The following is a 284061-nucleotide window of genomic DNA, read 5'->3' on the forward strand; positions in this document are numbered from 1 at the left end:
ATACTCATCCAACCATGTCCATCGCAGCACCATTCACAATAGCCAGAAGGTAAAAACAGCCCTCGTGTCCATCCTCAGATGTATGTGGTCCATCCATACAATGGAATACTATTCAGCCTTAAAAAGGAAGGACATTCTGACACCTGCTACACCATGGATGAAACCTGAAGATATGCTGAGTGAAAGAAACTGGTCACAAAAGGAAAAATATGGTATGACTGCATTTATATGAGGTCCCTAGCGTAATCAGAGTCATAGAGACAGAAAGTAGATTAGAAGTTTCCAGGGGGTGGGGGAGGGGGATGAGGAGTTAGTGTTTAATGGGGACAGAGTTGCCATTTTGCAAGGTGAAAAGGGACCTGGGGATGAATGGTGGTGATGGTGGCACAGCAATGTGCATGTACTTAATGCCACTGAACTGGCAGCTTAAAAATGGTGAAGATGTTAAGTTTTATGTGTATTTTATCACACACACACAAGCTACTTAGAGGAAAAAAGAAAATCATACAGTTATTTGAGGAAACCATGGGATTATCCCTTTCTAAGCTTTTGTTAGGAAAAGCCTTCCTAAGTATGGCTCTAAAGCCAGAAGATGAAACTCTGATAAATCCGACTCCATAAAATAAACTTCTTTGTGGCCAAAGTCAAAAACTTAACTAGGAAAAAATATCCACATCCCAGATCCCACAGGTTCAGGGCTCAGTCCCACAAGGTTGTCCCCACTTCAGATGCCAACTGCAAGTCCCAGGCTGCCCCTGGTACTTCTCACTCAGTGGCTAAAGAAGGGGTTTCTACAACCTCTCCTCAGGTTTGATAATTTGCTAGAACAGTTCACAGAACTCAGGGAAACACTCATGCCTACGAGTCTATTATATAATAAAGGATACAGATGAACAGCCAGATGAAGACATACATAGGGTGAGGTCCGGAAGGGTCCAGAGCGCAGGAGCTTCTGTCCCCATGAAGTTGGGGTGCACCACTCTCCTGGCACATGGACGTGTTCACCAACCCAGAAGCTCCCTGAACTCCAAACCTTTGGGATTTTTATGGCGCTTCATCACGTAGGCAAGATGGATCATTAGCTCAATCTCCAGCCTCTCTCCCCTTCCCAGAGGATGGGGGTGGGACTGAAATTCCAAGCTTCTCACCACGGCTTGATCCTTCTGGCGCCCAGCCCCCATCCTGAAACTATACAGGGCCTCACCCAGAGTCGCCTCACTAGAACAAAAGGCACTCCTATCGCCCAGGAAATGACAACAGGTTCAGGAGCCGGAGCCAGGATCCAGAGGCAGAGACCAATATATTTTCTGTTATTTCACGTATGCCAACACCATTTATTGAACCCTCTGTCTTGTCTCCACAGTTTTGAGATGCTGTCTTTTTTATTTTTTGGCCGCACTGTGCGGCATGCTGGTTCCCCAAGCAGGGATCGAACCCACGCCCTCAGCAGTGAAAGTGCAGAGTCCTAACCACTGGACCGCTAGGGAATTCCTGATACCGTCTTTTTAAAAGAAAATTTATTTTATTGAAGTATAGTTGGTTTACAATTGAGATGCCGTCTTGATGATCTATTAAATACCTGTATTACAAAGTGAGTTTTACATTACAATTTATTTAATCTGTTATCGGCTAATTCTTTCTAGAGAAAGCTATAATGAATATTCTTGTACATATATCTTTGATTCCCGACCCCGTCCACCTAGAATTGCTAGTTTAAATGGGGTGACTTTGGAAATTGATTTAAACAAAAAAATCTAGCAGAGTCTTCAGTTCTGTTTGCTTTCAATTCCAAACGGGAAAAGGGAAACATCGAGAATCATCTTAAGGTTTAGCAAAGAAAACTCAAGTATTTAAACACTTCTGAAGCTACCCGATGGTTTTAATATGACCAGGACAACAACTTAAAAAGATAAATAGTCTGGGGCTTTCCTGGTGGCGCAGTGGTTGAGAGTCCGCCTGCCAATGCAGGGGGCACGGGTTTGTGCCCCGGTCCAGGAGGATCCCACATGCTGCGGAGAGGCTGGGCCTGTGAGCCATGGCCGCTGGGCCTGCGCGTCCGGAGCCTGTGCTCCACAACGGGAAAGGCCACAACAGTGAGAGGCCCGCGTACTGCAAAAAAAAAAAAAAAAAAAGAAAAAAAGAAAAAAGATAAATAGTCTGAATTAGATTTTTTTGTTAAGTGATTAAAGATACTTTCATGGGACATAGAAATAATCTTTGTGGCATGGGTGTCTTACAGGCCTCCCTTTGTAAGATACATTTGCAAATTGATATTTCTGATGCAGCCTGCTTTTCTACAGCTGTGAAAAAAAGGGATAGTGAGAGAGACAGTTGTCTTCTTATCTTGCTAGGAGTTCTGTTACTAGCAGTTTGGAGATGGTATTTTAAGGCCAAAACATGAAATTCCTTTATTTAGCATGAAGCCAGTAAAAGCGTGTAGGCTTAAGAAGCTCAGAAATTTAAAACAGGGAATTCCCTGGCGGCCCAGTGGTTTGGACTCCGTGCTTTCACTGCCAAGGGCCCGGGTTCTATCCCCGATTGAGGAACTAAGACTCCACAAGCTGAATGGCACAGCAAAACAAAACACCCATAATTAAACAGGGAAAAAAGATAGATGGGGTTGTAAATGACACATGACTTGAGGGATTTATGTCCCATGGCTCTGCATGCTTTTAAGACATTTGATGCATTATTGCCAAATCTCAAGGACTTCTTGTCTGAAGGCAAAGTGGTAACAGCCCTCTCCCCTCGGGAAGGCTTCACCTACAAGGTGTTTAAAACTCAGGAGGGGTGAGAGCGAAGATTCTGGCCAGAACTAGAGAGCCACAGGGATGGCAGGATGAGGGGCTTGGCACTAGAGTCAGCCTTGGGTATCCACGGGTTCCACATGCTGGGATCCAACTGATCCCGGGTGGCCTCAGCCTGCAGAGGCTTGAAGCAGGATTTCGGTTCCAGGCCAGAGATTGAAGTCAGGCCACAGCAGTGACAGCGCTGAATCCTAACCACTAGACCAGTGGCCGGTGGCAAGGCCCTGGCCCGTCAGCTGTGTAGAAACGAATTTCCACATAGAGACGGAAAGTAGTGAAGCAAGTAAAGTGTTTATTAGGAGGAAAAAGGGTATGTGTGGATAGACACATGGGCGGGCTCAGAGAAAGACTCGCGCCCTAGTGGTAGTTTGTATCACTCATATGGGGCATTTCTTCCGGGTCTCCTTTGGCCAGTCATCTTGCTTTGCCTGGTTCTGAGTCCAAATTTGGTTTATCTCAGGGTCCTCCCATGTGTGGGCGCACATCTCTTAGGCAAGATGGATTCTGGCTAAGTGGCCTGTGGGTAGGTTGACATCACCTACTGTATTGGTGGCACTCCCTCCCTTTTTGACCTTCAAGGAGCATTTCTGTGTGTGTGTAGTCAGGAAGGTATTCTTGACCTCGAGAATGAGAAATATGTGGTCTCTTATCTGGGCAGGGCTTAGCTTCTCCTCCCTCCTGCTATTTTGGAGTGTCTGTCCACAGGGGACAAACTCCAACTGCCCAGCCTGGGACCCATCTATCTCCTGCCTTGCAACCAACCGTGGATGGAAAATACTCAGGAGAAAAAAAATTCCAGAAAGTTCCAAAAAGCAAAACTTGAATTGTTTATTTACATATCATTTACATTGCATTTACAACTATTTACATAGCATTCCTACTGTATTAGCTGTTGTAAGTAATCTAGAGATGATTTAAAGTATATGGGAGGGGCTTCCCTGGTGGCGCAGTGGTTGAGAGTCCGCCTGCCGATGCAGGGGACACGGGTTCGTGCCCCGGTCCGGGGGGGATCCCGCATGCAGTGGAGCGGCTGGGCCCGCGAGCCGTGGCCGCTGAGTCTGCGCGTCCGGAGCCTGTGCTCCTCAACGGGAGAGGCCACAGCAGTGAGAGGCCCGCGTACCGCAAAAAAAATAAAATAAAATAAAGTATATGGGAGAGGGCTTCCCTGGTGGCGCAGTGGTTAAGAATCCGCCTGCCAATGCAGGGGACACAGGTTCAAGCCCTTGTCCTGGAAGATCCCACATGCCGCGGAGCACCTAAGCCCGTGCGCCACAACTACTCAGCCTGCACTCTAGAGCCCGTGAGCCACAGCTGCTGAAGGCTGCGCACCACAACTACTGAAGCCCGCACGCCTAGAGCCCGTGCTCCACAACAAGAGAAGCCACCACAATGAGAAGCCCACACACCGAAATAAAGAGTAGCCCCGGGCTTCCCTGGTGGCGCAGTGGTTGGGAATCTGCCTGCTAGTGCAGGGGACACGGGTTCGGGCCCTGGTCTGGGAAGATCCCACATGCCATGGAGCAACTGGGCCCGTGAGCCACAACTACTGAGCCTGCGTGTCTGGAGCCTGTGCTCCGCAACAAGAGAGGCCCCAATAGTGAGAGGCCTGCACACCGCAACGAAGAGTGGCCCCTGCTTGCCACAACTAGAGAAAGCCCTAGCACAGAAACGAAGACCCAACACAGCCCAAAATAAATAAATAAATAAATTAATTAATTAAAAAAAATAATAATAATAAAAAAAAAGAGTAGCCCCCACTCGCCGCAACTAGAGAAAGCCTGCACTCAGCAAAAAAGATCCAATGCAGCCAAAAATAAATAAAAATAAAAATAAATTTATAAAAATAAAAAAATAAAGTTTATGGCAGGATGTGTGTAGGTTATATGCAAACACTATGCCATTTTATATCAGGGTCCTGAGCATCTATGGATTCTGATATCCCCAGGTCGTGGGCAGGGGGGGTTGTCCTGGAACCCATCCCCCTGGATACCAAGCGGGAACTGTACTGGGTTTTTCTACCCCTCAGGTCCTGAAACATCATGCAGCAATTTAGGGAAATCTTTCCACACTGCGTTAAACACTGGTGTAATCTTTTTTTTTGAATTTTATTTTATTTATTTTTTTATACAGCAGGTTCTTACTAGTTATTCATTTTATACATATTAGTGTATACATGTCAATCCCAATCTCCCAATTCATCCCTCCCCGCCCCCCCCCCCGGCTTTCTCCCCCTGGTGTCCATACATTTGTTCTCTACATCTGTGTCTCTATTTCTGCCCTGCAAACCCGTTCATCTGTACCATTTTTCTAGGTTCCACTCATATGCGTTAGTGTACAATATTTGTTTTTCTCTTTCTGACTTACTTCACTCTGTATGACAGTCTCTAGATCTATCCACGTCTCCACAAATGACCCAATTGGTGTAATTTTTTTTTAATTTTTAATTTTTTTATTGAAATGTAGTTGATTTACAATGTTCTGTTAATTTATGCTGTACAGCAAAATGATTCAGTTTATATATATGTCCATTATGGTTTATCACAGGGTATTGAATATAGTTCCCCGTGCTATACAGTAGGACCTTGTTGTTTATCCATTCTATATATAATAGTTTGCATCTGCTAATCCCAAACTCCTAATCCATCCCTCCCCCATCCCCCTCCCCCTTGGCAACCACAAGTCTCTATGTCTGTGAGTCTGTTTCTGTTTTGTAGATAGGTTCATTTGTGTCATTTTAGATTCCACATATAAGTGATATCATATGATATTTGTCTTTCTCTTTCTGACTCACTTCACTTAGTATGATAATCTCTAGTTCCACCCATCTTGCTACAAACACTGGTGTAATTTAAACACATACTGACCTTTTAATCCCCCTGCCCTAAGACCCAGGCTCATCCTAACTGAAAAATGCAACACTCCTCTCTGCCGTTCAGCTAAGGATGCCTTGGGTTTCTCTCTTACTAAATTCTCCAAGATACTGTACTGATTGAATTCTACAAGTCACAGAAGGGAGGCAATGACATGATTCTCCCTTGCATGTATGTATGTATGTATTTTGGCCCCGTGCGGCTTATGCGATCTTAGTTCCCCGACCATGTATTGAACCTGCACTCCCTACAGTGGAAGCCCAGGGTCTTAACCACTGGACAGCCAGGTAAGTCCCTCTCCCTTGTATTTAAAGTGTGTGAGGGACTTCCCTGGTGGCGCAGTGGTTAAGAATCCACCTGCCGGGACTTCCCTGGCGGTCCAGTGGTTGAGACTCCACGCTTCCACTGCGGGGGGCACGGGTTTGATCCCTGGTCAGGGAGCTAAGATCCCCACGTGCCACGCAGCGGGGCCAAAAAAAAAAAAAAAGAATCCGCCTGCCAATGCAGGGGACACGGGGCCTGGTCTGGGAAGATCCCACATGCTTCGGAGCAGCTAAGCCCGTGCGTCACAACTACTGAGCCTATGCACCGCAACTACTGAAGCACACGTACCTAGAGCCCATACTCTGCAACAAGAGAAGCCACCGCAATGAGAAGCCCACACACCGCAACAAAGAGTAGCCCCCGCTCGCCACAACTAGAGAAAGCCCGCACATGGCAATGAAGACCCAACGCAGCCAAAAATAAATAAATAAATAAATTTATTTATTTATTTAAAAAACAAAGCCTGTGAAAAGAAGAGCAGGGGATTGAGTCAGTCACCATCCACCTGTGCCAGGTCAGGCCAGACTGTATCTTAGATCCTGGGGACACCAGGATGATCTAACACTTGCCCTGCAGAGTATCAGGGCAGTCAGACACCGTCACAGAAAGGACAGCACATCTGGGGGGATGGGAACCAAAATGTCAGCTAACAGCGGTCCTTTGCCTGTGGTGGGAGAATGAATTAGGATTTTTTTCCTTGTTGCTTACCAATATCTCCTAAGTGTTTTACATTAAATATGTAATTCTATAATTCAAGTTAAATAAATATTAAAGAGCTGGCAGTAGACTAGAGGATGCTTTGGTAACAAGGGACGGGGCTGAGGACACAGAGGTACAGTGGACAGGATGGAAGGTGGAAGGGGAGGAGAAGGGTCCAGAGCTGAGGGATGAAGCTTCTGCTCCAGCCAGGGGAGTGACAGGAACCAGATTTCCTTTCCCATCTGACACAACTCCCAAATTGGGCAAGATGTATGAAAGAAGGTTTTCAAGACACTGGATATGTCTTGGAGGGACAGTGGCTCCTGAGACCCACGTGACTGCACCAGTGTGCTGCTTGAGAGAGTTCCAGGCTGTGGTGCTGGGGACCACATGCTTCGGAGCAACTAAGCCCGTGCGTCACAGCTACTGAGCCTCTGCACCGCTCTCTCCCTGAGCGCCCAGGGAGCTGAGAGTCCAAGCAGACCAGGGCACGCAGACACCACCCGAATGCGCCTCGCAGGGAATGCGTGAACACGGGAGGATGTCCCCGCAGTGGCATACCGTGTGGCAGTGAAAAGAAACCAACTCCTGATCCAAGCTGCCACCTGTCTGAATAACATGGAGTGAAAGAAGCCAGAAGAAAATGGTACATAGTGGATGATTCCCAACTATTTAAAAGTCTAGAAAACGCAGCCGTCTTTAGTGACAGAAAGCACATCAGTGGTTGTCTGGAGGGAGAGTGGGGTGTGGTTCACAGATGCTTCATGGGTATATACACACGTCACAATGAATCAAATTGTGCACCTTAAGTATACAGAGTTTACTGTATGTCAACTATACCTCAATAAAGCTGTTTTAAATAAAATTAATAGGCTTCAGTTTTAGGTTTACAGAAAAACTAAGCATACAGTAATGAAAATCTCCATAGACTCCCCGCCAGCCCCCGTTCCCCCACCCAGTTGTTGCCCCTATTATTAACATTTTGCTTTAGTCAGGAACATTTGTTACAATTGATGAACCTACAAACAGATATATACATGTTTATTTATTTTTTGAAGTATAGTTGATGTACAATGTTGTGTTAGTTTCTGGTGTACAGCAAAGTGATTCAGTTACAAATATATATTCTAATACATTCTTTTTCATATTCTTTTTCATTATGGTTTATCACAGGATATTGAATATAATTCCCTGTGCTACACAGTAGGACCTTGTTGTTTATCCATTCTTTACATAATAGTTTGCATCTGCTTATCCCAAACTCCCAATCCATCCCTCCACCATGGCTCATTTATTTTTATCATTGAATATATGCCATTGTCTGGATGTACCATCGTGTGTGTATCCGGTCACCTATTGAAAGACATCCTCAGAGCCGACTGGGCGGGTTAGGGCAGACACCACGGAGCGGCACAGCAGGACGAGTTGTGGCGCGTGATGACCACCAGAGGGCGCCAGATTCTCCCTTCTGTCTCACCAGTTCGGCACCAGCCATTTCCCCCCTGTCCTAACCCCACTGTTCCCTGCGCTAGGGTTGATCGGGTCTTTGCCTTGAACTAGGGTTGATCTGGAAACCACTTGTGGGAAAAATTAAGTTGGACTTGTTTCCTTCGGATTAAAAACCAGGGTTTCATGACTAGATGCATGACGGGGTGCGGGGAAGGCGTGGTACTTTGTTGAGCGTTTATGGGGGCTTGTCCAGAATCTCTCCCCCAAAGAAGTTAACTGAAGAGTCAGCTGGATCTGCCATCTGTAGAGATGAACTTAGCTGTTGGGGGGCGGGGGAGGGGGGAGGAAAAGCAGCCCCGAGCCTGATTTCCCATGACTGCAGTGCCAGCGACCCCTTGCCCAAGGCTGCTTGCATCTGGTTGGATGAGAAATCAGGGGCCCAGCAGAAGGGGTGATGGCTTGGAATCTGGTCCGAGGGACAGCCCCCCTTCCTCTATCTATTGATTACGTTAAGCTGCTGTTGCTGGCTGCAGACAGAGTTGCCTTCCCGGGTGTGTGCAGGGCTCCCCGCGTGGATTCAGGGCAGGTGATGCGTGCCTTGTCTTCACCCTGTGTTCTCAGTTATGGCTCTTTAGGGAAAATAGTGCCTGTTCCAGAAATACTGATCGATTTTTTTCAGAATGTATTATTAAGGGCTCAGAATAAGGAATCTTATGCCTACAAATAGGTTTTTAATTATTGATTCATGATAACTTATTACACACTGAATCGTATTGAGGGACGATTATGCATTTAAAGCCATGTAAGTGTTCCCATGAAAACTTGAGTGAAGCTGGAACTTTTATTATTTATTTATTTATCGGTGTCTCGAGGCATGAGGGATCTTAGTTGCTCGACCAGGGATGGAAACTGTGCCCCCTGCAGTGGAAGCGGGGAGTCCTAACCACTGGACCACCAGGGAATTCCTGAAGCTGGAACTTTTAAACTCTTTTTTCATTCCTTATTTCCTAGTCTCTCGCCTTCATCCCTTTTTAAGGAAAATGATATCAGTTCATTCTGGTGAATCCGGAGCAACCTGAACAAAGATAAATTGACCCCAAAGAGGACTTAAACAAAGTCTAGTTCCTTTCTACTCCAGTGGTACCTGGGTTCCTCAGACCCTCATACAACATCTCACCTATAGCGAACAAACTGGTGGTTACCAGTGGGGAGAGGGAAGGGGGGAGGGGCAACAGGGGTAGGGGAGTAAGAGGTACAAACTATTGTGTATAAGCTACAAGGATATATTGTACAATATGGGGAATATAGCCAATATTTTATAATAACTATAAACGGAGTATAACCTTTAAAAATTGTGAATCACTATATAGTACAGCTGTAACTTACATTGTACATCAACTATACTTCAATAGGGCTTCCCTGGTGGTGCAATGGTTAAGAATCTGCCTGCCAGGGCTTCCCTGGTGGCGCAGTGGTTGAGAATCTGCCTGCCAATGCAGGGGACACGGGTTCGAGCCCTGGTCTGGGAAGATCCCACATGCTGCGGAGCAACTGGGCCCGTGAGCCACAACTACTGAGCCTGCGCGTCTGGAGCCCGTGCTCCGCAACAAGAGAGGCCGCGATAGTGAGAGGCCCGCGCATCGCGATGAAGAGTGGCCCCCACTTGCCACAACTAGAGAAAGCCCTCGCACAGAAACGAAGACCCAACACAGGATAAATAAATAAATAAATAAATAAAATTTAAAAAAAAAAAAAAAAAAAAAAAAAAAAAGAATCTGCCTGCCAGTGCAGGGGACATGGGTTCGAGCCCCGGTCCAGGAAGATCCCAGTGCTGCGGAGCAGCTAAGCCCATGCGCCACAACTACTAAGCCTGCGCTCTAGAGCCCACGTGCCACAACTACTGAAGCCTGCGTACCTAGAGCCTGTGCTCTGCAACAAGAGAAGCCACCACGAGAAGCCTGCGCACCGCAACGAAGAGTAGCCCCCGCTCGCCACAACTAGAGAAAGCCCGCGTGCAGCAACGAAGACCCAAAGCAGCCAAAAATTAATTAATTAATTAATTAATAAAAAAAAACCTATACCTCAAAAAAAAAAAAAGATCTTGGAATTCCCTGGTGATCCAGTGGTTAGAACTCCAGGCTTCCACTGACGGGAGCCTGGGTTCAATCCCTGGCCAGGAAACTAAGATCCTGCAAGGTGTGCAGTGCGGCCAATAAATAAATAAATAAATAAATAAAAACCAAGCAAACAAAAATCTCACCTAAATCCCTGCCTGCCTCCAGGAGCCAGAAGTCCTAAGTCATGAAGTAGGAGATTACTGGGGAGCCCAGCCTGGGATCGGGGAGACCTCAAGGGTAGGTAGGTGCGTCCTAGGCAGAGGACACAGTGTGGGTGGGCTAAGACCACCAGGTCACATGATCCTGGGCCCTGGTACAGAGCTGGACATGGTCCTTGGCAGCTGGGGTGGCACATGCACTTTGTAGAAACTAATAGCCTTTTGTTTTGTAGTTTTAGGTTTACAGAAATATTGAGAAATGAGTACAGAGAGTTTCCATATACCTGCCCACTTCTCCCTGCCCCCCCCAAGTTTCCCCAATTATTAACATCTTGCATGAGTGTGGTGCAACTGTGGTAAAGAAAGAAGTGAGGGCTTCCCTGGTGGCGCAGTGGTTGAGAGTCCGCCTGCCTTTGCAGGGGACATGGGTTCGTGTCCCGGTCCGGGAAGATCCCACATTCCGTGGAGCGGCTGGGCCCGTGAGCCATGGCTGCTGAGCCTGAGCGTCCAGAGCCTGTGCTCTGCAACGGGAGAGGCCACAACAGTGAGAGGCCCGCGTACCAAAAAAAAAAAAAAAAAAGAATGAAGTGAGATTGATGAGATTTAATTAGTTAAAGCCCATAATTTACAGCAGGGTTCATGCTTGGTATCATAGAGTCCTATGACTTTTGACAAATAATGACACGTATCCACCCAGTATCATACAGAAGAGTTTCACTGCCCTAAAAATCCCCTGGGCTCCACCTGTTCCTCCCTCTGCCCAACCTCCTGGCAACTACTGATCTTTTACTGTCTCTGTACTTCTGTCTTTTCCAGAATGTCATACGGTATATAGTGTTTTCCAACTGGCTTCTTTCACGAAGAATTTAAGGAACCTCCATGTCTTTTCATGGTTTGATAGCTCTTTTTTCTTCTTTTCCTTTCTCATATGCTCTTTATCCATTCCTCTGTTGATGGACATTTAGGTTGCTTCCATGTCTTGGCTAATGTGAATAGTGCTGCAGTGAACATTGGGGTGCATGTATCTTTTTGAATTATGGTTTTCTCTAGATATATGCCCAAAGTGGGATTGCAGGATCATACGGTAGGCTTATTTTTAGTTTTTTTAAGGCTCCTCCATACCACTCTCCATAGTGGCTGTACCAGTTTACATTCCCACCAACAGTGTAGGAGGGTTCCTTTTTCTCCACACCCTTTCCAGCATTTATTATCTGTAGACTTTTTGATGATGGCCATTCTGACCAGAGTGACGTGATACCTCTTTGTAGTTTTGATTTGCATTTCTCTGATAATTAGCGATGTTGAGTGCTTTTTCATGTGCCTGTTGGCCATCTGTATGTCTTTGCTGGAGAAATATCTATTTAGACCTTCTACCCATTTTTTGATTGGGTTTTTTGATTTTGAATTGTATGAGCTGTTTGTATATTTTGGAAATTAATCCCTTGCATTTGAAAATGCAAATATTTTCTCCCATTCTGTAGGCTTTTTGTTTTGTTTATGGTTTCCTTTGCTGTGCAGAAGCTTTTAAGTTTAATTAGGCCCCATTTATTATTTTTTTTTATTTCCATTACTCTAGGAGACAGATCCAAAAAGATCTTGCTGTGATTTATGTCAAAGAGTGTTCTGCCCATGTTTTCATCTAGGAGTTTTATAGTATCCAGTCTTACATTTAATTCTTTAATCCATTTTGAGTTTATTTTTATACAGTGGAATATTATTCGGCCTCAAAAAGGAAAGAAATTCACACACCTGCTACAACACGGATGAGCCTTGAAGACATCATGCTCAGTGAAATAAGCCAGATGCAAAAAGACAAATAGTGTATCATTCCACTTATATGAGGTCCCTAGAGGAGTCAGATCCACAGAGACAGAAAGTAGGAGAGTGGGTGCCAGGGGCTGGGGGAGGGGGATGGGGTGTGAGTGTTTAATGTGGAGAGAGTTACACTTTTGCAAAACAAAAGTGTTCTGGAGGTTGGTTGCACAACATTGTGAATATACTTAACCAGACTGAACTGTACACTTAAAAATAGTTAAGATGGTAAATTTTATATGTATTACAATTTTTTAAAAAAACAGGGATATGAAATTGTTGAAAACGGAGTGATCTCAGAGCTGCCCAAAAGGAGTACAGCCAAGGCTAAAGGTAAGGATGAGCTGCTGTATGGCCTGGAGCTGGCGATTCTGTGCGGGACCTGGCCTGGCAGCTCAAGCCGCAAGCAAGGACCCTCCAGAACCCAGCTCCCTGTTTGATGAAGGAAGGTTTAAGAGAACGGGCTCCTGCAGTGCAGATACTTGCTCTCAGCTCAAGGTCATTCCTGCTTGTCCTTTGATATTTGTGTCTGCAACCTCTGTTTGTTTGGCACCACTGAGTGGTATTCAGGATCTTAGTTCCCAGACCAGGGATCGAACCTGTGCCCCTGGCAGTGCAAGTGCTTCTTGACCACTGGACGGCCAGGGAAGTCCCTGGTGTGCAACCTCTGGGCAGAGAATTTTGCTTGAAAGGGACTTTGGAGATGACCTGGATGAAGCCCATTGTGCTATATATTTGCACGCCAGCTTTGCCTTCTTCAGATTTGCAGGCTTTTTAAAAAAAATTTTTATGGCTCACAAATTGTAGTTTATTGAATTTTTAGACACATATAGAATAATTAAGCATCGCAAATTTGTTTTAACATTTCTGTTGAAAAAACTTTAAAGTGTATTACATACATTCTTTAGTTTCATAACCACAATATACTCTATGATGTTTAATTTTTCATGGTAACAAAGGGCTTTGAAAATTAACCAGTATACTAAATATTAAACTATTATAATATGTACAAGAGATTTCCTAGTACAGTATTCGTATTTTAACCCAATAGCGCCCTACAGATGAGGAAGATAATGTATAGAGGTTATATGACTTGCCCAAGGTCCCATGGCTAGTAAACAGAGCCAAGTCTCCTGTGAAGTGCCTTTATCCGTTATACTATGACTTCTATGCATACAGAAGGAGTGAGATACAAGATCAGCTTCTAATCCTAGTAATGTTGCTAGACTAGCTGTTTTGAGTAGATTCCTGATAGGTCTCACTATCATAAAATCAGAATGAAGAAAGCACAAGTGTACAAACCATAGATTTTTTTTTTTTATTTAAATCATGGCGTAGGTAGATGGAGGCATGGGTCAGGGACTTAATTAAAGAAGAGTGAAGGCAGGGACAGAACATTCCAGACACACAGCCATGTCATTTCCGAAACAGGTTTACCTGCGGGGGTCTCCGAGCACAGCCGGAGGAAGGAGGTGTCTTTCGTTCACAGTGAAGATGGATTAAATACTTAACCTGGGGACTTCCCTGGTGGCACAGTGGATAAGACTCCATGCTTCCAATGCAGGGGACCCGGGTTCGGTCCCTGTTGGGGAACTAAGATCCCACATGCCATGTGGTGTTGCAAAAAAAAAAAAAAAAAGAAGAAAAAGAAAATATCTGACCAGTATCCTAGTCTGGAAATTGCTGTGAAACAAATGTTTTTTTAATTTTAAAAAATTTTTACTTTTTTTTTTAAAGAGCATATTTTTTAAAAGTTCATTTATTTTTGGCTATGTTGGGTCTTTGTTGCTGTGCACGGGCTTTCTCTAGTTGCGGTGAGAGGGAGCTACTCTTTGTTGTGGTGCACGGGCTTCTCATTGCAGTGGCTTCTCTTGTTGCGGAGCATGGGCTCTAGGTGCTCAGGGTTCAGTAGTTGTGGCTTGCGGGCTCTAGAGGGCAGGCTCAGTAGTTGTGGCGCATGGGCTTAGTTGCTCCACGGCATGTGGAATCTTCCCAGACCAGGGGTCGAACCCATGTCCCTGGCACTGGCAGGCGGATTCTTATCCACTGCGCCTCCACGGAAGCCCTCTCCACATCTTAATGCGTGTCAGGCAGTATCTCACTGTGGTTTAGATTTGCATTTCCCAAATGATTAGTGTTGTTGAGGAAATATTTTTTACATTGGAAATGATTTCAAGGTGACAGAAAAGTATCTAAGCTTATATAACCACCAGCCACTTGTTTTCAGAGATGACAGGGATGCTCAAGTTGGTTCTCATCCATCTTCTATGCTGTAGTGTGACTTCTTTCTTCTTCAAAAACTGAAAATACACACACCTGGGCTGGGCCCAGTGCACCTGGACACACAGGTTCAGCTGTTGGGGAGGGCAGATGGCAGCTGCAAAACCACTTCTGACACGTGATCCCCTGGAAGCTCAAACTCCTCATGTACACAGAAGACAGCTGTGCTGAGAGGCCGGCTTTCTCTCCCCAGGCCCCACTGGTCCCACCCTTTGCCTTAAGGCCAGCTCCTTCTTTGGGTGTCACCTGCAGCATCTTTCTAGCCAAGGACAGCTTTTCAGGCTCTGGCTTCTTGCTACACACTCTGCCTTCGGAGCACTTACCACAGGGAGATTGTAGAGGGATGTGTACATTCAGGTTTCTCATGTCACGTCCCCAGACCTGACACATAGACATCAGGGACCTGGTCTGTCTTCTATGCTGGAGAAATGTCTGCTCAACTCTGGCCACCATACTAATTAAAAACATAGCTCTAAACTGTTTATTATATTCAACTTCAAAAATACATTACATTATTACTAGTGTTACCAGTTCAACATGTGTTTAGATTTATCCACAGTTACTTTTTTTTTTGCTCAACATTCCTTCTTGGTTCTCAGTCGTTGCCTCTCAGAACTTTTTGTTCTGCTTGAAGAATGTCCTTTTTAAATTTCTTATAATATAATTTCTTATACCATTTTATTTTTTTAATTATTATTTTTTATTTATTTATTTTTGGCTGCACCCCGCAGCATGTGGGATCCTAGTTTCCCCGACCAGGGATCTACCCTGCACACCCTGCAGTGCAAGTGGGGAATCTAAACCACTGGACCGCCAGGGAAGTCCAGAACGTCCTGTATGGAGGTCTGCTAGTGGCAAACTCTCTCTTTTTATTTGAATGAAAATGTCTGCCTCTTACTATGTTCTTTTTTTTTTTTTAATATTTATTCAGGGCTCCCCTGGTGGCGCAGTGGTTGAGAGTCTGCCTGCCGATGCGGGGTTCGTGCCCCGGTCCGGGAAGATCCCACATGCCGCGGGGCAGCTGGGCCCGTGAGCTATGGCCACTGAGCCTGCGCGTCCAGAGCCTGTGCTCCGCAACGGGAGAGGCCACAACAGTGAGAGGCCCGCATACCACAAAAAAAAAAAAAATTTATTCATTTGGCTGCGTGGGCTCTTTAGTTGCAGCATGTGGGCTCTAGTTAACATGACTAGGGATTGAACCCGGGCCCCCTGCTTTGGCAGTGCGGAGACTTAACCACTCGACCACCAGGGAAGTCCCTTTTACTGTGTTCTTGAAAGTTGTTTTCAGTGCAAAGTTGACTTTGGTTTTTCAGAATCCAAAATTTGTTTACTTATTGAAGATATGATTCCTTGTCTTCTGGTTTCCAATGCTGCTTCTGCAATGTCAGCGCTCTGTATAATTGTTCTTATTCTGCCTGATCTGAAAGTCATCTCTTTGTTTTAGATATTCTACAGTTTTATTACAATTGGACTACATGTGGAGTTTGGGTTTTTTTGTTTGTTTGTTTGTTTTGGCCACGCCAGGCGGCATGAGGGATCTTCCCTGACCAGGGATCAAACCCATGCCCCCTGCAGTGGAAGGGCGAAGTCTTAACCACTGGACCACCAGAGAATTCCAGAGTTATTATTTTGATAAATTTTAAATTGAAGTGTAACACTGTATAGTGAAGAATTACCCAGAGAGAGGTCTGGCCTCTGTCCTAGCTCCTGGGAGGTAACCTCTAAACCCTTGGGATTCTCTAAGTGATAGGATGTATTGGCTATTCTTGGAGAGCCCCTCAGAACACACTTTTTTTGCTGTTAGTTTCAAGTGTACATCAAAGTGACTCAGTTATACATATATATAATCTCTTTCAGATTCTTTTCCATTATAAGTTATTACAAGATATTGAGTATAGTTCCCTGTGCTATACAGTAGGTCCTTGTTGTTTATCTATTTTATATATAGTAGTGTGTATATGTCAATCCCAAACTCCTAATTTATCTCCTCGCATCCTGGTATACCCTTTGGTAATCATGTTTGTTTTCCATATCTGTAAGTCTATTTCTGTTTTGTAAATAAGTTCTTTTGTATCATTTTTTAAGATTCCACATATAAGTGATATCATATGATATTTGTCTTACTCTGTCTTCACTTAATATAATATCTAGGTCCATCCATGTTGCTGCAAATGGCATTTCATTCTTCTTTATGGTTGAGTAATATTCCACTATATATATATACCACAGCTTTATTCATTCATCTGATGAACATTTAGGTTGCTTCCATGTCTTGGCTATCGTGAATAGTGCTGCCATGAACATTGGAGTGCATGTATCTTTTCGAATTAGAGTTTGCTCCAGGTATATGCCCAGGAGTGGGGTTGCAGGATCACAATGTAACTCTATTTTTAATTTTTTAAGGAACCTCCATACTGTTCTCTATAGTGGCTGCACCAATTTACATTCCCACAAACAGTGTAGGAGGGTTCCCTTTTCTCTACAGACTCTCCAGCATTTATCTTTTTGATGATGGCCATTCTAACTGGTGTGAAGTGATACCTCACTGTAGTTTTGATTTGCATTTCTCTAATAATTAGTGATATTGAGCACCTTTCCATGTGCCTGTTGGTCATCTATATGTCTTTTTTGGAGAAATGTCTATTTAGATCTTCTGCCCATTTTTTGATTGGATTGTTTGTTTTTTTGATATAGAGCTGCATGAGTTGTTTGTATATTTTGGAAATCCATCTCTTGTCAGTAGCATCATTTGCAAATATTCTCTCCCAGTCTGTAGGTTGTCTTTTCATTTTGTTTATGGACTCCTTTGCTGTGCTAAAGCTTTTTTAAAAAAATTTTTATTGGAGTATGGTTGCTTTACAATGTTGTGTTAGCCTCCACTGCACAACAAAAGGAATCAGCCATACACATACAGATATCCCCTCCCTTTTGAACTTCCCTCCCATTTAGGTTACCACAGTGCATTAGGTAGAGTTCCCTGTGCTATACAGTATGTTCCCATTAGCTGTCTATTTTATACATAGTATCAATAATGTATATGTGTCAATCCCAGTCTCCCAATTCCTTCCACCCCACCACTTTCCCCCTGGTATCCATACATTTGTTCTCTACATCTGTGTCTCTATTTCTGCTTTGCAAATAAGATCATCTATACCATTTTTCTAGATTCCACATATGTGCGTTACTATACGATATTTACTTTTCTCTTTCTGACTTACTTCACTCTGTATGACACTCTCTAGGTCCATCCACATCACTACAAATGACCTAATTTCATTCCTTTTTATGGCTAATATTCCATTGTATACATGTACTACATCTTCTTTATCCATTTCTCTGTTGATGGATATTTAGGTTGTTTCCATGTCCTGGCTGTTGTAAATAGTGCTGCTATGAACATTGGGGTGTGTGTGTTTTTTTTGAATTATGGTTTTCTCAGGGTATATGCCCAGTAGTGGGATTGTTGGGTCATATGGTAGTTCTATTTTTAGTTTTTTAAGGAACCTCCATACTGTTTTCCATAGTGGCTGTATCAATTTACATTCCCACAAACAGTGTATGAGGGTTCCCTTTCCTCCACACCCTCTCAGCATTTATTGTTTGTAGATTTTTTGATGATAGCCATTCTGACCAGTGTAAGGTGATACCTCATTGCAGTTTTGATTTGCATTTCTCTAATGATCAGTGATGTTGAGCATCTTTTCATGTGCCTCTTGGCCATCTGTATGTCTTCTTTGGAGAAATGTCTATTTAGGTCTTCTGCCCATTTTTTGACTGGGTTGTTTGCTTTTTGATATTGAGCTGTATGAGCTGTTTGTATATTTTGGAGATTAATCCCTCGTCAGTTGCTTCATTTGCAAATATTTTCTCCCATTCTGACGGTTGTCTTTTCATCTTGTTTATGGTTTCCTTTGCTGTGCAAAAGCTTTTAAGTTTAATTAGGTCCCATTTGTTCATTTTTGTTTTTATTTCCATTACTCTGGGAGATGGATCCAAAAAAAATATTGCTGTGATTTATGTCAGAGTGTTCTGCCCATGTTTTCCTCTAGGAGTTTCACAGTATCTGGTCTTACATTTAGGTTTTTAATCCATTTTGAGTTTATTTTTCTATATGGTGTTAGATGGAACACACTTGACAGTTTAAGCTAACTTGGTGACTCATGGTGGGCCCCTGGATCGTTTATGCTAACTCGATCACTCGTGGTGGGTCCATGCCAGAAACACCAACCATGTAATTAGATGGATAGGGTTGGAGTCACACAGTATCAGCCTGACCTCCAGTGAGGGGAGGTGGGGACGGGGGCTGGAGATTCGGCCATGTGGGCAATAATTTGATCATGTAAGTATTCAATCAATGATTCCTACCTAAGAAACCCCAGTAAAAGCTCTGAACACTGAGACTTGGGTATACTTTCCAGGTTGGCAATAATCTCTGTGTATTGTTGCAGATGTATGTGTCTAGAGGATAATGTATCCCTGAGAACAAGAGAAACTTCTCGATGTTAAATCTCCATTGTCAATGCCATGGTCAATGCTGGAGAAACATTTCCTGTGAGATGCATTGGGCTACTTTTTTCTGTAGGACCTATATGTTTTTTGTTCTTAATCCCTGGATTATGGTCTTCTTTGGTGTTTGATGGGTATTTTCCCTAGTGTGCCATTTTAATATTATTTTTTTTGGCCGCGCCATGCGGCACGCGGGATCTTAGTTCCCCAACCAGGGATCAAACCCACACCCCCTGCATTGGCAGTGTGGAGTCTTTTTTTAATATATATGTATATTTATTTATTTATTTGGCGGAGCCAGGTCTTAGTTGAGACACACAGGGTCTTCGTTGCTGCATGCAGGATATTTAGTTGCAGCATGTGGGACCTAGTTCCCTGACCAGGGATCGAACCCAGGCTCCCTGCATTGGGAGTGTGGAGTCTTAACCACTGGACCACCAGGGAAGTCCCATAACCACATTTTTTGAGAATAAGATCCATATTGCTCCCCACTCCCCACCTGGAGATAGCATCAGACCCACAGGTTAAGTAAGGGCTCTGTCCCACGAGACTGGCTCCCAGTCTCTTTGATGCCAATCTCAAGTTCAGGCTGTCACCTGTGCTTCTGACCAACTGGCTATAAACCAGAGGTTACCCACGACCCCTCCTTCGGTTCGACTAATTTGCTAGAGCAGCTCACAGAACTCAGAGAAACATTTTACTTACTATATTACCGGTTTCCTACAAAGGCTATGAAAGGACCCAACTTGACAGCCAGATGAAGAGATACACTGGTTGAGGTCCTGAACGCAGGAGCTTCTTTCCTCGTGGGGTTTGGGGCTCAGCACATGCATGCGTCTGGTTCACCAACTTGGAAGCTCTCTGGACCCCATCCTTTTGGCTTTTTATGGAGGCTTCATCACATAGGCATGATTGATGAAATCGTTGGTCAGTGGTGATTGATTCAACCTCCAGCCCCTCTCCCCTCCCTGGAGGCTGGGGTGGGGCTTTGGAACCGAATGTTCCAGACAGGGTTGGTTCTCCTGTCAACCAGCTCGCATCCTCAGGTGCTTTCCAACAGTCACCTCATTAACATAAACTCAGGTGTGTTGAAAAGCGCTTGTTAGGACTATCAAGACACCTTTATTGCTCTTATCACCTAGGAAATTCCAAGGGTTTTAGGAGCTCTGTGCCAGGAACGGGGATGAAAACCAAATATATAGTCTTTATTATAAATCACAATATCACGGGACACAATTTGAATGTAGAATCAATTACAAATACCAGATGAATTGGATGTGGGGGGGGCGGTGAGAGAAAGCGAGGCAGTGAGGCTGACTCTGAGAGTTTTGGCCTGAGCACCCGGAGGGATGGAGCTGCTTTGGATGGACAAACAAGGTTGTTATTACTGGTTTTTATTTTTAATTTAATTTAATTTTGCTTTTTTTGGGTCCCAGCATGCGGCTTGTGGGATCCTAGTTCCCTGACCAGGGATCAAACCTGGGCCCTCGGCAGTGAAAGCGCAGAGTCCTAACCACTGGACTGCCAGGGAATTCCCTATTAGTGGTTTTTTTGTTTGTTTTTTTTTTTGGTACGCGGGCCTCTCCCTGTTGTGGCCTCTCTCGTTGTGGAGCGCAGGCTCAGCGGCCATGGCTCACAGGCCCAGCCGCTCCACGGCATGTGGGATCTTTCCGGACTGGGGCACGAACCCGTATCCCCTGCATCAGCAGGCGGACTCTCAACCACTGTGCCACCAGGGAAGCCCCATATTAGTGTTTTTTAAATGTAAAGTATTAACTTAAAAATAATTAAAAATCATTCACATTTTGGTCATTCGTCTCACTCAGTGAACACGTTTCAAATTCTAAACCAAAGGATCCTATCGGTGGTTCAGGTGAATTCATTTAGTTGACTAGTGTTTGCTGAGCACCTATTACACACCAGGCACTATTACAGACACACGGGATACATTGGTGAACAACACAAAGACTCTGCTCGGCAGGGGGGCACGAAGGACAGAGGCTGTTGGCATAGTCAATACATGATTGACATAGTAAATAAGGAAATCAGAGAGTGTGTTAGAAAGTGGTAAGTGCTATGGAGAAGGGCGGCTGGGAGAGCTGAGTGCTCACGGAGGGGTTGCAATACTGAATAGGGTGATAGGAGTTGTTGAGACTGGAGCAAAGGTCTAAGGGAGCTGAGGGAGGGACTTCCCTGGCAGTCCAGTGGTTAAGACTCCACACTTCCACTGTAGGGGGCATGAGTTCGGTCCCTGGTCGGGGAACTAAGATCTCGCGTACCTTGCAGAGCGGCCAAAAATAAAAATTTTAAAAATAAAAATAAATAAAGGAGCTGAGGGAGGAGTGATGCAGATATCTGGGGAAAGAATGCTCCAGGCAGAAAGACTGCAGGTGCAAAGGCCCTGTGGCAGGACTGCGCCTGGCAGGCTGGAGGAGCAGTGAGGAGGTCGGTGTGGCTGGAGTGAGTGAGTGGTGGGGACTGGCGGAGGCGAGGGCAGCGGGCCTTGAGGGCCATGGTCGGGACTTCAGCTGAGGTCAGTGCAGCCACTGAGGCTAGTCCTTCTAGCCTAAGAAGATTCCAGAAGCTCTGATTGCAAGAAATGCTGTCTTTACCTTGCCCTAGAAATATAATCCATGGCTTCTTCCACTTTATTATTTGGGAACTTTTAAATATGGAGAAAAAAATCTAAGTCCAGGATGTAGGGGAGTCTGGTAGAGCACAGCAGGCCACTTCAAGATGTTTGATAACAGCACATCCAAGGGACCAGCAGATGACTGTTAAAAGGAAAACCAGCCTTGGAGCCACTGAAGGGGCAGCTTTCCTTCCCCTGGCTCTCACCAGCGAGGTCTCCCGGCAGTAATTACCACATGTGCACGCTGACTCAGGGCCCGGCTGGCACTTTTGTAATTCCATCCTGTCCTGTGAGCTTCAGCACTGATCTCAGAAGCGCAGACAATGAGCATCATGATGGAGGCCTCTAGTCCCCTCCATAAACACAGCGGTCATGATCTCCATCGGATGAAAACCATCTCCAGGGTTCCCCAGGGTGCCTGGATAAGCCAGCAGAATCAAGTCTTTATCCTGGGCTGAGGCTTCTCACACTGTCTCTCAGCCAGCACCTGAGGATCTGGGCTGTGCTCATCAGAGGTTAGCTGGATGGCTTGGATTTATTACGACTTATGAGGTTTTTAAAAAGTTGAGGTAAAGTATGCATAACAGAAAATTGACCATCTGAACCATTTTTCAGGGTACAGTCTGTGGCATTAAGCACATTCACATTGTTGTGCAGCCATCACCACCATCCATCTCCAGAACTCTCTTCCTCTTGCAAAACTGAAACTCTGTCCCCGTTAAACACTCACTCCCTACCCCTTCCCTCAACCCCTGACCCCCACCATTGTACTTCCTGACTCTCTGCATTTGACTATACTTTCGGGACCTCATATACCATGTGGAATCATATGGCATTTGTCCTTTTGCACTTATAATGTCATCCATGGTGTAGCAGGTGTCAGAATGTCCTTCCTTTTGAAGGCTGAATAATATTCCATTGTATGGATGGACCACGTACATCTGAGGATGGATGTTAGGGTTGCTTCCACCTCTTGGCTATTATGAATAATGCTGCTTTGACCATGGGTGTACAAATATGTTTGAGTTCCTGCTTTCAATTCTTTTGAATCTATACCTGGAAGTGGGATTGCTGGATCACATGGCAGTTCTATTTCTAATTTTTAAAGGGATCTCCATACTGTTTTCCACAGCATCTGCACCATTTTACATTCCCACCAAGAGTGCACAAGGGTTCCAGTTTCTCATCATCCTCTCCAACACTTGTTATTATTTTTTTGATAGTAGCCATCCCAATAATGCGAGCTGGTAGTTACTCCTGAGTTGTTTGTTTATTTTAACATCATTTATTTATTTGGCTGCGCTGGCTCTTAGTTGTGGCACACAGGATCTTTGTTGATGCATGTGGGCTCTTCATTGTGGGATGCGGAATCTTTGTTTTTTTTTTTAACATCTTTATTGGAGTATATCTGCTTTACAGTGTTGTGTTAGTTTCTGCTGTATAACAAAGTGAATCAGCTATACATATACATATATCCCCATATCCCCTCCCTCTTGGGCCTCCCTCCCACCCTCCCTATCCCACCCCTCTAGATGGTCCCAAAGCACCAACCTGATCTCCCTGTGCTATGCAGCTGCTTCCCACTAGCTATCTGTTTTACATTTGGTAGTGTACATATGTCAATGCTAATCTCCCATTTCGTCCCAGCTTACCCTCCCCAGGCCATGTCCTCAAGTCCGTTCTCTACATCTGCGTCTTTATTCCTGTCTTGCCCCTAGGTTCATCAGAACCATTTTTTTTTTTTTTTTAGTTGCGGCATGTGAACTCTTAGTTGTGGCATGTGGGATCTAGTTCCCAGACCAGGGATTGGACCCGGGCCGCCTGCATTGGGAGGGCAGAGTCTTAGCCATTGGACCACCAGGGAAGTCCCACTGCTGAGTTTTAAGAGGCTGCTTCTGCCTTCATGGAAGTGTGTCTCAGATTTATAAAATCATTAAAAGACCTGGTAAGCAGCCCCAGGGAGAAGTAAGAGCCAGATGAACCCAGGACAGTGAAACCCTTCTCTGGGAGAAGCAGTGCCACTGAGGCCCACCCCACCATGCCTTTCCCAGGGTCACCTGGTGACAAGAGCTCATGCGTGGGCCATGTTGGAGGAACACCAGCTTGGGCAGAGATGGGTTTCGTTTCTTCAGTTCACGGTTGGACAACCTGTTTTGCCACAGTCTCACGGATGCCACTCCCAGGCTTAATTTGCACTGCAGAATGAGGTCAGTGGAAGAAAGGGAGGAGACGACACACGAAAGGCAAAGAGGAGGTGGATGGAAGGGGGCCGGGCAGGACGGCCACCTGGTTTTGTCACATCCACACCCCGCTGCAGGCTCCCCTGGCCACGTGTGTGTGTCTACACAGACCCCAGGGCTGGGGGACGATCATTTCAGCCGTGGTCCTCTTATGAACAGGAGAAGGTAAAAGGATGCTTAGAAGCTACCCTAAATCAGGTCCCTAAATCAGTGCTTCTCCATGGGGGATGATTTTACTTCCAAGGGGCATCTGGTCATGTCTGGAGACATTTTTTGGTGGTCAGAACCCTGATGGGGGATTTTTTTAGTTAGGAAAATTTTTATTTCAAAAAGTATTGAGGGCATCCTAAAACCTTAAACAGGATTCTGGACACTGTAAACTTACAGAACAGACAAATATGCCAATCTGCCTCCTCTCTGGGGTTGGAACTGGATGTTGGACTGGAGGAAGGGTGTCCTTTATTACACAGCAGTCTCTGAAGTCATAAAAATAGAGAGTACTTTATAATAGTAGATCAGCATTAAATACTAGCCACTGAATTTTCATAACTGAATTTGTCTCATAGACTAAGTCTGCACATCCACCGTGTAGAGACAACCCCAACCCCCAGGTTGGCCCAGCCTCTGTCCCCAAATCAGTGTACAGACATCTGTCAGTGGTGGGGCTCCAAGCCTAGAACTCACGCCCACGGGAGGGGAGGGAAGGAGACAGATGTTTCTGAAGGATCCTCCGCGATCCTGGACCCCCTCCTGGAGGCTGGAGGGACCTGCCGGTGCTGAGGCTGCTGCCTCCCTTTCCTACCCTTGATGGGGTCCTGATGGTGGGGACCTGGGTGGTTCTAGAGAGTGGACATGGAGGAGAGTTGACCCACAGGAGAGGGATGCAAACCCCACCCCATCTCCCTTTCACTGGCCCACACAAAGCCAACCATCATTGGAGAGGCCGCCAGACGGCGGGATAGCCAGCTGCGTGGTGCTCGGTCACGGAGAAGTAGCAAAAAGAAGAGAAAGACCAGGAACCCAGGACACTGGGCCCCCTGCCATGAGGGAGCTTCTACAGGGAAGATCAGACAAAGGCCTGAGTCCCAAGGCGGCACCCGGGAGGGAGCCTGGGCTCTGGCCTTTGGTACTGACAGTGATGGATGGATGCCAGGGTCGCTGCTCAACGCCCTACAGTCCCTACAGTGCACAAGACAACCCACAGTGATGCTGAGGTGGAGAACCCCTGCCTGACGCCATCTTCTAACAGACCCTTGAGAAAAAGGCCCTGACACGGGCCAAACCCCAACACACACTGCCTGCTTATTTTCTTCCACAGAAGGGGGTGAAATGCTACATTGTAGATGTTTTCAGTTTACACTCCCTGTGGCCAGCTCCACCCTGGCAAAGTAGAGAAAACAGAGCTTCTCTGCCAGCTCTGAGGATGGTGACTGAATCTGTCTGTATGTCCACACCAAAGGTGTCCAGCAAACTATGTCCTGGTGCCCACGTGTTCCTAGTCTATTTTGGTGATGTGATGGTTGATTGTATGTGTCAACTCGGCAGGGCTGTGGTGCACAGACATTTGGTCAAACGCTATTCAGGATGTTCCTGTGAGGGTGTTTTTGGATGAGATTCACATTGAAATCAATAGACTTTGAGCAAAGCAGATTGCTCTTCACAACGCAGGTGGGCCTTTTCTAATCAGCTGAAGGCCTGAACAAAAGACTGACTCCCCCCATCCCCACCTCCAAACAAGAGGGAATTCTGCCAGCAGACAGCCTCCGGGCTGGAACTGCAGTATCAGCTCTTCCTGAGTCCCCAGCCTGCCGGCCCACCCTGCAGATTCTGAACTTTCCAGTCTTCTTAATCACCTGAGCCAGTTCCTTAAAATCAATCTTGAATGAGAGTCTGCTCATGCTGTATTACCAACTCACCATAAACTAGGTGACCTCAAAAACAGAATAAATTTTTTCTTTTTCTTTTTCTTTTTGGCTGTGCCACACAGCTCATGGGATTTTAGTTCCCTGACCAGGGATTGAACCTGGGCCCCCAGCAGTGAAAGTGCCACCAGAGAATTCCCAGAAAAAATTTTTTTTCACAGTTCTGGATGCTGGGAAGTCCCAAGATCGAGGTGCCAGACAACTGAGCTTCTAGTAAGTTCTCTCTTCCTGGCTTATAGACGGCCACCTTCTTGCTGTATGCTCACAAGACAGAGATAGAGATGTAAATGGAGACGCAGAGAGACAGATTAAGATTGTTCTCTGGTGTCTGTTCTTATAAGGACACTAATCCTATCATGTCAGAGCCCCACCCTTATGACTGCATTTAAACTTAATTACCTCCTTACAGGCTCATCTCCAAATACAGTCACATTAGGTGTAGGAGTTTCAACATGAATTTTGGGGAACACAATTCAGTCCACAGCAAATCTCTTTCTATCCATGTACACATCCTATTGGTTCTGTTTCTCCAGGGGAACCCTGACTACGGAGGTGAGATGAGATCTTCTAAATAAAGCAACCCAGGCACTGTTTGTCACAGACAACTGAGCACAGGTGACACTGGTCACCTAGGGTTCCCCTCCCCTCTATGGCTCTGTGTATAACCTGCAGGCAGCCAACTCTCACCCCTATCTCTAGCTCTGCATTTTCCTTTGCGCCCATCATTGGCAGCAGCGGTTAAGGGCACAACCACCAGAGTCCACCTGCCTGGCTGTGACTAGGCCAGCTCTGCCAGGACAGTGGTGACCTTGGGTAGACTATTAACCCTCTCTGTGCCTCAGTTCCAACTACAACGTGGGGGCAATGGTAGGAGATGCAGCAAAGGGTGTGAGCGTCATGTACATATATGGATACGGACATACAGTTTTTAAATGAACAGACTTTATTTTTTAGAGCAGTTTTAGGTTTACAAAAAATTGAGCAAATAGTAGGGAGTTCCCATGTATCTCCTCTCCCCACCAGCCTTCTGCCCCATAGTTTCCAGTTTCCCTAATTATTAACATCTTGCATTAATGTGAAACATTTGTTACAATTGAAATTGGTTTACAACTAAATCAATATGGATACATTACTATTACCTAAAGTTCATAGTTTACATTAGGGTTCACTCATGTTGTTGTATATTCTACTTTTTTAATAGGCTTTATTTTTTAGGGCAGTTTTAGGTTCACAGCAAAATTGAACAGAAAGTACAGAGATGTCCCCTATAGCCCTGGTCCTCCCCGCCACATGCATAGCCTCCCCCACTGTCGGCATCCCTCACCAGAGTGGTATATTTGTTGCAACTGCTGCACCTACACTGACACATCATCATCACCCGGAGTACACAGTTTACATTAGGGATCACCCTATGCTGCACAGTCTGTGGGTTTGGACAAATGTCTAATGACATGTATCCATCATTACTGCATCACACAGAATGGTTTCACTGCCCTAAAAGTCCTTTGTGTTCTCCCTCTTCCTCCCACCCTTTCCCCCAAACCCCAGGGAGGGGGAAGTCTCCTTTTACTGTCTCCGGTTTTGCCTTTTCCAGAATGTCATATAGTTAGAATCACACAGTATGTAGCCATTACAGATTGGCTTCTTTCACTCAGAAATACACACTTAAGTTTCCCCCATGACTTTTTGTGGCTTGATCTTATTTTTCTTTAGTGCTAATATTCCACTGTCTGGATTTACCACAGTTTGTTTATCCTTTCGTTTATCGAGGGACATCTTGGTTGCTTCCAAGTTTTGGCAATTACGAATAAAGCAGCTAGAAACATTCATGTGCAGATTTCTGCATGGACCTAAGTTCTTAATGCATTTGGGTAAATACCTAAGAGCACAATTGCTGGATGATAAGAGTATGGTTAGTTTTGTAAGAAACTGCCAAACGGTCTTCCAAACTGGTTGTTACCAGTTTGCACTTCTACTACATTTTAATTTACATATTCATGGTTTAGAATAGCAGCTGGCGCCCAGGAAGTGCTATGCAAGTGTTAGCTATTGTTGCTAACATTAATTTCTGGTCCTTTAACGGCGGCTACGTTTAGCACACACCATTTGGCTTGCTAAGCTCAACCTTTCAACACCTTTGAAAAAGGATTCCCTCCTAAGCGTCCCTATTCCTCCCAACAGAGGAAGCGTGTCTAACCAGTCTCAGGCAGGGACAGAAGTTAAATCTAAGCCAAGTCCTTGTGTAGGAAGCCAAGGAGAGAGGCAGAGAGAGAGCATTCAGGCTGAGGAATTCAGGGAGACTAGAAAAGGACAAAATGGGACCTGCGGTTGGATGTGTGCGGCTGCTGTTTCCAAGCAGGTAGAGGAAGATTTGCAGGGGGGAGCGGCAGGGGGATAGGCAGGGCCTTGTGGGCCACTTTACAAAGTAGGGCCTCGTTCTGAGCCACTCAAAGGTTTATTTAAAGTAAACACTTAATATTTATACATGCACTCAGCCCCAAAGGGTGTAAGTGTCTGCCTTCCTGGATCACAGCTCCTCCTAGGGACCAGCCCAGAGCTGTGCTTAAAGAGGGCCAGCCACCTCCCAGCCCCCAAACCCCCACCCCCTACCCAGATGTTTGACCCACAAAAAGCTTTTGTTTTTTTTCTGAATTTTTATTTTTTTATTGGAGTATAGTTGATTTACAATGTTGTGTTAGTTTCAGGTGTACAGCAAAGTGATTCCATTATACATATACGTAACATCTATTCTTTTTTCAGATTCTTTTCCCATATAGGTTATTACAGAGTATTGAGTAGAGTTCCCTGTGCTATACAATAGGCCTTTGTTGATTATCTATTTTATAGATAGTAGTGTATATGTCAATCCCAACCTCCTAATTTATCTCTTCCCCTCACCTTTCCCCTTTGGTAACCATAAGTTTGTTTTCTCTATCTGCGAGTCTGTTTTGCAAATAAGTTCACTTGTATCACTTTTTTAGATTCCACATGTAAGTGATATCACATGATAATTTGTCTTTCTCCGTATGACTTACTTCACTTAGTATAATAAGGTCCATCCAGATTGGTTCAAGATGGCGGAGTAGAAGGACGTGCTCTCACTCCCTCTTTCAAGAACACTGGAATCACAACTAACTGCTGAACAATCATCGACAGGAAGACGCTGGAACTCACCAAAAAAGATACCCCACATCCAAAGACAAAGGAGAAGCCACAATGAGACGGTAGGAGGGGCGTAATCACAATAAAATCAAATCTCATAACTGCTGGGTGGGTGACCCACAAACTGGAGAACACTTATACTACAGAAGTCCACCCACTGGAGTGAAGGTTCTGAGCCCCACGTCAGGCTTCCAAACCTGGGCGTCCATCAATGGGAGGAGGAATTCCTAGAGAATCAGACTTTGAAGGCTAGCGGAATTTGATTGCAGGACTTCTACAGGACTGGGGGAAACAGAGACTCCACTCTTGGAGGGCACATACAAAGTAGTGTGTGCATCGGGACCCAGGAGAAGGAGCAGTGACCCCATAGAGACAGAACCAGACCTACCTGCTAGTGTTGGAGGGTCTCCTGCAGAGGCAGGGGGTGGCTCTGTCTCACCGTGAGGACAAGGACACTGGCAGCAGAAGTTCTGGGAAGTACTCCTTGGTGTGAGCCCTCCCAGAGTCCGCTATTAGCCCCACCAAAGAGCCCGGGTAGGCTCCAGTGTTGGGTCGCCTCAGGCCAAACAACCAACAGGGAGGGAACCCAGCCCCACCCATCAGCAGACAAGCAGTTTAAAGTTTTACTGAGCTCTGCCCACCAGAGCAACAGCCAGCTCTACCCACCACCAGTTCCTCCCATCAGGAAGCTTCCACAAGCCTCTTAGATAGCCTCATCCACCAGGGGGCAGACAGCAGAAGCAAGAAGAACTACAATCCTGCAGCCTGTGGAACAAAAACCACATTCACAGAAAGATAGACAAGATGAAAAGGCAGAGGGCTATGTACCAGATGAAGGAACAAGATAAAACCCCAGATAAACAACGAAATTAAGTGGAGCTAGGCAACCTTCCAGAAAAAAATTCAGAATAATGATAGTGAAGATGATCCAGGACCTCAGAAGATGAATGGAGGCAAAGATCGAGAAGATGCAAGAAATGTTTAACAAAGACCTAGAAGAATTAAAGAAGAAACAAACAGATGAACAATACAATGATTGAAATGAAAAATACACTAGAAGGAATCAGTAGCAGAATAACTGAGGCAGAAGAACGGATAAGTGACCTGGAAGACAGAATGGTGGAATTCACTGCTGCAGAACAGAATAAAGAAAAATAAAAAATAAAAAGAAATGAAGACAGCCTAAGAGACCTCTGGGACGACATTAAACGCCACAAAATTCACATTATAGGGGTCCCAGAGGAGAAGACAGAGAGAAAGGACCCGAGAAAATATTTGAAGAGATTATACTCAAAAACTTCCCTAACATGGGAAAGGAAACAGCCACCCAAGTCCAGGAAGTGCAGAGAGTCCCATACAGGAGAAACCCAAGGAGAAACACACCGAGACACATAGTAATCAAATAGGCAAAAATTAAAGACAAAGAAAAATTATTGAAAGCAGCAAGGGAAAAACGACAAATAACATACAAGGGAACTCCCATAAGGTTAACAGCTGATTTCTCAGCAGAAACTCTACAAGCCAGAAGGGAGTGGCATGATATACTTAAGGTGATGAAAGGGAAAAACCAAGATTACTATATCCAGCAGGGATCTCATTCAGATTCGATGGAGAAATCAAAAGCTTTACAGGGCTTCCCTGGTGGCGCAGTGGTTGAGAGTCCGCCTGCCGATGCAGGGGACACGGGTTCGTGCTCCGGTCCGGGAAGATCCCACGTGCTGCGGAGCGGCTGGGCCCGTGAGCCATGGCCGCTGAGCCTGCGCGTCTGGAGGCTGTGCTCCGCAACGGGAGAGGCCACAACGGTGAGAGGCCCGCGTACCGCAAAAAAAAAAAAAAAAGCTTTACAGACAAGCAAAAGCTAAGAGAATTCAGCACCACCATACCAGCTCTACAACAAATGCTAAAGGAACTTCTCTAAGTGGGAAACACAAGAGAAGAAAAGGACCTACAAAAACAAACCCAAAACAATTTAGAAAATGGTAATAGGAATACACATATCGATAATTACCTTAACCGCGAAGGGATTAAATGCTCCAACCAAAAGACACAGGCTTGCAGAATGGATACAAAAACAAGACCCATATATATGCTGTCTACAAGAGACCCACTTCAGACCTAGGGACACATACAGACTGAAAGTGAGGGGATGGAAAAAGATATTCCATGCAAATGGAAAGCAAAAGAAAGCTGGAGTAGCAATACTCATATCAGGTAAAACAGACTTTAAAATAAAGACTATTACAAGAGACAAGGAAAGACACTACATAACGATCAGGGATCAATCCAAGAAGAAGATATAACAATTATATATGCACCCAACATAGGAGCACCTCAATACATAAGGCAACTGCTAACAGGAAGTCGACAGTGACACAATAATAGTGGGGGACTTTAAAACCTCACTTACACCAATGGACAGATCATCCAAACAGAAAATTAATAAGGAAACACAAGCTTTAAATGACACAATAGACCAGATAGATTTAATTGATATTTATAGGACATTTCATCCAAAAACAGCAGATTACACTTTGCAAGTGTGCACGGGACATTCTCCAGGATAGATTACATCTTCGGTCACAAATCAAGCCTCAGTAAATTTAAGAAAACTGAAATCATATCAAGTATCTTTTCTGACCACAACGTTATGAGATTAGAAATCAATTACAGGGGAAAAAAACGTAAAAAAACACAAACACATGGAGGCTAAACAATACGTTACTAAATAACCAAGTGATCACTGAAGAAATCAAAGAGGAAATCAAAAAAATACCTAGAGACAAATGATAATGAAAACACGATGATCCAAAACCTATGGGATCACAATCTGAATCTAATCGAGAGGAAACATCCAATGAAGTCAAAGTGAGGGACACATTACAAAGTAGCTGGTTTGTAATTTTCTAAAGTCTCAGGGTGGTCAGGGAAGACTGAGAATCTGTTCCAGACTGAAGGAGGCTGGGGACAGCACAACCAAACCTGTGATTCTGGACTGAATTTTTTTTTTATAAAGGATATTGTGGGGAAAATGTGTAAAATGTAAAAGGAGCCTGAGAATTAAAATGGTAGTATCACGGTTAAGTATCACCGTTAATTTCTTGATGTGATGGATGTATCATGGTCACACAGGAAAATGTTCTTGTTTGTAGGTAATACACAACAAAGAATCCATGGGTAATAGGGCATCTGTTCAGCAACTTACTCTCAAATGGGTAAGAAAAATAAAATGTTCTGTACTGAACATCCAAAAAAAACCACACACACACAAAACCTATGGGATGCGGCAAAAGCAGTTGTAAGAGGGAAGTTTATACCTATACAAGCCTACCTCAAGAAACAAGAAAAATCTCAAATAAACAATCTAACCTTACACCTAAAGGAACCAGAGAAAGAAGAACAAACAAAACCCAAAGTTAGCAGAAGGAAAGAAATCATAAAGATCAGAGCAGAAATAAATGAAATAGAAACAAAGAAAATAGCAAAGATCAATAAAACTAAAAGCTGGTTCTTTAAGAATATAAACAAAATTGATAAACTATTAGCCAGACTCATCAAGAAAAAGAGGGAGAGGACTCAAATCAATAAAATTAGAAATGAAAAAGGAGAAGTTACAACAGACACCGCAGAAATACAAAGCATCCTAAGAGACTACTACAAGCAATTCTGTGCCAATAAAATGGACAACCTGGAAGAAATGGACAAATTCTTAGAAACGTACAACCTTCCAAGACTGAACCAGGAAGAAATAGAAAATACGAACAGACCAATCACAAGTAATGATATTGAAACTGTCATTAAAAATCTTCCAACAAACAAAAGTCCGGACCAGATGGCTTCACAGGTGAATTCTATCAAACATTTAGAGAAGAGCTATAACATCCAGCCTTCTCAAACTCTTCCAAAAAATTGCAGAGGAAGGAACACTCCCAAACTCATTCTATGAGTTTGGTATCAAACTGATACTAAAACCAGACAAAGGTACTACAAAAAAAAAATTACAGACCAATATCACTGATGAATATAGATGCAAAAATCCTCAACAAAATACTAGCAAACAGAATCCAACAACACATTAAAAGGATCATACACCATGATCAAGTGGGATTTATCCCAGGGATGGAAGGATTCTTCAATATATGCAAATCAATCAATATGATACACCATATTAACAAACTGAAGAATAAAAACCATATGATCATCTCAATAGATGCAGAAAAAGCTTTTGACAAAATTCAACTCCCATTTATGATAAAAACTCTCCAGAAAGTGGGCATAGAGGGAACCTACCTCAACATAATAAAGGCCATATACGACAAACCCACAGCAAACATCATTCTCAATGGTGAAAAACTGAAAGCATTTCCTCTAAGATCAGGAACAAGACAAGGATGTCCACTCTCACCACTATTATTCAACATAGTTTTGGAAGTCCTAGCCATGGCAATCAGAGAAGAAAAAGAAATAAAAGGAATACAAATTGGAAAGCAAGAAGTAAAACTGTCACTGTTTGCAGATGACATGATACTATACATAGAGAATCCTAAAGATGCTACCAGAAAACTACTAGAGCTAATCAATGAATTTGGTAAAGTTGCAGGATACAAAATTAATGCACAGAAATCTCTTGCATTCCTAAACACTAATGATGAAAAATCTGAAAGAGAAATTAAGGAAACACTCCCATTTACCATTGCAACAAAAAGAATAAAATACCTAGGAATATATCTACCTAGGGAGAGAAAAGAGCTGTATGCAGGAAGCTATAAGACACTGATGAAACAAATTAAAGATGATACCAACAGATGGAAAGATACACTGTGTTCTTAGATTGGAAGAATCAATATTGTGAAAACGACTATACTACCCAAAGCAATCTACAGATTCAATGCAATCCCTATCAAATTACCATTGACATTTTTCATGGAACTAGAAAAAAAATCTGAAAATTTGTATGGAGACACAAAAGACCCCAAAAAGCCAAAGCAGTCTTGAGGGAAAAAAATGGAGCTGGAGGAATCAGACTCCCTGACTTCAGGCTATACTACAAAGCTACAGTCATCAAGACAATATGGTACTGGCACAAAAACAGAAACAGAGATCAATGGAACAAGAATAGAAAGCCCAGAGATAAACACACACACCTATGGTCAACTAATCTATGACAAAGGAGGCAAGGATATACAATGGAGAAAAGACAGTCTCTTCAATAAGTGGTGCTGGGAAAACTGGACAGCTACATGTAAAAGAATGAAATCAGAACACTCCCTAACACCATACACAAAAATAAACTCAAAATGGATTAGAGACCTAAATGTAAGACCAGACACTATAAAACTCATAGAGGAAAACACAGGAAGAACACTCTTTGACATAAATCACAGCAAGATCTTTTTTGATCCATTTCCTAGAGTAATGGAAATAAAAACAAAAATAAACAAATGGGACCTAATGAAACTTAAAAGCTTTTGCACAGCAAAGGAAACCATAAACAAGACGAAAAGACAACCCTCAAAATGGGAGAAAATATTTGCAAATGAATCAACGGATAAAGGATTAATCTCCAAAATATATAAACAGCTCATGCACCTCAATATTAAGGCATCTTTTTTTTTTTTTTTGGCGGTACGAGGGCCTCTCACTGTTATGGCCTCTCCCATTGCGGAGCACAGGCTCTGGACGTGCAGGCTCAGCGGCCATGGCTCATGGGCCCAGCCGCTCCGCGGCATATGGGATCTTCCCGGACCGGGGCACAAACCCGTGTCCCCTGCATCGGCAGGCGGACTCTCAACCACTGTGCCACCAGGGAAGCCCGGATTAAGTCATTTTTATTGAATTGTCTGTTACCCAACGTGATTGTAGTTCCCAGAAGGGAGGACAGCTTTCCTTTTAATTTTCTTCTAGCAACTGAGGTACTGATACGATTACAACAGAGAAGGGACCCAACATATCTTACCAGATCACCAATAAGTGGACACATCTTCTCACGCTCATCTATTCATCTGATCAAATTCATATAAGCACCGAAAGTCAGATGGAGTTAAATAAGCAGATGTGATACACGTAAAACTGGGGGTAGTTCTGCAGACTGTAGAATATTGTGCATTGTTCCTCCAGACATTGACAGAGGGTGATGCAGTTAGAGTTTAGACTGTCCCCTTGTCCTGATTGGGTTGGGAAGGAGGGGAAGCTGCGTGTACTGAGTGCACTAACCAGATCTCACTGCTGCTGCTGCTGTGTGAGTACCCAGAAGGGCCACAAGGAGTGTGATTTCACACACACACACACACACACACACACACACACACTCACACAAGAGCAGGAGAGGCCAAATAGCCCAAACGAATATGGCAGGCCACAGAGCCTGTTTTCTTTTTGGTTGGTTGTTTGTTTCATATATCAAGCAACAACAAAATAAATTTTTGCTCAGTTCATTGCATAACAATTTCTACCCATTACACAAGAATGTTTTTTTTAAAAATTAATTTTTATTGGATTATAGTTGATTTACAATGTTGTGTTTGTTTCACATGTACAGCAAAGTGAATCAGTTATACATATACATATAATTCACTCTTCTTTAGATTCTTTTCCCATATAGGCCATTACAGAGTATTAAGTAGAGTTTCCTGTGCTATACAGTAGGTCCTTATTAGTTATGTTTTATAGTAGTGTGTATATGTTAATCCCAATCTCCCAATTTATCCCTCCCCTCCCCTGTCTCCCTTGGTAACCATAAGTTTGTTTTCTACATCTGTGACTCTATTTCTGTATGGAGCACATTTTCCTAGTAAATGTTATCCTAAGCTTCTCACTGGCTCTCTTGGATGGACGCTTAAATACATCTGAGAGAATGCAAGGGATCTGCAACTTTGCTTTGTTTAACCTCATGGTAATATGTTTATGTGAATTTCTATCCCATGGAAATTTAAGATCTTCACACATATGTTAAAAAAATCTTTGAAGGAGACACACTGCAGTAGAAACAAGAGGCTCCTGTAGCAGCCAAAGCATACAATACTGTTAGGATCCACTAGTTATCTGCATGTTGGTTTACGTTTTTAAACGGAAAATTTTATTGAGATTGTTGATTCATGTGCAGTTGAAAAAATAATACAGAGAGATTCCTTGTGCACTTTCTCAGTTCCCCCCAGTGGTAACTATTTTTTTTCCATTTAAAAAAATTGTGGTAGTGATTACATTTATATAGATTTCTAGAGAATACAAGCTAATCTACAGGAACAGATCAGAGGTTGCCTTGGGACACGACTGGTATTCAGCGAGGAGTGGGGAGAGGCAGGAGGGATGGAGTATAAGAGGGCATGAGGAAACTTTGTGGGGGGATGCATATGCTCATCATCTCATGTTGGCAGTTCACAGTACATGTCAAAATTTATCAGATTGTACCTTTAAGTATGTGAAGTTTATTGTATATCAATTATACCTCAATAAAGCTATTTTTAAATAAAACCTAAAAAAAATTGTGGTAAAGTACACATAACAAAAAATTTACCATTTTAAGTGTACAGATTAGTGGCATTAAGTTCAACCACAGTGTTCTGCAAACATCACCACCATCCATCTCCAGAACTTTTTCATCTTCCCAGACTGAAACTGTGTCCCTATTAAACACTCACTCCCCATCCCCCTTCCCCTCCCCCAGCCCCTGGTAACCTCTATTCACTTTCTATCTCTATTAATTTGCCTGTTCTTGATACCTCATATAAGTGGAAGCATACAGTATTTGTTCTTTTGTGTCTGGCTTATTTCACTGAGCATGATGTCCTCAAGGTTTATCCATGTTGTAGCATGTCAGAATTCCTTCCTTTTTAATGCTGAATAATGTTCCATTGTATGGATGGACTACATTTTGTTTATCCAGTCATCGATTGATGGACCCTTGGGCTGCTTCCACATCTTGGCTGTTGTAAATAACGCTGCTATGAACATGGGTGTGCAAATGTCTGTTCAAGTCCCCAGTGGTAGTCTTTTGCAAAATGATAGTATAATATCACAGCCTGGAGAGAGAAATACATATTTTTCTCATTACTCCACCTTGCCCCCCAGCTTTATTGAGATATAACAGGATATTGACATGGATACAGTTCACTGATCTTATTCAGATTTTCTCAGGTTTGCTTGTACTCATTTGTGTGTGTGCCTGTGTGTGTATTAGGTTCCATTCAATTGTACCACCTGTGTGGGTTTGCATATCCACCACCACAGTCAAGAAATGAAACAGTTTCAATACCATAAGGATTCCTAGTGCTGCCTTTTTATAACCACACACACACCTCCTCTGGCAACTGCTGATCTGTCCTGCATCTCCAAAATGTTGCCATTTCAAAAATGTTACATAAATGGAATCATACAGTATGGCTTTCTCTCTCTCTCAGCGTGACTGCATAAATCCCTGACATTACTTCATTCAGGTTGTCCAATGAATCAATAGCTCATTCTCTGTAATTGCTGAGGAGTCATCCACGGTACAGATGGACCACAGTCTGTTTACCCAATCACCTGTGTGAAGGATGCCTGGGTTGATCCCAGTTTTGGGCTATTACAGATAAAGCTGCTATGAATATTCATGCACAGGTTTTGCGTGAACATTCATTTTTATTTCTCTGGGATTAAGACCTAGGAGTACAGTTACTGGGTCATATGATAGTGGTCTGTTTAGTGTCTTCTGAGGCTGCCAAACTGTTTTCCAGAGTGGCTGTACCATTTTACATCCCCACCTGCAATGTATTATTCCACGTGTATTCCAATGTATTCCAGTTTCTCCACATCCTCGCCAGCATTCTATGTTGTCACTAATTCTTCTTTTTTTTTTTTAAGGGAACTTTATTATTTTTATTAATTTTTTTGGCTCCTTTGGGTCTTCCTTGCTGAGCAGGCTTTCTCTAGCTGCGGCGAGTGGGGGCTACTCTTCATTGCGGTGTGCGGGCTTTTCATTGCAGTGGCTTCTCTCATTGCAGAGCATGGGCTCTAGGCTTGTGGGCTTCAGTAGTTGTGGTGCGTGGGCTCAGTAGTTGTGGCTCATGGGCTCTAGAGCACAGGCTCAGTAGTTGTGGCACACGGGCTTAGTTGCTCCACAGCATGTGGGATCTTCCCGGACCAGGGCTCGAACACGTGTACCCTGCATTGGCAAGCGGATTCTTAACCACTGTGCCACCAGGAAGCCCATTAATTCTTATTTTAGCCATTCTGATGGCTAAATGTGTAGTTTAGTGTAGATGTGTAGTGATTTCTCATTGTGGTCTTAATTTACATTTTCTTAATGGCTAATGACACTAAACATCTTTTCGCACACTATTTGCCATCTGGATATGCTCCTTGGTGAAATGCCTAAATATATCAAGCCTAGCCCAAGTCATATGTTTGGCTTATGTATGTATATGTGTGTGTGAAAAACGTATTGTGATTATTCCTGATGGAGGTCCAAAGTGTAATAATTCCGAACTAGTGTTTTAGAAGAGCTTAATAAATTCAACCTAAAATAAAACATATTTAGACATATTTATAGTTAGAATAAAAAACCTATAGAATTATGACAAACGTAAGGAGTTAGGTTTTACCCTGTAGTTGCAGGAAGTGACATGATTTAGTGCAAGTGTAACATGATATGCTGATCATTTGCTGAGCTGAGTTAAAACCTGGGCTTCCGGCTAAAAGAAATCTATTGCCCTGGGTTTATAATTGGGAAGGATGGCTTCTTGTTCTCTGCACAACGCATCTCACTGCTTGATTTGGGGAAATCGTTTTCTTGTGATGCCCATTTTTCAGGGCAGGAGGTCATGTTTGAGGAATAAATATATGTTTGGTTTATAAATAAGCAGTTTCATGCCTAAGGAAGATCTGAAGAGATTACTCAAAAAGTACTCACTTTACAGTGGCAACTGAAGAGGATGCATTTCACATTTTCACCTGCTGGACGTGTGTAAGCATTTTATTTCAAGCCCTTGACGTTGAGTCAAAAGAGAGAAGTTCATTTTCTCTGCAATGGTTCATTTTAGGTGTCAATTTGGCACATGGTGCTTAGCTGTTTGGTTGAACACCAGCTTAGATGTTGCTGTGGAGATTTTCATAGATGTGATTAATGTTTAAATCATACTGAGGATGTTGAGTCAAGCTGGTGACCCTCCATCATGTGGATAGGCCTCATCCAATCTGACATAAGAGCAAAGAATGAGGATTCCCAATGAAGAAATTCTCAAGACTGTAGTACAGAAACCCTGCCTGAGTTTCCAGCCTGTGGAATTCAGACTCAACACTTTGACATCCTCTATTCCCTGAATTTCCAGCTACTGGCCTGCCCTACAGATTAGACTTCGGACTTGCCAGCCCCTACAGTCATGTGAGCCAATTCCTTAAAATAAACATCTTTCTCTTTTTATCTGTATAAATATAAATATATATACGTGTGTGTGTGTTCTCTTTCTCTATATATGTATATATATTCCATTTCTCCAGAGAAACAGAATCAATAGGATGTATATATATGTACATCCAACATCATATTGATTCTAGAGAACCCTGACACATCCTCTGAGCCACGTGAGAAACTCCTGCCTAATAAGGTAGCAGATACCAGAAGATGTGGACGTGAATGCACAGACTCCGAGACTGCTAAGACCAACTGGGAATTGTATTTTCACCGCGTGAGGAGTGATGCTGCAAACATCTGCACTTTTATACACCTCTTTGCATTCCCACCTTTCCCTCCACACCTGGCACTCTCCTTCCCACCGGGGAATGTGGGAGGGGCAGCTATCATTGTGCCAGGCAGCAGATGGGGAGGGTGACTGGGACCTGGACACAGGAGATGAGGGGCGGAGCCTAAAGCTGTGACTTCAGTCCAGGGCTCCAGTCATTCTCCCCACTGGCATCTGAGAAGCCGGGAGTGTAATACTGACGCCTCAGGAAGCATCTCGTAAACCCGGATTCCGTGTGAGGAGCGGCAGCAAGGAGTCACCCGGGAGTACTCCTTCACTCTCTCTTTCGTGCACCAGGCATTTGGCACTGTGCTAGGTGCTGGGATGCATGGGTGGTGGAGACAGACACAAAGTTTACGTTCCAGCATGGGGGATGAGTACCGTGGAGAAAAATCAGCTGGGAATGCAAGGTGGAGGCGTCTGTAACATTACCCGTATCCTCTGGGAGACAGAGCCATGCATGGGTTGGGAGCACATGGGCAAAAACTCTGGGGCAGGAATGTGCCAGGTTTGAAGAACAGCGAGTGAGGAGGCCAGTGGTGGGAGGCGAATGAGCCAGGAGAAGGGCAGTAGGAGATGCAGTCAGGGAGGGGACAAATGGCCTACAGGTCCCTGTGATGACTGACTTTGGTCTTTTAAATGTGTTTACATTTATTTTTATTTTTATTTATTTATTTTTTAAATGTGTTTACATTTAAAAAATAAACTTTATCTTGGACTTCCCTGGTGGCACAGTGGTTAAGAATCTACCTATCAATGCAGGGGACACGGGTTCGTGCCCCGGTCCGGGAAGATCCCACATGCCGCGGAGCGGCTGGGCCCGTGAGCCATGGCCGCTGAGCCTGCGCATCCAGAGCCTGTGCTCCGCAACGGGAGAGGCCACGGCAGTGAGAGGCCCGCGTACTGAAAAGAAAAAAAAGAATAAAGCTGCTAGAATGACTTCCCTGGTGGTCCAGTGGTTAAGACTCCACGCTTACACTGCAGGGGGCACAGGTTCAATTCCTGGTTGGGGAACTAAGATCCCGCATGCCCCGTGATGTGCCCCAAAAAAAAAAAAAAAAAAGGTTGCTAGAAACATCCAGGTACAGGTTTTTGTGTGGACATGTTTTCAACTCCTTGGGGTAAGTACCAAGGAGCATGATTGTTGGTTCATATCGTAAGAGTATGTTTAGTTTTGTAAGAAATGGCCAAACTATCTTCCACAGTGGCTGAACCACTTTGCATTCCCACCAGCAATGAATGAGAGTTCCTGTTGCTCCACATCCTCACCAGCATTTGGTGTTTTCAGAGTTTTGGTTTCTCCCATTCTAATAGGTGTATAGTGGTATCTCACTGTTGTTTTATTTTATTTATCTTTATTTTTATTTTTTTGGTACGTGGGCCTCTCACTGTTGTGGCCTCTCCCCTTGCCGAGCACAGGCTCCGGACATGCAGGCTGAGCGGCCATGGCTCACGGGCCCAGCCGCTCTGTGGCATGTGGGATCTTCCCAGACCAGGGCACGAACCCATGTCCCCTGCATCGGCAGGCGGACTCTCAACCACTGCGCCACCAGGGAAGCCCTCACTGTTGTTTTAATTTGCAAATCCTTGATGACATATTGATATTGAACATCTTTGCATGTGCTTATTTGCCATCTGTGTATCCTCTTTGGTGAGGTGTCTGTTCAGGTCTTCGTTTAATTGGGTTGTTCATTTTCTTATTGTGGAGTTTTAAGAGTTCTTTGTATATCTGGATAACAATCTTTTATCAGATAACTTTTCAAATATTTCCTCCCAGTCTGTGGCTTGTCTTCTCATTCTCATGATGGTCTTGCCTTTTATGCTTGGTGAGATGGGAGCCATTGGAGGGTTTTGAGCAAAAGAGGGACATGATGGAACTGAACATTTTAACTGCTATTAAATATCCAAATGGTGGTATCTGGGAGGCACTTTTCTGTAGCTCCAGGTCCAGACAGGAGATAAACATTTGGAAATCGTTAGCATGTATATTTTTAAAAAATTAAAGTGAGGGACTTCCCTGGTGGTCCAGTGGGCAAGACTCCACGCTCCCGATGCAGGGGGCCCAGATTCGATCCCCAGTGGGGGAGCTAGATCCCACATGCGTGCCACAACTAAGAAGCCCACATGCCACAACTAAGAAGCCCACATGCCGCAACTAAAACAAGATTCCGCATGCCGCAACTAAGACCTGGCACAGCCAAAATAAATAAATAAATAATAAAAAATTTTAAATAATGTGAGATTCATATAAAATTAAACACTTAAGGATGAATGATTTAGTCATATTTAGTACATTCACAACAGTGTGTAAGCATCATCTCTATCTAGTTCCAAAATATTTTCATCATCTGCCAAATAAAACCCTGTACCCATTAAGCAGTTACTCTCCTCTTACCCCTAGCCCCTAGCAATCTGCTTTGTCTCTATGGATTTGCCTATTTCAGACATCTGAAATATACAGACTCATACAATATGCTGCTTTTTGTGTCTGACTTCATTTGCTTAGCATGTTTTCAAGGTTCATCCAGACTGTAGCACATAATAGGACTTTGCTTCATTTCATGGCTAAATATTCATTGAATGTATACAGCACAGTTTGTTTATCCATTCATCTGTTCATGGATATTTGGACTGTTCCATCCTTTTGGGTATTATGAATAGTGCAGTAGTAATGAACATTTATTTACAAATATTTTTTCAAGTGCCTGCTTTCAGTGCTTTTGGGCAGATACCTAGGATGTAGATGATTTTTTTTTTTTTTTTTTCCTCACCATGCGGCTTGCGGGATCTTAGCTCTCTGACCAGGGATTGAACCCGGGCCAGGGCAGTGGAAGCATGGAGTCCTAACCATTGGACTGCCAGGGAATCCCCTGGAAAAAATTTTAAAGTCACAAGACTGGAAGGGGGTGAATGTAGATAGGGGATGAAGGTCTGAGTCCTATGGCAGGTCATTCTTAAAAGATCAGTGTGAGGAGGAGGAAGACACAAAGGAGCTGATGATGGGGTGGGAAGAAACCTAGCAGTGTGTGGTGCCCTGGAAACCAAGTGAGGAGATTGTTCTAAGGAGGGAAAGTGTCAACTGTGGCCACCAGCCCTAGGAAGGTGAAGCTGAGAACTGACTCCTGCCTTCAGCAACAGGTAGGTCCCTGTGACCTGGACAGGAGTCATTTCACTGGACTAGGAAAGGCCTGAAAAGAGCAAGTTTAATGGACATTAGAGAAGACCTAAATAAACAGAGATACGCCATGTTCATGGATTGGAAGACGGTGATTCTCCACAAACTGGTCTACAGATTCAGTGCAATCCCTATCAAACCATGACCGTGATAAGTCACTGTTTTTGGTAGAAATTGACAAGTTGATTCTAAAATTTACATGGAAGCGCAAAGGATCTACAGTAACAAAAACAATTTTAAAAAAGAACAAAGTTGGAGTACTACTTGATTTCAAGATTTACTATAAAGCTACAGTAATCAAAACAGTGTGGTCTTAGCTTAAGGGGAGGCATATTGATTAATGAACAGAACAGAGAGTTTGGAAATAGACTTTCTGTCTCAAATAGTCAACTGATTTTTGACAAAAGCACCAAAGCAATTCAAAGGGGGAAGCAAACAGCATGGAACAACTGCATATACCTATGGAAAACAATGAACTTCAATCTTACCTCATACTACATACAAAAATTAACTCAAAATGTATCACAGACAGAAGTATAGTGCTAAAGGCATCAGTTTTGCTTAAACTGGGCTCTCACTGTACAGCCATAAGCCACTGGTCTATAGGATTATTCCTAAAAGATATCTTGTCCTTAAAACAGGACTCTTTTTTTTGGCCTTGCTGCATGGCTCTTGTGGGATCTTAGTTCCCCGACCAGGGATTGAACCCGGGCCACTGCAATGAAAAGTGCTGAGTCCTAACCACCGGACAGCCAGGGAATTCCCCCCAAACAAGACTTCTGAGCCTTTCTTGCCAGTGTCCATGTCCCCAGTGTCCCAGCTGCAGAGAAAGCTGGAGTTCACACAGGGCCCTCCTTCTTCACCTCAGTCCCACTTCCATGTTTATCCATTCTAACTCCAATTTCATCTACCTCTAGATGTGAAGACACTCTCTTTACCCTGGGCCAATGCAGTGGCCTAAAGGGGCTCCCCACTTCCTCTCCTTGCTCCTTGCCCCGCAAGCCCAGTCTCCACCCTGCAGCCAGAGCAGCATGGGATTCTCCTGATTAAAGCCCTCCAACTGCCTCACACTGTGCTCCAGAAAAACCTCGAGATCCTTGCCACTGCCCTGCTCTGCCCGGCTACTGCCGACGTCCCCCTCACAGCCACAGGAGCTGTTCCCATGCTCTTTTCCCTCTTCAGGGTCTTGGCATACAGAGAGGTCGAGCTGACGCCTCAATCCCAGGAAGGCCCCATGTTATGATCTCATCACACCCTGGGCCTTTCTTCCATTGCACTTAGACTCTATCATGTATTAGTGTGATCAATGTGGGAGACAGTCAGCTGAACTCAAGGACTGTCTGCTCCAAGGGCTGGAACCCTGCCTGCAGGCCTATGACCAGCTCAGTGTCTAGCATGTTGAGGGCGCTTAAGAAATATTACTTGAGTGAATGAGAGAGACCAAAGTCCACACTCCATTTGCCCATTCCCTGTCCACTGCCCAACATCACAAGCTAAGGTTCTGAGAACTCCCAGGTGGCCTGCTTTCAAGGATTCCTCATAACCAACCTGTGGAGGTGAGTGCTGTTATTGTTTGCATTTTACAGGTGAAGAAAAGGAAGTGTGGATGAGTCCAGTAAACTTGCCTGGCAACCCCCAGCTACTAACAATGGAGTCGGGTTTTCAATTCAGGTCTTTTTGGCTTCAGCCCAAGATCTCGCCTGCTGCTCTATGCTGCAAGGGACTCACCTTGGGCTTGGAAAGGCCCAAAGAGCTTATGATACACACTCAATAGAATCTCTATTATTCTTTCAATCAAAAAAAAATTTTAAGTATCTAGCAGATATGTGGCAGAGGGGGGCAACACAGTAGATGCTGGGTATTCACTCGGGACTAAAATTTACAACATCGTGTCATTTAAGTTGAGTGAGACAGACAATAAAGGGGGTATGCAAGAATTGTGAAAGAAAGGAAAAAGAGGCAGTGATCAGAAAGGAGGCAAGGCCAGTGGAGGTGATGAGTCAGCTGAGACCTGAAAAATGAGGAAGAGCCGGCCTGAGAGAAGCAGGGGTAGGGACAGTCATAGGCTGTGGGACTTGACCTTGGGGAGCGTCTGTCCAGTTGCGGAGCTAAACGCGACATACACAGACTCGCAGATACTTTGAAAACATAAAGAGACCAAGCCGCCTACAGGCTCTGGGTCTTCACACTCGGAACAAAGCTCTCTCCGTCACTGCTTTTATGTCTTGACTCAAATGTCTTCGCAGCGAGGCCTTCCTTAGCTGCCCCATTTAAAACTCCCATGACCCTTCCTGTCTCCATATCAACAAAGTGTATGTTACTTAATTCTCTTGCCCCGCGCCTGCCTCTCCCACTAGATCGTGAGCGCCACAGCGGGTGAGGTTTTTGTTCGGTTCCGTAGCACCTGAGCCTGGGGCAGGTCAATAGATATCTGCTAATACAATTAATAGCCCTAGGTAGGTTTTGCAGAAAAGGCAGCCACGGTCGGTGCCCGTTCGGCAAAGCCAGACGGGCACCGCCATCCTCCGACCAGGGATGAAAGCGGTTCCTAGGTCCGCCCTTGGCCCAGGGGTCGGCTCTGCTCGTCCCCAGCCCAGCCTGTCCGCCTCCTGCCTTCACGCACGACCTTGGGGCCTCACTTATGAGTCTCAGGGTCCCCCGGCCACCCCTTCTCCTCAGAACCTCGCAACCACCCCATCCCCCAACCTCCCTCAGCCACCTCCGCCTCCACAACCGCCGCAGTGCCACTCGCTCTGCGCATGCCCGGCGGCGTGGAGACGTGCGGCGTGCGGAGGACGAAGACCCCCGCGCGCAGGCGCAGGACCGTCCCGCACAGCGTGGGGAGGTGCGTTGGGCGCGCTAGGTCTCTCTGGCCCCACCCACCTTCCCCAACCCACCCTGGGCGGGCGCGCACGCGCGCTAGGAGCGGAAGGGCGGGCGGGCACGCGCAAGAGGCCGGGCCGGCGACGGAAGCGGGAGAGGCTGTCTGTGGTGGGGGGAGGGGAGGTGACGAGTGCGCGCGCAGCGGGGGCGCGGGCGGCGTGTTGGGGGGGGCGGCTGAGGCGGGCGCGCGCGCGAAGCTTACTCTCGCTCGGCGGCAGCGGCGGCGCCTTCTTTGTTTCGTGAGGAGAGACGAGACGCTCATTCTGCCCCCGGCCCCGCGCGGAGGGGTGGGGGCGGCGCCGGGAAGGCGACGGCGCCGTCGACTCCCGGTAAGGAACGCGGATCTCGGGGTGAGCGCGGCGCGGGACTTGGGAGGACGGTTTGAATGGAGCCAGGGCGCTGAGGGTGGAGGGGGCCGCTGGCGCCCGGATTGGGGCCGGGGTACGGCGGCGCCCGAGGGTCAAGAAGCCTGGCCGGCACCGCGCGCGCGGGGAAGGCCACAGTGCACCGAGGCCGCGGCGGCTACAGTATCCGCGGGCCGGTGGGTGGGGGCCCGGGCCAAGTGGAGGCCGCGCGCCCTCCGCGCGCGTTCTCGCCGGGGTCGCAGGACAAAGCTCGCAGCCCTGTCGGCGGGCCAGGGCCCCCATCGGGGCTCCAACAATAGCCAGGCGTCCTGGCTTTTCTGGCTACGTGTAACGGGTCCGACTCGAATGTTGGTTTTTGGCGAGGCTGCGGTCGGAGCTCAGTAGGAAAAATCCCAGGTGTGTCCAGCGTCGCCTGGACACGAACATTAGCAGCCCCCTTGGGTTAGCCGACCTAAAATTTTATTTTAAAAAATCACGTCATTTTAGATTTTCAAGGAAAGGTAAATAACTCTCCTAATCCCTCGCAAGTAGTGACTTCAGAATGTTTGCCCTGAAGCGGGGGTCGGCAGCAAGTGGGGAAGGACAGGGGAAACTGTTTGGCGTTGAAAGCATTGTTTTAGTTTTGCATCCTTTTCCCTTCCTCTCAGTTGATTTTCCAGATTAAGGCATTTATTTAAAACGTGGATCTTTCAGGAGAGGGTGTTCTGTGCCGGTGTTGAAGACACTAGTCTTGATTTTTCCCCCCGCCCAGTGAATCCTTGGGGAAAGTAGGGAATAAGCGTGAGAGCCACTTCCGAGGAATTTGAAACAAGTTTTCACTTTTAATGGACAGACCGGATTCGAGTTTGATTCCTGGCGTTGCTGTTGACTTAGCTGTGTGACGTGAGGCAAATAGCTTAATCTCTCTGAACCTCTTAGTGTCCTTGTATGTGAAATGGGAATAATGCCACGAATGGAGTTGGTGAAGGCCTGAAAAATGGTTCTTGGCTAGAGGGAAGCACTATTATTGTTGTTCAGTACAATCTCTTCCTTTATTGTTCAGTATTTGTTGAGTCCCTACTGGGTGTTCGATGGTTGGAGGTTGGATGCCCTGAGGAGCCTCTCCAGTCCTGTAGGGGAACAGGTGGTAAATGTGGGAACAACTCCCCTTGGCCTATCATGTGTGAGGAACACAGTGGATGGATGCGCAGGGGAGTGAGTAATGGGAACCGGAGATCAGGGAGGCTGCGTGGAAGAGGGGGCCTTTACTCAGGATCAGGGAGGACGTCCAGGCTGTATTTGACCACCCGGGACCAGTCATCGCTCCCCTCTGCTACACTCGCGCATCACCCTGAACCTTTCTTGTGTAGCAGTTACCCCAGTTTGTAATTATACATCTGTTCTTCTCCAAGGGCCATCAGAGCCCTCAGCTGTGTCTACCTGATCTTCTGCAGTGTACCCCGGGCCCAGCACGTAGTAGGCCCTCAGTGAACCTTTGTGGATGAATGAGGAGGGTATGCGGGAGGACTGAGTGAACATGTGTGTGAAGTGCTTGGCACAGGACTGAAGGGGGGTTGTAGGCAATAAATGTTAGTTGCTGTTGCTGGTTTTGTTTTTGTTTTTGTTTTTAAACTTTCCAGGCCATTGTTTTCTAAACCTCATTACCCCAACAATGAGGGTGTGTGGGGGGCGGTGGTTAATATGAGGTGGTGGTGTGGAGTGCTAGTTCTGGAATTAGACCTCCTGGATTCACAACCAGCTCTAAATCCTAGTTTGACCTCAAGCAAGACACTTACCAATAGGTCCCCCCACTTGTGAAACAGGTATGACAGCGGTACCACCTCAAAGAATTGTGAGCGTTGAAAAGGTAGTAGGGGAAGTGGCTTAACACACTGCAGAGCCTGGCATGTAATGAGCCCTCAATTTATTGGAGTTAATATTGTTTATATATGTATGTATTTGTAAATTAACTGTTTAAAAAACTGAAAACATAAGTTAGAGTCATTCTGTATCCCAGAAATCCCAGGTTTGATGTGCTGGTTATATATATTTTTATAATTTTCTTTAAAATCAATGCATACACAATTATGAAAATAATAAATGTTCTTCCCCATGCCACTTAAAATCATTTTGTGTCCAGCACTTCAGGAGATGTTGATCTTGCAGGTTTTTGAGCTGGGGGTGGTGGTGGGGTGACCTCATCAGAGCTTCTGTGTAGGGTAGTGCAGTGCAGTGGTCTCCAAACTTCCTGTCAGTGAAAAGCACTCCAACATAAACACGTATTTATTTATATACCTTTGCCACTCCTTGTGGACCCTCAAAACATTGGGAGGTAATCCTAGACCAGCTTCAGGTCCTAGCTGCTTATCAGATGTGGGAGAGTGGGAAGGATTAGTTGTGTTAGGTGAATATCCCATGACAACGTTCTGCAGGTGAAGAAACTGAGGTCCAGGTATATTTCACCAGGAGTTCTTGGGTCAAACATCCAAGTCTGACTCCTGGCTTGGCCACTTTCCCTCTTGGTGCCTCAAGGCAATGGGGGTTACAGTGCCTGGCACCTTTTTTTTTTTTTTTTTTTTTTTTTTTTTTTTTTTTTGCGGTAGGCGGGCCTCTCACTGTTGTGGCCTCTCCCGTTGCGGAGCACAGGCTCCGGACGCGCAGGCTCAGCGGCCATGGCTCACGGGCCCAGCCGCTCCGCGGCATGTGGGATCCTCCCAGACCGGGGCACGAACCCGTGTCCCCTGCATCGGCAGGCGGACCCTCAACCACTGCGCCACCAGGGAAGCCCCTGCCTGGCACCTTTTAAGTCCTCAGACATGACAGCAGATTTTGGCCTGGGCTATCAGGGCTACCATGGCACAGAGGGCGTTCACATTCACCAGAGACAGAGCACAACGTGAATGGCGCCCCCTGCAGTTGTGCAAGAAGTAGCCCAGCCACGCATTCCCTGTTCGTATAGCGAACAAGTGTGCATTGAGTGCCTGCCACGAGCCGGGCACAGCTTGGGGCTGGGGGTTCAGCCAGGAACAGGCAGACAAGGACCTTGTTCTCCTCCGCTCCTACCTGTCTCCTTATTTGCAAAGGGGGACAGTAATAGTACCGAACTTGTAGGATTGCTGCAAGGACTAAACAACAACAAAATGACAGATGACGAATGTTAAGTGCTTAGGACAATGCCTGACACACAAGACTAAACAGTTTGTAGCTGTTGTCATATATCATGATCTCTACAACATCCTAGCGGGTTGAGATACAGAACAGATTTTTGCCCCATTTTAATAGTTCTGTATGTTTTCAAAGTGGTAGCAAAGGAGTCAGCTCCTTCATTTTGTCCTTAATAATTTAAAAATTGTGTGCTTAAAAAAAAATTGTGTGCTTTGAAGTTTCACCATACAGCATTGGAAAGAGGGAAGTGTGTCTGGTGGCATGGGTTTTAAAAAACATCAAGTGTTTGTTTTGCATTTCATATATCTCCTCATAACTTGTAACGTTGATTGGAACACTGAAGAGAGAGGGTTTTTTAAAAATTAAAATCAAAAGAATACGCAAAACCTACTATAAAAGGGAAGTAACAGCGGCGGGGAATATTGGAGGGAGATGTCCGAGGGTGACTATATCAGAACTGAGTTGCTGTTGCTGTCACCTTCCAGATGTCATCCCTAAGAAGTATTAAGCTCATTCATATGGTCAGTGATATCTTGGAGTTTTCTGTTAGCTGCATGCAAATTTTTCAGGATATGGATTTGATGGGCATGAGAAATTTGGCCTCCACTCATCTTCCTGTGTGGGAAAGGACCTTGCGGGAGGCACCAGGTGTAGCTAGGTCTCTTGGGAGATCATATTTCACAGGGCAGAGGGAAGGAAAGGGATGCATCCAGTTCCCTCAGGGAAGGGGCTTCCTTTAGAAAACAGGTAGCTGGCTCCTCCCTAGAAACCCAGACTGGTTTCCAGGGCTTCGTTTTGGGATTCTGTTACTTTGCTAAAGGGCCATGTCTTCATTTTTGTGTGTGGACACTTGTAACTGGGAACCATCTGAGTTTCGCACAGTGTGAAGTTTACACCCGCGGGAGTGTGATAAAGAGAATGGGCTTTCCCAATGACCTATGCTGTATAGCATAGAGGACCATACTCAGTATTTTGTAATATCGTATAAGGGAAAAGAATCTGAAAAAGAATATGTACACATATTAATGTGCTGTACACGACATTATATGTCAACTGTACTTCAATAAAATTAAAAAAAAAAAAGATGATGGGCTTTAAAATGGCTCCTTGGGGTGGTTTAAGTTCTCCTTTCACTGGCAGGTTGCGCCCTGCTAGTTCAGGAAGCAGGTGGCCGAGTGGCAGTTGCTGCCTCACCTGTTACAGTGAGAGACTTGAGGGGGCAGGGTTTGATGTGCACCACCCCACCTTGCCCCGAAAGTCCCAGTAAAGTGGCACAGTGGGTGTCTCCTTGTCCTGATGGTGACGCTGAAGCACAGGGGGCTCCTCGATGTGCCCTGGGAGCTGCTTCTGGCCCTGATGACCGCAGAGCACACATCCGACCACAGCCTGGAGCGCTAGCGCGCCGAGCGCCCTCGTCTGCCTCCTCGGAACACGCCCTGGAGGCTCCTGCCTTTGGGGTGCTTCTCTTTGCTGCACTTCGTGCTCTTCCAGACTCTCCTCCTCCTCCATCTTCTGATCCTCAGCCTGAATCAGTTACTCAGGCATTAGAGTCGGACAGGCTTGAGGTAGGCAGGACTCTATTCCTATGTGATTTGGGGCAAACAACGTAACCTCTCTGAGCGTAAAACCCCCCGTTTCTCCCATAGTCCCCAGTTGGCACCTCAGTCACCAGTAGTGAACCAAGGGGATGCAAGTTGGGGCTGAAATCCAGCCTGGCTGGGCTTTGCTAAACTAAGCCTGGTTCCAGGGCTGGTCGCCCCCAAGGAAGGGGCACCCTTTATATTTCAAATGGCATGTGCTAACTGAGGCCCTGCTGGTCACCTTGGTTATCCCTGTCTCCTCTCATTCTCTCACATCCATTGCACCTGCTTGTACAGAAAAGTCTTCTAAAACCATCATCAGACCATGTCACTGCCTTACCCAGAACATTCCAGTGGTTTCCCATTGCACCTAGGGTAGACTCCAACTTCCTTACCACTGCCCTCGAGGCCTGTTATCTGCCCTCTTTGCCCATCTCTGACCTCATCTGCTGCCACACCTTTCTCGCCTGCTCTCCTCCTTCAGGGTCCCACCCCAGGGCCTTTGCACTTGCTGGTCCCTCTGCCTGTCCCTAGCCACTGGCTCCCATTTCACTTCAGGTCTCTGCTCAGATGTGTCCCCATCACTGCCCACCATGATTGGAAATGCACCTCCCATCAGCTTGACTGTTAACCCTGCTACTTTATTCATAGCACTTCCACCCACTACATGACACTGTGTCCTATTTATTTGTGTGCTTGTTTCTGTCACTCAGTTGTCCATCCCACCAGGCAGGGACTTTGTTCTCTGCTGCATGGCCAGTGCCTAGAACCCTGTTTAGCGCAGAGTTTGTTCTCCCTAAGTATTTGGGGGTGGCTGGGGGTCTGTCACGAGTGACACTTGGCAGTTATAGGTGCCACGCCTCCCCACCTATTCTTGGCCACACTTGCACTTTGTGCGTCCCTGTCATGGGGGACTTCTCTCCTGCCCTCTCCACAGGTCACGCATCGTGCTCAGTGTTGAGTACAGAGCAAGCCCCACAGCAGACCCAGTGGTGGGTCATGATGTCCATCCAGTGGGGCTTGGTCAGGCTTAACAGAGAAAAGGAGGAGAGTCTACCCAAGTTTCACGGCGGGCAGGGTCAGGACAGAACTGTACAACTTGTCTTGGTTACCTGATGCGTGTTTGTGCTGCGTCACATTGGAGTCTGGGTCATGGTAAAAAGAGTTTTGAAGATACCTGTGTAGATAGTCTAGTGTTTGTGTTCTTGAAGTGTAGACAGTTTATCTCCCTGCTGGATTAGAGCTTGAACTCCCCGAGGGCAGAGGGCTGGCCTGGTTGTCTTCATGTCTCCTGCCATGTTATAGATGGGGAGGTACTCTTCAGTGGTTTTCAGATGAATGAAAAACTTAAAAAGGCAGGGGGGAGGATTCCAATGAATAAAATGATATATAATTCCCAGTGCTAAAAATAGTACTTGGTAGCAATTTGGCATATCTACCTCTGAGGTAGAACTGAGAAGACATTGTAATTTATCATCGTGACATGGTTTTTTAGTTTCTCAAATGCATTCCCTTTTAAATGTAGGGCAAGGTTTTGCTACTTAATTATATTGCAAGGGAAATGCCACAGAACAGCCAGCTTCCCAGGGTCTCAGGAATAAGCCATTTCCATGCGGTCCTTAAAACCACAGGTGCCCACCACCCCCCCCCCCCGCACGTCCTTGCAGGTTCGAGGACTAGTGCACCCCACACCGTCAGGTCAGGTGTGGAGGGTTTTCTTAGTCGTGGAGTGTGGCGGGGGTGGGGATGGGGGAGGTGTAAATCTCATTTTGTAGTTTAAATGTGATGGATGGGGCTGGCTCTGCTGAAGCCATCCCGCACGGCCACCTTGCACCGTCTGAGCGCCGGGTCATGACTTGACTGCAGTGTCGCTGCTGCTGAAATGTGTCTTTGAACAAATTTCTCCACGCCCCAAAAAACAAAATAGCAGCCATCCTGGGACCAAACTTAAATATAAAGCTGGTTTTTAGGCAAGATGGAAAAAAAAAAAAAAAGCCAACCCATAATCTCAGCAAGCAGATTTCAGAGGGTCCCGATCGCCTGTTGGCAGCCTGTCTTGCCACAGTGGCCAGCTACCACGGTCCTTTTTTATTTCTAAGAGAAACGCTAAGAGTGGTACGAAAGAAGAAACTAGACCTCTAATCCTCAAGCAGATCTGGTTCTGCATTTGAATGTCGGCATAGTGATTTTGGTGAAGTTGAAAGTAGGTGGAAAATAACACAGTCCCTAGATCCTTTCATATTCCTCCTTTATTTCCACAAAGGCACTTCCTGGGGAATCTTTCCCGGGTGTTTATTTCCCAGGTATTTTTTCTGATCCAGAGCTTTTTTTTTTTTCTTTTTCCTTAAAAAGTGTTTTTTAAAAATCTGTTTACAAAAGTAATAGTTAAAACAAACACACAATGAAAAACTACAGAAATCTGTGATGTGGAATGTGTAAGTTCCCCAACAGATGCCTCCAGAGAGAGTCACTGGCAGTTTGGTACATGTTTTCTGGCTTCTGTGCTCGGATTAACGTGCAGAAATTGTTCTTCTTAGCAAAGTGGGGTTCGGGCCAGGCACCCCTAACTTTGACGATGCCTTGTTCCCCTGCTTCATTTTGGACCATCCTCTGTGTCCACGTGTACCGTGTCCCGCATTCATTTTTAATGATGCTTTGACTTGTACAGCATGGATTGCGGGCAGTTCTGGTTGTTCGGCAGTTGAGGGGCTTCTCAGAGAAATTGAGGTGAAATGGCTGAGTCCCTTCCAGACCCTTTGGCCCCAGGAACCTGGGAGTCTGTTTTCATCTCACAGCCTCCTGAACTGTCTTTAGTTTTCAGCTTTTTGGTTCTTGCCCTGGAGTACATTTACTTTCTGTCACATGCCTTCGGGCTACCTGCCCAGAATCCCAGGTTCCGTTCCCCCCTCATGGAGCCCCCAAATACACCTGCCTCTCGGGCCACACACATCTCGATGAGGCTCCCAGACACACATGTGCTAATGGCTTTGCCATTTTGGCCCCTGCATCCCCTTGTCCTTCGCCTTTCTCACCTGCTTAGGTTTGGGTTGTCTGTCTGGTTTGAGATGGATTTCTGTGTTGTGCAAAGTTGCCCCACCTCTTCCAGCCCAGACACCATGCGACTTGTCAGAGAGAGACTTGTTGCGGGAGTCCAGGGAGTACCAGAAAGCCACCTGAAACCCCCTGAGGCAGCCTTGAGGGTGACCTAGGGGACCCAAGCGCTTTGCTGAAAATGCCGGATCTTTAATGTCCTGTATGAGGAGGGCACGGGTGTTTGGTGATGAGGGAAGTAGGGGTTTGGAGAGAGGGGTGTTCCTTGCCCTCAGATCTTACCTCTCTTCTGAAATTCCTGGCTGAACTTGTCTGCTCCCCTCCCCCCCCCCACCCCGGGTAGGAGCACATTGGTATCCTGTCCCACACCCTCTCTGGCTCTCAGCAGGGCCAGGCCCAGCCCCGCACCTCGGGAAGGGCTGGCTTGATGATGGCTAAGAACAGCTCCTTTGTGCAGTGGGAGTTAAAAAGGCAAGGGAGAGTTTGTAGCCCAAATCCTATCCATTGACTGTCAGGCTGGACTGTGGTCACTTTTGACAGCTGGTCCTCATTTGCACCAAGGCTGTGCTGGCGTTCAGGCAGCTGCTGCACCTCCAGGTCAGCAGAGCTGCCTTGTGCAACCTCTGCTTCCCGAGGAGGGAAGCGAGCCTGTTGTCCTGAGTGCCGTGCGTCCGGAGCGCTAATGGCTGATTTCACCAGCAGCGTGGTAGCACTTGCTGCTGGTATGTGCCTGGCATGTGTTAGGTTGTGTGACACAGCTAGCGACCCCTGAGGGAGGGACTGGTCTCAGCTCCAGCCTGCAGAGAGGAAACAGGCTCAGGGAGTCCGGCGTTGTGCCATTGGCAGGTGGCAGAGTCCATGCTCAGAGCCTGAGCTCTACTATGGCCTTAGGCTTGTGATGCCAGCTCTTCCATTGACCCGCTGGGTGGCCTGTGAGCCTCAGGAACCCCTCTGTCTGGTAGTCCTTCCTCGCAGGGTGGTGGTGCAGGCTCAGTGAGGAAATAAATTCCTGTCCTTATTACCCAATGGGACCACTCCTTTCCCTCCCCTCTCTGACTGGATCTTACCTCCCTGCACTTTCTTTGTGACTGATTAGTCCTCAATAATTGTAAACCACTAGGAGGCGGGAACAAGTCACAATCCCCCTGGACTTTAACATATTCCTTCCCTTTCTCTGTCTCCATGATCTTGAGGTAGTAAAGTGTCACAGTACTTCTGACACCAAACGTGGGTTTTCCACACCAACCAATTCTCCAAGTTCCTGTGGACACCAACAGGGTGTCCTACAGTTCAATTCAATTCTGACACTAACTACCCAGAGTTGGTGCAGACCTCACAGGTTAAGGGCTCAGTCCCACAAGACTGCCCCCCACTTCAGATGCCAGTCGCAAGTAGTGGGTCCCAAGGTTATCCACACTTCTGTCCAACTTGGTTACAAATGTGTATTCCCATGACCCCCTCATAAGGTTTGATAATTTGCTGTAACAACTCACAAAACTCAAGAAGACACTTATGTTAACCAGTTTCTCAAGGATACAGATGAACAGCCAGAAGAAGAGATAGATAGGGTGAGGGCTGGAAAGGTCCGGAGCACAGGAGCTTCTGTCCCCATGAAGCTGGGGTGCACCACCCTCTTGGCACGTGGATGTGTTCACCAACCCAGAAGCTCTCTGAACGCCATAGTTTAGGGGTTTTATGGTGCTTCATCACGTAACCATGATCGATTAACTCAATCTCCAGCCCCTCTCCCCTCACTGGAGGATGGGGTGGGGTGGGGATGAAGGTTCTAAGCTTCTAGCCATGGTTTGATCTTTCTGACGACCAGCCCCCATCCTGAAGCCATCCAGGAATCCACCTAGAGTAGCCTCATTAGAGCAAGAGACACTCCTAACACTGAGGAAATTCTAAGGGACTTTGGAGCTCTGTGTAAGATGCTCTTATCACCCCTATCACTTAGGAAATTACACAGGTTTTAGGAACTCTGTCGGGAACTGAAGGCAGAGACCAAATATATTATTTCTCATTGTCACAGGTAGACAAAGATTTCTTAAACAGGACCCCAAAACCATTGACCATAAAAGAACAGACTTGATACATTGGACATCATTAAAATTAAGAACTTCTCTTCATCTCTGGGAGACAGTAATAGCAACCACATATCCCCAATAAAATGTTAGTGAAAGCTTAGAGCCTGTACAAAAGTGGATCTCTCAGTGGCCAGTGAGCATGTGGAAAGGTGCAACACTGTTAGTCACAAGGGAAATGCAAATTAAAACTGGAATAAGGTACGATTATACACTCACCAGAACGGTTACAAATTAAAAAGACTGACAGCACGAGGAGTTGATTTAGAGGAACTGGAACGCTCACCCAGCTGCTGCAGGGAGGGCGGTGTATGCGATTGTCATGCTGATTTGGAAAACTGACAATATCTGCCAAGGTAAAGTTATGCCTCCCTCATGACCAGCAGTTCCCCTCCTGGACATACAAGGAAAATGAGCGCCCACATCCACCAAATGACATGGTTCACAGCAGCTTTATGTGTGCTCAAACCTGGGAGCACAACATCTGGGAACAGGAGAATTGACAATAGCATCCAACTGCATGGATGCCCCCTCCCAGACCTAGCGATGAGCAGAAGTAAACTATATGACCCTCTTTTCTTTTCTTTCTTTTTCCTTTCTTTTTTTGGCCATGCTGCGCGGCACGTGGGATCTTAGTTCTCTGACCAGGGATCAGACTCGCACCCCCTGCAAAGGAAGTGCAGGGTCCTAACCACTGGACTGCCAGGGAAGTCCCTGACCTTCTTTTCAGATTGAGTTCAGTAACAGGCGAAACTAACCTACAGTGAGAAAGTCAGAACAGAAGTTTCACCGGGAGGGTGGTTCTGAATGGGAAGGGGCCAAAGGCCCCTTCTGGGATGTTGGAAGTGCTATGTCTGATCTAGGATTCATCCAGCTGTATACCTACGATCAGGGCACTTTAGGTATGCCAGAACTCAAGATGCCCCTCCTCAGTACTACACCAAGGACCCGAGAGCCACTCCCCACTTCCATTTTTCTGTTCTCTCCACCGCTATGCTGTAGGACTGCCCTCCTGTGTCCACACGTGGCACCAGCACCAGCCCCTGGTGGGGCTTTTGATGGAACCCTACCTGCTTTGCCGCTCAGGATGGTTTTGCATTGTGTCTGCACTTTTTGGATCTCCTTTACTGTCGTTGCCACATGTGTCTGAGCTTTCAAGTCCAGAAACAAGTTTGCTGACGGTGGCTCCGAGCAGTTACCTGTTTCATTGCAACCCGACCCTTCAGAGGTGGCAGCTTCTGAAGGAAACGCGATTTAAAAAGGGTTTTGTGAAAGCCCATGCTTCTTGAAGGCGAAGGTTGCCATACTCGGGCATGAAAGTCTTTTTCGCTGCCCTCCTATGTCTTTGGTGAGCTGCTGTGTGTCGCCGATGACGTTAGTGGTGCTGTGAGAGGAGGCAGTTAATTCCTAGAGGGACCTTGGGAAGAGCTGTCTTTCCAGAGGCACATCGGTTTGTCTGTCTTTAGATAGGAGGGTGGTGTGGATTTTATTTTGCCATCAGTTTCAGTTGGCTTGACTTCGAGTGGAGACCTCCAGGTGAGAAAGAAACCATGAGCTGCCAGATGCCACAGGTTCCTTAAGGAGGTGCAGGACTGTTGTCCCTCTTCCCACCTCAGCAGTGCTCTGTGGACCCGAAGAGAGGGCCTGTGGACACAAAGGGCCCAGAAGGGAGCCCCGAGGAGCCATCGTCCTCAGTCCAGCCACGGCCACATCCATATCACTTGGCTGCTCACTTGGGAAGTGTGACTGCTGGTGCATCCACCCTGTAGACAAACCCCTGGACCAGAGGTTTCCAACTCTAGAATCAGCATTTTAGCAAACGAGATACAGGGCACAGTCCGCTGTCACGTGGCAGGGCAAACAGCATCCTGTTTATGTGACAGAATGTGTGAATATTCACATGGAGCTGAATCAGGTCAAATTTTTTTTTTTTAATTGAGGTATAGTTGATTTACAATATTATATTAGTTTCAGGTGTACGATGTGATTCAAACGTTTTTGTACATTATACTCCATTTAAAGTGATCATAAAATATTGGCTGTATTCCCTATGCTGTACAATATATCCTTGTAGATTATTCATTTTATACATAGTAGTGTGTACCTCCTCATCCTCTACCGCCATCTTACCCCTCCCTCTCCTCTCTCCCCACTGGTCACCATTAGTTGTCTATATCTGTGAGTCTGTTTCTGTTTTGTTATATTCATTTGTTTTATTTTTAGATTCCATATATAAGAGACAACAGAGTGTTTGTCTTTCTCTGACGTATTTGACTAAGCATAATACCCTCCAGGTACATCCATGTTTCAAATGGCAAAATTTCATTCTTTTATTATGGCTGAGTAATATTCTATTGTATATATATATGTGTGTGTATACACACACACACACACACACACACACACACACACACACACATCTTTATCCATTCATCTGTGGCTGGATACTTAGGTTGCTTCCATATCTTGGCTACTGTAAATAATACTGCTATGAACATTTGGGTGCATGTGTCTTTTCTGCATATATTCTTGTCTCCTTTGTTGTAGATTAATTGACCATAAATGTGTGGATTTATTTCTATGCTCTCTGTTCTGTTCCATTGATCTGTGTGTCTGTTTCTGTGCCAGTGCCATACTCGTTTGATTACTCTGGCTTTGTAGTATAGTCTGAAGTTGGGGGGCATGATACCTCCAGCCCTGTTCTTCTTTCTCAGGATTGCTTTGGTAATTCAGGGTCTTTTGTGTTTCCCTACAAATTTTAGAATTATTTGTTCTAGTTCTGTAAAAAATGCCGTGGGATTGCACTGAATCTGTAGATTGCCTTGGGTAATTTGGTCATTTTAACAATACTGATTCTTCCAATCCATGAACACCGTGTAACTTTCCATCTGTTTGTGTTTCTTCGGTTTCTTTCATCAGAGTTTTAGAATTTTCTGAGTACAGGTCTTTCTGAATCAGGTCAGATTTTGCTTCCAAATGAATTTGTCTCGAATTTATTTTTTTTTAAAGTTTGATTTTTTTCCTTGAGCGTATTGGGTTTTGGATTTGTGCGGAAGGGATTGTGAGCACATGTCAGTTCTCCAGCACTCCTGTTAGGTGTATTTAAGGTCCAACACTGAGGCTCCTTGAGCTTTGGAGGAGATCAGGGATGCCGGGAGGATGGCGGAGTGTTTTCTCGTACGGTCAGGCATGTTCACAAGCAGGCAGGGGTGACAGCTGCTGGTCCTGGCTCTTCCAAGATTTCTGACCCTCTCTGTTCAAGTTATTTAGTCATGAAACTGGACTGAAGAAGTTCGGGCTTTTGATCTGTTATCCAGGAAGATATACCCCCACCTTTCAAATGAAGACTTTTTTTTTTTTTTTTTTGCGGTACGCGGGCCTCTCACTGTTGTGGCCTCTCCCATTGCAGAGCACAGGCTCCAGACACGCAGGCTCAGCGGCCATGGCTCATGGGCCCAGCCGCTCCGCGGCATGTGGGATCTTCCCGGACCGGGGCACAAACCTGTGTCCCCTGCATCGGCAGGTGGACTCTCAACCACTGCGCCACCAGGGAAGCCCGACTTTTTTTTTGAATCAAGAGCATTAAAAATGTTCCTGTACTTTTTCAAGATTTATCCTTAGAATCAGGAGAGCCCAATAGAGCTTAGGGGCAAAGAGATTCATTCCCCAAACCAAAAAGTCCACAGAAACAAAAGCAGATTTGTGGCATGCCAACAAGAGAGGGGCTTTTGATTATTAATAAGGACCTACTTTAGAGCACAGGGAACTCTACTCAGTACTCTGTAATGGCCTATATGGGAAAAAAATCGAAAAAAGAGTGGGTATATGTATATGTACAACTGATTCACTTTGCTGTACAGCAGCAAGTAACACGACATTGTAAATAATCTATACTCCAATTAAAAAAAAAAGAGGGGCTTTGAAATAACTCAGGATGCATCAGGACCAGGGAACTTAGTGGAACTGCTAGAATTTGTGTCTTGAAGACTGTTAAATGATGAAAAGGCTCGTAGGTATGATTCTCTGAAGAGAAAGCTGGCCTAGAATGTGCTGAGTAATTCTGTAGAGCGAGTGTCTGTGTGTGGAACAGCCTCGAAGGAGAAGCATTGGAGTGTGGCCGGGTCCCAGTGGGAGCACCAGTCAGCTCTCCATCCTGAGAGGGCTCCATCGTCACAGCTCTGGGGGTCTCTGAGGAGCTGCAGCCCTCTCTCCCCACACATACCCCCTCACCCCACCCTGCTGGGAGGGTTAAGGAGGGCAGGGTTGCTTCTTGCTCTCTGCAGGGCCAGCAAGCACTTAACCTCTGTGTCTGGTAGGACGGTGGGTAATTTTAAGTTTCTGTGTTCTTTTTATGTTTTCCAGATTTCAGCACTGAGAATGTATTACTCCTTTATCAGGAAAGGGGTTGTTAAATGAAAGAGAATTTTACTTACAGTCATAGAATTTACAGTCATAACAGATTGAGGGTTCCCTGAAAACTGAACCCTTACTGTAGGGAGCACTTATAAAATTTATCAGCTCACAGACCAATCGTAGCAATCATAACTTAGCAACATCATTGGATATGTTTTTACCTGATTTTTGGATCTTGTGGAGGCCCAGGGTCATAGTTCCGGGCATCAATTTTTAGTTTACAGCACTTGAATATCACTTTTGAAGTATTTGAGATATCAGAGTGCCATTAGTTCTGTAATACTTCTCTTTAAAGGAGCCTACTTTTAAAACTTAAATTCATGTATTTTAAAGGAAACTTGGTCTCACTGCCTTAAGTGGAAACCAGCATTACTTGCTATGAATATGTGTTTTAGATGAATTTATGAAGGTCCAGTCAGATGCTGTTGCCAGCAAAGGCTTTGAGCCTTAGTCACGTTCCTCGTTTTTCTTAAATAGGAAGATGAGCAAGTGTTGGAGTGATGTGAAGGGTGTGTCAGCACTGCCCTGAGACGTCCTCTCTGTTGTAATCAGAAAGATACCAGGGGAAGTGAGGCAGTATCACCTGGTGTCCCCACCTCCTGAGTCCCACCCCTTCCTCGGGGGACTTTGATCTGATTTTGGGTGCCTGATGTATCACCTCCTCAGAGAGGAATGGAGGAGAAAGGACTGGGGGACTGGGGGTGCCCATCAAAGGCGCCAACTCCCTGTCAGATGGGTGCTCTGACATGACTGTGTGTGATCATCCTTGACCTGCCCTGACCCACCCAGCCGATGGCTGTGACCCCCACGCTGACTGGGACTTTCTTCCAGCAGGAGACCACTGTCCACAGCTGCCGTGAAGATGTCCACTCCAGACCCACCCCTGGGCGGAACTCCTCGGCCAGGCCCTTCCCCGGGCCCGGGCCCCTCCCCTGGAGCCATGTTGGGCCCTAGCCCAGGTCCCTCACCCGGCTCCGCCCACAGCATGATGGGGCCCAGCCCAGGGCCTCCCTCAGCAGGACACCCCATCCAGACCCAGGGGCCTGGAGGGTACCCTCAGGACAACATGCACCAGATGCACAAGGTAGGGAGCCCTGGGCCCGCTGCCCCACCAGCTGGGTCCGCACGATCAGAGGCGGGAGGGGGAGCAGCAGCACACCCTGGCCTCTGCTGTGGCCGGCAGCCACCCCACCCTGTGTCTCTCACGCCTGTTGTTTTATTAGTGAATTAAGAATGTCCAAATCCTAAAAGATGGCTTACAGCCCATGATTTCCTCCACTCGGGCTGCTCGGCTCACCCGGGTAACTCACGGAGCACAGCAGCAGGTGCCCTTTGTCCCCACTTGATCCTGTACTTAGGTGCCACTGTCTTAACCACTTACCTGAGCTGATCAGGGATGCTTTTGCCAGTGAGATGAAAAAACCCTCTTTTAACACAAATGGTTGTCCTCTCTCTCTGCATTCCTGGGCGGTGGTTGAAGGAAATGAGGAAATACCCTCTTATGGATAGTATTTTGCCCATTTTGCAGACGAGGAAGTAAGGTCTCAGAGAGATGGTCACTCAGTGAGTTGGTGGCAGAGCCATCTCACCCCTCCGGCCCTCCCAACCCCTCAGGCATGTGCCACATCGCTGACCTCCCACACAGTGTGGTGACCCCCTCCCCTCCCTGCCCTCCCCATCCCCCATATATTTCTGTCAACTTCGATACAGTATCTGTCTTGTCACTTCCCTCTTGGGAAGCTGTTGGTGATCTCCCTCCATCCCCCCACCCCGGCGCACACGCTGACTGAGGCCAGCTTCTCCTCTAGCATCATCTCCTTTTCCCTCTCTGACCATCTTGTTTCTTCCACCTGGACACTTGACACATGTTTGTCAGACGCCTGCCATGTGTCTGGCCTAGGAGCTGAGGTCTGGTGGTGCCCTTCACCTGCCTGCACAGAGCTCCTGCTCTGGGGGAGGCGAGCCCATCAGTCAGCTCCACCAGCCCAGGGAAGAAGGAGCAGAGGGTGGGCCCCACCCAGGGTTCTGCTCAGCATCCTGAGGGCCCCCTGCTTCTTCTGCTTGTGAAGCTGGCCCTCGTGCTCCCAGCCTGGTGCCCTCTCGTCCTCCTCTCATGGCACACACTGAGCTAGCTGTAGCTGACTTTGCTGGGCCAACTATTAGACCGGAGAGCTGGATGTTTGCATTAACTGGGCCTACAGAGGGCCTGGAAGGGTCTCGGAAAATGTCCCCTTTCCCAGCCATTCCGTAGGGGGAGTGCTTAGTGCTGAGCATCAGGAGGGAAAATGTGTGTTTCTGTCCCACCAGGATCTGATCGAGCCTCCGCGGAGGGGCAGAACGATGCTGCAGACAGCCTCCCTCCCAGCTAGCAGGTGGGAGGCCAATCTCGGATCAGTGAGGACATTTGACATACTGTTACCATACTTCATGGGCAGGAGTTACTGCCCGTCTCTCTGATTTACAGTCTCCCAGGCAAGAGGGTCCCCCATCCAAAGACTTGTGGTCACAAGGTCGTCTTGTGACGATAAACAGGGAGCTTGGTATCCCAGCTAAAACTGCTCCTGACCAGGAGCTATGTGTGTCCTTTCCTTGTGAGATTTTGGCTGTCTGAAACTGTCTCCTCACCCTCTCCCTGATGTCCTAGTCCAGCTGTCCCCTTGCCTCTAGACCACCAATCTGCAGGTTCCCTGGGTGGCATTATTTCATGCACCTGCCTTGACACCTAAGTAGATGTCAGGACCATGTCTTGGACCTAAGCCACTTGGTCATGTTGGTGGTTCAGTAAATGCCGTGGCGACTTTGGACGGGCATTATTAGTGATATTGAACTCCTCTCATTCAGCGCCTTTCTGTGCAGTCTCTTCCCTTCCCCCCTTGCTGATCCTGCCCTGTTGTCCACTCTCGTAGCCAATGGAGTCCATGCACGAGAAGGGCATGTCGGACGACCCCCGCTACAACCAGATGAAGGGGATGGGGATGCGGTCGGGGGGCCACGCCGGGATGGGGCCCCCGCCAAGTCCCATGGACCAGCACTCCCAAGGTATGGTTTCCTTTCTTTTCTTTCTTCATGTTTGTTGCCCTCCGGAAGTCCCAAGGTCATTTTCCTAATCGGATCACCCATGCATGGATTCAGAGGACCTAGGACAGTTGAGCCTCGTGGGAGACCCTGCCACAGGGGGCTGTTTATCTTGGGCTTGGCTGGTGCCCTGTTCAGGGCGTCTTGGAGCAGCCCCAGGAGAGCGGATACTGGTGGGACAGAACTGTGTTCAGCGCTGGGTGTTAGACAAGCCCTGGGCAGGATGGGCTCCTCGGGATAGGAGGAGCCACCCAATGCAGACTCCTGGGATTTCCCTGACGGTCCAGTGGTCGGGACTTGGTGCTTCCACTGCCAGGGCGCTGGGTTCGATCCCTGGTCGGGGAACTAAGATCCCGCAAGCCGAAAAAAAAAAAAGAAATGCAGACTCCTGGGCTCTGCCCTGCTCCAGACCTGCTGAGTCAGAATCTCAGGAGGGGGGCGGGGCTCAGCTTTAACAAGCCCTCCAGGTACTTTTCTGAACAGGGAAGTTTGAGAAGCGATGGGGTACATGGCTTCCTGTCACGGGGTGGGAAGCTCAGGGGCTCCACAGGTAACGGAAGTGAGAGGAGTGGGCCTGGCCAAGCCGAGGGGCAGGGGGGCAGGCCCAGAGAAAGCCCGGATCTGTGTGACATCTCAGCTTTAATCGTTGGCGGGTTACTGAGAGATGGGCCAAACCAAACCAGCTGTGCAGGCTGCTAACCAAGCTGCGAGCGTGTGCCCTCTGGGTGCCTCTTGTTTGAATCATGAGAACGAAATCTCAGGGTAGGGGCCCGTGTAATCATGAGAATGAAATCTCAGGGTAGGGGCCCATGTAATCATGAGAACGAAATCTCAGGGTAGGGACCAGTATAAGCAGGCAGGGCTTCCTGTCTCTGCCTTAAAAATTACTGGACATGTGCTGCCGAGTGACCGCTTGGATCCACGTTTCCCCGCAGGTTACCCCTCGCCCCTGGGTGGCTCCGAGCACGCCTCCAGTCCGGTTCCAGCCAGCGGCCCGGCCTCGGGCCCGCAGATGTCGTCTGGGCCTGGAGGTGCCCCGCTGGATGGTGCTGACCCCCAGGCTTTGGGGCAGCAGAACCGGGGCCCGACCCCCTTTAACCAGAACCAGCTGCACCAGCTCAGAGCTCAGATCATGGCCTACAAGATGCTGGCCCGGGGGCAGCCCCTCCCTGACCACCTGCAGATGGCGGTGCAGGGGAAGCGGCCAATGCCCGGGATGCAGCAGCAGATGCCAACACTACCTCCACCCTCTGTGTCCGCAACAGGACCTGGCCCCGGGCCCGGGCCCGGCCCCGGTCCTGGACCAGCACCTCCAAATTATAGCAGGCCTCACGGTAAGGCCCACCGCCCATGGCCCTCGGGGTAGGGAAGGGTCTCAGAGCAAACTGACAGGAGTATGGGCATCAGTGTCGGGCAGATCTGGACTCTGCCGCCCATCGGCTTCCCTGACAGCAGGGTTGCTGTCGTGATAAATGTTGTTTCTCCAGCTGCCCCCTTTCTCCCCTGGTGCCCACAGTGAGGGGCTTGTTTTTGGGTGTGTCCCCTGGAGCCAGGGCTGCCCAGGGAGGCAGGTGCAGGGAGAAACACAGGATGCGTTTTATCCTCTTGTCCGTTTCTCCCTGCATGCAGGTATGGGAGGGCCCAACATGCCCCCTCCAGGACCCTCAGGTGTGCCCCCCGGGATGCCCGGCCAGCCCCCCGGAGGGCCTCCCAAGCCCTGGCCTGAAGGTAAGTTCCCTCTGTTCTGGTGACACGTCTGTGCCCTGACTCCCATGTCAAGTTTGCATCATGCAGACCCTGAGATGAGCCTGGTCAGAGAGAGCAGGCCAAGGACGCGTCCTCGCTGCCTCTGCCATCTTCTTTGGGCCTCACCTGGCCCTGCTCAGCTCCCAAAGGCTTGGGTTTGGTTCCATTCCTCTATACCTGCCCACCCTTGTCTTGTGGCTCACGGTGACCCTGGGGTTTCTAAACTGCTAGCGGGAAGAGAAGGATACTAATGAATGAGTCCACCGTGGGACTCAAGTGAGAGGCCCAGCTGCAGCTGCAGCTGCAGGCAGCATCCTTCAGGACGCAGTGTCCTGAGCCTGGAGGTTATGGCTGACTCTCTTCCCTCCCAGAGCTGTGAGAGGCAGGCAGGATGTCAGGGCGGCTCGGGGTTCTGTCTTCCCTGTGTTCTGTGTAAAATGTAGTTAGTACTTATTTGAAGGTCACATCTGTTAGGTCAAAGCAGTGGATAAAACGGACTCATTCCCCATCCTCACGGGCCCTGAAGTTCAGTGATGGGCATTGAAGGGCTAATCGCTTAAATAGGATTCCGTTGGAGCTGGGGTGGATGAAAGGCAGGCAACTGCTGCTCCTGTGAGGCCACAGCATAGCAAGATCACACCCAGACTCGGCACTTGGACCAGTAGGGGGCTTTGGGGAAGGGGCCTGCAGGCTGAGATCTGGAGGAGGAAGAGGAAGCGAGCCCCGTGGGCGAGGAGTGGTGTGGCAGTGAGAGGTGGGGGTTATGGAGAGCTGCCCAGGCCTTGTCAGCCTTGGGGACGAGTTAGTCCCCAGGGCAGTAAACGCCCAGCAGGCTTGTCATCTCCACCTGGAATGGACTCGGAGCGCAACGCTGTGCCCTGATTCTTGACTCCCCCCAGGACCCATGGCGAATGCTGCTGCCCCCACAAGCACACCTCAGAAGCTGATCCCCCCGCAGCCAACGGGTCGCCCCTCGCCTGCACCCCCTGCCGTCCCTCCTGCTGCCTCCCCTGTGATGCCGCCCCAGACACAGTCGCCAGGGCAGCCTGCCCAGCCTGCCCCCATGGTGCCGCTGCACCAGAAGCAGAGCCGCATCACCCCCATCCAGAAGCCGCGGGGCCTGGACCCCGTGGAGATCCTGCAGGAGCGGGAGTACAGGTGAGGGTGCTGCCGCTCCCCCCACCCCCCAGGTCACGCATTGTTGTGGTTCACACTTCTAAAGGCCTATGGGGTATGCAGCCAGAGATCACCCTCCTGCCTCTGTCCCCAGCCTCCCAGTTCTCTGGGTCAGTGTGTATCTTTCCAGAGAAATCGAGTATGTATACAGGCAGATGGGTACAAGTGGCTGTGTGGTCCCTAAATGGTACCTGACATGTGCACTGTTCCTCCCCTAGCAGAATATCTTAGGGATCATCCCCTATTTGTACAAAATAAGCTCTTCTTTTTTCTGGACACATTCTGCCTGGTGGCTCTACTGTGACTTATTTAGCCAGTGTCTTACCCAAAGGGACGTTAGGTGGTCTCTAATCTTTCGGTAAAACGATGCCGTAGTAACTACACTTGCATATTTCTCATTTCACATGTGTGCATTTATGTCAGAATAAATATGTGAACACGGCATGGTTTGGGTGCAGGGGATTTACGTGCACGTGGAAATTTCATCAGTTCTGCAAAACTGCCCTCCATGGAGATTGTATGTGTTGGAGTGAAAGTGCTGTTTCACCTCTCCAACACAAGTGTATTATCCAACTTTTGGCTCATCCGCACTCAAAAAGCCACCTGGCAAGCTTTGCAGTGGATGTTCCTCAAACATCAGTAGTTGTTGGTCGCTTTGCCAAGGCCTCCTGAGCGCCGGGCGCTGTGTGAAATGCCTGGTGCACAGTAGGTCTGTATCACCCTGTCCCACACTGCTGGGGGCTCCTGAGATTCACTCCCTGAGCACCTCGTGCTCCCCTGTTTCTCCACTGCATTTATAACCTGTTCAGGGCTGGCCTCCCTTGGTAAATGTCAGCTCCATTAGGGGAGAGGGCTGTGCCTTGTTCACCGTAAATCCCCAGCTGCATCAGTAAATCTGTGCCAATGACTGTCTCCGGAGTGCATCTCCAGCTGTGACGTGCGCTGGAGCTCCAGCCCCTGTACCCAGGCGCCTCCCCGCCTGCTCCATCTGGACAGCTTAAAGGTGGCCTGTCCAGATGGCCTTATGCCCCCCAGTTTTCCCTTCTCTCTCTGTTCTCATGCAGCAGCTGAATGGACCATGGACCCTTCGGCTCCTTGACCCTCACTTGTACTCCCTCATCCTCGGTGTCCCCTTGGTGAACCCTCTCAGCTCCCTTCCCTCCAACGCTGTTCACACTGCCATCTGGTCTACACCTCCTCCCTGGCCTCCCTGCTCCCATCCTTGCCTGTGCAGTGTTTCCCACACAGCAGTTTGAAGTCTCTTTTTACAATTAACTTACATTAGATCTGTTCCCTGGGTTAAAACTGGCTTCCGTTATCCACTGAGTAACCCTTTTCTCTTTAGCCCCTGCCCAATGCTCTGTCCTCACCTACCTGACTGTCCTGGTTCCTCTTTCTATTGAACAGGTTAGACTTGTTCCTGCCCCAGGGACTTTGCACATGCTCTGCATTACTCTTTGTGGTTAATTCAGCTTTATTGCCAAGGTCCCCACCTTATAGAGGCCCGCCCCCCCCACCCCTCCCCTCCAGGACCCTCCTCAAAGCCCTTCTCCGGAATTACCATAGATACTTAATTTTTTAACTCCTTTATGGCCTGTCGTCCTGATAATGCTGTGAGCTCCATGAGAGCAACAAACAGCCTTGTTAGTCTTGTTCAGTGCTGAATCCCTTCACCTGGAATGGTCCCTGACACACAGTAGGTGCTCAATAAGTGTGTGAAAGACCGAGTAAGGAGATTATCCCATTTGAACTTCAGACCAAGCCTGTAGGGTTGCTCTGAGGGGTCTCCCCACTTCATAGCTGAGGACACTGAGGCTCATGGGCTAAGTAGATTCCCAGGGCTGGGATGGAGACCCTGGCCCGCCTGACTCCAGAGGCTGGCTCCCACCGCTGAAATGCCAGAAACCAGCTGCGCCCTGTCAGGTTTCCGGTTTGCTGTGGCTCCCGAGACCTCTGTGGCTGCCCTCCTGTATGTAGTCTGTGTTGTGTGGCATCCTTTTCTCGGCCATCTCCTGTCTTATGATTCATATCAGCTTCCCTTGAGGGATGGATACTTCTGAGGCTCCAGCTTCAAAGAAAGGGAACAGATGGGTTCCTTGTAAACAGGTGAGACCTCTCATCACCTGTCTTTTTTCTGTCTTCACGCCCTAGGCTGCAGGCTCGCATCGCACACCGAATTCAGGAACTTGAAAACCTTCCCGGGTCCCTGGCCGGGGATTTGCGAACCAAAGCGACCATCGAGCTCAAGGCCCTGAGGCTGCTGAACTTCCAGAGGCAGGTGGGCGCAGGCGCAGGCCTTTGCTTTCGGAAGAGACTCTTTCTGCCAGCCTTGATGCTTAGATTAAAGAGCCGCTCACTGGGCAGTTATTAAATGTACCCTGACCATTAAAGCCGCTGTGCCAGGACTTCCCTAGTGGTCTAGCGGTTAAGACTTCGCCTTACAATGCAGGGAGTGCAGGTTCGATCTCTGGTCAGGGAGCTAAGATCCCACATGCCTCTCGGCCAAAAAACGAAAACATTAAAAAAAGAAGCATTATTGTAACAAATTCAATAAGACTTTAAAAATGGTCCACATCAAAAAATCTTAAAAAACAAAAGTCGCAATGCCCAAGCACACTTGTTAGCTCACTGTCCCCCTTCCTTTCTGTGTCCTGCCCAGTGGAGGGACATTGGGATGAATAAGTGTGGGCCTTCCCTAAGGTGGCAGTGGCTAGCTTGAAGCAGTGTACTTAGATGGGTCTATTTCTTTCTTTTTTTTTTTTTAATTTTATTTTATTTGGCCATGCTGTGCAGCATGTGGGGTCTTAGTTCCCCGACCAGGGATCAAACCTGTGTCCCCTGCATAGGGAGCGCAGAGTCTTGGCCACTGGACCAGCAGGGAAGTCCCTAGATGGGTCTAATTTCTAAGGGTCCTTTACTTTTTTTTTTTTTTTTTTTTTTTGTGGTACGCGGGCCTCTCACTGTTGTGGCCTCTCCCGTTGCGGAGCACAGGCTCTGGATGCGCAGGCTCAGCAGCCATGGCTCACGGGCCCAGCCGCTCCGCGGCATATGGGATCCTCCCAGACCGGGGCACGAACCCGTATCCCCTGCATCGGCAGGCGGACTCTCAACCACTGCGCCACCAGGGAGGCCCTACTTTTTTTTTTTTTTTTTTTTTTCAAGAAGATGTTGGGGGTAGGAGTTTATTAATTAATTTATTTTATTTTTGCTGTGTTGGGTCTTCGTTTCTGTGCGAGGGCTTTCTCTAGTTGTGGCAAGCGGGGGCCACTCTTCATCGCGGTGCGCTGGCCTCTCACTATCGCGGCCTCTCTTATTGGGGAGCACAGGCTCCAGACGCGCAGGCTCAGCAGTTGTGGCTCACGGGCCTAGTTGCTCCGCAGCATGTGGGATCTTCCCAGACCAGGGCTCGAACCCGTGTCCCCTGCATTAGCAGGCAGATTCTCAACCACTGCACCACCAGGGAAGCCCCTAGGGTCCTTTACTTTTGAACAACCATTAAGGAAGTTTGTTTGTGGTTGAGGGAGGGCAAAGCTGGAGACCTGAAGGCCTGAGCATAGGGCTGTGTGCTGGGTGTCCAGAAGCAGCTGTCTCCTACCCTGTGCATGCCCCGCCCGCGGGCACCCACCACGGGTTCTCCCCACGCACGCGTTTGTGCTCACGGGTCCTCCTGGGAGCGGCAGCCTGCTGCCTGGCTTGCGATATGGAGGTGCGCGTGTCGCGTGGATGTTACCAAGTTGTGCCCGTCGCCAGTTTCTCCTCTTCCTTCCCGAAGCTGCGGCAGGAGGTGGTGGTGTGCATGAGGAGGGACACGGCCCTCGAGACGGCCCTCAACGCCAAGGCCTACAAGCGCAGTAAGCGGCAGTCCCTGCGCGAGGCCCGCATCACCGAGAAGCTGGAGAAGCAACAGAAGATAGAGCAGGAGCGCAAGCGCCGGCAGAAGCACCAGGTGTGTCCCCGCGGCCGCAGGCTTGACTGTGTGCCTGAGTCGTCAGCTCCGCACTGTCGAGTCTTGGTTTTCCTCTCAACACGATGTCCGAGTCTCTTTTCTGTTCATTATAAGAGTATCCTAGGCACTAAGAATACTTCAGTGGACAAAAACCAAACAGTACGGAAAGGTGGGTCATAATCAAACGCACGTATAACACGTTGGGAGTTAATAGGGTGTAAGGAGACATGATGCGGGGATAGGGAGTGATGGAGGAGCCCTTCACATAGGACGGTCAATCAGGGACGGTCTTCCTGAGGATGTGAGGTCTGAGCAGAGCCCCGAAGGGGGAGCTACACTGACGTGTGGACGAGGCTCTTTGCAGACAGAGGGGAGTGTGCCCCAGTGTTCTGTGAAAAACAGTGACCCAGGGGAGGGTGGGAGGAGGTGAGAATGGGGAGGTGATGGGCAGAGCGTGCAGGGCCCTGTGGGCCGGGAGGATGACTTGGGCTTGTGCTATGAGTGAGGTGGGAGCCACGGAGGGTCCTCAGTCAGTGATCTGACTGAGGTTGTTACAAGATCCGTCAAGGAGACCAAAATCTCTACTCAAGTAGGATTTGGGGTGATTCTGTTTGTTCACTCATTTATATTTTCTAAAGTTTGCCTCCAAGCAGTGTCTGTTACTGGCATAGTTTAAAATAACAGAGAAGTCAATATTCAGTGTTAACTACTGTTAATATCTTGGTATATCATTCTGACCTTTTTTGTCTATATACATATAGTAATCAAAAGTTGAACAGCTGCCTTTAAAATATATATATATATGCACATTGAGCTGTTTAAAGTATTATTGAAGCATGATTTTAACATATGTGTTGTAGTCCATCTCGGTGTGCCCAGCATCCAGTGATTTATGAAACTGTTTCCCTGTTTGGGGACATGCAACGTACTTTCAGCTTTTCAGTGTTGAAAGTAACACTGGGATAGGCATTCTTGTCCTTGAGTTTTTGGGCCGATCTCTAGCAGTGAATGATTTGGTGGGAGGGCGGGTGCATTTTGCAGTGGGTGGCAGACACTGCCAGGTTGTCTCATCCAGGGCATTTGTCCCGTCTGCTGCACATGGAGTGGGGGGTCCCTTTTCACCACACAGTCCACGCAGAGAATGTTGGGCCTCGTAGGCAGACAGTGTCTCGGTATCGTTTTGGTTGCGTCCCCTTGGTTTTCACCAAGCCCCCTTTAAAGTTTCGTCTCACTTGGGGTGGCACCACGGCAACTCCTGTCCCATAGTCAGTCTGCTCTTCCGTGTGCGTCCTGCAGGAATACCTCAACAGCATCCTTCAGCACGCCAAGGATTTCAAAGAATATCACAGGTCGGTCACAGGCAAAATCCAGAAACTCACAAAGGCGGTGGCCACATACCACGCCAACACTGAGCGGGAACAGAAGAAGGAGAATGAAAGAATCGAGAAGGAGAGAATGCGGAGGCTCATGGTACAGTTGGCCATCATGACCCGGGTCCCTTCACGCAGGTGCTGGGTGTTGCAGGCATGGGGGCAGATCGGCCGCCCAGGATTACGCCGGGGCATTTTGGTGCTCAGAGTTAGAGGCAGGACAGAGAAAGAAAGGGCTTGGGTTTGGGAGTCCGAAAGACCTGACTCCAGACCTTTGCCCACTCACTGACCATCAGTGACCGCGTGACCTCAACTTGTTAACTGGCTGCTCTGTGCTCTCTGGAAGGTGGAGGTGGCACCCCTCCTGGTGGAGGAGCCACCGATGGTATGAGCCTGACCTCCCACCCCACCCTTCCCATCTGACCATGTATTATTCGTGGAGGGTTCTCTGACCGGGCCGATATTGACAGGCACTGCTGAGTGGACAGGGCCACGTTAGTACGAAGGAGAGTCCCTGCCCTGGTGGGGCTCGTGCTGGCCCTAGAGAGACAGATGCCCAAGCGAGACAGACGCCCAAGCGAGACAGACAAGATAGTTTTGGGTGGTGAAAAGCGCACTGAGGAGAACAAAGCAGGGCCAAGGAGTGGGGATTGACTGGGCGTTACGGGCAGAGTGGGTGTGACCCGCGAATGCGGAGATCCAGGGGAAGCAGCTCCCGTCAAAGAGGAGCTGAGGGCAAAGGCCTGAGGCGGGAAGAAGCCGTGTGTGAGGCTCAGCCAGTGGCCCCTGGAACAGCGTGGCGCGGGGGCAGAGTGAGGTTGGAGTCCCGGAGGCAGCCACGCGGGGCCTTGCAGGCCACGGGGAGGGCTTTGGATTTAATTCTGACCATGACGGGGAGCCGAGGGAGGCTGTAAGCTGGGATGGCGGTGGGGGGCGACATGATCCCATGTGTTCTTAGAAAGCCGGGGCAGGCGGTCTGTGGGAGAGCGGTGGCTCGGACAAGGTGGAGAGAAGGGTTGGGATTTGGGTGTGTTTGTGGACATAGGGGCCAGAGCTTTTAAATGGCCCCTGGCAGGACCATGTCTGTCCAGCAGGTCCCCAAGGAGCCTGGCCCGGGGTAGGAACTGGGGAAGTTCTGAAGGGGAGTCAGTAGTTATGTGAAAGGTGTGAATATAGTGCAGCCCTGGGTGTGAGCTCAGCGCTCCCTAAATGTGGGTCCAGCTGCTGGTTAACTGCAGCCTCGCGGGCTCCTTGAGTCTGGTTTGCCCGCCCTGGGTGCTGGTGGACGAGCGTGTCACGGGCACATGCCATAACAGCACGCTTCTGCAGGCCGAGGACGAGGAAGGGTACCGCAAACTCATCGACCAGAAGAAGGACAAGCGCCTGGCCTACCTCCTGCAGCAGACAGACGAGTACGTGGCTAACCTCACGGAGCTGGTGCGGCAGCACAAGGCCGCCCAGGTCGCCAAGGAGAAGAAGAAGAAGAAGAAAAAGAAGGTGCACCCCTCGGTGGGACTGGAGCGGCTGTGTGTGCGCGTGTGCCTCGGCCTCCCCGGTGTGACTGTCTCTCTCTTTCCTTCCAGAAGGCAGAAAACGCTGAAGGACAGACACCTGCAATTGGACCCGATGGCGAGGTGAGGAACCAGGGGTTTCTTCTGTGGAAATGCCAGCCCAGCCCCAGAGGTTAGGTCTATTTCATCCTTAAAAAATTTTTTTTTTCCCTTTGAAATTATAAAAGTATATGACAATGGTAAAAATTCACATAGGTCCCCTGCCACACTCCACCCTTCCTCGTTCCCACTGCCCGGAGAGAATATTGTTTACTATTGGGTGCGTTTCCTCCCAGAGCTTTTTCTATGCACGTGCTGGTATTTATTTCTCAGTTTTCCCTTTAAAGTTTCAGGCTCACAGGAGAGGTGTAAGAACAGTGCAGACAGTTCCTGCATACTCTTCACCCAGATTCCCACTTTTCACGTGTCATTAGTTTTTCCTAAACCATTTGAGGGTCAGATGCACACGTGAGGGCTTTTTACCCCTCTGTGTGTTTCAGTGTGTACATCCTAAAAGCAAGGCTGTTCTTTTCCACAACTGTACAATGATCGAAACCAGGAAATGAACATTGACGGAATACTGGAATCTAATTCACAGCCCTTGTTAAGGTTTCACAGTTGACCCTCCAGTGTCCTTCACAGCAACAGAAAACCCCGAAGTGACGCCGGGTAGATTTCTTCCCCCACTGGTGATATTGACCTTGAGCCTTTGGTGGCCGCCAAGGTGTCTCCAGCTGTAAAGATTAAGTACCTTGTGCAGAGATACTGAGACTATGTAAAGATAACGTGATTCCTCAAACTTTCATTGGCTGTTTCATCATCCGTTGTCTTTGCCTGTATCAGTTTTTGCCATAATGGTTACAAAATGGTGATGTTTTTTCCCCCCGTGTTTTCTTCTGCATTTATTAGTTGACTTTCTGCAGGAAGGAAAAGCTTTCCCTTCTTTTTTATTTGGCTTGTTCATAGTTTGGCAGTCCTTGGTACTGACTCATGGATTCTTATTTAGTTTAATGGATTTACTTAGTTTAATCCTGCACTATTATTATGTATTTTGATGCTCAAATTGTTCCATTTTGGACCAGTAGGAGCCCCTTCACATTGGCTCCTGCCTGCTTTTGATGTGTCCCCATCATTCTTTGAGGGGTTTCTGACTTCCTTGCACACGAAAATGGCCCAGGCTCATCTTCTGCTTTCTCTGCCCGAGTCCTGGACTCGGGCATTTCTCCAAGGAGCCCTGATTCCTTTAATCAGAGAAAAATATTTGGAAACCATGATCTAGATGTGTTCATTGCTACTGAGTTGTCATTGCTTCTGGGCCCTCTCAGTGGACAGATCTAGGAAACAGATGTGTGTATGCACACACATCCACTTTGCTAGTTATATATATTAACTAGTTATATATATTAAAAATACTGAGGTCACACTAATACTTCCAATTCTAATCCAGTACCACGGGGTTCTTTCTCTCCTTCTCCCTGTCCACATTATAATAGCCCAAAACCTGACCCCCATCTGCCACGAGATAGGCCCTCATTTCCTCAGTCCTAGACTGTGCAGGAAGTACATTCAGAATGGCTAACGTGTACCCCTCTGCAAAAGAAACCTCCTAGCTGGGGGCTTCCCTGGTGGCACAGTGGTTAAGAATCCGCCTGCCAGTGCAGGGGACATGGGTTCGAGCCCTGGTCCGGGAAGATCCCACATGCTGCAGAGCAACTAAGCCTGTACACCACAACTACTGAGCCTGTGCTCTAGAGCCCTCGAGCCACAACTGCTGAGGCTACATGCCACAACTACTGAAGCCCATGCACCTAGAGCCCATGCTCCACAACAAGAGAAGCCACTACAGTGAGAAGCCCGCGCACTGCAACCAAGAGTAGCCCCTGCTCCCCGCAACTAGAGAAGGCATGCATGCAGCAATGAAGAGCCAACGCAGCCAAAAATAAATAAAATAAATAAATTTATAAGAAAATAGAAAGAAACCTTCTAGCTAGAGGTCAGTGTTTGTCTGAAGTTGAAAGTACATGCTCCAGATACTGCATTCAGAAGATTAGTTCTCCCCTTGTGCCCCCGTTAGTGAGGCTCCCCCCAACGCTTGTTGGTTTTATTTATTTACTCCTCATTTCTTTATTTATGTGTGAAATACTAGCCTGGTTCCAAAAGTCAGGACCATGCAGTGAGGCCCACTCAGAGAGGAGTTGCTGTCCCCACACACGAGTCTTTTCCACGGCACTCTTGTCCGCCTCCTCTCGGTTAATACACTAGTGTGAAAGAAGGCTGCATAGTGAGGTGTAAATGCAAGGTGTGGCCTTTACCACCTCCTCCAACCCCTCCTCAGTCCCCCTTCCCAGAGAGAAACCTGAGTAACCTTCGGTGTGTCTGCTCTGGGACCTTTTCTGTACCTGTGTCTCCAGGTGGTTTTCTTTTCCCCGCCTGGTATTGTATCTTAGTCTTTCCAAGTTAGCTCATGTACACTTACCTGACTCTTTCTAATGCCACCGTATTAGAGAGGTGGCTAGTGCTTGCTTCTCTGACTTATAAATGTAATACTTCTAGGAAAAAAATGATAATGATAACATGAAATGTAAATGTAATGATAACATGAAAAGTAGAAGCCCCCATGGTGCCTCTTATTCACAAGCATGCATGTTGATCCCTGGTTGATGTCTCTCTCTGTATCTTTCCAGAAACCTTTGTGCTTATATTCTCTTTGTTTTGGTTTGGGACCATTTGGGTCAGTCTACACATAGCAAGACTTTCCTGTTTCGCAGGTATCTTGGACCACTTTCCATATCAAGCCATTAGTTCTTTCATTTTATTGTATTGATGTTCTAGGATCTCTTTCATCGTTCAGATTGATAGCTATCTAAGTTGCTTCCCATCTGTAGCTGTTAGATCCTGCACTGAACAGCTCTGATGGACCACCATATGTCCCCTCCCCTATGGGTGGCTATTTCCATTGTTTCCTTTCTTTCTATCCCACACATTGTTGTAATGAACCCCCTTGTACATTACCTTTTGATGCTGTCTTAGCTGGGCTGCCATAACAAAACACCATAGCCTGTGTGGCTTTTTTTTTTTTTTTTTTACCACATGGCACATGGGATCTTAATTCCCCGACCGGGGATTGAACCCACACCCCCTGCAGTGGAAGCACAGAGTCTTAACCACTGGACCTCCAGGGAAGTCCCTTTTTTTGTTGTTGTTCTTGTTTTTGCTTTTTTTTTCGGTAGCCTGCGTGGCTTAAACAGCAGAAATATACGTTCTTATAGTTCTGGAGGCTGGAAATTGGAGATCAAGGAGCAGCAAGGTTGGTTCCTGGTGAGGACTCTCTTCCCGGCTTGTAGACTGCTGCCTTCTGGCTGTGTCCTCACATGGGGGGAGAGAGAGCAAGCTTTGGTGTTTCTTCTTATAGGGGCACTAATGCCATCCTGAGGGCCCCACCCATGTGACCAAATTTAACCCTAATTACCCCCCAAGGGCCCCATCTCCAAATACAGTGACATTGGAGAGCCGGGGCTTGAGCATATGAATTTTGGAGGGGACACAGTCCAGTCCGTAGCAGATGGCACGCTTTTTCCTGTTGGCCTGATTCCCAGAAATGAATGACTATAGTGATTAACTTAAATAATATTCTTATTTCACATGATTTTATTTGAAACCTTAAGTTGAATTTTTTAAGAGAAATGTGGACTGGCATTTTACTGCACTGCTAAGCCTTCACACGGCCATTTGTGGCTTTCAAGGGGGAAGTCACATCGCAGGAAAGCGTGACTCGGGGAATTCTGTTGGGGAATCACTGCAGCTGCACATCCTGTTTAGTAACGGGAACCATCACTTGATGATGGCTGCTGATTGTCCTTGTTCTCACCCAGTGGTTTGCAGCCTTGGCTGAACATCAGAATCAGCTGGGGAGCTTTTGAAAACCAGAGAGGCCCAAGCCTCACCCCAGAGCAGTTCTGTCAGGATTCTGGGGGTGGGGAGGTCTTGGCATCAGCACCGTAACTGCTCTCAGGAAGGACTCAGGGGTGAAAGTCACTGATTGAGGCAGCCTGCAGAGCTCATTCGTGGGGCGGGGGTTTCTGTTCCCCTCCATGGTGGGCCACTTTAAGGGTGAGATTTTAACCTGCATGGAGACTAATCTCTGCTGTGGGTCAGTGTTGATGGAGGGAGGCATGGGAGGTATAAGTTCCTGGTAGATGCAAACAAAGGTTTCCATCCTCATCCTCGTCCTGAAGGTTTTCACCAGGAAATGTGAAGGAGCTGATGAAGGGGAAAACTTCATCCCAAGTTGATATCTCAGGAAATCAAGGAATTCCGTATTTGTTGCTACAAGGAAGTTTTACTTTTCAAATATTCTAGTTAGCTGTTGAACAGAAAAGAATGAGGACCCTTGTTGCAGTCTACAAATACAATATAAATTGAATAACTCAAGGGCCAGAAGAATGGGAATAGCGTAGTCACTTGGGTAATGAAGGAGTACGTAAGTCCGTGTTCCTTATGTGTGGAATTGATCTGGGAGAACACACGAGAAAATGATGCTGGTGGGCACCTGTGAAGAGAAACTGTCGGGCAGGGGGATAGGGAGGGAGAGTACACTGTACTCTTGAATTTGAACTATATGTTATCTATCTGAAAATTAAAACGTGGATATCAGTTCCTTCCAAGAAACAGCTGTCATCAATGGGTTATATATATATATTTTTACTGAAGTGTTAATATGCAGTTAACCCATCTCCACAACCACTGGTCACATTGGTGTGCCGTTTTCTGGGTGTGGAGTTGGGAGGGCACTTCCCCAGTTGGCCATGGTTAGCGGGGCGCCCAAGGTATAGACTCTACGGAATCTCACGTCACATGTGTGACTCTTTTTCAGCCTCTGGATGAGACCAGCCAAATGAGTGACCTTCCGGTGAAAGTGATCCATGTGGAGAGCGGGAAGATCCTCACGGGCACAGACGCACCCAAAGCAGGGCAGCTGGAGGCCTGGCTGGAAATGAACCCGGGGTGAGTGGGGCTTCGTGTTCCAGAGGCAGCCAGGATCCTGAGTCAACGGTCGGCCTCATTCCAGGGGAGCTGGCAGCTGGGGGTGATCCTGCTTACATTTGGAAACAGGCCAATTTGCTAAGGAAAGTGAATCATGCTGGTTCTGGGGAGATTTATATTAAAATACTGATTTATTTTTTTTTTATTTTTATTTTTTTTTTAGTTATGAAGTAGCTCCAAGATCTGATAGTGAAGAGAGTGGCTCAGAAGAAGAGGAGGAGGTAAGAGTTAATTTCCTGGCTCTCGAGGCCCACAGTGCTGTGTGGTGGGACCTCTACCCACAGCAGGCACAGTGATCCTCTCCTGCTCTAGCCAGGCATCGAATGGGGCAGGAGATAGGCACACGAGCAGGGGGCGAGGCTGAAAGTTGGTGCTTTAGAGCTTCACCGTCCAGTACCGTAGCCTTTAGCCACACATGACTGTTTCCACTTTCACTTAATTAAGTAAAATGTAAATGTCCTCAGTCGTACAGGCCACATTTCAGGCGCCCAAACAGCTCTCCCCTCCAAAAAATATTGGTATGAAGTAGTGAGCATGAAATCATATACACGGCCCCTTGTAATCTATTCTTTGGCAATGTTACAGATGGTCGCATTTATTCTGTATGTTCTCTAAATCATTTAATTATGCCACGCTATGGTGATTTTTGGATGTTTGCTGGTTGACAAAGCTCTGATGAGAGCCTTGTTCCTCTGTCCTGGGTGGCCTCCTCGGGAAGGGTGACTCAGAGGGAGCCCGGTGATGCAGTGTCCGAAAGCAGGGCTCGTTTTCCAGTTAGCATCCAGAAGGGTGCTGTCCTGCACTCGCCCTTCAGCTGGGGCAAGAGTGTCTTACAAGGCTTTTAAAAAGCTTTTGCCGGGCTTCCCTGGTGGCGCAGTGGTTGAGAGTCCGCCTGCCGATGCAGGGGACATGGGTTCGTGCCCCGGTCTGGGAAGATCCCACGTGCCGCGGAGCGGCTGGGCCCGTGAGCCATGGCCGCTGGGCCTGTGCGTCCGGAGCCTGTGCTCCGCAACGGGAGAGGCCACAACAGTGAGAGGCCCACATAACGCAAAAAAAAAAAAAAAAAAAAAAGCTTTTGCCACCTCCATAAGATTTTTAAAAGGGAATTTTAATGGGCAGATACTTGCTTATTAAGGTTGAACATTTTTTCAGGTGTTACTATTTAGATTTCTTCTGTGAATGGTTTGCTTCATTTGCCCATTTCTAATCAGTTGTGTTTTTTTACTGGATTTTTAAGTGTTCTTTATATATTTACCCCAGCCTGAAATCAGCTTGATGTTCACCTATATCTTTCTTTTGGTTTGTCCTCTTACCTCTTCAGGTCATCTGGAATTTATTTTGTGTAGGGCTTGAGATGGAGCCCTTTTTTCCCCTTCCTAGTAGTAGCGTTAAGCCGGTTGGTATACTGTTAGTCCATCCCTTCCCCATTGATCTGTGATATTTTTAAAAAACTAATGCTAAAGACACACTAGTGTCTTTTTAGGGTCACATGTTTAGTTTCTTTTTCTTTTTTCTTTTATAATTTATTTTTCTGGTTTTTATTTTATTTAATATATTTTTAAATTGAGGTATAGTTGATGTACTGTTCAGGTTCTTTTAAAGTTCTAATAATTCTTAGACCAGTAACATTTTGTTGTAATTTTTTAAACAGCTTAATGGAGATATAATTTACGTATGTAAAATGCACCCACAGTAAGAGTACAATTCAGTGATTTTTTAGTGAATTTGTAGAGTAGTGCAATCATTACTCTACACCAGCTTTAGAACGTTTCTGTCACCCCAAATGACATTTCACCCATTTACAGTTTGTTCTCGCTACCTCCTCCAGCCCCAGGAAACCACTGGTCTGCTCTGTCTCTATAGATTTGCCATTTCCGGAATGTCACATAAATGGAATTATACAACATGTAGTATCTTGTGTCTGGCTTATTTTACGTGGCGTGTTTTTGATTTTCATCCATGTTGTCTGTACATCAAAAGTTTGTTTTACATCGCTAATTGTTAGAGAAATGCAAATCAAAGCTACAATGAGGTACCACCTCACACCGGTCAGAATGACCATCATTAAAAAGTCTACAAATAACAAATGCTGGAGAGGGTGTGGAGAGAAGGGAACCATCCTATGCTGCTGGTGGGAATGTAAACTGGTACAGCCACTGTGGAGAATAGTATAGAGTTTCCTCAAAAAACTAAAAATAGAGTTGCCATGTGATCCAGCAATCCCACTCCTGGGCATTTATCTGGACAAAACTATAATTCAAAAAGATACAGGCACCCCTCTGTTCATAGCAGCACTATTTAGCAGCAAGGTCCTACACTTAGGGAACTGTATTTAATATCCTGTAATAAACCATAAAGGAAAAGGAAAAAAAAAGAAAATATCCTATTCTTTGAAGGTGTAGATTTAACCCTTATATGTATATTTCCAAACCTCAAACTCAACTTATCAAAATTTTTGATTAGATGTGTACATTTTACTCTAAGTAATTTCTATCTCTATTAAAAATATTTAAAAAATAAATGTGGAGAAACCATTAATAAAAGTTAAGGTCTTAAAAAAGAAGTTTGTTTTATTCCTGAGTCATGTTCCATTGTATAGATATACCACACTTTGTTTATCCATACGCCAACTGGTGGGCATTTGTGTTTTTTTCCATTTTCTGCTATTACGAATAACATTGCTGTGAACGTTCACATACATGTCCTTGTGTGGACATACGTTTTCATTTCTCCTGGGTAGATACTTAGGAGTGGCATTGCTGGGTCATATAGTAAGTTTATGTTTAACTTTTTAAGGAATTGACAAACTGTAGCCTGAAGTAGTTGTACCTTTTCACAGGTTCCAGTTTCTCCATATCCTTGTTAACGCTTGGCGTTATCTGTTCTTTACATTATAGCCATCCTTGTGGGTGTGTAGTGGTATCTTGTGGTTTTACTTTGCATTTTCCTAGTAAATAATGATGTTGAGCATCTTTTCAAATGTTTATGCACCATTCAAATATCTTCTTTGATGAAAATCTATTGAAATCTTTTGCCCATTTTTAATTCGGTTGTTTGTTATCTCATCACTGAGTCGTAAGAATTCTTTATATATTCTTCATACGTGTCCCTGATCAGATACGTAGCTTGCAAACATCTTCTCCCAGTCTGTTTGCCTTTCTTTTCCCTCAGTGATGTCTTTTGAAATGCAAAAATGTTTCATTTTGATAAAATCCATTTATCGATTTTTTCTTTTATGAATTGTGCCTTTGATGTATCTAAGAGCTGTTTGAAGTCATGAAGGTTTTTCTCTTATGTTTTCTTCTAGAAGTTTTATATTTAAGCTCTCACATTTAGGGTCGTAATTGAGTTAATTTCTGTGTATGGTTTGAGGTACAAGTCTAAGTTTTTTTTGTTTTTTGTTTTGCTATGGATAGCCTTCTTACCCAGCACCAGTTGATGAACAGACTGTTCTTTCTCCCATGAATAGTCTTGGTAACTTTGTGGGAAATCAGTTGACCATAAAATTAAGGGTTTGTTTCTGATGCTCAGTGTTTTCCTGTTGATTAGTATGTCTGTGTTTGTGCCACTACCACACTGTCTTGTATTACAAGTTTTGAAATCAGGTAGTGTTAGTCCTCCAGCTTGTTTGCTCTATTGGCTATTCTAGGTACTTTGCATTCCCATATACACTTTAGGATCAGCTCATCAGTTACTACAAAAAGGCTTGCTGGGATTTTTATTGAGATTGTGTTGAATATATAGATCAGTTTTGGGAGAATCACGTCCTAACAATATTTAGTTTTCCAGTCCATGAACATGAGATGTCTCTCTATTTATTTTGATCATCTTTAATTTCTCTTAGCAATGATTTGTAGTTTTCAGAGTATAGTTTTTGCTTTTTTTGTTGTTAAATTTATTCTTAAATATTTTATTCCTTTTATGCTACTATGAATAGAATTGTTTCCTTGATTTTATTTTTTGATGTGTTGTTGCTATTACATGGAAATACAATTTTATATGTATATTTTTAAAATGTTAATCTTGTGTTCTGCGCACTTGCTGAACTCATATTGGTAATTCCAATAGGGTTTTTTGTTTGTTTGTTTGATTCCTTAGGATTTTCACATGCAGGATTATGTCATTCATAAATAACCATAATTCTTCAATACTTCTTCCTTTCCCCTCTGTGTGCCTTTAATTCCCTTCTCTTGCCTTATTGCACTGGCTAGATCCTCCAGTACAATGTTGAATAGAAGTGTCTAGAGCAGTTATCCTTAGCTTGTTTTCGATCTTAAGGATTATGCAGTTAGTCTGTCACTATTGTTTGGTGTTAGCTGTAGATTTTTCATGGATGCTCTTTATCAGGTTGAGTAAATCCTCTTCTATTCCTAGTTTATTGAGAGTTCTTAGCATGTGTGAGTTAGATTTTATCTCATACTTTTTCTATTAAGTTGATCATTTGATTTTTTAAAAAATTTATTTATTTTTTATTTTTGGCTGCATTGGGTCTTCATTGCTGCGTGCAGGCTTTCCCTAGTTGCGGCAAGTGGGGGCTACTCTTCATTGCGGTGCACGGGCTTCTCATTGTGGTGGCTTCTCTTGTTGCAGAGCACAGGCTCTAGGGGCGTGGGCTTCAGTAGTTGTGGCACGTGGCCTCAGTAATTGTGGCTCAAGGGCTTAGTTGCTCCCCGGCGTGTGGGATCTTCCTGGACCAGGGCTTGAACCCGTGTCCCCTGCATTGGCGGGCAGATTCTCAACCACTGCTCCACCAGGGAAGTCCTGATTTTTTTAAATTTAAATTAATTTTAAAATTTAATTAATTAATTTATTTATTGGCTGCATTGGGTCTTCATTGCTGTATGGGGGCTTTCTCCAGTTGCAGTGAGCGGGGGCTTTCTCTAATTGTGGCAAGTGGGGGTACTCTTCATTGCAGTGCACGGGCCTCTCATTGCAGTGGTCTCTCTTGTGGTGGAGCATGGGATTTAGGCACGCAGGCTTCAGCAGTTGTGGCACGTGGGCTCAGCAGTTGTGGCTCACAGGCTCAGTAGTCATGGCGCACAGGCCTAGTTGCTCCACAGCATGTGGGATCATCCTGGACCAGGGTTTGAATCCGTGTCCCCTGCATTGGCAGGTGGATTCTTAACCACTGCGCCACCAGGGAAGTACAAATTTTTACTATATTTTTAAAGTTATTTTCTTTGTAGTTGCTCCAGGGATTACGATATGCATCTTAATTTATCATCATATGCTTCAGGTTAATACTAACTACATTCTGGTAAAATATGGAAATTTTGTTCCAGCTTAGCTCCATTTGTTCTTCTTCCTTTGTGCTGTTATTGTCACATATGTTACATCTATATATGTTATAAACCCAACAATACAGTCTTCTAATTAATACCTGATATAATCTTATAACTTAGTCTAAAGAAGTTGGAAAAGAAGAAATAAGGGAAAATGTATTTATAGAGTCTTTTACATTGATACATGCATTTACCATTTCTGATGTTTTTTATTTCTCCTTATGGATTCAATTTACTATCACCTGTCATTTCCTTTCAGCTTGAAAGACTTCTCTTTTTTTTTAAACCATTTTTTAAAATCAAAGTATAATTTACAATGTTGTGTTAGTTTCAGGTATACAGCAAAGCGATTCAGTTTTACGTGTGTGTGTGTGTGTGTATGTATATTCTTTTTCAGATTCTTTTCCATTACAAGTTATTGCAAGATATGGAATATATTGAAAGATTTCTTTTACCATTTATTATAGGGCATGTCTGCTAGCAACAAATTCTCTCAGCCTTTGTTTTTCTGGGAATGTATTTCTTTAGCTTTCATTTTCAAAAGTAGTTTAGCTGGACATAGAATTCTTTGTTGACAGTCTTTTTCCTTTTGAATATGTCATTCCACTACTTTCTGGTCTCTTTCATCTTCAGATGAAAGTTTAGCTACTAATTATATAGATGCGCCTTTGTACTTGATGATTCATTTTCTCTTTCTTGCTTTCAAGATTTTCTGTTTGTCTTTGGCTTTTAGAAGTTTGTGGGGCTTCCCTGCTGGCGCAGTGGTTGAGAGTCCGCCTGCCGATGCAGGGGACACGGGTTCGTGCCCCGGCCCGGGAAGATCCCACATGCTGTGGAGCGGCTGGGCCCGTGAGCCATGGCCGCTGAGCCTGCGCGTCCAGAGCCTGCGCTCCACAACGGGAGAGGCCACAACAGTGAGAGGCCCGTATACCGCAAAAAAAAAAAAAAAAAAGAAGAAGTTTGTGAACTCTCTCTTTGTGTTTATTCTCCTTAGTGTTTGTTCAGATTCTTGGCTTGGCAGAGTCATGTTTTTCATCAAATTTGGGAAGTTTATCATTTCTGTCTTCTATTGAGACTCTGTATTTGTTGATTCATTCTACTTAAAGATGGTTTCCTTTATTTCTTTGAACATATTTACACTAGCTTTGAACATATATATAGTAATAGCTGCTTGGAAGATTGTATGCTAAGTCCAACATCTGGGAACAGAGACAGGCTCAACCGACTGTATTTTCCCCTGAGTTCGTATCACATTCTCCTCCTTTTTGTTTGTCTTGTAATGAATGTTTAGTGGAAGGCTATTTTAGCCACTCTGGATTCTGACTTCCACCCCTGTGTGTTCTTCTTGATGTTTTTGTTTGTTTAGTAAATTATCTAGGCTGAATCTGTGGAATGTTTTCCCAGGGTGTGTGCTGCCTTTGGTGTCTCTGCTCAGTTTATTGTTTTTGTTCTTTTCTCATTTTTAGTTTTAATCCTGGCTCTCTAGGAGTGGGTTGTGTTTCTTCATAACTTAGTAGTCTTGCAGTGATTGGGGAGAGTTTGTACTCAAACACCTTGAGCCAGTAAGGCTTCTTTCTCCAGCCAGTGGATCAGTATGTGTAGAAGAACACATTCCAAGTTTGGGCCATTTTCAAGCCCACCCTGGCTTTTACTTTCTGCTGGGCCCTTTCTCCCTTTCTTGTTTCCTCTGTGCATGTGCATAGCCCTCAGCCAGTAATATGCTTTCCCCACCCATGGCTGAGGTCCTCACCTCCACTGACAGTGCTGCTGGCCTGGGCATCGTCCACTGCTACAAAATGACTAAGTCCCCATCAGCCTCAGCTGCCAGGCCTCATGGCTTGCCCACCCTGGGAGAACTTTCACATCAGAACTGGGAGCTGAGAGTAGGAGAAATGAAAGCACCCCTAAGTAAGAACTCTACAAACTCCCACTCTTCTTACTCAAGGCTCAGCAGTTTTTTCAGTGTTAATGCTTCTCAGACTCCTAGTGCTCTGAAATGGTTGCCTGTGCTACTTTTGTCCAGCTTTAAAGTCACTTTTTTTTTTTTTTTTTTTTTTTTAATATAAGTCAGACCTCAGGCAGGGCTGTCAAGCAGCCCCACCTTTCTCCCTACCTACTCCCCAGGAGAACCAGGGGAAATCTTTTTTTTTTTTTTTTTTTTAATATATTTATTTATTTATTTACTTTTGGCCGCGTTGGGTCTTCATTGCTGCACGTGGGTTTTCTCTAGTTGCGGCGAGCACGGGCTACTCTTTGTTGCAGAGCACAGGCTCTAGGTGCGCACGCTTCAGTAGTTGTGGCACACGGGCTTAGTTGCTCCGTGGCACGTGGGATCTTCCCGGACCAGGACTCGAACCTGTGTCCCCTGCACTGGCAGGCAGATTCTTAACCACTGAGCCACCAGGGAAACCCCTAAAGTCACTTTTTGAGGGAAAATTTGCTGACCCCTTTAATTGGAATTAGCCAGGCTTCCCATTCCTATTTTAATTCCCAGCATAGTAATATCAAGTAGGATAAGTCTTACCAGTTATGATTTTTTTGACCAAAATGTTTGTGCTGTCATTATCTGTTGATTATTCCAAATGATCTGTAAAATTATTTTGCATGCTCCAAAGGAAATCCCACTGGGTTTTGACTGGAATAATTTGACAGGTTAATTACAGATACTTTTTTTTTTTTTTTAGTTTTATAGCAGTTCCATTATACACACACATTTTGTGTGATTTATACAGGAATACAAGGATGGTTTAATATTGGGAAATGTATTTGTGTGTGTTTTTTCAGTATGTCATACAAAATCCCCTTTATTATCTGCTCAGTAAATGTTGAAAAATCCTTTTAATGAAACACCACACTCATACTTAATATACAGATTTATAGAAAACCTCTTAGTAAACTATGATGCCTGTTATCATCAGTCTTATTTGACATATTTTAGATGTTTTGGCCATGTCAGTAAAGCTGAAAGTAAATCAAGAGCAGTAAATATTGAAGATTACCTATAAAATGTTTAATACCTAGGAAACCAAGAGAAGGGAAAAGCTGTTTTAGTAGTGTGCATTGTGTACGGGGGGCTGGGTGCAACAGAAGTACAGCATACCCTGAGAGGTCCTTAAAAAGAAGTGTCTGGACTCTGCTAAGAAAACTAAAAATCATATACTGAGCAATTAAAAGAATATGCAAATAAAAAGCATGACATGTTTTGGGATTGGTAGGAAGAGGGCACATGGGTTGTAAAAGTATCACTCTGGGGTGACCTGAGGTGAACTGGCTTGTCTCTTGGTAGGAGGAGGAGGAGGAGCAGCCGCAGCCAGCACAGCCTCCCTCCCTGCCCGTGGAGGAGAAGAAGAAGATTCCAGATCCAGACAGCGACGACGTCTCCGAGGTGGACGCCCGGCACATCATTGAGTAAGGCATCCCTCCCTCCACCAGCTTCCTGCGAGGTGGCACCGGCAGAAGCTGTTAGAATCCCAGCTTCTCCCTGGACAGCACTGTCCAGCCGGCAGCCGTTGTGGGACCACAAACACCAGATTGACTTACTTCAGATGTCACTGATGTTTGTAGGGGTCAAGTGACGTTCCGTCCATTCACGTGGCTCATCCTGTGTTTAAGAGATAGTCGGGGGGCTTCCCTGGTGGCGCAGTGGTTGAGAGTCTGCCTGCCGATGCGGGGGACACGGGTTCATGCCCCGGTCCGGGAAGATCCCTCATGCCACAGAGTGGCTGGGCCCGTGAGCCATGGCTGCTGAGCCTGCACGTCCGGAGCCTGTGCTCCGCAAGGGGAGAGGCCACAACAGTGAGAGGCCCGCGTACCACAAAAAAAAAAAAAAAAAAAAGGATTCTAGGGAGTTCCCCAGCGGTCCAGTGGTTAGGACTCCATACTCTCACTGCCGGGAGCCTGGGTTTGATCCCTGGTTGGGGAACTAAGATCCTGCAAGCCTCGTGGTGCGGCCAAAAAAATAAAATAAAATAATAAAAAGAGTTTTTTTTAATTAAAGAATTCTAGATTAGATTACAAAACAGCCAAAGTATAAATGATTCTGGTTTGTGCAAGGCTGTTGAGTGTACATTTTCCCTTTAGACTCTTGAACTCCCGGTAGAGAGGGTGGGCCATGTGACCAGCCTCTGGCTAAAAGTAACACTCCTTCTGTGGTGTGACGGTGACTTGATTCCCATGGCACCCAGAAGTCTAGTCTTGGGCCCACCTGGATTAGTATTTGCTGCCTTGCCTGTCCTCAGACTGTGCGGCCGCTCTTTGGCTTATCTTCAGGCTCAGGCCATAAAGCTGCTCTGCGGAGGTTTGTGTCAGAAGCACATTGTCACAAGTAGGAATGTGTGTCTTCACACGGCCCTTTGATCTTGCTCCCAGGAACGCCAAGCAAGATGTTGATGACGAGTATGGCGTGTCGCAGGCCCTCGCTCGTGGCCTGCAGTCCTATTATGCCGTGGCCCACGCCGTCACCGAGAGGGTGGATAAGCAGTCAGCGCTCATGGTCAACGGCGTCCTCAAGCAGTACCAGGTAGGTTGGAGGGGGCCATGTCCACATAGCAGTCTCGGCAGAGGGGTTTCCAGGTCGTGGGTGGCTGCTGAAGGCAGGCAGACCTGAGTTCACAGTCCACTCTTGGTCTTTGGGCAACTCGCTCTTCCCCTCTGAGCCTCGGTCTCCTCACCTGTAAAGCAGCATCATGGTCTGACCAAGAGGAAATGAAATGTTGCAATAAATCAGTATCTGCTGGGTGCTTGATATGTGCCAAGCAGAATAGAAACACTTTATAGGCTGTTAGCATCTGAATTCCCTCAGCCACTCTGAAGTAGGTGCTGTGGTCCTCCGAATTTCATGGGCGGGGGGGTGGTTGGAGGGACAACCGAGGAACAGAGAGGTACAGCGATTCCTCAAAAATCACACAGTTTGGGAATGGCCGAGCCAGAATGGGACCTGGGTGTGGGCCTATGGGTGCTCAGTACATATTTCCTGGAGCTCTGTGCAGCATGAGGCAGCAAAGCAGGAGAGGTTAGCAGCCCTAGACTCGGTCCTTCCTTCTGGGAAATGGGGCAGCAGCCCCTCCTGCCAGCCTCTGAGGGTGAAGTGGTGACGCCTCTGAAGCTCTTTGTCAGGGTCTGGCCTGGAACAGCCAAGAAATGGAGCTGCTCATAGTAAAAATCTCTTTTCCTGTGGCCCCATATCCCAGGCTCACCTGTAAGCTCCCAAGAGGCAGCTGGTATATCCCCAACCAAAGAACACGTGTCCCTGATACCCACTTTGGTTGTAACCCCTGATCCCCAACTTCCCTTAAAAGAACTCTCAGAACCTCCGTGCTGATACCAAGTGCCAAAGGTGAATCCTGTGACCAGTGGAACTTTCCAGAGACCAGTGCAATCAGAGAAATCAGAACATGGCCAAGACTTAACTTGCGGGCTTCCCTGGGGCTTCCCTGGTGGTGCAGTGGTTGAGAGTCTGCCTGCCGATGCAGGGGACACGGGTTCGTGCCCCGGTCCGGGAAGATCCCACATGCTGCGGAGCGGCTGGGCCCGTGAGCCATGGCCGCTGGGCCTTCGCGTTTGGAGCCTGTGCTCTGCAACGGGAGAGGCCACAACAGTAAGAGGCCCGTGTACTGCAAAAAAAAAAAAAAAAAAGACTTAACTTGCTTAATTTGTTATGAAAATTTCCAGATTTTCCCTGAAGACAATATTCTCTCTAATTGACTGTGTTTCAGAAAGGTTCACAAGCTTTGGAAACCTTTCAGTGAATCTTGAAATGCTGTTGAGGCAGTTGTTAGTCATGTGGTGGACTCATCACCAAGTTCCCCTGAAACCCCAACGCTCTCCTGAATCCAGTGTCACATGGTTGAGGGCAGGTTGGTCCCAGTGTGCTGTGTGGCTTGGTGTCAGGCAGTGACAGACGGACACTGTAACAGTGAGAAGCTTAGCTATTTATATGTGCACCCAGAAAGGACATTTCATATACATCTCTCATTAGCACAGCAACCCTGTGATTTCAGAGACAGGATTGCTGAGGATGAGGCTGAGTGGGAAAGGAGTGGGCTGACTCAGAGCAAAATACCAAGTGAAGATGGCCGCAGGAGGTCCCTGGCTGGGGCAGAACTTGTGAGTCTCCGAAGCGCGGGGAACACCCTCGAGCCCAACCTGGGCTTCAGTCCTGGCCGCTTCTCCTTGCAGATCAAAGGCTTAGAGTGGCTGGTGTCCCTGTACAACAACAACCTGAACGGCATCCTGGCTGATGAGATGGGCCTGGGGAAGACCATCCAGACCATCGCTCTCATCACGTACCTCATGGAGCACAAGCGGATCAACGGGCCCTTCCTCATCATAGTACCTCTCTCGTGAGTGTGCCCACCCCAGGTGCCGGGAGTGCCCAGTGGGAAGGCCCCGCCCCACGAGGTCACCAGCAGCCCAGCCTGTGCTCAGACGCCTGTGTGTTAGTTTGCTTGGCCGCCCTCACGAAGGACCACAGCCTGGGTGGCTTAAACAATAGGCACTATTTCCCGGGAGGCCACAGGTCTGAGAACAGGGTGTCAGCAGGGCTGGTTTCTCCCTAGGCCTCTCTCCTGGCCTTGTGGATGGCCATCTTCTCCCTGTGTCTTCACATTGCCTTCCTTCTATGTGTGTTTGTGCCCTAATTTCCTCTTCTTATAACAAAGTCATACCGGTCATGGATTAGGCCTCGCCCCAGTGACCGTATTTTTACTTCATCTTTAAAGACTCTGTTTCCAAATATAGTCACGTTCTGGGGTGCTGGGCACAAAGATGTCAACATACAAATTCTGGGGGGACACAACTCAGCCCATAGCCACCTGCCTCTGGTGTCAAGGCTCAGGATAGAAGAAGGGCAGGTGCTGGAGTGCCCGTCCACGATTCCTGTTGGGGCATCTCTCACCGGATGTCCTTGGTGTCCTCTTCAGGCCCCACAATGAGCAAATTCCACACAAGGCTGTCACAGGAGTCAGATAACTGCCCACTAGAAATGTGGAGTGGAACCATTTGTGCAGACACTGTGTCCACTTACTGCTGGGGCACCGAGCCCTGTCAATCGCGTCCCAGCCTGGTCCAGGCACCACAGGTGCTCAGGTGGCATCTGGATACCCAAGCGGCGTCCAGAGGAGGCTCTCTCACTTGCCACCTCTTGGTACCGTTGGTCTCTTCCTCCCAGCAGGCACCCTTCCAGGGGCCAGGATTGCTCAGGCCATCTGGGCATCCCTCTTCCCAGCTCCGCATGGGTCACAAAATGGTTCTCCTGTTCCCAGGTTTTTTCCAGAAGTCCCAGGACTGGCTGTCATTGACCCAGTTCAGGTCACATGTTAGGCAGCAGTCCAGTCATGGGCCTGGAGGATGGTCTGCTCTGATGTGGACAGGCCTCTGTGTGTACACTTGGCTTGGCCCTGAAGGGGAACCCCCTTTACCGTCAGCCCAGCGCTTGGGGGAACCATGTCTGCCTCAAGTCAGCTGTCGATGGGGAGGATGGGAAACCGAGTACTCACCCCTCAGCGTGGGAACATGCCCTCCTACCTGTAAGGTGGCCAGGCCTCCAGAAGCCACGCACCCATGGCTGGGGGCCCCAGAACCCTCCACTCACTCAAGTCCCCTTCCTTCTGTTTAGCCTCCCAGGCGTGACTTCATCTCCACTGGAATAGCTCTGTCCAGCGTGCTGCTCTGCAGCCTGGGTTTGTCATTTTTTACAAACAACTGCAGAAGTAGTGTAAAGAGTTCCTATATACCTTTCACCCGGCCTCCTGCATATCACGTAACCTTAGGACAGTTTCAACACCAGGATAGTAACAATGATTTAACAAATCATTGTTAACTGGTAACGAATCTAGAGACTCTATTCAGATGTTGTAGACTTCCCCACTAAAGGCCTTTTTCTGGTCCAGGATCCCACTTTGCCTTTTGTTGCCGTGTGTCTGTCATGTCGTGTCTGTGACAGTTCCTGAGTCCATCTTTGTCCTTCGTGATCTTGACACTTGAATCCTGGCCAGGCATTTGGTAGACTGTCCCTCAGATTGGGTTTGTGTGATGTGTCTTCTTTCTGGAATTCTGGCGAGAAACTCCAGGGTGGGTGCTGTGCCCTTCTTGGGGCCTCACATCAGGAGGCACAAGCCCAGGGGCTCCGTGACAGGAGAGCATCACTTTGGTCTTTCCTTACGTGGCGCCTGCGGGTTTCCCCACATAAACCTAAGAGTTTTCCTTTGTAGTTTATAAGTAACTTGTGAGAAGGCACTTAGAAGCTATACGAATATACCGTTTCTCATCATACTTTTCCCCGTAATTTCAGCATCCGTCAGAGGAGTCTCACCTGAAATGATCACTCTGGAAAGTGCCGAGTAGTGGTTTTCTCTTTCCGTCATTCCTTCTACAGGTCTTGGAATTCCACTACAAGGAAGAGCTGTCTCTTCTCCCTTATTTAATTTTTTAATGGTGTAATTCTTCATAGAAGAATTGGCTCATGGACACTATTGTTATTTACTTTGTTTGAATTGTCCCAGATTTGGCCCAGGGAGACGCTTCAGATCCGTCCCTGTGTCCTTTTAGCACGTCTCTGTTATTGCATTGTGGTTGTTGTTTACTTTAGAATAGTATCAGATTTACAGAGAAGTTGAAAAGGTCGTACTCAGAGCTCCCGTATACTCTCCCCAGGTTCCCCCTGTTGTTGATCACATCTTACATGATGGTGTTACTTTCGTCACAAGTGAGGAATCAGCACTGGAACATTACTAGTAATTAAACACATTACTATTAAGTAAACTTTATGCGGATTTCACTAGCTTTGCCCTAATTTCCGTTTTCAATTCCAGGATCCCATGTGACATACATACATACATACATACGTACATACATTTATTCATTCATTCATTGATACATAAATACATACATAATACATACATACATACCGGGTCTTAGTTGCAGCAGGCGGGCTCCTTAATTGCGGCTCCAGGGCTCCTTAGTTGTGGCACGCAAGCTCCTTGGTTGTGGCATGCATATGGGATCTACTTCCCTGACCAGGGATCAAACCCAGGCCCCCTGCATTGGGAGCATGGAGTCTTATACACTGCGCCACCAGGGAAGTCCCCCATATGACATTTACCCTTTACATCTCTTCAGTCTTTTCTGGTCTGTGACCATTCCTCAGACTTGGTGTAATTTTGGTGACCTTGATGGTTTTGAGGAGAACTGGTTGGGTGTTTCGTAGGATGTGCCTCAGCCTGGGTCTGTTTGGTGATTTTTTCATCCTTAAATGGGATAGCAGGTTTCGGGACGAAGACCAGAAGTGAAGCACGCATCTTATCACCTCACAACGGGGGGCAGTTACTGTCTACATGACTTTTCACTCTTGAGGTTGACCTTGATCACCGGGCTGAGGTAGTGTGTGTCAGGTGTCTCCACTGTGAAGTTATTCTTTTTTCCCCCTTCCATACTGTATTCTGGAAAAAAGTCACTAAGTTCAGCCCACACATAATAGGTGGGCAATTAAGAGCTACCTCCTTGAAGGTGAAATCACTACATAAATTTTTTGGAGTTTTCCTGTGTGGAAGATTTCTCTCTTCTCCCCCAGTTGTGAATGTATTCAGTCATTTATATCAATATGGACTCCTGGATATTTATTTTATACTTTGGGTTAAACTCCAATACTGGTTTATTTTGTTGCTCAAATCATTCCAGCCTTGGCCATCGGGAACCCTCTCAGTTGGCTGCTCTGTTCCTTTGACATGCCCCCATCATTGTGGGGTTTTTGAGCACGTCTTTGCTTTTTGGCACCCAAAGATGCTCCACGCTCAGCTGGTACATTTCCCTCCCAGGCCTAGAACCAGCCATTTCTCCAAGAAGCCCTGGTTTCCCTTATTAGAAAATGGTCTTAGAAACCAAGACTGGTCACACGCAGTGACTCTCGACCCTGGGTGCTGGGTGTGCTCCTTGCTTCTGGGGTGTCATTGCTTCTAGGCCCTCTCAGTGTGCAGTGCTAGGAAGTATACGTATATACGTGTACTGACCCTAGTGCACACGTGCTGACGTGATATGCGTCTGGTCATCTGTGTCTCTGTTAAGTGTGACCATACTGCTGTCTTTGGCTCAGCCGGGACCACAGGGCTCATTCTAGCCTTTCTCCTTACTCGTGTGTTCATTCCCAGTGTGCATGTACAGCGCTTTCAGAATACTTAGCCTGTGAGGAACAACCTTACTAACTAGGGATCCAGTTCCTTTTGTCCTTAGACTTACAGTTTCCAACCAAAACATCTTTTCCAAGGTCATTTAAGTTGGCTGCTTTCCCCCATTCCCTTCAGTGAAGTTACCCCGTGTGTTGATCTTCAGCCCTTTTCATGCTTGTGCTACCCAGACCGGGGCCCAGTCTGTTGAGTTTCATCTCCAGGAGCCACCTGTGCCCTGGGGGGTGTTTTCAGACTGTGAGTGTCGCGCTGTCCCATCCACCTGCTGGGGCGTGCTGTTCTCCGCCGTGAGTTTGCTTGTCCTGCCTCCCTCTGGACCCCTGACTCTGGCCTGTCTCCTTACTTCCGTCCCGACTCTCCCTCAGCTCTTCTCCCCCTCTGCAGATGCCCCTCCCCCACCCCAGGCTTTGGCCCTTGGCTTCTCTCTCTCTCAGTGCCCCGACCTTCCCCTGTTGCTCCCTGCAGTAGGAACCAGACCTCGGTGACTGAACCAGGGCGATCTTGCTGATCCTCAGTAAGGGGAAGCCCACAGCCAGGTGGCTTCAAGCTTCTAGGACCCAGGATCCTGCAGTCTTCTGCTCAGTCATCCTTAGCATCTGACTCCTGCCCCTAGGCTTTTACCCTCATGGTTGCAAGATGGCCGCTGCCTCCGTCATCTCCTCTGGGTTCCCAGAATGATGGGCGGGGACCAGGGCCGCAGGAGCGTATGGCAGCTGAGTCTCCACCCTCCTTCAAGACCTTTCCCTGACTTACAGCCCAGCGACTTAAACTTCCATCTCATTGGCTCAGACTGTGCCCACCTGGTTGGCCCTGGCTGCTGGGGGAGCTCCTCAGTGGAGCTTCTTGCGGGGAGGAGCCAGGTGAGCCATGAGCAGTCTCTTCCACTTGACTTTTGCATCCTGTCTTTACAACCCCCCTGGTCTAGACTGTCTGAGTGAGTTCCCTCCGCCACCGAAGACTCTGTGTCCCAGTATTTCCCCGAGAGCCCAGCCGCGCTGAACTTGGCTTTACTGTCGCTGTCACCCTCTCCTGAGGTTCTCTCTTATAGTCGGGGGTGACTTGTCCCTCCTCACCCGCCCCCGTGTCCGCTCACTGCCCATCTCTGTCTGTCCCCCCTCCTCCTGGCCTCGAGCCCTCCTGCGCTCCCCCTCCTGCAGTCTTCTGCCCGGACCTGGCTTGGTCTCACCTGCCTCCCCTCCTCATTCTGTCTTTTACCGGGCAGGAACCTTCAGTGGCTGCCAGTTTCATTTTGACGTGGCACCGCGACTCGGTGGTGCCTCCTACAGCCCCGGCCTCCGTGGCATGACTCCCGCACCCCACCCCCAGTGTCCTGAGCCTGAAATGAGGCACCGTGAATCTGCGTTTTTCTGGGCAGCAGGTCTGCAGCGTGTGGTGTGTTCTCACAGGGGCCTGTGGCCCCACAGCGGTGACAGAGAACTGATCTCCAGGGTCCAGCTCCTGGTCCTGGCCCTCTCCGGCCGCCCTGCTCCAGCCCAGGCCTACCTGGCGGAGGCTGACCCAATACCCACCACCATGCCTTTGTGTGTCCCTGTGTCTCCCACCTGGGGCACCGTCCCCTCCTTCCCTCAGATGCTCCGTTACCCGGCCAGCTCTGAGGGTCACACACACATCAGCTTCACTTCCTTGTGGACATCTGTTGGACAGTTGCTGGCAACGGAACTAGACCCTGACTCTCCCTTCCTTGTTTCCACCAGAACGCTGTCCAACTGGGCATACGAATTTGACAAGTGGGCCCCCTCGGTGGTGAAGGTGTCCTACAAGGTACGTCGCCCCCTGAGGAGATGGGCATGGGCAGGGTGGGAGAATAGGGGATACGTGTGGGTGAAGAGGGGCATCAACTTGCATTAATGACAGGATGCACGTGTGTGTGTGTGCGTCTTCTTATGTTATACACTTGGGATCCTGCCATTCACACGGAGTTTGGATCACTTTATTTCGAGGAGTGATGCTTCTTTTTTAACTGAAGTTATGGACTCAGTTTGTGGAATGTGGTGACATTAACGCATTCACCTGAAGATTTCGTTATTCCTGCCGAGCTTTGGTTAAAACCCATTCACCTGGGATGACTTAGCGAGTGTCCACCGTGGGCTGCTGTGTGACGGGGGACACCGGGACACGTGGGCCCCGTGCAGGCCTGCTCTGAGTGCCGCCCCTGTATCAGTTCGCCTGTGAAGTGGGGACTAAATGTGCCTCTTGACCTCGGGAGAGAGGCAGAGAGGGCCTCGCACAGCCACTCAGTGGCAGAGCCCCGTTGTGCCCTTGGCCATAGGTCTACCTGGTCCAGGCTCGCCACCCTGTGCTGAGAGGCTCTTGGCCCCATGATGGGGAAAGTCGGGTCCCGGCAGAGGGGACAGCATGTGTGGGGAGAACTTGGTGCGTTTGAGGAGCTAAAAATCATTCGGCTGGCAAGAGCTTATGGGAACGAGTGCAGCTCTGTCTGGAACGTGAGCTTGGAACAGGAGGGACGGGGCAGAGTTGCTAACCGGGGAGAGGCTGGAGCTGCCCTTTGGGAGTGATCACAGCGGTCTGCACCTGTGTGGGAGGCCTGGAGGCCTGAGATGGGGACCCGGGAAGAGGAGGGTGTGGGAAGCGGAGCTGGTTGACCATCAGGAGTGGGGCCGATGGAGGTGCAGGCAACAAGCCTCCCAGGGGCCTGGGCCGCCCAGGACCCACACTCCTCTCTCCGCTCCCCACACTTGGCCCTCTGCTCTTGCCGGGGTGAGGGGCCAGGACCCAGGGCCCAGAGGCTGAGGCACGCGTGTCTTCTCTCCCTCACAGGGCTCTCCAGCAGCCAGACGTGCTTTCGTCCCCCAGCTCCGGAGCGGCAAGTTCAACGTCTTGCTGACAACGTACGAGTACATCATTAAAGACAAGCACATCCTTGCAAAGGTAGCGTGTCTGCCTGTAGAACAAGCCAGCCCAGGCCGTCGCGTGCTGTCAGGGAGCCCGTGATCCAGCCCAGGATTGTCGCAAGTGTGTCACGCTTCCCATCTTCTCAAAGCCCCCGAAGACATTTCTCAGTGATTCCCCCGCATATGTGTAAAAAGACAGCTGCTCTGTGTGTGCGAACAGCCCCAGTCGAGGTGACCTTGGGCTTGCCTCTCCGACCATCTGTCCCCAGGCTGGCCCTGGGCCACGTCCAGAGACTGGCTCCGTCTATGCAACATGTGGACTGGCTCCTCTCGGGCCTTCTGCCCGAAGAGCCTGGTCACACGCAGTGACTCTCGACCCACCCGTCTTGCCTGCCGTGTCCCTGGCAGGGCTGTGGTGAGGCCCCCCTTGTCTCCGCCTGTCTCTAGAGGCCTCAGACCTCCCTCCCTGGTGGCTGTGTCTCCCTACCACAGCCTACAGGAAAGCGGCCCACGAAGCAGGAGGAATTTGGTATCCAGGTCCAAGCACTCTGACGTCCCATGTGTTCTGTCAGCCTTGGACCACTGGGTTGGCGCATTCAGTGGGGGCTGTGCACGCGGGGCAGCCTCTTAGCTGACCCAGTTGTGAAGGCAGCTCTAGTTGGGCCATCAGGGAACTACCGAGAATAAACCATGACCCAGATATGAGACAGGCACCATCCCTCGCCTACAAAAAGCTCTTTTCCCGGTTTGGGAAAGGGTTGAGCCAGAAGGTGCTGCATCTGGCCTCACTAACCGTGTAGGGGATTAAGTCAAGTGGTAGGGTTTTTGACCCAGTGGATGGAGGAGATATTTACGTGTTACCACACCTGTCAGCCTTGGTCGTACTGATGACATTTGGTGCTTGATGTGCATCTCTGAGCTACAGATAAGGAAACTGGGGCCCAGGGAGCTGGTGTCCAGTGTGGAGGCTCACCCTTCTGACCCAGTACAAAGGCAGGCCCATCCCAAGCAGGAGAACGGGGCTCTGAAAATCCTGTGTTTGTCTGACAGTGGCTTTAATTAACGTAAACCCCCTGCCATGGGGGTTCCTCATGGGAAATGGCTGCTGGGCCCCTCCCCCAGTCGGTTCTGCCCTTTTCGTCTGGGACAGCTGATGTGCAGTTCCTCAGCCAGGCCATGCCAAAGAAGCCAAAGCCAGAGTCACAGTCACATGTAAATAGGGATTTACACCTGCGGCTCCCGCCTGCAGACTCACACTCATGGTTAGAATCGGCATCTAGCCTGTGTCCACCAGCCGTGTGGCCACTGACAGGCGCTGGGGCGCAGCCGGGGCCCCCAGAGCCCACCGTCTGAACCCACCTGTGCTGCTCCTGCCTTAGAGCTGCCGCCTGCTGACTGGAAATGCACCCATTGCTGAACCAAATCTCCTGAAGACCCCACCCCTGAGGGCCTCTGATCAGCAGGGGGGTTGTTATTTGGGGTGTTTTTCTGTGTCATGTACTAGCATATATAATTTTCTTAGGAAACCAAAGTACTTTTGTGCCCCTGGATTTGTTCACCCAGTCGCAGGTCACAGCCGTGTCTCCCTGTCCACGTGTCTGTCTTTACCCCCTGCTTTACAGAGGCTGCGGTGTGAGCTGGTCCCTCATCAGGGGCTGTTGTCGTGCTCACGTTCTCCAGCTCAGCAGGCCGTTCTGCCTGGAGCCTTCTTGCCTAATGGCCATGAGATCCTCACCCAGGTGGGCAGCCCCGCTGCCTGTCCTCCCCTGACCTCCTGCTCTCGGCCCGCAGATCCGTTGGAAGTACATGATCGTGGACGAAGGCCACCGCATGAAGAACCACCACTGCAAGCTGACGCAGGTCCTCAACACACACTACGTGGCCCCCCGCCGCCTGCTGCTGACGGGCACGCCGCTGCAGAACAAGCTCCCTGAGCTCTGGGCGCTGCTCAACTTCCTGCTGCCCACCATCTTCAAGAGCTGCAGCACCTTCGAGCAGTGGTTCAACGCGCCCTTTGCCATGACCGGGGAAAAGGTGGGTGTGCAGCCAGCTATGTGGTGGCGGGGGGGGAGTGGGGAGCCGTGAGCCTTGGCCGCGAGTAGCTCCGAGGACCCTCCAAGTTGATGGTCCCGGCCCAGCTGGCTTCCCTGGGTCGTTGTGGGTTGAGTGCCCACCACAGCCGGCCCAGCCAAGCACAGGGCAGCCCTGGCACCAAAGGACCCCAGAGGAGGAGGGCAGAGAAATCCCACGGGATGCTTGGGGCTTCCCTGACCCTGTGCCCCAGGCACAGGGAGGGGACAGCGAGGAATATGGCCCTGAGGTGTGAAGGTGCAGCTGGAGGGCCTGAGGAGAGTTTAATTTTCACCCTGAGGCCAGCGGGTAGCTTGGATGGTTTCAGTGAAAGGAGTGACATGGTCAGATTCTGTCCCTTTTGTTTTTAAAGAAGGCTGTGGGTTGTGGCCAATGTCTCTCAGTGTCTGTGTGGCTGGGAGTGGCGTTATTGGTGTGCCTGTGGCCGCTGCGTTTTCTGTTGAAGGAGGTTAGCGGCCGAGCCTGATGACCGAGGAGGTGGGCACGATCGCAGGGCTTAACGTTGAGCGTCACCGCCCACGGCAGCCGTGCCCCAGCTCACTCGTTCCCAGTTAGCGGATTTTCCTTAGGCAGGTCTGGGACAGCTGTTCCTCAGCTCTTACAGCGGGGCCTCCGTCAGCATCATCCATGGGGTCCCGCCTCGTTGGTACCGGCTGAGGCAGAAGCCCTCCTGAAGGAGAAATTGAGGCCTTTCCAAGGATCTCAATAAAGGAGCCCCCAGTTTTCAGATTCCCAGGGACCCCCCCTCCAAGAGCTGAGGAACAAATGCTCTGGATTCACGTATTTTCAAGTTGAGCAAAAGCTCTGCCCAAAGGGACCCAGAGAAGAAAAGTTCAGACGTCATCTTTCCACTTAAAAAAATTTTTTTTAATTCACATTTTTATCAGAGTAGCAGGCCCCCTGGGAGAGCAGCATTTCTTTCCATCCGTCCCACCCAGGCCGAAATGAGAGTTGATTTGGGCTTCCAGTGACAGAGCCCTCTTGGAGCACCCCCCAGTTACACCACACGCTCTATCCGTGTGGCCCCCCGCAGTGCTGTCCAGATTTCGTTTGGACGTGTTGGCAGGATTCCAGGCACGTGGGTTTGTTACTCTTGGGAAAGCCATGCAGCGTGCTGCTGTGTTTCATAGTGCCCTGGGGCCTTGGCTTCCGTGTCCCAGGACTTCCATGGAAGGTCTTAGATCCTTGCAGTTTTCCAGAGGAAGAGGTTGCCCTGCTAGGCTCCTGTGAAGCTTAGGGTAGTTTGAAAAGCAGGTGCTGAGCACAGGGTGACTCCAGATGGCCCTTCCCTGCATCCCTGTCCCCTCCTTTGGAGGTAACGCTTGGTTGGCATGTCTCGTTGGGGCTGCCAGGTGGACCTGAACGAGGAGGAAACCATTCTCATCATCCGTCGTCTCCACAAAGTGCTGCGGCCCTTCCTGCTCCGGCGGCTCAAGAAGGAAGTCGAGGCTCAGTTACCTGAAAAGGTACCACGTTTAGTTTTTTTCTTTTTGGCCGCGCTGTACAGCTTGCGGGATCTTAGTTCCCCGACGAGGGATCGAACCCTGGCGTCCCAGTAGTGGAAGCGCCGAGTCCTAACCACTGGACCACCAGGGAATTCCACGTACCATGTTTGTTTTGAGTGGAAGTCCCAGTGCAGCATCGTCCAGGGGGCCTCCCTGGGGTGGTACCAGTCTGGTGGCTCCCCTGGGTCCCAGACCTGGCCCTGGTCTTGCCTCGGCATTCAGGAGTCAATCCTGCCTGGGGTTGGCCACTCGCCCTCACTGGGTCTCTCAAGTGGAAGGCAGGTGTGCTAAGTTAGAGCACTAAGTCCCCCCAGGGCTCCCTCCCCTCTCCCCTGGGTGGGCTTGGGGTCCCTGGCCAGTCGCCCCCCAGTCACACTTGCACTTTGTTTCTTGGCCGGCTGTGGGCAGGCCTTTGGAAGGTAGCCGAGTTGTCCCGTCTGGCCCAGGAAGCCCCCCACATTTCTCTGCCCTGGTACGTCTGCCACATCCCATCTCCCCTCATCCCCCTGGGTATGGGGTCTCCTCACGGTCACCCCTGTGTGCCCTGATCAGAGCACACAGCCCAGGGCCCAGGATGCCTCTGAGAGGCTGGGCGATCAGAGACGGGCCCAGGCTGGGCGTTGGGCTCCAGGACCCTCAGCTCCAGTTCCGGCTGACGGCGGCGTGTGCCCTGCAGGTGGAGTACGTCATCAAGTGCGACATGTCCGCGCTGCAGCGCGTGCTTTACCGGCACATGCAGGCCAAGGGGGTGCTGCTCACCGATGGCTCTGAGAAGGATAAGAAGGTTGGCCCGGGGCCCCCTTCCCCCCCGGGTGTCCACGGCAGGCGCGCTGGGGGCCGCTGGGTGGGGGGCTTGTGCACTCTGTAAGCAGCAGGCTCTCGCCTCCTCGGAGGTGATAGTCGTGGCCGAGGCCCCATCTGGTCGTGGTCCCGAGGGTGTTGACTGGGCCTGGTTTAAATCACAGCTGGTGTGGATGGGTCCAGTCCATAAGGCTGAGGGGGCAGAGGCTGATGGCCTGTTTCCAGGGAGGCCCCCAAGCTTCCCAGTCAGCAGTCTGGGGTCCTCTGCTCATGAAGTGCTCTCTCCCATGGATGCATCAGTCGGCAGTGGGGGGCCCAGCACAGACCCCAGCTGTTAGAATATTCTAGGGAGTCCCACCTTCCCAGCTGGGAAAGAACCTCGACGGCCAGGGCCACTGAGCCCGTTTACCTCAGCATTACGTGGCGTTGGGATGACGTTAGTTTACGGTGGAGAGGAGTGGGAGCTGGGCAGGCTGCTGCCTTCTGGCCCCTCCGAGGCCCTGGGCCCCACTGCCCCTGCTCCCTCACCAGGACTGCAGCTGTCCTCCCAGGCCCCTCACTTCTGCCCCCGCGGCCTCGGGCTTGGCCCTGCCACCCCTTTTTCTCTTCCAGATGTTTCGTTTGGGCCCCTTCTTACCCGAGCTGTTGCAGCACCCTGTTTCCTGGTTTTCTTCTTGGCCCACGGCACCCACCCCGGCATCCTTCCTTCACCCCGTAGCCAGAGATCTTCCTAAGCCGTCTGGCTGCAGCCCCGCCCCGGGGACCCCCCAGTGCCCATAGAGCCAGCCTCACAAAGTGTTTGTGGTCCACTCTCAGCTCTTTGCCAGTCACCTTTCCCCTGCGTCCTGCCGGCCCCTCCTCACCCTCCACCCTCCAGGGTGCCAGGGGGTCTCCACTTCCCCCAGCGCTGGCTTCACGCTGGCTTCAGGCCTCTGAGCCCCGACCGGAGCCAGCTGCACACGCCCCATCTCCTCTGCCACAAGCCACAGCTCCTCTCACGTCCTTCTTCCATGCCTCCTCCCCCACCCCACCCCGGGACAAGACCGATTTGGGAGCCTCTCTTCTGCCTTCTCAGGGCAAAGGTGGCACCAAGACCCTGATGAACACCATCATGCAGCTGAGGAAGATCTGCAACCACCCTTACATGTTCCAGCACATCGAGGTGAGTCCCAGGGCCGGGGTGGCAGGCCCAGCGGCACCCGGAGCTCGTGGGCCTCAGCCCTGCACAGGGCCCTGCTCTCAGAGGGGTCTGTCTGCGCCTAGCCCCGAGACAGAACTAGGTCGCTTCTCTCTGGCAACTTTAGAGAAAAAGAGCTTGTAAGGTTTAGACTAGATGATGCTTGTACATTTGTCTTTTTATGGATTTTTTTGTTTGCAAGCGCTTATATATCGTAAAGAATCCAAACTGTAGGGAAATATGCAAGAGAAATGAAAATCCCACCTCAGGTAACTGCCGAAGCCTTCGGAGGCTGTCCCCTGGAGTCGTTTCCCCCGCGGTGGGGTTGTGCTGCCTCTGCTTGTTGGTTACTAGCCTTCCCCACGCGGTAACACGTGGGGCCATCCTGGGCAGAGCATGGAGAGCAGCGTCCCTCTTCATGACAGCTCTGGCCATAACCTTCTGGGCCCCAGTACCCTTGAGAGTCTGGATGCTTGCTTCGGAAAGGCATACATATGTCCGTACATTCTGGCATAAAGTTCCGGGGTCATGCCAGAGGCCCCTGGGGTTCCATTTCAGCTCACCAAGTGTGGTCTCAGGCGCGTGCCGTCCTTGCGCGCTCCTTTCCGTGGTTAAGAGTGTTAGGTCATGATGAAAGGGATGTCAGTGGGATAGAAAAGCTGTATTCAGCATCTGTGTGTGGCCTTGGGGCCGCTGTGGGCGATCGCTGAGCACGGGTGGGAGGGCTTGGAGGCGTGGGGCCTGGCCGCCTTTTCCTGCCCTGCACTGACCCACCTCTCATTCCATCGCAGGAGTCCTTTTCCGAGCACTTGGGGTTTACCGGTGGCATCGTCCAAGGGTGAGAATCTTCCTAGCTTAACGGGGTGGGCAGACCACCTGTGTGCCAGTAGTTCTCTCTTTGGTTGGCTTTATTTCTGTTGTTATACTTGTCTCATTTCAAAGGCAGTATATTCCTGGCAGAAAACCTTGAAAACATAGATGAACCCAAAGAAGAGAATAAAAATTCTCCACTTGGAGAGGTGACCACACCTGGCTTCCAGGCCCCACCTCTGGGCTCTGTGACCTGTGACAGCTTTCCTAACCACTCTGATCCTAAACTCCACCCACCAACAGAGGGATACTCTTCATACAGTGCGCCACGCACCTTGCTCTGGGGGCGTTTTCTCCAGGGTTGTTTATAAAGCGCAGCCCCGGCATCGTTCAGGCCTGGTGTTGGGACACAAATGCTGCCTCAAGGTTTCACCGTTGAAACATTCTTGACGCTAAAGCCACCATTATTTCTCTGGGATAGTAAACTCTTTCCTAGAGCAGAGGCACCGAATGAAAGGGCAAAAGGTTCTTTAGCTGTGTAGTTCTTTATACCAAATTGCATAATGGGGTCCCACAGACCTGGGTTTGAGCCTGGCCCCGGCAGGTCAGCAGCCGTGTCACACTGTCCCCCAGCCTCAGTTTCCACACCTATAAACCAGGAGCGAATGACAGAAGTTGCAGTGGCCCTTAGCCCTGTGTGTGGTGCGGTGTGGGCACTCTCCTCTGGGAGCCTCTGCTCTTGGAAGGTTCTTAAACAGGAGGCCTGGCTTCCCGGGGCAGTCCCTGCCCGTGCCCATTGTCCCAGGATCTTTACTAATAAATAGCACCTTCTCTCACTCTTACAAGTATCCAAGTTGGTCAGTAATTTCATGACCAAGTTTATTTTAGTTGGGTTGAAATGGCTTTGCTGAAACTTTGGTGGGGGGAGGGGGGCAGGGGTGGGCGCAGGGGTAGTCTGCCAAGGAAGCACTTGTGTGCCCCCGAGCCTGGTGGCCAGTCTGCCTAGGCCGGCTCAGGTAGCCTGGGCATGGGAGCGCATGTCGTCCTTGGCCCGCCTGCAGGGCGCTGTGGTTCATGTGGTGTGTGTGTCCTTCCCCACCCCCTCCACTCCGCAGGCTGGACCTGTACCGAGCCTCGGGGAAATTCGAGCTGCTCGATAGAATTCTCCCCAAACTCCGGGCCACCAACCATAAAGTGCTGCTGTTCTGTCAGATGACCTCCCTCATGACGATCATGGAAGACTATTTTGCGTATCGCGGCTTTAAATACCTCAGGCTCGATGGTGAGTACGCCCGGGAGAGAGACGTTTGTTAAAGGGTGGCCTCGTTATCCACTGCTGCCAAAGCTTCTCTGGGTCTAGCGGCAGGAGTGGGCATAGCGGCTCACTCAGTGACACAGGCTTGCGGGAATGGGAGGGAGGGCCCTGGGAGTATCATGGCTGGATCTCCTGAATGTGAGGCTTATGGTGTTTGCACCATAACGCTGCGTCCAGTGGTTAAGGGTTGCTCTGCGGTCCTGTTATGGTGGGAAGTGACAGAAACCCGTATCCTGTGGGCATAAAGAAGGAAGCCTTGATAGACTCACATAACTGAACCTCAAGGGTTGGCTTTACTTCAGGCACAGCTGAATCCAGGTGCCCAGATGGTGTTAAGAGGGGCTTTTCTGGAACTCTTGGCTCTTTTGTCCTCCATTTTGGCGTCATTCTTAGCCATCCCCTCCGGGCTTTCCTTCCACCTGCTCAGTGTCCCGCACAGAGAAGCAGCTTGTCTTTTCCCCCAGGGGTCTGGGGGTGAACTTTCATTAGGCGGCTGTGAGCGACATGCTCTTCTCTCCACTGTCTGGCTGGCTCTGGAGCTGGAATCGGGCCCGTTCATGCCAGAACCGTGAGCACCGAGAGAAGCAGGAAACGGAGGGAGGAAGGGAGGGAGGAAAACCGATGCTGCAGGGGTGATAGCGGCAAGTTCCCTGGGAACAGCACTGACTGTGACCACATGCACTCATAAGAAGCCCTGTCTCTGCCTTGTTCCCAGCACGCAGGAGCTCCGGGGAGGAGGGGGCTGAGTGAGATGCTGACAGTGAGCAGGACCCGTGCTCTGACACGTGTCAGCTGACCGGGAAGACCCTAGAGGGAGCCCCCCTCTAGGGTCTGTCAGATGGAGTGAATGGGGCTCTCGAGAAAAATGAACTTGGGGGCCTCCAGGGTAAACACAGTTAAGAAGTGTGGGATAAACCACACTTCTCAGAGCCTTTATCTAAGCTTGTTGCTATGTGCAGCCATGGCCAGACACCCCAAACCTTTTTGCCGCCATTGTGTCTTTCACGGTACATCTTGTGGAACTGTGGTTTTTTTCAGACCCATGGTTGCTGGGCGGATCTGTCTGTCGGTCTTTGCCCTCCCCACTCCCACCCAGAACCTTTGCTGCATCCCTATCTTCTTGGAATTCTGTCCAGGGCGACCTTTACAAACACAGCTGTGGTCAGGTCCTCCCTCAAACCTCCCTCCTTCAGGTGCTTCCCACGGCTTGGAAGGCCTGCGTGGCCAGGCTCACCTCGCCCCTCCCTCTGTGTGCTGGCCTCCCCAGTGGCCTCTCTGTCCTTCAGGGGCTGAGCCTCCATGAGTGCTACTCCTTGTCTGTCCCTGCCCCAAGCCCTAGAGGACAGGCCGAACGCGAAGAGCGTGTTCCCACCCACCCCAGCGCCCATCCATTTGCCCGCCCCCCCCCTTTTTTTCCTCCGTGATGAGAGTCCTCTATCTAGGATGAGGACTTTTGTTTGCTTGGCTGTGGCTGCATCTCTGGGCACCTCATGTGGTCACTGCCACATGAGCGGAAACTCTGGGAAAGAAGGGCAAAGGGGGGGAATTCCCTGGCAGTCCAGTGGTTAGGACCCCACTCTTCCACTGCAGGGGGCCCAGGGTCAATCCATGGTCGGGGAACTAAGGTCCCACGTGCCACACAGTGCAGCCAGAAGGAAAAAAAAGAACGGCAAGGGTGGGGGCTCGGTGACACGTGGAGTGGAACCTTCTGCTGTCAGAATGCCAAGAGTGAGGGTGCAGGCCGGGCATCTGGGATCGGGCCTCCACCTGGGCCTGCCTCAGCCCCTCCTTGGAACTGGGGCAGCCCAGGCGCCAGTGGGCATCAGGCCTCCATGCTGTTCATCGTGACATGTAGGCGAGTGGCTGGAAGCAACACCAAGAATGACACCTGATTTCCCCAGAGGCACCTCTGCTCTCCAGGCTGGCAGTAGCCCGAGGAGCTTAGATGCCCCTCTGAGCATCACGATGCTGAGGATCATGTCCTGGGCCGTCACATTAGAGTCCCTGTGGCTCCATGAAGAGGGGAGCCATCCTGCCCAGAGGGAAACAAGTCTCCATTGTAAGCCTCCCGTGTGCTCGCCTGTAGATGATTCCCTTTGTGAATGGAGAAAACCCATCACAGTAGGATGGAGGCAGGCGCCAGCCCTCTGGCCAGTTGTTCAATACCATAGCAGCCCCGTCTGCCCGCCTGGAAACCCCACGTGGGTTTGGGGGCATGGCGTTAACAGTGTTGCTGCAGTGTCTCCCGCCACCCCCTGGACAGCTGGGCAGGGAAGGTGGTGGCGACTCACAGGGCAGCCCCATTGCCTGGGTGTCTGCTGGGTGCCGGGCACTGTGCTCCAGCACCTGCCCACTTAGGTCCCACAGCAGCCCCGATTTACATGGAGGAGACACCAGGGGCCTGTTGGGGCTCGTTTTCTTCTCCTGGGGTGGGAGGACTGGCGGTCAGTAGTGTCACCATAAATCTGAGTTGTTCGCCGGTCACCACTCATGGCCACGTGTTGAGCGAGTGGCCATGGATTGGGTGGCCCGAGTTGGACGGCTGTGGACGCTATACCTGCTCCCTGATGTAGGTGTTCCTCTGTCTCCTCAGCACCACTGCCCGCCCCCGCCTCTGCCCGCCACGGTCACCTTGCTAATAATCCTGCACTCCCCACCCCCCGGCAGGAACCACGAAAGCAGAGGACCGGGGCATGCTGCTGAAGACCTTCAACGAGCCCGGCTCCGAGTACTTCATCTTCCTGCTCAGCACCCGGGCTGGGGGGCTGGGTCTGAACCTCCAGTCAGCCGACACTGTTATCATATTCGACAGTGACTGGAACCCCCACCAGGTAACAGCTCTCAGGCCCCCTAGGGGGAGGGGCTCGAAGCCTCAGGGAGACCATGCCCACTAGCACGAGTGCCCGCTGGCCTCTTGACATTTTCCTGGAGTCCTGGAGGCCCCTGGAGAGAAGCCCAGAGAGCAGTTACTTTCCTCTGTTTCTCAAAACAAAACTAGTTTTTTGCTCTGATTATGAAAAAATTCATGTTCCATTGTTATTTAAAAAAAATCCTGGGAATTCCCTGGTTGTCCGGTGTTTAGGACTCTGCGCTCTCACTGTAGAGGGCCTGGGTTCAATCCCTGGTCAGGGAACTAAGATCCCACAAGCCACGTGGCACAGCCAAAAAAACAAAAAAAATTCTGGTGTCACGTAAATGTGCAAAGAAAGTGGAAGATGCCCCAGTCCTATCAGCTGGCAGTAATGGTCACTGTTTTAGTCATGTAGGTCCTTCCTGGCCATGTTCTGGCCCAGCTCTCATGCTGGCACCTCCTAAAACCACACTGGGGCATACTTTTTGTGCTCTGTGCACTGCTGCCCTTGTTTCTTATCCACATACCCTGCACAGAACTCCGTGCCTGTAGATAACAGGGATATGGTATTTTATAGATGCAGTAGTTTTTTGTTTGTTTGTTTTTATAAATATTTTATTTATTTATTTTTTGGCCGCGTTGGGTCTTTGTTGCTACGTGTGGGCTTTCTCTAGTTGCAGCGAGTGGGGGCTACTCTTCCTTGCAGTGCGCAGGCTACTCATTGTGGTAGCTTCTCTTTGTTTCAGAGCATGGGCTCTAGGCGCACGGGCTTCAGTAGTTGTGGCACGTGGGCTCAGTAGTTGTGGCTCGTGGGCTCTAGAGCACAGGCTCAGTAGTTGCGACGCATGAGCTTAGTTGCTCCTCAGCACGTGGGATCTTCCCAGACCAGGGCTTGAACCCATGTCCCCTGCACTGGCAGGCAGATTCTTAACAACTGCGCCTCCAGGGAAGCCCCGGTACAGTAGTTTTAAAGTAAGTGTTTACTTCTTAGGTCTTACTATAAAAGTAGTAATTTTTTTCAAATGCAAATACCAATAAGTGAAAGTAACAAATTAAAGAGTCCATTTTTCCCCTTCCCCACCAACCCCACTCTTCTCTGAGCCAGCATCTACCCATGTACACACATATGTTCTGGCTTTGACATGAACGTGGCATGTTCCAGCACGTGTCTCTTCCCGCCAGTAGCTGGTGTGTTCATGTCTCCATGCAAGCACACGGGGACTCTCCCCAGCTGCTTCCTCAGCAGCCAGCTGTCTTGGCATATGGTGGCCCCAGGATTTTTTTTTTTTTTTGCGGTATGCGGGCCTCTCACTGTTGTGGCCTCTCCCGTTGCGGAGCACAGGCTCCGGACGCACAGGCTCAGCGGTCATGGCTCACGGGCCCAGCCGCTCCGCGGCATGTGGGATCTTCCCGGACCGGGGCACGCACCCGTGTCCCCTGCATCGGCAGGCGGACTCTCAACCACTGCGCCACCAGGGAAGCCCGGCCCCAGGATTTTTGACTCAAACCCCAGTTGGCAGACGTCCTGGTTTTCTGTTCCCCTTGGGCAACCCTCTTGTCCCTCTCTTGGAGCACCGGCCAGGCCAAGCCTGAGAGGTGGGATTGCTTGGTCCACAGGCCTGTCCCTTCACGTTCTGGTTGGTTCTGCCACAGTGGCCTCCAGCAGGCTGCCCCAGCTTTCACTCCTGTTGACGGTGCGAGCGAGCCCTTCTCCACAGCCCAGCAGAGCTGGTTATCAGTGTGTAAACCACAGGCGCCTGACAGACGAGTGCCTGGGGTGGTTGCTGCGTCAGCCTGGGGTGTGGCTCCCGCCTGGACCTTGGTGACTGGACTGTTTCCTGAGAGGTGGTTCCAGTGTGCTTCCCCCACCCACAGGCTGTCTTGGGGAGGGACCCCCGTGGAGCCCTGTCCTCCACACCCGGGGGGCATCAGAGGTCATGAAGCACATTGCAGAGCTAGGAATCACGCCAGCTGAACTGCGGGGCAGGGTTGGGGGTACGAACCGTGGACACAAAGCACACCTGTTCCCACCAGGTGTGGCCTCTGCCGCCGCCATGAGGTGCAGATCTGGAGGTCAGCCCCACACAGCTGCAGGCCCCAGACACAGGATCTCGTAGCCCCTCCTGGGTCTACGCTGGGCGTGATGATACAGCGTTGGCGCCATGCCTACCACTTTATGGGCGCTTGCTCCACACCAGGCACTGGCCTGAGCACCCGATGCCCATTGGCTCCTCTCACACACGATAGCCACGAGAGGGGCTGGTGTCAGCAGAGTGGATCCTGAGGCTCCGAGAGGTGGGGCCTGGGCCCGGCTTGCATGGCAGGGCCTCCAGTCAAACCAGGCATCACCGTGGTGCTGCCCAGCTTTGGCGTCATTCTGTAAACAGTGCCCTCGCCGTGATACAGCCACGCCAAGCCAGGCCCTGCCCGGGGCAGCCAAGGGGCCCTGTGCAGCTGTGAGAGGAGCTGCTGGGGTATAACCCCCTGGGGTGGCCCTCTACAACTGTGGTTTCTTCCTGAGTATCCGTGAAATCCCAGTGAAGGTAGAAAGTGACGCTTCTGCAGGAATTTGGGGTGAAGTCAGCTTGGCATGGGCTCCAGGTCTTGTTCCTGAGCTTCTGGCCTGTGCAGCTTCTGGCTGTGGCGGGCAGAACAGCCAGGCGGGCGCCCGAGAATTGGAAGACCCCTGCCTTTCCCAGTGGCATCCAGTGATCTACTGTCCCTTAACAATTTAAAGAGCTTGTTTGGGACTGACCGGCGTCTCTCTCCCCAGGACCTGCAAGCGCAGGACCGTGCCCACCGCATCGGGCAGCAGAATGAGGTGCGTGTGCTCCGCCTCTGCACGGTCAACAGCGTGGAAGAGAAGATCCTGGCTGCGGCCAAGTACAAGCTCAACGTCGACCAGAAGGTGATCCAGGCCGGCATGTTCGACCAGAAGTCCTCCAGCCACGAGAGGCGCGCTTTCCTCCAGGCCATCCTTGAGCACGAGGAGCAGGACGAGGTGAGGGCAGCGCCAGCCCCGACCCCCTCCCCGGCGTGAGTGGTGGACGCATGAGCGGCTTTCATTTTTGTTTTTTTACCTTTTTTGCACTCTTATTTTTTTTGCATCCCTTTGGAGTAAAGGGAGTGTGGGCTGAAAGGAAAGAGGATGAGTACTTGCTTTTTCTTTGAAGTGGTTTTTTTTTTCTAAACTGCTGGTGAAAGATGCCGGATTGACAGCCCTGGAGACTGAAGTCCTCTATTTATCCACAGAGCAGACACTGCAGCACGGGCAGCGGCAGTGCCAGCTTCGCCCACACTGCCCCTCCGCCAGCGGGCGTCAACCCCGACTTGGAGGAGCCACCTCTAAAGGTGAGAGGGGTAGTTCAGTCTCCATGCCCATTCAATCCTCGGCTTCTCGGCTGAGATGGCCAGCAAGGGCCCTGATCCCACGGAGCGTGCGTGTGCGTGTGCGTGTGCGTCTCTCGCTGCCGTGTGGGTCCCCATCCACCGCAGCCGGACTGGGACCGCCAGCTCATTTCCCATGGACCGCCGCCGCTCGCCTCCGAGCCCGGCCGCCTCCCACCCCGGTTTCCCCGCACTCCAACTAAACGTGTGACATCTTGTAGGAAGAAGACGAGGTGCCTGATGATGAGACGGTGAACCAGATGATTGCCCGGCACGAGGAAGAGTTCGACCTGTTCATGGTGAGCGCCGCGGGCACTCGGGGCCTGCGCACCCTCAGGGGCTTGGTTCCCCACCTGTGTGAACCACGTGCAGTGGGGCTCACGCGCCCCCCCCCGCCCCCCGTCCCCTTCCCTGCTGACACCGAACGGAGCAAAAGGTCTCAGTGACGGTGGCATCCCCAGTGGGTAACGGGGCCGGGGGCAGCCCTCAGGGTGGCCCCTCCATGGCTCCTAACTGACCCATCTTTGTTCCGTGGCCTCCTAAGTGTGTCGTAGGGATGGCAGGACACACGTACACACCCAGCCCTGCTCCAGTTTATGGTCTTCCATCCGGCCAGTGCCTGTTGTCCTTGAGGCTCCCTTTCAGAGGGAGCCACACTGTCCAAGACTGAGGGGCTGGCGAGGGCCTCGGTCTCAGATGCCCTGTTGCCCCTCGTGGGCATGGAATCGGGGGGAATTGGGGGTGCCCTTGGCCCCAGTAGGCCTGTGCTTTCCGCTGAGCCTGTATCGCCTCAGTGGGTCAGGGGAGCAGCTGCCCATTCCAGCTCCCGTTCCACCACCTTCCTGTCCTTTCCAGTTCTGTCTGCCCCCGAAGCAGAGCCCCAGCCAAGGTCTGACATGGCAGTCCGGCCAGCTCGACCACCGCACGACCAAGCTGCTGTTTAACTACCGCTGCAGCGATGGTCCCGAGGCAGGGAAGCAGCTCCCGGTCAGGGTGCCCCCGCGTGTACCCACTGGCCATCTCCTCTGTCCCCTCTGTGCTGACTCCTGTCCCTCTGTCCCTGCCGCCCCGCACCTCACAGCGCATGGACCTGGACCGCAGGCGCGAGGAGGCCCGCAACCCCAAGCGGAAGCCACGCCTGATGGAGGAGGATGAGCTCCCTTCGTGGATCATCAAGGACGACGCAGAGGTGGAGCGGCTGACCTGCGAGGAGGAGGAGGAGAAGATGTTCGGCCGCGGCTCCCGCCACCGCAAGGAGGTGGACTACAGCGACTCGCTGACTGAGAAGCAGTGGCTCAAGGTACATGCCAGAGAGGGCCGCGGGCGGGGCTCGGGCAGCGCAGGGCTCGGCCGCCAGGATCGAGGCCTTCGTCCGAATCCTGCGCAGTGCCCTTCGGCCTTTCTTGGTCGGTTTTCACTCACGATAGCGACCCTTCACACGTGGGGTCAGGCTCACTCAGTTCCTCCTGATGGAACTCGGGAAGGCACCCCTGTGCGGTTCCCGAGCTGCTCAAAACCCACTTCTGGGTAGAGTTGGCCCTTCCAGCGTCAGGTTTAAGCAAAATATTGCCAGTCTTTGCATGGGGCTGACCGGAGGACCCAGGGATATATTGGGGATCGTCAAGTCACCCTGCAAGATGGTTGAGAGTGGTGACGGGGTCAGGCAGCCCCGCCTTTGCGTGCGTCACCCCTGGGAGCTGCGGGGAGGGAAGAGGGAGGAAGCCCCCGCCCGAGGCTTCCGGCACCAGCTGCTCATGGAGGTGATGTGAGCACCCATTTTCAGCAGGTGGCTCCCGGCCCTCACAGCTGCCGACAGCTGAGTCAGGGCTGAGGGCGGCTGCTGGTCCTCCTGATTCAGCCCCCCAACCCCACCCGAGCGAGGGTGCTCTACATTTGCACAGGGGCCTGGCACTGGGGTTACAGTGACAAATCAGACCCCATTCCTGCTCCAGGGGTTCTGAGTGTAGAGGTGATGAGTAAGAGTCCAACCCTTGAGTTGTTGTCCCTGAGACACTTCCTGAAAGGCAGATGGTGGCTTTTGGTTACGCCCTGCTGAGCGCCACACCCCAGAATGAGCAGCTGTCTCCCCAGGCCTCTTATCACACACCCTGGGGTTCCCCTTAATTAACTGCAGCCCCAGTGCTTTTTCAGCCATGTGGCCAGGTGACCTTGGTCCCCTCCTGGGAGCTCAGAACACCCCAGACTTGCGAGCTCGCCCACTGAGCTGGGCACCAGAGGGAGCTGTTGAAACATGCCAGGAACCACCGAACCTCCGGTGGGGCGGGTGGGGCGTCTCATTCCCTGCCGTTGGCCCAGGGCTCCAGGCCCCAGAAGAGAACCTTGGATGAAGGAACGTCGTACCAACCACAGTCCCGAACGGCTCGCATGGGGCCTTTGCCAGCCCGGCATTACTGAGACAATGGGTGCCCTTTAAAAAATAGCTGCCCACATGCTAATGATAATAGTTGGTGCTCATTTCTTTCTCCCTCCTCCCTTTCTTTGAGGAATAACTTACATACCGTAGAATTTACCCATGTAAGATGTACAGTTCAGTGATTTTTAGTATATTCACAGAGTTCTGAAACTATCACCACAAATGAAGCTTAGTACATTCTCACCCAAAAGAAACTGTTTTCTCTTTAGCTATCTTCCCATCCCTTTATTCCCTCTAGCCTTTGACATCCACTAAACAACTTTTCTGTTTCAGTAATTTTGCCTAAACAGGAAATTTTCTGTAAATGAAATCATGCATTATGTGATCCTTTGATGTCTGGGTTTCTTCACTTAGCAAAATATTTTCAAGATTCATCCAGGTTCTAGCATATATCAGGACTTCATTCTTTTTATGGCTGGATAATGTTCCATTATAAGTATATACAACATTTGTTTATCTAGTCATTAGTTGACGGACCGTGGGGTTGTTTCCACTTTTTAGCTATTGTGCATAATGCAGTGCTGAACATTTGTGTACAAGTTTTGTGAGGACATATGTTTTGATTTCTCTGGGGTGTGTATCTAGGAGTGGATCAAATGGTAATTCTCTGTTTAACCTTTTGAGGAACGAAAACTGTTTTCCAAAGTGGCTGCACTATTTTACATTCCCGCCAGCAGCACAGGAGGGTTCCAGTTTCTCCAGGTCCTCGCTGATAACTTTCTATTTGCCTTTTGATTCTAGCGATCCTAGTGGGTGTGCAGTGGTATCTTATTGTGGTTTTGAATTGCTTCCGGTGGGGTGTGCTGGTTGGGGGGTGGCGCTAATGGTGTTGGGCACCTTTTCATGTGCTTTCTGGCCATTTGTAGATCTTCTTTAGAGTCTTTTATCAGATATATGATTTGCAAATATTTTCTCCTATTCCGTGGGGTGGTTTTTGTCTTTGTTTTTCACTTTTTTTTACATATTTTTAAAATTTATTTATTTTATTTATTCATTGTTTTTTGGCTGCATTGGGTCTTCGTTGCTGCGCGCAGGCTTCCTCTAGTTGCAGTGAGTGGGGGCCACTCTTTGTTGCGGTGCGTGGGCTTCTCATTGCGGTAGCTTCTCTTGTTGCGGAGCACGGGCTCTAGGCACGTGGGCTTCAGTAGTTGTGGCTCGCAGGCTTTAGAGCTCAGGCTTAGTAGTTGTGGCACACGGGCTTAGTTGCTCCATGGCATGTGGGATCTTCCCGGACCAGGACTCGAACCCGTGTCCCCCGCATCGGCAGGTGGATTCTTAACCACTGCACCACCAGGGAAGCCCCTGTTTTTCGCTTTCTTGATACTGTCCTTTGAAGCACAGAATTTTAAATTTTTGATGAAGTCAAATTTATTTGGTTTTCTCTTTTCGCCTGTGCCTTGGTAGCATGCCTGCGAATCCATTGCCAATTGATGGTCACAAAGATTTACCCCTGTGTTTCCTTTCAAGAGTTTTAGAGTCTCAGCTTTTACATGTAGGTCCATGATACTTTTTTTTTTTTTAATTAATTTATTTATTTTTGGCTGCGTTGGGTCTTCGTTGCTACTCACAGGCTTTCTCTAGTTGTGGCAAGCGGGGGCTACTCTTCATCGCAGTGCGTGAGCTTCTCATTGCGGTGTTCTCTGTTGCAGAGCATGGGCTCTAGGCACGCGGGCTTTGGTAGTTGTGGCACACAGGCTCAGTGATTATGGCTCCTGGGCTCTAGAGCTCAGGCTCAGTAGTTGTGGTGTGCGGGCTTAGTTGCTCCGTGGCATGTGGGATCTTCCCGGGCCAGGGCTCAAACCCATGTCCCCTGCACTGGCAGGAGGATCTTAACCACTGCACCACCAGGGAAGTCCACCGTTGATCGCTTTTGAGTTAATTTTTGTGTATGGCGTGAGGTCAGGATCCAACTTCATTCTTTTGCATGTGGCTATCTGGTTGTCCCAGCACCATTGTTGAAAAGACTATTCTTTCCCATTTGAGCACATGCCATTTTTTTTAATATATCATACTCAATAAAATTTACATTAATAAAAGAGATATTTAAAAGAGAGAGAGAGAGAGAGATTTACCCAAATCAGATACTCCTCTGTCTTAGTGGTGCACATGTAATTCGCACCACTTTTCTGGCAGCCACTCTGATGCCATATGTACCCAAACCCTGTAGAATGTGCCTGGCTCTTGCCCTTCTGGGCTGACCTGCATGTCTAGGGCACAGGACCAGAGACCCCAGTATTAGATTCCTTGGGCTGCTATAACAATTACCACAAATTTGGTGGCTTAACACAGCAGGAATTTTTTCTCTCACAATTCGGGAGGCCAGGAGTCTGAAATCTAGGTGTCAGCAGGACCATGTTCCCTCTGAAGGCTGCTTCCTTGCCTCTTCCAGCTTTTGGTGGCCCCAGCATTCCTTGGCTTGTGGCCACATCACTCCAGTCTCTGCCTCCGCCTTCACATGGATGTCTGCAGTATCTCTCTTACGGCCTTTTCTGACTCCTTGGATTTGGGCCCACGCTAATGTAGTATGATCTCATCTCTATTCTTAACTTATTACATCTGCAAAGACCCTATTACCCCATAAGATGACATCCTGAGGTTCCAGGTAGATATGAATTAGAGGGGACACCATTCGGCCCACTGTGTGCCCTCCCCCATGCCAACCTCCTTTCAGTCCTTCCTGTCTGCTCTGTGCCCTCCATGCTGTTCCTTTGGCCTGGATGCCTCCTTCCACCACCCTGACCCTTCAGATCTGCTTAAGTGCCCACCTCTGGGAAGCTCTCCCCAACCCTGACCAGGACACATCTGCTCCACCATCCTCAGAGCACCTCTCACCCTCCTTCTTGGCACTCAGCACACTTGTCACCATGTTTGTGGGCTGTGTTCAGTGCCTGGCCCCGTACCTGCACTCAGATGCAGCCGGTAACTGAGATGAATAACCAGGGCATCCGTTTGGGTCCAGGCCCCACTCCCGTTTCTGATTCCACGCCCCCCTAGAAACCTGGCTTCCCATCACTTTGTGTTCAGGGCTAAAACATGCAAGTTAGTTATTATCGTTGAGAATTAATACATCGGACCTATTTTAAAGTTAACATTCACGTTCGTGTTCTTCAACCCAGCGGTTTCACTTTCAGGAATCTATCTAAAAGAAAGACAAATGTCAGTTATGACGGTACTTAGAATAGCCCACCCACCCATCCTCGCAAAATTGGAAAGAACCTAAATGCCCAACTACAGAGGAAGTTAAGTTAAGGCCCATTTTACAAGGAAATACTATTAAATAGGCATTAAAAATTATGTTGCAGAAAGACGAGAGGAAGTATATCCAGGACATAATAAGCAAAAAGATGAGTCGTGATGTGGTATGTGGCTCGATCCCGGTGCTGCCTCGATTGTGCACATGTGCGTGGGAAGGTGGGACATGCTGCAGGTGGAGGGTGGGGATGGCTGCACAGCAGGAGCATTCCCAGTGCCACTGAACTGCACACTTGACAGTGTTTGAAGCAGCTGACTTTTATGTTATGTGTATCTTACCACAGTTTTTTAAAAACATGGAACATGGTCTAGAGCAGAAGTGTTGACGGGGTCACCTCTGGGTGGAGGGTTTACAGGAGCCCACTCTTCAGGCTTCATACAGTGAGGCTGTGACACTTAAATTTGTAACATATGCCGTTTATCTGCGAAGAACGGGCTTGGGTGGGCTGGCATCGGGGAGACAGAGCTGGCCCTCACAGCCCCCGTGCCCTTGGAGCCCGTCTGGAGCCCCAGCATGTGTCCCGCCCCAGCCAGGCCCCCGGGTTTGCGCCGCGGCCTCTGCTTGTCGACCTCGGTGCTGGCTGTCCTATTTTTACCACTATTGACCCTGAAGGCCATCGAGGAGGGCACGCTGGAGGAGATCGAAGAGGAGGTCCGGCAGAAGAAATCGTCGCGGAAGCGCAAGCGGGACAGCGATGCCGGCCCCTCCACCCCGACCACCAGCACCCGCAGCCGCGACAAGGACGACGAGAGCAAGAAGCAGAAGAAGCGTGGCCGGCCGCCTGCCGAGAAGCTCTCCCCCAACCCGCCCAACCTCACCAAGAAGATGAAGAAGATCGTGGACGCTGTGATCAAGTACAAGGACAGGTAAGTGGGGGGCGGGGTGGGCGGGCGGGGGCCTCTGGGAGGGGCCGGCGAGCCCGCTGCCTTGGCAGTCACCCCACAAACTCAGGTTGAGTCTCTGTCTCGGAGCCTCTGTCCTCGTGGGACGTGACATTAACATCCTGAAAGAGGGGAGACAGGCAGTGTCAGCCGTGGTGAGAGGGCAGGGGAGGCGACGTTCAAGAGGAGCCCTGAGGAGGGCAGGTCTGGGGACGAGGGGTCCAGGAGGTGGCCGGCGGGTTCGAGGCCAGTGGCAGGGTGAGTGTGGGAGAAGGGGGTCTGTGCTGTGATGGAGGCCGATCACGTGGCTGGTGGACCGTGGTGAGGAGGCGCCTGTGGCTGGAACAGAGAGCCAGTGGTTTTCCTTCTGTAGACAGTCCCCCGCCCCGCCCCGGCTGTGGTCTCCCTGCCCTCACAGACATGCCAACCACAAGACAATGCATGCTTTCTGCTTTGTAGATCCATTTGTGGATCATGAGTACTACGTAAGTAAGAAGAAGAAAATAATGGCTCTCCCGCGGCCCTCTTAGGAGACTTCTGCCCATCCTGCCAGCACAGGGTGGGTTGCGTGGAGCTGCATCGGGCAGCCAGGGGCATCCTTCCGCCTCCCAGTGTCTTGTTCCACTTTCTGCTATATGCAGGTCGATGAGGCTGTCCCCGTAACGGGAGGGTTTTACAACTTGAATTCATAGTAATGCTTTGCAGTCAATCACAAGCAAAGTAGGGGAGAATTTTAATCTGTCCGAGGGAATAGTGTCAAGGCATGAGCCCATGGTGTATCATTTGGAGAAACTGTTACCAAGCCTGTGATTTCAGGGGGTGGTGATGGTTATAGTACCCCAAGAAAGGATACAAATTGCTCTTTAAAAAGAATCCTTTATTATTGGAAGAGAAACAAATGATGAAGTGGAAAAGAGGCATATTTAAGTTCAACTGCTGGGCCTAAAAATATTACGTCTTGTGTCAGTGTTTCTTGGGGTTTTTTAAGTGTATATTGGGGTTTTTTTAATTAATTAATTTTATTTTTGGCTGCACTGGGTCTTCATTGATGCACGTGGGCTTCAGTAGTTGTGGCTCGCAGGCTCTAGAGCACAGGCTCAGTAGTTGTGGAGCATGGGCTTAGTCGCTCCACGGCATGTGGGATCTTCCCCGACCAGCGCTCAAACCCGTGTTCCCTGCATTGGCAGGCGGATTCTTAACAATGCGCCACCAGGGAAGTTCCTGTGTCAGTATTGAGAACAAAATATTGAACTCATTTGCAAACTTCACCTTTGAGGCAAATTCCACAAAGAAAAAAGTAGACCAACAATTATTTATAATATGGAATGTGCAAAAATCCAATGAAAATAATAGACCCTGATGTTTTCTTCCTAATAGTATTCTTGCAAGGGAACCTTAACATTGTCAAAATGAAGAAGACCCTTGAAGGTCAGTGGGGAAGGATGAACTTTTCAAAAAGTCATGCTGATCACTGGGATATCCATCCATACGGAGAAGATAAATATTGACCCCTCCTCACGCCATACACATATATTAATTTGAAATGGATTACAGACATAAATGTGATGTAAATCAACTATATTTCAATAAATCTTTTTTTTAAATCCCATAAATGTGAAAGGTGCAACATGGGAAAAAAATTTTCATGTCCTTAAAGGAGGCATAGACTTCTTCAGTAGGACAGAAACGCCACTAGCCATAAAAGGCTCACAAGTTAGACTTCACTAAAATTAAGAACATTTGTTCATCGAAGGACACCCTCATGAAGATGGTGAAAATTGCCATAGACTAGGAAAAGAAAATACAATTTTAAAATGGGCAAAAGGCATGAACAGACACCTCCCAGAAAAAGATACCCCAGTGACCAATCAACGTGTGAAAAGGCGCTCGGGATCACCACATCGACGTTATAACAAGAAGGAAATGCACAATAAAATGAGAGTGAGGTGCCTCCTCACACACACCAGAAGGGTTAAAATTCCCTTGAGTACCACCAAGGACGTGGATCAGTAGCACCTCACACCCCGCTCATGGGAGCATGTGGCTCTGGGCAGTATCTTCTGAAGCTCGATACACAGATAAAGCTTCTGACCCAGCCACTCCAGTCCTAGTCCTGAGTGCATACATCCACCAGAAGACATGTACAAGTGCATCCATAGCAGCTTTGATCACGACTCCCCTAAAGGAAACAGCCCAGTGTCCACCCACAGAACACGTCCACGGCGGCCTAATCGAAGAACAGAATTCTAACGGCCACGAGAACAGACAGACCACCACTCCCTGGGAGAATCTTACAGACACTCTGTTGAGTGAGGGAAGCCAGACACAGAAAAGTACCTATTGTATGCTTCCAGTTACAGGAAGTTAAGCTGACTGACGGTGATGAGCATGGATCAGTGGTTACCTCGAGTCGGAATTGACAGGGACGGGACACCAGGGAGCCTTCTGGGACGTTGGGATCTTGGTCTGCACATGAAAACCTTCACCAGGCTCTACACCTAAGATAAGATGTGTGGACTTTCCTGTAGTAGGTTACACCTCGGTTTAAAAATAGTAGACACTTGAAATCGGCATCCTGCACTCGATAAGGCCTTGGATATTTTCAAACTAAAGAAAAATATGTCAAGTGTCAGTCCACTTTCTTAGTCATCCTATGACTTAGAGAAAAGGCACTATTGTGCTTAGCTGAAGGTCACGTGACAGAAGAGAAGCTGGCTCCCCTGGCTGCTACAAACAGCCATTCTCTCAAGCCCATGCAAGATTGGGTGATAAATCGGGCAATGAATTAAAACTAGCTTTTAAGGTTCAGGGACATCTTGTCAAGACTGGCCTATGGCAGGACACCAAGATCCTGGTGGGGATTCTGAGATCCAGCCTGATGAGAGCCCTGACACTGCAGTCACAGAGCTGAGCTCCCAGGTCTGTCAGACCCACGTGGTGGTGCCTCCGTGGAGGGCTTGAAGCATGGCTTATGCTTAACCTCACGTCCTCCTGGAACGATGGCCCCACTGGACGGGGAGTTCACCGTTAGACTGGGGAGAACTGCAAAGGAGTTACAAGTGGGCCGGAGAATATGACCATTCCAGGAAGCCTCCCACGCGCTGGCTTTGAGAAACGTTTGGTTCTCAGTTGGAGCAGGGCCTTCCACTCGCTGGTTTGCTGGTGGCCACACAGGAAGAGATCAAACAAGGCACATAAACTCAGGAAAATAGTCACATCGTCCTGGTTGAAACGTTACTTCACAGCACATGCTTTCAGAGATGATGTTTGGGTACAAACTTGACCTACTTAATGGACATTTTTGACGTTCTTATCAAAACGTAAGAATTTGAAACCATGGGGAAAACTACAATATGGTTCACGCAGCTGTAGGGTTAGGCATGGTCTATAGACCACTAGACCACCCCGTCTTCTGACAACAACTGCAGAGTTCAGGGTCCCCAAGACCACCCTCAGGCTCGATAATTTCCCTAGAAGGACTCTCAGCACTCTCTGAAAGCTGGTGTACTCACAGTTATGGTTTATTACAGCGAAAGGACACAGATTAAAACCAGCCGAGGGGAGAGGCACAGGGAGCAGCGTCCTCCCCGTGGAATCGCCGGCCACAGTGACTTTCCTGGCAACATTACGAGAAGATGCGCACAGAGCATTGCCAGCCTGGGAAGACTTGGTGTCTAGGGTCTTTATTGGAACTTGGTCAGTATACTCGGCCGACCTCCCACGTGGCTGCCCAGTCTCCAGTCCCTCTGTGGTTGAACCGATGCCACTTGACCCGACGCCCCTTCCTGGAATCACACTTAGACTGTGCCAAAGGCCCCCAGCTAAACAAAGGCACCCCACCAGGCAGGACATTCAAGGACAGAGACATGGCCTCCCAGGAGCCAAGGGCAAAGGCCAGACCTTTCTTTGGGCCAGGTTAAATTCTTTATGACACAGCTGTCACGTACCTGGAAGGTTCTGAAGCACTGGCCACCACGCCACACCAAGGAGAACTGGAGTGGAACAAAACCAGAGGTAGCTTGACGCGCACTTTCTTGTCTCAGACTTCCAATTGCTCCTTTCTAGAAGAGAAAATGAAACTTTGGATTTAACAATCCCATTTGCTTGCTAGAACCCTATGATTAGCTAAACTCTGTACCTGAGTTAAATGTGGATCCTGAGGAGAGAACTTATTGTTACAGCTTGGTTCTTCCTGGACACCAAAGAATGATTACAGGACATCGCCAGCGTTTGGATTCAGAGTGGGGAGACTGCCTTGCTGAGCAGGGGCCGTGGCGCTGCTGTTCCTGCCCCCAGTGACTGTGGTGGAAGTGGGGTTGCACCTTGAAGCAGTGACTCCAGAGAGAGGCGGCTCGGCCATGCCTCTGCTGCTGAGTCTCAGCAGGGCCGCCCCGCCCCCAGTTTGCACCACTCCAAATGTTGCTACTGAGTGTTGATTTCAAGATCCCTACCCCCCCACCACCCCAGTTGTGTTAAAATACCAGTGCCGTCATGTTTGATAGAACCTTTCCATGTACATCCTGATCTTCACGCAGGTAATGTCCTGATTTGGAAGCTTTTGCATCTTTCACGTGTGTTCAGGGCTGCCAGGCCCACCCCTCCCGAGGCCCCAGTTCACCCTGTGAGCGGCCCTCCCTGGAGTTGTGAGGTCTCCAGCCTTCGCAGCTGCGACCCTCTGCTGGGTGGCGGTGAAAATACATGTCCTCCCGTGGGGTCACGGTGGGAAAACGCTGGAAGAGTCTGCAGTTGTACGCAACTGAGGGCTGGCACAGGCAACCTTGGGGTCCAGTATGGCCTCCGGGAGGAGTGCCACATAAGCAGAGCCTGAGGAAAAGCAGGGGCCCGCCAGGGAAGAGGAGGGAAGGAGCATCACAGGCCAGGGGACTGCGCATGCAGGGGCCCGGAGGCCAATCCCACACGCAGGGCCTCGCAGGGTGCCTTCTCCTTGGTGGTTGGAAATCCCGAAACTGCACGGAGGAACCCTCGGGTTATCAGCCAGAAGTGAAACCAGAATTAAGGAATTAAGCTGGAAGTAGGGATTTTCACTTTAAAATATCTAAGCGCACCAGTAAGTTAGGCTGCAGGGTCAGGTTGGGATTTGTCGTGGAGCTGCGTGTGCTGCCGGTGGCTGTCTTCTCCCCTGGTCCTTCGGAGGGAGTCAGCAGCTGGTGGCCGAGGCATTTAGGCACCGTCTCCAAGCGCCAGTCAGCAGATGTGTGCTCCAGGGCGCATCCTGCGGCGCCTTTAGGATGGCTTCAGAGAAGTGCATCTGCTGGAAGGCGCCACCTCAGGAGACAGGCTCCAGAGGACCCCACAGAGCCCCTTCTGTACCCCGCTGGCTGATGTGTAGAGCTTGACCGTTAACTGCTACAGGGCAGAGTTGTCACTGCTGTAAAGACTCTGCATTGGACAGTGGAGGTGCATCGGCACCAGGGTTCCTGAATTTGATCATCGAGCCAGGGTCATGGAAGAGAACATCTTTGTTTTTATGAGATACTCATAAGTTATTTCCAGATGGTTCAGAAAGTTGGTGATGTGTACAGGCCGCCCAGGCTAAGCCTCCCAGGGCTGAGCCCCACTAGGTGGGCCCTCTGGGTCCCCTTCTCCTGTCCTCTTACTAGGAGGCAGCAGCCCTGTCAGGACCATAGGCTTTGAGTGTCACAGAGATCAGGGATCAATGCCAGATCCACTGTGGGTGACGAAGGGCCCCACCACATCCACGGTGGCAGCTTCAGCCAGGCCTAGTGGCCACTCCCCAAACCCTATCAGTACTTGCCCTCTGTCCTTGCAGGGGCCCTGCATCACCTTGATTAGAATCAAAAAGCAGATGGCTCTTCAGTTGAAAGGTGGTGCTTTGATTGGCAAGAAAAACTGGGGCAGTGTAACAGGCTCCAGGGCAGGTTGTCAGGCAGAAACATTCTCTAGGAGAGGACACCCCAGTTGGCTCCAGGCCCTTCAGAACAGGCCTCTGGGGAGAAGGGAGAGGGTGGAGGGTGGGCGGGTCTTGGAGCCCTTTCCTGAGGGTGCAGGGAGGCCTCAGGCTTCTCCTGCCTCGGCCTCTGGAAGGGTGCACTGGCCCTTCATCAGGAGCCCAAGCTTGGAATGGGCACTGCAGGGCAAGAGGCGGCCCTCCATCTGTGGGGTCAGTGCTGTCTGCTCAGCCCCGAGTCCAGAGCCTGGCGTGAGAGGCGCCGAGGTGAGATGTCTTGAGAACAGTGCTGATCCCCATCATTAATCCCCGGGCCCGCCTGAGCGTGGGCACAGGCCAGGCTGCTAGCCGAGTGGGGCTCAAAGCCACGAGAGGGTTAGCCCAGGTGGCCTTGCTGAGCCGTGCTGAGGTTCTGAGCCTGCCACAGAATTTGTGGGAAGAAGCCCCACCTGCCCAGTTAGGCCGATTCCATCCCCCCCGCTTCACTCCCCACTGCTAATCGCCATGGTGGAGACAGAGCACGCCAAAACAGCAACAAAAAACAGGGCTCTAGTTTTAAGGGTCTTAAAAGTAGAGTTACATAAAAGCTTAAAATAGGACAGGTACAGATAGATACCTGGACTCCGGAAACAAGTAGGTTTGGGTGAGCAGGTGGCAGCCCGCCCCTCCCGTCCCTCTGCCCCCCTCGGAGTCCCCTGTGAGATCCTGTGAAGTGCTCAGTGCATTTCAGCAGGTATGTGCTGCTTCTGTACTCAGGAAGCAGTAGAGGAACATTCGTGAAAGTATCAGTAGAATAGAATAAACAGGTAAGGCAGGAGGTGTAAAATGGAAAATTCCAAACAACCGGGGAAGAAAAACGAGGAGAGGGGAAAGGATGAATAAAAAGGTCCAAAGTCAAGGTCAAATAAATGAGAAATTACCAAAACACAGGTAAAATTTAAAATGAAGCCAGGAGACAGCTAGATAAAAGAATTGAAAAGCAGATTGAGAAGTGTCAAACTTCTGAGGTGAAACTCAGAAACTAAATTAAAAATGCAATTTAACTAAGATTAAAAGTTAGGAGGAGGGGGCTTCCCTGGTGGCGCAGTGGTTGGGGGTCCACCTGCCGATGCAGGGGACACGGGTTCGTGCCCCGGTCCGGGAGGATCCCACGTGCCGCAGAGCGGCTAGGCCTGTGAGCCATGGCCGCTGAGCCTGCACGTCTGGAGCCTATGCTCCGCAATAGGAGAGGCCACAACAGTGAGAGGCCCGCGTACCGCAAAAAAAAAAAAAAGTTAGGAGGAGGGAAGAGAGAGTGTCTGAGGGGGCCTCCGGGTAGGTGTGGAAGTGGGTCTGTGGGTCCCGGATGGTGGCAGCACGGTTTCCCCACCCGCCAACCCCCAGACACACCTTGGTCCCAGCAGTCCAGGGATCCCCAGCACCCGTAGCTCCCAGGGTGGCCATCCTGCCACTTGAGAAGGAGCTTGAGGCCTCTCTGCCTTGGCGCCGCTCGGTACTCAGAGCTGCGGGTGGTAACATGGGGGCTCCAAACAGGAAGCACGCTCCTCAAGACCGAGGTCACTCAGCCCTGCAGAGTGGCCTTGGGCTTCCCTGCACTCACATGACCAGCTCCGCCCACCTCCGGCCACAGCTCCTGGGCTTGCTGTGCCTCTCATTTTCATCTTCTCCCTGGTCCTGAGAAATGTTCTTTGCAGTGCCATGAACGGTGCTCGTTACCCGCAGCTAACATCCCTGAGTAGCTGCCACAGCAGAGCACAGCACTGGCCCTCGCGGCGTTCAGGTCAGCTTGGGGAAGCTGGAACGTACGCTTGGAGTAGATGCCACCCCTGAGAGCCAGGCTGGATTATGATCCGGCTTCTGCGGCTTGCCATGTGACCCTCTTCTCCAGAATGAGGGTTTCACACTAAGTGGTTTCAAATCCAGCTTAGCGGGGGTGGGGGTGGTCAGGTTTTCTTTAAAATGAGATTTGGATTTCATCATTGAACTGTATTAAGAAACATGAGCCCCCAGCTGTGTCATTGCCTCCTGTAAAATAATCAGTTCATTAGAAATTTTGGCTCATGAGATTCTTAATCAGCTTTGTGACCTACAGCCAGTCCAGCCCTCAGCATGTGGACCCTGCAGTAGAGCTTCCCCACCCTCCCTCTTTGTTGGAAGAGTGTGCTAAGAGTGCAGGGCAGGCAGCCTACAGACCTTCCTTGTTGGCAGGTTCCTTGGTGAATATCATTTCCTTTCACTCGTGCATGAGTCAGGAGTTTTTCTGTACCACACAGCCATAAATCTGACACTGAGATTGATCTTTTAAGGGTGGATGCCTGGCAGGTGGAGGTTCTTAGTAAAAATTTGTAAGTGGATCTGCCCCAGACTTCTCACTTTTCTAACTCTCGAGATATCCTTGACTTTGTAATGGGTCAAAAAATTGAACCTGGAAAGTAATTTTGTACTAATACCTCTTTAATGTGTTTCATTGTATCATTTTCAAATTTCATGTATGGTGTACATACACGTAATCTGAGATTCTGTTTCAGATAAATGTTCTGCTGCTAAGTCAGTTTTTAAAATCCTGGCCTGCTCATATCCAGGACCCTTGCTGGCTCAGTTCACTAAGCATCAAAAGAGAAAATAGTCCCAGGGTGAGAAGATGTTATCAAGAGGTGTCATGGGAAGAGGGTCTGAACTGCACTCTAGGAAGGAGAGTGGGGCTGAGGGACTGGGGAGGAGGCAGCTAGGATCTGTCTTGAGTACTATCTTCAGTTGATTGCTTCTGCCTGCCTGAGGCTATGAGGGCTCAAGAGATAGTGCTCTGATCCATTTGCAATGTCTGCCCTGGTCAAAGGGTGAGGAATGGAAGGTATCAAGCAGTATGTTATCATCCCCAATACAGACATTCTTTCTGTTATTTTCAGGATTCATACCAGGGGTCAACAAACCAAATTTGCAAACTAGCAAAAATATAGATATGGGCCACCACTTGTATGTGTGTAGTCTGTGAATTAAGATTTTCTTTTTAGATGAGTTTCAGAGAATCAAAAGAAGAATACTATTTCATGATGTGAAATTATATGAAAATCAGATTTTGTTTCTTATAAATGAGGAATACAGCCAAACTCCGTTGGCCTACATGTTCTCTGTGGCCACTTTGGTGCAACGACTGCAGAGTTGAGTAGTTGTAACAGAGGTGGTATGGCCCACAAAGCCTATAACATTTATACTGGCTGTTCATAGACGAAGTTTGCTGACCCTTGATTTAGAAGAGTACATGGGGGGAATTCCCTGGCGGTCCAGTGATTAGGGCTCCACGCTCTCACTGCCGAGGGCCCGGGTTCGATCCCTGGTTGGGGAACTAAGATCCCGCAAACCGTGCAGTGCGGCCCCCTCCAAAAAAGGGACAACAACAACAAAAAGATACTAGAACAGTATATGGGAAAGGATGGGAGAGACCCCTGACTTAGCCTAGGGGACCTGTGCTCAGGTCTTGCCTGCCACCAATTTTCTGTGTCTGGGCCAGCTCTCCTAACCTCTCTGGTTTCTCCATCTGTTCGAATGGGATATCGACAGATGACCTCTTAAATACTGAGAGTCTGTGGTTCTGTCCTGTTCGGGGGTTTGGGTCTGTTTTTTTGTTTGCTTTGTTTGTTTTGCTTTTTGTCTCTTCTGATTCTTTGTTTCTCCTTCACATGTTATCATTTTGTTTCAAGGACACATCAAAGGATGTGTCCATTTAGACTTTGGGGCTCTAGGTATCAGGAACTCAGGTCTAAGCCCTGCAAGCAGAACAGGGGTTCCTTTGGCTTGGAGGCCATGGAGGAGTTAATGAAGTCTAGCTTTCAGGACCCAGAGCCACCTGCCACCTCTCCCCTTACCCCTGTGGTGAAACACAGCTCTGGGCACCGTCCTCAAGGCCTCACACACCAAGAAAAAAGACCTCTGCTTCCCCAGCTCCTGGTAAAAAGGCCCAGGGAAGAGCTCTTATTGGCTGGCTGTGTCCCAGGCTCTTGCCTGGACCAGTCACTGAGACCAGACGGCTGAGGAACTGTGCTTGTCCGCGCCATAGTCTTGGGGGGAGAGGTGGGGACTCAGTGACGGGCAGCCCCACCAGAAGCCTGAGTTGGTTTGGGGGAAGGCACATTCCCATAGGGAGGAGACCATCTGGGCAGGTTAAATAAAAGGGTCCCAACCAGGGCTTTTCAGGCTCCAAGGAGAAGGGCTTAGAAAACTAGATAAGGCCTCCCCCACCGCGTGGTCACAAACCTCGTTCAGTAAGAAATGACCTCTGGGCTAGATGTGGGAGGAATTGGAGCTCCAGGCAAGGCCCTAGTCACTCTGAGCCCCTCTGTGTCTCATGTCCCGATGTGATGGGGACAGGGCAGTGAACGAGGTGGAAGAAAATCCCTGCTGTGGGAGCTGACATCTAGAGGCTGGAAAATAACGTCACTGTCATATGTAACAGCAGCCACCATTGCTAGTGTTACCAAAAACCAGGTGACAGGCCAGGCTGGAGGCAGTAGGGCCATGGTGGGTGCTTCCTTTCTTTGTATCTGAATTGGGGTCACAGGGCCGATCCTGACAGCATCAGGATTCTCTCAGGCTCCTTCACTCGCGTGCCCACCGCTGCCAGGCAGCCGGACACAGAGCAGAGCCAGAGATGGAGTTCCAACAATTCTGCCTGGCAGAAACTTCTTCAGAGCAAGTCTCACAAGGCAGGAGGCATGTCTCACCGACAGTGGTGAGCGGGGAGGCCAGGCCTGGGAGCTCACCCTGTGGGATCCCGTAACCTCAAGTTCAAGAGGAGGCCAAGCTCGGCCAGGTGCTGGAGGTCGGGGAGGCTCATGGGAGCAAGCACTGAAGGCTTGTGCCTTTACGTGTCATCTCAGTCATCCGTGTTATTACGAGGTGTTGGGAAGATGACATTTATGCGGAGGTGAGGGTGGGAGCCGGGGTTCCCTGGGGGAGCAGCCACTTCGGTGATTCTGAGGTGACTGAGCAGGTGGAGAGGGGCGCTGACATTGGAGGTCCCGGGCAGCCCACCTGGAGGGCCAAGCAGCCCCGAGGAGGGGGGCGCTGGTGAGCAAGCCTGGAAGGCCACACCAGCCCCTGTTGGGGGGGTGGTGAGGGCTCTCCAGGGGACTTCTAAGGATTAAAAATGACTTCTCAGCACTTTGGCAAGGAAAATCTTACGGCAGTGGCTTTTCAAGAGGTCTTCACCATCAAGAGAAGGCAGTTTTAAAAGTCCCCCGTGACCCTGGCGCCCTGCCCCTCCCTCACACACGCCCAGTTTCAGGCCCTCTGCCCTCAGCACGTTGCACCAGACAACAGTTCTCAGGCCAGGTGGGCCTTTTATTCCTCAAGGACGCAATTCCCCCAGAGGTTTATGAGGGTTTTGCTCTGGAATTTCCCTCTGTATGATGGCGCTGGAGTACCGCTTCCTGAGCTCCCTGAAGGACCACGCACACCCCGAGGCCAGGCCACCTGTGTGGATGCCACGGGTGAGCACGGAGCCCATGGCCCTGGCACCACGTACAAGCCTGTTAGAGGGCTGCAGCGTTAATTTAGCGGGTCTAAAACTGGCGTTGCCAGGGGACAGCATCGCCACGCTGGAGGCTGAAGGGAGGCTGAGGGTGGATGTCTCTCTGTTCGCCCCCTCCTCGTCCAGGCACTGGGAGGATGTTGCCTCGGAGCTCCTGGCCCCAGCATAGCCAGGCACAGGTGTGGCACAGCCTGGCGGCCCAGTGCTCGGGTTCCTCATCTCATGGCCACTCACGGCACGTCTTTCCTCTGCTCCCTCATGCAAAGCAAGCACCTTCTCGTTGGGAAAGACTAGAAAACAGCTTTTGTCATCCATTAGCATCTTGCCGGGGGACATCTTTCCTTGGGTTTTGGCCAGATTCTCGAAGTTCACCGCTTGTACGTGCTGCCTGTGAGAGGTGCACAGTATGCTTGGGAAACTGGCCTCTGCAGATGCTGGCACTTGATGCTCCCAACATGAGCAAACTGATTTTTTGCGTCGTAAATAAATAATCAGGGTTCTTCTCCCTCATTCAAGTGCCAAGGCTTTTGCTGCATGTGGCACGTGTTGCTGTTTCCTCCAGGGCTGGGGTTGGGGGGCGATGGGAGGAAGTTGGGTGAGTTCGGAGCCTCGATTCAAATGCATCAGGGGTCTCTCTGCATGGCTGCACCTCAGAAATGTTCCAGAACTCAAAAGACAGCACAGGTACAGGAAATAATTCCCAAGTCAGCTTTGAATTTCTCACCGGCTCTGTCCTCAAGCAGTGGGGAAGTGGCCTGGTGGGGGGCGCCGGGCAGGGGACGAGGGCTCCCCGGCAGGCAGGGCCTGCGAGTGACGCCGCCGTGTCCCTCCTTGCAGTAGTAGTGGACGTCAGCTCAGCGAGGTGTTCATCCAGCTGCCGTCCCGCAAGGAGCTGCCCGAGTACTACGAGCTCATCCGCAAGCCTGTGGACTTCAAGAAGATAAAGGTAACCCCGTGCCGAGTGTGCGGGGAAGGCGGGGGTGCTCCCCGCAGGGACATGCCACGTCGGCGTTTGCGGGATTCCGAGGGCCCCCCCAGGCAGGGAGCCAGGCGTTGGCCGTTGGGGTCCTGAGGATGTGACGGGCGGCCCCTCCCCGGCACCCACAGCTGGGCCTCCGAGTCTGCACAGAGCCTGGGGGTTCAGCCGTGACCTCGTCAGGCAGAGGGACGCCGGGTGTGAGGGGGTCCAGAGGTAAGGCTGCTTCTCCTGCCCACAGGAGCGCATCCGCAGCCACAAGTACCGCAGCCTCAACGACCTAGAGAAGGACGTGATGCTGCTGTGCCAGAACGCACAGACCTTCAACCTGGAGGGCTCCCTGGTGAGCAGCCCCCAGCCCCGGGTGACACGCCCCGCACACCCCCTCCCGTGAATTGACTGGTTTTAAAAAAGATTCCCTCCACCTTGGAGTATTTTACTCATTACAGAAGCAATGTGTGTGTATTACTGAAAAAATAGAAAATAAAAACAAACTAAAAAGAGGAAATAGACTCGGTGCCATCCATCCACGGTGACCCTGGGAACAGTCTGCGTACATCTCGGAATCTGTTTTGAATTCACTCGGGGACTCTCTTGAAAGGAGTCCTGTGCTGTGTCCCATCCTGGGATGAAATTCATGTACACACTCAGCCTTATTAGCCTAACAGTTTCCCTAAGTGTCGGGATGGGTGCCTCTCGGAAAAGAGATACGATAGTCATATATTTGGGGGGACATGCTGGCTTCAACGAGGGGCACGCGTTTCTAATGTTACGGCAGACCCTCTCAGAGCCTTTAAAAACGCGCTCAGTGCAGTTCTTCAAAGGGAGGGAGGAACATGTGGTTATTTCTGAACGAACACACCGGACCTTTTGTCTGGGACCACTTCATCAACCCAGTGCTCTCTCGGGCACCGGCTGGGAAAGGATTATTGAGCTGTCCCTCTGCCAGGACTGAGGCCCAGCGGGCGGGGAGCTCCCCAGCAGGCCCCGCACCTGAGCCCTGTGTGTTTCCACCCAGATCTACGAAGACTCCATCGTCCTCCAGTCGGTCTTCACCAGTGTGCGGCAGAAAATCGAGAAGGAGGAAGACAGTGAAGGGGAGGAGAGTGAGGAGGAAGAGGAGGGCGAGGAGGAAGGCTCGGAGTCAGAGTGTGAGTCTAGGCGGGGGGGGGCAGCGGGGTGCATTGGGGAGGGGCTGCAGCCCATCCTCGGGGTGGGGGGAGGCGGGGATGGGGTCACACCCACCTGAGAGGACCCGAAGCCCACACGGCTCCCAGACGCCCCTGGCTCCGAGGTGCCACGCTCTCCCGAGCTCACATCTTTCCTCCTGGTGCCCACCCCAGCTCGCTCCGTCAAAGTGAAGATCAAGCTGGGCCGGAAGGAGAAGGCCCAGGACCGGCTCAAGAGCGGCCGGCGGCGGCCGAGCCGTGGCTCCAGGGCCAAGCCGGTGGTGAGCGACGACGACAGTGAGGAGGAGCAGGACGAGGTAAAGCCCGCGGGGCCCGGGCAGGCGGGTCACTGCACACCCGCCCCTTGCCAGGTGCTGGGCCCTGGTCCAAGGCCAACACCCCCGCTCCCCAGATGCGGAGACCGAGGCTCAGCCTTATATGGCCTGGGACTCAAGTCCAAGTCCACGCGGCCCTACAAGCACTGCTCTTAGAGCTGATGGGCTTCAGGCGGGGCATCCCAGCCTGTTGCTGCTGCAGCAGCCTGCAGAGCTGCCAACCCAGGACACCAGGGTTGCCGAGCTCGGGCCGGCAGTGTTTGGGCGGGAGGCGGTGAGATCGGAGGTGCTGCCAGCTGGTCCCCATGCCCACAGGACAGGGCCCTCCAGCTGCCAGGACTGCCATGGTGTCCTCACTGCGCAGGGCACACGCCGTGCACCCCAGGTCTCTGCTTGTGGCTCTGTTCTGGCCTGTCTAGAGGGATTTTTAAAGAATGGTAGTGGGTTAAGAAAAAGCAAGTGAAAAACACAGGTCCCATAATCCACAGTCATAAAAACATTGTGCAGCAGACCTTGTGAACGGGGCTGTGAGCGATGCCTCGGTGACGGTCCCCCTGGCACAGGCTGCAGTCCCCCGCACACCAGGGAAGAGCCACAGGAGCATCAGGCCTGGACAGTTTCATGGGCGTGGGGGCACGAGCAGACCCACTGGCTGGGTTTAAATAAGCTTTGCCCTCTGGCTCTAGCCTGGAAACCAGGCCCTTCCCTGCTGTAGGACCTGGGCATTTCGCTTTACTTCTGAGCCTGTCTCTACGTCTACAAAGCAGGGAGGTCAAGTGGATTACATGGGGCCTGGCTCCCGGAACAGCCTGACAAACACCATTTTGCATTTTGTTGTTGTTAGTCTTCTTTTTTTCTTTTTTAAAATATTTATTTATTTGGTTGCACCAGGTCTTAGTTGCAGCACGCAGCCTCCTTAGTTGTGACATGCGAACTCTTGGTTGCAGCATGCATGTGGTATCTAGTTCCCCGACCAGGGATGGAACCCGGGCACCCTGCACTGAGAATGAGGAGTCTTAACCACTGGACCACCAGGAAAGTCCCTCGTTAGTTTTCTTGTATAGCTATTTGCAATAGCAGCAAAACCAGGTGCCTCAGGACTTCCCTGGTGGCGCAGTGGTTAAGAATCCGCCTGCCAATGCAGGGGACACGGGTTCAAGCCCTGGTCCGGGAAGATCCCACGTGCCGCAGAGCAACTAAGCCCATGCGTCACAAGTGCTGAGCCTGCGCTCTAGAGCCCGTGAGCCACAACTACTGAAGCCTGCGCACCTAGAGCCTGTGCTCAGCCACAAGAGAAGCCACTGCAATGAGAAGCCACTGCGATGAGAAGCCCCTGCTCACTGCGACTAGAGAAAGCCCGCGCGCAGCAATGAAGACCCAACACAGCCAAAAATAAATAAATTAATTAATTAGGAAAAAAAAAACCCAGGTGCCTCAGAATAAATCTGACCATAGACATCCATGGTCTTATGGGGACATTAATGACATTGTGAACACGGGAGTGGTGGCCCTTGTTTCTGGAGAGGAGGGTCTGGGCTGTAAAGCTCCCCATCTGCCCATCTGGATCCAGCAGGGCTTCTTTGGCCCTTGCCAAGCTGTTTAAAATGTTTATACAGAAGAGCAGAGATTTTACATGGTCAGGAATCGCCAAGGTGGTTTTAAAGCCACAGGTCAGGGGAATTCCCTGTCGGTCCAGTGGTGAAGACTTGGCGCTGTAATTGCTGTGGGCCCGGGTTCCATCCCTGGTCAGAGAACTAAGATCCCGCAAGCTGCGTGGCATGGCCACAAAAATAAAAATAAAGCCGCAAGTCAGGGGCACAGGGACAGGCAGACAGCAGTGGGACAGAGCAGGGAAGGCCCAGCAAGCCTCCCACGTCCCAAGGAAGAGTCGATGTGGACGCAGGGGACAGTCTGTGGGAGAACAGTGACGTCGCGGAGTGGCCGTGGCAGCAGGGGATGAGGGCAAAGGCCAGTCAGCACCCAGCCTCGCGGAGCCAGGGCTGCCCACTCCCTGCAGGGCAGAGCGGTTCTGCTGCCTGCATTGGTGGTTGAGTGCATCTAAAGCCGAGGTCGGCGCCAGTCGGGGTGCTCCTGAGGGTGGGGCTGACTCACGCTTTCTCCTCCTGTCCCCACTCCAGGACCGCTCAGGAAGTGGCAGCGAGGAAGACTGAGTCCCGACATTCCAGAGTCTCAACCCCGAGCCGCTCGTTCCAGATCTGAGATGGTGTAGCCCTTAGCAGTAACGGGTAGCAGCAGATGTAGTTTCAGACTTGGGATAAAACTGTATAAACGAAAATCTTCCATATTTATACAGCAGAGAAGATGTAGGACTGTTTGTGTCTGGCCCTGTCCTGGCATCAGTAGCGCTTGTAACAGCATTAACTGTTTAAAATGAGAAAAGAAAAAAAAAAAGAATTATGAATTGGGGAACACACGACACCTGTTTTTCTTTTCCTTCCCTGGCAGTACTGTTCCGGCCGCAGTTTGGAATCACTGTAGTTTAAGCTGTGGATGCATGTGTGTAGCCGTCCACTCCTCGTACTGTATTTTATTGGACAGGTCAGACTCGCCAGGGCCAGGGGTCCACAGGCCCGGCGGGGGTATGTCAGTGTCACTGGATGTCAAACAGTAATAAATTAAACCTACAACAAAAGTCTTGTCTTCTGGTGGACTCATTCCTGCCTCCTGGGGTGGTGGTGAATGTCCGCTGCCACCCCAAGCGCTGCGAGGCACTGGGGCCCCATGTGGGGCCTCACCGTATCTGGGGCCCTGTCCTCCCATCACCAGATCCCAGGGGTCCCATTTCACAGGGGAGGACACTGAAGCCCACGCAAAGGCAAACACCTTGCCCAGGCCTCACACCATCTGACTGCAAGCCTGGGCTCTCTGGCTCCCTTACCACTGCCATTCTCCATCATGTGTTCAAGCCTGCCCTGTCATGCAGGGAGCAAACAGCTCAGTCCCTTCCCCTCTGCAGCTAAGGTGGGGTTGGGGAGAGAGTCACATAAACAGGCAGGTGCAGGACTTCCCTGGTGGCGCAGTGGTTAAGAATCCACCTGCCAGAGGGAGGGGATGTGGGGATATATGTATACGTATAGCTGATTCACTTTGTTATACAGCAGAAACTAACACAACAATGTAAAGCAATTATACTCCAGTAAAGTTGTTAAAAAAATACAAAAGACATTAAAAAAAAAAATCCACCTGCCAATGCTGGGGACACGGGTTTGAGCCCTGGTCCGGGAAGATCCCACATTCCACGGAGCAACTAAGCCCATGCGCCACAGCTACTGAGCCTGTGCTCTAGAGCCTGCAAGCCACAACTACTGAAGCCCACGTGCTGCAACTACTGAAGCCTGCATGCCTAGAGCCCATGCTCCACAACAAGAGAAGCCACCGCAGTGAGAAGCCTGTGCACCACAACGAAGAGTAGCCCCCACTCGCCGCAACTAGAGAAAGTCCGCATGCAGCAACAAAGACCCAAAGCAGCCATAAATAAATAAATAAATTTATTTATTTTGGAAAAAAACGGCAGGTGCCACACAGCAGTCAGAGCCGTGACACAGGAATCCCAGGGCATTGTGGGAGCCCAGGTGATCAGGGAGAACTCCCAAGTCCAGAACTTACTTTGGGTTCTATAGTTTTTGTCTCTTCATTAAGATCTTGCATTTGCGAGTCATTGTCATCATATTTGCCTTTAATTCTTCAAACACTGTTCACTTTAATTCTTTGAACATATTTTTATTGACTGCTGTGAAGTCCAGCATCTGGACCCTGGAGAGAACATTTCTAGTGACTGCTTTTTTCCTCAGGGTGGGTCACACTTTGCTCTTTCTTTGCATGTCTTGCCTTTTTTTTTTTTTGGCCTTGCTGCCTGGCCTGTGGGACCACAGCTCCCCAACCAGGGATTGAACCCATGCCCTCGGCAGTAAAAGCACAGTCCTAACCACTGGACCGCCAGGGAAGTCCCTCAAAAATGGACATTTTTAAATAATAGATTTTAGCAGCTCTGAATTCCAACCCCCCACCACAGGCCGTTGTCCTGGTGGCATTTTTGTTTTGTTTTAGTTATTGCTGAGCTGACTCTGTAGGGTCTCTCTCCGCCACTGTGTGCAGCTGTTTATGTCTCTGCTCAATTTTTGAAAGTTATTGTTTTTCATTATCTTTAAGCTGACTCCCTCTCGGAGTCACCCCTAGGTCAGCCAGTGATGACACAGAGGTTGTGCTCAAACCCCTGAGTCAGTGAGGCCCTGTGCCAGGGGCCCGTGCTCAGGCAGTTTGCAAGCCAGGCCTGCCTTTGCTTCCTGCCGTCCCTCTTGCATCTTCTCAACACGTGCACATGGCCTCCTGCTGAGCAGCTTGCTTGGATTTGTGGGTTGATGGGGCTCCCTCTGTCTCTCGTGCAGCCTGGTGTGTGCACACGGCTTTCCAGACCCTCAGGATACAAGGGGCCAACTGTTTCATTGTCCGGACCTCCCGATTGAATGCTGACTAGTTTACCCATCTGCAGCCAGCATCTCAGCCTCAGCTAGTTAAGAGGCCTTGGCCTTCCCCATTCATTCCACCCTGAGATCCCTGCTGTTTCCAACTTGCCCAGTGGCCTGAGGTGTTACTTGTCTCCTAGTCAAGTCAGCCCCCTCCAGCAGTGATATTCATGGCTTGTCCAGTCCAATAGGAGCTGGGAGGCCAAAAAAAAACCATTACCTCCCACTGCTCTTACCTTGCCATTCAGTAATTATTTTTGAGTAAATTCTTCTTAATTTGTCAAATGCCTTTGATTAATCTCCAGAATCTTGAAATGGTTGTTTTTGACAACTCTGTCTAGTTTTAACGTTGCTTTTATGGAGTGGATTTGCCAAGATACTCATGTCATTTTGAAAGTCCACATTTTTGTGTGAATGGCTTCGACTTCATTTTAACAAATTTGAATTTATTTTAATGTTTACAGAAAAGTAGCTCACCTTGATTTCATGGTATTTAGACTGAGGCCAATTTAAAAATGTGTCCCTTGAGGGGGCAAAAAGTATATGTGAAATCTGAGTAGGAGAAAAGTGTTTGTCTGATATAGTTTGTTAGTGAATAGATGGCAGCAAAATCCAAAATAATACTTACTTGCCATGAGTTCATACCTCTCTCATGTCAAAGTCTGGAGTTGGTGCCTCACAGTGTTGGAGAACAGCTCCTTCTCTGTCTTGTTGCTTTAGTACTTGCCACCCCTATGTCCAACATCACCTCATGGCCCAATATGGCTGCTGGTGCTCCATCTATCCATTCCACATTCCAGCCATCAACAAGGAGGCAAGGGGAGGGAGATCCTCTCTGAAAACTGACACTTCACTCCTACGTGCTCGTTGGCTACAACATAGTCAAGTGGCCACACCTAGCTGCACAGGAAGCTGAGAAATGCAGCCTATCTTCTGGTGCCTATGTGCCCAGCTAAAGTTGTGGGCACACCACTTGCTCACTGCGTACTTTGAGGTGGTTAGCCCCAGTTTTCAGATGAGAAAACTGAGGCACAGGGAAGGGAAACATTTGCCCAAGCCTGCACAGCCAGTCCTAGAACCAGTGGTTGTCAAGCCCCACTTGCCTTCCTCCCACATTGGGTGGTCGTGGGTTTGAATCCTGGCCCTGCCACGTCCAGGCTATGTGACTTTGGGCAGTTCTCTGCACCTCTCTGAGCCCACTAGGAGATGAGAAGCCAAAAGATGCTCACGGAGGTTTCTTATTTCTTTTGGCATTTCTGTATTTTCTACGGTGACAATGAAAAGAGAAATAATTGAAGAAAAAAAGTGAAGGGCATCAACAAGAGGAGCCAGTTGGGCTGAACACCCACACGTGCAAAGCCAAGTGTGATGGTGACCCAGGAACACGTGGGCTGTGCTGGGGGTGAGAGTTCATCCCCCTGGCCTGGCTCTCCCACGTTGACCTTGGCCTGAGGTCCTGGAACCAGCCTGGCCCTCATGTGGACACTGGCCAGGAACCAGGGACCTCTACCAGCCTGAACTGTCGCTCCTGGTGACAGCTGCTAACTGCCTCCCCACCACCCCCCACTGGCCTTTGCTCTCAGCATCCGTCTATCTGGACAGTCCTTTCCCCTCTATCTCGGCCCGGCTGGCCAGTACCTTCCTCCCCCATTTATCCCAACAACGCTGAGGGGTGTTGACTTCCCTCCCATTTCACAGATGACACAAGTGAAGTTTAGAGAGGTTGAGACACTTGCCCAAGACCACACAGATTTGGGCCCAGGTTTGTGGGGCACAGGAGTGAGTCCTCAGGGGCTGGGACCTGCTCCGAATCTGGAGGAAAGGCCCTGGGTCTGGGAGGGTGAAATGGCCCCTGGAAAGGGTGCTGCACTGAGTAATGTAGCCAGGTCTGTGTCCTCAGGGAGTCAGGGAAGGCCCCAGCAAGACTTGGGTGCGCAGGTCCCTTTGGCTGGAATGCCAGATGGTCAGGTTATGATGGGAGCCCCTGGGGTGCCCTGACTGGGAGGGGGGCAGTCAGGAAGAGTATGGAGCATCACATGTGACAGACGGCCACAACAATATCTCCCACCCCATATTCACTTCTAGACCTTGCAACTCCCCCACCAAGACATGGAATCTAATTCTCCTTCCCTTGACTTTGGCTTGGGACTCTTGGTAAGTAGTAGAGTGCAACAGAAGTGACAATGTGACCACCGCTAAGAGTGGGTCATACAAAGCACCACAGTTTGTTGGAACACTCCCTCTTAAAGCCGTCAGCTCTCATGGAACAGCCCAAATGCCTAGAAGCCACCATGTTGTGAGGAAGCCCGAAGAAGCCCATGCCAAGAGACCACCGAGACCACAGGAGGAGAAAGAGATGGGTGGCCAAACCCCACCTGTGTGCACCTGCCCAGATGAGCCCTTCCCACCTTCCCGACACAAAGAAAGAGAGAGGACAAACTGATTGTTGTTTTAAGCCACTAAGCTGTGTGGTGATTTCTTACACAGTGATGGCAACTGGAACATCCTAAAACAATTTTTCAAATGACATGGGTCTAATTAAGCTAACATGGAAAGATCTTTAGAGCAATGTTAAGGCTAGGAAAGCAAGCTACACAATGAAATGTCCAGCAAGATGCCTTTTTAAAAATTAATTTATTTATTAATTTATTATTTTTGGCTGTGTTGGGTCTTCGTTGCTGTGCGTGGGCTTCCTCTAGTTGTGGCGAGCGGGGGCTACTCTTCATTGTGGTCTGCAGGCTTCTCATTGCGGTGGCTTCTCTTGTTGCTGAGCATGGGCTCTAGGCACGCGGGCTCAGTAGTTGTGGCTCACGGGCTCTAGAGAGTAGGCTCAGTAGTTGTGGTGCACAGGTTTAGTTGCTCCAGGGCATGTGGGATCTTCCCGGACCAGGGCTTGAACCTGTGTCCCCTGCATTGGCAGGTGGATTCTTTTTTTTTTTTTTTTTTTGTGGTACACGGGCCTCTCACTGTTGTGGCCTCTCCCGTTGCAGAGCACAGGCTCCGGACGCGCAGGCTCAGCGGCAATGGCTCACGGGCCTAGCCGCTCCACGGCATGTGGGATCCTCCCAGACCGGGGCACGAACCCGTGTCCCCTGCATTGGCAGGCAGACTCTCAACCACTGCGCCACCAGGGAAGCCCCGGCAGGTGGATTCTTAACCACTGCGCCACCAGGGAAGTCCCAAGATGCCTTTTTTGTAGCACACACAGGGTCTTAGATATTTGCTTTGGACCATGTCTCTGCCACATAAACATTTAGAGAAAGCTCTGTCAGGATATACCCCCAGACACACTATATCCTGAACAGCTGTTACCCCTGGAAGCAGGGGACAAGAAGATGGAGTTGGGAGCTTCTCCAAGCTAGTGAGGTTCAGGACACATGTCCATTTTAAGACCCATTTCTTGATTCCTCACCAATGTTTAATTCAACAGAATAGTTGGTTTCTAGTTTATGTCATGGTCTCAGAGATTTCTGCTTCAATGAGGCCATTTGTATCTTCCAGAGCATTCATACTGACAAGGTGCCCAAAGCCCAGCTCATCGTGTTCCTCCCACACCTGATTCCGCTTCTGTGTCCCCACCTCTTAGGTGGCTCCAGTGGCCCCAAGAAATCTAACTCAGCTCTCATCCCTTTCCCTCAGCCTCCTACATCCAGTCCGTCCCCCAGCTCAACCATTCTCCTTTAGAAGTATCTTCAATCCACCCACCTCTTCTCCATCTTTGGCCCCTACCTGGCCCACCACCGCTGCCATCGCTGGTTTGGACCAGTGTGGTCTGCTCCTCCCTGGTTCCCCAGCTCCCACCCTCACTCCCCACCAGTCTTTTCTTCCACATGGCCAGAGGCTTCTAAACTCTTCCAAATCCTTGAGCGCACATGGGGCCCTGATCATCTGAGCCTGGCAACTCTCTGGCCATGTCTTCCTAAACCTCAGCCACACTGAAATTTCACACCACACACTTACAGGTGTTTGCACATGCAGGTCCCTCTTCCCATAATGCCTCACTTGGCAAATCTCCTTCCCCGAGCGTGGTCTCAAATGTCATTTTCCTGCCCCTTCTCACCTTTCGTTGACAATCTGTAGGAGGAAGCATGTAGGCGCCCTCCAAAAGAAGCCCTCATTGTCATTTTCATTGGCATTTCTCTAATAATTAGTGATGTTGAACGTCTTTTCAGGCCCTTATTGGCCATTGTTATATCTCCTTTGGAAAGGTGTATTTAAGTCCTTTGCTTGTTTTTTAATTGGGCTGTTTTGCTGTTGTTGAGTTGTAGAGGTTCTTTATATATTCTGAATATTAATCTCACCAGATATAGGATGTGCAAATATCTCCTCCCATTCCATGGGTTGCCTTTTCACTTTGTTGATAGTGTCCTTTGATGCACTTTAGTTTTTAATTTTGATGAAGTCCACCCTATTTGTTTTTTCCTTTATTCTGTATGCTTTTGTTGTCACAGCCAAGAACTCACTGGCAAATTCAATGTCATGAAGTTTTACCCCAATGTTTTCTTCTAAAAGTTTTATAATTTTAACTCTTACTTTTAAGTCTTTGATCCAGTTTGAGTTCATTTTTGTATATGGTGAAAGTTAGTATGCAAAATAGTAAGCATCATTATTTTGCATGTGGATATACAGTTTTTCCAACACCGTTTGTTGAAAAGACTGTCCTTTCTCCACTGAACTGTCCTGGCACCCTTGTCAAAAATAATTTGGCCAGGGCTTCCTTGGTGGCGCAGTGGTTGAGAGTCTGCCTGCCAATGCAGGGGACACGGGTTCGTGCCCCAGTCTGGGAAGATCCCACATGCCATGGAGCGGCTAGGCCCGTGAGCCATGGCCACTGAGCCTGTGCGTCCGGAGCCTGTGCTCCGCAACGGGAAAGACCACAACAGTGAGAGGCCCACGTACCGCAAAAAAAAAAAAAAAAAAAAATCATTTGGCCATATATGTGAGGGTTTATTTCCAGGCTCTCTATCCTACTCCATTTTTCTGTATGTCTGTCTTTATGTCAATACCACACTGTTTCGATTGCTGTAGCTTTGTTGTAAGTTTTCCAATCAGGAACTGTGAGACTTCCAACTTTGTTCTTTTTAAGGTAATTTTGGTTATTCAGGGTATCTTGAGATTCCATATGAATTTTAGGGTAGATTTTTCCATTTATGCAAAAAACGTCATTGGGAATTTGATAGGGATTGCATCAGATCTGTAGATTACTCTGGGTACAATTGACATCTTAACAATATTAAGTCTTCCAATCCATGAACTTGGGATGTCTTTCCATTTGTGTGTGTCTAATTTCTTTCAACAATATTTTTTAGTTTTCAGTGTACACATCTTTCACCTTCTTGGTTAAATTAATTCTGAAATATTTTATTCTTTTTGATGCTATTGGAAAGGGAATTGTTTTCTTAATTTCCTTTTTGGATTGTTCCTTGCTAGTGTATGAAATACAGCTTTTTTGTGTGTTGATGTTATATTCTGCAACTTTGCTGAATTTATTAGTTTTAGCAGGTGTGTGTGTGTGTGTAGACTCTTTAGGGTTTTCGACATATAAAACTTCTACTTCGGGCTTCCCTGGTGGCGCAGTGGTTAAGAATCTGCCTGCCAATGCAGGGGACACGGGTTCGAGCCCTGGTCCGGGAAGACCCCACATGCCGCAGAGCAACTAAGCCTGTGCATCACAACTACTGAGTCTGCGCTCTAGAGCCTGTGAGCCACAATTACTGAAGCCTGTGCACCTAGAGCCCGTGCTCCACAACAAGAGAAGCCACCGCAATGAGAAGCCCGCACGCAGCAACGAAGACCCAAAGCGGCCAAAAATAAATAAATAAAATAAATAAATCTATAAAAAATAAGAAACTTTTACTTTTTCTCTACTTCTTCCTTTCTTATTTGGATGCCTTTTATTTTCTTTTAATTGCCTAATTACACTAGCTAGAACTTCCAATACTATGTTGAATAAAAGCATTGAAAGCAAGCATCATTTTCTTGTTCCTGATCTTAGGAAAAAGTCTTTTTACATTTTCCTAACCAGGGAAATGTTTCACCAATTCAAGCTAAATGAAAATATGCTTTTTCTCTAGTAGCCTTCCACATCTCATACCAGAAGTAGCCTCTGCACTCTCCATCTGGCACCGCATGGGCTCATGTTTATATACACATTCTGCCCTGTTCTCTCTCCCGGAGTCCTTGAGGATGAGGTGGTGTCTTGCTCAATTTTGAATCTCCCCAACTACAGACTTGGGGCTTTCTTCATGTTCTCAATACAGGTTTGCCTTCAAGTATGGTGTTCTGCTTGAAAGGAAGGACCGGCAGCCCAGAACAAATTTGAGTTCTGAATAATCAAAATCCCCAAAATAGTGGAATTCAGAAGCAGGGCATCTCTAATGTTGTTGCAGCCACGCCAGCAATAATATCTCTTGGACTTCCCTGGCAGTCCAGTGGTTAAGACTCTGCGCTTCCACTGCGGGAGTGGCAGGTTCGATCCCTGGTCAGGGAACTAAGATTCCACAAGCCATGTAGTGTAGCAAAAAAAAAAACCCTCTAATTTTCATTTATTTATTTAACCCTTACTACCACATGGCGCTGGATATATAAACCATTGTCTCTGCCCTCACATGGCTTATAGGCGTTTTTGTGGAGATAATTGATGGCTACCGAGTCAAGGCAAGTCTCTAATTGCACCTACTGGAAGGCACCAAGGCACCTGCAGTTACTCACCCTCTCTGCTGACTGCTGGGTCAAAGGCCAGACGACAGCTACGAAGGCTCACCTTGGTCAAAAGACCAGACTCCTTTGTTCAGAAACCTATTCTGGTCTGAGTCTCCTGGTGAATTAGAGAGGTGTAAAATACGACAAAGAAGGCTGTCCATTCATTAGAATGAGGAAAATGCCTGCCCTGGATTTGGGCGACTTTGCACGCCGAGGAATTTTCAGATGAAGTGGATACCATGGAAGGATTGTTTTCAAGTTCCTATGAGAAAGAAAGTGATAAATGGAATATTTATACATGGAATGGAATATTTGTAAACAGAATATTTCCTGCCATATCAATAGACAAAGGGTGTCACAGTCATCAATGATTGCAGCCTTCCAATGTGACCCGGTGAGCCCTGAGGAAACTCAGGGCTGAAAAGAATACCTGCCATCTAGCAGCCAACAGACTGCAACCACTCGGGAGATGGTGAGCCCTGAGGAAATTCAGGATGTGAAAATACAGGATACTGGCCCCAGATAGCTGAGGTGCATATCAAAGGAATGAGTTCAGTGAGCCCGGACTTTTACATCTTCCCATACGGAGAAAAGCGTTAATTCCTTAACTTGAGATATCTGGTTTTCTTTACTTAACAATAATCTTTTTATGTTCAGACTACCTGCCCTTTGTTACAAAACTTCTATATAACCTGGCTCCCCCCCACCTCCTCGGAGCAGTTTCTCAGAGCTATCTGAAACGCTGTCTCCCGGGCTGCAGTCCTCATTTTGCCCCAAATAAAACTTAACTTGCAGCTCTCACGTTGTGCATTTTTTTTTCAAGTCAACAAAAGCGTTCCCTAAAGAAAAGAGAGAGGAGAAAAAAAAAAAGAGATATAGTTGCAAAGACAGCCAAACAAAACAAAGCAAAACAAAACAGGGAACCCATACACTGTGTCTCTTATGTGCCAAGCAAGCATGGCTCCAGTCACGTTTATTTATTTATTTAGACAGTTTTTTTTAAATTATTTATTTATTTATTTATGGCTGCGTTGGGTCTTCATTGCTTCACGCGGGCTTTCTCTTTCTGTGAGCACGGGCTCACAACAGAAACTGAGCCAGTGAGGTCTTGCAATTTTTCTGAAGAGAAATCACATCTAGGGCTCCTGACTTTAATAAATAAATAAATAAATAAATAAGGAGCATATGGTGTAAGGAATTGGAATTGGATGGTGACACATTCATAAATGTTGCAACTCCCAGAACTTGCCTGTCCTTGTAAATTTCTCCAGGTGTTTGCTCATGATCTCATTTGACCCTGATACTGAACCTGCCAAGTAAGGGAAGGGGCATTACTTTCTCTCCCATATTTAGTTTATCTTCCATTTTTAATTTTTATTTATTTATTTTTAATTTTATTTATTTTTGTCTGCGTTGGATCTTCTTGCTGTGCGGGCTTTCTCTAGTTGCGGCGAGCGGGGGCTACTCTTCCTTGCAGTGCGTGGGCTTCTCACTTCTGTGGCTTCTCTTGTTACGGAGCGCGGGCTTTAGGCGCGCAGGCTTCAGTAGTTGTGGCACGCAGGCTCAGCAGTGTGGCGCATGGGCTTAACTGCTCTGCAGCATGTGGGATCTTCCCTGACTAGGGATCAAACCCATGTCCCCTCATTGGCAGGTGGACTCAACCACGGAGCCACCAGGGAAGTCCCTATCTCCCGTTTTTTAATTAGCAAAGCTAAATGACTCGGGACTTCCTTGGTGGTCCAGTGGGTAAGACTCCACGCTCCCAATGCAGGGGGCCCAGATTCGATCCCTGGTCAGGAAACTGGATTCCGCATGCATGCCCCAACTAAAGATCTCCGCATGCCCCAATGAAGATCCAGCATGCCACAACTAAGACCCTTCACAGACTAAATAAATAAATAAATAAGTGTTAAAAAAACAAAACAAAACTGAGTGGCTCACCCAAGGTCTGTCTGATCCATAAGCTGGGGCTTTTTACTGCCAAACACTGTCTATAAGTTTCTTCCCCTGGATTAAATCACTGTTTTTCTTTCTGTTTCCTCTCTGCCTCTTTTCTGCCTTCTTTCCTGGGTTTCCTGTAAGCCTGCTGAGAGGTAAGTATGCCTTGCCAAGCTCAGTTTGTAAAGCCTCAGAGAACCCTGCTCATTCCTGAGGGAACCCTCCAAACCTACCAAATCATTTACGGGAGGCTTTCTGGCCAGGGGCCTCTGGGAAGTTCATGAATCTCCAGACACCCTGATTCTTGAAAGCTGTCCTCCAGCAGCCCTCTGTGGTTTAGGCAATCGGGTTCAGTTCTGAAAGCTCTATTTTGTTTTCATTTTGCTTTGGGGAGAGGCTTTGGGCCTCTCTGTTTATTCAACTCCTTCTCCTTAAAGGATAAATCAATATTTATGTCCAGACCCCAGGTATTGGGTCAATTGATTTTAGAGATGTTTTTGCTCATAATTCATCCAATTGCTGGATCCCACAAAACAAAATCAGTCTTTGGCTGTACTTTCGTGACGATTTTATTTAAATGCCTCATTAATAACTGTTTATGGGGTGATTTGGAAGAACCCTCTAAGACTATATATGACGAAACAGTTAAAATCTATAAACAATTCCTACAAAGGAAAAGGCAAGGAGAGACAGAGGTAGGGGGGTGTAGTTTCCAGCATCTCTAGTTTTTTTCCTTTTGAGTCAGAGGGGAGATGTCATTGGCCAATTAGACGATTTGGAAGGACAGGTGGTTGCTAATCTTCTTTGGGCACCAAAGAGAACGTAACAATTAAAAGTGGAGAGAAATGTAAGGGAGATCCTTCAGGAGACGCGCATTTCCATTTGGGGGTGGGCGTGACGGCGGATCCTCTCTTCAGGGGCTACCCAAATGGGACACATCCGGCAGCCTGTCCCGAAGCGGCTTTGGAAAGGACTGGAATCCGAGTCAGGGCTTCACGGGTTAAGGAGCCCATGTCACATCGGCCGTTCCAAACTCCTCCTCTCGAAACTCCTCCTCTCGCAGTGAGGTGAAGATATTTGAAAATCACCCCACTGCAGACTCCTCCCTCTACGGGAAACCTCACATTGAAATGCTGCAAATGACTGGGGCCCCGCGTGCAGTCGCGTCAGGGCCGCGCGAAGCCCGGGTTTCCAGAGCGGACAGAGCGGACAGCAGCCCGGCCCGGGGCGTGACAGGCAGAGGGTTGGGAACATGAGGCTTGCGGGCTGCGGGCTGCGCTGGGCCGTCGCCCTGCTCATCGCTGCGACGGCGGGTGCAGGTAAGGCTGGCTCCAGAAGCCCGCGAACTAGGAGAGCCCCTTGGTAATTTTTTTTGCGGGGGAAGAGAACGAAAAATCATTCCACCCTTGGGAGACTTGTGGGAAAATGGCACGAAATCCTTCCCAAGTGGCTCGAGGGAGCACTAAGGGGAGCGCGAGGGTTGGGAGGGTCTGAGGGGTCTGGGGGAGTCAGGGGAATGCGGGATGCGGCTTTCCCCACAAGTCTCCACCAGATTGCAGACCCTCTTGTTTTAGAGCCGGGTACGCGGGTCTCCACCAATGGGGGGAGGGACCCCCTCCCAGAGTTATTCTAGGGGTGAGAGTGACCCGAAACCCGGCTGCTCAGCCTGGTCCCTGGCTGCACGCTCAGGGGAGTCTGCGGGCGCGCCCCTGCGCCGGTTCACCCTCAGGGGTTACGGCGGCGGGCAAGTTGGCTTTGTGCTGCCCAAGGGCGCTGCTGGCTCCCGGAACCGAGAAGAACGCGTCCAGCGCGGACCCCACACCACACTTCCGCCCAAGGCCACCGCCTTCAGCCCCGCCCCCGAGCTCCCATAGGGCGCCATTGGAACAGGCGAGCCTCGAGCCACTCCCCTTGGCCAATGGGAAGCAGTGGCTGCGGAGGCGCGCGCGACGCCGGGCGGGGCTGGCTCAAGACTAGCGGCGCACCTCGTTCTCGGTGAGGAGGTCCAAGGAGATTCCTCAGGTTGGTTCCAGCTTCTGTCACAAAGGAGGCGTCACGTCCCGGGCCCCTGGAGAAGCTCTGCTAGCGTGGCCGAGGCGCCCGCCGAGCGCCTCGGCCCCCTCGGCGAAGACCTCAGTTTTCCCCTCGATTGTGGCGAGGCCTTCGTCCCCACTTTGTCCTCGGGGGCCGCCCTCACCCAGCCCGCCCGGGACATGTTCGCAGACGTGCCCCCCAGGCCACCCTCAAGGCCTTGTTTCCTTGCCAGGCTGAAACGTTGCCTCAGAAACTCCCGCTCCTCCTCGATCGGATGCGAAGGGCACTTCGCGGAGACCTTCAGCCGAGCAGGGGCAGGGACAGAAAGTCAGGGACCGGATGGACCCCTCGGGTTGCCTTGTTTGTTCAGAGGCGCTGAATGGGTTCAGCTGAGCTGCCCACATGACAACATTTCGTTTTAGAGGGTTTGAAATTTAGGTTTGGGCAAGAGGCTAGTTGATGCACCATCCTGAGTTGTCTACTGGCTCCCAGAGGCATTTGACCTCGCTCTGGAAAATAGAGAAATGGTCCTTTAACTACTTACGACCAGCTGGGCCTAGAAAAGGATTGGGATTGTCTGATTAACAGGATGCAGGAAGCTTTTTTTTTTTTTATTGGCAGGGAGGTGGCTTTGAGGAAGGGAGGTTGCACATGGCAGAGGATTACTGTAATAATTCGGCCATTCAGTTGTGTGAAGCAAAGGGAGCGTGGCTTGGTCAAGAGACACTTGATTGGCCTGTATTTCACACGCGATCCACTCCTTTCCTAAGAGGGAATGATGGCAGTGAAGTCTTGAGCAAGATGTGTTGCTTGCTTCAGTTTCCTCTTTCACTGAGTGGCGGAGGATCTGGTGTATTTTGGGTCTCAAGGAGGCTGAGCGTCTGGTGTGTTCCCCAGGCTCCTGAGAGCTGGCAGCTACTAAGTATCTTCTCTGGTGTTAACACAACGATGTACATTTGTAGCAGCTCTGACTACTCCAGTTTGCCCCGAGGGGGAGGGAATTTCTTGTCTGTTTCCTTTGGGAATGGAAGTAATTGGAATCTTAACTGCATGCTTTCCCTTAGCCAGATCAAAATCAGTTAACAGTTGTGTGTGGAGTCTCAAATATGCCAAGGACACATCCAAACTCAGAAAGTAGAGTGGTCCCGCTAAGAGTTGTGTCTGCTTTAGCAGCAGGCCCCAGGGTTATTCACTGATCATTGCCAAGCATATTTTTCTTCCAGGGCAACACTGGCAAAAGATAGGGAGAGTGCTTTTGAGACTGCAAATCTTTAAGAGAAATATATGCCTCATTCTGTCTTTCCACAGTATTCCTATTCTTACCTGTAGGGTTCCTCCCCTGATAAGACCCAATTCTAGATGCCTTTTTTGCTCAGTGCTTGGATGGCCTTTCATATTCCACATTAAGTACATTAACAGCATCGCTGTCAAGAAAGAGACTGTGTGTTGCTAAAACACTGTGGAAGTAGCCAGCAGTGAACAGTGATAGAAACAGGCTACCCCTCCCCAAAGGCAACAAAATCTACCATCGAGATCACCCTTGGGGAAAATACCTTGGCGACACCTCGTCTGGAAAAGAGCACTGGTAAAAGGGTGTCTCATTCATTTTCCGCTGAGTCTGTTCTGTTAGCTCCCGCCATTTCTTTTTCAAGAAAATGATTCCATGTATTATTTTGATTTCCCTGAACAACCACTATCTTCAGTAACAGGAAGGAAAACATCGAAAGCGTTTACCACCTCGTTTGTGTGCTGGAGAAAAAGCAGAAATGTGTATTCCCCTTTTCTGTTTCGATAACGTTGTTCCTGACTTGTCATTCGTGACAGGAGAGGTCTAAGGGCTAGAGTTTAGTTTTTTTGTTTTTGTTTTTGTTTTCTAAAGGAGGGTGCAGTGCTTATGTAATTTTAGGCATCTCCAGCATGAGGAGATAAGGGATTGGGAGCTCTAGTTTGCTTTTGCTGAAATTCAAATGAAACTGACATAGAAAACCCAAATCTTGCTTCTGGAACAGGGAGAAAACAAGAAAGAGGTGTGGTTTCTTTGGGCTCTGGTGTTTGAAACAGGCCTAGTGCTGACCCATTGTTCAGGACTGTGTTGCCTGCTGTGGAGCCACCCATCTGATGTGCTGTCCCTTGGTGCTTACTGTTCCTCGTCCCTGTCCCCATGAGCAAGGCTATGGGATTTATTTCCCAGCTGGCCGTTCCCTGTAATGGTGAAATCCATTCACTTTTCATTTAAACACTGTCTGGAGCTGTTGGCCAGCTTTTGGATGACCTGTTCAGATAGAAATAGGTAGTAGTGGGGTCTTCCTGTTGGTGGGGTCTTCAGCCATCTATGACAAACAAATATTTGATTAACTGTTGCCAGGGGAAGGCTTGTTATCCAGGGAAGGGGGTTATTGTTCTTTAAAGGGCCTTAAGATGTTTTAATATTTCTAACCTTTCCAGGAGCACATTTTGTGTGTAAGATGATACCTTGTGCAAAGTGGATTAGTGGTAATCGAAACTGCAATCGCCTGGTTGGGAGAGGGAATGACAGAAGGTCCTCCTCCGGGATCCTCACTGAGAATGCCCCTTGCCTGAACTTCCATTTTTACTTTTTTCTGAGAGTCCTGGAATTCCGATTGCTTTTTGCCCACCCTGTGTGCCAGGATCTAGAAGTGAGTCATTTCCTTTTTCAGGCATGATCAGAATTCGGTTGTGAGTCAGTGGGGTGTGGGGTGTATTGTAGAGGCAACTCTGAGGGAGATATCCTGTTTGGCTCAGTAGCTGGGCGATGCATTTATCAGTCTGTGTTCTGATAGCAGTAGATTCCAAAGCTCAGCTCATTCACTTCTCTTGAATGAATGGGCTCTCCACTGGGGCCACCTCCAGCTTGGCCTCCTTGTAGTTCAGTTACCAAGTTCTGTTGATGCTTGTCAACACTCTTTGTATTTCTATCTTTATCACCTGTAGCCTCCTTGTGGCCCCTCCTAATCTTACCTGACTGGTTTCCTAACCTCTGGCAGGAACCTTGGACATGATCTTTGAAGATTTAGAGTTTCCGTTTTGAAATTGAGGTATAATTGACATACTATAAAATGGACAGATAAGTAAAGAGTTCAGTGAGTTGTGATAAACATTTACTTCTATGTAACCACCTCTCATTAGGATCTAGAGATTTTCTCGCCTCCCAGAAAGTTCCCAGAAAGCCATTTACACCCAAGCCTGTCTGTCTGAGCACCTCAGAACACTGCCTGTCAGGGAGCCTACACAAAAGTGCTGGGTGAACCATCAAAGTAGAAATGGATGAAGGGTTTACATTATTCTTCCATGGATCCCTTTACCAGAAATGCCAAATCAGGTTTCTCCATCCGTGCATGCGTATTTGAGAACTCAAATACATACATATACATACATGTACCCATAAATAAATAAGTAAGTAAGTAGCTGTTTTTTAAAGAATAATTTTACAAGGAAAAGCAACCCAAACGTTAGTTTCATTGTGCTCCGTAGACTCCAGGGCAGTGAAAGAGTATCTTTTTGCAAGTTTCTCCAAAAGTCCTGAAAATGCAGAACATTCCTTGACAGCTGGAATCAGGCCATGGAAAGTCATCCACCATCATCTTACCTTTTCCTGGCATTCTGTGGCTGCAGTAAAAGGTTTCCTCCCTCTTGTATAAATGTAATACACTCATCTGGGTAGTGGAAGAGTTTACCAAGGGAAGCCAGAGGAGAGTGATAAAGTAGAGCATATGGCGTCCCATTTCTCCAGGAAGGTGCTTTTCAAACTGGGTCCCAGAGCCCCTGACCCCCATAGCCCTCAACCCAGGCTCAAGATTGGGTTCAAGGCTGAGTGAAATGTTCAAGGGCCTCCAGAGGTCTCTGGCCTTGTCAACCCCCATTGGAATGACCAAAGCCACCGAGAGCCGACAAAAAGGGAGGTTTATTGAATCAGGGGAATTAGGGCTAATGCCAGGGATAGGCACTGACTGATATCTTAGTTCTTTCACTTAATCATTTTATTCCTTTGTTTAAAAAAAAAATGAATCTCAAAAATAAAGCATTCTTAGAAGAAAACCAAACAACCTGAAATGAATTAAAGAAGGCCCCTTGCCACTATTTCCTATGCAGAAGCACAGATAAGACTTTGTTTCTTCCAAAAATAGGATCGCACTGAAAACTATTACAAGCTCTTCTGCCCCTTGCTTTTTTCCCCATTTAGCAAAATACTGTGGACAGCTTTCCACAGTGTCACAACGTAGGATGATTGACATCACCTTTTTCAGTGCCTCTAAAGGATCTGCATTATTATTAGGTATCGATTTTGCATGTGTGGCTACATATTTCCATTTGAATATAGGCATACCTTCTTAAGTTAGGTTAAGTATTAATTATCTATTGCATATCAAATTACCCCAGAACTTAGTGGCTGAAAACAATACACATTTATTATCTCCAAGTTTCTGTGGGTCAGGAATTTGGAAGCAGCATAGCCAGATGGTTCTGGCTCAGGATCTCACATGAAGTTGCCATCTAGATACCCCAGGAAAAAATATATTTGCAGGGGCTGCAGTCATCTGAGGGCTCTATGGGGGCTGAAGGTTCCCTTCCAAGATGGTGTCCTCAGTGGCTTTTCACAGAAGGCCTCAGACACTCACTGCATGGAGCACCTCAGCGTGTGCAAAGGGCTTCCCCCAGAGTAAGCAATCCAAGAGATTCTGGAGGAGGCTGCAGTGGCTTCATGATGTAGAGTCATAAGGCACACCTCATCATGTCTGCCTTTTTCTATATATTAGAAACAAGTCCTGAGTACACGCCAGGCGTGGGGAATTAGGCTCACCTTTTGGAGGGAGTGTCATGGAATTTGCGGTCATATTTTAAAATACCACTGGGCTTCCCTGGTGACGCAGTGGTTAAGAATCCGCCTGCCAATGCAGGGGACACGGGTTCCCACCCTGGTCAGGGAAGATCCCACATGCCACGGAGCAACTAAGTCTGTGTGCCACAACTACTGAGCCTGCGCTCTAGAGCCCGCGTGCCACAAGTACTGAAGCCTGCACACCTAGAGCCTGTGCTCCGCAACAAGAGAAGTTACCACAATGAGAAGCCCATGTACCACAACGAAGAGTAGCCCCCACTCGCAGCAACTAGAGAAAGCACTCACGCAGCAATGAAGACCCAACGCAGTCAAAAATAAATAAATACATAAAAATACCACCAATTGTTCCCCCCTTTTCTCAATTATAAGAAAAGTTTTAGGGGCTCCCCTGGCGGTCCAGTGGTTAGGACTCCGAGCTTCCACTGAAGAGGGCATGGGTTCGATCCCTGGTGGGGGAAGTAAGATCCCGCATGCCTCCGGGCGCGGCCAAAATAAACAAACAAACAAAAAGCTTTGGACCTCTTTTGAACTTGACATTGTTATACACCTGTGTTAATATTTCTTCTGGGTCCCAGGGACTTTGCACTTTAAATTTTGACAGATTCTGCCCTGTTGCCCTCCTAAGAGGTGGAATGTGGAAGAGTTCCACTTTTCCAAAATCTTTCCCCGGCAAAGGTGATGGACCCGGCCCTGATTTTTGGCATACCTATTGAACAGATCTTACTGTGACTGTGTCAGGCCTTGGGCTCTGACGGTTTCATGCTGAAAGGATGAAAAAGACATTCCTTACTCTCAAGGAGTTTAAGTCTAGGCTGGGGGATACACAATAAACAGGTGCTTTCGATACTGTGTGTTAGGAGTGAGAAATGGGTGTTTTAGGGGCTCACGGGGGTGCCAAACCCAGTTTTGGGGAAGGTCAGCTTCAAAGTTGAACTGTTAGGGACTTCCCTGGTAGTTCAGTGGGTAAGACTCGGCACTCCCAGTGAAGGGGGCCCAGGTTCAATCCCTGGTCAGGGAACTACATCCCGCATGCCGCAACTAAGAAGCCCTCATGCTGCAACTAAAAAATCCTGCATGCCACAACTCAGACCCGGCAAAGCCAAAATAAATAAATAAATAAATATTCAAAGTTGAACTGTTAGCCAAACAAACAGATGGAAGTTGGGAGGGGGTTTTGCAGCAGAGGGAACTGCAGGGATTTGGGATCTGAGGTTGTGAAATTTTTACCAGATCCAGTATGGAGGCAGAGAATGCCATTTCCGTAAGACTGTAATTCACACTGCTTTGGAGTGGGGACAGTTGGTGAAATCTGGTGACCTCAGGGCCTCCCTCTTCCTTGTTTATAGAGGTTTCAGGATGGCATTTTATGGGGAAAACAGATGTCTTGCAGATGGGTGTGTATGAAAGGAAATGCGATGGGTGTAGGGAACACCGGCCATACATCCGTGAGCTTGGAAAAGAAGTATCCAGGCGTGTTCTTTTGTTCCCTTCCGGCTGTGGGCCACCTTCACCTCTCTGCCACCTTATGTCTTGACTTTAACTTAGATGGAGAACACACTTCCATTTTGGCCAAGAATGGGATGAGTTGGAGACTCATATCTCTTCCTTCATCATCATAAGGTCTGGCTTTCACGTGCCTTCCAGCCCTAAAGACCTTTTTCCCCACTGATGCTCCCCAAATCTTTATTCACATTCATTGTTCATTATAAAGAACTGCAGTGGGGACTTCCCTGGTGGCTCAGTGGTTAAGAATCCGCCTGCCAGTGAAGGGGACACGGGTTCAATCCCTGACCCGGGACAATCCCACATGCCACGGAGCAACTAAGCCCGGGTGTCACAACTACTGAGCCTGCATGCCTAGAGTCTGTGCTCTGCAATAAGAGAAGCCACCACAGTGAGAAGCCCATGCACCTCATCGAAGAGTAGCCCCCGCTCGCTTCAACTAGAGAAAGCCCGCACATGGCAACGAAGACCCAACACAGCCAAAAATATTTAATGAAGAAAGGAAGGAACGAAGGAAGGAACGAAGGAAGAAAGAAAGAAAGAAAGAACAAACTGCAGTCATCTAATGTATGTCATCTTTCACCTCAAGGACTTGGAAAAAAAATTACCTTCTTATTTTGGGATTATATTCAATGTAAAAAAAAGTTGCAAAGATATTACAGAGAATTCTCATACCCCTCATACATTTTCCCCCAATATTAACATCTTACATACTACAGTACATGTCAAAACTAAGAGATTAACATTTGTATATTACTATGAACTCCAGACTTTCTTTGGATTTCATCCATTTTTTTTCTTTAATGGCCCTTTCCTCTTCCAAGATCCAATCCAGTATTTCACATCACATTTGGGCCCTAAGTCTTTGATCCTAGTCTTAACCAGTTGGTCTCCCAACTCTTTTACTCACATACCCTCATTGGTTAAAAAAAATTTGAGGAAGTCCTCCCTAATATAATTATTTATCATATACTGTACTAGTGTATGATGTACATTACAAACCATAACTATACAGAAAAGCAGAAATGTTGAAAAAGTGAGATAAAAATCAGACACACAACATTTAAAAATATCTTGTTATTCGTGATGGCTTCCTACTATAGTTAAAATCTCAAATCATGATGTAGTCAGAGCAAGTGTTTTTCTGCAAAAGTGATTCAGATTCTTTTTCAATTTCTTTTCTTTTATAGGTTATTACAAGATATTAAGTGTATAGTTCCCTATGCTATACAGTAGGTCCTTGTTGGTTATCTATTTTATATATAGTAGTGTGTATATGTTCATCTCAACCTCCTAATTTATCTGTCCCTCACCCCTTTCCTTTTTGGTAACCATAAGACTGTTCTCTGTGTCTATGGGTCTATTTCTGTTTTGTAAATAAGTTCATTTGTATCTTTTTCTAAAGATTCCACATATAAGCAATATTGTATGATATTTGTCTTTCTCTGTCTGGTTTACTTCACTTAGTATGATGACCTCTAGGTCCATCCATGTTGCTGCAAATGGCATTATTTCATTCTTTTTTATGGCTGAGTATTAAGGGCAAGGTTAATCATTAGCAACTGGGCACAGAAGGCCACATTTCAAAGGGTGTCCTTGATCATTTTGATTTTGTTTTTGGCTTGACCTTCTATCATATCTGATTAGGTCTCTTTTTATCTTGTATGTTGAGGGTAGGAGGGGCAGAATGCTCATTAATAGGAATAAACTTGGGACTTCCCTGGCGGTCCAGTGGTTAAGACTTTGCCTTTCAGTGCAGGGGGTGTGGGTTCGATTCCTGGTCGCGGAGCTAGGATCCCACATGCCTCATGGCCAAAACATAAAACAGAAGCATTATCGTAACAAATTCAATAAAGACTTTAAAAAATAGGAATAAACTTGTTAATGCTGCCATCTAAGGTCGGGAAGTTTGCACATTTACATCCACTCACAGCTCATTAGCTTAAACTCGGTCCCATGGCCACACCTAGCTGCAAGGAAAATTGGGAAATTATAGATCCTCTTTTGGGTCGTGTGCCCAGCTAAAACTTGAAGGTCTTAATAATATGGAGAAGGAGGAGGAGAACAGATACTTGGAAACATTCTTCAGTAGTCTCAGAGCTAAAGAATTATTCATGGAAATTATTATTTATTTATTTATTTTCCAGGCAACAAAATTTTAATTTACCTGTAACCGTTTACTAGACTAAGTGTAGATGATTCACGTTTTCTAGGCAATACCACCATGGATAAAAACAAATTATGGGTGTTTAAAGAGAATATCAAAGGGAAAAAAATCTAAATACATACAAAGCCCCAAAGCGTGTAAGATCTTGAATCTTCCTCTCCCATATCCAGAATGAAGGAAGGAGAGACTTCTCCCATGAGAAGAATCATTAAAGGATCTACTGTCTTCTGTTCTTTTTGTCTGGAGTTTTCTCCCAGCCAATGCATTCATTAATTGCCTTTGTGCAAGATGAGCTAATGAATAAGTTTTTGCACAAACCATTAAACTCTTTATTTGGTTACGGCTAACATTCAAAATAAATTAATAAAAGAAAAGACATTCTTAATCTTCTTTCAAAGGTAATGAAAAATATAAGAAATGTAGCCATCAGTTAAAACTTCTATTTTACATATATTTGCCTTCAGAACATCTGACTAATCAGGAAAATCCTGCTAGCTTCTTTTTTTTTTTTTTTTTTGGTCTTATTTCCTTATCCTGAGATGAACCAGATCATAATTTTTATTGACCGCATTACTTTAGATTACAAAGGGGATCAAGGTTTATATTTAGAGATTAAATGATTAGTACCAGGTTTTACCAACCAATAAAAGTTTGCTCTGATCACAGTTCACACATAACAATGCATTCTAAATCAAAGCATGATATGTAAAACGAAATGCAGACAATATTATTTTGTTCTCTTTTCCAAAGTGCAAAAATCATATATTTTAGAAAATTTCCCAAACACTTACTTTGTCCTCATTTTTATCTCAAAATCCAAGTCTTTGTTTTCCTAAGGAAAGTTTTCTCTTGATTAGATCTTTTGGTACTGTGTCTGTCCCATTTCTTTTGATCTGACTTTTAGTTATATGATTATCTTTTCTGGATAATCATATATCCAGCTAGATAGATAGATCCAGCTGGAGCTGGATCTCTGCTCACTGACCTCTACATTAATAATTTCTCATAATTTTTATCTCTTTATAGTTCCTTTCTACCTACTGGAGAAAGCTTTTCAAGTTTTCCTCCAGCTGAATGCTTTTACAGCCTCAATTTTCCTTGGTACTGTTTCCAATACAGATTTGTAATATGCTAAATAATTTTCTTTTCTTTTTTAATGTACACCCAGTTTCTAATATTTTGATCCCATAGACCAATGGATCCATACTTTAGACTCAACAACCATGATGCCAAAATCTCATATTGAGGACGAATCTCTCTTTTGGATGTGTTCTTTGCATCCTCCACGATACTTAAATTTCAGTTCATGAAATTTAATTTGTTGTGCGTGTTTCATTTCCTGGGAACTTGACTGTTACAGTAAGGTTGTATTTCTGGTTTGTTCTTCAGTTGGCAGGAAATAGACACAAGGAGCATGGTCGTTTCTAATCCTGACCCTGATCCTTCCTTCTCCTTTCTTTCTCTCTCAGTGGAAGAAAAATGTGGGAGAAATGAGTTCCAGTGCCGAGATGGGACATGCATCTCCTACAAGTGGGTTTGCGACGGGAGCGCTGAGTGCCAGGACGGCTCCGATGAGTCCCAGGAGACGTGCAGTGAGTCCCCTTTGGTTGTGACACACGTCCTAACCCTTTTTTTAACTCTTTTTTTTAAATTTAAGTATAGTCGATTTACAACGTTGTGTTAATTTCTGCTGTACAGGGATTTCCCTGGCGGTCCAGTGGTTAAGACTCCACTTCCACTTCAGGGGGCCGGTGTTGGATCCCTCTTTGGGGAACTAAGACCCCCCAAGCCATGACACAACAAAAAAAAACTTTTTAAAAAATAAATAAATAAACATTTCTGCTGTACAGCAAAGTGATTTGATGATACTGGATGACAGACTCGGTGGAAATTGGCCAGTGTATTGATGTATTCAGCTGTGAATTGGGAAATGGAGAGAGAAGATATTACGGAACTGAAACTTTCCTTTAAAGCCTCTTTTTTTTTTTTTTTTAAATCGAGGTGAAATTCACATAACACAAATTAGCCATTTTCAAGTGATCAGTTTGAGATGGAGGGGGTAGGGATAAATTAGGCGTTTGCGATTAACATATACACACTGCTATATAAAAGATAGATTAACAACAAGGTCCTACTGTATAGCACGGGGAACTATATTTAATATCCTGTGATAAACTGTAATGGAAAAGAATATATATATATATATATATATATATGAATCACTTTGCTGTACACCTGAAACTAACACAACATTGTAAATCAACTGTATTTCAATTTTTAAAAAGCCAAAAAAAATTCAATAGCATTAATACATTCACAGTGCTATACAACCACCACCTCTATCTCGTTCCAAAACCTTTGCAGCACCTAGCTTCTAATTTTTAACAAGCTCCATTAAATGTCCTTCATTTTGACCCAGAAAAGTGGGCTCAGCACCCCCTGTCAGAAAACTCTGGGTTTTTCCCTTGCAAAGCTCGGACTGGTGAGGCAGGTTGGTCTTCCCTCTGGGTTAAGGCTCAATCCTGTTTCTCCCATAGTGTCTGTCACCTGCAAGATGGGGGACTTCAGCTGTGGGGGCCATGTCAATCGCTGCATTCCTGAGTCCTGGAGATGCGACGGTCAGCTGGACTGCGAGAACGGCTCAGACGAGGAAGGCTGTCGTAAGTGGGGTCACTGGCCTGGTGGCCCATGGGTCCCGGCCTTGCCCAAGTGACCCTACCGGGTTCCTGGCTGAGGTCAGAGTCTGTTCCCCAAGCTGAGGGTTCTGTGAAAAAATAGGCCGAGAGTCTTGGAGGGGAAGGCACTTTGCAGCTCGTCCTGTCTTGTCTCTTTGATTTTATTCACTATTTATAATTTCATTTTCAATTGCATAGGTTTTTTTTTTTTTAACAAAATAAGGCTCTTTAAAAAACAAAAAACAAAAAACCCTGGGGAAAATTTAAATAACTGAGATCACATCAAATCTTCAAGTTCACAAAATATGAAAACCCTTAAGAGAGTCTTAAAAAAAACTAAAAAGGGGGAGTTCCCTGGTGGCCAGGTGGTTAGGATTCCGGGCTTTCACTGCCGTGGCCAGGGTTCAATCCCTAGTTGGGGAACTGAGATCTCACAAGCCATAAGACCCAAAAAGTGAGTGTTTGCTTACATTTACCTTAGAAATGCACGTCTAACCTTGGTTAGTGGTCATCTGATGAAACAACTCCCTGGGGAACATTTTAATAAATTAATTTTATTTATTTATTTTTGGCTGCGTTGGGTCTTCGTTGCTGGGCGCAGGCTTTCTCTAGTTGTGGCGAGCGGGGGCTACTCTTCGTTGCGGAGTGGGGGCTTCTCATTGCGGTGGCTTCTCTTGTTGCAGAGCACAGGCTCTAGGCATGTGGGCTTCCATAGTTGTGGCTTGCAGGCTCTAGAGCCCAGGCTCAGTGGTTGTGGCGCACAGGCTTTGTTGCTCCGCGGCATGTGGGATCTTCCCAGACCAGGGCTCGAACCCATGTCCCCTGCAATGGCAGGCGGATTCTTAACCACTGCGCCACCAGGGAAGTCCCTGGGGAACATTTTAAAATAAAATGGATTGGTGCCCTTTTCCAGGCATTTTATTTTTCTTCCAGCTTTATTGAGATATAGTGGACATGTAACATTGTATAAGTTTAGTGTCTGATGTGATGATTCGATACACGTATATATTGTGAAATGATTACAACAATAGGGTTAGTTAACACTTCCATTACTTCACATAATTACCAATTTTTATTTTTGGCTCTCTAATAGTACCAGCAAAGCCAGGGGATGCGGGGGAAATGAGTGAAATAGGTGGAGGAGATTAATAGGTACCAACTTCTGCTGTAAAATAAATAAGTCACAGGGATGTAATGCACAGCATGGGGAATATAGTCAATAATATTGTAATAACTTTGTAGGGTGACACATGGTAAGTAGACTTATATGGTGGTTTTTTGTTGTTGTTTTTTTCCTTCAGCCACTCTACGGGGCTGACAGTATCTCAGTTCCCCGACCAGGGTCTGAACCTGGGCCACAGCAGTGAAAGCCCGGAATCCTAACCACAAGGCCACCAGGGAACTCCTTAGACTTACAACAGTGATCATTTTGCACCATCTAAAAATACTGAATTAGGGACTTCCCTGGCGGTACAGTGGTTAAGACGCCTCGCTTCTGCTGCTCAGGGTGCATGTTTGATCCCTGGTCGGGGAACTAGGATTCCGCATGCTGCACAGCACGGCCAAAAAAATAAATAAATAAAAAATAAAAATAAAAATACTGAATCACTGTCTTGTACACCTGAAACTAATATAGTATTGTAAGTCAATTATACTTCAATTAAAAAATCCAGTGTCGGGCTTCCCTGGTGGCGCAGTGGTTGAGAGTCCGCCTGCCAATACAGGGGACGCGGGTTCGTGCCCCGGTCCGGGAAGATCCCATATGCCATGGAGCGGCTGGGCCCGTGAGCCATGGCCGCTGAGCCTGTGCGTCTGGAGCCTGTGCTCCGCAACGGGAGAGGCCACAACAGTGAGAGGCCCGCGTACCGCAAAAAAAAAAAAAAAAAAAAATCCAGTGTCATTATAAATAAAAATAATCAAATAATAGTAACAGCAAACTTTTTTGCCAGCCTTTTAAAAAAAAATTATTGAAGTATAGTTAATTTACAATGTTGTGTTCATTTCAGGTGTGCAGCAAAGTGACTGAGTTACACACACATGTATTATATTCTTATACATATATTCTTTTTCATATTCTTTTCCATTATAGTTTATTATATGCTATTGACTCTATTCCCTGTGCACACTTTTTTTTTGACTGCATTGGGTCTTAGTTGAGGCATGCAGGATCTTTGTTGAAGCATGTGGGATCTTTCATTTCCTCGCTAGGGCTTCTTTCTCTGTAGTTGTAGGGCACAGGCTTCTCTAGTTGTGGTGTGTGGGTTTTCTTTCTCTACTTGTGGCACGCGGACTCCAGAGTGCATGGGCTCCGTAGTTTGCAGCACACAGGCTCTCTAGTTGAGGCTCACGAGCTCAGTAGTTGTGGTGCGGGGGTTTAGTTGCCCCTGCCCCGGCATGCGGGACCTCAGTTCCGCAACCAGTGATTGAACCCGCATCTCCTGCATTGGAAGGTGGATTCTTTACCACTGGACCACCAGGGAAGTCCCCTGTGCAGACTCATACTGCTTCCCATGTGCCCAGCCCAACGTGAGAGCTTTATACCCCAAGTCCTCAGCAATGCCTTAAGACATGAACAGATGAGGGAACTGAGGCACAGAGGGGGCCCAGGAGCTGGGCAGTCTTCCGACCAGGGCAGTGGTTCCGTGTTCAGGGTTCCTGACCACTGCCTCGAGCTCCTGACTGCTGGGCTCTGGCCTCTCCTCGGCTCAGTGTCCCCATCTGTGCGATGGGCTGGTGTCAGGATGTGGTGGGAGGCTCCCCGCTGACCGGGCTGTCGTCTCCCGTCCATCCCCGCAGCCCCCAAGACGTGCTCCCAGGACGAGTTCCGCTGCAATGACGGCAAGTGCATTGCCCCGAAGTTCATCTGTGACTCGGACCTGGACTGCTTAGACGGCTCAGACGAGGTGTCCTGCCCCGCGCCCACCTGCGGCCCTGCCAACTTCCAGTGCAACAGCGCCACCTGCATCCCTGAGCTCTGGGCCTGCGACGGCGACCCTGACTGCGAAGACGGCTCGGACGAGTGGCCGCAGCACTGCGGGGGCCCCCAGCCGTCGGCCCCTGCACGGGGCAACAACCCCTGCTCGGCCCTCGAGTTCCACTGCCGCAGCGGCGAATGCATCCACTCCAGCTGGCACTGCGACCGTGACCCCGACTGCAAGGACAAGTCTGATGAGGAGAACTGTGGTAAGGGCGCCGCACGGGTCCCCTCATCTGTCCCCAGGCTCCCCCAAGTCGGGGCAGGGACAGTGCCTTTAGGTGGTTGAATGGTTTCGCATCTCATAGCAAGAAAGTCGGTCCCATTTCATGTTCGAGTCTTTCCAGTAACATGGAGGACAAGCTATCCTCCAAAGAGTGCTTAGTCTGGAACACCTATTTAATTAATCTCTTTTGCCCAGGGGAGCAAACTGCACCTGCAGTATAATTTGGATCCAGAAAGGATCCTGGGCTCCGGGCCTGGCTGGTGTCGTCTGTGCTGTGTGACCTTTGGCCAGGGACCACTGTGCTGTGGTCTCCTCCCCTGCAGATGGGGCAACAGCATCGGCCTTTGCTGACCTCGGTTAGAATCTAGTGCCATCCGATCGAACTTGCTGTGATGCTGCCCAGTGCACGAGTGCTGGCCAGTGTAGCTGGTGCCACTGAAAGATGGAATTCTTAGGTTGCTTTCATTTTAACTCATTGAAACTTAAATAGCCACAGGTGGTTAGTGGCGACTGCAATGGAGACGTGGCCCCGAGTCAGTGCTCCCTGAATCAGGGCTGTTCTTTCACGGCTAGTGATGTAGGTTGTTTTCGTCTTTCTGTTTCTTTGGCATCTTTGCCCACGTGCACAGTGTTCAGAGTTGCAATTGCTGTATAGGTGTAATTAGACTTTTTATTTTTTATTTTTTTATTATTATTTTTTTCGTTTTCTTTTTGGCCGCCCCACATAGCATGCGGGATCTTAGTCCCCAAACAGGGATCGAACCTGTGCCCCCTGCATTTGAAGTGTGGAGTCTCAACCACTGGACTGCCAGGGAAGTCCCGTAATTAGACTTTTTAAAATGTCACCTTTTTTTTTTTTTTTTTTTTGTGGCACACGGGCCTCTCACTGCTGTGGCCTTTCCTGCCGCGGAGCACAGGCTCTGGACGCGCAGGCTCAGCGGCCATGGCTCATGGGCCCAGCCGCTCCGTGGCATGTGGGATCCTCCCGGACCAGAGCACGAACCCGTGTCCCCTGCATCGGCAGGCGGACTCTCAACCGCTGCGCCACCAGGGAAGCCCATTTGCATATTTTTAAAAAGGTGGATGGGGAGGATCATTCTGCCCATAGATTTATCATCTTTTTTCACTGAGCTCCTGAAATCGAATTTTCAAATTGTAAACATTTTGATAGTGAAATGTAAACCATGGGAAAGTGCAGAAAACTTAAGCTTAGAGCTTAATGAATTAGGGTAAAGCAAAAACCTGTTGGAGGTCAAGGTCTGGACCGTGGTTAGAATGACCCTATTCTAGTCATCACATGTGTCCGCCAAGATTTCATTGTAATGGCCTTTTTAGGTAGTGTCCACTCAAACATGTTTTACGTTTGCAGTGTGAGTCATTTGAAGGGCTGTATGATACTCAGTGGTATTGATATGATTTATCATAACTTACCTGGCCGGGCCTCTGTCTGGGTTGGGACCACATCACTGCTTTTCTGCAGAGAATGGCCTGTTGGGTCTGCCAGCTTTTTAATGAATTTCCTGCATACGAGGACAGACTGGAGAGAAGTCTAAGAAAATGGTTGTGTTAGGGTGCTTTCCTGCCCACTTTCTTATTTTCCACACCTGGCTCTGTCTTTCCCAGCCGTGGCCACCTGCCGGCCTGATGAGTTCCAGTGCTTGGATGGGACCTGCATCCACGGCAGCCGGCAGTGTGATAGGGAGTATGACTGTAAGGACCTGAGCGACGAGCTGGGCTGCATCAATGGTGAGCTCTGCCCCACCAGGGTTCCGGGCCATGGGGAGATGTAGGGGGATGAGCATGGTGCATCCCAGACAAGGGAGGAGCCTCCTGTGTGTCCTTGGGCAAGTTACTTGACCTCTCTGAGCCTCACTTCCACTTATCTGCCAAATGGGCAAAATGAAAGCACCTACTTCAGGACTGTGAGATTTAATGTGGTCGGAGTGTACAGAGCTCATGTCCCTGAGCTCAGAGTTACATGCACAGTACGATTCCATGTAAAGCACTTTGCTGAATTTACAACATAGCAGTTCCGCTCCTGGGAAACTTGCACTGGGAGAGAAGCTCTAGAACAGGCAGAGCAGCACTGTCCTAACAGCAAAACACTGGAAGCAACCTGAATGTTCATCAGCAGTAGAATTAATTTAAAAAATATATATATATATTTATTTATTATGGCTGCGTTGGGTCTTTGTTGCTGTGCGTGGGCTTTCTCTAGTTGCAGCCAGTGGGGGCTACTCTTTGTTGCGGTGTGTAGGCTTCTCATTATGGAGGCTTCTCTTGTTGCGGAGCATGGACTCTAGGCGCACTGGCTTCGTATTTGTGGCACACGGGCTCAGTAGTTGTGGCTCGCGGGCTCTAGAGCACAGGCTCCGGACGCGCAGGCCCAGCAGCCATGGCTCACGGGGCCCAGCTGCTCCGCGGCATGCGGGATCCTCCCGGATCGGGGCACGAACCCATGTCCCCTGCATCGGCAGGCAGACTCTCAACCACTGTGCCACCAGGGAAGCCCTGGCAGGTGGATTCTTAACCACTGTGCCACCAGGGAAGTCCCAAAATATTTTTTTAATTGTGGTAAAATACCTTTAACATACAATTTACCATCTTAACCATTTTTAAGGGTCAAGTTCAGTAGTGCTAAGTAACCATCACCACCATCCATTGCCAGAACTCTTTTCATCTTCCCAAATTGAAACTCTGTCCCCATGAAACACTCACTCCCCATCCCCCTCCCCCAGCCCCTGGCACCCACCATTCTACTTTCTGTCTCTATGAATTTGACTGCTCTAGCGACCTCATGTAAGTGGAATCACACAGTATTTGTCTTTGTGTGACTGGCTTATTTCACTGAGCATGATGTCTTCAATGTACATCCATGTTGTAGCAGATGCTAGAATTTCCTCCCTTTTTAAGGCTGAATAACATTCTATTGTATGGATGGACCACATTTTGTTTATCCAGTCATCTGTGGATGGATACTTGGGTTGCTTCCACCCCTTGGCTGTTGTGAATAGTGCTGCTGTGAACAGGGGTATATGGAAATAATTTTAAACGGCACATAGTGGAATACCATACAGCTGAGACAATGAGGCTACAGCCCTTGTCTGCAGCCCAGGCAAACCTCATAACCTTGGGGTTGGGAGCAAGAAGGAAGTTGCAGGAATTTACTGGGTACACTTATTATATCATACTCAAAAACAAGCAAAATTCAACAATATATTGTTCATTCATACATGTTTGATAGAATGATTAATGAAAAAATAAGGAAATGGTAAACCCATAATTCAAGACTATCATTACCTCTGGGGATAGCAGAGAGTAGGGGGACGGAATGGCAAAGACCACTATAATAGTCTCCGTCAGGGCCCAATGGTACATGCCAGATAGTAAGTATTTTCAGCTTTGTGGGCCATAGTCTCAATTACAACTACTGGACTCTGCTATTATAGTGTGAAATCCACCACTGACGGTATGCAAATGAATGGGCAGGGCTGTGTGCCAATAAAACTTTATTTAAACCAACAGGCAGTGGGCCAGAGTTTCCCAGCCCCTGCTCTTGGTGACATTCTAATTCTTAAGCTGCGTGGAGGCTTCACAGGTGTTCAATAATTATTCTGTTTTATTACCAAATACGTTTGCATCTATTCTTGCATGAATAAGCTATCATATTAATAAAAAGCACTAAGTGGGCTCCTGCTGCACAGAAGCACCTGATCCTCCTCTGTGGCTCTCATAGTGAGTCTATGTGAGGGACCCAACAAGTTCAAGTGCGAAAGCGGCGAGTGCATCTCCCTGGACAAAGTGTGCAACTCAGTCAGGGACTGCCGGGACTGGTCGGACGAACCCCTCAAGGAGTGCGGTGAGCCTTGGGGTGCGGGCAGCTGGCAGAGCAGGGGTGGGACCCAGACGTGGGTGCTGCGGTGCTGCGAGGGGCTGGCCCACCCAGGCCCACAAGTGCTGTGGGGTGAGACAGATGGGGGGGTTGCTGAGGAATAAGTGGATTGGCTTCTAAGCCTTAGTTTTCCCAGCTGTAAAATGGGACAGTAACTGCTCCCATATCCTAGGGCTGCTGGGGATCAAATGATGCAATGCGTGTAGTTTTAGCAGTGCTGTGACCCATATTTTGGACTTTATAGGCTATAAGGTCTGTGTCACAGCTCTTCAACTTAGCCATTGTAACAGAAAAGCAGCCATACAAATGCATACAACTGCATATGAATGCTTGGGGCTGTGTGCCAAGGAAACTTTTATTATGGACACAGAAAATTGAATTTCATAGAACTTTTTCATGAAATAGCATTTTGCTTTTGATTCTTATTTTTCTTTTCAACTATTTTTAAATGTAGAAACCCTTCTTAGGGGCTTCCCTGGTGGCGCAGTGGTTGGGGGTCTGCCTGCCAATGCAGGGGATGCGGGTTCGTGCCCCGGTCCGGGAAGATCCCACATGCCGTGGAGCGGCTAGGCCCGTGAGCCATGGCCGCTGAGCCTGCGTGTCCGGAGCCTGTGCTCCGCAATGGGAGAGGCCACAACAGTGAGAGGCCCGCATACCGCAAAAAAACCCCACAAAAAACAAAAACAAAACAACAACAAACAAAAAACCCTTCTTAGCTGTGTAAGAGCAGGTAGAGGGCTGGCTTTGGCCTATGCCTGGTATAGAGGGTAAGAGCATAGATTCTGGAGCTGAGTGCCCTGGGTTCGAGTCCAGCGCTGTGATCTTGGGCAGGTCATTTAATCTGGCTGTGCCTCAGTTTCCCCAGCTGTAGTTCCCTTGCCTTTAGGGTTGTAGGGAGGATTAAATGGGTTAATATATGTAACTATAGGAAGTTGTATGTGGCTTTTTTTTTTTTTTTTTTTTTTTTTTTTTGCGATAGGTGGGCCTGTCACTGCTGGGCCTCTCCCGTTGCGGAGCACAGGCTCCGGATGCGCAGGCTCAGCGGCCATGGCTCACATGCCTAGCTGCCCCGCGGCATGTGGGATCCTCCCGGACCAGGGCACGAACCTGTGTCCCCTGCATCGGCAGGCGGACTCTCAACCACTGCGCCACCAGGGAAGCCCCAGCTTTTATTTTTTATAATTAAGAAAATTGTAATTATGGTTTAAAAAAACATAAAATTTACCATCTTAACCATTTTTAGTGAAGTTCAGTAGTGTTTTAAGTACATTCACGTTGTCGTGCAACCATCCCCACCATCCATCTCCAGAACGATTTCATCTTGCAGAACTGAGACTCTGTCCCCGTTAAACACTAACTCCCCCTCCCCCTCCCTCAGCCTCTGTACCCATCATCCTACCTGCTGTCCCTATGAGTTTGACTCCAGTAGGGGCCTCGAGGTGGAATAGTGCAGTATTTGTCCTTCTATACCTGCCTTATTTCACTCACTATAACATCCTCATTGTTCTTCCATGGCGTCCCACGTGACAGTGGCTGAGTCCTCTTAGGAGTCATGGTATTTCTGCAGCTGCACAGTCATTGTGGTGATTATAATGATGACGGCGAAATAGCACAGGGTGGCGGGAGAAGGGTGGCTGGATGCCAGAGTGTGACCGGTCCCCATCCCCCACCTGGCACAGGGACCAACGAGTGTCTGGACAACAAGGGCGGCTGCTCCCACATCTGCAACGACCTCAAGATTGGCTATGAGTGCCTGTGTCCTGAGGGCTTCCAGCTGGTGGACAAGCACAGATGTGAAGGTGATTCCCGAGCCCCGGCCCTTTACCTGGACATGGGGGAGGTCAAGCCCTCAGCCTCAGTTTTCCCATCCATTAAGTGGGCGTGGGCGCCGTCCCCTCTGCACAGGGCTGGTAGGAGGCCAGGTGCACGGGCCAACTGTCGCCGGCTTGGCTCTCAGGGAGCACTTGCTTCTGGCCTTTGGGTATTAATAATTAAGAAAGAAATCTCAGCTGCCTCAGCTTGGCCCTGCTGGCTGTGCCCTGAGGTGAATGGTGAGGTCGGGGTCACTGTTAGAGGTGACACTTGGCTGTTTCCAAGATTTTGTTGGTCAGAGTCCCTGGCCCTGGAGGTCTTCCCCAGAGGGGATGAGCTGTCCCCCATTTGCCACTGGGATGCACGGCCTTTGGTCAGAGCCCATGGCTCCATCTGCGCCCTATGGGGAAGATGCCCCAAATCTCTCTGTGTTCCATCCCGCAGATATCGACGAGTGTCAGGACCCCGACGCCTGTAGCCAGCTCTGCGTGAACCTCGAGGGCAGCTACAAGTGCCAGTGTGAGGAGGGCTTCCAGCTGGAGCCCCTCACCAAGGCCTGCAAGGCCGTGGGTGAGCGCAGGGAGGGGGCGGGACGGGGAGCGAACATGGTGGGGAATTTTATCATCTGAACTTTGCACTGACTGCAGTGACCCGGGGGTAGACCATCTGGTCTGGAGGCCTCTGGTAGGTGAACACCACAGCCTAGTTAGGAATCGGGCTAGGGAGCTGCCCACACCTGTCCGGCTTCTCTGAAGACGCAGATCAATCCCGTGGGGGATGGTTTGTAGCCCCCAGTCCCATGAGGGGCTTCAGGGCACAAGAAATGGAAAGCCATGGCCTGAACAGCCTGCACCCCCTCCAGCTAAAGGAACTTATATCAAAAAAAAGTAAATCCATTGAAAAGAGACCAAAATATAATTGCTCATAATGAAACAAAATAGTACAAATCACTGAGTTTCTTCTACCTGACCTTTAGGTTAGAACTGCAACCGTGCACTAATTCTTAGAATCACCTAAATCAAGGGATCCCATGGTTTTGGAGGCGTAGCTGTCCTGGTGAAGTTGACAGGTCACCCAAACATCCTTTGTCTTCTATCATGTTCTGCTCTTGCAGTGTTATTCCAAATGAGGACCAGTTTTGCAGAAATATTTTAGAGCTGTTTCCCCTAGGGCCTCTCAGTCGTCATCCCTTTGATGGCTCCCTGGCTTCCCTCTGTCACATCCCCGTGTGTGAAGCCCTCCAGGATTTGAGATTTCATTTTCATCCCATTCTGTAGGTTCAAGTCCCTACAGATGCCATCCCAGCTGGAATGGTGTCGTGGGAAGGGATATTCTGAGGGGGGTCAGTTGTAGAAGGCTCGGTGTGTTGGTGGATATTGATGTCATGGTTATAGCACAGCCCCCAGAGTCAAAGTGACCCAGGTTCGAATCCCAGCTCTGCCACCCACTAGCCATGTGACCTTGGGCAAGTCACTTCTCCTCTCTGAGCCTTAATCCCCTTATCTGTACAGGGAGTTGACAACAGCCCCTGCCTCTTAGGAGTGTGAGGGTCAATGAGAGAAAAAGGGAGGAAAAGCACTAAGCAGAATTCCCCGACATTAGGAATCACTCTGTTTACATTTGCCATGATCATTTCTTCACCTTTATGTTCTTCAATGTAAAATGCTGGGGCCCAGGTGTTTTCAAATGTAGGTTTTACTATTATGCAGCTATGGTGAGGCCAACAGACCAGGAGACGACTGCCCCTGAAAAGACAGTTTGTTGCTCACAGATCCCAAGAGGAGGGGCATAGCACACCATGGGGGGGCCACCCGGGGAAGCAGCAGGAGTGGTCAGAAGGCAGAAGGAGTGAGGGGAAAACCGGGGGTGTGGGAGAGCCTTTATTGTGGTTTCTATGGGAAGGAACAGGCGAGTTTGAATAATTTCAGTGGTCTCTGGGGAATAGATGCTGGCCCTCGTTGTCTGGCACCTGTCCCTGGGGTGACTAGGGAAGGTGGATAGTGGGCAAGATTGTGAGACCCCAATAAAGGATGTGGCGGGCTGTGGGCTGGTTAGTTTGCATTTGAAGTGAGTCATTTACCGTGTCCTCCCCGATCCGCATCAGAACCACTTTGTTCATACCCCAGGCAGGCGTCCTGGTGTCTCCCCTGATTCAGTCAGACCCTGCAGGGTGACAGTGGAGGCCAGGGTCCCCTTCACTCTCCTGAACTGCCCTTCCTGGCTCCCCAGGCACCATCGCCTACCTCTTCTTCACCAACCGCCACGAAGTGAGGAAGATGACCCTGGACCGCAGCGAATACACCAGTGTCATCCCCAACCTGAAGAACGTGGTCGCCCTGGACACGGAGGTGGCGAGCAACAGAATCTACTGGTCCGACCTGTCCCAGAGGAAGATCTACAGGTGAGCCTGGGCCCCGCCCCGTGCGGCCCCAGTCCCTGAGTGGACTGAGGGCCCCTGGAGCTGACACTCTCCTCCTCTCCCCTCAGCGCCCAGATCAACAGAGCCCCCAGCTTTTCTTCCTACGACACCGTCATCAGCGAGGGTCTCCAGGCCCCCGATGGGCTGGCAGTGGATTGGATCCACAGCAACATATACTGGACTGACTCCATCCTGGGCACCGTCTCAGTGGCCGACACCAAGGGCGTGAAGAGGAAGACGCTCTTCCAAGAGGAAGGCTCCAAGCCACGGGCCATTGTGGTGGATCCCGTCCATGGGTGGGTATTCCCAGGGCTGGGGGCACGAAGAACACGGGTGGGGTTCATGAACCAATTAGGGCTCCAGGTGGGGGGAGGTTTGTGCTGAGGTAGACCAGACTGAGTTGGGTGTGGGCTGTCCCGAACCCCGGGATGCTCTCGAGGTCAGAAAAGAACAGGGCCCAGAATGTGGGCCTCCCCACCCATCCTATGGGGGGCCCTGGGGGTCGATGCCCCACCATGTCTGCTGTGTCACCTGAGGTGGAATCAGACCCTGAAAAGCCCTGCCCTATGGAATGGAATCCAAAATCAGAGATTAAATACTGATTTAAATTGATATTAGAGGGACTTCTGGTCCAGTGGTTGGGATTCCGTGCTTCCACTGCAGGGGCCGTGGGTTCAGTCCCTGGTAGGGGAACTAAGATCCCAGTGCCGGGAGGTGCGGCAAAAAAAGAAATTTATATTAGAAATGAACACTTGTTAGAAGTTAGAAATTTAAATTCCGATGTAGTATTATACGGCAGAGTATCCTACACTAAGACAGGATTGCAGAGATGTTTAAAAACGCTCTGGGACAGTGTTAGCCGACTGACAGTTTTCAGGAGGGGAGTGAAGATCACCGCCTGTGGACCACCCTCCTCGGGGTCCGCAGGTCCCGTGGCTGACTCAGCAGCTCCAGTGTCCCCAGGGACCCTTGTCCCCTGGCGGAAAGCCTCTGTCCTCTGTCACACGTACCCTGCACCTGCAGCACACGCCAGCTGCCCCGGTACATCATGTGTGGCATTTCACAACCCCAGGATGGGCAGGATGTTCTGGCTGAAATAACTGGAGAAAAGGGAGCATTGGGCCTCAGGGAGAAAATGTTGGCAAAGGCGCACTTGACTGTCCTTGCATGGTGTCCGTGGCTCAGAACGGACAGAGCCCCCTTGGCGTGAAGGTGGGTGTGTCAGGTCCTCATCAATCAAGACTAATGCTCTCATTTGGTGGAGGGTCACCCGGTCCACCCTACTGCCAGCAGAGAGAGACACCCTCCCCGACACACTCCACTTATTATTATTTATTTTTAAATATTTATTTATTTATTTGGCTGCGCCAGGTCTTAGTTGCAGTACGCGGACTTCTTAGTTGCGGCATGCATGTGGGATCTAGTTCCCCGACCAGGGATTGAACCCGGGCCCCCTGCATTGGGAGTGGGGAGTCTTACCCATTGGACCACCAGGGAAGTCCCACACGCTCCACTTAGATGCGTGTTGTGTGCTCTGCTACTAATTGATTGATTGATTGATTGCCTCGCTGCGTGGCTTGTGGGATCGTAGTTCCCTCAACCAGGGGTCAAACCCGTGCCTGGAAGCTCAGAGTCTTAACCACTGGGCCGCCAGGGAGTCCCCACGTGCTCTGCTTTTGTGTTTCTTCCCCCCACCCCCAATGGCATGGAATTCTCTCCCCTACCTGGCTCTTTCATTTGGCCTATGGGTTTCCTTCCCTGCCAACCCGATGGGCCATGATTTATTTAAACTGCTATCCAGCCCCTGGAAATTTAGGTTTTTACCCCCTGCCTCATACAAAGTAGCCATGAATACCTTTGAATGCCGTTGAAGGTGAGTCGCTGCAGTTTATCTGCAGGATAACATTCTAGTATTTGGATTACAAATAGGTCTTAGGGTACATACATGGACATAGCCTCAAATTGTCCTTCCAAGCAAACACTGTGAAACTGGCCCTCCCACCAGAGGTGCACCCTAGGACCCGTTTCCCCACACTCTCACCAAAGGGTTTTCCATCTTTGTAATCATGATGGGGAGGGTGTATTCCAGGGTAGTTTTAATTTGTATTAGGTCACTTGCGAGTTAGCCTGAGCATCTCTTTCAGATGTTTAAAAGCCCTTGGAGGGGGCTTCCCTGGTGGCGCAAGTGGTTGAGAGTCCGCCTGCCGATGCAGGGGACATGGGTTCGTGCCCCGGTCTGGGAGGATCCCACGTGCCGCGGAGCAGCTAGGCCCGTGAGCCATGGCCGCTGAGCCTGCACGTCCGGAGCCTGTGCTCCGCAATGGGAGAGGCCACGGCAGTGAGAGGCCCGCGTACCGGAAAAAAAAAAAAAAAAAAAAAAAAAGCCCTTGGACGGACTTCCCTGGCGGTCCAATGGTTAAGACTCCGAGCTGCCATTGCAGTGGGCACAGGTTCGATCCCTGGTTGGGGATCCTGCATGTTGCAGGATATGGCATAAATAAATAAATAAATAAAATAAGATAAATTAAGATTTAAAAAAGAAAGAAAGAAAGAAAATAAAAGCCCTTGGAGATCCACTTTTAAGTATGGATCCAAAAGAATTGAAAGTAGGGACAGAAACAGATGTTTGTACACCCGTGTTCTTAGCAGCATGATTCACAGTAGCCAAGTGTCCATCTGCAGAGGATTAGATAAACAAAATGTGGTATATGCATACAGTGAAACTTTATTCAGCCTTAAAAAGGAAATCTGACACCTGCTACAACATGGCTGAACCTTAAGGACATTATGCTTAGTGAAATGAGCCAGTCACAAAAGGATAAATACTGTATGATTCCACTTATACGAAGTCCCTAGAGGAGTCAGATCCATGGAGACAGAAAGTAGGAGAGTGGGTGTCAGGGGCTGGGGGAGGGGGATGGGGAGTCAGTGTTTAATGGGGAGAGAGTTTCAGTTTGGGGAGAAAAGAAATTCTAGAGATGGATGGTGATGATGGCTGCACAGCAGTGTGAATGTACTTAATGCCATTGAATTGTATACTTAAAAATGGTTAAATGCTAAATTTTATGTTATGTGTGTTTTACCACAATTTAAAAAATCTCTCTTTGTGTGTGTGTGTATATATACATGTATGTATATGTAGGGGTGTGTGTGTGTGTGTGTGTGTATGTATATATATATATATATATATATATATATATATATATATATATGTATTTAAAAAGCCAAAAAATTACCACCCCCCAAAATTTATAAAAGCCCTTAGAAAGCAGTGTTCAGGGTGCAGATTCCAGGGCCCCAGTCCCAACATTGGAATGAAAACCTCCCTTTGTTCTCAGAGGTCGCCCAAACCCTGCCAGGTTTCACCAGGTGTGGGCCTTGAGGGCAGCAAGGTCAGGGAAGCAGACAGAACCCATCCAGGGTCTCCCCAGAAACGACTGGGAGTCCTGGCCTGGCTGCTTCAGGGGCAAGCAGCTCTTCCAGGTGGGCAGAGCCTCCCTCCCTGATGTCCTCCTGTCTGTCCTTCCCACTGTCCCACCAGCTTCATGTACTGGACGGACTGGGGAACCCCCGCCAAGATCAAGAAGGGGGGCCTGAATGGCGTGGACGTTTACTCACTGGTGACGGAGGACATCCAGTGGCCCAATGGCATCACCCTGGGTATGTTGGGGGCACAGTGGTCCTGGGGGGTCAGGCACAGTCTGGAAAAGAGGAAATGGCCACGGGCCTCCCTGAGATTTTATAACCTGAAACTCGGCTCCCATTCCCCCACATACCTGCACGTGGTTCAGGCTCACACATGGGGGTGGGGATGGGGGAGGGGTCTGAACTGCTTTCCTGGGCCCGTCTCTGCTGGGTCCTTGGGGGTCTCCCTCCTGTGGGGAGCAGCGTGCCCAAGCCCCAAGCCCCGCCCCCCACATCACATGTGACCACTCCTTGTCCCCCCCCCCCCACCGTCTTGGATTCTAGATCTTTCCAGCGGCCGCCTGTACTGGGTCGACTCCAAGCTGCACTCCATCTCCAGCATTGATGTCACCGGGGGCAACCGGAAGACCGTGCTGGAGGACAAGAAGAAGCTGGCGCACCCCTTCTCCTTGGCCATCTTTGAGGTGGGGGCCGGGGGCAAGTGGTCGCTGCTTCCATGCTTGCGGGAATTCATGGTCAAGTGCTGCTGACTGAGCATCACTTACATACAAGGCGCGAGCGCTCCTGCTAACAGGTCCACACACATCGTGTAGTCCTTCAAGCCCAGATTAGGTCAGAAAACTGCCGGTGACCATGAAGAGGTCTTAGACCAGGAATTAGGGATTTCCCTGGCAGTCCAGTGGTTAGCACTTAGCGCTTCCACTGCAGGGGAACCGGCTTCCATCCCTTGACAGGGAACTAAGATCCCTGCAAGCCGTGAGTCAAGGCGAAAACAAAAGGATGCTGCTCAACACCCTACAAGAGAAGGGGGTGCCCACCAGGAAGGCTTATGTGGCCCTAAATAGCATCCCAGTGGGGAAACTCTGCTCTAAAGAATGTTGCTGTACAGTTGACCCTTGAACAACTTGGGGTTTGGGGCACTGACCCTTCACACAGTCGAAAATCTGAGTATAATTTAGAGTCGGTCCTCCATATCCAGGGTTTGTTGGTATCTGTAGTTCCACATCTGTGGATTCAACCAGCTGGGAACCGTGTATTTACTATTGAAAAAAATCCACGCAGTTCAAATGCATGTTGTTCAAGGGTCAACTGTATTCGTAAACCCATGCTCAAGCAGCACGATCCACAAAAGCCAAGAGCTGGAAGCAACCCAAGGGTCCATCAGTGGATGACTGGATAAACACAATGTGGTCCATCCATCCAATGACATATTATTCAGCCTTAAAAAGGAAGGAAATTCTGACACCTGCTATAACATGGATGATCCTTGGGGACATTATGCTCAGTGAAATAAGCCAGGCACAAAAAGACAAATACTGTATGATTCCACTCATTTGAGTCCCTAGAGGAGTCAGATTCATAGAGACAGAAAGTAGAATGGTGGGCGCCAGGGGCTGGGGGAGGGGTATGGGGAGTGAGTGTTTCATGGGGACAGAGTTTTAATTTGGGAAGATGAAAAGAGTTTTAGAGTTGGATGGTGGTGACACAACAATGTGAATATACTTAATGCCATAGAACTGGACACTTAAAAATGGTTAAGATGGTAAATTTTACATAATGTGTATTTTACACAATTATTATTATTATTATTTTTATTTTTGCCACGCTGCTCGGCATGTGAGATCTTAGTTCCCTGATCAGGGATCAAACCCACGTCCCCTGCACTGGAAGCGTGCAGTCTTAACCACTGGACTGCCAGGGAAGTCCCCACAATTAAAATTTTTTTAAAGAAAAAAGAAATGATGCTACCACCCAGCCCTGCTTGTTCCCCAGAGAACCCCAATAACTTCAGGGGGTGTGGAGACAGTGGTCTGTGTCCCAGCCCCATGGTTGATGGGATCTGTCATCTTCCTTAACGCCCATGTAGGATAAAGTATTTTGGACGGATATTGTCAATGAAGCCATTTTCAGTGCCAACCGCCTCACGGGCTCGGACATTAATTTGATGGCAGAAAACCTGCTGTCTCCAGAGGACATCGTCCTTTTCCACAACCTCATGCAGCCGAGAGGTAAAGATGGGATGGCCACCCCCACCTCCACGTCCCTGCCGGCACTCTGGAGTTTTCTAGAAATTTTCTGACCTCGTTCTCACCCTGCCTCCCTGCCTTTTCCACCGCAGGGGTGAACTGGTGTGAGAGGACTGCCCTCCACAACGGTGGCTGCCAGTACCTGTGTCTGCCAGCCCCGCAGATCAACCCCCGCTCGCCCAGGTTCACCTGTGCCTGCCCCGACGGCATGCTGCTGGCCGAGGACATGAGAAGCTGCCTTGCAGGTGGGGCACCAGTCTGCCTTCTGCCACCCTTGCGGGTTGGCCCAGCAGCCGAACCTTCCTGACCCTCACTTTGCTCATCCATCAAATGGGAGAGCGAGGCCACAGGAGACCCTTGTAAGGCCTTTCTCAAATGCTGGGCGCATCAGCACTGTGCCTGGCAGGGAGATGGACTCAGTTCACCTGTAAGGTCTAGTTCTCTCTTTCCCAGACCTCTTGGGTGGGGAGGGACTGATTTTATTTTATTTATTTATTTATTTATTATAAATTTTTGTTGTTGTTGTTTATTTTTGGTTGCGTTGGGGCTCCATTGTTGCACGCGGGCTTTCTCTAGTTGCAGCGAGTGGGGGCTACTCATTTTTTTTTTTTTTTTTGCGGTACGCGGGCCTCTCACTGCCATGGCCTCTCCCGTTGCGGAGCACAGGCTCCGGACGCGCAGGCTCAGCGGCCATGGCTCACGGGCCCGGCTGCTCCGCGGCATGTGGGATCCTCCCGGACCGGGGCACGAACCCGTGTCCCCTGCATCGGCAGGCGGACTCTCAACCACTGCTCCACCAAGGAAGCCCGGGGGCTACTCTTTATTGCGGTGCACAGGCTTCTCATTGTGGTGGCTTCTCTTGTTGCGGAGCATGGGCTCCAGATGCGCGGGCTTCAGCAGTTGTGGCTCGTGGGCTCTAGGGCGCAGGCTCAGCAGTTGTGGCGCATGGGCCCAGTTGCTCCACGGCATGTGGGATCTTCCCAGACCAGGGCTCTAACCCGTGTCCCCTGCATTGGCAGGTGGACTCTTAACGACTGCCTGCGCCACCAGGGAAGCCCAGGACTGATTTTAGATGCAGACACTGAGGGAGAAGTGATTCTCCTCTTAGAGAAAGTCTCTATTTGGGGCCAGTGTGTCTGTAACACTTATGAATCTTCCTTTTGAAAAACAATGTGTAATATAATAACATAGATATTAGTGGGTTTGTATTTTCACTGCATCTTCAGTTATTTCTTTGTGGCCCATGGCACTTGCTTCCTACCCGTTGTCATCACCAGCGCAGTTATCAGCGGGACTCAGGCTGCAGGGCACTCAGGAACTGTTTATTTTTTCAGAGACTGAACCTGCAGTGACCACCTGGAGGCCCTCCACGGTCAACTCAACAACCGTGGGGCCGAAGCGCACAGCCAGTCCTGAGCTCACCACGGCAGAGTCAGTGACGATGTCCCAACAAGGTAAAGGCTGGGGTCACCCTGGCCCCGGTTCATTGATATGAGCATGTTGGTGAAGAGACAGAGTGGATTTAGTCTTGGCTCCTTTTCTCACTGTCTCTGGCTTGGCCTGTGCACCTCTGAAGGCTCAGTTTCCCTACCTATAAAATGGAGCTAATAACAGTGCCCACCCACCTTCCTGGAATAGTGGGGATCACATGGGCTTTTTCAGGTGTCTGCCCAACAGGGCCAGGACTAGCATGAGGCAGGTCAGGCACTCCCTGGGGCAGCATCTAAAGGGGGCACCAGGGACTTCCCTGGTGGTCCAGTGGGTAAGACTCCAAGCTCCCAATGCAGGGGGCTTGGGTTTGATCCCTGGTCAGGGAACTAGATCCCGCATCCCACAACTAAGAGTTCGCATGCTGCAACTAAAGACCCCCGCAGGCCACAACTAAAGAAAGACCCACCCCCGCATGCCACAACTAAAGATTTCAAATGCTGCAACTAAAAGATCCTGCATGTGGCAACGAAGATCCCGTATGCCGCAACTAAGACCCAGCACAGCCAAATAAGTAAATATTTAAAAAAATAAATAAAGGGGGCACCAAAAAACCCAAGATTCAAATAATATTTTAATGCAGTATTTTTTTAAAAAATCGAATCCTCAAACTATGGCGTGTGGGGTCAGCCACCTGTTCTAGTAAATAAAGTTTGCTCGGATCCCGGGTCTCAGTGAGGCAGGATCTTGCAAAGTGTATAGTCAGATCCTGTTTTCCTAAAAATTTTGCTATTTTGGTCACCATGAGGTACTGGCATTAATTTTTCTTTTCTTTTCTTTTTTCTTGGCCGCGCCGTGTGACTTGTGGAATCTTAGTTCCTCGACCAGGGATTGAACCTGAGCCCTCAGCAGTGAGAGTGCGGAATCCTGACCATTGGGCCGCCAGGGAATTCCCGCTAGCATTAATTTTGATTTTTAAAAACAATGCAGGGACTTCCCTGGCGGTCGGAGATCTAAGATTCCGCATGCTGCACGGTGTGGCCAAAACAGGAGAAAAACAAAAAAACAATGCATTATAATATTACTGGTTTACTGAGTTTGGGGGGGCCCCTTTAAATTTAGTGCCTCTCTCTCATCATCTTAGCCCGACCGCAAGGTCATGATCTACCTCCCCAGCTGGAGGAGGTGAGAGCTGGGCTCTCAGTGAATTGGAGCCCACCATTTGCTGCTTTGTCCAGCAGAGGGCGCCCGACCCTGTTTTTGAGCAGCCCGGAAACAGAGCTCAGACTTTTCTGGCCAGGAAAAAAAAAAAGGCACATCAGCAAGTTTCAGACTTTCCCCCCACCACCCCCCCACCCTCAGAGTAGCTGAATCCTTTGTTCAACCATAAAGGAGATAAAACAGGAACTATATGGTTGAGGGAGGCCCAGAACCCTTCTCACTTGAAGGACCACTGCTTAAAAAACTATTTCACAGACGGGCCCGTCCAGGGCTTCTCGAATTTGGCAAAGAAGCCCTTTTAAGGGAAAATTTTTTCAAGGACACCGATGCTGCTGCCCTAAATTATTTTTGTGACAAGATTTCTTAAATATGCGTAAGTGTAAAACTGCATGTAAATTCTGTCCATAACATTTGCGACAGCGGATTGAATTAAAACCCAGAGGGATTTTCACACAACCAGAGATGGTCATCACTGTTCACCGGCGTATGTGTGGCTTGGATGTGGCTTGTGCAGTCTTCCCAGCTCACTGGCCTGTTTGTAGGCCTTTAAACTTTCACTTGCACGGCCCCTCACGTTGTCCAGCCCAGGTGCACAGGCGTGGTTATATAAGGTTCCCCCCCACCAATATTTCTTATTAGGCGCGGACAGCTGGCACAGGACTATGGGGCTTTGGTGCGATGCAACCCAGGCACTGGGATTGCTGAGCATTATGGGGACAGAAGTTGGCCCCTGCCCCATCCAGAATAGACTCCTTGTCATCAAATGCAGAAGCAGGTTGAAAAATTCCACCAGTGACCTCACCAGCCACTGGGAATGTATCTATAGGTGTTGGTCTCAGGGACCAGCAGCCCCTTCCCCAGTGCCTTGTAATGTGAGGCTAAAGGACCCTCTTAAATTTGCCCCAAATCCCATAACCCCGATTGCTAACAAGCGAGGGCCTGGAGGAAGCCAGCCCAGCTCCTCTCACACCTGGGAGATGCTCCAAGTTCCTTTGAATGTTTGAGGACACAGAGAAACGTCAGGCATTTTCCTTTGCGGGTTGTCATCATACACCTGCTGTGTTTTCCCGCCCCTCACGGGGGATCTGGGCCTCACTTTCTCCCTTCTCCCTCGCAGTCCTGGGAGATGTTGCCGGCCGAGCGGATGCGGAGAGGCCCCAGGGCGTGGGTGCACTGTACATCGTCCTCCCAATCGGTAAGCCTGTGGCCGGTCCTCCCCTGGTTCCCAGTTTCCTGCAAAATGATCTCCGTGCCCAGTAAGCCAGTGTGGTCCACCTTTCCTCCAGGAATGGGGTGGCCCTGCTGCACGTCCTGTTCATCACTGGGCCCCCCTTCCTAGCTTCATTTACTTAACAAATATAGTTGAGCGCCTACTGTATACCAAGATTGCTTCCGGGCACTGGGGACCCAGCCCTGAAAGAAACAAACATTCCCCCCACCTCGGAGCTGACAGTGAGCAGAGTGGGGCAGTCGATGTGTCACATGGGGGAGGTGGGGCGGGGTCAGGGTCCCCGGTGTGAGTATGGGTGGCCTCACCAACACCCAAGGGATGGAAGGGCAACCAGCAGGGGCGCCTGCTGGTGAGCGGTTCTCGTGCAGGGGGCAGTTTGGAGATTTCTGCTTTCCCGCCCTCACCCATCAATCATGGCTTGGTCAGCATCACACCCATTTTTCCTTTTCGAAAAAAGTCCTTTCAAGGTGTCCCTTCACAGAGATGAGAGATCTAAGTGCCCAACAGCTGTCCGCTGTGGGTTGGCAGCTGGGCCACTTACCTTCCTTGGGGCTGCCAGGGGCCCAGCAGAGCCCGAGCCTCTCCCAGACCTGGGCCGGGTGAGCCCTTGGCTGTTCCCTGGATCTGGGGGAGGGGGTAGGGAGGGGACAGGAAGCACCACCCCAAGGCCCACCATAAAGGATGCAAAGAAGGATCCAGCCCCACCCAAGTTCAAACAGAACCAGAGTGCACTGTGGCCCCGTATGTAGAGAACAGTCCTATTTCTGAAAAAGCGGCGGCTCCCGTGTGACTAATCGCGCAAAAAAACTGGAAGAATTGACAATAGTTGGGTATTTGGAGGGTGAGGCAGTCACAGTGGTCTTCAACCTAGAGATTTGTTATGCTCATAGATAGATTTTTGTTTTTTAACAACGGGCAAGTACTGCTTTAAATGCGGAATAAAAACCTTTACAAGTTGAAAGCAGCATCTCTCCCCTCTCCCTGCAGCGGTGCTCATCCTCCTGTGCTTCGGGACCTTCCTCCTCTGGAAGAACTGGCGGCTTAAGAGCATCAACAGCATCAACTTTGACAACCCTGTGTACCAGAAGACCACGGAGGACGAGGTCCACATCTGCCACAGCCAGGATGGCTACACCTACCCCTCGGTGAGCCGCGCCACTTGGGATCTCGCTGGTGCCTGTGTGTCCGTCTGTCTGTCTGTCATGCCTCCTCAGGGCCAGGTCCTCCCCAGAGAGCAGACATTCTCACGGTGTGGGGACGGGGCCAGAGGATAAGCAAAAGGATCGTAGGTCCGAGGGTGAAAGCCAGAAGGGGGATGGAGAGTGGTTTGTGGGTCTGGGAGGGAGGGGATGCAACTTTAGGTGGCCAGGAAGGCTTCCCTGAGCAGCGAGTGTACGGTGTGCAGAAGGCACCGCCTGTGCAAAGGCCCTGTGGCGGAACCCTGCCTAGTGTGTTTGAGGAGCAAGGAGGCCACCAGTGTGACCGGAATGGAGAGAGTGGGGGAGGGGACAGGGCAGATGGAGCAGCACCCTTGGAATGAGGTGGGAGCCACGGAGCCACACGATCAGACTCAGGTGGTCACGGTGCTCCCTGGTGGCTGTGAGGGAGCAGGCTGGGGCCAAGTTGCGGAGCTCCGAGACCCGGGGGGAGGCCACTGTGTGGGTCCAGCGGGCAATGCGGAGGGCTGGTTGGCCGGAGGGGCCAGCAGGGAGTGAGGCGTAGGTGGCCTGTGGCCATGTTTACTGGATGTTGGACTGATGGTTTCCGGCGTTTACCGTTTTGTTGACAGAGACAGATGGTCAGCCTAGAGGATGACGTGGCGTGAGCTGCTGCCTCGAGTCCCGTCCCTTCCCGGAACCTGCCGCTGGTCACTCGCTGGCAGGAAGAACACTTTCTCCCCGGACCCTTGACCTGCCCCAAACCCTTCCTGAGACCTCGGCGCCAAAAGCAGTGCTGGTGGCTGCAGCCCCGGCGCCCGTCTGCCTTGTCTGCCAAAGCTTTGTTTTATATATTTATTTGTTTGGGAGGCAGAACAGGCTTCCGACAGCGCCCACGGATCGGGTTTGGGTGGCATTTTTTCTTTCTTTCTTTACGCTTAAAGGAAAAGAGGAGGAAGGCGGACGAGCTGGGGGATGTTTCTGAGCTTCTCTCCTCCTTGGCGTGCTCTTCCCCCGAGGGAATGATGGACGGAGGGACACGGAGCGGGAAAGCTAGTGGCTTTGAACGCACCAGAGCAGTTGCTACCCACAGGGTCCCGGGTGGCTGCTGCTTCACCTGCCCTCTAGCTCAAGCCCCACACTCAGGACTGAACGTGTTTACCTCTGCCTGCCGAGCCTGATGGGATGGCCAGAGTTGGCCTTTGCTCTGCCACCCACAGGTCAGGATCAAACTAGGGTTTTCCAAGCTGGGTTTGCCCTCCCCTTATGCTGGGGAAGGGCCCCTGGTGATGGCTGGATCCAGCCTTCTGGGGGTGGCACCCGCTGAGCCCTATTCATTCACCAAAATCCCGGCCATCCCCAGGGAAAACCTGAGCCACCCGTCACCCTTAATATGTATTAAGTGCCTGAGACCCCATTGCCTTGTGCGTGAAGATAGGTGGCTCCAACCTCTAACTGTGTCCCTCTCTGTCTGGGTGTGGGTGTCTGGACCCCAGCCCTGCCCCTTGCACTTTTTCAGTTTAGTTGTACACTGTGTAAAGTCGACAGTCTATTATTATTTTGCACTGCTTTCCGTTCTGGCTGGAGAGAGTCCAGGTCGGTGATGGTGAGGACCTGGCCCCTCTCCCAGCACGTAGGGAGACGCGTGTGAGGAGGAAAGGGTCGGCTTGATCACGACTTCAAAGCCAAGATCAAGATCAAGACTATCTGGCTAGTGTTTCTACTTCTGTGCAGATGCCCTCGAGCCGTTCATTTCCCCAGTAAGCTGGTCATGGTTGGCTGGGGGGTCCATCTGAAACGTGCATGGCAGGTCCACCCTGTAGGATATGCTCCTGGCTCGGGCATTTTGCGGGACTTATTAAATAAGAATGCTTTCTGAAATTGACACACGTATCGCATTTGTGACCACAGAGCCGGGGGGCGGAGTGGAGGGGTCAGCCTCCCACGGAGACTCTCTGAGGGGACTGTCTGCTGTACAACCACAGAACACGGCGGCCCTGCAGGAGGCTGTGAATGCCTTTTCTCTTTCTGAAGCATGTAAATAGATCCCCGGGCAGACAATGGGAGCTTTTTGTTATGTTTGCACTTTGTATATTTGTTGAAACATTTATCACTTATATGTATATAAAAAATCTATTTATTTTTGCAAACCCTGATTGCTGCATTGGGGGAAACTGTCTCTGAGACGCCTCGTCCTTCTGTACAAAAAGATTATTCACGCGTGCTGTGCGCAACGCTCTTCAGGAGAATCAGGTCTGTATTGTATATATGGGTTGCTTTTCCGGGATGGGTATCGCTTTTTTAACCACTGTATAGAATGTTTTTATAGCCTGAATGTCTTACTGTGATCGATTAAATTTCTTAAAGTATTTGGCTAAACCAGAAGTGCTTTCTTCCTCTGTTCTCTGGCTCCCTCCATCTGTTGAGGGACTAGACTCCCCGGGAGAAGGATCTGGAAAGGGAACATCTCCCCAGAGCTCCAGCAGGCTGCAGGCTCTCGGGGATATTGTGCTCAGCTGGGGAGCAGCTCTGCTGGGTGCTTCCCTGAGTTGGGGTTTTGCTAAATTTCCTGCTTGTTCATTCATTCAATAAACAATGGGCACCTGTCGTGTGCCAGGTCCTGTTCTAGGCGTGTGGGACACTGCAGTGAATAAAAGTCCGTGCCCTTGGGACTTACCTGGAGGATCCAGTGGTTAAGACTCCACGCTTCCAATGCAAGGGGCGGGGGTTCGATCCCTGGTCAGGGAGAGCTAAGATCCCATATGCCATGTGGCACGGCCAAGAAAAAAAAAAGTTATATATATAAAAAAAAGAGTCTGTGCCCTCAAGGAGATGACATTTTAGAAGAGGAAACAGATAGGAAAAAGTATATTTTACAAGATTATTCTGGAAGAATATTAAAAAGGATGAGACAGAACTGAGTGGCAGGAGGCTTTTTTTGTTTTGGGGGGTGTCGGGGAAGGATTCTCCTGAATTTAGTCCTATTAAATTTGTTGCTAAGATGGAAAAAAATCGAGAGATTTCACAACACAAATCCAAATAATCATAAATTCAGGTGAATCTGGCTACATCATGGAAACATTTGGCCAGAGCCATGGGTGTCAGGGTACGTGGGCTGCAGTCCACTTCAGTCCCCTACACCCTCATTCTCTTGTGCACCCCAGCTTTACCTGAGTCTGGGCCTTGAGGGCATTTCAGACCCCTGTCTTAGGGCATGGCGGTCAAGCCACAAATAGTCCTGGCACATCAACTGGGGAACAGTCAGGAACACAGCAGGTCACTGGATAGAAAAAAACAATACAGGGATCTAAGCATAACACACCAAATGGGCAAATCATAATGAAATGCCACCTCACACCCATTAGGATGGCTGTAATAAAAAACAAAAAACAAGACAAAAAGTGTTGGCAAGGGTGTAGAGAAACTGGAACCTTCGTACATTGTTGGTGGGAATGTAAAATAGTGAAGGCACAGTGGAAAAACAGTATGGTGGCTCCTCAAAAAATTAAAAATAGGACCTCAAATTTTTTTAATTAAAAATAGAACTATTGGGACTTCTCTGGCGGTCCAGTGGTTAAGACTCCACGCTTCCACTGCAGGGGGCATGGGTTCGTTCTCTGGTCGGGAAACTAAGATCCCGCAAGCCGCGAGGCATGGCCAAAAAAATTAACAATAAAAATAGAACTATGATGTGATCCAGCAAGTCTACTTTTGGGTATATATATACAGAAGAATTGAAATCAGGGACTTAAACAGATATTTGCACACCCATGGCTCTTAGCATTATTCACAAAAGCCAAAAGGTGGAAACAACCCAAGTGTCCATCTGCAGGTGAACAGATAAATAAAATGTGTATATCTACAATGGAATATTATTCAGCCTGAAAAAGGAAGAATATTCTGACACATGCTCCAACATGGATGACTCTCGAGGACATTGTGCTAAAGGGAAATCAGCCAGTTATAAAAAGGTAACTACTGTATGGCTCCACTTATATGAAGTCCCTAGTGTAGTCAAATTCCTAGAGACAGAAAGTAGGACGGTGGGTGCCTGGGGCTGGACGAGGAGTCTGGGGAGTTGGTGTTTAATCGCTATAGCCCTTCAGTTTTGCAAGACCAAAGAGCTGGATGGCTGGTGGTGCTGGATGCACAACAATGTGAATGTGCTTAAGGCCAATGAACTACACACTTAAACTTGGATAAGATGGTAAAGTAGGGCTTCCCTGGTGGCGCAGTGGTTGAGAATCTGCCTGCTAATGCAGGGGACACAGGTTCAAGCCCTGGTCTGGGAGGATCCCACATGCCGCGGAGCAACTAGGCCCGTGAGCCACAACTACTGAGCCTGCGCGTCTGGAGCCTGTGCTCTGCAACAGGAGAGGCCGTGACAGTGAGAGGCCCGCGCACCGCGATGAAGAGTGGCCCCCACTTGCCGCAACTAGAGAAAGCCCTCGCACAGAAACGAAGACCCAACACAGCAAAAATAAATAAATTAATTAAAACTCCTACCCCCAACATTAAAAAAAAAAAAAGATTAAAAAAAAAAAAGATGGTAAAGTACGTTATGTGTATTGGAGCACAACTGAAAATAATGCTAAATAATACTTTTTTTTAAAGACCAGGGGGCTTCCCTGGTGGCTCAGTGGCTAAGAATCCACCTGCCAATGCAGGGGACATGGGTTCAAGCCCTGGTCTGGATCCCACATGCCGTGGAGCAACTAAGCCCGTGCGCCACAACTACCGAGCCTGCACTCTAGAGCCCGCGAGCCACAACTACTGAGCCCGCGAGCCACAACTACTGAAGCCCGCGCGCCTAGAGCCCGTGCTCCGCAACGACAGAAGCCACCGCAATGAGGAGACCATGCAACACAACAAAGAGTGGCCCCCGCTCTCCGCAACTAGGGAAAGCCCAGAGGCAGCAACCAAGACCCAACGCGGCCTAAAATAAATTAATTAAAACAAAACCAAAAACCCAGGGAATTCCCTCGTGGTCCAGTGGTTAGGGCTCCACACTTCCACTGCACGGAGCACAGGTTTGATTCCTGGCCGGGGAACTAAGATCCCAAATGCCACAAGGCGCAGCCAAAAAAAACCACAAATGGGGACAATGAGGCATCTAGAAATAACAGCAGAAGAAGGGGTGGCATTACTGGAGCCCAGGAGCTGTGGGAGCCTGGGAGGAGACCCCTCCACGGCAGAGAGAGAGGAGACTCCGTCCTCTCCCCTCCTCCGGGCCCCCCTCCCGCCAGTGCCCCCATGGGCTGAACCCAGCAGGACCTGGGAAACAGGGTTCCCTGCAGGAATGGGCCCAGGGGCAGGGGACCCAGAGTGTCAGGGCAGCAGGTGGGAAAGAGCTCAGACTGGGCCAGGTGGCCTGGGTTGAGCTGGGTGAACTTGGACCCATCAGAGGCTCAGTTTCCCCAACTGAAAACGGGGCCGATGCTGATCCCCACCTCCCAGGGTCCACGCGTGGCGGGCGTGGTGGTGGAGAGAAGCGCCAGGAGCCGCAGGGACTGTTATCTTTTCTGTGTCCACAGGGTGGCACTTCCTTCCTTCCTTCCGCCTTTTGTCTTGGGAAGGTTCCAAAATGCCTCTAGGGGCGAAAGCTGAGCGGACCGCACAGGAAGCGTCCGGGGCCTGCAGGCAGGCGGTCGATAATTGGTTGATTGACTGACTCCATGCTCAGCCGCGTGGCAAATGGGACAAATGAGCTCGAATGGCTGGGCCTGCGGGAGGGGCCAGGAGGTGGCCGAGGGTGCTGTGAGGGGAGGGTGGGAGGGACTCGGGGGTCCCTGAGCAGAGGAAGTGCCTGGGAGAGGCTGGAGGTGATGGAAGTTTCTGGTCCCTGGCCTGGGCAGTTTTCCATTAAGGGAGTGAGTAGTTGCTGAAATCCTCCCTCGGGCGTCCCCACCGTGGCATTGAGTACAACACAGACACGCAGTACTAGAGCCTCAGGAAAAATAAGAGCAAACACTTCTTGGGGATTAACTGCTCCCCTCGGTGGCCGCCCAAGGTTGAGGGGGAGGGAGGGCAGGCCCAGAGCCCATTTTACAGATGGGAAAGGGGAGGCTGGGGGTGAGACCGAGACGTCCCTCCCTTTGTCTTTCTCCACCAGCAGCCCGAGGGGTGGAGGGGGTGCGGCCTAATGGTGATCCTCTCTGGGCTCACAAGGGGTCCCCTAGGGAAGGGCATGGATGTCACCCAGGTAAGATGCAGCGCAGCTAGCCAGCCACTTGGAGCTGGTCTGTGGGCTCAGCCTGCCCAAAGGGGTGGGGAGCAGACTGGAGCTTCGGAGCTGCCATCCCCAAGGACAGGGTGTGGGCAGGCGCGACCCTGGCTCCCCCTCTCCAAGGACTCAGTGGCTCTGGCCAGGACTGGCTGGGTGGTGGGAAGAAGCTGCTCCCCCAAGCCTGACACCCCAATTCATGTCCTCTGCTGCCTCCCCCTCCTGCCCCCACCGGCATCTGAAACCACAGCTGCCTGTGGTGAGTCAGGCTGGAGCCTGCGGGGCTGAGCCCAGGTCCGGGGGAGGGAAGGGGGGAGCCCTGTCCCTGACGGCAGCCCCTCCTCCACAGTGGGGGTCAGCACTCCTTCCTCTCCCCCAGGAAGTGAATCCCCTCCACGATGAAGGGGTAAGAGGGCGGCTGAGCGTTGGAGTTTGAGCGAACACGGGTCACATCACCCACCCCACTGAGTGGAGTGGGATGGGGGGGATAGCCCCCAGGACTCCTGGGTCCCGTCCAGCCTCCCCTCCAGGCAGCTCAGGTTTCAGCACTGATGCCTGCCCTTGGTGGAGGGGCTCCACCCTCCCCGCACAGCTGCTTTGCTCACCCCAGAGACCTCCTCTCCCATGCTGTGCCTGGGATGGAGGTCGGGAGCTTGGGGATTCATAGCGAGACCAGCCCCCTAGTCGGCTGGGCCTCTGCACCATGACCTGTGTCAAGAGGCCAATGTCAGGCTCCCCTTTCCAAGCCCCAACTCTGGGGCCCCCCTGGAATCTGAAAATCCTCCCCATGCCTCACTGTGGACTGCAGGCCTGGCATGATCCAGCCCCACGGCCTCATGTTCCCTCCATGCTGGCCTCTTTGCTGTCCCTGAACACCCACCTTTGCGCTTGTTGTTCCCTCTGCCTGGCTCACTGTCTCCACACCTTTGTCCCCAGAGGGCTCAGGTCTATCTGGGCTCAGATGGCTCTTCCTCCCTGGGGCCTCCTGCAGGCTCTGTCTCCATCAGCTGCGACCTTCCACGAATAGCCTGCCGTCTCTGTGCCTCAGTTTCATCACCTGTAGGGCACTGGGAGCCGGCACACGGCACCTGCTCGTGGCCTCCACTGGAGTGTGGCTCCCTGAAGGGGGCCTGGCAGGTCACAGATGCCCAGCGCACACTTCTGAGTCAGTCGGGGAGCCGCCGGGAGGTCCTGGGGCCTCTCCGAGGGTGGTCCAAGCACTGCCGTGTCTGTGTTGATGCCCTGTGACCAGTCCTCCGGGCCTCTCACCAGCCTCGGCCCACCAAGCTTGCCGGAGGTGCAGTGTGAGGGGTTTGGCCTCTCAACTCCATATACCCTTGGCTATTTTCCCCAGAAACACCAATTATAAGACAGGTTGGCCAGGTGTGTGGATATCTGACCGGCAACCACTGATCACTAAGCGTCTAGAACTTTACCCTGCTCTGTTGCCCAGCAGGGCTCCACCCAGTACAGGCCTGAGTTCCAGTCCTTGGTCTCTTTCTACCTGGGTGACCTCGGACAAGGGGCAGGCGCCTTGGAGGCCATTTCTCGTCTGAAAAGCCAAGATGCTCCTCCACGGACCCCGGGGCCCCACTGCCGAGTTCAGCCTCCCAGGGTGTCACTGTCCTGTGACTTTGGGCAACCGACTGGACCAAGCTGTGCCTCGGCTCCCCCACCTGTAAAATGGATACTCCTCACCGGCGTGGGACGGTGTTGCCCGGAACGGTGCAGGAGGAACGGGCTGGGGGTGAGGGGTCAAGTCTCACCTCTGCAGGCGCAAGGCCTCGGTTCCCCACTCACTGCCTGGTCAGGGGGACTCCGATCCTGCATGCACTCCAACAGGCCCGGCCGAGAGAGCTGGCTGCTGGCTGCCCATGGGCCGGCTGTCAGAGGGAGAGCAGGCAGGGGCGGGAGTGGGTGTGCAGGCTGGAGGCCGCAGGCCGAGGCTGTCCGGGCGTCCAGCCAGTGCAGGGCAGTGAGTCAGGGCCCAGGCATGTGGAGGGCCAGGGCCTCTCGCAGCCCCTGTGAGCTCAGGCACCTCCCTGAATGCGCCCGCCGGGCCCCACTGGGCTGCGTTCCTCACCCACTTGCTCACTCCTTGGGCTGGTTGCGGGGGAGGCCTGGGGTGACGGGGCCCCTCTGAGCCTAGGTCCGTGCTGCCTCCCTGGAGCCACCTTCTTCTCCTTGGGGAAACTGAGTTCTGGGCAGGCAATGCCTCCAGGGCCCCTCCCAGAACAAAGCGAGGCCACTGCTCAGAGGGCGGGGAGCAGGCCCATGGGGGGTTCAGGCCCTGGGCCCGGGGTACAGAGAAGCCTGCGTCTGTAACTGCACCCGCCCCTCAACACCGGCTTTCTCTCCCAGGGACTCTGCACCTGCAAATCTGTTTGAACTAGAGAGAAATACGCCTCTCTGCCCACCCTGGGACCCTCAGCTGGGCCGGGTCTACTCAGGGCAGGGAGCACTCCTGCAGGGGAGCAGGTGGCGGCTGGCTGTGTCAGCAGGAACAGCCACCAAGGTGACAGCAGCTAGTCAGCTGACCTTGGCAGAAGACTGACTGGTTCCTGGCTGAGGCTGCGAGGCAGGGGGGTGGCAGCCCTGAGTGTGCCTGCGCCCCCCCGCAGGGTTTGCGCGACAGGGGTATGCTCCTCCCATCTAGTGGGTGGAGGCCAGGGATGCTGCCAGATATCCTGTGATGTCCGGGACAGCCCCCACCAGAGAGAGTGACCTAGCCCAAACATCATGAAGGCCGAAGCAGGAAAACCCTGGTCTAGATCAAGTCTTTTGCCCTTTGGAGGCCAAGGGTACAAATAAAGGGCTCTGCTTCTTTTTCACATCATAAAAAACTCTGCCAGCCTTGAAAATGAAAACAGCCCAGGAGGGCTTATGTGAACATTTCCTTGAATATGTAAAGCCAGGCCCTCGGCATAAAAGCAGGGCCTCTGAAGTTCTTCTGGGAATCTTTCTTTGTGAGCCAGATGGACTGGGGCTGCTTACATTTCAGGGAGACTAACAACCCCTTTTTTGGGTCTATCTCCTGGAGCCCGACAGGCAGGATCCCTTGCTCTAGGGCCTCCGAGAGACACCGGAATGGACTATTTTTAGTGCCCACTTGATGTCCTCAGGAGCTGCTAGAACTTACTGCTCCCTCTGCTTAGCATGTCCCTCTCTGATCAAGAAATACAAATTGTACTTACTGCAAATGGTACAGAGGTGCACAAAACCCAGCACCCAGAGGTTCATGTAACTACCAAATCTACTGGCTTCAGGAAAAGCTGTATCCAAGAGGCACTTGATATTGAAAGGACCCTACTTCTCACTCTCTACCCTCAGACAGGCAGGCAGGCTGGCCACAGGCTTCCCACTCTTAGTAGTACCTCAGTCACTGAGAATGGGGGTTAGGTGAAGAAATCAATTGGCTGGCCCAGGCCTTGGTTGCATGCTGAATCAGTTAGGGTTTATTTTGGCTGTTTGTGATAGAAAAACTAAAATAACAAAGGCACACATAATAGTTTAGCCCCTACCCGCAAGGAAGTCCAGCATTGATACCCAGCTACACCATCATCAGGGAATCAGGTTCCTATCATCCCTAGAGGATTGCACCCCTCCTTAAGTGTGGCAATACAGCTGCCAGGGCTCCAGCCATCACACTCAAGTTCCAGAAAACAGAGGGGAGGGGGAAAGGGTATACTCCCTTGCCTTTTTTTTTTTTTTTTTTTTTGCGGTACGTGGGCCTCTCACTGCTGTGGCCTCTCCCATTGCGGAGCACAGGCTCTGGATGCGCGGGCTCAGCGGCCATGGCTCACGGGCCCAGCCGCTCCGCGGCATGTGGGATCTTCCTGCACCAGGGCACGAACCCGCATCCCCTGCATCTGCAGGCGGACTCTCAACCACTGAGCCACCAGGGAAGCCCTCCCTTGCCTTTTAAGAAATCAAACACAACACTTCTTTTTACACTTCATTGTCCTGAACTTAACTGCAAGGGAGGCTGGGAAAAGCTGTGTTTTGACTGGGCAGCTAAAAGGATTTCCTTACGAAGGGGGGAGGGGAGAACAAATATCAGGGAGGCAAACAGTGGTCTCTGACACCCAGCCCACCCTGGAGCCAGGGATGGGCCCCTATATATCCTATAGTGTAATCTCTTCCTGACTGACTCATCCTTTCCAGTCCCAGCAAAAATGCCACCCCCATCCCCTGGGGCAGGCCCCCTCCCTGGCCAGGGTCCTGAAGCACTCTGGATGCTCTCTAGCTCCAGGGTGGCATCTGATTGCTTTTGACTCCTCCATTGGCTCAAGGGATCCTTCATCTTGCCTTGGGTTCCCAGCACAGCTCGGACACACAGTGGCACTCAGAGAATGAATGGATAAAAAAGGGCCAAACCTGAATCACAGATGACGGAAGACCTGGAATTTGTCATTGGATACTACGGTGTCATTTGTATGTGTTGTCACAGATGTGAAGTCACAGGCCTGGCACAGTTAAGTCAGTTTTCTTTGGTTACCTAGTCCAGCATTTGACGCCAAAGTCAAGACGGCGGAACGGGGGAAGAAATCCAGTAAAAAACTCATTTACGTATAAACATTTAATGTTAAGCTAATCTCACCACTGAGGCACTGACCACCCACCACGGGCTGATTCCCACTGTGTGGGACTGTACGATGCAGTCCCAGAGGCTCCTGGCTACCACTCCGTGTCCACCAAGCTCCAGAGATAGTCGCTGATGAATTTCTTGGAGAGCTGGGTGCTGTCCAGGTGGATGGGCTGAGCTACGCTGGGGCCATGATGGACTGAGGGCGCAGATGTAAGGGAAACAGCGCACATGGCCCTCCCCCTCCCCCCACGACGCAAGGACACTGCCTGTAAATTGTTATTATTAAGACAATTAGAGACTGAAAGAAATTTTCATGATCAGAAAGTTAAGATAATGTACGAAAGGACACTGCCTTTAAATTGTTATTATTAAGATAATTAGAGACTGAAAGAAATTTTCATGATCAGAAAGTTAAGATAATGTACTGTCTTTTTTTTTTTTTGCGGTACGCGGGCCTCTCACTGTTGTGGCCTCTCCCACTGCGGAGCACAGGCTCTGGACGCGCAGGCTCAGCGGCCATGGCTCACGGGCCCAGCCGCTCCGCAGCATGTGGGATCTTCCTGCACCAGGGCACGAACCCGCATCCCCTGCATCTGCAGGCGGACTCTCAACCACTGCGCCACCAGCGAAGTCCCTGTCTTTTTTTTTTTAATTGTGGTAAAATACATAGAACATTATATTTACCACCTTAAACATTTGAAAGTGTCCAGTTCAGTGGCATTAAGCACATTCATGTTGTTGTGCAACTATCACCACCATCTCCAGAACTCTTTTCATCTTGCAAAACCAAAGCTCTGTCTCCATTAAACACTGACTCTCCCTCCCATCATAATCCCCTTCCTACGTTCTGTTTCCATGAATCTGACTCCTCTAGGGACCCCATGTAGGTGGAATGATACAGTACTGACTTTTTGTGTCTGGTTTATTCCAAACAGCAGATTATGTTCCAGGTTCATCCATGTTGTAGCATATGCCGGAATGTCTTTCCTTTTTAAGGCTGAGTAATAGTCCACCGTATGGATGGACATTTTGTTTATCTGGTCATCTGCTGACAGACACTTGGGTTGCTCCCACCTTTTGGCTTTTGTGAACAGTGCTGCTGTGAACATGGATGTACAAACATCTGCTCAAGTCCCTGCTTTCAGTTCCTTCGTGTGTATCCCCAGAAGTCGACCTGTTGGGTCATGTGTTTATTCTGAATTTTTTAGGATCTGCCATAGTGTCTGCACCGTTTAAGATTCCCACCAACAGTGCACAGGGTTCCACTTTCACCACAAAGGATACTGCCTTTGATCATCCCCGGTTCACATTCATAATCCCACTCAATTTTACTAATTCGGCGATAAAGTTGAGCCACATATCTGCATAAGAAGACAAAACAGAGAGAGAGAGAGAAAAGAAGTTACTCCAGCGTCGACTCCAACGAAGAGCTGTGGGCTGCGTGCACGCACACACACATACACACACACGCACTCACACCGCGTCTGTGGACCTACACGGCTGAAGGGATGGTGACTGTCGTGTCTTCGTCAACCTCCCTCTCTTGTCTTTCGAGATCAGCCTCGATCTCCTTGAGCTCCTCCAGCTCTCTGCTGAGCTGAGTACACAGGCAGTTAAGGACCCTTGGCTTTGGAGGGAGGGCTGCCCACGTGCTCACACCAACCCCGTCGGGCCCGGGGCTGCTGGCTCCAGGTGTGTTTTCTAGAGTGAACAAGGGCCTCCTGGGTGAGGCTGGGGCCTGGCTGCTCTGCACACACAGGAAAGGATATAGGAGGCTGGCCTTCAGACGGGTATCTTCCTCGCTGGCCCTCTGAAGCTCGGCTTCAAGCTGGTGCAACTCAACGCCGCCCTGGTGTGCCTGCTCCTTCGCGTTGAGGAGGCTCTGGGCCACCTCCTTCTCCGCAGTGAGGACCTCTGCGGGGCAGGGAGAAGTCTGTGCCCCTCAACCTGGGCTCCCCAGGAGAGCCCCAGAGCAGAGGGCGGTCTCGATGCCCCCATCTATGGCCACGTTCCCACTTCCATCTCTAGCTCCCAGACCCATTGTCCTATTTGCAAATGCCTGCCTGAGAGTCACCTGGACCTGGCGCACGTGCTTCCATTTCACCGAAATCACACTTGAATCCATCCAAAGTAATAAAGCCTGGTAAGTTTGCACACCTAGTCTTAATTTATAACGTCACTCTCGACCCCACTGTCCAAGCAACAAGCCTGGGACTCACTTTCTGGATCCAGTTAGCCATCCCGTCTGGCAGGACCCCTTCTTCCGCGTGCTGGTCCTTCATGCCTCCAGGACCACCCCAAAAACCTCCCTGCCGTGTCCTGCTTTGGTCTCTCCCGTTGCCAATCCTTTCTGCTCTGCCTTCAGAGCAGCTGCGTCAGAGGCCAAATGTTAAGTTGCTCCCCTGCTCAAAGACCTCCCGTGGCTCCCCAGTGTCTCCAGGATAACGTCCAGGTCTTTTTGGGCACCTTCGGCATCCCTGCCAACCTCCTCTCTCCCTGCTTTTTGCCCCACCATGTGCTTTTCCCTTTGCTCTGGCTGCAAAGACGCCTCATCATCGTGCAGAAACGCCATGTTTTTTCAGTCCTGGGCCTCTGCCTGCCGGTCTTTCAGGGACCTGTACCCCTGTGTCCCTGCCCACTGGCACACCATTCCCAGCATTAAGGCCTTCTGGATAATGCCTGACTCAGGCGGCTGGACACTCTCTTCTCCCTCCTGGGGCGAGACCGTTCTCCCAGGACAGCCCTTATCACACTGGACTATTTATTCTTAGTCTCTCTTCTTCAAAGCACAGATTGCATCTTAAAATCACCGTACATCGCCAACACCTACTCAGAATAAACACATTTTGAACAAAACATCCAAAAAGATCAAGAACACCCTAAGAAGGTTACTGTGTTCCTTCCCACAGAGTCAGAGAAACCTGCCAACTCAGAGAAGGCACGGATGAAAATGCTTCTTAAAGGGCCAGTGTTTAAGTGTTTATAAACTTATATTAAGTTAATTTTTAATCAAAGCACTACATGTCTATGGTTGTGAAAATTTAAACACACACACACACACACACACACACACACACACACACACACACACACACACACACATAACCCTCTCTAAGCCTCTCCAACCCTCTGAAGCAGCCACTTAAACTCTTCACTGTTTTCTCTGGCATCGACCTTCATATTTCTAAATAATTTGCTTATGCTGCTATTTCTTGATCTGTCTGTGTTAGATGGTGCCTGCTGACTTCCTGTTAGGAGAGCTGAGGGTCTGGCTCTCTTTTGCAGCCTTCCCGCCCCTTCTCCACTCGCCCTCCGAACAACAACCGAGTCTCCTGGGATGATCTCTTCCCCATGGACGTTCACTATAAGCTGTCGTTACCCGAATACGTGCTAAGTGCCACAGATGACCACGGAGCCCCAACCCACTGAACTCTCACCACCCTCTGAGGGTGGCTGAACCCCTCCTCCCATTTGAGAGGCGATGAGCAGAAGCCCAAGGTCCAGTGGCTTGTCCACACACTTAGCTCTGAAGCCGGGATCTGAACTGGATCCTTTTGATCGAAACCCCAGCTCCCCTAGAACACCGACTCTTGTCTCCCTGCCCCAAATCCATCCGTTCTTCTGAAACCCAGGCAGGTTGGGTGATGCTGAGCTTCTCCTCAACCATCAGTGAAAGGGGAGTTAATGGAGCGGGAGGGGAGGAAAGAAAGGAGAGGGAAGGAAGGAGGAAGGAGAAAAGAGCAGAAGACCCTGACCAGGACATCTGTTGTGCTTAGCCTAACATCCAAACTCCTCCTGGGGGCTCGCAGGCTGGCAAGTCTGGCCCCTGCTGACCTCATCTTCTACCTCTTTCTCCTGGGTCTCCAGGCTTATTCTCACCTCATGACCTTCGCATTGACAGTCCCCTCTGCCAGGAACACTCTTCCTGGAGCCATCCCATGGCTAGCTCCCAGATCATTCAAGTCTCAACCCAAACGGCACCCTTTCATAAAGTGTAATTGTCAAAAGGCATTACAAATCCCTGGCACTGAAACCACAGTGGAAAACTAGATGACAGTTCCTCAGAAAAATTAAATATCAAATTACCATCTGATCCAGCATTTCCACTTCTGGGAAAATACAAAAAAGAATTGAAAGCAGAGACTCAAAGAGATATTTGTACACTCATGCTCATAGCAGCACTATTCACAATAGCCAAGGGGTGGAAGTGTCCCAAGTGTCCAGTGATGGATGAATGGATAAACAAAATGTGGTGTATCCATACAATGGAATACTGGAGATGATGGTGGTGATGCTCACACAACAATGTGAATGTACTTAATGCCACTGAACCGGACACTTGAAAATAGTTAAAATGGTAAATCTTAGGTTATGTCAATTTTACCACAATAAAAAAAAGTTTGAAGCCTTTAAAAGACAAAACAAAAAACCCCTGATGCTGAGAAAAGCTGCAACAAGGGCAACTCCCATGCCCCTTTTAAGGGCACAGTGCTGTGCAAGCATCATCTCCATGAATCTCACTTTGATCCATCAAGGGGTGCTATCAGCATCCCCATTTCACAGATGAGGAAACTGAGGCTTGAGAGGGAAACACTGGACTGGGACCAGAGGGTTCATGAGTTAACAGCTGAAATCCTTAGCCCATCATCTCCTGATAAATCCATTTTTCTTGTTTATCCTCTGCCTCACCCCACTAGAATATTAGCCCTACCCACACCCCAGGGATTTTGTTTGCTTTGTTCCCGGCTGTCACCCCATGACTGGCACTATGCCTGGACCCAGCAGGTGCTCAGTAAGACATGTGAACAATCTCAGCAGGAAGATGCGGACTATTTATTATTACAACCATTTTATGGGAAACAGAGGCATTGCAAGGTTAAGTAAGTCAACTCAAATCTCACAGCTGGGAAGTGGCGGTGCTGGGATTCAAACGCGGCGCTTTGACACCCGAGCCCCAATTCAAACCCTGAGTCCCAGCTCCTGCTCACAGCGCGTCAGACCTTCTACATTCACCACTAAACCCCTGGGAGGTGGCTGCTGTCCTGAAGCCCATTTCATGGGTGGGGAAACCGAGGCTCAGAGGGGACAATGCTCATCCGCCGGTCGCACGGGGAAATAGGGTAGCGGACGGGGCGCCCAGAAGGGAGGAGGTTCGAGGCCGGCCTGGCCACCACCACCAACACTCGGGCCCGGCTGCCCGCCGCCCCCCGCCCCCCGACCCTGACCCGGCCTTCACCTCGCAGCCGCTGTTCGGCACCGTCTTGCGTCTCCAGCAGCCGCTCCACCACCTGCTCGTGGCGCCTCAGCAGCCGCCGTTGCTGCGCCTCGGCGCGGTTGGCACCCAGCAGGCTCAGCAGCCCCTGGCTCACCTCCTCCATGTCGCGGAAGGCCGCCATGACTACACTAGGACCAATCCCGCGCAAATTTAACTGCCCCCTGGGCCCCGCCCCCTTCCCGGAGAGCCCTGTTTCCATTGGGTTTATCACACGTCAGTCATCAGCCAATGAGGGAGGCCGCTTCTAGTCGGACTAGTGCGCCTGCGCCAGCTCCTCTGTCAGCCATTGGCGATGGCCAGTCTGCGTAGGGAGGGGGCGTGCCTCCGGCGTCCTGCCTGATGCGCCTGCGCAGGCTGGAAAGCGGCTGAAAGAGCTTCAAGCTGTTTCTTTCCGGGTACAGCGCCTGCTGCGAGCACAGCGCTGTTCTAGGGGCGAAGCCGAGAACTACTTGTCGTGGAGCTGAGGTTCAGCGGTGTGTGTGTGGGACACTCAAAATAAACATCATAAATAAGTAAATTCTATAAGAGGCTGCGTAGCAAAATGGAGTCTGCATCCAGATTTATTGGGTTTCAATCCCAGATTTGCCACTTACTAGCTGTGTTACCCCGAGCAAATTGCTTCATCCTTCCGTGCTTCACTTTCCTCCTCAGTTAAATGAGGATCATCATAGTGTCTACTTCAGAGTTGGTGTGAGAGTTGAATGAGGTCAGTGCCTGGTATTCAGTACGTGCTTTATAGGTGTTAAATAAAAAAATACATAGAGGGGCTTCTCTGGTGGCGCAGTGGTTGAGAGTCCGCCTGCCGATGCGGGGGACACGGGTTCGTGCCCCAGTCCGGGAAGTTCCCACATGCCGCGGAGCAGCTAGGCCCGTGAGCCATGGCCGCTGAGCCTGCGCGTCCGGAGCCTGTGCTCCGCAGCGGGAGAGGCCACGACAGTGAGAGGTCCGTGTACCGCAAAAAAAAAAAAAAACAAAAAAACGTAGAAAGCTAGTGGGTGAGGTGTTTGATTCTCACCGAGCACCGTGTTGTGTGCGGGGTTACGGTTGAGGAAAGACAAACTGTTCACTTTTGTGACATGTCCCTCAAATGAGCTGAAGAAATAAGCGGGTCATGACCAGCATTTTCAACAAAATACAATGGAAAAAAAAAAGCAGTGCATTGTGTACAGAAAGCTAAGTATTGTTTTGGGAAACTCCCCCCATTTGTCTACTGGGTGTGGAAGATGGTATTTTCCCAAAAAAGTCTACAGAAATAGTTCCCATTTTGCCAGTCCCTATCAAGAGGCAGACTCCAATTCTTCTCTTGAACTTGAGCAGGATTTGTGCAACAAACAGAATGTGGCAGAAGGGACGCCGTGTGAATTCCAAGTCTAGGTCAGAAACTAGAATACGTCTTTTGCCTGGTGCTAGCTCGCTCTCTCCCTCTTTCTCAATTCCAGGATAACTCTCTGGGAGCCCAGCTGCTATGTTGTGGGGAAGCCCAAGCCACGTGAAGAGTCTCCCAGATAAGGTCCCAGCCGAAACCAGCATCAACCACCAGAGAAGTAAGTGAGTGAACATTGAGATGATTCCAGCCCCCAGGCTTTGAGCCATCCCAGCTAACACCAAGAGGCGCAGAGAGAGAACTGTTCCCATCAAGCCCGGCCCAAACTGCAGGTTTGTGAGCAACATCCATGCGTTTGTTTAAAGCCAGTAAACTTGGGGGTAATTTGTGATGCAGCCGTAACACCTGGATCACTGGGTCACATGTGAAATTTGTATCTTGCTGTGGGTTGTGTAAAAAATCATTGAAAGCCACAGCTCTAGTGGCAAGCCCTCACAGTAAGCAAAGAAACAAACGAACAGAATCATTTTAGCCAGGAACACCTGCTACAGGGAATAAAACAGGGTCATAGGACAGAGTCACCAGAGTGACTCCCACCAGGGGAGGGAAGTGGCTTTAGGTTAGGTGGTCAGAGATGGACTCCCTGAGAAGGGGTCATGTGAACTGGGACCTGGTATTCAGTACGTGCTTTATAGGAAGGAAAAGGAAACAAAAAGGAAACAAAGCACCAGGCAGAGGAAAGAGTAAGTTCAAAGGTGTTAAGCAGGGAAGAGCTATGGACTGGATTGGCTCCAGATCTTCTGGAATCAAGAGAACTTGCCAGCAAGACTGGATTCCATCCTTCTCTGAGGAAGAGAAAGGATGCTTCTGGGTGTTTGGCCCAAACACCTGTTGGGTGGTGGGTGGTGGTGGTGGTACTAGTGGCCAAGGTGGGTAGGGGAGCAGGCTTGGAGGTGGAGGGCTGCATGAAATGGAAAGCTTGGGGAAGTTCGCAATGCCTGGAGGCTGACCACATGGAGCTATCAACTGGGTAGTTGCAGGACTTCCCTGGCGGCCCAGTGGTTAAGACTCCGTGCTTCCACTTCAGGGGACGTGGGTTCGATCCCTGGTCAGGGAACTAAGATCTCGCATGCTCCACGGCGTGGCCAAAAAAAAAAAAAAAAAAAAGAAAAGGTAGTTGCTAGGCTATGAGTCTACAGAGACATTTGAGCTGCAGATAGAAATCAGGGCGTCGTCAGGGTGCAGCCAATATCATATGACAGCTCTCCTGGGGGAGAGAATGGAGAGGACAAGGTCTGAGGACTTAAGTTCTGAGACCCACCAATTGCAGACGTTGGAGAAGCCAGCCAGATAGAGAAGGCACAGCCAGGGAGAGAGGAGAGAAACTACAACAGAGGCGTCAAGATTTCCACTGACCATCCAGAATCTGACAGGTCCCCAACCCCAAGCCTGGAGCCACCTTCCTCCTTAGAGCTTACTATCATGGGATAATTTTTGCCAAGACCCCAGGGACTGCTCATGTTGTAATATTTTTACAGCGGTCATGGAGCTGGGGACACCCTTAAGACTAATATATTTATTTAGTCTTCCCCGGGTCACAGATTCCTTTGAAATCTAATGAAAGCAACGAGACAGGCTCTTCTTTGAAAAATGTACCCAACAGGCACACATTTTTGGATTTCAGGACCCCAGAAGGCCATCCCCAGATTTTCAGGTTAAGAAGCTCCACAGCCTTTGTCACATAGGGTGGCTAGCAGATGTATAAGTGATGACACCTTAGTTGTTTCCTCCAGAAATGTCGCTGTCCGGGCATGGAGCTGGGTCCCCAGAGTCAGCGCTTATGGCATCGTTCACCATCCTGTTAGCTGAGCATTTGATGCTGAGATTGGTCTGTCACCATCAGCTATGTGACCTTTGGTGGCAGGGGCTGGCCTTCTCTGTGCCTAAAGGCAGGCACAGTGCTGAGTGAAATGAAGAAGAGATAAGACCATGGGTTCAGTTTCTGGCTCTGCAGTTCACCTGTGACCGTGGCAAGTTCTTAACCTTTCTAAGTCATGGGCTAATGATAGCTCTCTTATCAGCTGGGAAAGGTTTTTCAAGAGTTAAGCCATTCCAGGTTGCACAACCAGAGCCTGAAAAATATAAATGCTCCTGTCAAAAAGGCCACTCACCTCATTTCCAAAAAATAAAGAAAGAACCACTCACAGCCATTAGGATGGCTACTATTTTTTTTAAAAAAATCAGAAAATAACAATTGTTGGTGAGGACATGGAAAAACTGGTTGGTGGGAATGTAAATTGGTGCAACTGCTCTGGAAAAAACTCTGGCTATTCCTCAAAATACTGAAAACAGAACTACTGTATGACCCAGCAATTGTACTTCTAGGTATATACCCCCTAGATTGAAAGCTGGGACTTGAAGATGTTTGTATAACCAGCATGATTAACAATAGCCAAAAGGTGGAAGCAACCAAGTGTCCACTGATGGATGAATGGATAAATAAAATGTGGTGCATGCAAACAATGGAATAGTATTCAGTCTTTAAGTAAGGAAATTCTGCCACATGCTACAACGTGGATGAATCTTGAGTATATTATGCTAAGTGAAATAAGCCAGCCATAAAAAGACAAATACTGCACGATTCCACTTATATGAGGTCCCTAGAGTAGTTGAATTTCAGAGACAGAAAATAGAATGGCAGTTGCCAGCAGCTGGGTGTGGGAGTGATGAAGTCAGTGTTTCATGGGGACAGAGTTTCACTTTGGGAAGATGAAAAGAGTTCTGGAGATGGATGGTGGAGATCGTTGCACAACGATGTGAATGTACTTAATGGCACTGAACTGCACGGTTAAAAATAGTTTAGATGGTAAATGTTTTGTTATGTATATTCTGCCATAAAAATAGACATATATATTTTTTCAGACATTTTTTTCATGCACAATTTCTATTCTTTTTTTTTTTTTTTTTTTTTTTTTTGTGGTACGCGGGTCTCTCACTGTTGTGGCCTCTCCCATTGCGGAGCACAGGCTCCGGACGCGCAGGCTCAGCGGCCATGGCTCACGGGCCTGGCCTAGCCGCTCCACGGCATGTGGGATCCTCCCGGACCGGGGCACGAACCCGTGTCCCCTGCATCGGCAGGCGGACTCTCAACCACTGCGCCACCAGGGAAGCCCTCTATTCTTTTTTTGTAATATCTTTTAAAAATTTTTTTATTTATTTAATTTTGGCTGTGTTTGGTCTTCGTTGCTGTGTTCGGGCTTTCTCTAGTTGTGGCGAGCAGGGGCTACTCTTCATTGTGGTACGCGGGCTTCTCATTGCGGTGGCTTCTCTTGTTGTGGAGCACGGGCTCTAGGCGTGAGGGCTTCAGTAGTTGTGGCACACGGGCTCAGTAGTTGTGGCTCACGGGTTCTAGAGCACAGGCTCAGTAGTTGTGGTGCACGGGCTTAGTTGCTCCGTGGCATGTGGGATCTTCCTGGACCAGGGCTCGAACCCATGTCCCCTGCATTGGCAGGCGGATCCTTATCCACCGTGCCACCAGGGAAGTCCCTGTAATATCTTTATTGGAGTATAATTACTTTACAATTTTGTATTCGTTTCTGCTGTACAACAAAGTGAATCAGCTATATGTATACATATATCCCCATATCCCCTCCCTCTTGAGCCTCCCTCCCACCCTCCCTATCCCACCCCTCTAGGTGGTCACAAAGCATTGAGCTGATCTCCCTGTGCTATGCAGCTGCTTCCCACTAGCCATCCATTTTACATTTGGCAGTGTATATATGTCCATGCCACTCTCTCACTTCATCTCAGCTTCCCCTTCCCCCACTGTGTCCTCAAGTCCGTTCTCTACGTCGGCGTCTTTATTCCTCCCCTGCCACTAGGTTCATCAGTACCAGTTTTTTAGATTCCATATATGTGTGTTAGCATACGGTATTTGTTTTCCTTTCTTTCTTACTTCACTTTGTATGACGGACTCTAGGTCCATCCACCTCGTTACAAATAACTCAATTTAATTCCTTTTTGCAGACATGTATTTTTAAAAAGCAAAGCAAGACACTGGGTTTGGAGGGTGGGGAATGGGGTCTTAAGCATGAGCTGAACAAGGTAACAAAGATGATGAAATGGTCCTAGGTGATTGCTTGTGAGAAACAATTTTTTGAAATTAAATTAATTTATTTTTTGGCCACGCCACGTGGCTTGTGGGATCTTAGTTCCCCAACCAGGGATGGAACCCCGGCCATGGCAGTGAAAGCACTGAGTCCTAACCACTGGACCACCAGGGAGCGTCCGAACAATTTTTTTCTTTTTAATTTCCGAAAGGCCCCTTCTTGGCTCACAGACCCTTTTGGAAAACTGACAAGATCAGTGGACCTTCCACTTAGAAATATACAACTTTGCATAAAATTTCTGGGACTTCCTATAACCTCTGAAAACCACCCGTTATCTGCTGGTTGAACAGTCCAGAGGAAAAACAGAGGAAGTGAGAATCAGGAGAGCAATCATCCATCATCAGTCATCCTTGGGGGAGAGAGAGGAGTGGCCCAGGGACTGGGGGGCATTGCTGAGGATGCTCCGCTTCCTTTCCTGGAGCTGGTGACTCACAGATGTTCACTTTTCAAAAAGCCATGGAGGGCTTCCCTGGTGGCGCAGTGGTTGAGAGTCCGCCTGCCGATGCAGGGGGCGCGGGTTCGTGCCCCGGTCCGGGAAGATCCCACATGCCACGGAGCAGCTGGGCCTGTGAGCCATGGCCGCTGAGCCTGCGCGTCCGGAGCCTGTGCTCCGCAGCGGGAGAGGCCACAGCAGTGAGAGGCCCGCGTACCGCAAAAAAAAAAAAAAGCCATGGAGCTGTACACTTTTGTACACGACTTGTACACAAGTGGTATATGCCACCTCAATAAAAAATAAAACAGCAAAACAAAGTATTTTAATATCCAACCTATAAGAAAAAGGTTTGGCAGGAGATTCTCCAAAGTATTGACAATGGCACGCATTTCTACCAAGTAGGACCACGGCACCCTCCACTATGCCAAATGTTTTTGTATTGCTTAAACTTTGTGTTTTACAATCACTATAAATTCTTTTGTCATGAGGAAAAAACAATTAGTAAACATTTTTTTCTGCCCACAGTGGGTTTTTTTAAAATAAATAAATAAATTTATTTATTTATTTTTGGCTGCTTTGGGTCTTGCTGCACGCAGGCTTTCTCTAGTTGCGGTGAGCTGGGGCTACTCTTCGTTGAGGTGCGCGGGCTTCTCATTGTGGTGGCTTCTCTTGTTGCGGAGCACAGGCTCTAGGTGCGCGGGCTTCAGTAGTTGCGGCTCTCGGGCTCTAGAGCGCAGGCTCAGTAGTTGTGGTGCACGGGCTTAGTAGCTCTGTGGCATTTGGGATCTTCCCGGACCGGGGCTCGAACCCATGTCCCCTGCATTGGCAGGCGGATTCTTTTTTTTTTTTTTTTTTTTTTGCGGTATGCGGGCCTCTCACTGTTGTGGCCTCTCCTGTTGCGGAGCACAGGCTCCGGACGCGCAAGCTCAGCGGCCATGGCTCACAGGCCCAGCCGCTCTGGGGCACGAACCCGTGTCCCCTGCATCGGCAGGCGGACTCTCAACCACTGCGCCACCAGGGAAGCCCTGCAGGTAGATTCTTAACCACTGCACCACCGGGGGAGTCCCACCCACAGTGGGTTTGATTAGAACTTTCTGCCATGATGGCAGTGTTCTGTATCTCTGCAGCCCAATAGGGTAGCCACCAACCACATGCAGCTACTGACCATGAAGTAATTACAGTTGATTTACATCTAAATGGAAATTGCCGCAGATGGCTGGTGGCTAGTGGCTATAGTATTGGATAGTGCCAGTGTAGGGCAGAGCATAAGGGCGTTTATTGTAATATTCTTGTCACCTTTCTGTAGCTTGGAACATTGTTCAAATAAATCCATTTTAAAAAAGAGATCTATTTTAAAGCTTCAAGAGGAGTACAGTAAGACAAAGACCAGACACAGATGCTTTGGCATAATCATAAGGTAGCTTTATTAAATTCCTTTACTTTCTAAAAAAAACGATTACAAAAAGGAATACTTCATTTAAGTGTAATACTGTCTTTATGGACGTACCGTGGTTGGAAAGTGAAGTTAAAGGTCATGAATACATGTGAGAAGAGAGTGGGATCAGAGGCAGGACCCCCTGTAGCCTACCATGCCAAGTCCAGTGGGTAAGCTGGGGAGAAGGAAACACAGGGATAACTATGGACTTATAGGGGGTGTCAATGAACTGCTTCTAAAAGCTTAAACACACCCACCGGCTCCAGGGCCAGACACACAGGCACACAAGTCTTGTACCACTTCTCAAAGCTGCCCAAAGCTGTGGCCTTCGTCAGTGGTCATCCCCAGTCAGCTTGGGTTTCTTTCGTTTCCTCGCCATTCTCACACACACACACACGTCTCTCTCCTTTGACCATTTAAGCTCTCTTGTCTTAGGTACCATCTCTTGTCTTAGGTACCATCCCTTCCATCAAAATCAAAGCAAGCCAGACTCCATCAAGCCAGGAAACCTACTTTTCTAGGAGAGAAGCCAGCACTTGGCTTTATTGAATGAACGTGTAAGTGCCAAGGGCTTGCTCTGTCCTGCTGGGGTTTTGGCTTCCACCCCAGCAGCTAAGTTGAGAACTGGACAAGAGAGGGCAGGACACCTAAGAACTAGGGATCTTACTCCCTGGTCACAAGGCACTTTTCGACACTCGGAACCTGTCCCCCTTCCCCCCTCCCTTTTTTTTTTTTTTTTTTTTTTGGTCACAAAAGGAAGGAACAGGACAGAAAACTTTGTTGAGATTCTGGGGACAAAATAGGCCATGCAGGAAACTACGTGTGTTGGGAGAGCCCCGTTTCCAGCAGGCTCCATTCCAGGCAGCTCTGGAAAGCCTGTATGTTGTTAAAAAAAAAAAAAAAAAACCCAGCTGGCCCTTGTTTGGTTTTCGGCAAAGCCCTGTCTCTTTAAGTTTGCACTGGGAGCCCTTGGGGGCAGCCAACTTTTAATCGAGCACACATGGAGTTTTTGGAACTGGTCCTATGCTTTGCCAACAATCTCATGCCCTGTTTTCTTTCCTTTGAGGAGAGAAATTCTGGAGTCTGGGGAGAAAAAGGATGGCCCTGCTACTGGCGTTCTAAGCCTAGGGATGCAGGGACCACTCTGGGGACCGGATTCATTTCCTGCGTCTCCACATCTAAAGGATTTTCTAGGAAAATGAGTATTTGCCAGGGCCCCCATGTGGGGAGGGGACGGATTTCTGGGTAATCTCTCGATATGAACTACTTGCACACCTTGGCTGCTGGGTCCTGAGTCCCCCACCTGAATGAGGGCGTGGGAGACGCTGGCAGTGGCAACATGAAGGCAGAAGAAACGACTAAACTTCCTGCCCCGGGTGACAAAGACAGGGTCTGCTTTGTGAAGAAACCAGAAGAAAATTCCACCAAGAAAGCCGTCTGGGGAGGGCGAAGTGGACAAAATGCTATTATATACCAAACAATTAAATGTAGGGGAGCGAGCGGGGGTGGGGGGCGCATTAGGCCACTCCAGACGTGATCCATGCGTAATCACATTGAGGATTAAAATGAAAATACGCGATTCCAGTGACTTTCAAATTTTCCCCCCTTCCCCGAACATGATTCAGAAATACAATATTTCTCCCTCTCACCCTCCTCCATCCTTAATTGCCAGTTGATTGTTCTCAGCGTTCTTCGCAAACCCACGCCCCAGCATCAGCCACTGGCGCCAATTTATATAAGAATTTAGCTTCGGTCTGCGCTGCGGCTGCTTTGAACCGGGGTACTGGGAAAAACCTGCTTTCGGCTGAAGTCTCAGAGCTGTTGGGGGCTCCCTGGGGAAGCAGAAGAAAACCCCACTTGCATTTGAGACTTGGGCCTTGGTGGGTAGAGTGGGGGCCGGCCAGGGAGGGGATGAGGGACCAGGGATGGTTCGCTCTGGGGCTGCCTGGCCCCTGGGAGAGGCGCCTCGGGCCCCTCTCACGGCTACTCTTCTGCGGAGGATGACGCAGGACTCTCCTCATCCGACATCGGGGCAAACTGAAACGAGAGGCAGAATTCCTTTAGTTTGGCATCCTTTCCTGTGCTATGAGGCGCCGACTTTGTTGGCTGGCCCCGTGCCTGCAGTGAGTGAACACAAGAGGCCTTGGTTTCTTGGCCTCAAGGAGGTGACGTTGGGGAGATGCTTCAGAGCAGCACACAGATGAATGCAGTGGAGGGTTTTTCCTGAGGGATAAAGGGTGGAAGGCAATGAAAGTGGAGAGTGGGCGGTTGGGGAGGGTGATGTCTGAGCTGAAGGATGTTAGGGGTCCAGCCAAGGGGCAGGGCGTTCCAGGCAGAGGAAACAGCAAGTGCAAAAGCCCTGAGGCAGGAGCAGCGATCAGGCCAGTGTGGCTGGAGCAGAGTGAGCGAGGGGGAGAGGAAAGAGAGTGGGGGGAGGTGAGGGGTGTTGAGCAGGGCTTGGTGGGCTCTGGAGATGACTTTTGCTTTTTTCTCTAAGTGGGGTGGGAGCCACAGAGGGCTGTGAACAGAGGAGGGATGTAGCCCGACTCAGGTGCTCACAGTAGCCTCTGGCCTCTGTGGGGAGAACAGAGTGGAGGGGACAGTGAGGGTGGGAGCCAGGGAAGCAGAGCGGAGGCAGCGGCAATGGTCCAGGGGGACAATGATGGAGGAGTGAGATTCATCCCTCAGGAGCCCTGGGAAGCAGGACCACATATCAGACAGCAGGACAGCACCCAGCCCCATCACCCCGCATTTTCCAGCTGAGGACATGGAGGCCCACAGCTGATCCCAAGGGGATCCCCTAAGCACCACAACTGAGGCTCAGGTGTCCTAACACCCTACGGAATGAAGACAGAAAGACTCGGAGCCTCAGGAAGAAGCTGGAAGCCAGTCAGGAGCTAAATGGCTTAGGTCTCAGCAACCTTTTCTCTCCTAGACCATTTGGGGAATTGCTGTGGTTGATGCCCACCACGCCACCCTTGAACCTGGCCCCAGATGTGCCTGGGGAGGCCAGGGCAGGTACAAGGTAGGGGTGAAGAGGAGGGGGCAGAGAGGCTCCTGCCCGTGGTCTGGATTCAGACCCCGAGGTCTCTCCGCCCCTTCCTGTCTGTGAGACTTTGGGCCAGGAATGTAACCATTCAAAGCGTCAGCCTCCTCACCTGAAAAATGGTAATAGTAACAGTACTTTATGCAACTGAATTGGGTTATTGTGGAAGGTTCCAGAAATCATGCTTGGGAGGCACGCCAAAGTCCTCTGTGTGGTAATTAAGAGCATGATTTGGAACTAGACAGATCCGGGTTCGAGTACCGTGATGCCAACCATAACCATGCAGTCTCAGCTCTCGTGCCTTATTTCCTCACGGGGGCACCGTGAAGGTTCAACAAGCAGCTGACCATGCAGCCCTTGGGATGGTCCCCATACACCAGCCCTTCCCAGAGCCCCGCACCCCCTGCCCTGCCCAGGCCTAGACTCACCGAGCACTTGATGTTCATGCGTGAGTACAGCATGGATGCAATTTCACTGTGTCCTGCATCCAAGGCCACCATCAAAGCCGTGCTCCCGTCCTGCAAAGCATCAGTTGCTATGCTGACACCCTGCACCATGTTCCCGCCCTCCCCGGAGCGTGCCTGGGTGGGGACTCACGCGGTCGGTGATAGAGATGTCGCAGCTGGGCACAGCCAGCAGCAGCGCCGTGATCTCCTTGTGGCCGTGCTCGCAGGCACACATGAGGGCTGTGGAGCCGTCATCATCTTGGACGTTGATGTCCGCCTCGCAGGCAAGCAGGGCTTTGACCACGTCCACCCGCCCGTGGCTGACCGCCAGCATCAGGGCTGTCTGCCCCGCCTGGGTAGGGCAAGGAACAGCTTATGGATCATGCAGGCTCCAGAGCGTGACACCCCTGCTCCGGAACCATCCATGGTTCCTGAGTACTCTGACGCTAACCGCACCTCCACTCACGGGCCTCCTTCTGTATCTCAAATAATCCTTCCTACCACTGGGCCTTTGCACTTGCTGATCCATCTTCCTCCTGCTGGCTCCTCCCTCAGGTCTCAGCTTAAATGTCTCCTCCTCGGGGAGATGCTCTGTGCCTCCCCATCGCTATGCCCACTTAAGTCAGATTCCTAACTCACGGGTGCAAACGTAAGTAAAATGTGTTGAGCTAAGAGTTGTACACTTTTCTGTCTGCCAGTTAAACTTCACTGTAAAAAAAAAATTAACATCCATCAGTGGATGAGTGGATAAAGAAATTTATATATCCATACTTCAGAACATTATTCATCCTTAAAAAGAAATGAAGCCCTGAAGCATACTGCAACATGGATGAACCTTGAAAATATGCTCCATGATAGGAGCCAGACACAAAAGGACACAATACTACGATTCCATTTATATAAAATATCCAGAACAGGCAAATCCATAGAGACAGAGAGCAGACTGGAGGGGGCCAGGGGCTGGGGAAGTGAGGACGGGAGTGACAGCTGTGGGTGCCGGGTCTCCTATCAGGGTGTAAAGATGTTCTGGAGGTAGAGATGGGGGTTGCACAGCAGTATGGATCGATTTGTTCACTTTAAAAGGGTTAATCTTATGTGCACGTCACCTCAATTTTTAAAAAGTAAACCACCTGGGCATACATCTGGAAGGACGAAAACTCGAATTCAAAAAGATACATGCACCCCAATGCTCATAGCAGCACTTTTACAATAGGCAAGACTTGGAAGCAACCTAAGTGTCCATCGACAGATGAATGGATAAAGATGTGGTACATATATACACAATGGAGTATTACTCAGCCATAAAGAAGAATGAAGTAATGCCATTTGCAGTAACATGGATGGACCTAGAGATTACCATACTAAGCGAAGTAAGTCAGAGAAAGACAAATATTATCATATGATATCACTTATATGTGGAATCTAAAAAAATGATACAAATGAATTTATTTACAAAACAGAAACAGACTCACAGACATAGAAAACAAATTTATGGTTACCAAAGGGGAAAGGTGGGGGGAGGGATAAATTAGGAGCTTGGGATTAACAGATACAAACTACTATATGTAAAACAGATAAACAACAAGGTCCTACTGTATGGCACAGGGAACTATATTCAATAGCTGGCAATAACCTATAATGGAAAATAATCTGAAAAAGAACATATATGTAAAACTGAATCACTTTGCCGTACACCAGAAACTAACACAACGCTGTAAATCAACTATACTTCAATTAAAAAGTAAACCACCAAGAAAAAAATTTTAATTAAAAAAAAATCAGTAAAAAAGCAAGGAGGGTCTGCCTGTTATGCACCATGGCAGCACCTCCCCCTTTTCCTTCGCTGCGGTAAGGCTGCTGCTAGTCTCTCCCCTCCTTGCTGTCCCCACGGGGTCCTGGCTGCCCTGCTCTTCTGCCCAGACACCCATCCATGCCCCAGTCACCTCCACAGTCTCCCAGCTTCTGCTCCCCAACATACAGCCGAAGGGAGATTCCAAACCAGAAAGCAGCCCTCGCCCCTGCCCTGGTGGCTTCCCACAGCCCTGAGTCCAAACCCCCGCTAAGCCTCCAATGCTCGGGCTCCTGGAGCTCCTGGCTGGCTAGTGAGCTTTGGGAGGGTGCGGACCGTGCCTGCTTGTCAAACATTTAAGTCCCCAGCATCTGGTTGCTGGTCAATGAATTACCAAGGAGGATGTGGGATGGCGTCGGCTTAAGAAAAGCTGAGGACCCCCATGTCTTGCCACACCCCCATTTCCACCATGAGGTCCTGTATCAGAGGCACCCTGGCAGGCAGGTCATTAAGAATGGGACTCTCGGGCTTCCCTGGTGGCGCAGTGCTTGGGAGTCTGCCTGCCGATGCAGGGGACACGGGTTCATGCCCCAGTCTGGGAGGATCCCACATGCCGCGGAGCGGCTGGGCCTGTGAGCCATGGCCGCTGAGCGTCTGGAGCCTGTGCTCCGCAGCGGGAGAGGCCACAACAGTGAGAGGCCCGCGTACCGCAAAAAAAAAAAAAAAAAAAAAAGAATGGGACTCTCGGGCTTCCCTGGTGGCGCAGTGGTTGAGAGTCCGCCTGCCGATGCAGCGGACACGGGTTCGTGCCCCGGTCTGGGAGGGTCCCGCATGCCGCGGAGCGGCTGGGCCCGTGAGCCACGGCCGCTGGGCCTGCGCGTCCGGAGCCTGTGCTCTGCAATTGGAGAGGCCACGACAGTGAGAGGCCCGCGTATAGCAAAAAAAAAAAAAAAAGAATGGGACTCCCGGGGGCTTCCCTGGTGGCGCAGCAGTTGAGAATCTTCCTGCCAATGCAGGGGACACGGGTTCGATCCCTGGTCCGGGAGGACCTGCATGCCGTGGAGCAACTAAGCCCGTGTGCCACAATTACTGAGCCTGTGCTCTGGAGCCAGCGAGCCACAACTACTGAGCCAGCGAGCCACAACTACTGAGCCCGCATGACACAACTACTGAAGCCCACATGCCTAGAGCCCGTGCTCTGCAACAAGAGAAGCCACCACAATGAGAAGCCCACTCACCACAACGAAGACCCAATGCAGCCAAAAATAAATAAATTAAATAAATTAATTAAAAAAAAAAAAAGAATGGGGCTCTTGGGACTTCCCTGGACGTCCAGTGGTTAAGACTCCGTGCTTCCACTGCAGGGGGTGCAGGTTAGATCCCTGGTTGGGGAACTAAGATCCCACATGCCATGTGACACAGCCAAAAAAAAAAGAATGGGGAGCTAGACCCCCAGGTTCAAGTCCCCCCTCTTCTAGTTTGACCTTGAGGAAATGAATACATCTCTGAGCCTTGGTTTTTTTGCCTGTGGAGTGGGGATTCTCCCCTTGGGCTTGGGTATGGCCAGGACTTAATAAATGGGAAGAGTTATCCTGGTCTGCAGCGCCGAGGGCCCGTACCTGGCTGGCTTTGGCATTGACATCTCCGAGCCGGAAGAGCTGCAGGACAGTCTCGATGTCATGCTGGGTCTTCAGGGTGGCCAGGGCGGTGAGCATGATGGGGCTGTAGCCGGCACGGTTCTGCTTGTCCACCTGGCAGACACCTGAGGGGAGGGGACCAGAAGGACAACAGGCCTCAGACACCCCTGATGCTGGCCAGGTCTGCCTTAAGGCTGGGGGGCGTGGTCCCCGAGGACCAGGCCATGTCTCTGCCATCAGACTGGAAGCCTTGTTCACGACCATAATGAGTATTGGGTATCATGCCTCCTCCAGCAGTCTAGGCCTGGCCTAATTACTCCTTTTTCTTGGACTGAGAACCCCATTCTGGCCTAGGGTCTCCATCTCTATTATGGGAGGGGCTCCTAAAGGTGTAGACTGTGCCTCCTCCATCAGACTGGGGCCCCCTGGATACTGGCACCCACATTTAGGGCTGAAGGGAGAAGCTGTGTCTCCCCCATTGATCTGGAGGAGTCCCTAGTCAGTCTCCTCCATGAGACTGTGGGCTCTGCCTCCTTCATCAGACTGACTAGGGGGCTATGTCTTCCCCATTACACTAGGGGAAAGCAAATTTCTTTTGTTTTGGTTTGGTTTTTTTTGCGATACGGGGGCCTCTCACTGTTGTGGCCTCTCCCGTTGCGGAGCACAGGCTCCGGACGTGCAGGCTCAGCGGCCATGGCTCACGGGCCCAGCCGCTCCGCGGCATGTGGGATCTTCCCGGACCGGGGCACGAAACCGCGTCCCCTGCATTGGCAGGCGGACTCTCAACCACTGAGCCACCAGGGAAACCCGAAAGCAAATTTCTTCATGTCGAATTGAGGACCACATCTGCTCTCCAAGCCCCAGGCTAGAAGCCACATCCATGTCCTTCCCTCAGACTAGGGTTCCAGAGGTGTCACCTTCATTATACAGGGGTCATTGGTCGGGGTGGGGAGGGACGGGCCACATATTTTCCATAAGACCATGTCTGCCTTTTCCAGTACACCGGGGCCACAGGTGGGGCCTGTATCCCCCTCACCTCAGACTGGGAGGGCGGCGTCTCCCCCATCAGACGGGGAGGGCAGCATCTCCTCCATCAAACTATGAGGGTGGCCTCCCCCACAGACCAGGAGGGCAGTGTCTCCACCAGCCCCACCCCGCTGGGCTCACCGCTGTCGAGCAGCTGCCGCACCACGGGGAAGTTGGCGTGGGACACGGAGTAGTGCAGCGCGGTGTTGCCGTTGCTGTCGGCGATGTTGACCACGTAGTCCAGCAGCCGCGCCGACATGGCCCGGAAGGTGACCAGGTGGCGCCGCACAAGCTCTGGGTGGGCGTCGCTGCGGCAGGCCAGGCGCAGCCACTCCTGCAGCACCGTGGTGTAGGCCACTTTCTGGATGCAGATTGGGAAGGAAAGGGGTGTGAGGACCACGGAAGCCCACCCCATCCCAGACGAAGCCCCCCAGAACCCGAGCCTTGAGGGGAAGCATGGGTGCCCCACCCCAGTGAGCCCCACTGGAGGAAAATGTAGTGTCCCCTGCCCTGGACAAGAACCCTTAAGGGAAGTGTAGACACTACAGTACCAGGTACGCCCCCAGAAGAAGATGTGAGCATCTCCACCCTGGATGTGACCTTCAAAGGCAAGTGTAGACACCCATCAAGGGAAATATGGCAGCCCCTTCCCTCAAGCCCCCGAAGGAACAGGAACCAAGGCTGGGTTTGCCAGCGGGCAATCATCCTCGGCCCCTCCCTGCTTCCCTGGAGCCTCTCCAAAGACCAAGACTCAAGCCTCGGAGCCCCCCACAAGCTCCCAGCTAGGATCCTGGGGTCCCCATGATCCAAAGCACAAGGAGAAGCCGGGTGAGGGTGGAAGGGACAAAGCCCCCCCCCCACTTTCAGGCCCAGGGCCCCACTGTACCAGCTCCCGCTCGGTGAGGGCATTGGGGTTCTCCAGGTACTTCTCCAGGGCCAGGCAGGCTGAGATGAGGTCGGGGCTGAGCTCCATCCTGCCGGGGGCAGACAAACGGGGAGTTGATCTTGGGAGCACCCACCTCAGCCTCCTGGGTGCCCCCTACTCCCCACATCCAGCTGGGGTGCTCGGATAGGCCCTCAACACTCTCCACCAAGGCACTCACCCAGTCCTGCCAGGGCTCATCTGAGTGTTAGAATCTCAGACCCCCTTCCCTGGGGACATAATTTTACACAGCACCCCAAGGGGCAGACATGGGGAGCACACAGACCCCAGAAGAAAGTGGACACGTGGGCCAAAATTTATTCCAAGTGGCCAGTGGCAGATGGAAAATCTTTCTCTGAGGACAGATTTTTTTTTTTTTATCAGGGGGAAAAAAAAAAGAGACATACACAGGATGGACAGGTGTGGCAAATGTCCCAAAGAAGGTGGGTGGCTTAAGGACAAACTTGGTCTGCCCTTTAAACCCAAACCTGAACACCCTAAATTGCCCCCATCAGGCCCTTTATCAAAGCCTCCAGACCTTCAGATGCCCAGAAGGAGAAAGTGCTTGTTCACTAATTCAGACTAAGGTGGGCATGACTGATGGGAGGTTCCCTCAGAGGGTTTGAATGGGGGGATCTGAGGCAGAGGTCACCCCAGGCCCTGCCTAAATCCCTCCCACACAGAAAACTGACCGGATCTCCTCTTCCGCACTTGATCCCGATGCCCCCTCAGCTGTGGGCGCCTGCTGAGGCTCCCGGGACAGCTGGCACTCCTCCTGGCTGATCTTGGCCTTTGCCGTCTCCTTGGGCCTGAGCTGGGGGGCTTCAACCACACTCGGAACCCTCTCCTCCGGCTCTGGGGCCTCGTTCTCTGTACTCTCATTGTCCGAGAAGTTCTCTGCTGTGCTGGAATCCTCGGATGAGGACTCATACCTGGGGAGACACTGCAGGTGGTGGGGAGGGGCACTTGACCTCTCTGGGCCTCAGTTTCCCCATCTGTTAAATGGGGGGTAATGGCAGTATCTAGCTCACAGGGCTCCAGGGATGCAGCTTATAGCACCTGGCACACAGTAAGTGATTAACAAACACTGACCGTGATTGTGATCATGCTTGGGGGCGCCAGGGAGAGACATTGCTTTTCCCTTCCACCCTTTGGTACCTCTTACACTTTGCTCCTTACACAGGTGTTATACTGATTCAGACCCTTGCCCCACTGCAAATAGGACCCTCATGCTTCTTGCTACCTCCAAACACATCTAAACTTCTGGGCCTGGCATTCAAGGCCCCCAACTGGCCCGGTTCCCCAGGCCTCCCTTTTTTTTTTTTTTGCGGTACGCGGGCCTCTCACTGTTGTGGCCTCTCCCGTTGCGGAGCACAGGCTCCAGACACGCAGGCTCAGCAGCCATTGCTCACGGGCCCAGCCGCTCCACGGCATGTGGGATCCTCCCGGACCGGGGCACGAACCTGTGTCCCCTGCATTGGCAGGCGGACTCTCAACCACTGCGCCACCAGGGAAGCCCCAGGTCTCCCATTTTTCACATCACTGCTTCCTCCCACCCCTGAGTCGTTATCCAGGCTCTGCCCTCCATCAGGAGACCCCCACCCCTCCCACTCTGCACATCGCAAGCTTCTGCCTGTCCTGCAGCATATGTGCTCCCCTCCGTCAGTTATTTCCCTGGGCCCCCCACTGCCTGAGCATCCCCCATCATTGCTCCAATCATGTTGGGATCGCCTGTTAGGGCCCAAGATCGCAGTGGACCAGGAGCTCCATCAGGGCAGGGAGCCGAGTCCAGCACCTCCCGAGGGGTAGTGTGGTGCAGTGGTTGCAGCACAGGCTCTGGAGCCAGCCCACGGGGCCTTGTTGTGCCTCTGTTTCCTCGTCTGTCTACTGTACTTTGGTTAAATGAATGAACCATAAAGTGAGGGGCTCAGACCAGGTTCTCTCACCTGCCGTTGACCCCCACGAACTGGAGGCTCCCCCGGTGGGTCTCGGGGTCTGCGGGCTCCTCTTTCCGCTTCATGATGGATGGCACACCTGCCTGGGGCCCTCCTGGTGGGGGAGCGTGGTGTCGTGAGGGTCTCCCAAAGCCAGACCCCGTGCCGGGCCTCTGGCACCTGACCCTCTCGGTGGCCACCCCCATTTACCTGCACCCCCGGCCTCCTCTGACTCCGACTCCTGTGGGGCTGCTTGCCTGGTAGGCTCCCCGTTGGTGGCGTCGTGGGCAGGCACCAGGCCTGTGTTCTTCTCTGGCTGCACGAGGGAGTCCCCCTCAGACTCCGGGGGTGACAAGGATGACTCTGCAGGAGCCTGTGGGAGACCTGAAGGGGCAGGAAAAGAGGCGCTTACTGTGGGTAACAATAGCAAAACAAGAACAGTAACAATAGCTACCTCCTGGCGGGGGTGGGGGGGTCACATACCCCAGGCCAGGTGCTCCAAGGGCTAATTCTTGAATTATTTCATCAAATCTTCCCAGCCCATGCAGAAGTTGGATTATTTACCAATGAGGAAATTGAGGCGTACAGATTGCCTGAGGTCACCCAGCAAACAAGTGGCAGAATCCATTCCAACCCTGGTTTGTTGCCTGCCTCACAGCTGGTCAGGGTCAGGGAAGACTACGAGACCCCATAATCCTGGCTTGTGACCCCCTCCGACTTCATACTGAATATTGTCTGGAAGCTATAGCCAAGCATAGTGGTCATGGTCGGGACTCATATCTCCCACAAAAGAGCTGTGTGACCTCAGGCAAGTCACTTAACCTCTCTGTGCCTTGGACAAACACCATTTCCTACATCATGGCATTGTGCAGACTAAAGACAGTAATGTGAGGGAGACAGCTTAGAACAACACCTGCACACCAAGAGCACTTGAAGAGCGTTTGTTAATTCAAGAGAATTGTAAACTATATTTTGATAAGATTTAATATTATACTTTTTTTTTTTTTAACAGAAGTAGGGCTGTGCTGTAGATAACATTTTGTTTTTCACTTCCTTGTTCTTTACTTAACATAAAGCAGGGGAATTCCCTGGTGGCGCAGTGGTTAAGAATCCACCTGCCAGGGCAGGGGACACAGGTTCGAGCCCTGGTCCGGGAAGATCCCACATGCCACAGAGCAACTAAGCCCATGCGCCACAACTACTGAGCCTGTGCTCTAGAGCCCGCGAGCCACAACTACTGAGCCCATGCGCCTAGAGCCCATGCTCCACAACAAGAGAAGCCACTGCAATGAGAAGCCCGCGCACTGCAACGAAGACCCAACGTAACCAAAAAATAAATAAGTAAATAAATTAAAAACAAGAAATTAAGCAGGTGTTCCTCTTAATAATCACGAAAAAGAAACAATAAGGGCTATTAGAAAATGAAAACTAAAACCCCACCCAGGTGGAGTTTCAGTTTGGGCCAATGAAAAAGTTCTGGGAATGGAGGGTGGGGACAGTTGCATAACAATGTGAATGTTCTTAATGCCACTGAGCTGGACACTCAAACATGGCAAAAATGATACCTTTTATGTTATGTGTATTTTATCATCATTAGAAAAAAACCCGCCCAGTTTGGTCTGAGAACAAAGGTGACATTATAGGACCTGGGCCCTGAGGGTGCCCACTGCACAAACGGGAGTGGCCTCGGCAGACAGCTCCAGCCCCGGATCACCAGCCTGGAGCTAGAAACAAAAGTCCAGTTGCCACTTGGAGTGGCTGCCCGGGTCTCGGAACCCACTCAGGTTCCCCCCCCAACCCCCGGCCCGGCCAGGCCACGTGTGGCTTCTGTGTCACCACTTCCCTAGGATGTCCCCTTCCTGCCAACTGGCCAGGGGCTCTGCAGACCAATTCATTTTAATTCCCTTTAACGGTTAACTTTTTTTGACATCCACAGTAACTACTTCCTCAAGTCCATGGGCGACACTCAACTTGAGCTGAGAACGGGGAGTAAACACTCAGCAGAAGTAAGACACATAGAACGGATAAGACATTGGCCATAAATGCTTCCGACAGTGCCCCAGCCCAGTCGGGCCAGGCGGATTCCTGAGCAGGGAGCTCCAACTCCCATGGGGAACCAAGAGCAAACACCGGGTTTTTACATGAATCTCCAGATTTTTTTTTAAACCTTGTCAGTAAATTCACATCAAACAAACAAACAAAAGCACTATGTGTGCGGAACGTATCAGAAGGCAGATGGGCCACTTCACAGTCTCACTGTTGCCCAAACTCAGGCCTCCTGATGTAAACACCTGGGAGGTTTGTTACTCAGCAAATCAGACTATGCTCAGTGAAAGAAGCCAGTCACAGAAGGACAAATACTGCATGATTCCACTTATATGAGGTTCCTAGAGGAGTTAAACCCATAGAGACAGAAAGTAGGATGGTGGGTGCCAGGGGCTGGGGAGTGAGTGTGTAATGGGGCAGAGATTCAATTTGGGAAGATAGAAAAGTTCTGGACACAGATGGTGGGGATGGCTGGACAGCAGTGTGAATGTGCTTATTGCCACTGAACTGGACACTTAAAAATGGTTAAGAGAGTAAGTTTTATGTTATATGTATTTTACCGCAATTTTTTTAAATGTGGAAAAAAAAAAAAATGAAGTGGTGCAGCTGTATGGCCCGTTCTGCCCAGAGGGAAAAGCATGGCTCCTTCCAGCTTGAGAAGTTCAAGGTCAGACACTGCAACACTAAAATAACAATAACAAAACTGATAAAAGTTATTATTGTTATTCTACTGGGAGATGGAGCAAACTGTTACCAAAATTTATAAGGAAGAACAAAAGTCTATGGCCAGCTAATTTTACAAAAATGGGCAGGGATGGGGAAGCTGGCTTAGGAGAGAGTAACACATATTCCCAAAGTCACAATAATCAAATCAGCAGGGCATGGTTGCAAGAAGAAATGGGCCAAAGGAAAGGAGTTCCAGCACAGACCCTCTCTGAAAGAACTTGGGGTAAAGCAGAGGGCTTTCCGCAAATCAGTGGTCAAGGGTGAGCTCTGTGGGGTGGTGTAGGGAAAGCAGCTTACTCTGCCCAAGAAAAATCAGGCTGGATCCCTACCTCACACCTTATGCAAAAAATAAACTCCGAAGGACTAATATGAAGGCACAATGACAAAGCTACAGGAAGAAAATGTGGCAGAATATCAGTGGCCTCAAGAAGGGGAAAGATCCCTTTAAAAAGCCCTCTGAGCACTGATCATATATGAAAAGTATGAGGTGATCTCACTTAAATGTGGAATAAAAAAAAACAAAAACAACAAAAAAACCTCATAGATACAGAGAACCGATTGATGGTTGCCAGAAGCAGGGGATGGGTGGGATGGGTAAAGGTGGTCCAGAGGTACAAACCTCCAGGTATAAGATACAGGCATACCTTCTTTTAGTGAGCTTCACTTTATTGTGCTTCGAAGATACTGCACTTTTTTTTTTTACAAATTGAAGGTTTGTGGCAACCCTGCATCGAGCAAGCCTATTGGCACAATTTTTCCAACAGCATTTGCTCCCTTTGTATCTTTGTGTCACATTTTGTTAATTCTCACAATATTTCAAGCTTTTTCATCATTATTATATTTGTTATGGTGACCTGTGGTCAGTGATCTATGATGTGACTATTGCAAAAATGTTATGACTCGCTGAAGGCTCAGATGATGGTTAGCGTTTTTTAGCAATAAAGTATTTTTTAATTAAGGTATGTACATTATTTTTTTAGACCTAATTCTACGGCACACTTAATAGACTACACTACAGTGTAAACATAACTTTCATATGCACTCGGAAACCAAAAAATTGTGTGACTCGCTTTACTGCAGGGGGTCTAGAACCGAACCCGCAATCTCTCTGATGTGTATTTGAAAGTTGCTAAGAGAGATCTTAAAAGTTCTCATCACAAGAAAAGAACCCTGTAACTCTGTGAGGTGATGGATGTTAATTAAACCTATTGTGGTAATCATTTTGCAGTATATACATATATCCAATCATTAAACTGATATAATGTTATATGTCAATTATATCTCAGTAAAGCAGAAAATATCAAAAATTAAAAAAAGAAAAATACAATGGGTTTAACTACATCAACATGAAGATTTCTATTTGGTTTAAAAAAAAAAAACTCTTAGACAAAGTTAATCTACAGAAGAATACAGGCTGTGGGAAGATAGTCATAATGCCAAAAACAGGCAAGGAATTACTTTCTAGAATAGGAGTCAACAAAATTTTTCTGTAAAGGGCCATATAGTAAATATTTTTGGCTATGCGGGCCATAAGTTCTGCTGCAAATAGTACAAAAGCAGCCCTAAACAGTGCATAAATGAATGGGCGTGGCTGTGTTCTAATAAATTAGAATTTCATATAATTTTGCTCATATCACACAATGTTATTCTTTTCACATTGTTCAACCATTTAAAAACATAAAAACCATTCTTAGCTCATGGGCTATATAAAAACAGGCAGTGGGCTGGATTTGGCCCTGCAGGCTGTAGTTTGCCAACCTCTATTCTGAAATATGCCACGAACATCTCAAACTTGCCCAAAGAAAAATGGACAAAGGCTAAAACTAAGCAACTCACCAAGGATTCTTGTTAAACTTATATGGTGATGCTCAACCTCACCAGAAATCAAAGGAATGCAAATTAAAACGAGATATGAAACAAACACAACATTGTAAAACAACTATATCCCAATTAAAAAAAAAATACAAAAACGAAAAAACCCCAAGCAGATACCACCTTGCACCAGTGTCAAATGGGCAAAAAATTAGAATGATAGGTAAAACTGCATGTTAGTGCAGATGTAGGGAAGTGGGCACTTCAGGCCCAAGCATGGCTGGTGGGAACGTGGACAGGGAGACCTTTTCCGAAGAGGATAAGACAAAATCTGGAGTGAAGTTGTACATTCCCTGTGACCCAGCAAGCTCACCAGAGGGGACATGTGAGGATGGCGCCATACTGTTCAAAGCGGCCAGGAGCTGGAAGTAACCCGGGGGCCCACCAAGGGGCGGATCAGATAAGAAAGTGTAGCACATACCCAGGGCAGAAATCTACGCAGTCATTAAAAGTGACAAACCAGATTTATAAACATCAGGGTGGAGAGTTCCAAAATAGTGTGTAGAGAGGAAAAAATAAGAAACAGAATGAGATTTTTTTTTCCCTAAAGCACAATACCATTTTAGGAAATTAAACAAGCATAGGCCATATTTTTCAAGAACACTCAAATATCTAAGCTTCTGGAAGATGGGTTGCAAGGAAAGATATTACAGTGGGGTGGAGATGTATGACTGAGGAGCGGTTGCTGAATCACGGCCCATGGACACAGTTTTTACATTTTTAAATGTTTGGGAAAAAATCAAAAGAAAGATTCTCTTTGGGACACATGAAAATGATAGGAAATTGAAATTTCAGTGTCCCCACAGTAAGTTTTATTGGTACACAGCCATGCTCTTTCATTTATGCATTGGCTAAACCTGCTTAAGTGCTACAAAGGCAGAACTGAGAAGCCAAACTCATCAAAATGTATACATTAAAAATGTGGGACTTCCCTGGTGGCGCAGTGGTTGAGAGTCTGCCTGCCAATGCAGGGGACACGCGTTTGTAGCCTGTGCTCTGCAATGGGAGAGGCCACAACAGTGAGAGACCCGCGTAAAAAAAAAAATTTACATCACTTGGCCAACCTGTACACGGAGGGGTGTGTGTGTGTGTGTGTGTGTGTGTGTGTGTGTGTGTGTGTGTGTGTGTGTGTGTGTGTGTGTGTGTGTGTAAAGCAATTTGGTAACAGACATCATGGTCCTTTAAAAATGCCCTTCCAGGGACTTCCGCAGTCCAGAGGGCCCAAGTTCAATCCCTGGTCCAGGAACTCAGATCCCTGGAAGCCACTTGGCGAGTGGCTTCCAAAAAAAAAAAAAAAGGGGGGTGGGGGGTGAAGGGTTCCCGTAGAAGGACATTTGCGTAGCATCTTTGACAGTAAAGAGTCACCGGCTGTTAAAAAATAAATAGGATGTCCCAAGAATTTTTTTTGGCCGCGCCTTGCAGCTTTCGGGATCTTAGTTCCCTGATCAGGGATTGAACCCACACCCTTGGCAGTGAAAACATAGAGTCCCAACCACTGGACCGCCAGGGAATTCCCCCAAGAATTTTTAACAATGTGATGAAATGGCCCTGGGATAATGTTAAATTAAAGAAATCAGAGAGTTTAAATCCTGGCTTTGAAAACTGTGGGCAAATTCCTTTACCTCCCAGTGCCTCAGTTTCCTCATCTGTAAAATGGAGATAAAACACTACCCACCTCATAGCGGTGCAGGGGGTGTAAATGAATTAAAATACAAAAAGGGCATCAAATGATGCCCTGGCCCATTGTAAGGGCTGCCTAAATGCTTTTAAATATAAAATAAAGCAACACAACAAATTCCATCAGCTATATGTTGCCAGACTTGAAAAATACATATTATTTTCTGCATTAAAAAAAATCAGAAGGGGGCTTCCCTGGTGGCTCAGTGGTTGAGAATCTGCCTGCCAATGCAGGGGACACGGGTTCGAGCCCTGGTCTGGGACGATCCCATATGCTGCGGAGCAACTAGGCCCGTGAGCCACAACTGCTGAGCCTGCGCGTCTGGAGCTTGTGCTCCACAACAAGAGAGGCCGCGACAGTGAGAGGCCCGCGCGCCATGATGAAGAGTGGCCCCCGCTCGCCGCAACTAGAGAAAGCCCACGCACAGAAACGAAGACCCAACACAGCCAAAAATAAATAAATAAATAAATAAAAAATTAAAAAAAAATCAGAAGGAAAGCAGCAGAAGTGTTGACAGCAGCTGTGTCTGGGTGGTGGTGGGTTTATGGGGCTTATATCTTGTGTTCTAGATTCGTCTGTACTTTCCAAACCTTCCACAAACAATATGAATTGCTTTCATAGGACTGTGTTTCAAACAAGAGCACAGGAAATTTCAAAGCCCTGGAGAGATCTCACGGATGCACGTGCCTGGCTACCCCTTCTCCCACTAATCTCTCTGTGGTACCTTTGAAAGGTGAGGGGTGAATGAGACTTTATGGGGTCTCCAGGCCTCTGCCTGCCCCACCCACCTTTGCCAGCCTGAGGGGAAGGCCGCCTCTCACCTTCCCTGCCCTTGGCTGCAGCAAGCAAATTCTAGATGTCAGAGAGGCTGGGCTCCCTCCTGCCTCCTCCTCCAGGGAGTCCTCCCTGACCTACCCATTGAGCTGACCGACCTAAAAGAACACATGGTCCAAACACTCATCAAGGACTTCCCTGGCGGTCCAGTGGTTAAGACGCCATGCTTCCACTGCAGGGGGCGTGAGTTTGATACCTGGTTGGGGAACTAAGATCCCCGCATGCCTTGTGGTGTGGCCAAAAAATAGAAAAACAAATACACAAACAGAAACCACTTGTCAAGCAGCCACCCGGCTGCTTCTTTCCTTTCACATCTTGGTTCAAAGAGCAACCTACCAGCGCCTGGTACCATACTGAACACTCACACCAACTGATGCATTTAAGATCACACTGATCTGGTGACATCAGGTTGTCAGGACCCCCAATTTGCAAATGTGGCACAGAGAGGTTAAACAGCTTGCTCAAGGGCACAAAGCTAAGGAGCAGGGAAACCAGAATTTGAACACAGGCCGCCACCCCATCCAACCACCACCCACCCCATGCCCATTTTATTTGCTCCAAACGTGTTCTCTGAAATTATTTTTCTTCACATGTTTTTGGTGGTCTCTTATTTGTTTATTGCAGGGGCTTTTGTCTGTCTTGTTCACTGCTGTGTCCCCCGTGCCTGGAAGAGTCTGGCTCATAGCAGGCACTCAATAAATGTCTGCCGGATGAGAAGGTATCAAAATGAATTAGCACACACCAGTTCCACCCAAGCAAGGCAGAGATTAGGGCTGATTGCAGCAAGAAGGAGTTAAGCGAGACACAAAGTAGAACTTTCTCAGGGGCGGCAGATTGCACAGGGTGGGGACATTGATAGGTCTGTGTGTTCTGCAGGCAGAAGGCCCCATGGCTGCCCTGAAAGGCATGTCTGGAATGGAGGTTGCCTCTCAAGAGATCCCGAGGCTGGGCAGGGTGGGGCCTCTGGCTGGGGGCCAGGGTCTCAGGGCTGGGTGTTTGGGATAGACACAGAACAGAAGGGTGGAGTCCAGAGCTGTCCAGGAACAACATGGGGACGCAAGAAAACACAGCTGGGTCCCTGCCCACCAGCTTGTGCCCTCTGGTCCCTCCATGGGCTCCGGCCACCTGACATTCAAGGCTGGGATGGGGATATGGGCCCCACTGTAGGGGCCCTGCTGTAGGTTCAGAATGGCCTGGGCTTAGATCCTGGCTGTGTGACACAGGGCAAGTGAAGCTTCTCCCCAGGCCTCAGTTTCCCCAGCTATAATAAGAATTGACCTGAAAATCATTAGTAGATGGAGCAACAAGCACTGGCTAAGCACTTACTGTATGCACTAATTCACAAGAGTCTTAGAGGTGGGGGTCATTATTATGCCACTTCACAGATAAGGAAGCTGAGGCCCAGGGAGGTGAAGCTTCTCATTCAGGGTCACACAGTAAGAAGTGAAATTTGAACCCAGGTTGCCTGGCTGCACAGCCCACTGTCTTAACCTCCTCTGTAGGTGAAACACTTATCAGAGCCCTCAGCACCAGACTGGTATTCGATAAAGAACAGCTGTTATTATGATGAATCATTCTGGCAGCTCCTCCCAGGGGCCTCAGGACGGCGGTGGTGGGACAGCTGCCATTCTGCACATCCCACATCCCCTTTCCTGGAATGAGGACTCAGCAGTTCCTCCAGGGAGCAGCCCCTTCCTCCCTCAGGACTTGGGTGGGGCTCCTCTACCCCCAGGATCTGGGCCTGGGCAGTGAGATACACAGTGATTAGCTCAGTGATGGGCATATGACCCAAGCCAGCCAAGGAGGGCCACCCCTGGGATTTTTCTTGGTGCTATCTGGATTGAGGGGCTCCCTTTCCACTGAGCTGCAAGGACAGATGCCCAGAGTGGTGGGGCTACCTTTGTCTGCCTGAGAGAGAAGGCTCCAGGGTGCACAGAGGAAGAGAAAGAGGGAGTTAGAGATTCCTGAGGATATTTGAGTACCTGGATCCAGCTATGCCTGAAGCCGTCCCTAAGTTACATGAACAACACATTTCCTTTTCATAGTCTGAGATTGGTTTCTGCCAATCAGGGACGATTTTTTGCCCAGCAGCCAACAGCCTTGAGGACCCTCCCTCAAATACCTCCTGTTTTCCAGACATTTACCATGCACTAGACATGAGCACACACGCTTAACAGACACCCAATTTCTTCTCATGGTCCCTAGAGGTACTGAGTCAGCAGCGTTAAGTGTCCCCTTTTCACAGACGAAGAGACCGAGGCTCTGAGAGCTGGCAGAAGGACAGGGCTGGGGCTGGACCCCGGCATTCAGAGGAAGAAGGAGGGACCCTCCACCGCCTGCCCCAGCCCACTAAGGCTCACCTGCTGCCCCATCGCAGCTGCGCTCTGTGATGCTGATCTTCTTTACCAGGTGGACGTTGCTGGTGGATGCAGGGGGTGTTGGGAACACTGTCTCTACCACCTCGTGGCTGCGGAACACAGGAGGGCTCTCGGCCCCGCCGGTTGTCGCCAGGGCCCGCAGCCCTGCCCCGTAGGGCTCCAGACTCTGGGCCCGCTGTGCAGGGGCCCCCGCAGCTGTGCTGGCCGCCACCTCTACCTCCCTTGGCCCCTCCACCACCCGGACAGTGTCCACACGGACTGGGCTGTCTGGTGGCGGCCAGGCCTGGGGCTGGAGGTCGGCCTGCCGGGCCTGAGCTGCCTGCAGCTCCTGGAGCGCCTTCTTGAGCTGGGTCTCCAGCACGGCGACCTTCGCAGCAAGGGCTGCCTCCCCGTCGGGCATGCCCAAGTCCCGCTCTCGGACCCAGGTGCCCACGCTCCGGGTCTCGAGCACCACCGGGTCCTCATGGGGCTCGGGGAGGTCTAGGCAGAGCTCGCTGCGCCCCCGGGCTCCCGCCGGGTGGCCTAGGAATTTCTGGCTCTTGAGCTGCACCGTGAGCTGCCGCTTCTCCTCCTGCAGCACCGACAGCTTCACCTGGAGCACGGGAATCAGTTTCACCTGCTCCTCCAGCTGCCGCAGCTTCCGCAGGGCCCCCGCCATCTGCTCGCGCACGTGGGCCAGGTGCCCAGCACTGGGCGGCACCGGCGTGGACAGTCCCGATCCCCGCGGCGTCGGGGGTGGCAGCCCCACGCCCACCAGTGAGCTTGTCGAGCCAGCCACGCTGGGGGTCAGGGAGCCCAGGCCGGTGGGGGCGGCCGCCTGGTCCTCGAGGCGGCGACGGGCGTCCAGCAGCGTGCGCTCCACGCGCGGGTTGAAGCCGGCGCGGGTCTCCAGGGCGCCATACTGCGGGTAGAAGCCTCGGCCGCAGTAGGAGTAGGCCGAGTGGCGGCTGTCCCCGCTGGCATTGGAGCACAGGGACTCGGTGGACGTCCACCAGGAGCTAGGGCCGCGGGGCAGGGAGCCGAGGCGGGGCCGGCGCTGCACCGCCACCCGCCGCAGCGTGTGGCCCTTCTCGATGTCGTCCACGTACTTGAGAAAGTCCAGGTCCAGGCGGTAGCCGTAGGGCGTCTCCACGGAGTAGGGCAGGTCGGGCTCCTTGGAGGGGAAGGTGGGCGGGGAGGCTGGGCCGGGGGTCCCTGGGGTGGGAGGAAAGGCCAGCGCCTCTGAACACTGCGGTCCCCTCCTCGGGGCAAATTGATGCCCCTGGGAGAGTCAAGGCTTATCTGCCCAAAGGATGGGAGCCCACCGGGTGCTCAACTGCTCAGCTGTGTCTGCGGTTTCCGAGCCTCCCCCGGCCAGGGCAAGGCCCTGTCACCCCCTCAGACCCTCTCAGGGAAGGGCTGTGCCTCCAACCTCCCAACCAAGACAGGACCCTGTCTCCCCACTCCGACTCTCCAGAGGAGAACCAAGTTGTCCCTCTTCAGGCCCTCAGGGCAGGGCTGCGTCCTACCCTCAGCCTCCTCAGTAGGGCCCTCTCCCCTCCCCCAGGCCGTGTCTCCCCTCCCCCACCTCCAACCCCAGGGCAGGGCCCTCTTCCCCGTGAGACCCCTGACCTGGGAAGGGGGCTGGCACGTGCAGGACTTGGGCCATCCTCCTGCCTGCAGACGCTCCTCAAGGGTCACTTGGGGGACTGTGAGTCAGACCACCTGCAGCACGGGCTGAGGCTTACCTGGGGAGAGGGTGTGACGAAGCCCCCCCCCGAGTTGGGAATCTGCAGGGGGAGGGGAGGAGATGTGGCCACCTCTCCCCTCTGCCCCCTCCACCCCCCCCCCAAGTTCCCCCTTCCCCTGGGCGTGGGACCCTCTCATAGGTGCACACCCAGCCTGGCTGTGGAAAGGGGTGGGGTGCCCCCAGAGCCTGGAACAAAGAAACCAAAACTCACAGTCTGCCCGCACATCTGTCCGGCCCCTGGACAGGCTCCAGCTGTTCCCACAGCCCCGCCTCCACAAGGCTCCCGGGCCGAGGAGGAGCCCTAAGCCTGACAGGCCCCACCTTTCCTGAGCCCCCTCCCCTTAGCCCAGGCAAGAGCTGGCTGCTGGGACAGGTGGGGGCTTAGGTGGACCGAGGGCTGGGGCACTCGTGGGGAGACAGCCTTCCTGCTAGGATCGGAGGAGACAGAGACACAGGGGCACAAAGAGAAATAGAGATCAGGGTAAGGGACCCCAAAACAGAGCTGGGTCAGGCCAGGCGGTGCGGGTGGGGGGCGGTAGGGAAAGCTGGGGGGAGGCAGCGAGGAGCAAAGCCTTTTCCCTTTATGGAAACAATTTTCTCTAAAAATAAACAGTTTCACTGCCGGGCTACACGAGAACTTCCTGCCCCCCCACCGCCCCCACCCCCGACCAAGGACGCGTCCGGCTCAGGGCTGGGGGGGGGGCGCGGCGGGGATAGAAGGCCGGGTGGAGGCCCAAGAAGTCATGGGGGTGGGGGGAGGAAGTAAGAGGGGGTGCCTGGAGGCTTCAAAGGGGAGGGACAAGCAGGGCCTCTCACTAACCTGCTCCCCCCAGCCCTGGAGGCCGGCCAGGGCACTTTTGTCCCCAACACTCCACCTGAGTTTGGCCAGTTCTTTCTGCTGTCTGACCCCTAGCCACCCTGCTGCAGAGGTCCCGGCCCATCCCACCACCAGAGAGGACCCTTTGCAAGCTGCAGGTGCTGGGGCAGTGGGTACCTGGGAGGATGGGCCAGGTGGGGCACCTGCTGGGCATGAAGGCAGGGCCGGGGCTCCAGGGGCAGCCAAGCTTCTCCTGTCTCACACCCTCCTTGCTTAGCGTCTTGCTTCGTCTCTCCACGTCTCTCTGTGTCTCTCCACGTCTCTGTCTCTCTGTGTCTCTCTTCACTTCTCTCTCCCTGTCTCTCCACGTCTCTGTCCTCACTTCTCTGTCTTTCAATGCCTGGAACACACAGTCACCCAATTGTAGGAAATTTGGTTTTCCAGCTGCCTGGAGGGCCATCCCATGCACAACAGGGAGGTGATCAAAAATATTTTCTGCAGGGACTTCCCTGGCGGTCCAGTGGCTAGGACTCTGCACTTCCAATGCAGGGGGCGCAGGTTCAATCTCTGGGGAACTAAGATCCCGCATGATGCGTGGCACGGCTGATAAAATAAAAGTTAATTTAAAAAAAGTTTCTGGGGACCTGAGATAGACTGGAGGCAGGGACCAGGAACGGTCCCCGGTGTGGAACCCTGGAGGTGGAGGGTGTGAGGCGAATAACAGTAATAGCTATAATCATCATCCCGGCAATCATTTGATCATCATGACAACCCTACCAGGTGGGTAGTTATCAACCTGTTTTACAGATGCGGTGTTTGGGGACACAGAAATACACAGTGACTTGCCCAGGGTCACTGAAGGGGGAATTAGCTGGGTCTGGATTTGAATCCTAAGCCTGGTAGATTCCCCCACTGCCAGCCAAGCCACCCTTAACCCCCTTGCCACATTCCTCTGCCCATTTCCCAGGCAGAGAGACTGAGGTCTGAGAGTCTCCAGCCATCTGACCGTCTTCCACGTGGGCCGGTGACTGACTCAAGGTGGAGAAAGCAGATTGTGGGGGAAAGTGTAATGGTGGTGGGTGTCTGTGGCTGAGACTCCTCTCCCTCTATAGGACCCCTAGAGAAAAGGGAGGACACGGGATAGGACCGAGACACATGGAGAGAAAGGGACAGGACACTCCAAGAGGGGACAGGTGGGAGGCTCAGGGAAGGGGCGGGGGGTCCCGGGCAGGCCTGGATGTCCGGCGGGGTCTCCCTAAAGCCCCCCTCCCAGACCAGCCTGGACGTCTCTGGGGTCTTCCCGCTCCTCTCCCCGCCTCAAAGACGGGGGCGAGGAGGACCCCGCCCCGTACAGGGTAGGGGCGGGGCCTGCGGGGTCCCCAGCTAATGGCAAACAGCTGCTGCTCCCCACGCCGGCCCAGCCGCCAGGCCGAGGCCCAGCCCGGCCGGACGCCCGGCCGCCTTCCCGCCGCTTGGGCCTGGCTCCGGCCCGGCCGCGGAGGAGGGCGAGGGAGGACCGAGTGGGGTGGGGTGGGGAGGCGGGACAGAGGTAGAAAGGAGGATGGAGACAGGGGAGAGGGGCAGAGGGGAGGCAGTGATGGGGCAAAGGGGCAGGGAGGTACGGATGGAGGATGGGGCTGGGGGAGACAAGCAGGGACAGACAGGGTCAAAGATGAGGACGGGGCAGAGGCGCGGGACCAAGACACTCAAAGTCCGGAAAGTTTGGGCATAGATGATGGAGTTGGAGGCAGCAGCTGGTAGAGACCGGCGAGATCGCGCCCCGGGGTTAGGGGTGGGGTGGGTGGGGTGGGGACCACGCTCGAACCCCGAACCGGACTCGAACCCCGACGCAGCCCGGGTCCTACTCGCCTCGCGCGCTCCGGCCGCCGCTGTCCCAGCGTCCCGCCGCCCGTGCGTCCTCAGCGCGCCGCCGCCCGAGCGCCCGGCCCTCGGCGGTAGCTCCGCCCCGCCCCGCCCCGCCCCCAGGGCTGGCCCCGCCCCTCTAGTCGCCAGCGGCCCGGCCACTGTGGAGGGGGATGGGGGGGGGACAAGATCGCACCTGGACGGGCAGGTGTGTGCGCGCGCGTGGGGTATCCGGCCTCGCCCCCTCTTCCTGTCCTCTGGGCAGGGTCCCACCACCGCTGTCCTCCCCTCCGACAGCTGCCGCTGGGCCGCTGCGGGGGGCGGGAGGGGGCGGGAGAGGGCGGGGCTGGCCGGGGTCCAACTCCTGGAGGGAGGGAGGTGGTGGTGGCGGCGGCTGCGGGAGGTCACCCCTCCCCCCGCCGGCTCAGGGCTGGAAGCCGCCCAGCACAGGCCTGGTACACGGTGGCGTGACCACCGCGGGGCGGGAAGGGAGGGCTGGGTCAGCGCGAGGCTGCACAGACCGTAGCTAAGGCCTGGGCTCCATGGCCAGCCAGGCCTGGGCTCCAATCCTAACTCCACCAAGACTTTACTTGCTGCCTCAGTTTCCCCATCTGTAAAATGGGGCTAAGAATGCTGCCTGCCTGATAGTGGTGTTAAGATGATTTTATAACCATGAGGCAGGGGCCTAATAGAGGTCCCTCAGGCAGAAAGGCCCATAAAAGGCCCAGTGTCTTTGCGGAAGCCAATTATACAGGGCTGGGCACTTAACGAGAGTTTAGTAAATGTTACTATTATTCCCCTTGCACACATGTGACATTGTCATTTGTGTGTTGCCTTCCCCACTAGAATGTCAGCTCTACAAGGGCAGAAATTTGCATCCACTGTCACTGCTGTGTTCCTGGCACCCAACTAGTTCTCAGTGTCTGTGCATCAACAATCAGGGTGTGCAGGTAGAGGGTGCACATGGGACCCAGCTCCCAGGGACCACACCACACAGGCTGTTTATAAAAACCATTTTAAATTAGAAAAGGTAAGAAGCATCAGTGCACACAGACAAGAACAGAGGGACAGAGGGCCCAGACCCGTGTGCGATGTGGTCACCCCATGGCTGAGTGGGCAGTGGGGGAGACTGTCAGAAAGGCACAGACAGCCGAGTCCAGGGTGCTGGTTCCTCTGGGTGTGGCTTCAGGCCCTGCGGGCTCAGAGGTCAGCCTTCCGGAAACTTGCTCTGTTCAAGGAGTTCCTGGGGGAGGAATGAAGTGGCTCAACATGGCCACAGGGCCCCCAACTCCATAATGCTCCCCAGCCTCCTCCTCCGCCCCCGCCCTTTTCCTCCACCCTCCTCCTCCAAGGAGGTCTTCTATGGTCTTCCTGGCTCCTTTTACATTGGTTCTGATCTGGCCATGGAATCAGAAATTCTCTCTTAGAATCCACCACTGGAGATATGAATCACGCCCATTTTACAGATGTGGAAACAGAGGCGCAGAAAAATGAAGTCACACACCCGGGAAATGATCAGAAATGGTTGCCCTGAGCTTGAATATGTGTGCGTCTCCGAGTATTCACATGACTGTGCAAAGCCCTGAGTACCCGTGTTGATGTGCACGTGTATGACGGCCCCCACGCTCTGCCTGGCTTTGCCTGCCCCCGCTCTCCCTCTCTAGGGTGGGAGGCCTGGGTCAGGCACCTGAGGCTGGCTGTGTTTGGCGCCAGCAGCTGAGGCAGGCGCTGGGTGAGCAGAGGCTGCAGAGCTTCCCGCAGGCGGGAGTAGTTGCGCTCCAGCTCACGGTGGTACTCCTTCTGGTCCGGCCCAATCAGGGCTTTGTTCTTCCGCAGCGCATCCTCACACCTGAGGGAGGACCAGATGGCAGGAGATGCTCAGGGGCTGACACTCAGAAGACAAAGCAAGACCAGAGGTGGGGAGTTCGCGAGCTGGGGCCAGGCATGCAGAGGAGCCTATAATGGGGGTCTGGCAGGTGGATATGACTTAGTGGAAATCAGAGAGGCTACAATGGGGGCTCAGGTTGATAGACAGGCTGTACTGGGGAGTCAGATAGGCAGAGAGCCATAATGCGGGGGTTAGAGGGACTCTGATTGGGAGGGTGGTCAGGCCTACTTCTTGCAGAAGTCCTTGAAACAGAGCCGCAGCTTGTTGTGATGCCTGAAGAGCTTAGGGTCTTGCGGGATCTCGGCCAAAAACACCTGGGCCACCTCCAGTGGACCCTGTGGGGTGATAGGGGCTTGTGACGATGTCTGCATGGCCCCCGGGGGCCTCAGGCAGCCTGCATACCCCACCGACCGTGCCTGGTTTACAGTGGGCCCCACGGAGCCCTGCAGCACCATCTGCAGCATTTTGGCATCAGGCGGGTCCTGCTCGGTGGCGAAGGCCAGTTCCCGAGTCTTCTTCTGCATGTCCTCAATGGCCACCTCTACTGGCGTCAGCACTGTCTGCGGGGTGGAGACGAGCAGGCACACGTCAGGACCTGAGGATGTGCTGACCCAACCCAGCCCACGGCAGCTTGGACCCCAGCTGGGGGTGGACAGAGGTACAAGAGACTGTAAGGAACCAGGTCTGGGGCTCCTGCCTCCTTGGGTCTGGCAGGGTGGGGGGTCAAGGTTCAGCTGCCTTTGTCTGGTTCTGATAACTTTGGTCTGGTTCTAGTCCAGCCTTGGGTCAGCAAGGTCTGGAAGTAGGGGTTTGAGTCTGCAGATTGGGGTCTGGAGGTTGGAGTTTGGGGGTCCCTGGCCTCCCTTGGTTTTGGGGTCTCTGTACCTCCCCTCCCTGGGCCTCCCCCAGGCCTGGGCCCCGCCCACCTCCTCCCGGTGGCACACGCGGATTCGTGTCTTGATGTAGGGGAAGGCGTGGTCTGTGCTGAGCAGCGTCTTGCGCTTGTGCTGCTCGGGCAGTTCTCCGTGTGCGCGCCCGTCCGGCGTGAAGGGCGTGCAGAACAGGAAGGTTCGCAGCCCGTAGTTGCGGTCGAAGTAGGTCACCCGGTCCTTGAGCTCATAGGTGTCGAAGTGCGGCTCCACGTATGTGATCTGGATGTAGGCCTGGGGCACGGGGCTCAGGGGTGAGGCTCTCAGCCCCAATACACACACCTGGGGCTTGCTGGCCTCCCGCAGGGGCCCCATCCCTGGAGAAAGGGGATTTGGGCCTCCTTGGGTCTGGGGGCCTTGGATCTGGGGTTCCCAGGTCTCCCTGTGTCTCCTTTGGATGTTTGGGAATCCCCTGAGGAATAGGATGCGGGGTCCCCGAGGGAGATAAGCTTTGGAGTTTCCCAGAGGTATAGGATTTGAGAGGCCGCAGGATTATAGTACTTGGAGTTTCCCTGAATATAGGATTTTGGGGTCCCTGGCAAGATAGTAAGGAGCCCTCACCTTCTGGGGGTCCAGCTTGGTCTTGTCCACAGGGTTAGAATCTTTGATGATCTGGACCACGTCCTCCCCGAATCTCTCCGTGTAGAACTCCTGAGGACATGGGGCTGACTCACAGCTGCTCAGCTGCAGCCCCAGTGCCCTGTCCCAGGGCACCCCGCCCCACCCCGCCCCAGGGCAGCCCAGTGCCCTGTCCACCCCCCACCACCACCAGGACATGCCTCCAGCCGGTGTGAGATCTCGGCCAGCTTCGTGATGGACGGCTCCTTGTACACGAACTCCTGTTCATCTAGGTCACCGAAGCGGGCGCCGTAGAAGCCCACGCGGAAATATGTCCCGAACACACGCTGGGGCTGTGGGAAAGCTCTTGTTGCCCAGGAGGCCCTGCTGGAGGTCCCCCTACGCCAGAGACACATGGGTCCTCAGGCCCCACGTGCAGAAGAGGTGGGCATGGGCAGAGGACCCCGGACACCCCAAGAACATCACATCACGGGCACAGGCAGGGGCATGGACCCACATGACTGCCAATTGCCCACACCCTCACTCTTTTTCCCCAGCCTGTCTCCTACCTCCCCCAAATCTTTATTCTCATTTAACACAGACCCTTAGTTTCTAATTCTCCCTCATGACCCATGCAGTTCTTCAGAGTCTGGATCTCAATATGACATGAGAACTGGGGCCCTATTGCTCATAACTAGGTCCTCAATGCCTATAGGTCTGGGTATACAGTAGGCGCTCATATGCATGAGTGACTGAGGGAAGGCGTGGCCGTTTCTTGCTCTGGGACAGAGGCTCTGGTTCCCTTGTTCCAGTGCATCCCCTCCCCTCCTCCCAGATCTAAGTTTGCCAAGAAGGACCCCCTCCCTCCAGGTAGACTACTTTCCACCGGGAAGGATGGGGGTGGCTCCATGTTCACTCACCAAGGCAGGTCCAGGCAGGGTGAGATGGGCACCAGGAGATGGAGGTGGGGAGCAGGGGGCAGAGAGACAAAGTCATGGGTGAGGTCAGAGGTCACAGCCCCCAACCCCCCAGAGTCCTGGTTATGCTGCCCCATGAGAACTATTCCATGGGCAGAGACAGGAGATCCGGGGAGGGAGGGGACTTGCCCGCCCCGCCCAGCTCCCACCCAGTCCTCCCCCCTTGGTTCTGGGTTCCTGCCATCTTTGGCCAGAAAATTCTCCCCAAACTAGGAGATGCCTAAAAATAGACCCAAGTAGGGGAGAGGCGGGAGAGGGGGCACATTAAATGGGAATGAGGAGCAGAGATCCTGGGGGAAGCTGGGGAGACAGGGAGAGACAGAAACCAAGAGAGACACACAGAGAGAGTGATCAAGGAGAGAGGCAGAGACAGGGAGAGATGGACGGAAAGAGACCAAGAGACACAAAGAGAGAGAAAAAGAAACAGAGACAGAGGAAGTTGGAGGCCCCCCCCTTCCAGGCAGTGACCAAGCTGGCCCTGCCTGAGGGAGGGGTGTCTCTGGAGAGCTCCCAGCTGGGTGAGTCACAAGCTGCCCTGGAGATCTGGGGCAGGGAGGGGAGCTCCGGGGGGAAGTAGTGGGGTGCGTCATCGCCCACTGAGCCCCCGCGGCCAGGCAGCTGTGCTCCTCCAGCGCCCCCTGGTGGTCCCTGACCACTGTTGACCAGAGGCAGGTGGCCACTCACCTCCCAGCCGGAGCTCTGTGGGTGGGGACAGAAGGGTCAAGGTCAGCTGAGCCCAGCAGGGGCCAGGGGCTGGGGCCGAGGGCAGGGTCTGAGAGGGCGGCCTGGGCCCACCTGGTGCATGATCTTGGTGAAGGCCTCCTGCAGTTTGCCGTGCACGGCAGCCAGCTTCTTATAGTCGCGGTGGGCTTCCAGGATGGGGATGAGGGTCTTGTAGACCTCATTCACTGCCTCGTAGAGCCCACCCTGGGGGTGGAACATCAGGATTTCCAGCACCAGCCCTGATCTTCTCTCCTGCCTGGAACAACCCTCCTTCCATGCTCCTACCCATCCTCCAGGGTGCCATCTTCCATCACCTCCTCCAGGAAGCCCACCCTGACCACATCTGCCCCAGATGGGGTATCAGCCTTTCCACTCAGCCCCTACAGGCATCCTCTGTGGTCTCCACCATGCTTACTATGGACCCGGTGCTGTGTACATGTACACTCTACCCATGTTCCTTCACTGGTGGGAGGAGTCATCTTTTTCCATTCCTCAGAGGGGAAACTGAACTTCAGAGATGTGGAGGGGCTCCCCAGGGCCAGGACCTGAAGGCCGGCCCTTCTGGCATGGTGCCTAAAACCTCCACACCCAACTGCCTCCCGGCACATGGTAATGGCCGCTCCTGAGTGCCACTGGCCCCCAGTCAGGGCCAGCATCAAGCCTGGCACATGGCAGGTATCCTGAGCTATTTGCTGACTGTTAGAGGTCTGTGTCTACCGTCTGGCTTATTCCCAAGGCCTCTGTCTCTGAGACTCCAGCAAAGTGATCATAATAATAAAAACAGCAATAAAAAAAAACAAACACCTCTAGAAAAAAAGGAAAAAAAAAAGAAGGCTTGATGCAAAGAACTGAAACAGGATGGTAAATATAGGTGGTCACTGAATTTCAGTGCTGGGTATGGGGGGTGGTGGGGATACAACTTTCTTTTATGTGTTCTTGAAATTTTTTATAACAAAGAATTTTAGGGAATTCCCTAGTGGTCCAGTGGTTAGGACTCTACATTCTCACTGCAGGGGGGCCTGGGTTCAGTCCCCTTAGTCGGGGAACTAAGATCCTGCAAGCTACATGGTGTGGCACAAAAAAAAAAAAAAAAAAAAAAAAAAAGAATTTAAAATGGTAACAATATATCCAAGGCTTATTATATCCAGACCACGTGTCAAGGGTTTTATGGGGAGAAAGGCAGGTAACAGGGCCTCTGAGGGATCCCAATCCTTCTTCACAAATCCCCTGCCCAGAAAGGGTCCGGGCAGCAGCTTCACCTTGAGTCTCTGGGAGCAGGTATCGGGACCATCAGCAGATGCACGATGCCGCCCCAGCCCCAGGCCTCACCATGGTGAAGTAGGCGGCCGCCTGTTCCAGCAGCCCCACCAGCCCCAGCTCCGTGAAGTGCTTCCCGGAACAGAAGCCCTCCTCATCAGGCGACAGGATGTCGTCAGAGATGGCGGACTCCTCCAGCACATTGGACGAGATGTTCTGGGGTGGGAGGTGGCGTCAGAGCCTGGTCCTCGGCCCACGTGTGCCACCCCCTGCCCGCCACGACCCCACCCCCCATCCCCCCATCCCTGCCGCTCACCTGGAAGGAAACGCAGCCCACAGGCAGGTGGCGGCTGTCCTCCAGCAGAGCGAGGTACTCCGCCACCAGGGCGGCCGCGTGAACCATGCACTGCGCAGCCTCCGCGTGGTTGCCCAGCTCCGCGTGCTTCCCCGCCATGTTCTGCAGCCATGTCAGCCGCAGGTCTGGGGAGCCCTGGTAGCCCCGGGCAATCCTAGAACCCAGGTGAGGGGGGATGTGAGGAGGATGGAGACTCACCTTGCCCCCCTGCTCACTCCTCACCTGTCCATCCCCTTCACCTGTGACCCCACGCATCTGCCCCAGCCAATCTCCTCACCTTTACCCCATTCACCTGTCTCCTAACTTATCCCACTCCTTACCTGTCCATCTCTTCATTACCCCCACAAGTGTCACTCTGGGTCTGCCCAGGCCCATCCCTTCTGTATGCCCCCTGCCTTCCCTGTCTCCATCACCTGGGCACCCATCTCCCACTCCCCAGTTTCTTACTAAATACCCTTCACTCTCCTCCAAATCACTTGTTCCCCTAATCTGTCACCCCTTCATGGGTTAGCACCTCACTTGTCTCTCCCACCTGTACCCCTCACTTATTCTTGTGCTCCTCTGTCATTCTCATCTGTATGTTCATCTGGCACCATTTTTACTTGCTCGTTTACCTGCCCTCACCTGTCTGCTCACCTCTCCGTTCACCTGTCTGCTCACCTGGCCCCTCACCTGTCTGCCCTCTCACTTGGTCATCTTCACGTGTCTCCTCTCCTGGTCCCTCTTCGCTTGTCCATCCTGACTTGTCTCTCGTATTACCTGTACGCTCACCTGCTCCCTCCCCACCTGTCCCTCTCACCACCTCCTCTCCCCTCACCTGTCTGTGAAATGGCTGAAGGTTCCAACCGGCCCTCCTCACCTGTACATGAGGTCAATGAGCATTTCCGGGTCCTCCTGATGCTCCTTCATCTTCACCGTGTCAGTCAGGATCATGTGCAAGTTGAACATCAGGTCCTGGACCTGGAGCGGGGGAATGGCCAGGAGTGACGGAGCCGAGGTGGTGGGGTCAGGGGTCAAGCGTAGCAGGGCAAAGACCCTGGCTGCGGAAGGTGGGGCGGGGGTCCGGCGGGGTCACCTGCTCAGCAAAGGTGCTGTCCCGCAGCCCCACATCCTCCTCGGCATAGGTGAGGATGGTCTTGAGTGAACGTCGCAGGTGTTCTTCGCTGAAGTTCTGCGTTGTCCCCACCAGGGACGAAAGCGACATGGTCACTTGCATCTTCACGCGGGCAAAGTTCTGGGTGGGCCGGGGAGGAAGAGCACGCCTGACTGTGGACCTCGGGCCCTCACACCAGAGCCTGCTCGACCCGCTGACTTCACCCCTCTCCCCTCTTGCCGTGCGTCTATCGCGGCAAGACCCCTAGTCGGCCGCCTTCCCCAGAGCCGCAGATCACACCCCCCGCCACACCCCCACTTACGTTGCCAATCTCGAAATTCTGGCGCATGAGGAGGTAGAGGGAGGCGCTGGCGTGCGTACGGATGGCGCTGATGCGGCTGCCGCAGTGGCGCAGGAGCCTCAAGCAGAGGTCGGCACACAGCTCCGTGTCCTCCTCAAACAGCAGCTCTGGGAACTGGCCCCCAGGGCAGGACAGACACCAGTCAGCCCCTCCCCGCTCTGGCTCAGAAGGTCCCCGATGGGGACGTGGGCAGAAGCATCGGTCTGTGTTCTGCCTTCTCTGGCCAAAAGCCCAGCAGGTTTTGGCGTCAGACCTGGGTTTAAGCCCTTACTGTGTGACTCTGGGTGAGTAACTCTGCCACTCTGATCCTCAGTTCCCTCCTCTGCAAACTGTAGCTAAGGAGTGAGTGTCTGCCTCATGGAGTTGCTGAGCACACAACAGTCGCTCAATGAATGGGCTGTGATTGTTACTCTTAAGAAGCGTGGCTGTCAGAGGTACTCACCTTGGATACCAGGGCCCGTTGTGTGGCCAGGCCATGCTGCAAGAAGAGGGCACTCTGGGCACTGCCCAGACTGTACAACACAACCTTTAGTACCGCGCCCAAGATACTCTCCCGGGCCTCTGACAGCATCACCGTCTGGGGGGCCAGAAATCCAGCTGTTAGAGACTGGGGTGGTTATGGAGTCACGGAAGGAGAGGGATTCTGGAGTCAGAGATCACAAGGCCCTGTGGTGGGGTCAGAGGTGAGGGAGATGCTGGATCAAGCCCTACCTGCACGATGATCTCCAGTGTATCCAGAACCACCAGGCTTGCCTCGGTTGCCAGGTTCCCGTCCACCAAGGCCTCGTGTTCCATTTCATCCTTGGTCCTGGAGGAGACAGGAGGGATTGAGGGGGCCTCTCAGGGCCAGACTCCACCCCACGGCTGAGGTCTTTCCCCTCCCTCGGCTGCCCTGGAGGGGGCGCCAGTTCTCTGGAAATTGATCTAACCCCAGCAAACTACTTCCTGCCCACACCCACTTGTCCACACGGTCCGAGGTTTGTCTCCAGTGTGTGACGCTCTTCCGCCAGCGTACATTCTCCTGGTTCCCAAATGGGCTCCTCTCTGAGACACACAGGTGCGTGTTCACAGATGTGCAAAAACATAAAGACACACGTGACCATGAGAATGGATCCCACACACATGGGATCCCTATGAGGACACTGGGTGACATGGATGCTTGCGGAGTGGATGCAGTTAGACGTGAACAGGGAACACAGACACCCACATGTATAGTGATAACGCGTGGACTTCTTCCTGGGAAAAGTAAGCCAAATAGAGGCAGAGATGGTCCCCGCCTTGGGGGCCCTGGTACAAACGCTGGGAGGCACTGGGTAGGGACGTGCATGGGGTACATCTCCCTCTCACCACGGCTCCGTCGCACCATCTCCTGTCGGGCTCCGATGGTACCCAAGATAGCTTCCTCCAGCCGGGCCTTCATGTCCAGTGATTTCTTGAACGTGAGACTGTTGATACGTTCAAAGGCCTTTTTCCCCTGCAAGAACAGAGAACAAGTTCGAGGTTGACTCTGCTCTTTTCTGTGGGCTAACCTGGTCCTGCTTCTTCTGCCTCCTATACCCCAGTCCCCTGCCCACCCCTCGAACCTTGTATTCAAAGGCAGCCAGACAGAGGTACAGCAAGTCCAAGAGACGACCCAGCTGAGGGAGGGCCAGGTCCGCAGCCCAGCGCTGCAGCAGGGCTGGCTCAGCATTCTTCAAGACCCATAGCACACACACCAGCAAGGTCCGGCTAGACTCGGCAGAGAGGGCACAGCCTGAGCGAGCAGCCTGGGGACAGAGAGAGGACAGGGCACTCAGAAGGGAGAGAGGTGACTTTCATTTTTCTCCATATTAAGATGAGAACTGGCCAATTGGTACTTCATTGCATAAATTCCATTACCAGGTTATTGGACACACAATGTCCAAAATACAATAAAAAAAAATCACAAGACATGTGAAGAGGCAGGAAGATGTGATTGATAAGGGAGAAAAGACATTAGACGCAGGCACAAAAACAATCAAATGTTGGGTGGGGTCTCTGGGGACAAGGCTGGTACTCACTGTCGCTGGGCCCTGGGAGATGCTGGCCCGGGAGCCAGGGGCCAGGGGGCCACCAGCGATGGCCATGGCCACTGAGGGGTTGATGGTGCCTCCCATGTCCCCTTCCCCTTCTGTGTCTGAGTCGAGCATAGAGGCCAGTCTTGACCGCTGACCTGGACCCTCTGGGGGGAGAAAAGAATGAGACCGTGGTTAAGTGCTGTCTCTGTCTCAAATTTCAGCTCACAGGTCACCTCCTCAGGGAAACCTTCCCTGATTCCACCCCCCAGACCAGGGTGGAGTCTCTAGTTACTGACTCCCACAGCTCACTTATTGTACTTGTAATTAGATACATGCATCATGCAACTGTTTCTAAGATCCACAAAGGCCTGGACTATATCTGCTCTGGCCACGCTAAACTCAACACTGAGAACGTGGCCTGGTGCACAGGAGCAGTCATTGTAAAGATGATGATGATGATGATGATGGCAATGGTGACAACCACAATAATAAATGCTTCTGCTATTATTATAGCACCAACTGGCGCTTACATAGCATTTCCTGTGTCAGGTGCTGTTCTAAGCACTTTAACAATATTAATTCTTACTCTTCAAAACAACCCTATGAGATAAGTACTTTTATCACCCTTACTCTTTGGAAGAAGAAACTTAGGCACAGAGAGGTTAAGTTACTTTCCTGGGGTCACACAGTAGGTAAATGGTAGAGCTAGGATTTTAATCTAAACAGTCTGGTTCCAAAATCTCTGATCTTGGACTTCCCTGGTGGCACAGTGGTTAAGAATCCACCTGCCAATGCAGGGGACACAGGTTCAATCCCTGGTCCAGGAAGATTCCCACACGCCATGGAGCAACTAAGCCCGTACGCCACAACTACTGAACCTGTGCTCCAGAGCCCACATGCCACAATTACTGAAGCCTACACGCCTAAATCCTGTGCTCCGCAACAAGAGAAGCCACTGCAATAAGATGCCCGCGCACCGCAACGAAGAGTGGCCCCTGCTCACCGCAGCTACAGAAAGCCCGTGCACAGCAACGAAGACACGACACAGCCCCCCCCAAAATCACTGATCTTAAAAGAGTACTCTCTCCACTCCCCCCTCCCCAAAAAACACAGTCTCATCAGAGAGAGAGAGTTGCTGCCAACAAATACAGAACAGGTTTCACTCCAGAGAGTCTTGAAATAAAAGGTCAGTCAACTGAGTTTTACTAAAGCTCCAGCTCAGTTTAACCTAGCTGAATTTCTGAGTGGATTGAGGTGATCAGCCCCTTATCCTAGCTGCCTAAGAGAGAGAAAGGGGAATGCTCACTGGGAAAAGATGACATTGCTTCAGTCCTGATGGTCCTTTTATACGCAATGTCCAAAATACAATAAAAAGTCAGAAGATGTGAAGAGGCAGGAAAAGGTGACTGATAAGGGAGAAAAGACAATAGAAGCAGGCACAGAAATGATCAAATGTTGAAGTGAGCAAAACTTTAAAATAAAAAATAAAAAAGATGCACAAATATGGGTTAAAAAATGGAGAATTTCAGCAGAGAACTAGAATCTACAACAACAACAAAATCAAAATTTACAACTGGAAAATATAAAATTTGAAATTCAGAACTCAGTGGAGGGGATTAATAGAAGACCAGACACAGCAGAAGACAGAAGTAGTGAGCTCAAACACATGTGAATAGAAAGTTTCCCAACTCAAGCACAGGGAGCAAACAGAATGAAAAACAGAACAGAGCACAGCAGACACTTGTAACATGATCATAAAGGTCTAACATACGTGTAATTGGAGTCTCAGGAGGAGAGAAGAGAGAAAACGAGGCAGAAAAAAAAAATTCAAGAGATAACTGAGAATTTCCCCCGAATGACGAAGGGGATCAACCCACCAGTCCCAGGTCTGTTGCATATAAATGAACGAACACAGGGCTCCAACTGATGTTCCCCACCTTTCCCTCCTCACACCTCTTTCTAGAAGATAATTCATCTCCCATTTATTGCACGCTGACAATATCCCAATACTACACGTCCTCAGATTTTCACATAATCCTAGGAAGTAGTTGGTGCTATCACTGTCTCCATTTTACAGGTGATAAATCTGAGGCTCAGAAAGGTTAATGGCTTTCTTGGGGCCCCACAGCAGGACTTGAACCCACTCCTCTGATCCTAACACCCATGTTTTTACTCCTAACATGCTCGCCCACCTTTCCTGATCTGAGCCTTGTGGGGTCAATCAGGCCCCCAGATCGTGGGACCCCACCCCGCCTTGCCCTGCTGACCAGCAAAGTCATGCAGCCGTGGCAGTGTGTCCCGCGCCAGTGACAGCAGTGGCAGGTATAGCTCGGCCACCCGGGCCTTCACAGTGGCCTCGGCGTAGCGGGGGTCAGCATCATGGCCACAGAGCAGGCTGTGGACAGCACTGATGGCCTTCTTGTGCAGCAGGGACGCCCTGTGGGGTAGTGAGGTGCTCAGGACAGAGTGGGTGTGGCTCCTGGACCTTCCTCCCGCCCCACGACCAGGCAGGGCCTGTGCTCACCCCTCGGCCTCAGGTTCCAGAGCCAGGGCCAGTTCCGTCAGCAGGAGCCCAGCCAGGAAGTGCTGCTGCCGGAACGACCCACTCAGCTCGAACATGCTGATCACCTTGGGGTCTGGGGCCTGGCTGGAAAAGGTGGAGCTCTGGAGAGGGGGGCAAAGCAAGGGACCAGGGGCCAAGGGTCAGAGGTGAGAGGTTAGGGTTAACTCATCTGTGAGATGACAGGGCACAGGGTCCAAAGTTAGAGATTTGAGAAATGGCAGATGGAACACCAGTCTGGGAGTTAGGATTTAGGGGTGAGAAATCAGAAGCTGGTCCTCCCAGGAAACTGCTGAGAATGCAGGGTCAGAGGTGAAGGGTCACAAGGTAAGGGGTCAGTCCCCTGGGCAGTGGCCTATTGTGAAATGGACAGAGATGAGGGAACCATCATCAAGAAGGGCTGAAAGGTAAGAGGTCATAGGTCAAGAAGAGGAAGCAGATGTGAGGCCAGCCCACCTGCGAGGTGGTGGAAGATACGGAGGGCGAGGGCGAGGCCGGGGGCGACAGGGGGCAGCAGGGGAGGTTGAGGGTCACATAGTGCTCGTGGCCGCATAGGATGCGGGTGAAGTCCATGCGCAAGGTCAGCAGCACCGCCGGGTTGGGAGCCGACTGCAGCCGTGTGGCCACCTGTGGGGGAGGGTTCAGCGGGTGACATTACACTGCTCTGCCCACCAATCCACACCACCCCCTTCCATGTCCCCGCAGGTGTGCTGTCCCCTCCAAGTCCCCCACAGGTATGCCGTCCCCACCACATCTCCGCAGGTGTGTTGTTCCTACCACGTCTCTGCAGGTGTGCCATTCCCACCACGCCCACCCCTACCTGCTTGTAGTGAGCCCGGACCAGGCTGAAGACAAAGCCGCGGTCCACCAGGGACAGCAGATCACTGAGGAAGAAGGCCAGGCTGGCGTTGAGGTGCTCGGCCAGCTCCACGTCCTGGGGGAACAGGGCCTGTCAGCCCACACCCACTCACCCCATCAAGCCTCCATCCCTGCCCTTGGCCTGGCTCTCGCCAAGGCCACCAGTGACCCCCTAAGAGCCGTGTCACTGCCCGAAAACCTTGGTTCTCCTCGACACGCCCTTGTCTCTAGGCTCCGGACTCCCAGGCTTCCTGGTTGTCCTCCTCCCTCTGACTAGCCCTTCCCTTCCCCAGTTAGTGTCTACCCTCCACCCGGCTCTGTTGAGGACACTCTTTTTTATTCTCTCACCAGATTTGAGTAACACAACACAGATGGCAGAGGCTGGCTGCTGACCCCCCACCATATCCTCTCACAGGTATTAGGATGCTTCTTCAGAGTTCAGAGCTGGGTAGGGACTACATTTCCCAGCCTCCCATGCAGCTGAGAACAATCATGTGACCACATTCTGTCCAATGGGATTTGAGAGGAATGATGTGGCCACTTAAACAGAAGGGGCAGGTCCTCCGGTTTCCATAGCCTGTAATGCCTGATGTGGCAGGTACCATGATGAACTGAGATGGCCAGGCCCATACCATGGAGCCCCCCGTAGCCCATCTATGCTCAGAAATAAACTTTGGTCACATTTAAACCATTTGTGATGATGTTCAAGCAAATTAACCTTTGCCCTAACTGATAAACCCTAAGAAATCATTTAACAAGCATCTATTATGTACCAAGTCTTGTGAATGAGACAGACATGGTCCCTGCTGCTTGTCCAGCTCTCAGTTTCATGGGGGGGGGGATGGGGGATAAGAGTATTCTGGATAGTTCTATGTGTTTCAAAGACAACTAACAGGGTGCTATTTCAAGAGAAGCCTGAAGGATGAGCAAGAGCCCAGGGGAGAAAGGCATTCTGAAGAGAGGGAACAGTAAGTGCAAAGGCCCTGGAGCAGGAAGTGCCTGGCACGTGTGAGGAACGACAAGGAAGGAAGCTCCTATGGCCTCAAGGCCCAGCTGCCCTCCTGCTTTCGGGAGCTACTCTTGGCCTCACAAGTTAGCCTCGGTGGCTCGCAGTTCCCTGCAACCCAAAGAAACAAAATACAAAATCCACCTGAGCTCCAAGTCCTCAAGTGGGGCAGAGACTTGTGCATGGAGCCTGATACAGTTGGTGCTCCATAAATGTCAAGTGAAGGAATGAAACCGCTGTGGCCGTCACTGATAACCCCCCGGCGCTGTGATGAAGGTGCTTCTCAAGGGCATTGTTCTTCCCTACAGCCCCCCCCACTTTTTTTTAAAGGAGATGTTGTGGGTAGGAGTTTATTAATTAATTTATTTATTTTTGCTGTGTTGGGTCTTCGTTTCTGTGCGAAGGCTTTCTCTAGTTGTGGCAAGCGGGGGCCACTCTTCATCGCGGTGCGTGGGCCTGTCACTGTCGCGGCCTCTCTTGTTGCGGAGCACAGGCTCCAGCCGCGCAGGCTCAGTAGTTGTGGCGCACGGGCCTAGTTGCTCCGCGGCATGTGGGATCCTCCCAGACCAGGGCTCGAACCCATGTCCCCTGCACTAGCAGGCAGATTCTCAACCACTGCACCACCAGGGAAGCCCCTTCCTGCAGCCCTTTTGAGGAGGGTTTCCTCATAATCTGGATCAGCCTCCGGGAACTCAGCCCTTGGGGAGGCTCTAGTGAAACAAGGTTAAAACCTTTGAGACCAGCCCAGAGGTCATGGGGGATTGCACAAGGGCCAGCTTGGGCCGACCAGCATTTCAAAAATCTGGAAAATTCCCATCAAATCCTGAAGTCCCCTTTCTCTTTAAAAATCAGACATTCTGGGCTTCCCTGGTGGCGCAGTGGTTGAGAGTCCGCCTGCCGATGCAGGGGACACGGGTTCGTGCCCCGGTCCGGGAAAATCCCATGTGCCACGGAGCAGCATGGCCTGTGAGCCATGGCCGCTGAGCCTGCACGTCCAGAGGCTGTGCTCCGCAACGGGAGAGGCCACAACAGTGAGAGGCCCGCGTACCGCAAAAAAAAAAAAAAAAAAAAAAATCAGACATTCTGGCCACATGCCCTCTGGTCCACCATAAGCCCCCCTCCCCCAACTGAAGCTGGTGGTGAGGGTTCAAATCCCCATTCTGCCCATTCCCACTTATATGGTATCAAGTTGTTACTCAGTCATTCTTTGCTTCCGTTTCTCCAACAGTATAATGGAGGAAACAATACTACTAACTTCATGGAGTTGTTGGGAGAGTTTAATGATGTGATCCATCTAAAGTATTTAGGTAGGGGCGTCCCTGGTGGCACAGTGTTAAGAATCCACCTGCCATGCAGGGGACACGGGTTTGAGCCCTGGTCTGGGAAGATCCTACATGCCGTGGAGCAACTAAGCCCGTGCACCACAACTACTGAGTCTGCATGCCCCAACTACTGAAGCCCGCGTGCCTAGAGCCCGTGCTCTACAACAAGAGAAGACACTGCAATGAGAAGCCCGCGCACCGCAATAAAGAGTAGCCCCCGCTTGCCACAGCTAGAGAAAGCCCGCGCACAACAATGGAGACCCAGTGCAGCCAAAAATAAACAAATAAAAATAAATAAATAAAATTTAAAAATAATAATAAAAATAAAGTATTTAAGTACACAGTAAGTGCTCAATAAATGCATAATTTTATTACTATTATCATTGTCTGCCCAGCTTCTGTGAGCACTGGAATTAATGGTCCAGGGCCTGGATAACCATCAAGGTCTTGGAACATCAACATCCATTTACTGAGTACTTACTGTATACTGATACTGCGCTAAGGGCTAATGCATCTGCCCTGTCACCTCTCTGCCTTCACCAACTCCCATTCTCCACTTTGTTCACTTCACCCCAGCCACTCACCTCCTAACTGCTCCTCTGACAGTGGCAAGGTCCTGCCTCAGGGCCTTTGCACTTGCTGTTCCCCCCGACTGGAATGCTCTTCCCCCAGACATCACATAGATTGCTCCCTCATGTCCTTCAAGTCTTCCCCTAAAAGTCAGCTCCATGAGGGTAAGGAACTGGGTTTGTTTTGTTCACTGCTGTGTCTCTAGTTCCCAGCACAGGGCTGTGCTTAAGAAATAGATGTTGTGTGAACAGACTGATTCAGCAAATGGGATTCGTGGTCTTGTAGCCAGGAGGTACTGGACAGGACTGATGCCTCATGTGGTTGGTTCTATGTCCTCCCTAAGCACCCCTGCCCCACCCTCTCTCCATGGAGGCCCCTCCCCCTTACCTTGTGGACGCGGGTGATGACCTCCAGGCCCACAGAGCCCACCAGGGCAGCAATGTCATCCAGGAAGCGCCCAGGGAAGCGAAGCTTGCGGGGTGTGTCCAGCTTCTGGCCCAGAAGCAGATGCAGTGCCATGCTTTTCACCTGGGGGTGGGGCAAGAGGGTGGGGGGTGGGTCTTGAGGGGCTGTGGGTGGAGGCGGCCTGCCAGAAGGGAGCAGAGATTGGGGGGTTGTGAGTGGTGGCTTGAAGTGGGCTAAAGGTGGGCATGAGGGGTCCTGGATGTGGCTTGAGCCCTGTAGTTATGGGGTGAGAGTGGGGCCTGATAGCTGTGGGGAGGGGCCGAGAGCTGTGGGTGGGACTTTGCAGGTTGTGGGCGGGGCTTGAGAAGGACATGGGCAGGGCCTTGAGTGGGTGCTAGGCAGAGGGGTGGGAGGCTGAGAGAGTATGCGTGGGGCTAGAGCAGGTCTCCAGGAGTCAACGTCTGACTGTAAGTAGGAGGGTGGGGCTTGAAGGCCCACCAGATTGAGGGGGGATGGCTGTAGTCAGGAGGAATAGTTCAAGGCACCTCTTGAAGAGTTCGGGGGGTGTCTCAAGTCTGATCCCAATAGTTTCCTTCTCTCTCTTGCAGGGGAGGCCTCCTTGCTAGTTGGGGGTCTCTCAATGGTCTTATAGGGAAGGTGGGTAGTGGGGATCCTTCTCACTGTGGAAGTGGTTTCAGGTAACTTTCAGGGGGCCTCTCCAGGGAGAGAGTCCCTTAGGCATTTCTTATCTCTCTCTACGTGCGGGTCTCTTGGGGCCATTTCTCAGGGGGCTTCTCTCCCCAAGGAGAGTCTCCCCTGGGGGCCCCTTGTTCTTGGGCGGGGAGGAGGGCATCTCACCATGAGCTGGAAGAAGAACCAGGCATGCTGCAGGACAGCCTCGCGCACGGCACTGCCGCTGACCACCCACTGCAGGGCCAGCTCCTCGTGAAGCAGCTGGGGGCAGGGGCAGGGATCACAGAGAGCAGAGGCGCCCACCCCGTACCCCCGTCTGGAAGCCGTGACAGGGGAGGATGCAGCTGGAGGGCTTGGGGTTAGAGCAGCGAGAGGCCATGCAGGAGGAAAGGGGCCAGGAGGAGTCAATGTGCCCTTTCCCCGGGCTCTCCAGACCCTGCTGGGCTCGAGGGCAAGGGAGCTCTGGACCCCAAAATGGAGTCACCCACCCCCTGCCTCCCACTACCTTCTGCACAGTGGGTCTCAGCTGGGTGGCTGGTGGGGTCGAGGAGGAGCCCTCGAGGTAGGAAGAGGTTCGGCTAGAGCTGCGGTCGATGGCCTATGATGGGATGACGAGGGGATGGGATGGCGACGGGGGTCAGAGTGGGTGCAGGCGGTACGGATGGGGGAGAGAGACAGTCGGTATGGATGGAGGAAAGACGTGGCCATGTGGACAGACAGCGGGGATGTGGATGGAGAGAGCCGTGTTAATAAAGACAGAAGGGTGTGGGAGCCGATGGAGAGGGTAAGAATGTGATGGAAGAGACGAGAAGAAGCAAAGACACAGGTAAGGAAAGGACAAGAAGCAAAGAACAGGCAAGAATGTGGACGGGAGCCCGTCAGATGGAGCAGGACCCAGCAGACAAAGATAAGAGAAAAGAGATGGGAGGAGTGGAGGTGGGGAGGGTAAAATCAGTGTAGACGGAGAAGAGAACGTGGTCAGAGGAGGTGAGCCAAGTGGGGACGAGGGCGGAGAGTGTGAGTGAGTCCGTGAGCCCAGGGATGGACAGAGGAGGCGGAGGGCACCAGGGTGGAGGAGGAAGAGTGTAGACAGGGGTGCAGAGTATAGACACAGGGGATTAAAGGGAGGAAGGAGGAGGAGAAAGAAGAAAAAGAAACATAAGGACAGAGGAGGTGAGATGGTGATGAGAGGCAGTGGGAGCAGCCAAGAGAGCCCCAGTTTCCAGGCCTGGACCCGCTCCAGCTTTGCTTGGGGCCTTGCCAGGCCTCAGTGTCCCCATCTGTGAAATGGGCATGAGGTGCTCAAGCTCCACTCTCCCCGCCTCCTTTGTTGGTCAGGTGAGGCCGCTGACAGGGAGAGGAGACCCAGTGATGGAGCTGGCCCAGCCCTGGAAACTGCCCAGGTCCTTGCCTTGGCCGTGGGGGCCCCCCAGCTCCCATAGTCCCAGCCACACGCCCTGGGCTCCTCAGCCCGCATCAGATGGGCCATCTACTGCAAAGGCCAGCCTCACTGCCACCTCCTGCCTGGAATGCCTACCCTCCTGCCACCTTGTCACCTCCTATGTGCTCTTCCAGGCCCAGCTGACACCCCAGAGAACTGAGGGCACTCGTGGGGAGACCTGTGAAAAACATGTGGGGACTGGAAAGGCCCATGAACCCAGACTCCCAGCAAATCTTAGAAGACTGTCCAAAAGTCCCCCTGCTCCTGCTGTGAACAGTTCCCTGGCTGCCATGCGGTGCAGGTTGCCTAGGTGACAGGTACAGAGCTGGAATATGGCCTGGGGCCAAGTATGCAGGGAATCCAGTCCTTGGTGCCCAGGGGCCTCTGAGCTTGGTTCCAACCTCTGTATATGCCTTTCCCTCCATCTGGAACACCCACCCTTCACTGGCTGGCTCTATCTTACCCTTCAGGTACCAGCAAAAATGTCACCTCCCAGGAGAGGCTCCCCAGACCACCCAGAGGGAGGCTGGTGGCCCTGTTTCAGTTCGTTTCCTTTCAGGTATTTTCACCCCCTGCACTTATATATTCATGTGTTTGTTTGATGGGTGTCTATCTCCCCGACTAGCCAGTAACTCAGGGATGAGGCTGGGTTGAGGATCTATCTCCCCAACAAAATCTTGCCTGTGATGCCCTAACTCCCTCCCAGGCTCGGACTGCTTCACTGAAGAGCAAAGTCTTCACTTCTGAAAATTCAGAACCTGGGGCGCAGGGGGAGCCCATAGCAGAACCAGGACTTGATCCAGATCCAGGGTCTGATGGCAAAGCCCCTCCCCACACCAGGTCCCAGGAAGGGGCAAAGCAAAGGAAGCTGCCCACAGGGGTCGCTCTGCCTGAAACGGGGTGGGGGAGCCCAGAGGTTCAGTTCCATCCCCCGGGCATCATTCAGGCTGCTGTGTCAAGGGGACAGTTGAGAGTCTCCCGAACAGAGTGCATTAAAGGGAGAGAAACAGGCCATGCGGGACAGTGAGGTTAGAGTGGCTGAATGTACATATCATTTGCATGCTATTTGCATACCACCCTGCCCCTTCTGTCTCTGCCTGAGGCTGTGGTCTGTGGGGCAGCAAAAGGCTGGTTAAGATGACCCTGTGCTGCCTACAACATCCACTCCACAGCCCCAAACAAAGGCAGGAGGGGGTCCACTGCCTCCTCCAGGCAGCCCCCCTAGGTTAGTCGGCCCCAGCCAGGAAGGTGGGAGGAGCTCATGCTGAGGTGGGCTGACACACGTGCAGGGGCAGGCAGGGAGGGCACCTGTCTGGGGTCGGCCCCACAATAAGGGGGTGCCCGTCGCAGCACCGCCTTGCTGCCTCCTGGAGCATAAGCAGAATTCACCCAGGAGTGTGAGCGGTCGATACCCTGGAGATACACGGATAAGTGGTAGCATCTATGGGCAGAGGGCAGGGAAACCAGCGTGAAACACCAAGCGTGCTCACTGTCCTGGGCCACACATGTACCCACGTGGACACCCACACGCAACCCTGGAATATGTGTGTGTGTGCAAATGCGCGTGTGGTGCATACATATATGCCTCCCGCATACGTCTGCGCATGGAATGCATGAGTACATGCACCTGCGTTCCCATGTGCGTGGGGTGCGTGCATATACGTGCCCCATGTACGTACATGCATAGGGTACACGTGGAAATGCACCACTGCACTATGTACATGGTGCTCTTTTTTCAAGATCCAGTCACCCGTCCTTGGGTCAGCCTAAGAGTCCGAGTCACGGCTCCCAAACTGTGACAGCCAGAGTCCAACCCTAATGTCCAGGGTCAAGTCTATTTTTTTCTGGCCAGGCTGCGTGGCTTGCAGGATCTTAGTTCCCTGACCAGGGATTGAACCCGCACCCTTGGCAGTGAGAGCTTGGAGTCCTAACCACTGGACCGTCAGGGAATAACCCAGGGTCAAGTCTTCATCCATGCTGTTGGCTGTCTTTCCTATCCTCTGTCAATACTGAGATCTTTCACCTGCCCACCTGGCAGCCATGACCACTGAGGCTGGAGAGAGCAGGGGCTCCTTGCCCTACCTTGCTGGCCAGGATGCGGGAGACCTCGTCATCCACGGAGCCAGGGGCCACGGCCAGGTCAGGGTTGCTGCTGCTGATGCTCTTAGACCGGGCCAGGTAGAGGCTTGCGGGGCGGCCAGGGCCACGGGCCAGCGTGGCAGGCTGCAACATCACTAGAGGGGCCCCTGATGATAGAAGGAATATGCTCAGCCCCCTGCCCACCTGCCCTCATGACCCCCTGCCCCTTCCCAGTCAGCTGCCCTTGGCGAAGTCACTTTCTCTGAACCTCTAGGCTCTTCACCTGTAAAATGGGTGTGATTATGGCTCTGCCTCATAGCAATTTTGGGGAGAATGATAAACACTGAGAACAGTGCCTGGCACGTTGTAAGTCTTAGTGCTTATTGGTAATTATTTAGCAAATGAAAAAAAATCCAACTTTATTGAGCGCTCAGTGTGCTAAGCATTTTGCATGGATGACTATGCCATTGACTACTACTTGCACCCCTGTGAGAGGCACTATTATTATCATCGTTTTATAGATGGGAAAACAGGCCCAGAGAGGTAAAGTCACTGGCCCAGAGTCACAGAGCTTATAGGCAGAACTGAGATTTAAACCCAGACAGCTCTGCTTGAGTCCCTGCTTGCTGACTGGCTGAATCACATGTCAGTCAAGTTTACAAAGACCATACCCCTGGGGTTGGGGCAAAAAGTTCTCTCTCTCTCCTGTAAATTGCCCAAACCAACCAAAGCCTGTGCTGCCTCAGGACCTTTGCACATGCCCTTCCCTTTGCTTGGGATGCTCTGCTCCCAGGTATTTCCTGTGCCCCAGGGTCTCCCACCAACACTCACCGCCTGGGAGGTTGGGCTCCGTGCCAGGCAGTCGGAAGGCATAGTAGACATAGGCAGCCAGCAGTGGGCAGTGACCACGGGCGTCCTGGGCAGCCTCCAGGCTCCGGTGGACGAGGCTGACGACATGAGCCATTGCTTCAAAGGCTACACGACCCAGGTTTACTGCCGGGCAGAAGAGAGGTCAAGTTCCAGGTCCCAGGGCTTCCTACTTCCCCAGGGAAGAGACTTCAGGGTCCAAGGGGCTCACGTGGCCATCAAAAAGTCAGGGGACTAGGGGACTGAGGGGCCATTTTTCAGATTGGAAAACTGAGACCAGAGAGATAAATGGGCTATGGGAGGTCACCCAGGACCAGGGGACCCAAGGCCCATTCTCCAGATGGGGAAACTAAGGTATGAGGCTGTGCCCACGCACCAATCTGGCCGCCGATGATCGGGGGCCGCACGACCAGGCGTACGAGCTTGTCCAGTACGTGGTGGGAGAAGGCGACAAGGGGTTCAGGGCTGGCGAGTCGCAGGGCCACCAGGCTGGCCCGCAGCTCCTGTTCCACGGTGCTCTCGCTCAGCACGGCATCCTTGAGCCGGAATGGAAAGGCCCCTTCCTCCAGGACGTGCACCAGGGTGAAGAATTTGTCCAGGTAAGGGTCCTGGTGGGGGACCAGGGGTGAGCAGGGTGAAGCCAGGGCCCCCAGTCCAGAAAGGGCCCAGGGGATCGAGTGCGAGGCTGAGTAGGCTGGGACACCGAGGCTGGGGATCAGTGAATGGAAAATATATGAGAAAAGGGACAAGACGGTAGCTCAAGAAAAGGAAAAGATGGGGAGTGATCACAGAAATAGCAAGGGACAAATGGGGTGGGGGGAGGAGAGACCATGCAAAGGCCAAAGCTCCAGCTAGCATGGCCACTGGCACGGCCGCCCCCACCTGAGTCAGCAGCTTCCCTGGAGCCTGGCCCCACTGACCAAAGTCATGTCCAATGGCCCGAAGCCAGGCCTCCCTGGTCAGCGGTAACTGTTGCCCAACCCCAGGGCCGGACTCCTGGGCTCTGGCCCCACCCCCTACCTGGGGGTGCACAGAGGACACAGCCGTGAGTTCTACGCTGAACACACCCTTGTGGCCATCCACCCAGCGCATGCCCGGCAGCGCCACCTGCGGGAGGGACACACCAAGTGGGCACCGGTCGGCCCTGCCCACCGCTCAGGCCACCAGCCTCAGCCATTGCGACACTGTGGCCTGAGCACAGCCCCGCCTAGGGAAGCCACTGGGCACCCTGCCCCTGGGCCCCGCCCAGCCCAGAGATGGGGGCAGATGGAGGGGAGCGCTGCGGGGGTCCACCGGGCAAGCCGGAAGCCTGGGATGCTCACGGGAGAATGGAGACCCAGGGTGACCGTTATTGGAGGGAATGAACAGGAAATAGCATGATGGGAGGACTCGAGGTCCCCGGGGTGCAAATTAAAGGCTATGTGGGAGGGTGACAGAACATTCGCATGGGGAGGGGGTGCTCTAGGGACAGTGATTAGGGAGGCAAGCGGGGCTGCAAGTGGGGGGCTGCAGCAGAGAGGTAGTGGAATCTCACTATGGAACAGTGAGTGCAGAGGCAGGGGAGGGGGCAGTAACGAGGCAGGGCTAGTCGGGGACAGGGAGGGACACGCATGGGGGCGGCAGGTCACACAGGATTATAATGGGGGTGGGTGTGACGAGGCAGGCAGGGGCCCTGGGGGCCCTAGTGGAGGACAAGGCTCCCAGGGGTGTTGGTGGGAAGGAAAGCAGGGCACGAATGGGGGACTCGGGAGCACTGATGGGGGACAGGGTGCTAGTTAGCAGGGAGTCCAGAGCACGTACGTCCGGTGTGAGCACGGAGTAGCTGGGCGGGGGCTGATCCACGGACACAGGGAGGCAGAAGGGGCCGGTCCTCAGGCGGCCATGCTGCAGCAGTGGGATCCACTGGGGAGAGGCTGGGGGTCAGGTATGGGGCCCGACAGGGGGCAGGAGGGCTGGGCATGGGGGTGCGGGCTGGCAGTGGTGGAGGGGAGCTCACAGTAAAGCCCACAGGAGTCTCCAGGGCCGTGCCTGGCCGGGGCTGGCAGCTGACGTGGTAGAACGTGAAGAGCAGGTGGTGGTTCTCGGTCACGCAGGCCGGAAGACGCAGCTTAAACTCCTCGTAGAATTCAGGGGACCTGGCAGGGCCGGGCTGGGGGTTCTGCTGGGGGCTGGGCTCCCCCTTGCCTGCCCCACCCCGTCTGCCACATGTTCCCCCAGTGCTGCTGGGCCCCACCGTCCCTGCTCTCTGCCTCGGGTTCCCGCATTAGCACTCCAGGAGATGGCACCCCTCCCCCGACCCTGGCCCCCCTTCCTGCCCCACTGGACCCCCATCAGTCCCCCCACCCCGACCCCACATACTTGTTATGGTAGACCACCGGTGTGAAGGCCTCGCGGGTGAATTCACTGCAGCTGGACTTGCCAAAGATGACCTGGGGGAGCAGGGGTATGAGGGGCCGGCGGGGGACACCCCGCCCGCCTCCCCCTGGGCCCAGCCACTGACCGGCAGGGCCTGGCTGGGGTCCTCGCCCGCCATGTACTGCACTCGCACAGTGAGGTTGCGCACGGAGCCCTGGCGGCTGCTGAAGTTGAGGCTGTGCGGGTACACGTACAGCAGGTTCCTGCGGGGGCAGGGGCATGTCCACGTCAGAGGGACAGAGAGCCGGGGGACAGTGGCCGCACCACTGGGGCACTGATAGCCGGGTCAGGGACACGTATGGGCACCAGGCGGGAGATGTGACTGGCAGAGAAAGGAGGACAGACGGGCACCCTCAGAGCACAGGCGGGGGAACGGTGTGGCAGAGGGTGGGAACACAAGAGGGACTTCGGGGGTACTGAGGGTACACAGTGAGGCAGAAGGCAGGGGACAGATGGGCGCTGAGGGCCAGGCTTCCGAGAAGGTAGCCCAGGCAACCAGCACCAGGCCTGAGCCCCGTGCAGGCTGACCTGCCCATCACCCAGCTCAGGAGCCTGACCACCCCTTCCCCCAGGAGAGGCCACTAGAATTATATGGCGTGTCTCTCAGGTGGGAAAACCAAGGCTGGAGTTGAAGGCAAGGGCTGGGCTGGGGTCAGGGTTCTGTCTCCCTCCCCCAGGGTAACTCCATTCAAGCCCTAACTGCCCCCTGGGCCTCAGTTTGCCTATCTGTCTAATGGGGGCATCAAGCCTCCCAGCTGAGCCTTTGTAATACCAATGATGCTAAATTACAAAAAATGTCAATAATTGCACCAAACACTAATGTGGCACCAACTGGCTCTGGGTGTGTTGGGCTCTGTTCTAAGCACCCGACGTGAAATGACTCATTTATTTCTCACCAGCAGCCTGTGGGCAGGGACTCCCATCACACTCCATTTCACAGGGAAAGAGGCACTTGCCCACAGTCATCCAGGGAGACAAATGGCAGTTAGCATTGAGCCAGGATACGTGGAGGTCCTGGAGTCAGGCTGTGTGGCCTTGGGAGAGTCTCCACCATCTGTATCTGCTCCCTTAGCTCTTAACCAGACCAACAAAAACTCCAGCATCACAGGCTCGTGGGAAGGTTATGAGACCAGCTACTATAACAGCAGTGGGACAGCTCTGGGCAAACCACTGGAGCTCATAAAAGCCTCACTGTTATTGCCATTATTGTTGTCATGCCTATCCACAGGAGGGGAAACTGAGGCTAGGAGCCATAGTCTCCCAGCGGGGCCTGAGCCTGTTCTCTCCCAGTGTCCTCACCCCCACCCCCGGCCCCGAGCCCCAGCCAGCGTGATGCCAGCGTGGCCCGCCTGGACATTCGCCTGGCCCTTGCACAACACGGGGCACCCGGCTGGCCAGTTAACGATTGACCTGAGGTTAAGGGGGGTGTTAAGGCATAAAAGGCAGCAGCAGTGTTGCTGTGGCCACACCCCCAGCCCCCCAGTCATGCCCATGCTCGTGCTGTGTCTGCTGTGCGCCCTGGCAATGGCGGCCCAGCCTGCCCCGGTGGCCCCCATGAGCGGCTCGGAGCTGGCACAGCAGGAGGAACTGACCCTGCTCTTTCACGGAGCCCTGCAGCTGAGCCAGGCTCTCAACAGCGTGTACAGGGCCACGGAGGCACAGCTGACAGAGGCTGGGCACAGCCTGAACCTCTATGGCCAGGCACTGGGGCTCCTGGGGCAGGAGGTCAGCCAGGGCCAGGATGCAGCCCAGGAGCTACGTGCGAGCCTACTGGAGATGCAGGTAGACGCTGCAGTTGGGGTGTTGCGGGGTGGACAGGAGTCTATGGGAGAGTTATGCCTAGGGTGACCAACTGTCAGGTTTTCCCAGGACTGAAGGGGTTCCTGGAATACAGGACTTCCAGTGTTAAAATCAGGCCAGTCCCAGTAGGTCATCCTACTAACATCCACTATTGATCAGATGGAAGAGGATGGTCTCAAGCTGCAGGCAGAAGCCACAGCCCAGGCGCTGGGGGAAGTGGCCAAAGGACAGCAGGTGCTGCGGAAGAAAATGAAGCGGATGGAAGTCCAGCTGAGAGGCGCTTGGCTGGGCCATGCCCGCCAAGAATTTGAGGTCTTAAAGGTAAGGGGTTCCCAGCCCTGGGGGAGTCAAGACCCTGATTCACAACCAGACCTCATTTCCGAACCTTTTGTCCCAGAGACCCCCCAAAGGTCAGCCTTCCAGTACCCTGGCCTCTACTCTGTGTGTCTCTGGGCAAAACCCATGTCCCTTCCCATGCCTCAGCTTCCCTATTTGCAAATAAGGGCAACAACTGATGTCTCAAAGCAGAGCCAGGGACTCAGTGCAGATAAAATCCTCAGCATGGGGTGGGGCACATGGGAGTTACTCAATAAATGCATACTATTTAGAGAATTTCTTAAGTGCCCATGACGTATCCAGCACTGTTTTATGCCCTCTAAAAGTCCACATCATGCTCTTAACAACTCCACAAAGGGACCCCTGTTTCATCCCCATTTTACAGGAGGGGAAGTTGAGGCCAAGGAGTGGCAGTGACTTGCTGGGTCACACAGATGCAGTGGGGAGCAGGGGGGTCTGGGTGGGGTCGAGGGACAGGAGGTGAGGAGGCTCCCAGCTGAGGTTTCTGTCCTGACCCCGCAGGCCCATGCAGACAAGCAGAGCCACATCATGTGGGCCCTCATGGGCCACGTGCAGCGACAGAGGCAGGAGATGATGGCACAGCAGCAGCGGCTGAGAGAGATTCATGAGAGGTGTGCCTGGTGGGGGGTTGGGCGTGCCAGGCAGCGGGATGGGGACCCCTGCGCCTTGGCTGAGCCTCACCTCCCTCCCAGACTCCACACGGCGGCGCTCCCAGCCTGAGACTGTCCGGGTGGAACTGAGGACCAGTCATGCACCGAGGGATGCTGCCATGCCCCATGCGGCCCCTGCACAGGGAGGAGCTGCCTGTCTGCTGAGGTCGGCCAGGGCGCTGGGCCCCATTTCCGGCCATGGAGCAGAGACGGAAGCAGGCAGGGACACAGGCAGAGGACATGGACCGTCGAGGAGGGGTGGAGGAAGGACACGCCCCTTCAGTCCTATCCATCCCCCATTAAAGCAGAGCAGTGGCATCTCAGGCCAGTGTCTGTGAGTGTCAGGGAAAGGGCATCTCACTTTGCACGATGCCTGAATGCCCCCATTCAAGTGCCCGGCTGCCCCAGAGGCTGTACCTGTAGCTGGTGTGGGGGGCGTAGACCTCACGGGCGGGGAACTCCAGGATCTCCTTGGTGGGCCGACCCCTGGGGTCTGGGTAGGGCTTGACATGAAGCAGCTCCGGGGAGAGGCAGAAGTGGGGGTTCTCAGGGGCTGGGGAGATGTCAATCTTGAGCTGGGCTGGGGAGGGGGTAGCCAGTTTGCACCTGCCTGGGAGCCTCGAGACGGGCCCTACCTCTCTGGGCTTCGGATCAGGGCTCTGACCCTCCCACAACATCCTCTGGTGGCTCTATCCTTCAGGTGCTAAGGCTGAAAGATGCCCTCAACTCCCAGGTCTTGCCCTCATTATTTGATCAGCTCTGCCCACCACATTCCCCGTGTGACCCACTATCTATCTGTCTTATTTATTCTTTTGTTTTTGGCCGCACCCCATGGCATGCGGGATGTTCCCCAACCAGGGATCGAACCCGTGCCCCCTGTAGTGGAAGCGTGGATTCTTAGCCACTGGACCACCACAGGGAAGTCCTGTCTTATTCTTATTCGTTGACTCTCCAAGTGGGGAGATTGTTTCTCATCTCTAGGCCCCATTAGAAGGTCCACCCGTGAAGTCGGGGCTTTGCCTATCATGGTCCCCAGGACCTGGCACAGTACGTGCTCAGTGTGGGTTTGCTGAGTGACTGTATGAGTAACACGTCTCGTCTAGGGCGCGAACCACGCACCGGTCACGGGCCGCAGGCGCCGCAGCAGGGATGTCGGGCGCCGCATGTCGGCCAGGAACTTGAAGAGGTCCTCGTCACTGAGCCGCTCAGCTTCCTGCAGGGACCCACCCTGGTGAACCAGGGCCGAGGGGCTTGGGGTCCCCGGGGCGCGGGCAGCCACAGCGGAGTAATGGGGGCTGCCCCTGGGCGTCCCTCCCTTAGCCCCCAGCCCCCCGAGCCACGGCACCTGCTTAAAGAAGTTGGTGACAGTTAGCGTGGCTGGGCGGAAGCCGGAGAAGCTGCAGGCGTCGTCCCCGCTACTCGTCCGGTCCTGGGGCCCCCGACGGCGGCGGTCAGTCCAGGTGGGTCGGCGCTCTAGGGGAGAGAGTGACAGTAATGAGAGAGAGAGAGAGGCAGGGAAGAGCAGAGACGGTGCGGACTCAGGTCTGGTACCAAGTCCGGCCAGCAGAGGGCGCCCCTCCCCTTCCCCGGTAGCTCCGCCCCTGGCCCGTCGGCCCCGCCTCCTCACCGCCCTCCGAGTCCGAGTCCCGGTCCGACTGGCCCGCGCTGCTCACAATGTTGGCCAGGTGCACCGCCGTCCAGGCGAAGGGCATGCGGTAGCGGCCCAGACGGGTGCAGAACTGCTCAGCCGCCAGGCGCAGCTTCTCTAGCTTCTCTTTGTTCTGTGGGGAGACGCCGCAAACACACCCCACAAGCTCAGTGCCCCAGGCCCTCTGAATCCAGGATCTGCCCTGCCTGGGGACCCCTTCACCACCTGGACCAGCTTCCCACGCTTACCTTGGCTGTGTCCACCTCCTTCATCACCATGTAGGGCTCACAGCACTCGCTGATGTCCCCCTGCTGCAGCACCTTCTCCAGCTGAGGGGCAGGCAAGGCCAGTGAGGCACTGCTGGGACTGCAACCTCCCCAAGCCACACCCAACTTCGCTGACCCTCACAGCCTCCCATACATTCCGTTCCATCCAGCTAGGGCTCTCGTTCCAACACCGACCATGGCTCCCACTGTCCTTGGGATTGAGTGCTAGCTCTCAGCCTGGGCAACCAGCTACACCCTCCCCACCTTTTAAACCTGGCCCCAGGGCTTCCCTGGTGGCGCAGTGGTTGAGAGTCCGCCTGCCGATGCAGGGGACACGGGTTCGTGCCCCAGTCCGGGAAGATCCCACATGCCGCAGAGCGGCTGGGCCCGTGAGCCATGGCCGCTGGGCCTGTGCATCCGGAGCCTGAGCTCCGCAACAGGAGAGGCCACAACAGTGAGAGGCCCGCGTACCGCAAAAAAAACAAAACATAAACCCGGCCCCAAACCCAAGACTCCATTTTTACCCCCACATTTACATCTTTCTTTGTTAGTATAAACAGAGTCTACATCAAGCATGGCTCTGAGCCTGGACTCCAATCCTGACCACTCAGGGGCTATGGGACCTTGAGCACATTCCTTACCAGTTCTGTGCCTCAGTTTCCCCAACTGTAAAACGGGTCCCATGGCAACTCCCACCTCCCGGGGCTGCTGTGAGGACCAAAGACTAAAATCCCTGTGAAGCCTAACCGACTGGGAGCAGTGCCTGCCTTAAGGTGTTCAATTAATGTCATTAGCATAACCTAATTGAAGGTTTTGGGGAAGGAAATTTGAACTCACTCCTGGAAAAAGAAAATCCCAAACGAATGTGCCAACTAGGTCTTTCTTCCTTTAATAAACTGAAAAACTCTCAACTAAAAAAAATTTTAAACATCCACCCACATGTGCTGGGATGCCATTTCTCCCCAGGCTGCCCACTCATGGGTGTCGGCTGAGCTGTAACCTCTCCAAGGAAGCCCTTGATGATTTCTCCCCGCCTGGGTTGGGTCAGAAGCTTCCTCTGGGCTCTCACCCAGCTGCCTGTACTTCCCCCATGACAGCCCTGATCACCCTTCTTAGTGACATGTCTGTCTTCTTTCATGAGAGTGGGGACCTCGCCTGCAGTCTTCACCATTATCACCCCCTTGCCAGCCCCAGTGGGTACCTTGATGACCAAGAAGATGTCGGGCGAGGGATAGGTCACGGAGAAGATGGCAGAGCGGGCCAGGGTGGAGATGGCAGGATGGGTGCCATGGGCCCGCAGTAGCCCCTTCATGGAGTCTGAGTTCAGGTCAAAGTAGAAGTTCTCCGAGATCTGGGGGCACATGAGGCAGCTGGGCCACCACTTCCAGGGAGCCCACTACCCTGCAGCGAGGAGGAGGAAGAGGACTGGCAGGAAAGGGAAGAAAGGGGTTCCTACCTTCTTTTTCTCCCGCACGTCGTACAGGGCCAAGATGCCAAAGATGGGCTCGATTTCTATCTCGAACCTGCAGTAAACAGGGGTTCTCTGGCAGAGGATGACCTTGACACTCCCTCCTCCATACACCCCACTCCCTCTTGAGGTCCAGCCCAGCCTTGGTGCCTTGTGGGGGCAGGGGGCATCTGTTTCCCACTGGGTCACAGAGAAGCACCATTTAAGGGCTTGTAGGAAAGACCTGTCCCATTTTGCCAAAGGGGAAACTAAGGCACCAAGAGATTCCCCACCTCCCCCCGCCTTCCTCCCTCAGTAAGTAACTCACAGAGTCCCTCCTGCTGAAACCATGGCCCTTGTTCAGTTAGCATGGAGGCAGCTTTTGGCACATCAATCCTCCCCCAGTCCCATCCTGAAATTCTCGACTCCCGGGCCTCCCTGCCTCCCCTCCGAGGTGTCTTCTATGGCTTCTGCCATCCTGGGCTGAGTCCCATCTTCGATCGCCTAAACAGCCCCCATAACCGCCTCCCAGTCTTACTCTGCCGTGCTCATTTCTACTCATCATCCACGTGCCTCCTAAGGAAACATCTTAAAACTTAAAATTTGGGACTACCCTGGTGGTCCAGTGGTTAAGAATCCACCTTCCAATGCAGGGGACGTGGGTTCAATCCCCGGTCGGGGAACTAAGATCCCACATGCCGCGGGGCAACTAAGCCCACGCGCCGCGACTACTGAGCCCGCGCCACCATTAGAGAGCCTGCGTGCCACAACTTAGAACCTGTGAGCCACAACTAATAACCCGTGCGCCGCAACGAAAGATCCCGCATGCCGCAACGAAGATCCTGCATGCTGCAAAGAAGATCCCACATGCCGCAACTAAGACCCGATGCAGCCAAATAAATAAATAAATATATTTTTTAAAAAGGTAGTAAGAATAAAAAAAACAACAACTTAAAATTTGAGGCTCCTCACTGCCCTGCGTGGCCCCATCCCGCCCACTTCTTGGCCTCAATTTTCCTCTCTCCAGACATCTCCTGGCCTCTGTTTGTGCTGTATCCCCCACCTAGAGAGCCCTATGTGGTCATCCCAGTTACACGGCCTTGCATACAGTAGACGCTCAATGAGTGTTTGTTGAATGACTGGATGAACTCAGAGAGCCAGTTCCCAGTCCATGTGCTTGAGGCAGGAGGCCCACCCGGGCCTCAGGCCAGATGGGACCTCCCTTTCCTGCCCCCATCCAGGCAGGAACTGAGAGTGGGGGAGGGGCAGGACCGGGCTCAGGTCCAAGGCCACATCCTGTTCAGCTCCATTCCCACGAACGCTGGCTGCTCCCAGGGGGCGATGTGGAGGGGGCCTTGGGCAGCTGGAAGCCAGGCCCAGGGTCACCAGCGCCCCCTCTAGCCTGGGTCCTAGCAGCAGACTGGGCGAGGGCCAGACTCTGGCCTCACAACTCGTGATCTTGGACACAATGACCTTTCCACCCTGTGCCTCGGTTTCCCACCTGCACCCACATCGCATGTTGTGGTGAAGGTCAGTGTTAATACACATGGAGGGCTGAGAACTGAGCCTGACACACAACTGGAGCTTAGGATTGGCGGTTTTGAATAATGAAAAAGGGAGTCTTATTTTCCAGCCTGAGAGCCCACGGGCGTCCTCATAGGTCTCAGGGCTGCACACGGTAATGGCATGGCTCGAGTAGTGAGCACCGAGTGTGTGCCACACCATAAGCCACATGGTGCCCTCCCATGTCTGAAGGGAGGGACGGGTCAGCACACTCACTTAAGCGACAGACACTTGACCAGGATCCTCTGTCCGAAGTGCTCTCGGGGTGGCTCCGGGCGGCTGCAGCGTTCCACGGCCTCATCCTGCCAAGAGCCGAAGGGGCAGCTGGGAACACGTCCTCCAGGAAGGGCTTGGAATGTGTGGCCTGAGACCAGCTCTACACGCAGCCTGACTAAACTTCTTTCAGTCCCCTGCCTCTGAGTCTTTGCACATGCTGTTCCCGCTACCTGGAATGCCCTTTTTCTCCCTTCCTCCTTGTCTGGCCGATACATGCTCATCGTCAGGTCGCACCTTAGCTGGCACTTCCTCCAGGAAGCCTTCCCTCACTCAGAGGCACTTGATGTTCCAGATGCTCAACAGGCCCTGTTGCAATGGGCCACATGGCTGGGACATTGAGGGCCATGTGAGGGACAATGACACACACCTCATCATGGCACTATTCTGGGTTGTCATTTCCTGGTATCTCTCCTCCACCAGGCTGTGAACTCAGAGAGCAAAGACTGGCTCTATCTTGTTCGTGGCTGTATCCCCAGTGCCTGCTATATAACTGGCACTCAAACATCTTGGTTGGATAAACACAGAGGTATGTAGTAGGTACCTACTAAAAAGTGGTTGAATAAACATGGACATATACAGAAAGTATTTGATTAATGCTGACTGGACATATATAGAGACATGTACTAGACACCCAATAAGTACTAGTTGAATAAAATATTGGGGTATACAGCAAGCACTCAATAAATGGCTGAATTAAAACACATATGTATATACTAGGTACCTAATAAAAGTTAGTTGGATAAATATAGGTACACATGGTAGGTGCTCAATAAATATTAGTTGCTCAAATGCTGTTTAATTAAATAAAAGACTATACAGTAGTCATACAGTTAACATTGACTGAATAAATATGAATATACGGTAAATGCCCAATAAATGCTGGGTGGATAAATGTAAGGGTATGTATAATAAATAAAGGTCATTGAATAAAAATATAGGGTACACAGTAGGTGCCCAATAAATGCTGAATGGATATAGGGGTATATATAATAAGTCATCAAATAAAAAATGGGGTACACAGTAGGTACCCAATAAATATTGGTTGATTATATGCTGTTTGATTAAAGAAAAGACTATACAGTAGGCATACAATAAATATTGGTTGAGTAAATATAGCAGTATATAGTAGGTGCTCAATAAATGCTGGGTGGAAAAATATAGGGGTATATAGTAGGTACCCAACAGAAGCCATTGAATTTTAAAGTATACGTTGCAGGTATACAGTAGGCACCCAGGAAATCTTGCTGGGATCATATACTGTGATACATGTCAGTTGGATGTGTATTGACCTCAGGGCCTGTGCAGGTTAGTGGGCACCCACCTCGTCGGGCGCCGGGTAGAGGGTGAGCAGGGCACGGGGCCGGTGCTGCCGCCGCAGGGCCTCATTGCGCCGGTCCACGTCCTCCGGGGCCACACGCTCCAGCAGTGAGGGCAGCAATGAGTCGGCTGCCAAGTTCCTCAGGTCGAAGATGCCAGAGGCACCACTGCTTCGTGGAGTGTCGTCTGGGGAGCCTGAGGAGTGCCGGGGGTCATCCTGCCAGCAGTAGAGAATGGGCAAGCGCTGAGCGCCAGCTGAATGCATCTCCATCCTACTCAGGTGAGACTGTCCTCATGCCCAACCTATAGATGGGGAAGCTGAGGGCCAGGGGCTGGGGTCACCACTACAAGGGTCACCTGAGGGCTCTGCTTTCTTTCTAGAACCTTCTGTCTGGGGAAGCCCCCTCCTTTACTATTGTGGGGAGGTTACTTCCCAGTCTGGGTATCACATGACCCTTGTCTGGCCAATCAGAACAAAATAGGTACCAGCCCCAGGGATTGGTTCCAAGGTCAGGATATGCCTGGGTTGGGCCAATGAGAGCCTTCCCTGGGACTCTGCTCACTGTTGCCAGGGGAGGGAGAGTTCTCACTGGGGCTGTCAATGGCCCAGGACCCTGCCTGACCTCCCAGACTCAGCTATGGTCAGAAGCAGACTACCTTGGTTCAAATCCCAGCTCAGCTCTGTGACCCTGGGTCTCTGACCCCAACTCTAAGGGCCTCAGTTTCCCCATCTACATTTATAAATAGTAACAAGGAAACAATAACAGTAATTCTTGACATGATTATTATTGGTAAAAGTAGACACTCAATAAATATTGGTTGACAAAATACAGGCTCAAGACTCAACCAGAGATTGAACCCAGGCCATAGCAGTGAAAGCTCCGAATCCTAACCACTAGACCACTAGGGAACTCCCCTCAGTGTCTTTATCTGTAAAATGGGTGTTGCCCAGTCTCACAGGATGAAAGATAAGGACAAGTATAAAACATTTAGTACACACTAAGCCCTTAATAAATGCTTATAATTGTTACCCTTAACTTTTCACTTACAGGGCTGATACATTTCCTTTTGGGTTCAAGGCTGTTTGGGTCATTTCCCATCATATGCATTTGAGAGCTGGGGCCGCAGCCCATGCGTGTACATATGCTTATAGTGACCCCTGCCCAGGGCTCCCTCACCGAGTCGTCCGGGCTGGACCTCTCATCCCCAGAAGCGTCCTGCTCGAAGACCTGGCGGGTGAGGCCCTTCTGCCTCTCTCGCTGCGTCTCTATGGTGATGGGGCTGTATGCTGCACTCAGGTGCTGGTACCTAGGAGGAGGCGGGGCTTGGTGGGTATCAGGAATGAGGGCTCCCCAGGGCTCCCGGATGTGCTGACACACCTCCAAGGTCCAGGTGATGCCTGCAAGGCCATCCACCCTCCCTGCGCTCTGCCGGAGAAGTCTGGCTACCCTTAAAGGGACGGTGTGTGGATAAATAGGAGGACGGGCAGCAGACAATGGGCTCTTCTGGGCTCAGACCTGGCCTCTCTACCCTGAGGTTTCCCCGAGCCAGACCCACCTCCTGTGGGCGATGATCCAGTCCTCCGTGTACATCTCCACGGCAGCCCTCACCTGGGCATCCAGCTTTCTGCACAAAATACAATCAGGGTAATAAACAGAGGCAGGGCCCAGTGTTAATCTTTCCAGTGGCCTGTGAAGTGGGGCCTGTCCTTCTGTCTGTTTCAGAGATGCAGAGGTAGAGGCTCAGAGAGGGAAGGGGACTTGCCCAAGGTCACACAGTGGAGCCAAGAGTTGAACTCAGGGCTGTTGGGAGCTTGGTGGGAAAGGGGGTATTCATGGGGGGCACAGAGGTAGGTGGAGTTACAGACAGGGGGGGTGTGGGGCTGAACCCACCCATCCTCGGGGATCCCAGGCTCCGTGGTGCGGCATTCCCGGGGCTGCAGCAGCAGCTCCAGGTCATCAGCTGGAAACTCGACCAGGTCCCGGAGTGGCCCCGGCTCTGCATCTGGCGGCCGGCTCAGGAGCACGTCCTCAAAGTCCAGGGGCTCAATGACTTCAGTCAGTGGGACCTGAGTTGGAGCAAAGGGGCTGGAGGGTGAGTGTGGACTTGGGCTGGCCTTGAACAAACAAGAGGGCGGTGGGAGCCGTGGAGGGTGTTGGAGCTGGAGGGGCCCTGGAGGACAGTGATCTCAGCCACTCCACCTCCACCCCAGCTTGGCCGGCCCTGACCCTCTTTCCAGGCAGGAAATCACACCCTGTGCCTGGAGGGGCAGGAAACTCATGGTGGAAGGAAAGGTTTGTGGACTGCAGCAAAGAAAGAGACAACTCCTCAGGCCCTGGGGCGAGAGAGAGCCCCACCCCTCCCCACAGCAGCCAGAAGCACCGCCCATCCCCCAGACCGCCCTCCCCACCATCCCCAGCTGGGTGGTCCGGGCAGCAGGAGGTGCAGGCCACAGCAGGCTGAACTTCTCCCCCACCCCCGACCACCCACAGGGCTGCTCCCTGCAGAGAGGGGGGTCCACCACCCTCCCACTCATGCTCACTGGGGACAGGAACGGGGACAGTGCTGGGCCAGGACAGGGACCCCCTCCCCTGCCACAGCTGGGTCCCTCCCAGTCTCAGGCTCCCCACAGCAGCGGGGGTGGGGGAGGGGGGGTTCCCAAACACTCACCCCCAGGGAGCTGCTGCAGCGCCTGCTGGAGTGGGGAGAGCCACTGCGTTCCCGGGACACCTGCTTCCGCACCTCAGCAGCCACTGTCCTGTGGGGACAGGAAGGGGGTAGTTGGGGGCAGGAGAACTTGGGCAGCGGGGCCCTGGGAACCGGGGCTTCAGAGCCGACAAATTCATTCCATGAGAGGAAAATCCAGGCTATGGAAAGAAAAAAAATCAGGCCCCAGGCCAAGAGAACCCAGGCTTCAGGATCCACAGATCTCAGCGTGTGGGCCCCAAGGCTGTGGCAGATACATTGTCCCCTTTCCTCCTGCAAGCACAGATAGAGGGCTGCTGCTGGGCAGGGCCTGAGGGCCACTGACTCCTGTGCTTCCTTCTTCCCCCAGGCCCCCGGGGTCTGAGTCCTGACCCACCAGGACTGGCTTCCAGGTCTGGAGAGAGGCCTCCACTTCCTCATCTGGAGGACCTCTGCCCACCCTGGCCCCTGCCCCTCATCAGGAATGTGAGAACCGTTCCACCCTTGCCGGACAAGTCATTTCTGCCTCTGAACCTCAGTTTATCCACCTGTAGCTGCCCTGCTCTCACAGACCAGTGGATCTGAGCAGGGGGCCTGGCATTCAGTGGGCCTGCCACACACCCACCTTCTCAGGGAGTCTGAGACTGAGGCTGACTGTGTGTAAGAGGCCAGCATGACTCTCAGAGAGCACAACCCAGCCACCAAGGTCAGTGCCGTGGCCTTCATGGGCCGCCTGCATCTACGCTGACCTTCAGGGTCCCAGAGGATGAGGGTGAAGGGGCAAGACCCACAGCGGAGGGGGCCAGCACGGGAATTTCGAACAAACCCTACAGGGGCAGGGATTCCCCAAGCTCTTGATTCCTTCAGCTGAGCTTGGAAGGAGAGGGAGCCATGCAGTTATCTGGGGGAAGAGTGTGCCAGGCAGAGGGAACAGCGAGTGCAAAGGCTCAGAGGCTGGGCTCTGTTCTCTGGGCCTGGAAATCCCTGCTCCCTGGGGTCTCTGTGAAAACAGGACTAGGACTGTGTTGTCCCTGTGGAGGCCCCAGCACTGGATCCCACACATAGTAGATGCTCAATAATTTTTTTTCTTTTTTTTGGGCTGCGCCACATGGCTTGTGGAATTTTAGTTCCTCGACCAGGGATCACACTCCAGCCTACGGCAGTGAAAGCACCAAGACCTAACCACTGGACAGCCAGGGAATTCCCATCAATAAATGTTTTTTTGATGGAATGAGTGAATCCCTTCCAATCTCCCTCTTGGTCCAACTTGCGTAAATCTACTGTAAGTTGGGGGAAGCCCCTTATCTTTTAGCTGTGTGGCTTTGGACAGGTGGAACAACCTTTCTGGGCCTCAGTTTCTCTTAAAATCAGGAAGGCAAGGAAACGGCCGAGGGGTTCAGGCCTCAATCGCTCCTGCTTCCCTCTTTTCTCTTATGCTTGGACATTTTCTTAATAAAAAGTTGTGCCCCTGGGACTTCCCTGGTGGTGCAGTGGCTAAGACTCCGTGCTCCCAATGCAGGGGGCCCGGGTTCGATCCCTGGTCAGGGAACTAGATCCCACATGCCGCAACTAAAGACCCTACATGCTGCAACTAAGATCCAGAGCAGCCAAATAAATAAATAAATAAACATTTAAAAAAATAAAAATAAAAAGTTGTGCCCCATAAAGCGCTATGTTGAGGATTGCAAATGTGGCCCACAAGCGTCCAATGCAATGGATGTGTGAGGTGGGCCCAGGAAAGACAGGTGTGGAGTGGGGATAATTAGGAGCTTCAGCCCTGTCTGTGAGCCTCCGAATTCAAATCCGTGTGGGTCAAACAAAACTTGGCCACGACCCTGATCCTACGTGCAGCCTCCAATTTGAGACCCCAGCCTCATTCCTTCTCTGTCTCTGGATTCTATTTCTTTTCTCTGTCAACTGTCTCAGAGTCTTGCTTCTATTGGACAGGGGTGTGGGGAAGCGGGGAAGGGAAGAGAAGCTTGTAGGAAATTCAAAGAATGTTAAAAATCAGGGATTTGTGGAATTCCCTGGTGGTCCAGTGGTTAGGACTCCGTGCTTTCACTGCTGAGGGCACAGCTTCAGTCCCTGGCTGGGGAACTAAGATCCCGCAAGCCAGGCGATGCGTGGGGGGAGGAAAAATTAGGGATTTGTCCTCAAATTCCCCAAGTCCAGGCCACTTCCTCTGGAAGCATGGGCACACAGAGGAGGATTGGGGGTGATTTACGAAAGATGCTGTATCAGGGAACCTGTCTGTGCCCTGGTCCCAGCTGTTCTGCAGCTGCTGCCCCAGAGCAGGGAGGGGGGTGGGGAGGGCTGAGCCTCCAGCTTCATTTTGCCACGGGCCTTAGAGTGAGGCCCCCAGAGTGGGAGAAGGCTGGGTCCACAACGGTGTCGCCACGGGGGCCAGTTTACTGAGTCACAGAGCTCTGCACTTGGAGCTGGGTGAGCAGGGGTGAATGACATCTTTTCTCTGGACCTCTGGGCTTGGGACAGTACCCATGACTTATTGAGCTGTTCTGAGTGTAGGGCCTGGCACACAGTAAGTGCTCAATTAACTACTCTCTTGGATGCTCGGGACCCACACCTGGGAGTCATCGCCAACCCCTCTCTCTTTCTCACTCCCACATCAGATCTGCTTCAGATGTTCCCGTGGACCACATTTCAAAAAGGGAGGCAAAATGCTGAGCTGAATTTAGTGGGTTTTCTCAGGAAGGAATCTCGGCATTCAATGAGGGAAACTGCAAAGATCGGGTGGTGGGTTATAGCTATTGGTGAGATAAATCCTTCTAAGGTGAAAACTCCACAACCCTATGTGATACTAAAGAGATGCTCAGAGGGGAAACGTGAAGCAGTGGCAGCATGGGGAATTCATGTGAGACTGTGTACCTCCCCCCAGGGCTGGCCAGATTACCAGAGGACTACCCTCACAGGGGAGGAGGATGACAAAACCAGAAACAAGAATGGCTTAAGCCTTGATGCTGTGTTCCCACTTCTGCAAAAAGTGAGGGAAGAAAATATAAAACCACAGAGAGATTCCTCCTCATATCCCACTCTACCCCTCCTGGACTGACAGAAAAATTTAAAGGCAAATAATATGAGTGCCAGCAAGGATGCGGAGCAATGGGAACCCTCATCTGCTGCTGGGGGAACCCCTTTGGAAAACCATCTGTAAATTTACAGGCAGAGTTGAAAATATGCCAATCCAGCAATTCCACTCTGAGGCATAGATACTCAGGAGGAAATATATGGCCGAGAATGTTCATGGCAGCTCTGATCATGACAGCCTCAAAGGGAAACAACTCACAAGTTCCTTGACCAAAGATGGAGAACGCACAAGAAGCAGGGGGAATAGTATGCAGCAATGAAAAAGGATGAGCCAGACTACAGGCGGCAGCACAGATGCTGCCGACATTACGCTGCCATATAGGACTTGACATCCCGTGTGGTTCCATTTATGAGATGTTCTAAACAGACAAAGCCAACCCACTGCAGATAGGAAGCCAACTTGGATGGAAAAACCATAACGTAAGTGAGGAAGAAATAGTAGCTGCCACCAGCATGGCCGTTCCCTGAGGGGCAGAATCAAGTGCAGATCACCTTGAGGGGGGCCTGCTGGAGTGGGGAGGCTTGGGAAGGTAGAGACGGCCCCCGTCTTTTTTTTTTTTTTTGGCGGCATCACACAGCATGCAGGATCTTAGTTCCCCGACCAGGGATTGAACCTGTGCCCCATGCAGTGGAAGCACAGAGTCCTAACCACTGGACAGCCAGGGAATTCCCAAGACAGCCCGTCTTGATCCAAGTGACTTTTCCCCTGGCATTTGTTTCATGATTACTCCTTAAACTTAGCATTTTTCTGTATACATGTCATCTGTTACAATTTTTTTAAAGGTAAAAAATAATCACCTATGCATAAGCTCACGTCTGCAAATATATTTGGGGACAGGAGTTGGAGGAAGATATTTCCTTGAAATCCCACAGGTACTTTTGGAATTTCATCAATGTATGTCTTGTGCTTCCACCCCTCCAACAAATCATTTCTTTAAATGAGAAATGCAAACTGCCCCACATCAGACAACTGAGGGGCAAAATAAAGACACCGCTCTCAGAAGCCTGGGAAGAATGAATGGACATCCTTGCGGATAGGAGAGGGCAGGAAGAGGCACGGTTTCCAAGACTGTTCTCAACTCTGGAGCCACACACTCTTGGGCTCACTTCCCCCCCGAGAGACCCTTGAGAGTGACCTAACCACTTTGGGTTTTGATTTCAATAGTTATACCGATGTCAACGGGCTCTGGTGACAGTTAGTGACATCTCAGATGGGGACCAGCATGCGATAAGCACATTAGAAGTGCTGGTCATGGGAATTTCCTGGCGGTCCAGTGGTTAGGACTCCAGGCTTCCACTGCAGGGGTTATGGGTTTGATCCCTGGTCGGGGAAGTAAGATCCCGCAAGCCAAGCCAAGCCACACAGCCAAAAAAAAAAAAAAAAAGTGCTGGTCGTTATCACCATTCCAGATTAGACTTTATTTTAAAGAGTACAAGTCAAAAAAAAAAAAAGAACATTATGTTGCATACAATATTTGTGCATGTTGTGTACATTCATAACAGTTTGTTTGTTGTTGTTCCTTTTGGCCATGCCTCGCGGCTTGCAGGATCTCAGTTCCCTGACCAGGGACTGAACCCGGGCCCCTGCAGTGAAAGCACCGAGTCCTAACCACTGGACCACCAGGGAATTCCCGAGTTTGTATTTTTAAGTTGTCCCCCCAAATCTTTGTTTTAAATGGACCTGTTCATTAGGAAACTGGGGGACTGTCTAATATTCAGATTAATATGGCATTTGTGGAATGAATAATTGAATGAACAAGCAGATGAATATAGGCCTAGGTCTGCGCATGTAGATACCTGGGTGCCCACTAGTCTGCTCAGGAGACCTTGTCAGAGGGTGGCTGGAAGACTTGAGCCATTTGCTTGTGGTTCACTGGGGCCCCAGGATCTTTCTCTGCTTTTCTGACCCTGAACTCTATAGAGTATCCATTTCCCAGGGCGAAACCCAGGGCCTCTCTCTCTCACTTGAGTGGACGCCAGGACCCAAGGACATAGGGACTGAGAGGCAAAAAAACAGACAGCAATAACCTCCCCAAGCTCAGAAACACCAAAGGTCCAAGAGAGAGGAACAATTCAGAGACACAGAGATAACAGAACATAAAAACTGCCCAACCACTATGCCCCAGACACCAGGTCACAATGTCCCTCCTCTGTTCCGAACTCTTCATGGCCCCCACCTCACTCAGGGTAAAAGTTAAACTCCTCTCCACAACCCACAAGCCCTGTACAACCTGCTCCCACTGCCCCCCTCCTCACTCTGCTCCAGCCTGACTGGCTTCCTCAGATGCTCTGTGAACATCTGCTCCTGCCCCTGGGCCTTTGCACTTGCCCTTCCCTGTGTTTGGACTGCTCTTCCTCCATGTCTGGGCATGGACCCCTCCCTCACCTCCATCAGATCTTTGTTTAAGTGCCACCTTCTCCTCCAGGCCTTCCTGACCCGCCTCCCAGATCTAAAATAGTCCTCACATTCCCCATCTCCCTTCTCTGCCTTGTGTGTCCTGATACCACTTAGCACTAACATATAATCTACTTTATCCTACTTCTCCTCTGCCTCCCCCACTGTATCTGCCCCCAAGGGTGGGATCTTTTCTTGTGTCTCCGTCAGGGCAGGGCTGACTCTTTCACCTGGGGGTGATCAGGGGAGGTCCCTGCCCACCCCACCCCACTCCACCCCTGTCCCGCTGCGAGAGAAACACCTCCCGCCCCAGCAGATTCTGAACCCACTATTGGAGGTAAAGACCCGAATGGGTGAAAGGCTCTTCAGCCCCAGAGAGTCTGACATCCCCCTCCCTGGCCAATCTCTTACAATCTCCAGTGGCCACGGAAATGGATCCCCCGGCGCCTGGCGCCTGTCCCCTCCCCCTGTCTGCCCACCAGCTGGTTCTGTCCCCCGCCCCCACTCCTTCCATTCAATCACCATCCATCTCCAGCGCGTCCAGCCGGTGCTGGGAGAGCCTGAAGCAGGGCTGGGGGCGGGGGGACATTCACAGCTGTCCCCTGCCCCCCAGACAGCTGGGCACGGGACCCTCGCGGGGAGAAGATCACGGGAAACTTCCCGAGGGGGTTCAAAGGCCGCCAGGAGCACCATCCCTGTTCCCAAATCTCGGCGCCTGATGCGTCCCTGCCCCACACCAGGCCCAGAGGATGGGACGGAAAGAGCCCCTCAACTCCCACGCTTGGGGAGCTTGGGGGCCGAGGGAGGGGCCAGGAGATGGGTAGGAGGCGCGGAGGGTGCCGGGCAGCGCTTTCCCCGCGCCGCCTCCTCCAGGAAGGCCCCCCGGGCACGCCCCCACGCGTCCCACCGGTTCCAAGGGAGGACCTCAACCACCACCGCGCCCGCAGCCCTGCCGCGACCCCCAGCCCGGAACCCCCCCGCCCTCCCCACCTCCCCACGCCTGCGCCCCCGGCCGGAGGAAGCGGGCCGGAGCTGGCCAAGGCGGAAGGAGCTTGAATGGGGGGTGCCCAGGCGGGGGAGGGCCGAGCCGCCCCGGGGCGGGGCTCGGACACGTGGGGGCGGCCCGGGAGGGGGCCCGGCGGCCGCACTACCTGTTGATCTTGTGCGCGAAGGCGCGGCGCTCGGCTACCGCCATGGCGCTCCGCGCGTCCAGCCGCCGGCCCCGCCGCTGCAGCCGCGCGCACCGTCCCCGCCGTGGCCGCCGCCGCCGCCACCGCCGCCTCCCGGTTCTGGTCAGCCCGGGCTGGGCGGGGCCGGGGGCGGGGCCCTTCCGGGTGTCCCGGGCCGCTCCGTGCTGCCCCTGCCGGCCGGAGGGGGCGCGGGTCCCCCGGCCGCCTTTGCGCCCTCGAGGCTGGCCTGGGGAAACTGAGGGTGGCAGGGGAGGAGAGGACACGGGACTGAGGTTGGGGGCCTCGGACTTCCTCCCGGGGGATGCTGTTTCTGCCCTCTGGCTAGCAATCACTATAATCACCATAATAATGATAATCTCGAGCGTTTATTAAGCACGGCCCTGTAGTTCTGATATGTGGGAGGACCTATCCTTTCCGCCATTTTACAGATGAGTAAACTGAGGCACAGGGATGTTCAGGCACTTACCTAGGGGTCTCCATGGGATGTGCCCCAATCTGGGGTGAGGGCAGAGGAGTCCAGTTGGGCTCCGAAGCGCTAGGAGATGTGACACAGGACCCGGTGGTGGGACCTGAGTGAGCCAGTCTGGGAGGCTGGACCGGCCCAGCCGCCTCCAGTGCAAGGAGGATGTACGGATGTCTTGGTCAGTATGTGGTCTCAAATCTCTCCCCAATGGTTCCTCTCCCAGCCCCAAGGCAGCAGTCTTAATGGATTCTCCAGCCCCCACTCAGCATCTGCATATGCCAACTTCTTGCTCTCCTCCCAGGCTTTGCATGCCCAGGCACCTCCTCCTGATGGCCCTTCTAGCCCTGGTTAGAAAAGGTCCTAGGAACTGGGGTCTGAAGAATGCTAAGGCTCAGCTCTACCTCAGGGCCTTTGCATGTGCTGTTCCCATTCCTGTGTATGAGTGCTGTCATTATCCCCCCCTTTTACAGATGAGGAAACAGAGGCCCAGGACTTCCCTGGTGGTCCAGTGGTTACAACTTCGCCTTCCAATGCAGGGGGTGAGGGTTCGATCCCTGGTCGGGGAGCTAAGATCCCACATGCCTCAGCCAAAAAACCAAAACATAAAACAGAAGCAATATTGTAACAAATTTGGACCTCCCTGGTGGTGCAGTGGTTAAGAATCGCCTGCCAGACACGGCCGGGCCCTGGTCCAGGAAACTCCCACACGCCGTGGACTAAGACAGTGCACCACAACTATTGAGGCTGCGCTCTAGAGCCCGCGTGCCACAACTACTGAAGCCTGCGCTCCTAGAGCCCGTGCTCCGCAACAAGAGAAGCCACTGCAATGAGAAGCCCATGCACAGCAATGAAGAGTTGCCCCCGCTCAGCACAACTAGAGAAAGCCTGTGCACAGCAGCGAAGACCCAACACGGCGAAAAATAAAAAAGTAAAAATTTTAAAATATATATTGTAACAAATTCAATAAAGACTTAAAAAATGGTCCACACCAAAAAAGATCTTTAAAAAAAGAAAGAAAGAAAACTGAGGCCCAGAGAAGCAGAGTGACTTGCCCCAGTTGCCCAGTGGATCAGTGTCAGATCCTGAGCCCACAGGAGTGAGGCCTGGACTGTGGGGCCCCAGGCTCCTGAGGGCACAGGAGGGTGGCTCCCAGCCTGGCATGTGACATGTGCACACGTGTGTCAGCAGCCCACGCACCTTCCCAAGTGGTCCAGCCACTTTGGCCTGCGAGATGCCAGGTGTAACCCTGCTCATCACTCCCTGGTGTGCCCCACCCCGGGTCACCCTTGCTGCAACCTGCAGCCTCCCAGGCTAAAGTCATTGCCTCGCCTTTCAGGCTGCTGGTAGCTGCTGGGCAGGAAACGTGAAGATGAGCAAAGACTGGCAGGTTTCTCCACTCCTCTTTGCCTATTTCCAGTCCAGCCCCCATCATACCTGGTCTCCCAGCTCCCACCCTCACCCCTCACAGTTTGTTTTCCCCTCGATGGTCAGAAGGAGCCTGGGAACACCCGAATCAGATCAGCTCTTCCTCTGCTTAGAATCCTTCATGGCTCCCACCTCATTCAGAGTAAAAGCCAAAGTCCTCACTGTGGCCCACAAGGCCCTGCATGATCTGACCTTGTCATCTCCCTGCCATCCCCTCCTCCCATTGTCTTCCTTAATCACTCCACTCCAGCTGCCCACCTCTTCCATGTGGCTCTAAAGACTAGGGCGCAACTCTACCTCAGGGCCTTTGTACATGCTGTTCTCCTTCTCACGTGTGGGTGCCATCACCATACCCCTTGTACAGATGAGGAAACTGAGATTCACGGATGCAAAGTGACTTGTGCCATTTTACCTAATGAATCAGTGTCAGATCTATCATTCCAGATCTGTGGCCCAGGGAGCCTGACTCCAAAGTGGTTGTCTCTAAATACCAGCTGGGGGACTTCCCTGGTGGTCCACTGATTAAGAATCCGCCTTCCAATGCAGGGGACGCGAGTTCAATCCCTGGTCGGGGAACTAAGATCTCACATGCTGCGGGGCAACTAAGCCTGTGGGCCACAACTAGAGGGCCCACACGCTGCAACTACTGAGCCCATGTGCTCTGGAGCCCACCCGCACAGCTAGAGAGAAGCCCGCATGCTGCAACGAAAGATCCCACATGCCACAACAATGATCCTGTGTGCCTTAACTAAGACCCAATGCAGCCAAATAAATAAATAAATATTTTAAATAAATAAATACTAGTTGGGGGACTTCCCTGGCGGTCTAGTGGTTAAGACTCTGCGCTTCCAATGCAGGGGGCACCGGTTCGATCCCTGGCTGGGGAATTAAGATCCCAAGTGACACCCAGGAACGGTCAAAAATAAAAAATAAAATAATAAAATAAAATAAAATAAATACCAGTTGGATCCCAATCCAGGCCAGGCTGTGTGACCCAGGGTAAATCTCTCAACCTCTCTGAGCCTCTGTTTCCTCATCTCCTCAGTGAGGGGTGTGGTCAGCACTAAGCTCCAGGCCCTTGTGGGAGCTGATTCCACACAGGAGCCAGTGGGGGCTATGAGCCCTGTCTTAGTGGAAAAACTTCTTCAAAGAACCCTCCAAATAAAGGTCCTGCTCCAGCTACCTGCCCACCCTGGTGCCCGCCAGACTTGATTAACAAGGCAGTTCCTCTCCGGGATACGACCAGGCCTGACTCAGCCAGGCGGGGCTGGGGTGACCCCGGCAGCTGCTCAAACAGAAGCTGAGCTTGGTGGGGACTTTGGCCTCCTCTGGCTGGTGTGGGAGAACAGCCTGTGGGGTCTGATGGCAACAGCTTGCGGACCTAGGAGGAGGGACTGCACTGGTCCAGGTGGTGAGTTCAGAGTAGGAATGATCACAGGGAGGGCTTGGAGTCCAAAAAGACCTGGATTCCAACCCTGGCTTGGCCACAGCCAGGCTAAGTGACCCGGATGGGGTGGGGGTGTGGCTCTCTGGACCTCAGTTTCCTCACCTGTGAAATGGGGATGTTACCTTCAGAGCTGACCCTGTGGGCCCATGTTCGGTGCCCATGAGATGTTGTCAGGAGAGCACAGAACCCGGGAGATGCCGCCTTGTCCTATTGTTTTTCCTGCCGCTTCCGGAGCCGGGGGAGGAAGCTGGGAGCCGGCCCAGGGTGTCCAGGCCTGCCTTTGGGAGTTTAAGTCACAAAGACAAAGGCTGGGGCCAGAGAGGCCAGAGGGGCAGGCCACAGGCTTCCTGTTTTTCTTTGAACAGATGGCCAAGCTGCCAGACGCTTGTCTGTGTGGATGCTAATCCGCGTCCCTGGTAATCACTTCTTATCCCTCCTAGTGACACTTCTGTCCAGTTTGCTCATTTCCAGTGCTCTTGTCACATTCCAAAGTCTGGGAATTTTTCTCCAGGGGTCCCAGACACCCAAGGGGTCCACAAACAGAAGTCAGGGGGGTCCATGAATTTGGAGGGGAAAAACTTGCATCACTCACGCCTGCCCCTGCTTCTAACGTTAACAGTCATTAGAGCTGCTACCGGGCCTCGGTATTTAAGTGTGAGGAAAGATGTACAAATTCCATCACAATTAAAGCATATTTTGATAACTGTATCGCATGTAATGGGTTTGTAATGGGTTTCCTTTACCATCTGAGGTGTTTTATTTTAGGCACTTACAAACTTCCACTGATAAGGGCCCACGGCACAAAAAGGTCCCCCTACAACATGCCTTTCCCTGCCTAAAGCCTGCTGTGGCTCCCCATTGCTGTGGGAAGGAGCCAAGCTCCTCCCTGTGGCCTACAGACTCCCTCATCTGCCCCATAAGACTGCTCCCCCTTCCTTTTCCCACCTCATTCATTCACTCCAGCAGTATTTATTGAGCGTCTGCTGTATGCCAGGCATGGGAAGGAGGTAATGTCAGTGCTGAGACCTGAAGTTCAGGCTGAGAAGGGGAGGCAGGGAGTTCTAGGCAGAGGGACCAGCAAGGCAAAGATGGAGAGCAGAAGTAGAAGTCATCCGTGTGGAGGGCAGGGAGGAGAGGATGAGACTCAAGGGTGGTGAGTTTGTGGGATCAGGTCTGGTAGGACCTCCCAGTGGGGGCCTGGGCATAGCCCAGCAGGCAGTGGGGAGCCCTGGAGGGGTGCAGAGCAAGACAGGGGCACCCTCTGGTTTGTTTCAGGAAGATCTGATTCTCCCGTCTGGACTGGCCCCTACGGTGATCTTTTCTCCTCTCGAGTTCCCTGTGTCACCTGTCCCACCATTGAAGCACAAGTGTGAGTTGGCTGTAAGGAACTGGGGCACACGTTGCAAGAACTTTCTCACCGACCGACCAGGGCTCCAGGGGACACCTTGCCTCTGTGAGATGGAACCTCTGAGGCACATTCACCAGATGAGCCAACTAGGCTCAGAAAGACTCCGGCGACCCAACTGAGAAGTGGTGGAGTTAGGACTTGAACCCAGAGCCACCTCTTGCATGAAAGCCCTGCCCTCCACCCTGTGGCATTTCCTCCTTAGCACAACTTTTTGGAGCAGGCGGCAATGACTTCCACAAAACTCTATCTTCTAGATGGAACAAGTTTCCTCAGGCCAGCAACTTCCTGTATCTTTACCACTGCACCTTGCAGTGGTTACATGCTCCGATTCAAATCCTGCACCTTGGCTATGATGCCAGCCTTTAACGACTCATTTCACGCTTATTAGAACGGCTAAACTAAAAATACCGACAATACCAAGTGCTGATGAGGATGCAGAGAAACTGGGCCTCTCAGATGCTGCTGGTGGTGAGACAGGCCGGGACCTGGGACCGTTTGCTGCCTGCCGTGCTTACACCTGGACAAACGCCTCCTCCAGCAACAAAATACAAAGAAACTATAAGGGACTAAAAATAACTGCATGCATGGGCAGTTGGGGCAAATTATGGACAAGATACAAAAAGACCAAAAACCCATACAGCACCACCATGGGGGTTGACAGACCGCCTAAGCCAACCCTCCAGGGAACCTGTTACTTGTTTTTACTCCCTCCTGCTGCAACAGGGGCCCCAATAAAGCCTTGCCTGAATTTCTTGTCTGGCCTCTTATCAATTTCTATTGATTAAGGAGTCCAAGAACCCTGGCTGGGAATAGTGGGAATGCAAAATGGTGAGCCACTCTGGAAAACAAGTTTGGTGGTTCTTAAAACACTAAGCATGCAACCACTGTATGGCCCAGCAATCCCACTGCTGTGAATTTAGAAATGAAAATTTATGTTCACATAAAAACCTGTACGTGATTATTTACAGTAGTTTTATTCATAATCACCAATAGCTGGAAACACTCAATTGTCCTTCAATGGGTGAATATAAAACAAACTTGGGTCCATTCGTACAATGGAATATTCTTCAGCAACAAAAGGGAACAAACTACTGATACAGGCAGCAAAGCTTTACGCCCAAATGTTTTATGTTGCAGTGAAAGAGGCCAGGCTCAAAAGGCTGCATGTCGTATGATTCCAAATATATAACATTCTCAGAGAACAGATCTCTAGCATGAGACAGCAGATCAGTATTTGCCTGGGGCTGACTACAAAAGGCCAGCATGAGGGAATTTGGGGGATTGTTTTGGAGTTTTGGAGCTCACCGGCAGGACAGCGATGATGATGACCCAGTAATCAGAGCTGTCATGGGGGGAATGCCAGGCACTGAGGCACTGAGGGGGGCCCTGATGCAATGTTTGACCCAGCCGGACGGCTTCTCAGAGGAGGGGGCATCTGAGCTGAGACTTACAGGCTGTGCTGGAGTCCGGCAGGTGAAGAGCCTTCCAGGCCATGGGAACAGCATGAACAGAGGCCCAGAGGAGAGACATTCAGGAAACTGGGTGGTGTTTATTTGACTGAGTATAGAGATTTTTTTTTCTTTGAGATTCATCCTTTTTTTTTCTTTTTTCTTTTGGCTTCTCAGCATGACTGGCGGGATCTTAGTTCCCCTACCAGGGATTGAACTGGCACCCTCGGCAGTGAGAGTGCCGAGTCCTAACCACTGGACCACCAGGGAATTCCCTCCAAAATTCATATGTTGAAGCCCTACTTCCCAGGACCTCAGAATGGGACTGTATTTGGAGACAGGGTGTTTGTTTGTTTGTTTAAATTAATTTTTATTCGAGTATCGTTGATTTACAATGTTGTGTTAGTTTCTGCTGTACAGCAAAGTGAATCAGTTACACATATACATACATCCACTCTTTTTTAGATTCTATTCCCATATAGTGAGTAGAGTTCCCTGTGCTATACAGAAGGTTCTTATTAATTATCTATTTTATATATAGTAGTGTGTATGTGTCAATCAGAGATAGGGTCTTTAAAGAAGTTGTTAAGTTAAAAAGAGGTCCAGTTAAGACAAAGCCACCCCAGGGTACAGAGGTGCCATGGGTAAAGAAGAGAATCTCAGAGGACTGGGATTACCAGGCCACCTGGAGCGATGCAGAGAGGAGAGCGGGTGGTCTCCAGGGGGGCAGGGCCAGACCTCAGAGCGACAGAAGCCACTGTACTTGCTCCAAAAACCCATGAGGAAAAACTTCCGATGTGGGACGGAAGGGCCCATGACAAGAACCTGCTCCAAGGGTTCAAGCCACAAAGCAAGGTCTCAGCCTGTTTTCTTTAAGGCCACAGAGGAAATAGTTACTAGTTCAGGGATGGGTTGATCTGACCTCAGCCTTTTGGGCTGAGCTGTGGGCATCTTCTCTCTCCTTAATCTTTCGTATTTACTCCCGTGGATGGACAGCTGACCTCGGGCTACCCTCAGCTTGCAGTTTCTCCTTACCCCCAGCTCAGAAGCAAAAACTATACTTAAAAAAAAAAATAGCTTTGGGACTTCCCTGGTGGTCCAGGGGTCAAGACTCCATGCTCCCAATGCAGGGGGCCTGGGTTCGATCCCTGGTCAGGGAACTAGTACCTGCATGCCGCAGCTAAGACCTGGAGCAGTCAAATAAATAAATAAATAAATAAATAGCTTTACTGTGGGGGACGGATAAATTAGGAGTTTGGGATTAACATATACACAGTACTGAGCAGATATATGTGTATGTATAACGGATTCACTTTGCTGTACACCTGAAACTAACACAACATTATAAATCAACTATACTCCAATAAAAATTTTAAAAAACCCAAATATGCTACTGTATATAAAACATAACCAGTAAGGAGTTACTGTATAGCACAAGGAACTATACTCAATATTTTGTAATACCCTATAAGGGAAAAGAATCTGAAAAAGAATATATATATATAACTGAATCACTTTGCTGTACACCTGAAGCTAACACAACATTGTAAATCAATTATACTTCAATAAATTAAATTAATTTAAAAATAGCTTTATTGAGATATAATTCACATACCACACAATGCCCCATGTAAAGTGTACTCCAGTGGTTTTTAGTATTTTCACAGATATGTGCAGACTTCATCATGGTTGGTTGTAAAATATTTTCATTACTCAGAAACTCCTGTACCCTTAGCTCTCACCCTCTTGTTTCCTGTCCCCTGTCCCCATCCCCTGAGCCCTGTGTAACCACTAACCTACTATCCTGGACTTCCTATGACTGGAATAAAATAACATGTGGTCTTTTGCATCTGGCTTCTTTCACTTAGCATAATGTTTTCAAGGTCCATCCTTGTAGCGTGTGTCGAAACTTCATTCCTTATGTGGCTGAATAATAAATATTTCATTGTATAGATATACCCCAATTTGTTCATCCATTCATCAGTGGATGAACTTTTGGGTTGTTTCCACCATTTGGCTATTGTGAATAACGAACGCTTCTCCGAACATCTGAGTACAAGGTACTTGTGTGTGGTTAGGACTCTGAGCTCTCACTGCCGAGGACCCCGTTTCGATCCCTGGTCCGGGGAACTAAAATCCCACAAGTTGCGAGAAGTGCCCCCCCACCCCAAAAAAAGGAAAAGTCAGCAAAGTACTCGTGGGGACGTATGTTTTCATGTCTCTTGGGTGCGTATCTAAATGGGTCAGATGGTAATTCTATGTTTAACCTTTTGAGGAACTGGCAGACTGTTTTCCAAGGTGGCTGCGCCCTTGTACATTCCCACCAGCAGTGTATAAGGGCATCTATTCCTCCACATTCTCACGTGAAAACTCTCCTTGAGCCCATTTTGCAGATAAGACTCAGGTATACTGAGGCTAAGCATGGATCAGGATCCCACAGTCAGTGAGGGGCAGTGCCAGGTCTGGCACTCAGATCTTTAGACCCCAGACACAAGGGTTTTCTCATTTCATTGAAGCTTGAATAAAGAGTTGATGGGTCTTTATTGAGCTCCTACTGTGTACCAGGCGCTGAAGACATCCAGTGAACAAAGCAGACAGGAATCCTTGCAACTGTGAGGAGTAGGGGCATGGAGAGGACCTAGATTATTTAAAATAATGTTACTAAGGTTAATATAAGGTAGAAAAATTTGGAGGAATATATGGGATTAAAAGGAACTCTTTTGGGACTACCCTGGCTGTCCAGTGATTAGAAGCAGTTTCACTGCCAAAAAGATAAGTTGGGGGGACTCTCTTTTTCTAGGTGGCTATCAATTTTTACAATGTTTGGATGTTTTTACACTAAGCATAGGTTATGTTTTTATGCTCTTTTAAAATTGTGGTAGGATATATATAACACAAAATTTGCCATTTTAACTTTTTTTTTTTTGCGGTACGAGGGCCTCTCACCGCTGTGGCCTCTCCCGTTGCAGAGCACAGGCTCCGGACGCGCAGCCTCAGTGGCCATGGCTCACGGGCCCAGCCGCTCTGCGGCATGTGGGATCTTCCCGGACCGGGGCACGAACCCGTGTCCCCTGCATCGGCAGGCAGACTCTCAACCACTGCGCCACCAGGGAAGCCCCCATTTTAACTATTTTTAAGTGTACAGTTCAGTGGTGTTAATTACATTCACAATGTCATGCGACAATCACCACTATTTAATTCCAAAATTTTTTATCGCCCCAAGCAGACATTCTGCACCCGTTAGGAATAACTTCCCTGATACCACCCCTGGTAACTTTTATTCTCTCCTCTGTCTCTGTCAGCTTGCCTATTCTAGGTATTTCTCTTTTTAAAAAAAAAATTTTTTTTATTGGAGTATAATTGATTTATAGTTTTGTGTTAGTTTCAGGTGTACAGCAAAATGAATCAGCTATACGTATACATATATCCCCTCTTTTTCAGATTCTTTTCCCATAAAGGCCATCACAGAGTACTGAGTAGAGTTCCCTGTGCTATATAGCAGGTCCTTATTAGTTTCTTTCTTTCTTTTTTTAAAATTTATTTTATTCGGGCTTCCCTGGTGGCGCAGTGGTTGAGAGTCCGCCTGCCGATGCAGGGGACACGGGTTCGTGCCCCGGTCCGGGAAGATCCCACATGCTGCGGAGCGGCTGGGCCCGTGAGCCATGGCCGCTGAGCCTGCGCATCCGGAGCCTGTGCTCCGCAACGGGAGAGGCCACAACAGTGAGAGGCCCGCGTACCGCAAAAAAAAAAAAAAAAGAAGAAAGAAAGAAGCCAGATCCAATGTTGTAATTGTCTGTTTACACATCTGGGTCCCCAAAATATCTGAGTTTGGGATGATAGGGACTGCGTCTGTCTTGTTTGGCACAATGGTGGGCCTATACTGGGTGCTCAATGGATGCTCTTTGAATAAAAAATTGAATGAATTAGAGAGTGGGGAGATGCCACCCATCAGAAAGGAGACTTGACTTTGGACTCAGGAGACAAGCCTTCACATCTCACCTGTGTGGGCTGGGGCATAGGGCTTCTGCCACTGTGCCTCTGGTTTCTTATCTGTAAAATGGGTGTAGTAAGAGCACCTACCTCCAAGGAGGGGAGGGAAGAATCCAGACCATTTGTCAAGCACCTGACATGGAGTAAGGGCTACGGGAAATGTCTACACCAACTCTCTCAGATCTTTTAAGAGAGAACCACAGAAAACAGTCTGAACCCAGACTGAAAAGGAAATTCCTGTGCTGGGCGGGACTGTTTTCCATGACCCCTAAGGTCCTGGCTAAGTTTCGGGTCAGAGCTGTTTTTTGTTTCTGCAGATCTCTCTCTCGCATGGTCCAAGATGAAGTCGTGGTTTCCAACATCCCCGCCAGGCTCAGCAAGGAGCATCCGCTGAGATGGTGAGAAAACCCTCCCAGGAATGCAGAGGCCTCGGCCGAAGAGGCCGCCTGTCCTCCAGCGCCACTGCCCCGTCCCCAGGCACCTTTTACAAACAATCAAAACATCCCTCCATTTTCTGAACAATTTCTTCTGCATGCCAAAGGAATCCATGTTCACTCTAGACAATTTGGGAACATTTTTCAGAAAAGACTACATAAGAAAAAAAATAGTTGCCCAAAAGCCCACCAAGGCTGGCATTTTTGTGAATTTCCTTCTGGTCATTTTTCTCTACAGAATAGTCACTGTGCAAATTTTTCAAAAGTTGGGATTGTTCTGAACACACGAGTTTGGAAACTGCTGTGTCCTCTTGGTAACACGAGGGGATTTTTCTATGTGGGTTTTCCCCACCATTGACCCTCCAAGGCCATGGTGGATTCTCTACTTTAACATAAGAAAGACTGGGGACTTCCCTGGTGGTCCAGTGATTAAGACTCCATGCTTCCATTGCAGGGGACCCGGGTTTGATCCCTGGTCAGGGAACTAACATCCCACATGCCACGCATGGTGTGGCCAAAAAAAAAAAAGATAAGAAAGACTGTATATTTGCAGGCAGATGGGTGGACAGCAAAACATCTATGTGGTGGTTAAGACTGAGGCCCTGGGGTCAAATTCTGGCTCCCACCACTTTCGGACTCTGTGGGACAGTTTTAAGCTTTGTGCCTCAGTTTCCTCATCTGTAAAACGCGGATATATTACTCCACTGAATCTCACAACAACCCTGGCCCCCACAGTGAGTCAACATCAGAGAAAGGATGTTCTTAAGGACGACACCGCACTGCCTTCCTAGCAAGTTATAAAAATCACATCTTCAGTGCTACGTTATTTATATAAAATCACAAAAAATGCATTCAACCTTGTCTGCTTTGCCATGATTCATTATATCCAGCATACATGCTTTATGGAGCTTTCTGTATTTGCATTCTATGTCCTCATTAAAAAAAGATTTTTTAAATAAATTAAATGTCAAACAGCACAAATGAGTTTGGAGCAAAAAACAGATGCCATTACCAGCTTTTTTTTTTTTTTTTTTGCGGTACGCGGGCCTCTCACTGTTGTGGCCTCTCCTATTGCAGAGCACAGGCTCCGGACGCGCAGGCTCAGCGGCCATGGCTCACGGGCCCAGCCGCTCCGCGGCATGTGGGATCCTCCCGGACCGGGGCACGAACCCGTGTCCCCTGCATCGGCAGGCGGACTCTCAACCACTGCGCCACCAGGGAAGCCCACCAGATATTTTAAAAATATAATTAATTAATTAATTTTATTTATTTTTTGACTGCATTGGGTCTTCATTGCCGCACGAGGGCTTTCTCTAGTTGTGGCGAGCGGGGGCTACTCTTCATTGCGGTGCGTGGGCTTCTCACTTCAGTGGCTTCTCTTGTTGCAGAGCACGGGCTCCAGGCACGCGGGCTTCAGTAGTTGTGGTGCGCGGGCTCAGTAGTTGTGGCATGCAGGCTCAGTAGTTTTGGCTCACGGGCTCTAGGCACCCGGGCTCAGTAGTTGTGGTGCACGGGCTTAGTTGCTCTGTGGCATGTGGGATCTTCCCAGACCAGGGCTCGAACCCATGTCCCCTGCATTGGCAGACGGATTCTTAGCCACTGAGCCACGAGGGAAGTCCCATTACCAGCTTTTTAACTTTTTTTTTTTAAGTTTCTCACTGATTTTATTTTATTTTGGGGGGTATTTTTTTAAAGTATTTTAATTTAGTTTAGTTTAATTTAATTTATTTGGCTGCATCAGGTCTTAGCTGCGGCAGGCAGGATCTTTGTTGTAATATGTGGGATCTTTCATTACAGCGCTCGGACTCTTCATTGTGGCACACGGGCTTCTCTAGTTGTGGCGTGTGGGCTCAGTAGTGCGGAGCGTGGGCTTAGTTGCCCCGTGGCATGTGGGATCTTAGTTCCCCGACCAGGGATCAAACCCACGTCCCCTGCATTGGAAGGCAGATTCTTAACCTCTGGACCACAAGGGAAGTCCCAGTATTTCTTTTCTTATTGAAGTATAGCTGACTTACAATATTATATTAGTTTCAGGTGTATGACATAGTGATTCAATATTTTTATAGGTTATACTCCATTTAAAGTGATTACCAAATAATGAACTGTTTTTTTAATTAATAGAATTTAGTTTTTCAAAGTTTTAGGCTTACAGAAAAATTAAATGGAAGGTACAATTCTCACATATTTCCTCTTTCCCTGCTCACAGTTTGCTTTATTATTATTATTTTGTGTGTGTGTGTGTGTGTGTGTGTGTGGTATGTGGGCTTCTCACTGTTGTGGCCTCTCCCGTTGTGGAGCACAGGCTCCGGACGCGCAGGCTCAGCGGCCATGGCTCACGGGCCCAGCCGTTCCGCGGCATGTGGGATCTTCCCGGACTGTGGCACGCACCTGTGTCCCCTGCATCGGCAGGCAGACTCTCAGCCACTGCGCCACCAGGGAAACCCTCTTTTCTTTTTTTTTAGCCTTGGAACATGTGGGATCTTAATTCTCCCACCAGGGATCGAACCCGTGCAGTGGAAGTATGGAGTCCTAACCACTGGACTGCCAGGGAATTTCCCCAATGACTTTTTTTTTAATTTTTAAAAATATTTATTTATTTATTTGGTTGGTTGCACCAGGTCTTAGTTGCGGCTCGCCGGCTCCTTAGTTGCATCACGAGGGCTTCTTAGTTATGGCGTGTGAACTCTTAGTTGTAGCATGCACGTG

At 50.7% G+C, this 284061-nt stretch overlaps 7 protein-coding genes across 14 annotated transcripts in view; 4 read left to right on the top strand and 3 right to left on the bottom strand.

The window, feature by feature from the left end:
- The window catches only part of LOC307051862 (GTPase HRas-like), a gene marked incomplete at its 5' end in the record, with an annotated part of 7665 nt that extends 7411 nt beyond the window's left edge, over positions 1–254 (top strand). The window contains one exon of the mRNA XM_079702441.1: positions 79–254. The remainder of the gene's footprint in view (positions 1–78) is intronic.
- Positions 255–61223: 60969 nt separating this feature from the next.
- SMARCA4 (SWI/SNF related BAF chromatin remodeling complex subunit ATPase 4) lies at positions 61224–133712 on the top strand (the record flags this gene model as incomplete). 8 transcript variants are annotated; one of them, XM_079704004.1, is made up of 35 exons in its annotated part: positions 61248–61469; positions 63292–63424; positions 64396–64794; positions 65090–65188; positions 66106–66364; positions 68534–68660; positions 70155–70328; positions 71625–71798; positions 73028–73195; positions 73282–73332; positions 78122–78252; positions 78455–78512; positions 86860–86981; positions 87942–88092; positions 89751–89914; positions 95467–95533; positions 96551–96661; positions 98416–98658; positions 100068–100181; positions 100897–101004; positions 102097–102183; positions 102990–103036; positions 104124–104290; positions 106991–107154; positions 109948–110175; positions 110427–110525; positions 110783–110860; positions 111643–111861; positions 116298–116354; positions 116861–117114; positions 129423–129531; positions 129803–129904; positions 130580–130712; positions 130905–131047; positions 133204–133712. In XM_079704004.1, 35 exons carry the CDS (start codon positions 61248–61250, stop codon positions 133234–133236), a joined length of 4995 nt encoding a protein of 1664 aa, XP_079560130.1. In that variant the 3' UTR covers positions 133237–133712. The 8 variants fall into 8 exon arrangements, with proteins under 8 accessions (XP_079560137.1, XP_079560130.1, XP_079560132.1 ...); XM_079704011.1 differs by lacking the exon at positions 116298–116354 and having other exon boundaries at positions 61224–61469; positions 116852–117114; positions 129426–129531; XM_079704006.1 differs by lacking the exon at positions 116298–116354 and having other exon boundaries at positions 116852–117114.
- Positions 133713–145441: 11729 nt separating this feature from the next.
- On the top strand, positions 145442–180126 carry LDLR (low density lipoprotein receptor; the record flags this gene model as incomplete). The annotated part of the gene is given in 19 exon segments (XM_079702006.1): positions 145442–145508; positions 156221–156343; positions 157289–157411; positions 160223–160609; positions 162250–162372; positions 164363–164485; positions 166198–166317; positions 166775–166900; positions 168560–168731; positions 168818–169045; positions 172291–172409; positions 172719–172858; positions 174262–174403; positions 174514–174666; positions 174669–174701; positions 175756–175875; positions 178188–178265; positions 179289–179446; positions 180091–180126. Coding segments are annotated over 19 exon segments (2571 nt in total).
- Positions 180127–190257: 10131 nt separating this feature from the next.
- Positions 190258–195665, bottom strand: SPC24 (SPC24 component of NDC80 kinetochore complex; the record flags this gene model as incomplete). Its single annotated transcript, XM_079702419.1, has 5 exons — positions 190258–190465; positions 191554–191630; positions 191766–191870; positions 192039–192183; positions 195506–195665. The coding sequence occupies 5 exons, from the start codon at positions 195663–195665 to the stop codon at positions 190359–190361; spliced, it is 594 nt and encodes a 197-aa protein (XP_079558545.1). The 3' UTR covers positions 190258–190358.
- Positions 195666–204888: 9223 nt separating this feature from the next.
- Positions 204889–225203, bottom strand: KANK2 (KN motif and ankyrin repeat domains 2; the record flags this gene model as incomplete). Its single annotated transcript, XM_079701813.1, has 12 exons — positions 225180–225203; positions 224851–224966; positions 223222–224433; positions 213916–214089; positions 213718–213820; positions 212464–212703; positions 211736–211823; positions 210991–211210; positions 209806–209948; positions 206549–206749; positions 206380–206469; positions 204889–204942 (listed from the first exon to the last, which is right to left on the bottom strand). The coding sequence occupies exons 2-12, from the start codon at positions 224885–224887 to the stop codon at positions 204889–204891; spliced, it is 2562 nt and encodes an 853-aa protein (XP_079557939.1). The 5' UTR covers positions 224888–224966; positions 225180–225203.
- Positions 225204–228647: 3444 nt separating this feature from the next.
- Positions 228648–270809, bottom strand: DOCK6 (dedicator of cytokinesis 6). The gene is made up of 50 exons (XM_079703882.1): positions 270702–270809; positions 264036–264123; positions 263258–263433; positions 262923–262991; positions 262544–262673; positions 261370–261582; positions 259989–260074; positions 258219–258285; positions 257964–258113; positions 256745–256825; positions 256476–256629; positions 256194–256321; positions 255968–256061; positions 255266–255428; positions 252127–252244; positions 251985–252055; positions 251623–251761; positions 251427–251528; positions 250647–250733; positions 250003–250234; positions 249591–249752; positions 248763–248926; positions 247989–248093; positions 245745–245837; positions 245405–245500; positions 244529–244669; positions 241206–241319; positions 240842–241012; positions 240350–240489; positions 240093–240262; positions 237829–237989; positions 237373–237555; positions 237137–237263; positions 236749–236833; positions 236501–236597; positions 236232–236366; positions 235751–235903; positions 235411–235569; positions 235195–235295; positions 234297–234489; positions 234053–234196; positions 232796–232927; positions 232685–232699; positions 231245–231370; positions 231027–231116; positions 230463–230699; positions 229953–230096; positions 229765–229871; positions 229336–229497; positions 228648–228891 (listed from the first exon to the last, which is right to left on the bottom strand). The coding sequence occupies exons 1-50, from the start codon at positions 270743–270745 to the stop codon at positions 228849–228851; spliced, it is 6342 nt and encodes a 2113-aa protein (XP_079560008.1). The 5' UTR covers positions 270746–270809; the 3' UTR covers positions 228648–228848.
- On the top strand, positions 253527–254918 carry ANGPTL8 (angiopoietin like 8; the record flags this gene model as incomplete). The annotated part of the gene is made up of 4 exons (XM_079703883.1): positions 253527–253823; positions 254001–254162; positions 254700–254809; positions 254891–254918. 4 exons carry the CDS (start codon positions 253527–253529, stop codon positions 254916–254918), a joined length of 597 nt encoding a protein of 198 aa, XP_079560009.1.
- Positions 270810–284061: the final 13252 nt, after the last annotated feature.

The sequence above is a fragment of the Hyperoodon ampullatus genome, assembly GCF_949752795.1.
Source record: "Hyperoodon ampullatus genome assembly, chromosome: 4".
NCBI classification, from domain to species: Eukaryota; Metazoa; Chordata; class Mammalia; order Artiodactyla; family Ziphiidae; genus Hyperoodon; species Hyperoodon ampullatus.

What these genes read in the sequence shown, in the direction of transcription:
- DOCK6 (XM_079703882.1), bottom strand. Translation starts at nt 270,745, where the DNA reads ATGGCGGTAGCCGAGCGCCGCGCCTTCGCGCACAAGATCAACAG. An exon ending in ACTCCGTGCTCACACCGGAC is followed by an intron (nt 250,734 to 251,426) that starts GTACGTGCTCTG and finishes TCCCTCCCGCAG; the next exon opens with GTGGCGCTGCCGGGCATGCG. An exon ending in GCGTGTGCCACCGGGAGGAG is followed by an intron (nt 230,097 to 230,462) that starts GTGGGCGGGGCC and finishes TCCACCCCGCAG; the next exon opens with ACAGTGCTGACGCCAGTAGA.